General features: G+C 39.3%; 4 protein-coding genes, 1 non-coding gene and 1 pseudogene across 7 annotated transcripts; 4 read left to right on the forward strand and 2 right to left on the reverse strand.

The window, feature by feature from the left end:
• Positions 1 to 1,608: 1,608 nt before the first annotated feature.
• On the forward strand, positions 1,609 to 111,911 carry MAP4K5 (mitogen-activated protein kinase kinase kinase kinase 5). Of its 2 annotated transcripts, none has more exons than XM_049767044.1 (31): positions 1,609 to 1,722; positions 42,351 to 42,408; positions 51,249 to 51,339; positions 51,765 to 51,829; positions 52,368 to 52,423; positions 55,093 to 55,140; positions 55,226 to 55,268; positions 57,276 to 57,348; positions 64,906 to 65,037; positions 67,260 to 67,322; positions 70,027 to 70,108; positions 71,887 to 72,003; positions 77,094 to 77,172; positions 82,278 to 82,336; positions 83,328 to 83,395; positions 85,138 to 85,180; positions 85,766 to 85,976; positions 87,154 to 87,251; positions 87,413 to 87,454; positions 88,461 to 88,545; positions 90,952 to 91,031; positions 92,778 to 92,838; positions 94,863 to 94,977; positions 95,687 to 95,745; positions 98,669 to 98,772; positions 99,960 to 100,137; positions 104,002 to 104,070; positions 105,423 to 105,515; positions 108,554 to 108,624; positions 109,539 to 109,594; positions 110,345 to 111,911. In XM_049767044.1, the coding sequence occupies exons 1-31, from the start codon at positions 1,612 to 1,614 to the stop codon at positions 110,430 to 110,432; spliced, it is 2,598 nt and encodes an 865-aa protein (XP_049623001.1). In that variant the 5' UTR covers positions 1,609 to 1,611; the 3' UTR covers positions 110,433 to 111,911. The 2 variants fall into 2 exon arrangements, with proteins under 2 accessions (XP_049623001.1, XP_049623010.1); XM_049767053.1 differs by having other exon boundaries at positions 85,766 to 85,919.
• Positions 111,912 to 130,939: 19,028 nt separating this feature from the next.
• Positions 130,940 to 194,303, forward strand: CDKL1 (cyclin dependent kinase like 1). Its single transcript, XM_049767427.1, has 11 exons — positions 130,940 to 130,994; positions 131,585 to 131,853; positions 162,757 to 162,878; positions 179,984 to 180,056; positions 183,113 to 183,203; positions 183,786 to 183,986; positions 184,594 to 184,676; positions 187,851 to 187,907; positions 191,244 to 191,399; positions 193,907 to 194,041; positions 194,072 to 194,303. Exons 2-10 carry the CDS (start codon positions 131,686 to 131,688, stop codon positions 194,012 to 194,014), a joined length of 1,059 nt encoding a protein of 352 aa, XP_049623384.1. The 5' UTR covers positions 130,940 to 130,994; positions 131,585 to 131,685; the 3' UTR covers positions 194,015 to 194,041; positions 194,072 to 194,303.
• LOC126003110 (U6 spliceosomal RNA) lies at positions 133,654 to 133,760 on the reverse strand. The gene has a single exon (XR_007493652.1). It is a non-coding gene; the product is annotated as a U6 spliceosomal RNA (small nuclear RNA).
• Positions 153,684 to 154,820, forward strand: LOC125999410 (aldo-keto reductase family 1 member B1-like; annotated as a pseudogene).
• Positions 194,304 to 198,343: 4,040 nt separating the features above from the next.
• On the reverse strand, positions 198,344 to 204,174 carry DMAC2L (distal membrane arm assembly component 2 like). 2 transcript variants are annotated; one of them, XM_049767562.1, is made up of 4 exons: positions 204,063 to 204,174; positions 201,444 to 201,652; positions 200,535 to 200,706; positions 198,344 to 198,725 (listed from the first exon to the last, which is right to left on the reverse strand). In XM_049767562.1, the coding sequence occupies exons 1-4, from the start codon at positions 204,167 to 204,169 to the stop codon at positions 198,611 to 198,613; spliced, it is 603 nt and encodes a 200-aa protein (XP_049623519.1). In that variant the 5' UTR covers positions 204,170 to 204,174; the 3' UTR covers positions 198,344 to 198,610. The 2 variants fall into 2 exon arrangements, with proteins under 2 accessions (XP_049623519.1, XP_049623525.1); XM_049767568.1 differs by lacking the exon at positions 198,344 to 198,725 and having other exon boundaries at positions 200,554 to 200,706; positions 201,410 to 201,652.
• Positions 204,175 to 210,145: 5,971 nt separating this feature from the next.
• On the forward strand, positions 210,146 to 242,847 carry L2HGDH (L-2-hydroxyglutarate dehydrogenase). The gene is made up of 10 exons (XM_049767287.1): positions 210,146 to 210,288; positions 215,233 to 215,348; positions 215,797 to 215,948; positions 219,900 to 220,031; positions 229,376 to 229,538; positions 231,364 to 231,398; positions 233,612 to 233,779; positions 235,031 to 235,188; positions 235,430 to 235,561; positions 242,574 to 242,847. Exons 1-10 carry the CDS (start codon positions 210,149 to 210,151, stop codon positions 242,767 to 242,769), a joined length of 1,392 nt encoding a protein of 463 aa, XP_049623244.1. The 5' UTR covers positions 210,146 to 210,148; the 3' UTR covers positions 242,770 to 242,847.
• The last annotated feature ends 4,922 nt before the right edge of the window (positions 242,848 to 247,769 follow it).

Genomic DNA, 247,769 nt, shown 5'->3' on the forward strand with positions numbered 1-247,769 from the left:
AGAACAGGGAAGCACAGGTTTTGAAAGGATGGACACCCATCAATCAATTCAGTGCAGTGCTATTTACAATAGCCAGACTCTGGAAACAACCAAGGTGTCCAACAGATGAATGGCTACAGAAACTGTGGTTCATATACACAATGGAATACTATACAGTCGTCAGGAGAGATGACGTCATGAAATTTTCCTATACATGGGTGTACATGGAATCTATTATGCTGAGTGAAATAAGCCAGAGGGAGCTAGATGGAGAATAGTCTCACTCATCTATGAGCTTTAAGAAAAAAAAAAAAAGACATTTTTGCAATAATTCTCAGAGACAAAAGAGGAGGGCTGGAAGGTCCAGCTCACGACATGAAGCTCACCACAGAGTAATGAGTACAGTTAGAGAAATACCTACATTGAGATCTATCATGATGAATGAGGGAAGTAGGAAGCCTGTCTAGAGTACAGGCAGGGGTGGGGTGGGGAAGAGGATTTGGGATATTGTTGATGGGAATGTTGCACTGGCGAAGGGGCGTGTTCTTTACATGACTGAAACCCAACTACAATCAAATTTGTAAGCAAAGTGTTTAAATAAAGATATTTAAAAATAAATAAATTCAGTGAAGCACTGAGCCTCTGATTCCCACTTGTGATGTCACTGCAAAGCAGCAGCAGCAGCAGTAAAAGAAGCTCCTGGGTGCTCCCTGCTTGCTTTAGTGCAAAGTCAGATGTCTTGGGAGTCAGCCCCGACTTTCGTTTCGGGAAAATTCCATGGGCGACGGGTGGTGCAAACGGGCAGCGAGCTGTCCAAGTCCAACTGGTCCCCACGGAGAGCGCTTTGCAGAACGGGCCGGTACAGTGGGGTGCGCTAGGCCTGAGTGCTCCGGGGAGACGCTCCCCCACTTCCGAGGGGGGGGATCCAGCCTCCAGCGTACCCAAGCTTGGAGCCTCAAGCGTACCCCTTTCTTTTGGGATCCCATAGTGGGGTGCAGCCCATCCCACCCATCCCGTCCACCTTCCTCCAGCTCCCCATCGTCGCCCTCCGAGTCTACCTGTCGGATCCTCCCGACGCCCGAGTCGAGGTCCGCCAAGCCCGACTCCACGGTGCCCCGAACGGCGGGGGGCGGGTCGGGCCCCGTCCTAGCCGAGCCCGCCGAGGCCGCGCCGGGAGGGCAGGAGAGCGGGAGGGTGTCGTGGCCCAGTCCGGCCTCGGGGCGGCGCTGTGGGCTCGCGCTCGGCAGGACCGGGCCGGGCCGCCCCTCTGGGCGCCGGCCGACCCACGCTGGCCTCCGGGAAGGGAACGTGTGTCCCGGTGACGCAGCCGCGGGTGGGGACGGCGGGCGGCGGGCGGCGGGATCCGCGCCTGCACCGCGGGCGGGCGGGCGGAGCTGGGACGCAGGCGCGGTGAGCGCGAGTCGGGCCCGGGCGCGGCGTCGCTCTGCAGGACTCGGCCAGTCCACAGCGGGAGCGGGGCGGCAGGGCGAGAGCAGGGCCGGGCTGTGCGGTGCAGGCGGGCGGCCCGGGCAGCTCCATGGTGCGCGGCGGCGCGGCGCGTCCTCGCTAGCGAGCGCTCGCGGGCTTCGGGGCGCTGCGCCCGGGCCCCGCTCGGTGTCGGCCGGCGCGAAGATGGAGGCCCCGCTGCGGCCTGCGGCGGCGGACATCCTCCGAAGGAACCCGCAGCACGACTACGAGCTGGTGCAGAGGGTCGGCAGCGGCACCTACGGGGACGTCTACAAGGTGAGGCTCGGCCTGGCCTGGCCTGTCTGTGCGGGGTGCCTGGATCGTTGCATCTCGGAGCCCCCTCGCTCCCCGCGCGCGGCCCGGCTTTCGGGGAGCAGAGCTTTGCTTTTTCGTTTGGCATCGCCACGGCTGATCCCCCTTGTTGCAAGATCGCCGCTGAACTGTTGGGGGGGAGCATAGAACGTCTGTCTTTTTAGGCCGGGGTCAGGGGAGTTCAGAACCACTCCTCTCCCTTTCTGGATGGCTTGCACCCCAGACTGGGCTCGGTCCAGTTGCCGTCTGGAAAAAAAGAAATGCTTTGTGGAAGACCGGTGAGGCCGGAGGGAAGATGGACATTTGCATTCCAACTTGTGTTTTGTGGTTGGTTGTGTTTTTTTTGAGTCGCAGACAGTCTCTTGTGGGTGTGCACAAATGCTATCAGATGTGGAGAGGGGCCTTTTTTTGTGGCGTCATTCCTATTTGGTTCATTCTTCGACACATACAAACACACACACTTTGCGACACGCACACACACACACACACACACACACGCACATTCCCACTTTAGTGCATTGGGTTTTAATAAGATTCAGGACCCAATGGCTGAGGCTCATTCTAAACACACACACACACACCCATTCCACACTTTAGTGCATTGGGACTTAATAAAATTAAGGACCCAGTGGCCGAGGTGGGACTTAATAAGATTCAACACACACACACACACACACACACACACACACACACACACACACACACACACACCCCACCCCCATTCCCCCCCACACACCCCCCACACCCCCATTCCCTACTTTAGTGAATTGGGCTTTTCTAAGATTCAGGACCCAGTGGCTGAGGCTGTGTGTTGTCTTTGAAATTTGGCCCTTTGTATGATTTGAGCCTCGTGAGTGAGCTACTGTTCTTCATTCGAGGATCTTTAAAATTAGCAGAGGAAGCCAGCTATGAATCCTTGAAATGCAGGAGAGAGATTGGTTCATGCTTCTTGTCTCCTCTGTTCCAAGAAGAGAGCCTGAATGCAATGGAAATGGGTGTGCAAGGGGAAATTTAATTTTTTGCTGCCGCTTTGTCTGTGTTTAATTAATATATATTTAATTTGTACACAGAGACACACACACATTCTTCCAAACACCCTGAAATGGCCTTGTGTCATATGGGTAGGTAATTAGCAGATTCCTCTGGGGAATGCTGTTGTTTTGTGCAGGTGGTAATAGGGAAGGAAGGAAAGGATCTCTTTTTTCCTACTTTTCTGCTTTTGTTTAATATCCTGCCTATTAATAGTAACAGTTCAAGGTAGTGTTTATGATAGCTCTTACACTGAGTGAGTCTACCGAGGTGAACTGTAAGGAACAGGCTTTTATTTAATTTTTAATTAGTTTAACAGGCATTTAAATCATCTCTCCTTGGCTCTATTCCAGGTAAAGGATGTTGCATTGTGAAGAAGGTCCCAAGCTCTTGCCTTGTGAATATCTTTGACTTCAAAGTGTCTATTATGATAGAATCCTCTGAATCTTTGTGTAGAATTAGAGATAGTTCATCCATCTTATGGCATACTTAAATTGAAAACTTCTCTTCAATGGCCTAAGTTGTCTTTTCACTTTTAGTCATCTTGATTTTATGATTCATGGATTAGACCAGCCCAGTGCAATTTATGCTAAAAGTACACTGGTCTGAATTCCTGTTTTCTTCCTTAGTTGAAGAAATTTCCAAAGAGTTTTTCCCACAAAAATCTTGACCTTTGGAGAGACACTCAGTAGGCTGGACCATTGAGTCCCCTCAACACCCCTGGGGACAGCCCAGAGCATTAAGCCAGGAGTTATCCCCTCACCACCCTCACCCCCCACTGCTGAGTGTGGCCCTTCACCCAGAATCCTTGCCTTCACTCTTTTTTTTTTTTTTTGGTTGATTATAGAACTAAAGCATCTGTCTGTTTTAGTGTTTTAGTAATAGGGAAAACAAAGGTTCTATGAAAGGAACAGCAAATGCCTCTGGTTCCCCCTTGGTGCTTCCCTGCCCTGTCTCTCTTTCACAGCTACTGAACTGAGAATTCAGGATGCAGCATTCATCACTAGGCACCACTCCACCAGCTTCCTGTACATTCAGGCTCCCATATACCTAGATGTATACTCTAGGTTAGACTTTGATTCATATATGCTTAAAGACATTTGTGATTCCTTGTCTTTTGTTTTCCTTCTAATTACCGGGAATCATCTTTCACCTTCATTTCCCCCAGTTTTTAATCTACATGTTCATGAAAATCTTACTTAAACAAAAGTCCTCCAGGAAGTTAAGTAAGGCTTTCATGAACATGTAGGTTTAACCAGTTCTTCCCCCTGATCTTGCCAGCCTGACAGCTCTTTTTCCTCCCGGGTTCTTTTCTAACCATGCTGTGTGCTTGCCTTTCCTTAAGCAAAATAAACATCTTCCCATGTTTGGGCCTTTGTTCTTGTAGTCTCTGTGGTCAGTTGAGCTTTCCCCAGACAGCCACTTGGCGTTCTCCCTTCCCTTCTTGATTTTAAATCTCCATTTTTTCCTGTCCTAATTTATTTTCTTCTTTGTGCTTATCATCATCTAGCATAAAAACACTTTACCTAAGTTTGGCTTGTTTTGTTGTTATTGTTATTTTCTGTCTCAGTGCACGGATATACTCCAATAGGACAGAGGATTTTTTGTTATTGTTGTTTTATTTTCAGTTTTCATCTGTCACAATATCTGAAATTTTGTCAGGTATAAACTGAGTGCTGTCTAAAAATTTGATGAATGAATTAAGCCAGGAGAAGAATGATAAACAGAGGATGATTTCACTTACCTGTGGAATATAGAATAACTGGATGAGGAAATGTAATGTAATAAAGGGGAATACCTAGGTCACCAGAGTTTACAGAGAAGGAAAGAAATCTAGGTGGGAAGGAAGGTGAGGAAGGGAGTAATGGGGAAATAAGAGTCAGAGCTTTGGTTATATTGGTGATATTGCAGAGTGGCATAGCTATAAATCCAAACCACAGACTCAACAACACCAAAAAATGACATCTAAACTGCAACCATCAAACTTTGTACTGTGCCTGTCAAAGTGGCAGGAATAAGGGTGGGTCAGGTTGGGGTGATGGAGAATAGAAACTTTGGTGATGGGAGTTGATACTGGTAGTGAGATTGTTGTTGAGATATGCCTAAAACTCAACTGTCAATCGCTTTATAACTTTATATAAAAATTTTGGGCAAATGAAAAAACATTTTGATGACTAGTAATTTTAGCACCTAGTTCTTTGAACCTATGCTTTTTCTATATACCACTATGAATTTCTATATTATCTGTTATATCCTGTATCTATAGCTTATTATAAGTTATTTTACTCTAAGAAAAATAATTCTGAAAACTTTCATTAGCATATTTAATTTCATCGAATTCTTAATAAGTTTTGCTAGTATATATTAATGCCCTACTATGCCTTAAGAATGTAGTAGCCCATAGTGCTACTAAAGGTTTGTTTTTTTTTTTTTGTTTTATTTTGTTTTTGGGCCACACCCGGCGATGCTCAGGGGTTATTCCTGGCTGTCTGCTCAGAAATAGCTTCTGGCAAGCATGGAGGACCATATGGGACATCAGGATTCGAACCAACCACTTTTGGTCCTGGGTTGGCTGCTTGCAAGGCAAACGCCACCGCTGTGCTATCTCTCCGGGCCCGTGCTACTAAAGTTTTTAAACTCAAGCAGTCAGCATAATTTTACTATTTATTACTGTGTTTCTGATGAATTGAAAATCCTAGGATGTTTTATAAGTATTTTTGATCAGTGATATAAACTGGCAAAATTAAGCACAATGAAGAGCCATATTAGTCATTTAATTAGATATTATCCCTCCTTTTTTTTATTAATACCTGAGCTACATTTTCCTTCTCATGATGTTTTAGATTAAACACAGGGTCTCACATATTTGTACAAATAAGGCAAGTGGTTTATTCCTGAACTATTTTCTTACCCTTTGAAGTAGAAACTTTAAAAGGAATAGAGCTGTCAGAGACAATACGTTCAGGGATAGTTCCTGTAGATCACAAAATGGACTACAACTTTGGGATTCTCTGAATTATTTTCATATTCTTCAAAACCACAGATCCCCTCTGAAGCTTCTGTCTCTTTCCGGAGAATCCCTAAGAGGGAAAAATTCTCTCTTAAACTGGTTATTCCCTGGTTGAAAGAAGAGGAACACAAATATTCTTTAAAATAGACTTTTAGAACATAAAATCTTTTGGAGTTAAGTAGGGCAAATCATTATTGAGAAGGAAGGAAATGATGGAGGATAAGAGACAAACTAGAAAAGCATGGAATATTAGTATGAAAGAAGATTTCAGCTGAGCAGATTTTAGTTTTAATTGATGTTAATTTTCAAATCTGCAAACAAGAAGAGTGTGGCTGGGAATTTAGTGCTCTGTCTTCAGTGATTGAGACTGTTATCACATCTCAGTACAATTCGCAAGGAACAGTACAAGCCATTTAGGTAGTGTTTATCTAAATATTTGTATTAAAATTGTTCCCTGTGGAGATTCAGAGAACTTCTAAGGATCTTTTTATTTTTTTGTGAGATGATTAATTTTGAGTAGATAAATCCAGTGTATTTTTTTCCTGGCTTAGAGTGCTTTTTTTGATTAATTGTGAAAATATGGCATATTTAGCTATAGGAAAACTGAGAGATACTTTTTGCTTGTCGCTGTATGCTCAGTAAGTATTTGTTGAATTGTACTAGTTGTAGGAATTTACCAGAGATAAACATTGTTAGTAACTAAATATGGTTTATAAGTCAGACCTTTTTATTTGTTAGTTTTAAACTAATATGTTTCTTAAAATGGCTTTTAAAAATTAAATTAAGATCAGAATTTTCTTTTTCTATTTGACTTTAATAATCAGCATTTTCTCTACCAATAAGTGTTCTTCAGAATTCTCCCCCCCCCCACACCTTTTTATTTTATATTTTAAAGATTTACTTTTATTTTCTTCTTATTTCCTTTCTCTGTGCTTCTACTGCTGTTGTGATGACCAGTGGTTTCACATGCTTGGTTGTGGCACTTACATAATTAACCACAGTGGTTGTCATTATTCGGTTGTGGTGCAAATTCTAATTATGATTGCTGAAGATCATTGCCCTGCACACACTCATATTCTGTGGAGTTCACTCTTGGCTGCAGTGCTTGCCTTTGTCGTTTTGGGGATGGGGAATAGACTTTGGGCCACTCCTGGCTCTGCTCAGGACTTACTCCTGACTCTGCTCTGGGATCACTCCTGACAGAACTCTGGACAGTATGTGGTGCCAGCAATCAAATGGGCTCACCTGCATGCAAGACTAGCATTAACATCTTACACTACTGTATTATTTCTCTAGCTTCAGTGCTTGTCCATTTTTTTCAGGGGCGCTAACTGGAGGTTGCACACAATATAGTTGTACACACCTGGTTGTGAAGTAGAGATCACACTCTCTTGTGACACTGGAGGTTAAAGAGAGCAGGTCTTTGCCTGTTCGAACTCAGAGTTTTACACTTACAAGTCAAGCACTTTTGCCACTGAGCTTCCCTTGTCCCCTAAATGCCTTTTTCTTTTTTTAAAGGATCCATTGAGCAAAACATTATCTGGTACTCATTCTAAGTTACCTGGTTGTTTCCAGTTAAATATTTTTTGGTAATGAAAATTCATGTCAAAATCTTTGTCTTATGGTCTTATTTCTTCCACCGGTTTCTTTGAATGCTAGGTGAACTGGTTCTTAGCTTTCTCCTTAGCTTTCTCTCACCTAAGTCAGCAGTCACAGTTCTGGAATCATTTTACGTGCTTTAACATATATCTCATGATCCTGTTTTGTAGAAATGAAGCTTGGTGACATCATAAGACTTCTTTTTTTTCTAATTTTTTTGTTTGCTTTTGGGGTTTTTTGGGCCACACCTGGTGACGTTCAGGGATTACTCCTGGCTATGCACTCAGAAATCACTCCTGGCATGGGGGACCATATGGGACGCCAGGGGATTGAACCAAGGTTTGTCCTAGGCTAGCGCGGGCAAAGCAGATGCCTAACCGCTTGCGCCACTGCTCTGGACCCAACATCATAAGACTTCTGCAAGTATTCTTCTACTCAAGAATATATTGAGTACTAGCTCTACATTAGGTTATGAAAATGCATATACAAGAAGAAAGTGCTCTATCAATAAACATATAGCTTAGTCTGACAAGCAGACATGAGAATAGCTATCATTTAATGAGCCACCGTAGAAGTGAAGTGGAAGAAAAAATACCCAAAATGGTCCTTTTGTTCTATTTGGTTTGGGGCCACACTCAGCTGTGCTAAGGGCTATTCCCAGCTTGATGCTCAAGTTATTCCTGCTCAGAAAACCATGAATGGTCAGAGATTCAACCTAGGATTCCAGGATGCAGAATATGTGCCCAGTCCTTTGAGATAAATATCCCCTCCACTCCTCACCTTCCAAAAAGGTCTGTCTTTATTGGTGATAGGGAAAGGGTAGAGAGGTGAAAGAACTATAGTGTGAACCTGGGAAGATTAATAGAGGAGGGAGGTGTTACTGGATTTTTTAAACTAATTTATTTTGGATGGGAGTATTGGGCCACATCTGTGTTCAGGGCTCACTCTCTCAGCAGTGCTTACAGGACTGTTTGTTGTTCTGATGGTCATCGCATGCAAGGCAAGTCCCTTATCACCTGTACTATCTCTGGTTCTCAACTATACTTTAAATGCAGGATGGGAAAGGTATTTCATGCTGTGAGAATAGAATATGCAAGTGCTTGGTGGTTTGAGAACCGTGGTGAGTTTTGAGAGTTCCAATTCTGCATTATGACCAAAAATGCCACAGTGGACAACACAGGCTATTTTCTGGCAGCAAAGGGCCAGACAGTGGAGCTTTTATGTTATAGAATTTGAACTTATTCCCATAAAATGAGGAAATAGTTTAGGAGAGAATCACTACAGTTACAGAATAATCTAGTTTTGGGTTTATGTGAGCCTGTGAAAATGACAAAAACAGGTAGTAGATGTCATGTTCAATTTCTGGCTTTGGTGGCAACGTTGGTGCCATCAATAGAATTAGCAAATACCACATTTGGGGAGTTCGAATTTTGTGTTTGGTTTGGACATATGGCATTGCATAGGTGGATATCTAATAGGCGATAGGAAATGCAACACTGAGCCATCATTGAGCCATCTGGACTGGGGATACAGGTTTGGGAGTCACTACTTGATAGATAGGGTGGTACCTTTTGAGTGGAGTGAAGTCACCAGGGAAATCCGGAGGAGAGTTAAGGAAGGAATGCCATCTTAGAGTGGTGGCAGAAGAAAATTTTATGTTGAAACTCATAGCAAGGGTTTCAAGACTTCATCTTCCCCATCTCCACATCTTTAGTTTTTGTGTTGTTTTTTATTTGTTTGTTCGTTTGTTTTTTGCCACATCCAGCAGTACTCAGGACTTAATCCTGGTCTCTGCTCCGGGATTACTCCAGGCAACCATATGTGGTGCCAGAGATTGAAGCCTTGTTGACCACGTGCAAGGCCAGCAGCCTACCCACTGTATTGTAGCTTTGGTCCCTAAAGCTATGGTCCTTTCAGGTTTTTTTGAGGCACCTGTTCATGATAGGACTTTATTCATATGGTGTTCGAACACCATGCTCTCGGCCATAGTGTCCATTTCCCTCCACCATTGTCTCAGCATCTTCCCCAACATCCTCCACATCCCCTGCCTTTGGTAAGTTCAGCTCTGTATACCAGTTCCCAAGTTCTGTTGCTTTGACTCATTTGCTATTTTCTTCTTTATATTCCACATATGAGAGATTATTCTGTATCTTTCCCTCTCCTTCTGGCTGACTTTACCCTGCATAATAAGGTTTAGTTCCATCCATGTAGCAGCAAACTGCCTGATTGAGTCTTTTTTTTTTTTTTATATGGAACACCAAGTGGTGTTCCAATTGTGTGTGTATGTGTGAGTGTGTGTAGCACAATTTCTTTATCTAGGCATCTATTCTTGGATGTTTGGGCTGTTTCTAGAACTTGGCTTTTGTGAATAGTGCTGTGGTGAGTATCAGATAGCAAATGTCTTTTGGCCGTAATATATATTTTTTTTTTTGGTTTTTGGGTCCCACCCGGCTGTGCTCAGGGGTTACTCCTGGCTCCATGCTCAGAAATTGCTCCTGGCAAGCACGGGGGACCATATGGGACGCCGGGATTCGAACTGATGACCTTCTGCATGAAAGGCAAATAAATGCCTTACCTCCATGCTATCTCTCCGGCCCTTGGCCGTAATATTTTTGGGCTCGTGGGGCAGATGCCAAGAAGTGGAATTGCTGGGTCATATGGAACTCAGTTTTTTTTTTATTTTGCTTTTGGTTTTGGGGCCTTACTCAGTGATGCTCAGGGGTTACTCCTGGCTATGCATTCAGAAATTGCTCTTGGCTTGGAGGGCCATATGGGATGCCAGGAGATCAAACTGCAGTCCGTCCTAGGTTAGTTTGTACAAGGCAAACACCCTACTGTTTGCGCCAAGGCTTTGGTCGGAACTCAGTTCTCATATTTTTGAAAAGTCCAAGACTGAGTCAGTTTACATGTTCACTAGCAGTAGGTTAATGTTTCCTTTATACACTGGTTGGTTGTTTTTGTTCTTTTTACTGGCTGCTGGTCTCGCTAGTATGAAGTGAAACTTTATTATTTTGTTTTTTATTTTCTAAGAGATGAATAAAAGCATTTTTCTTATATCCCTAGACATTTGTATGTCCTTTTAAAGGAAGTGACTATATTTTTTCTTTCTTAAATTGCATTTTATTGTTACATTTTTTTTTCAAATACTTTATTTTGGGTATTAACTTTTTGCCAGATGTGTGATGGGGAAATATTTTTCCCTGTCTGTGTCATGTCTTTTTAGTATAGTCATTGTTTCTTTTGTGATCAGAACTTGTTAATTCGATACCCTTTTACTTTAACTGGAATAAAGAAAATTCATTAATCTTCAAAACAAATTAATCTGAGATTTTGTGTAAGTTCTCCTTTATTCTCCTTATTTGTAGAATAAAGCCTTAGAATAATACACTTTTGAAGCCCTACCGATTCTGGTAATTTAGTGAACTTGACTTCATCATAATTACATTTCTCTGTCAGGTTTTTGTGGATACTATTTTCTTTTTCTAGAATACTCTTTTCTCTTTTATTTATCTTCTCCCCCCTACCCTTCCCTCTCTTCTCTTTTCAATGATGCATTTTAAAGGTGTTTTCTCTCCCTTAGATAAGGTTATCTCTATCTACAACATGATTTCTTGCCATTATTCTCATCATTCATCTTGACTCTCTGCTTCCTGCTCTATCAAACTGAATGAAAACAGGTTACTGAATGAATTGTCCTAGCACATGACACATTCTCAGTAAAACGTTTTGAAGGAGCATTACCTGATCAGTAGGTACAGTGTGATTAAGGAGTCAAAAGGAATCCTAAAAATAAGAATTGAGGTAAGGAAGGAAGTGGGACTGCTCTCCACACAACATAACTTGGAGGTGGAGTGGGAGTGAGGAAGAAGGGCATTAAAAGTTTCTTCTACTGTTTCTGGTCACACACACAACCTCCCCCCCCCCCCCCATTGAAATTGATTGATTGATTTCAACCATCAGACAGATGGCAGGCTGGAGACCTAAGAAAAGCCAGCACAGGACAATGAGGAACTTTCAGTTATTTTTTGTTGTTGTTGTTTTATTTTTTTCTTCATTTTTGTTTTTGTATTTGAGGGGGCACCTAACAATGCTCAGGGGTTACTTCAGGCTTTCCATTAACCAAAATAAATACTCCTGTCAGTGCTCAGAGAACCATATGGGATTCCCAGGATGGAACTTGGATTGGCTGTGTGTAAAGCAAGCACCCTACCCGCTGTATTATCACTCCAGTCCCCATCAATTACTAGCTTTTAACTTTGTATTATCCACGTGACCAGGATATTTCTTATTTTTCAGATAGAATTTTATAGAGAAGTAAATTAAGATAAAGAATTCAGGATAGATTGAGAATTTTGGGTAATAGGTTAAAAGAACAAACAGATGGGATCACTGGGTACTTTGGTTGGATATAAATCCTTCATTCCTTTGTCCCAGAAGTCGTTTCCATTGATTTCCAGTTCCAGATGCTCCAGTATGAGCATGATTAAGGTTGAGGCACACTGATGAAATGGGGCAGTGAGATGACAAAAGAGGAGGAGTATTTAATATTGAGGCAGTATTTAGAGAGACCTTTATTTTTTATTAATTCTTTATTTAAAACCTTGATTACAAATATGATTGTACTTGGGTTTCAGTCAAGTAAAGAACACCTCCCTTCACCAGTGCAACATTCCCATCCCCAATGTCCCAAATCTTCCTCCTCCCCACCCCACCCCCACCTGTAATCTAGACAGGCTTTCCACTTCCCTCATTCATTCACATTGTTATGATAGTTCTCAGTGTAGTTATTTCTCCAACTGCATTCACCACTCTTTGTGGTGAGCTTCATGTTGTGAGCTGGACCTTCCAACCCTCCTAGAGAGACCTTCTTACTGTTCAGGGTCTTTGTGATATATCAGGAAATAAAGTAGGAAAAAAACTTCTTCATGGAACTTAAATTCTAGTGGGAGAAAGTAAACAATGAGTAATAAAAATAAAATTGTATATAATATGTTAGAAAATGATTTAAAGATAGAGAAAGAAGAAAATCTTGAACAGATTAAAGGTGGAAGGGGCTTAAGGGGGGGAGAGTCAGGATTTCCCAGGGTATCATGAAAAAAAACGGGAGTAGAAGAGGGCCAGTATAGGCTTCATTGAGAAAATTAGGTTTAAATACTATGTAAGTTGGAGTTAGCCAAGTGGATAATTCAAAGTGGTTATCAGAAGAGCTCTTAAAATGATCTATTGTTCTGGATTGCCTGAACTTATCTTTCCAGCTACATTCTATGTTTGAGGGTTAGAAACTTATAGCTAAGTTTAAAAAATTAGAACTAAAACAATGTTTGCCATTATGCAACTTTTAGCTGTCTCTGGGATATGGGTCATTGTGATTCGGGGTAGGTTACCCATTCCTGTGTTATTTTTTAATATCTAACTGCTTATTGTGAAAGTAGATTTTCCAGATCTGTAGGTTCTTGAGAATTGTATGAAAGATTGGTATACAAAACTCTGAAGGTTAAGGAGGCAGAGTTTATTGGACTGTACAAATGGTTCTGTGTCTCTCTTCAAATATCCAGGCCTCTCCTTTTATCCTTGTACAGTGTCCTGTTCTGCATAGTCCTGTGTATGACTTTGGGTCCTATCCGTTGTTGTCTGCTCATCTCCAGTGTACAATGGTTTGGTCTTGTCCCTATGCCACTGTACACTTCCCTAGTCAGAAATCTTGTCCCTCAACCTTTCTTGGACTGTACTCCGACAGTTCTCTCTTGTCCTGAGCTAGCTTTCTTAAGTCTCCAGCCTACCATCTGTCTGAGTAGAAGACCCCTGCCTGATCCTGCCATCTGTCTGATCCTCTGAGTTTTACGTCATCCTGCCATCTGTTGAGGCACACGACCTCCCCGCTGCTGATTCTGCAGTCTGCCTGGACTTAAGAGAGTGAAAGTAGAGCCGAAAGATAGATGGGACAAGAGAAGGCTGGCCCTGACTGGGGGCTTTTTTTTTTTTACCTGCTGCCATCTCCCACCCCCAGCCATCCCATTATCTATTTTAATTGGCTGCCTTTTTGTTAGGTGATATTTAAAATGACCAACCAAATTCACCTGGAGCTCCACCCTTCCTCTTCCACTGTAACAGAATGATTTTGTTAATACTATAGTTCTTTCTTCAAATGCTAAGTCTTGACTTGCCTAATGGCCTCAAATACTAAGATGCCAGAGAATATGGAAGTATATTGCTGTTTCTTTCCCTGATACTTGGTATCAAAACATCATCCAACTTTGGGTCATGATAATATATTTTAACCATAAATGCTCTTTTTATTGTCTAACAGTCTGACATGAGAAACTATTGTGTTTTCATTTTGGGATGAGAGAGTAGATAATTGGGGTAATAGAGTAGCAGCAGAAAATGAGACTGTAGTTCAAAAATAACTTTTGAGGGCCAGTGTGATAGCATGGTGGTAAAGCATATGCCTTGCACACAGCCAACCCAGGAAGAACCCAGGTTCGATTCCTGACATTCCATATGGTTCCTTGAGCCTGCCAGGAGCGATTTCTGAGCACAGAGCCAGGAGTAACCCCCTGAATGCTGCCGGATGTGACCCAAAAACCAAAAGGAAAAGAATATTATTTGAAATTTTAATTTCGTTTAACCAATAAATATTCAATTAGATGCTGTGGGAAATGATATATAAGGTTGCTGTGAAAATAAAATTAAATAAAAAAAATAATTTGGAGAGTTTTTTGGCCACACCCAGGACTGATTCCTTGAATTTAGAGCCAGGAAAAGCCCTGAGTACAGCTGGGTGTGGCCCAGAAACCAAAAGGAAAAAAATACTTTGGCCTAGGTGAAAGGAGGTATAGGAAGCAATTGAACAGTTATATCAATTCTAGTTCCCACGTAGACTTGTAGATGAAACAGCCATAAGAGTACTATCCAAATCTAGTTCTTTTTACATAGTTCATTGTTTTGACTTATGTCATTTAATCATTAGTGTTAAAAAAAAAAAAAAACCTTTCCTCTTCCTTTTCTTTTTTGTCATGGTTGGAGATCATATTCTCTGCAGTGATTACAGCCTCATACTGAGAGGACTCATAGAGTCGGGACTCTACCCCTGATGAGTTCTATCAATTCCTCTGCTTTTTCTGTCATAGTGCTTGGGAGTGGGGGTGGGGTCACAGTGCCAGGAATGGAAGCCAAGGCCTTAACATACATGTGTGCCTCAGGGCTATTACCTTCCAGTTTTTGTTAAATACAAATTGGTTTAGATTTTTATTTCTAGTTTTGCTTTCAAAGTTAATAAAAGTTTCACTTCTAAATTGGGGTTTCAAACTACATACACCAGAAGAGAGACATGAAATTTATTAATGTGTTTTTAGAGCTTAATTTTCAATCTCAAAACTTCATCTAAGATCAGATAAATTGGAGTAATCTCTTTCCTGGCTATATTGTAACCAATGAGTATTTATACATGTTTAGTGTAGGTAAGACTAGGCTATTTCCTCTACTTTTTTTTAGTGGGGGGTGGGGAAATTGGGTTTTACTCTTGGTTCTGTGCTCAGTAATTATTCCTGGTGGGGCTGGGGGCACATGGGGTGCCAGGGATTGAACCCAGGTTGGCTGTGTGCATGGCAAGCACCTGCCTGCTGTACTGTCCGAGGCTATTACCAGTTATGTGACATACTATTTAAATTAAAGTCGTGAATTATTTGAGAATGGCAAGAGAAATTTAGATTTAATATATACTATGTTAAATGTCATAATGTCCCATAAGTTTTTAAGCAGAAGACGAGAATGCAGGCTGATAGCCTAGTCTATCCTCTGAGGTGTTTGTGCCTATGAGTCATATTGGCCCCCACCTTCCAACTTTTTTATAAAAATGAAATCGGATTAAAATGACTAAGAGTGACTAATGTTTGTGCAGCATTTTCATAATCAGTGTTATAGTGCTTCTCACAGTAACCATATGAGGTAGGTGGGACGGCTGTATTTTCAGATCTTAAAGATATTTAATATTTGCCCTCCAACTTACTCTTAGTCGGTAACATTTTAAGGACTTGAATCCAGATCTGTTGACTCTGTAATCTCTAGTTTTTACTGTAACAAGCTGCCTCAGGAGTACATATTTATTTATTTATTTGTTTATTTATTTATTTCTTGGTTTTGGGGCCACACCGAGTGACACTCAGGGGTTACTCCTGACTATGCTGTCAGAAATCATTCCTGGCTTGGGTGCATATGGAACACTGGGGATCAAACCCAGGTCCGTCCTGGGCAGTCATCCTGGGCAGTCGCTTGCAAGGCAAACGCTCTACATCACTCCAGCTGTGTGGAGTACATCTTTAAATTCATTGTCATGCACACAATCCTTCATACATATTGCCTTTTTCATAATAATTTCATACAAATTAGGGTCAAATGGTCCAATATAACAATTGACAACCTCACTCTGCTAAAAGAGGAGCAGTTTTGAAAATGCTTATCGGCTTTATGTCTCAACTTTAGTTTCAGAGACATTTTTTTTACTTGGCTACCCTGCTGGTCATTATTTAACTTTATTCATCTTTTTAAAATTGGACCCAGCTGTGATTTGCATCTACTATGGAAATAGCTTAGCTCAGTTATCCTCCAATGAAAATCTTTACTCGAGAAACTTCTTTTCCTTGGCTCTTGAATATTCTTCCTACCCTGCTTTTTCTTATCTTCCTTTTGATGGTACTCTAGATAAATTGTAATTTAGACTTAGTCCCCTATTTTAGATGCTAAACTGCTATTATAACTTAAAATAAACAAAATGGCAATTCTTTCAAACATAGCAGCATTATCTTGTTTCTTGTTTGCTGCTTTTTTGAGGGTAGGGCTTCCTGAGCAATGCCAGAGGGCCCATGGCCATGCCCAGTGATGCTTAGAAAAGTGGGCTGATGGTTCAGTACTTGCACATGGTGATATGATAATGCTTGGGGTCACCAGGCATCCAATGCTAGGGCTTCTCCTTCCTGGTGCTTGAGGAATGCCTTTGAGTCTCAGGACCCAACTTGAGGCCCTTAGTGGTCATATGCTTGATCCCTGCGATCTATCTCCCCCTACTTTCTTCTGTTTGTTTCTAGTTTAAGGTAAATAGAACCAAAGAGCTTTGTTTTATAAATCATTGTGTCACTTCTCACACATATGCCTTCTGTAATTGGTCTCTTTTTGCCCTTTGTTTTGAACACTTAAATACATTGGGAAAGAATCAAATGGGAGCATGACTTACTGTATTTTAGTAAATCTAATATTCAATAAATTATTAAAATCTCTGCATTTCATGTGGTCTTGCTTCTGTTGTAACAAATGGTACATATGCTTGGGTTTCTTACTAGATTTTTTTCCTAAAACTAACCTCCTATTGCTAGTTCTGCAATTGCATTGGTTTATTGAGTAGGTCTTGCCATTATATTTCCACCTTTTTTTTTTTTTGCCTCTGTGGAGGTAGGTCTTATTTTTTAAAAAAATAAGATGTTTGTTTTAGAAAATTAAGCCGCAGGAATAAATGAAAAAATTACCTATGTCTCCTTTACTCAGTTACTGGTGTTGCATATATCTTTGTAGCTCTTAAGGGCTTATTAAGCAATATGATAAATTTGATTATATACCAACAGTTATACCATATACTATATACTTAACATACACTATACAAATATCTGATAATGTATTTTATTTAATAATAAATCACAGCTTTTCATGTTAGTAAATATATGCATTTATATTTGCATATTAATCCTTCGTGTAATATTTTATCCATTTTTGTTGGTTAAGCAAATTATCTCCAGTTCTCTATTCAATGTTGTGATCAGTATCCTTAAATTTCTTAACATATATTTGTAGGATTAAATATTTAAGGGTTATTTTGGTTTGTTTTTTGTTTTGTTTTTGGTCATACCAGGTGGTACTTGGGGTTACTCCTGGCTGTGCGCTCAGGGATCAAACCTGCATTCGTGCTGAGTCATTCGTGTGCAAGGCAAACACCCTAGCGCTGTGCTATCTCTCCGGCCCCTAAATTTTCAAGTTATTTTAAGGCTTTAATGAATTTTAACCAGTTGCTCTCCATGAAAAGTTACTGTCAGTGATTGAGAATTCACATCTTCTCTACGTCTTTAGTCTTTGGGGTTTTTTTGTTTTGTTTTGTTTTCTGGAGTTTTGTTTTGTTTTGTTTTGTTTTGGAGCCACATCCATTGACGCTCAGGGGTTACTCCTGGCTATGCACTCAGAAATCGCTATTGGCTTGGCGGGACCATATGGGACGCTGGTCCATCCTAGGCTAGTGCTTGCAAGGCAGGATGCCTTACCTCTAGTGCCACCGTTCTGGTCCCATCTTTAGTCTTAATACAAGTTATTTCCTCTGTTTCTTTCACCACTAAGGAAAAGAATCTTCATTTAAAAAAAAATCCATATGTAATAGAAAAGGATTGGAAACTTCTTTAGTGACAAGTACCCTAACATTTGTGTGTTTTGTGTATGTCTGACTCTATTTGTGATCATGTAAACAGTTCTCAAGCTCTGAAGATGTCTTCTTGGTTTTGAGGGAAACTACCTCCCTTTGTGTGACAGGAAGCTACCATCCAGACCCATGTAATGGTGTTGAATGCATTTTTACACTTACTCCACAGAAATGAAGGATTCTTGGTCTTCTAGGGAATCTCCTCACCCAGTGCACATATTCCGCACCTATCTTGACAAATGGTCTCTACTAACATATTTAATAATAGATATTATAAATTTGGAGCAGTAGTGTCTTTTGGGGGTCAGTTAAAAATGTAGGTCTAAAATCTGTCCCACTAAAAGTCAGATAGGGCAGTTAAATACTTTATAATTATTGGCTGTCACCTTGCCACTACTCTTTCAAGTTACTGCTGTTTAAGACTTGGTCAGAGAATAAAATAATGAATGACTAATAGTTACTTAAATTTTTAATATAGAGGGCAAGTGGTGGCTCCTCCTATTTTTGTTCAGATAAATTTGATAATATCTTTGGAAATGATTTCCTTGAAATATAGATAATGATTTATATAACAAATAATAGTGTTTTTGTCTCTTTCTCTCAAAAGGATATTTAATAGAAATAATTATTTTGCTCTTGTCAGAGCATTTTCCTTAGAATATAACTCCTGAGAACTTATTTTTAAAATTTAAAAATATAGTGATTTTATAGGATTAAAAAAAAAGAAAAAATCAGCTTTAAAGTCATATTCCTTGTAAAAGCTACTTTTGTTGGATGTTAGCTTTTGACCAGAGCCTCAAAGTAATTAGTACCTGAAATGGAGGAAGTAGTCTGGGATCTCTAATATGATGAGGAAATTAGCTTGTTACATCATCTGTAGAAGAGAGCATTTAGATTTTTACTTTTAAAAGGTTAAATTAGAACTTAAGTTGTAGATAGTTAATAAATTCTGAATGACGAAAGGATGTATTGCACATCATTATTTATTGCTGCAATGAGTATCATAGCTAAGATTTGGGATCAGCCTAGGTGTCCAGTGACAGATGAATGGATAATGAAGATGTGGGCATGCACACAAGGGGGATACTTTGCAGCTGCTAGAAACAATGGAATTATGCAATTTGCTGAACCTGGTTGCAACTGGAAGATACCATGTTGAGTGAAGTAAGCAAGAAGAAAGAGAAACACAGGATAATCTCACTTATTTGTGGCATATAAAATAATTGTGTTAGGATATGTAATGTAGTAAAGGGGGAATACCTAGATCACCCTTGATTCACAGCCAAGGGAGGAAAAGGATATTAGAGAAGAAGATGAGAAAGAAGTAATAGGGGAACAGGAGTCTGGGCTTCGGCTATGGGAATGTGGGAGAGTGGTACAACTATGTATCCATAGAGCAGACTGAAAACATGAGATCTAAGTTGAAATCACAGAACTTTAATGTGCTTGCCCATTATGCCACAGAAAGAGGAAGTTGGTTTCAGGTTGGGGATGATGGATTGATTATGTGAGCACTGATGATGGGAGTTGACACTGGAAATGGGATTGGTGCTGAAATGTTGAATACCTAAAACTCAATTATCAGTAACTTTCTAAATCACATGTTTTTAAAATTAAATACATTTTTTAAAAATCTGAATGAGTCAATGAATTTAGATATTGAAATTTGTCACATGGTAGGATGGGAATAAATTAAATTATCTTAACAGACTCAAGCTGGGACTTGCTACAAGGAAGAAATTATAGAAAAGAAGTAGATTTTATGTATCTTTAAAAAGCTTTATATAGCATTAACATCATAACTTAAAATGAATATCAGATTAACCAAATGAAAATGAAAAGGGTTACACTTTAGAAAGATTTAATTAGATGAATCAGGGGCTGGAGAGATAGCGTGGAGGTAAGGCGTTTGCCTTTCATGCAGAAGGTCGGTGGTTTGAATCCCGGTATCCCATATGGTCTCCTGAGCCTGCCAGGAGAGATTTCTGAGCATAGAGCCAGGAGTAAACCCTGAGCACTGCTGGGTGTGACCCAAAAACAAAAAATAAAAAAACAAACAAACAAAAAGATTTAATTAGATGAATCAAAAAGTTACTCCAAAATGGGATTCTAATAGAATAGTACATAGAATAGCTTTAGTTGTATTTATTTTCGATATCCCTTAAGTATGGGTGTCTTTTAAGATTATGTTCTAATTCTGCATACTCATTTTATTCACTTCCCTAAAAAGTATTTATGCAGATCTCTCCATTTTAATGGAATTGTATGTGTGTGTAGTTTTGGGAGTAGTTTTTAATTTGATATAATCCTATTTGTTATTTTTTGCTTTTATTTTCCTTGTCACTGGAATTGAATCATTAAATATACTAGTGAAGCCAACATCATATAATTTTTTTACCTTTTTGTCTTCAATGTGTTTGTAATTTTGGGTCCAACATTGAGGGGTTAATGTTTTTAAGTTTTGTTATTGAGGAAATGTTGCAGTAGTTATATTTAGTTTTTTGCTTTTTGGGCCACACCCAGTGATGCTCAGGTGTTACTCCTGGCTATGCACTCAGAAATAGCTCCTGGCTTGGGGGACTATATGGGACGTGGCGGGGATCAAACCACAGTCTGTCCTAGGTTAGCCGCCTGCAAGGCAAATGCCCAACCACTTGCGCCACCGCTCTGGCCCCAGCAATAGTTAATATTTATGCTTTTTAAAAAATAATGTATTTTTTAGGTTCTCCTAAAATTTATTAGCATACATTTGTTTATAATGATTTCTTATGATTCCCCCAGCATTTCTGTAGTATGTTTTACTTCTCCAAGAAACAAACATTAAGTTGGAAATCTATGCATGCTTATGTTTATTGTCTGGAAGTATCCAGTGAAAAACGAATGAGTAAAAAAGTTGTGATTCAGTTTCAAAAATTGGAGAGAGAGAGAGAGAGATGGAGGGAGGGAGGGAGGGAGGGAGGGAGGGAAGGAAGGAAGGAAGGAAGGAAGGAAGGAAGGAAGGAAGGAAGGAAGGAAGGAAGGAAGGAAGGAGGAAGGAAGGAAGGAGGAAGAAAGGGAGGAAGGAAGGAAGGAAGGAAGGAAAGGAAAGGAAAGGAAGGAAGGAAGGAAGAAAGGAAGGAAGGAAAGGAAGGAAGGAAGAAAAGAAATGTCTCCCTAGAGGCAGACTGGGGGTCTGGGGGAGGGATATTGAGGACATTGGTGATGTTGAAGGGAGGTGTTTGACTGAAATGCAACCCTCAGACATGTTTGACTGAAATGCCATGAACAATTTTGTAACCACGTTGCTTAAATAAAGTAATTGTTTAAAAAAGTTGTGGTTCTTATCTACAATGAAATATTATTCAGCTATGAGAAAAAATTTAGTCATGCCTTTTGCCATGGATGAGGGTGTCATGATAAGTGAAGAAAGAAAGAGAGAAAACTACTCACTTATATGCTAAATGATGCATACCCTATATTTTGGTATGTAAAAAAAAAATCAAAGGCATATACAAGAACAAATCTTTAGTCTGTTAACAGAACTGAGGTCTCCAAAGGAAGTGTGAAGGGAAAAAAATCGATTTTATGAACATTGGTGATAGAAGGATATTGGGATGTTGGTATTGTATTGGTAGGTGTGATATGGTAACATATAACATATTTTAAAGGAAGTGAGGAAAAAAGACTTGATTTTGTATTTAATCAACTAAAAGGACATAGTAAATATTTTTAAATTGAATGGATCTGTGAAACAAGGATGATGAAGTGTTTTTTATTAGACATGATTATACCTGTTAAGCTTCCATATTAATAGTCTAAATGGATTTGAATAAAGTGAGATTGTTAAAGCTCTATAAAATATAAAGGTGCAATTTTGTCAGTCAGGATAAGAAAAGAGGAGTAGCAAAGAGTTTAAATTATTATTGAACATTTAAAGAGTGAGGAGAAAAATAATACTTATGAGAAGTGGAGAATCAGACCTAGTTAAGAAATAGCATGAGGTTTATTTTGTGATTTACCACCATTTAATTGAAAATATTGCAAATGTGGTTTCAAAATAAGATTAGAAAATAAATTATTCTGGAAATTTTTATTCAGTAACAACTATTCAGTACCAGTAGGGAAGTAGGTACTTGGGATTTAGGATGTTGGGGTGGAATACATCTAGTGATGCTCAGGGTTTTTTACTCCTAGCCCTTTGCTTAAAGACCTCTCCAGCACTGCTTGGTATAAAATAAAACCCCAAGGTTTGTGAGGTCACCCCATATGCTGTGTTTCTAACCCCTTAGGCAGTTGGATCTGAAGAAGTAGGGGTAGATGAAGAAATAATAAACCAAGCCAGTCAGGAGAGAATAATGGCATCAGTATCTTCTCCTGGCTTCTGCCTCATGGTGTCTTCAGAGCCAATGGCCAGACTCCTCTTTCTTTATTAAGCCACTACTCATCCACCAGGAGGAGGGAAGTCAAGAGTAATCCAGGTAGGCTTTTATATATCAAAGGAGAGATTTACTGGAAAGAGGAAAATGGGGAGCACTTTTGTTTTGGATTAATGGCTGGGTGTCATCTTACAACTTGGGAAACCTTATGGGTGTTGGGCATTGAATCTAGTTTATGTGCAAAGCAAGTACCTTCCTTCTTACTTTCTGGCCTCAATAATTAGGCTTAGTCAGAGTAATCATAAATTCAGATTAGGATTTTATTAGACTAGTATGATTGAGGGAAAGAGGGAAGAGAAATTTTTGCAAAAGAGTGCTTTATAGAGTGATTGATAATAGAAACCTACCAGTAATGGATAGTTGTAAAAGAATGCATTGGACTGCTAGAGTGAAAGAAGCAGTGGTCTAGAGAACTGGAGTAAGTGATCTGAAAGGGAAAGTAGGAATTACCAGAAAAGACAATGCTGAAATCACAATTCAAATTAGAAATCAAGGAAGGAAAAGTTAGAGTATTTCTAGAGGTTGAAGTTTGTGAGATGGTAGCTCAATAGCCAGAGCCACTGAGCCTACAATGAACAAGGACAATGGCCAAGAGGTTAGTAGATAAGAGTTACAAGAAAGAAGTGGGTGATAAACTCCTGAACCTCGAAGAAATTATACCCCAACATTCTCTTTACACTTCTATGTTTCATATGAAATAATTTTTCTTCTTTGAAATGCCCATGTTTTTCTCCAGTTAGTACACTTTGCCTGGAATGCTACCTAATCCTTTATGCACAGACATTCCTCCCTCCCAAGAAAGTCATAATTCACTCAACTTTCCCTTTCCTGTCTTCCTCCCTCTCATCTTCCTCTTCTTCCCATGTTTTCTCCACTTACTCTGTCCCTCCCTTCTTCCACTAGCTCTTCGTCTTTTATGGATCTTATGGTGAAATTTATTCCATTTTTATTAATTGACTTTCCACCTGAAATTTTCAATTCTTAATGAGTTAAATAGGATCTACGCAACATAAAAATAATTCAGTGGTCTTTTTAACATTTGATGTATTTAGGTCTGAATATTAATGGATCCATAACTCCCTGAAATGAGTTGGGCCTGTGTGTATATATTGGGGGGGGTGGGCATCATGCAATACTTGGGAGGCTATATAGTGCTGGGGATCTAAGCTTACACATGCCAAAGATACCGTCTAATTTGTGGTACTATCTCCCCAGTCCCAGAAATATATTTAGATTCTTTTTTATGAGGCATTGTGGTTCTTAAGTCAGTTCCTTTAGTAAACATAAAGCAGGCTCCTCCAAATATTATGTTACAAAGTTAAAAACAAGAATACTTGAAACTATCACATTAGTTTGCCAGATATAGCAAGTTATGAAAACATGTATAACTTTGGATTGTAGTGTGGAATCAAATAGTTAAATTTCTGAAAGATCTCTTTAGTATTGAATCTGTAAAGTCTCTGTTTAGATTTTTTTTTTCCCCTGAAAGCCTCTTTGCCTTTCATTATAAAAGAGCCTGGTACTGCTTTCTGTTTTAAAAATCCAGCTGGAAAATTACAGAGTATGAACATTTGCCCATCGGTTTTTATTTGGAGAGGATAGAAATGTCTTAAAACTGAAGACTGACATTTAAGTATTTATCCTGTCATTCAGAGTTAAAAGTTTTCTGTCAGTGCTTATTTGGTATGTTTTGGTAGGTTTTTTTTTTTTTAGGTTTCAGAAGACTCATATTTTTTTATATAAATTAATGGTAATTATTTTTCCAGAACCAGAGTATAATTGAAAAGCTTACCAAATAGGAATTGTTATACTTTTATATATTAAGGGAAAACTGTATAGCTTCGATCATTTTTTATTTATCTAATTTATAAATTAGATATTTATAAATAATTTGTTTTATAAATAAATTTATAAATAATTTATTTGTAATTATAAATAATTTGTTTTCTTCTTAGTGTAACTGGGTTTTATAATATCCTTTTTATTTTCTTTTTTTTTTTTTTTTGGTTTTTGGGCCACACCCGTTTGACGCTCAGGGGTTACTCCTGGCTATGCGCTCAGAAATCGCCCCTGGCCTGGGGGGACCATATGGGACACCGGGGGATTGAACCGAGGTCCGTCCTATGCTAGCGCTTGCAAGGCAGACACCTTACCTCTAGCGCCACCTTCCCGGCCCCTTTATTTTCTTTTTTTTATAAAAACAGTATCCTTGGTTCTGAGGCTTCATTTTTTGTGTGTTCACAGGAATCCAATATTTATTCTAATTATAAAAATGGATGAATACATGTTTTTTTGTTTCTTAGTATTTTACATATTTTTAGTTGTGGTGAAGGTTGGGCCATACTTGGTGCTTAGGGACTCAGTGCTCTGAGTCATTCTGGAGGTACTTCAGGGTTCATATGTAGTTGTGGGAATGAAATCAGGATTGGCTGCCTATAAGCAAGCATCTTTTTTTTTAATAATATTTTTTATTTAAACAAGCAAGCATCTTAATACCCTACTATCTCTCAAACCCTGAATATAAACCGGTATCTTAAATATCTGTATATTTTAAAAAATAACTTGCATATTTTAAAATAATAACCTACAAACTAATTGAGCAAATGCTACATAAGTACTTCCATTCATACATGTACTTTTCCATTTTGCATCCCATATTTTGCATCAAATTAATACATTTATTATGACAGTTGAACCAGTATTATATGTTATTTTAGTCTTGGTCATGTAAGATTCTCTCTTCATGATGCACTTTTGTATGGGTTTCACCAGAACTAGTGACTTGTATCCACTATGTCTGAAACATTTCTTCATTTTAAAACTCATTTGTTCTTCGCTCTTCTCCCAGGCCCTGATGGTCATTACTCTTTTTCTTTTTTGGGGGTGGGGTGGGGGGTTTAACCTGGCAGCGTCAGGAGTTACTCCTGGCTCTATGCTCAGAAATCACCCCGGCAGGCTCAGGGGACCATATGGGATGCTGGGATTTGAACCACTGTCCTTCATACTATCTCTCCAACCCCACTCAAATTTCTTTATGTATAGTTTTGTTTATTTTTGAGAATGTCTTGATAGTTGGAATCATGTGTTATGTACCCTTTCCAATCTTTCTTCTCTTGCAAAGAGATTTATAATTTCACAATATTTTTGTGGCTCTTTTAAAAAATGATGAATAACAGTAATAATATTTCCACTGTATGAATGTAGCATGGTTCATTTCTTTTTGTTTTGTTTTGTTTGTTTTGGTTTTTGGTTTTAGGGTCATACCCAGATGTGCTCAGAGGATATTTCTGTCTATACTATGGTGTTCCAGGGATCAAACCCATGTTGGTCGCATGCAAAGCAGACACTCTGCCCAGTATGCTTTTATTCTGGCCCACCACAGTTCATTTCTATTTCCTGATGATGGACATCTTGGTTTTCTTCCAGTCTTGGCAAATTATGGCTAAAGTTGACTATTAGCATTTATATGCAGATTTTTGTTAAGACATGTTTTTAACTTAGTTGGAAAATGCCAGAGTGTGGATTGTTAGGCTATATGATTAGTTTATCTTTACATGGGACTACATGAATATGTGTTGTTTGGTTTTGGATTTTGGGTTGTCACACCCAACAGTGCTTGGGGCTTATATCTGGTTCTGTGCTAACAGACCACTTCTAGCAGTTTTCAGGAGATCATATATGGTATCTCAAATTGAACCAGGGTCATGGTCATAGCAGCTGCATGGAAGACAGTTTCTTAATATTTGTATACTCAATATCTCTCAGGCCTTAGATATGTGGTTGAGCACATGGCTCATATGTGTGAGGCCCTGGTTAGAGACCTGGCACTGAAAATAAGTTTTAAAAGTTTTTAATATAAAGGTGAGTAGGTGGTATGAATAAAATCTGGAAGCACATACTGTAAAAGCATCATTTCTTTTTTTTAATTATCTTTTTTATGTTATTATTTAATTCATAATATGTGTTAATTCCAAAATACTTATTGATTTTCTATTATATTAATTATTTCTAATTTTCTTTTTTTTTTGGTAGTTGCTGGTTTTGATTTTTTGATTTTTTTATAAGTTATCTTTATTTAAACACCGTGATTACAAATATAATTGTAGTTGTATGACTACAGTCATGTAAAGAACACCCCCTTCACCAGTGCAGGATTCCCACCACCAATTTCCCGGATCTACCTACTCCCCACCCCACCCACACCTGTACTCGAGACAGGCTTTCTTTTTCCCTCATTCATTCACATTGTTATGATAGGTTTCAGTGTAGTTATTTCTCTAACTGCACTTATCACTCTATGTGATGAGCTTCATGTCATGAGCTGCTCCTACATGGGAAGATGGGGGGAAATAAGGGTTGGGACTGAGGCAGTAAAATATTAGGAATGAGATTTGTAGGGCAGCATCAAGGTCACAATACAAGATGGATATTATGGATATATAAAATATATGCATACAATACTATCAATAGGAAAACAAGGAGAAAAATTTCCAGTGACTGTCCCAACATAAACCAGTGCTAGAATGGCCCGCCCTCTTCCCAAAGCGCATTCCCATTAGTGTAGGGAGAGGTAGGGGGAAAGCCTGTTGACCCCTATAGAGTCCACCTAGACCGGTGCCCAGGGAAGGCCTGGAGTCAGAGGAAAAAGACAAGGACAGCTGGGGGCCTGCCAAGCCTCCCAGCACTCCCCAGGCTGGGGAGAAGGGCTCTGGTATGGGGCCTCCCCAAATCCTATAGCTAGCAAGAACTGGTCTCCAGAATCAAAGAGGAAATCGGAAGCCAGCATCTTGAGAGAGAGAGAGAGAGAGAGAGAGAGAGAGAGAGAGAGAGAGAGAGAGAGAGAGAGAGAGAGAGAGAGAGAGAGAGAGAGAGAGAGAGAGAGAGAGAGAGAGAGAGAGAGAGAGAGAGAGAGAGAGAGAGAGAGAGAGAGAGAGAGAGAGAGAGAGAGTAGGAGAGGATGGGAGAGACAGAGAGAGAGAGAAACACAGACAATGAGAAGAAGAAAGGATGAAGAAGGAAGAGGACAAAGAGAGAGAGGAGGAGGAGGAGGAGAAGGGGAGGGGAGGGGAGGGGAGAGACACAGAGAGAGAGAAACAAAGACACATAGAAACACAGACAATGAGAAGAAGAAAGGATGAAGAAGGAAGAGGACAAAGAAGAAAGAATGAAGGAAGAGGAGAAGGAAAAGGAGAAGAGGAAGAAGGACAAAGAGAGAGAGAGGAGGAGGAGGAGGAGGAAGAGAAGAGGAGGGAAGGGGAGGGGAGGGGGGAGACACAGAGAGAGAGACAAAGACATAGAAACACAGACAATGAGAAGAAAGGATGAAGAAGGAAGAGGACAAAGAAGAAAGAATGAAGGAAGAGGAGAAGGAAAAGGAGAAGAGGAAGAAGGACAAAGAGAGAGAGAGGAGGAGGAGGAGAAGAGGAAGAAGGACAAAGAAGAGTAGAATCACTGCTTTAAACTATTGATAGTATTTACCTCAAAGGAATGAGATTGGGAGAGGGAAGTCTGATCTTTTATTTGGAACTTTTATGGATAGTGTAGTAATATAAATATATTTTCTTCAAAATGTTTTTATTTGTAGTTGTAAAGATCAGCACAAAAAAAGAAAACCATTACCATTCTAAATTGTGTTAATTTTTTATAGCTTTTCCTAAACATGGAGGAGTAACATTTTAAGTTTTTCGGTAAAGAGAGTAAGAACCTTCCTATAATCATAGCTATCTACTAATATAAATTTATAGAGTATGTACCCTGGGACAGAAAACATACTTCAAAGAATCATGTTTAGAACTAAGAAGAAAACGCTCCAATTTTGGAATATCAGGAGGGGATATCTTCTAGAGGGCATTTCTACATAGGATTCTCATCTGAATTAGCAGTGCTAAGGGGGAGAGAAGTGGAGGGCAGGGTTTGGTGAATATACCTGAATGAGCATGGTGTTTTCAAACTGTAGACTAGATCATTTGTTTCTGACTAAACTGATTAAAACCAGAATTAATTGTTCCAAACTCCTAGAAGAGATATTTAATCTTTTCGTGTTGTTGGCATTTGCTTGATAATCTGTAATTAGGAAGTATACACTTGCATTTTTCTTTGGCTTGCAGTGACTTTGTAAGTGCATTGCCCAGTGCATTCTCTCTAGTAAAACTGGAGTAATGAATAGCCTGAAGATATTTTTTTTTTTGGAACTGTGTCATCGTCTATCACTGTCATAAGAGCTAAACATTGCATTTCTTACCTGAATTTTAGAACTTGGAATGGTTCACTGTATATATGAGTATAGGTATGCTATTCTTTTGTAGTATACTTTTATACTTAAATGCTAATTTTTCTGTGTAAATATTTCTAATATTTATTGATCTGATGTCCATAGATATTTTTGTTTCTTGTAAGATTCCAAAATGTGTTTGGGGTTTTCTTGTTTTGGTTTTTGTGTCAAACCCAGCGATGCTTGGGGGAGATCATTCCTGGTGGTGCTAGGGAAACCATATGGGGTACCTGGAATCAGACATGGGTCATCTGTGTGAAAGACAAGTACCATAACCTCCTGTATTGCCTCTCTGAAACCTCCAGCAAGATGCTTCAATGTGCAGTTGGGAGAAAGGGAAAGAGGGATTGTACTGACATTTTTTTGGGTCTCTTATTTGATGATACTATTTGGGCATCCAGATATGGGTGCAGGCACTCTTCAGCTCTGGGAACTTCTCAGCAATGATGTTTTGACTGTTGCTTCTTCATAGGGGTTTTCTTTTTGGGCTTTCTGGGACCCCAATGATTATTATGTTGTTTCTGTTGAATTTATTCTGTGAATTTTTTTACTGTTGTCTGTTCGTTTATTTTGCAGATTTTTTTCATCTTCTATTTCTTTTGACTTTTTTCCCATCTTCTGCTATTGTCTGGAGATTTTCTGAAGCTTCCTGGTTCTGTCCTCAGCAGCTGTTAACTCTGTTGGTGAAGACTTCCTTCCAATGAATTTTTCATTTCACTTACCAGTTCTGACTTTTTTTTTGTTTGTTTGTTTTTGGGCCACACCCGGCTTTGCTCAGGGGTTACTCCTGGCTGTCTGCTCAGAAATAGCTCCTGGCAAGCACGGGGGACCATATGGGACACCGGGATTCGAACCAACCACCTTTGGTCCTGGATCGGCTGCTTGCGGATTCGAACCAACCACCTTTGGTCCTGGATCGGCTGCTTGCAAGGCAAACACCGCTGTGCTATCTCTCCGGGCCCGAATTCTGACATTTCTGTTTGTATTTTTCTCATTTCTACTCTCATATTCTCCTGTGTTTTACTGGCAGTAAGTTCCATTGTTTCTTTTAGACCCTTGAATATTCTATGCATTTCCTGTCTGAATTCCATTTCAAAGAGGTCTTCTAGGCATTAGTACTGATTGGGTCTGCAGGGTTTTAGTCTTCACCCACAAGTCATGGTAGGGTTTTTGTGTCGCTTTACCATGGTTTCTTTTGTAGTCTCTAGTGCTTCTTTCCAGTGTCTTCCCCACTGCCAGTAAGGTGTTGAGAGTTTGTTTGGGTAAGAAATTTCTTTCGGCCTTATAAGCAGCCATCTCCCCTGGTAGGCAGGCTGAAGTTTATTCTTTGACACATATCCGGCTGATGTAGGCCAATCTCATGGCTGCTCTTGCTCTTGGGGACCCATGTCCCTTTGTAGTGACATACAGACATGCATGTCTAGATTTTTGTCTGGGTGTTTTCTAGATTTGGATGTAAAACCTGTAAGAGAATGAGTTGAGTCTTATATAATTTTATATAAACTGTCTCCCAGAAGATGAATTTTATTTTATTATTGTTGTATTTATTTGAGGTAAATTGGTTACAGTAGCACTACTATTTATGTGTTTGTTATCCAAAATTGTTGCATTTCCATTACCACTGAAGTGTTAATGATTTTCCACCATTGTTCTTAGGTCCCTTCTAAATCTTTTTCTCCACCCTGTACCCCATACACAAAACAGCTTGGTAGCCTCAGTTCTGTAGTCAATATTTAAGAGTTTATTATCTCTGAATACTATCTGTTCCCCTTGCTTTGTTTCTCTATATATCACACAGAGATCATCTGGTAATTGCTATTCTTCCTCTGATTTATTTCACTGAACTTAACTCTAATTCTGTCGATATCACAGTGACAGCAAAAGGTAGGATTTAATATATCAGAGTGTATTCCTGTATATTTGTGTGTGTGTGTGTGTGTGTGTGTGTGTGTGTGTGTGTATTCATCTGTCATTGGTTTCTTGGGTTGTTTCCAGATTTTGGCTGTTAATAATGCTGTACTGAAGTTAGGTGTATATATAATTTTTTCATGTGTTAATGATTTATCGTTCTTGGGAGAGATGCCAAGGAGGAGAATCAATAGGTTACTTTTAAATTTTTTTGAGAATTCTCCATATTATTTTCCAAAAGCTAAACCAGACAGCATTCCCACTACTGGTGAGTGCAGTTCCTTTTCACCATATCCCCAACAATAATAAGGATCTTTTTTATTCCATTGTGTTTTGCTCTTTTGTTTTTTAAAATACAGGCCTTTTTCACTGGTATGAGATAGTAACTCATTGTTCTCATTTGCATTTCCCTGATAATAAGTGATGATGAACAAATATTTATATCCCTTTCGTATGGATTTGCTAGGATTCTATTGAGTTTTTTTTTTTAATTGAAGTTTATCAGGGTATTGATCTATCATTTTCTTTTTAAGTAGTGTATTTCTGCTTTTGGGATTAGGATAATACTGGCATTATAAAAGCTGTTTTTTAGAAAGTATTCTTATTTTATTTCCTGTAAGAGCTTGAAGAATGGGGCTGGAGAGATAGCATGGAGGTAAGGCGTTTGCCTTTCATGCAGGAGGTCATCGGTTCGAATCCCGGCACCCCATATGGTCCCCCGTGCCTGCCAGGAGCAATTTCTGAGCCTGGAGCCAGGAATAACCCCTGTGCACTACCGGGTGTGACCCAAAAACCAAAAAAAAAAAAGAGCTTGAAGAATATAGATGATATGTTTTGATAGAACTCACTAGTAAACTCACCTGGATCTGCACTCTTATTTGAGAGGAGATTTTTTTTTCTTTACTTTTTGCTTTTTTTCCTTGTTCCTCCTCCTCCTCCTCCTCCTCCTCCTCCTCCTCCTCCTCCTCCTCCTCCTCCTCCTCCTCCTCCTCCTCCTCCTCCTCCTCCTTCTTCTTCTTTTTTATTTTTGGCCACACCCAATGGTTCTCAGGGCTTATTCCTGGGTCTCTCCCAGGGATCAGATCTGGTGGGGTCAGGATGTTGGGAGGTATAAGGGATTAAACCTAAATAAGATAAGTGCCCTACCTGCTGTACTATTACTTTGGCCACTTGGGGGAGATTTATTATTGTTGTTTTAATTTTTAATTGTGTGTGTGTGTGTGTGTGTGTGTGTGTGTGTGTGTGTGTGTGTGTGTGTGCGCGCGCGCGCGTGCTCAGGAGTTACTCCTGGCTCTGTGCTCAGAAATAGTTCCTGGCAGGCTCGGGGGACCATCTGGAATGCCAGGATCCAAACCAACGCCAGTCCTAGGTCGCCGCTTGCAAGGCAAATGCCCTACTACTGTGTTCTCTCTCTGGCCCTGTTGTTTTAATTTCTTTACTCTGATTGTACTGTTCATGTTTTCTGTTTGCTCATTTTGGGGAGGTTGTATGATTCTAAACATTCATCCATTTTTTTTCTAGTCTCTCCAGTTTAGTAGTAATACAGTTATTCCTAATAACCTCTTAGAATTTTTAGTATTTCTGAAATATCTTGTAATGTCTTTTCTTAATCTCTGATCCAGTTTTTTGAAGTTTTCTCTTTTGTTCTCCATAAATATAGCCAAGAGTTTGTCGATTTTGTTAATTAAAATCAAACAAGCAAACAAACCAGCTTCTGGTTCATAGATTCTTTGTATTGTCTTTTTGATCTCTATATCACTGATTTCTGCTTTTATTATTTTCTTCTACTTTTGGTTTTATTTGTTCTTCTAATTTGTCAAGATGTGAGTTGAGGTTATAAAATTTGACCTTTTTAGCTTGTTTACTAATGTAAGCCTGCATTACTTTCAGTTTCCTTTTAGTACTGTTTTTACTGGGTTCTATAGGTTCTATAATCTTCAATATAGTTCTTTGTCTTCAATCTTGTTCATTTCGAGTAATCTTTTTATTTCTTCTCTGGTGTCTCCTTTGACCCAATAGTTATTCAACAGTATATTGTTTAGTTTCCAGATGTTTATACATTTTCCAGCTTTCTTTTTATGGTTCATTTCCTATTTTTATGTCATTGTAGTTTGAAAAGGGACTTGATTTCTATTATCATGACTTAATTGGATAATTAGTTTTATTATGTTCCAGCATATATTTTATCATTGAGACTATTTCATGTGCACTGCAGGCAAATGTCTATTGGACTTTTTAGGGTGTAGGACCTGTATATTTTTATAATCCCAGTTTCTTCAATTCTTCATAAGGTTCTTGTTTACTTAGTGATTTTTCTGTCTGGTTGATTGTTCCAACCATTCAGATGAGAGTGTGGTGTTAAAGTCTCCACTACTTTCTTTTTTTTTTTTTTTTTTTTGGTTTTTGGGCCACACCTGGTGACGCTCAGGGGACTCCTGGCTATGCGCTCAGAAGTCGCTCCTGGCTTGGGGGACCATATGGGACGCCGGGGATCGAACCGCGGTCCGTCCTAGGCTAGCGCAGGTAAGGCAGGCACCTTACCTTTAGCGCCACCGCCCGGCCCCTCCACTACTTTCTTGTTCCTGTCAGTTTAACTCCTCGGGTTCGTTTGCAATTGCATTGTGAACTTTGCTGACCCTTCATTTGTTGTGTATATATTTAAAAAGGTGAAAACTTTCATAAACTATTGATCTCTTGGTCAGAATGTAATACCTATTTCTATCTCTTACTACCTTCTTTAGTTTGAATGCTATTTAGTCTGGTACAAGAATAGCCATCTCTGAAGTTTACTGTTTGCCTTACGGATTGTGTTTTTTTTGTTTTTGTTTTTTGTTTTTTTTTTGACTTGTCCTGTGTTTATCATGAGATTCCAAGTCCTGTGTCTCTTGTAAGCAGTAGAAGGTTGGATTTTCACCCAGCTACTGTTGATAAGGTATTTCAATCCACTGACATTTAGAGTAATTACTGGCGAAAGGAAATTTGTTGTTCTATTTCTATGAAGATAAGGAGTGTTGAAATTTGTTTGAAATTCGATGTTCCTTTTGCCTTGTTTTCTCCACCTGGATGGATTTTGATAGTGGTCTCCCCTCCTCCTTTCCTTTAATAAAAGGAGCAGAGAAAGAGAAGAGAGAATGAAAATGAAAACATCACAGCTTCTGAGACTGTGCTCATATGGTCTTTACATACAAGCTGCTTCTTTGTGTGCATCTTCTTGCTACCTCTGTTGTTCTTTAGAAGTTACCTTCAGTTCACATCTGAAATTCTATGCTCATGCCTTACTTCAGATTTAAAGCAATTACATCTAACACTCAAACTGATTAAATATGCCCCTTCCCTTATTTTTCAACTGTGTATCTTTGTGCTTCTGATTAGGGTTTCCTTGCTTTTTATAGAATACCATTAAGTATTTCTTGTAGATTTGGCTTCCGTGCAGCAGCTGTCCTCAGCTGTTACTTGTCTGCGAATGTTTCTATCTAGTCTTCAAAAGCTTGAATGATAATGTGGTAGGTAGAGTATTCATGGTTAGTGGTTCTTTTCATTCAGTACTTTGAATATTTACCATTATTTCCTTGCTTGTAGAACTTCTGTTTGACAAATCTGATTAGGGCTTCTTTTATATGTGAGTGAGTCTCTGCTTCTCTCCTGCTGTTTCGAGGAACTTTGTCTTTGATTCTTGGTGTGGGGGTGGTTTTTTGTTTGGTTTAATTTGTTTGTAACTCTTGTGCCTCCTGGATCAGTGTGCATGACTTTCTCAGCTATTATTACTTCCACTAGCAATGTTCATTTTCCCTTTCTCTCTTTTATGTTATTATTCCTATAATGTAGAGGTTGTTCCTTTTCATGCTGTCAAATATGTCTAACTTTTCTTCACACTTTTAAGCTATCTTTCCTATGACTTCTTTTCTATTAATAATGTCATATATCTGGGCCTTGGGGTTACTCATTTAAGTTTCTATTTCTATTTCTTTCAAATTTTGCTACAATATTCTTTTTTTGTTGTTGTTTTGGTTTTGGTTTCTGGGCCACATCCAGTGACACTCAGGGGTTACTCCTGGCTATGCGCTCAGAAATCACTCCTGGGTTGGGGGACCATATGGGTTGCCAGGAGATTGAACCACTGTCTGTTCGAGGTTAGTGCATGCGCCTCTTGCGCCACCACTCTAGCCCCTTGCTACAATGTTCTGTAGCTTCATTTCTGCTTGAACAAGTTTCTTTAATTTTTACATTTCTTTCACCTTTTTTGTATTAAACTTTCTTTAGTTGCTGATTGTGTTAATTGTATTAATTTACTCTTTCAGGTTTTTTTTTTTTCATTATTCCTTCTTGGGAAGGTAAGGCCAGAGATACTAAATGACTCAAGCAATATTCCATTGTCTCCATTTACAACCTTGGACTGATGTCTATGATCCACTGATTCTAGCTACTATGAATGCCATTTCCACAGTTTTGAAGTGCATGAACAAATGTAGCCAGATGACTTGGACTTGTACGAGGCTAGGGATGGCTGTGAGCCAAGTTTATTAACCCTGGGATATGAGGCTTCCATCAGGAATGATCGGAGAACTCAAGTGTTTCTATTGGGAAGGACTCACTGGCGGGTAGGGTCAGTGACTTGTGCTTTGCAAACTGCTCAGTGCCTGAGTTTCTGCCCCAGCTTGTTTCTGTGTCTGAATTCCTTCACAGGTCTGACTGACCTGTGAGCCTGTTTCCCCTTAGGGCACTAACATTCACACATGTGTCTTGCCGCTTTCCCAGTTCAGGTTGACCTAGTGAATCAAGTTGGATCTATTCCCAAGACACCTGTATTCTGTGTGTCCCTGTGGCCTTCTGCAGCCATCTGGGAAGTATTTGCTGTGTCTTGTCTCTCTCCAAATGTTGAAACATGCCTTACCCTTTTGTCAGAAACAAATGGGAGGGACTGCAACTGCTGATGAACTAACTTCTCAGCCCTAAGGACATGGTGGTGTTGCTACTTGCCCCCAGGTGAAGGCTCCATTCCCTGCTCACACCTGCTCCTTGTAGGTGCTATGCATCCATGCAGGCTTTGGACTCCTTGCTGTTGCTGTTGCTATTGGTCCCACCTCATGCCTATTGTCCCTGGAGAGCTCAGCCCCAGTTCTCTCTAGACTCCTCTTCCCTCCTTGAGGGGGAGGGTGCAGCTTCTTCCTCAGCTGCACCTCCAAATGCTGTTACACCACATTCCCCAGGCTGCTGTAGACAGTCACTGGTTTCTCTGGTTTCCCCTGTGGGTGAGACCCTGCAGGAGCTTCTGTCTGAAAGAATTCTGGAAAGCTGCCTTGACATTAGAATATAGTTCTTTAAACCCTCACTGAGTCCTGTGAGTAGAATGGCCTTGGACAAGTCGCTTACTTTTCTGAGTTTTTATTAAAATAGATAAAGAAATAAATTAACTTCGATAAATAAAGAAGTGAAAGTGATAGTCACCAAACCTTAAGTGATGCAAATGTACTTGCTGTCATTATTATGCAATCTACCCTCAAAAGCAGTTTTTAGCCCACTGAACAAGATTCCCAGGAGGTCATTTATGACTTACTCTGTAATCTCTTGCCATGTTTGCAATGCTTGTGAAACATCGAATGATATAAAACCTAAATCCACATACACGTAACTTTCTGTAATTCAAGAGAGATTAAAATGCTTGATAACTTTAGAACTGCAAGACAATGCAAGGCAAACACAATTATTTTATATGTGTGTGGAAGTGCTGAGGATTGACTTCAGGACCTAATACATGCAACTTCAGTGCTGTGCCTTGATTCTATATCCTTGAACCAAGGTCCTTTATCCTCAAATCAAACACAACCTTTGTCCAAGGGTAGTAAAATACAGATGATATTTTTTATTTCGAATTAAAATGTATGGCATTGTTGGAGCTATACCTGGCCGAGTTTAGGCTTTTTCCTGGTTCTGTGTTCAGGGATACTAATGGAGCGGCTCATGAGACCATATAAGGTGCCAGGGATCAAATTCAAGTTGACTGCATGAGTGGCAAATACCTTAACCTGGTGTACTATTTCTCTGGCCCCATTCTTTAATAAACTATGACTATAATTGAAATATATAAAAATTGTGAGTGGTTTTCTTGTTTGTTTTTTGTTTTTATTTTTGGGTCACACCCGGCAGCGCTCAGGGGTTCCTCCTGGCTCTAAGCTCAGAAATCACTCCTGGCAGGCTTGGAGGACCATATGGGATGCCAGGATTTCAACCACCAACCTTCTGCATGCAAGGCAAATGCCTTACCTTCATGCTGTCTCTCAGGCCCCAAACTCTATGCTTTCTTTTATTTATTTTTATTTTTTTTTATTTTGGGTTACACCCAGCAGCGCTCAGGGGTTCCTCCTGGCTCTATGCCCAGAAATCACTCCTGGCAGGCTCAGGGACCAAATGGGATGCCGGGATTCAAACCACTGACATAGTGCATGTAAGACAAATGCCTTTCCTCCATGCTATCTCTCTGGCCCGTGAGTGGTTTTTTTTTTTTTTTTGAGATAACTATGATTTACAACAATGTAGTTTATGTTTTCACAGTGTGGGTTCTATCTTCAAATGTATATTATCACCTGTGATATATAAGATTTAAATTGCAGCTTTACTCTTCTCTTCATGTACTCTTTGAATTAAGAAATGCCTTATCTTATGGGAAAGTTCAAAACATAAGCTGGTAGCTAGAGGCAGGAATTCGGAATGACCCATTCTAGGAAGTGGCCAGAGATTGATTAATAGGTCATAAGTCATAAAGCTGATCAGAACAGAAGGGCCAAACTACTTGATTACCTAGGCAGGGGAAAGATAAAGTAGGGGCAGTTGTGATAGACAACTATTTAAAACTTAAGCAGTATATTAAAAACAAAGATTTCTAGCAATAGGTACTCATGATAGTCCTGTGATGTGCCCTCTGCCTTGATTATAACCACAATGTAATCAGTCTAGAAATTCCTCTTCTGTCTCTTTTTCTCACAAGTTTGTTAGGTTTCCAGAAAAGCACCCCTTTAAAGTGTTCTGTACCCCTCTTTGGGTCTATGACTTCGGACCAGTTTGCCTAGTTGTGTTCCCTCTAGACATTAATAAATAAATATCTCCTTGCTTTTATTTTTTTAATTTAGTCACTGTAAAATTACAGAGTTATTTATGATTGGGCTTCAGACCAAAAAACGTTTCCACACCAATCCCATCACTAGTGTCCACTTTGCTCCACCAGTGCCCCAAACCCCATCTGCCCATATGCAGAAATAATGATACATAATGGTAGAATAATGAATATGAAAGACAGTGGAAGCAGGGAACATGAGAACTGGCATTCAGTAGGAAACATGCCACAGAGGGGTCTGGGTAATAGAAAAGGGAAGAGGCAATGTCAATGGTAGAGTGAAGTGTTCAGCTGGTAGAAGGAGATGATGCTGAAAGGTGGTAAAGAGTTCTGCCTCCTTGCTTTTTACCTTAAGATGAACTCATTGTGATTCATTGGTTAAATGAACTCCTTTCCAACACACCAAACCAATCTTACTAGCAAAATACCAAGTTTGTTCACTATGTCTTTTGGACTCCTCCCTCTTCTTCCTCTGGTAACCTCAGCCCTGCAATATGAAACCAAGGATTTGTTTTGATTTACTTTGAATCTGAGAGGTAGTATAGGAGGTAAGGCACTTGCCTGCCACTACACAAGGTTCCCTGAGCATTCCAGGTGTGTCTCCCCACTCTGAAAAGGAAAGTATACATATATTTTTGCCTGCTCCTTGCTTTATTTCTGTATATCTCATACAAATAGTATCAGCTGATATTTGTCTCTTTTTCTGAATTAACCTTATTTAACGTAATTTCTCCAGGTTTATCCTGGACTTTGTAGATGGCAAAATTTCATCTTTTTAAAAAATTAAAGTAGCATTGACTTCTTGAACTGCACGTTTTACTTCAGTTTCACACCTCTTGAAGCATCTGTTACCATATTGCACACATCATCAAAGTGCCAGTATTTCTCCATTACAGTTCATTGAACCCCAGTTATCTTCGTCCTCTGATAACTTCGCTCTGCTGTCAGAATATATTCATTTTTGTCTGTTCCTTTGCTTTAATTCTGCATGTCATAAAAATGAGTGAAATCATCCAATTTTTTTTCTTCCGACTTAACTACATTTAGAATGAACCCTTCTAGTTTCTTCTTTGTTGATGCAACTGGATATATTTCATCTTTTTTATGTATGCCTTGTTATGTATGCACTATGTTCTCTATTAAGTTGTTGAGAACTTGGGTTGCTTCCTTATATTGGGTATAATAATAATAAATAGAGCTTCAATAATATAGAAGTGAAAAAATATTTTTAAATTAGTCTTTATTTTATCTGGGTAGATATGTAGGAGTGAAATTGTTGGGTCAATGGTAGATTCGTTTTTAGTATTTTGAGAAAATTCCCATACCCAGTTTTCCATAGAGGCCAGGCCAGTTTACATTCCTACCTACAGTCTGAGTTCTTTAAGTACCTTTTCCAGCAAGTGTTTCTGTAAAATAAATAATAAATATATATATTTATATGATTGATTGATAAATATATTTATTATGTTGATTTTATTCATTCTCTTTAATGTAGGAGTTAAAGAGATCATTATGGAGGAGGGAGTTAAAAAAAAAAAGAGCTCATTATGGTTTTTAATTTGTGTTTCCCCAGTAGTAAGTTATATTGAGTACTTTTGTGTGTCTCTTGAACATCTGTTTTTATGTCACCTTTGAATAAGTGTCTGTTTAAGTCCTTCCATTTATTTTTTAATGATTTATTGTTGAGTTCCATAGTATAGATAGTATATATATATCCCTTCATAGATATCGGATATGTATATATTTTCTCCCTTCCATCGGATGTGTTTACATTTTATTTTAATAAGTCTCTTTTGTAATGTAGAGGTTTTTAATGTTATATAATCCCACTTATTTCTGCTTTTGTGTTCCCCTTGCCTCTAGAATTTTCAGACATTATGAAGCCAATAATATGGTAATGCATTACTTGTATTTTCTGTTTATTGTCTGGCTTTTAGGTTTTATATCTAATTCTTTTTGTGTTGGATGTGTTGTATCCGGATTTCCTTAGACTATTTGTTGAAGATAATGTCCCTTCCTCTATTTTAAGGCCCTTGTCTCATTTGTCTTAAATTAACTTTCTACATATGTCTGGACTTGTTTTGGGGATCTTAATTTGATTCCTTTGATTGGTGTTTCTGTTTATTTTGATACTAAGCTATTTTGATTACTACAGTTTTGTAGTTTGTATTTTATCTTTGTATTTTAAAATATAGTTTGTATTTTAAAGTTGAAGGGGGCATGCTCAAGAGGCATTCTTTTTCTTGAGATTCCTTTGACTTAACTGGGGTTTATTGTAATTCCATATAAGTCTCAGTAATATTGTTTTCTTAAAGCAGGGGTCCTCAAGCTTTTTTTTTTTTTTTTTTTTTTTGGTTTTTGGGCCACACCCTGTGACGCTCAGGGGTTACTCCTGGCTATGTACTCAGAAGTCATTCCTGGCTTGGGGGACCATATGGGACGCCGGGGGATCAAACCTTGGTCCATCCTAGGCTAGCGCTGGCAAGGCAGACACCTTACCTCTAGCGCCACTGCCCTGGCCGTCCTCAAGCTTTTTAAACAGAGGGCCAGTTCACTGTCCCTCAGGCCGTTGGAGGACTGGACTATAGTAAAAACAAAAATTATGAACAAATTTCTATGCATTTTCAAGTGAAGAAGCAAAATGGGAACAAATACTGTATGTGCCCCACGGGCTGTAGTTTGAGGACCACTGCAAAGAATAGCATAAGGATTGCACTAAAATATTGTTTCGGATGGATTAGCTTTAACAACATTAATTTTTTTTCAGTCCATGAGTATGACATATGTTTCCATTTCTTTGCTGTCGTTTAGATCTTTCAACAAACTCATTGTTTTTGTTGTACGTATCCTTTACCTTCTTTATTAGATTACTACACAAAACTAAATCTTCAGGAAGTGGAGTTGTTTGTTTTGCTTTAGTTATTGTTGTTTATTTTGGGGACCATACCTGGTTATACTGAGGGCTTACTCCTGACTCTGTTCAGATAATATTCCTGGCAGTACTTAGGAGATCATTTGTGGTACCAGGGAGTGAACCAAATGGCCTTGTACAAGGCACTCTATCTAATGCATGCACTCTCCAGTCTCTTGATTTCTTTGTCTTCTAGTTCATTGTTTACATATAGACATACAGCAGATAGCACAGCTGGTAGGGCATTTGCCTTGCACGGACTGATCTGGTTTGGTCCTCAGCAAGCCATATGGTTCCCTTGAGCCCACCAGGAGTAATTTCTTTTGTTGTTGTTGTTGTTGTTGTTGTTTGGGCCACACCCATTTGATGCTCAGTGGTTACTCCTGGTTAAGTGCTCAGGAATTGCCCCTGGCTTGGGGGAACCATATGGGACGCTGGGGGATCGAACCTCGGTCCTTCTTTGGCTAGTGCTTGCAAGGCAGACACCTTACCTTTAGTGCGACCTCACCGGCCCCAGGAGTAATTTCTGAGTGCAGAACCAAGAGCAACCCCTGAGCACGGTCGAGTGTGACCCAGAATCCCAAAAGAAAACTAAAGAAAGAAATGCAATAAAATTTTTGTATACTGATCATGTAGCCTGTTTCTCATGTTTAATAGAGTCTTGACATATTTCTGTATATATTATCTTGTCATCAACAAATTGTGGAGGTTTACTATTTCTTTCCCATTAAAATCCCTTTGTTCCTCTTTCTTTTTTTTCTTTTCTTTTCTTTTTTTTTTTTTTTTTTTTTGGTTTTTGGTTTTTGGGCCACACCCGGTGGTACTCAGGGGTTACTCCTGGCTGTCTGCTCAGAAATAGCTCCTGGCAGGCACGGGGGACCATATGGGACACCGGGATTCGAACCAACCACCTTTGGTCCTGGTTCAGCTCCTTGCAAGGCAAACGCCACTGTGCTATCTCTCCGGGCCCCATGTTCCTCTTTCTTGTCTAATTGTTCTTGTTAGCAATTCCAACATATCTAATAGTGGTGAGAGTGAACATTCTTGTCCTATACCTGTTTGTGGAAGATTTCCATTTTCTAGAGTTGAATATATTAGATGTAGATTTGTGATATGTGACCTTTATTCTGTTAATTTATGTTGCTGTTCTAAAATTAAATATTAACCAAGTACAAAATAAGACTTCTAGAAAGTATCCCAACATTTTCATTAGTAACTATTTTCTGATAGTTTCAGTGCTGAGGGATTGCACCCTTGGTTGCAGTGCTCATGCTTGTGGTTGTGATGCTCGTATACTTTAGTTGTGTTGCCACAGAAGTAATATACTTTGATGTGGCTATGGAAATCATAGATGACTGTGCCACTGCGATCATTACTCAGCATAGAGGGTGATGTTAAGAATTAATCTTTCAGGGGCCGGAGAGATAGCATGGAGGTAAGGCGTTTGCCTTGCATGCAGGATGGTGGTTCAAATCCCGGCATCTCATGTGGTCTCCTGAGCCTGCCAGGAGTGATTTCTGAGCGTAGAGCCAGGAGTAAGCCCTGAGCACTGCCGGGTGTGACCCAAAAACCAAAAAAAAAAAAAAAAAAACTTTCACCCTCAGTCCTGCAAGGCAGGTTTTCTGACACTTAAACACAGCTATATACATATGCATATCTACATATCTACATATACATATAAACACAACCTATAGAAGCTATTTTTGAGTGGTGGGACTGAAGATGTTTGTGTGCGTTTTCAGGTTTTTTTTGTTAAAGGGAAATGAGTAAAGATTTTATTAATGTTTATGCTTTCTTGAAAATATAATTGTTAATCAGCTAATGAACATAATACCAGGGATGTTTTATATAGTTAACAAACCTTAATTTTTTTTAATTTTTATTTTAGGCACGGAATATACACACAGGAGAGTTGGCTGCAGTAAAAATTATCAAATTGGAGCCTGGTATGTATTGATGCCATCAATTTCCAAACACTTGTTGGTTTAATAGCATTTTGCTTCCCTTCTTTCCCAATGTAGTCTCCCTCTGTTGTTGGGTCAGTAAGCGATATATCTCCAGTGTGATTATATGGAATTCCATTGGGTGTTGATAGTGAGTTTGATGTGATAGCTTTATTGTTAAATTCACATTCTAAAACTGGAAGACACTGTACATGTAAACTTTCTGTCAAGCTTATAGTAAATTATTTGAATTTCAGTTTTAACTTTTATGAGAATTTGATTAGAAAAGTATTCATTGCATCCTAGGGGTAGTCAGTAATTTTTAATTGCCGTCTAAGCAACAAATAACATTAGTTTCAGGTTTGTAGTATAGAGATTAGCTATTGGTACATACTGTGAAATAATTACCACTGACAGCTCTAGTTACCAGATAGTTACTTCGATCGTTTCATCTCGCAATGCCAAACTTCTGTTAGTTTACCTGTTTTGTTTTGTTTTTTGTCTTAAAACTTTTGCTTTACTTATTTGTTTTTTCACCTCCTTTCCTAGGATTCTTTGATTCTGTATTATTTATGGATGTGATACTTCTAATAAAACAATTATTCAGATGTAGGCTTAGCTAAATAAAGTTAGTGCCCATCTCATTTGTTATTATTTCAAGTTAGTTTATATTTTCCATTGATCAATCAGTTTAAAAGAGATTTTTCTATATATTGGCAAGTATTCTCTTTTTGTGTCTAAATATAATTCTAAACCAGCTATCTGTTAAATCAGTGCAAAGAAACACTGAAATATATTGACTTTAATATATCTTTTAAGGCTTAATAAAGTTATCTTCAGATTTTGATGCATAATCAATGGTAAATAAACAAATTATAATTAGTGCATAACAATTAGTGCATAAATAATAAGTGCATAACAATCACAAAATTACAATTAGAAAGTAAAACAAGTTTTTCTTATATTTTAAATATAAATTTTAGCTTCATTTTTATCATTTGTGCTTTAGTTAAGGACTTTGTTACTGATATACATTTATGTAGTTTTCATTTTATTTGAATGTTCGAGTCTTTTTTGTTCTTCACATTTAAAAAGTTTGATTAGATTTTCATGCCAAATTTTATGCAGTATTGTCAGTTTTCAGTAGAACATTAAATAGATGTTTTGCTTCTTTTCGGAACAAACTTAAAAAATATGTGAATGATGTAATATGTCATAAATCTTTCAACATTAAAATAATATACTTCAAATAATTATATATAGCTATTTAAAAATAATTCTTAAATTTACTATTAAAAATCCACTAAAGCCAGTATAATATTACAATACTTCTTTGTGTTGAATAAAAGAATAAATTAGGGGCCAGAGCGGTGGCACAAGTGGTAAGACGTCTGCTTTACGTGCACTAGCCTAGGATGGACAGACTGTAGTTCCATCCACCAGCATCCCATATGGTCCCCCAAGCCAGGAGCGATTTCTGAGTGCATAGCCAGGAGTAACCCCTAAAGGTCATCAGTTGTGGCCCAAAAACCAAACAAAAACAAAAACAGTAAAGTAAATCCCAAACTAATAATTTTATCTTAATTAAAATAGATTAATATTAGATAATAATTCTATCTTCCTAAATTTTATTATATTTTTTGCCCATGGCAATTTAATTGTATTTAATATTTTATTAAAATGATTGGTTTTGAAGTTCATCCTAAGGCTAATAACAACTTTAAAATAATGTGCCCAAGATACGTAGTTCAAGCTGATAAGGTGTTTGCTTTGCACATGGCTGACTTGAGTCATACTCCAATAAGTGTGATCCCTGAGTAAAGAGCCAGGAGTCAGTCCTGAGTGCCAGTGGTGTGCCTTCTTTGAGGAATTATCTTCTTCACACCCTGCCCTTTATTTTTTTGGGTTTTTGGGCCACACCTGGTGACACTCAGGAGTCACTCCTGGCTATGCACTCAGAAATCGTTCCAAGCTTGGGGGATAATATGGGATGCTGGGCATTTGGACCTCCTAGGCTAGTGCGGACAAGGCAGATGCCTTACTGCTTGCACCACCACTCCAGCCCCAACCCCCCATTTTTTACTTTGTTCTTTGTTATTGTTGTTGGGTCACATCTAGCGATGCTTACAGGTTACCCCTGGATCTACATGCAATAATTAACTCTTGGTGGTGCTTGAGAGACGTTATGGAATACAAGGCATCAAACCTGAACTAGCTATGTTCAAGGCAAGCGCTCTATCCACTTACTCTACTATCACTATGGATCCTGGTATTTTTTTTAAATAAATTTTTGTTTTGTTTTTGAGTCATATCTGATGGTGTTCAGGAGTTACTTCTGGCTCTGCATTCAGGAATCACTCCTGGCAGTGCTCAGTGGAACCTGGGCATTGAACCTGGCTTGGCCTCATAAAATGCAAGTGCCTTAACCACTGTACTATCATGCCAACCTCTCTGTTCTATATTTTTATGGTTCTGTGGATTTAACCCAAAGCCTCACACATGAAGGGCAAGTGCTCTACTCTAAGTTACATCCCCAGGTCTTTTACTTATTTGTGATTTTGGGGCCATACCCAGTGGTGCTCTGAGGTTACTCCCGCAGGCTTGGGGAGCCAATTGGCATTCTGAGCATCGTATTTAAATATGTCTTCCAATCCCTGACCATCAGATAACATAAATGACTTCTAAGGTTAAGTTCATTCCAAAGTACTTTATTATTTTTGATGTTTTTGTTTTTGGGTTACACCCGGCAGCGCTCAGGGGTTACTCCTGGCTCTGTGCTCAGAAATCACTCCCGGCAGGCTCGGAGAACCATATGGGATGCCGGGATTTGAACCACCGTCCTTCTGCGTGCAAGGCAAATGCTCTACCTCCATGCTATGTCTCCGGCACTATTTTTGATATTATTATAAGTAGAATTACTTTCTTAATTTCCTTTCTGTTTTTACATTGTGAGTGTATAAATATGTAACAGATTGGAGGTGACGGGAACCATGTGACTTCTGGGGATAAAACCAAGGTTCCTTAATGCAAAACACTTGCACCAGTGTTTTGAGGCATATTCCTGACCTCCATAACTGAAACTTTTGTTTTGGTTTTGTGTTCTGCAGTTTTGTGTCAAATTTTTAGAATTCTTTTTTTTTTTTTTTTTTGTGAACTCTAGGATTTTCTACAAAGAAGAAGATCATGAGATCTACAGAGATAATTTTACATGTTTTGCACTTTGTATGCTCTTGTGTCATGGGTAGTATTTACAAAATACTCAGTGAAAATAGGTTCTGTGGTGGTTGCCCAACATATATGTATGGTGAAAATACTTCTGAATTAATGTAACTAAGGACTGGAAGAAAACATTCAGATGCTAATTTGGGTGTACTTAGATAGAGGATGTTGAGTACTTTTTGCTTATTCTTTTATTTTTTTTATACCATCTGACTTCTAAGATCAGAATATCTGGCCTTTCACATGGCCAACCTGCATTCGATCCTCGGCATCCCACAGGGACCCCCTCCCCCCTACGCCTGCCAAGAGTGATCCATGAGCACAGAGCCAAGAGTAAACTCTGAGCACTGCCAGATGTAGCCCAAAAACCAAAACATAAAAAGCCCTTCCTGACCTCTCATTCATTGAAAATTAATACTCAGTTCCATAAACACTTCTTTTTCTAAGCTTTCATTAATTTTTTTTGTTGGCACATAGCTCCTCCACCTCCTCCTCTTTTATCTCTTCCTCTTTTACTTCCTTCTCTTCCTCCCCCCCAAAAAATCCAGAAGTTATATTAAGCTTTAAAAAGTGATCTACATGATTGATGCACATAAGGAATTAGACAGGTTTTTGTTACTTTCCCATGAAACTTAATAATTAGAAGATTAAAATAGGGGCCCGGAGAGATAGCACAGCGGTGTTTGCCTTGCAAGCAGCCGATCCAGGACCAAAGGTGGTTGGTTTGAATCCCGGTGTCCCATATGGTCCCCCGTGCCTGCCAGGAGCTATTTCTGAGCAGACAGCCAGGAGTAACCCCTGAGCAACGCCGGGTGTGTCCCCCAAAAAAAAAAAAAGAAAAAAGAAAAAAAAAGAAGATTAAAATAGGAATTAAAGTTCAGTAAACATTGTGTTGAATAGTGTTTTTAATAAGTGTAAGGTGGTTTAGTTTTTTCACTATATTCTTCTTTTCATTTTTTAATTTAGACATCTTGATTTACAAAGTTGTTGACAATAGAATTTAGGCTTATAGTGTTCTTTTGCCATTCTATCACCAATGTCTACATCCCTCCACCATTGACTATGGATTCCCTTCCACTCCCCAACCTATTTCCTTGGCAGACACATTTGCAAGGTTAAGAGTTGAATATAGGGGCCGGAGAGATAGCATGGAGGTAGGATGTTTGCCTTGCATGCAGAAGGATGGTGATTCAAATCCTGGCATCCCAGATGGTCTCCTGAGCCTGCCAGGAGTGATTTCTGAGCACAGAGCCAGGAGTAACCCTTGAGCGCTGCTGGGTGTGGACCCCCCCCAAAAGAAAGAATTGAGTATAATTCTTAACAGAGATTCTTAATATTATATCAGAGATTCCAAAACTTGTGATACTGGCTTTAAGCACATAGTTTTCTTTGTAATTATAGCACTTATCCTTGTTTTTCTCATAAAAAAAATCTAACAAGATTAAGAGAGAACAGTATTAAGCACATTCTTAACACTATATATAATTGATATTCATCACAGTATTTATATTATATTACATGTGCCCTAGTTCTATCAAAACTCTAACATACTAACAATTGAAATATATAAACAAGTGGAAATAATTTAGTAAGTTGATATTTGGTGAAATTATTGGAGGATTGCCTTGTAATATATAAATATTAAATATTATATTTTATATTAAATATTACATATTAGCTATACTCAAGAACTTTTTTTGCCACGGTGCTCACGGTTCATTCTTTGTGGTATATGGAGTGGAGAGGAGGCCATGTCTAGTGCTGGGGATGAAATCTGGGCCTTTTGTAATAAAAGCATACTCTCTAGCCCCTTATATCTTTCTCTGACCCCATAATATATTTTTGTGGGAATTCATTAAGATATGCTGACTTGGGACCAGAGCGATAGCGGTAGGGCATTTGTCTTGCACATGGCTGACCCAGGATGGACCTCGATTCTATCCCTGGTGTCCCATATGGTCCCCGAAGCCAGGAGTGATTTCTGAGCACGTAGCCAGGAGTAACCCCTGATCATCACTGAGTGTGGCCCAAAAACCAAAAAATAAATAAATAAATAAAAGATATGCTGGCTTTCTGAGAGTTTAGTAGAGTATTTTTCTGATAGACTTTTTTTTAAAAAACAGTCACATTAATGGAACAAAATTTTCTGAGTTTAACAATTGAAATAAGTTTTGAGCCCTGGAAATAGGATGCTTAGGTTCTTAACAGGATCCACTACTTAATAATTTGAATGCTTTAAGTAGGCTACTAAGAAATAAAATAGTTCTGTCAGGGAAAGGAGATTGGATGAAAATCACCTGTACAACATTTTGTGTGTGTGGTAGGGCCTCTCAAGTGATATGTTGTTGTTGTCGTGGTTATTGTTCAGGCATGCAGGGGTGAATACCTAGTGAGACCTGACTGTTGAGCTGACATTTTATTAGTAGGGCCCAAGGATGTTATGCTACTCTGCTTCTTAGGTGCCAGGGCCCAGTAGGGCCACCCTGATAGTGCTCAGGTCCCTCCCAAGTCAAACCCAGTGATAATCAGGAGTCCATATGGTATTGGTGACTGAACCTTGGTATGACACATTCTGATCGTGCACTGTAACTTCAGTACTATCTCCTGAACCCACTCATACAACTTTTAAAAATAAGCATTCTCTATCTCCACTAAGTTCAACCTCAAAACTTCTTCCTTTTTCAGTATCCTTTTAGTTACAACCTTGATCTAGATCATTTCTTTTAGTTTTTTTTTTTATTCTTATGTTTGCTTCTTGATCTAGATCATTTCAACTCTTAGCATGAATTAACTTAGTGCTCTCCCTGCCTTTGCCATGTTATCTCTTCCTAGCCTAGCCTCCTTCTCCTTGTGCTTTATGCTGAGTATATTCAATAGCAGTAACTCTATAGCAGTCTTTCTGAAACTAAGATAAAATCTTCAACTCAGTTTTTTAAAAAACTTTCTGGTACTTCTTGTTCTGCTCTGCAAAAAATTTCAGGTCATTGGCTGAAAATTAATGATCTCTAATCTCATCTTTACCAGCCTTTTGGTTCAATTAGAAACTGTCCTTCTGTTTTCTCATAGGCTAACCAAACTCTTGCTTTTTTTTTGGGGGGGGGGGGACACCCAGTGGTGCTCAGGGGTTACTCCTGGCTCTGTATTCAGAAATCTCTCTTGCAGATTCCACATGGGATGCTGGGATTGAACCTGGATCCATCCCGGGTAGGCAGCATGCAAAGTAAACGCACTACTGCTGTGCTATCACTCTGGCTCCTATACTCTTGATTTTAAGGTTTCATATTTGCTGTTCTTCAAGCTTAGAATTCTGTTCTACTGGATACTTGTTTGACCTCACTAAATTTGTCTGTTTTCTCAAATATTTTTTTATCCAAAAGCCCTTCTTGTGGCCAGAGGTAGCACAGCAGGTAGAGTGCTTGCCTTTCACATGGCCAACCAACCTGGATTCGATCCTTGGCATCCCATAGGGCCACCCCCCACCCCTGTGCACCTGCCAGGAGTGATCCATGAGCACAGAGCCAAGAGTAAACTCTGAGCACTGCTGGTCGTAGCCCAAAAACCAAAACATAAAAAGCCCTTCCTGACCTCTCAATCTTTGAAGATTAATACTCAGTTCCATAAACACTTTCTCTTCTAAGCTTTGATTAATTTTTCTTCTTGACACATAGCTCCGCCTCTTCCTCCTCTTTTTCCTCTTCCTCTTCCACTTCCTTCTCTTCTTCCTCCTCTTCTTTCCTCCCCTTTCCCTCTTCTTGCCTCCTCCCCATCTCATTCTTCTTTCTTCTTCAGGGGGGATTCCTGAGTGCAGAGCCAGGAGTAGTCCCTAAGCACTGCTGGGTGTGGCCTAAAAAAATAAAAACAAACCAAAAAAACCCCACATAGCTAATTATGTTTTTTTAGCTATTTAGATGACTACTCATATTTTTCTTAGATATAGTTCTAACAGCACCAAAACCCTTAACAGGTTTCAGGGTCTCTTTCTGTGCATGAGATGACTTTTAGAAGAACTTCAAGGTGAGACTAATTGCTTAAGTTAAGAGGGCATGAACTTCCATGCACTCCTACTCCATCCCTCTTCCCTCATCTTCCTGTGGGTGAAGAGTTCAGTCAATAATGCCCAGTGAGTTAATCAGTCATTCCCACATAAAGTAGCTACCTGCATAAAAAAAGACTCGAGGAGGCACAGAGGTTGAACCCAGGGAGATTTTTGTAAGCTCTGTGCCTTTCCCCATACATCACATCTCTACCATTTGGTTATTCCTTTGTAATAAATCAATGGTCTGAGGAGTAATATGTTTTCTGAATTTTGTGAACCATTCTAACAAGTTACTCTTACTTGAGATAGAGTCCTGAAGCCTGATTTGTAGCTAGTCAGCAGAGCAAGATTAAAATCAGAAATAGGAGGAGAACTTGTCTCTGGCTTGTATAGTCATCAAAGGCTAATTTTTGAGGTTTCCCTTTGCCATATATATTTTCCTACTATGACTTTAAGTTAGACCCTATCTTGTATTCCACTGACTGGTTTATTGTAGTATTTCCCCTTCGATTGCCGTTGTTGGTCACACACATGCTTGACTGAGCTTCGCACATCTGGCTCTTGTGTTCACAGATTCATCTCAGGTGCTTGCCAGGGATGCAAAATGCAGTATGGTTCTTGCACATATTCTGGTTTCAGTTTCACTGTCTGGGGAGCGAGGGTGTTCCTGCAGTTTTCACATGCTCGCTAAGGATCATGCTCTTGATCAGATTTCTGGTGTCCCTTTTTGGTAGGTGAGTGGGGTTTGGGCCACACCCAGTGGTGCTTAGAGATTTTTTTTCTGACTCTTTGCTTAGGGGTCTTTCCTGGTTGTGCTTAAGATCAAACTGGGATTGGCTTTGTGTAAGGCAAACACCTTAACAACTGTACTCTCTGGCAAGTTGTACATTTTTTAAGAGATCATCGAAGCAGTACTTAAAGGGAGTTCCAGGGTTTGATCCCCAGCACTAGATGGCTTCCTTGAGCATTGTGGTTCTTGAGCATTGCCAAACTTAATTAGCACCAGATCAGTAATCTCAAGTTCTGAATTGCTAGAACCACACCGCCACCATGTATCATTGGAAATGGTTCCCACTTCCCCCTCCTTACCCCAACCATAAGCAGATTGAGAGGCAGCAACATAGAGGCCAAGGTAGGGATAATTCTTTTTTTTTTTTTTTTTTGGTGTTTTGGGCCACACCCATTTGATGCTCAGGGGTTACTCCTGGCTAAGTGCTCAGAAATTGCCCCTGGCTTGGGGGGACCATATGGGACTGCGGGGAATCGAACCGTGGTCCTTCCTTGGCCAGCACTTGCAAGGCAGACACCTTACCTCTAGTGCCACCTCGCTGGCCCCAGGGGTAATTCTTGATGAGGTAGAATGTTGGCCCAGCATGTTGGAGATTTCTGGTTTCTATCTTCAGCATAGCATAGCTGCTGTGCAATTGAGAACTGCAGGGAGCGGCCTGCTACCCAGCTACCTCTGACTGTTGCCAGATGTGGCCCCTGACGTAGTTACCTCTAGAAAAGTGTTTCTTTCTGATTAACTCCAGAAATCGAGATCCGGAGTACAATGTGGTGATCGAGTTGCTTTTATTATGTTTTTCAGGAGATGATTTTTCTTTGATTCAACAAGAAATCTTTATGGTGAAAGAATGTAAACACTGCAATATTGTTGCCTACTTTGGGAGCTATCTCAGGTAAAAAAAAAAAAAAGGCTTTTGCCATCTTGATATTTGATGTTCTCACTTCTTTTTATAAGAACTGTTAAGTGTATCCATTTTTAATTGCCTAAAGTTTCAGATTTTCTTATTGTCTTGCCAGGATATTAATAACAATACCTTTATTTACAGGGTTATATAATACCTGGTAATCTTTATGGAATATTACAATGACAAGAGTTTTAGTTCATAAAGTTGATCATATGCTAAATCGTTTACTCTGATAGGAGGAAAACTGAACATATACACTTTTTTATATGTTGATTGGAGACAAGCAGGGCAATTTTCTATTATATAATATAGTCCGTCCTAAACTTAGGTATATAGAAAAATGAAAACTTTCAGAGTATATCAGTTATTGAGGAAATTTTAGCTAATATAATCCTCTTTCTCTTTTATTTTAGCCGGGAAAAACTGTGGATTTGTATGGAATATTGTGGTGGTGGATCGCTTCAAGATATTTACCATGGTATTGTTAATTTAACTTTACATTTCAAAGGTCTTTGACTTTTAAATATTTATTATTTGATTGTCCTAGTAACAGGGAATATTAATATTTGATTTACAGCTTCAAAGTCTTTTACTCCACACTACTGGTACATTGTATAAAAGAAGTTCAGATTTCATTTTTTTATTGGTTATTCAGTTAAATATCCTGCAGCCTGTACTGAGAAATCCCAAGAGTACTTGGTGCAATCCCAATTTTACCCTATTTTGGGTGAGGAGGGAGCTTCATAGACAGTGCCCTGGCAATCGAGGGTCCCCACCCACCATGCATACAGTTTTAAATCTCTACCCTTTTTTTTTTTTTGCCCATTTATGAACTAGTACATACTTATAAGAAGTCATTCAATGATATAGTTAGAAGGTTTTTTAAATAGAGCATCTATTTTTTAGGCTGACTTTTTAATGGAAACATTTTAATCTTGTATGTCAGATATTTAATGATAGGCATTATAATCTTGTATGTCAAATATTTAATGATAGTTTTTCTTTCTTTTTTCTAGTTACTGGGCCATTATCTGAATTGCAAATAGCTTATGTGTGCAGAGAAACTTTGCAGGTACTTCCATTATCTATATAGTTGAAAAGGCAATTTCAGGAGCTGGAGAGATAGTGGTCATCACATTGCATGTAGTCAGCACAGGTTTAATCCTTGACACCCCTATTATGGTCCTTGAGCCCTCCCAGGAGTGATTCCTGAGTGCAGAGTCAGGAGTAGTGCTGAGTGTGGCCCCAAAACAACTTTTAAAAGAAAGGAAAAAGGGGCAGAGATTACTAGAAGGGGGTTGTACCTGAATAGGTGCTACCTGATAAAGTACATACTTTCCTAAAGGTACAAATAAACTGAAAGTTTTTAAAAGGCCAGGGACGTAACTCAGTAGAAGAGTACTTGCCTTGCAAGTCTGACTCTAGGATTGGATCCTTAGCACTTCCCAAAAATGCAAATTTAAAAAAGTTTTTAAAAGTCATACTTGGGAGGCAGAGTGATAGCACGATGGTAGGGCATTTACCTTGCACATGGTTAACCCACATTTGATCCCTGGCCTCCCATATGGTCCCCAAAGCCTGTCAGGAGAAATTTCTGAGCACAGCCAGGAGTAACCCTAAGCACTGTTGGGTTTGGCACAAAAGCAAAAAACTAAATAATGTTATATTAACTATTCAAAAGGAAGCTATAATGGCAATATGAACATTGGACAAAGTAGACACTGGAGCAAGTATTACATTAAATAAGTAAATGTTTGTTTGTTTGTTTGTTTTTGGGTCACACCTGGCAACCCTCAGGGGTTACTCCTGGCTCTATGCTCAGAAATTGATCCCGGCAGGCTCAGGGGACCATATAGGATGCTGGGATTTGAACCACCGTCCTTCTACATGCAAGGCAAACTCCCTAACTTCATGCTATCTCTCCGGTCCTAAATAACTAATTTTATCAAAAGGCATAAGGGCCCAAGTATCATTGCTCCTAAGAAGACAATTTCAAATTGACTTTAAAAGCAATAGAACTGAAAGGAAAACAGACAAATGTACTACAATTATAGTCAGGTATTTCAGTATCCCTCACACAGTAATTTTGCAGAACAAATAGGCAGAAAACCAGTAAGGATATAAAGAGCCACCCACACAAACCACTTTTCCTGTCATTCTAGTCCAACAACAGCAGGATACACATTTTCTTGTGCCCAAAAAACTTGCCAAAATGTTCTATGTTCTGGGTCATAAAACTTGTTTCAACACATTATAAAAAGTCTAAATCAGGGGCCAAAGTGATAGCATAGCGGTAGGGCATTTGCCTTACATATGGACAACCCGAGACAGACCCAGGTTCAATCCCCGGCATTCCATCTGGTCCCCTGAGCCTGCCAGGAGCAGTTTCTGAACACAGAACTAGGAGTAACCCCTGAACACTGCTAGGTGTAACTCCAAAAACAGGAAAAAAAAAAGTCTGAATCAGGAGCCGAGAGATAGTGGAATGCGTTAGGCACTTGCCTTGCACATATCCCACTAGGAGTGATCCCTTATCACAGAGCCATGAGTAAACCCTGAGCACAGCCAGGTGTAGTCCATAAAAGAAAAAAATTGGTTTAAATCATATATATTCTCTGACAATTGATTTTGTTCATTTAAGAGAAATATTTATGGAATGTCCAAATTCGTGGGTATTTCATTCATGGCAGGGCTTGGAGGACCATTTGGGATGCCAGGGATCAAATCCAGGTTAGCCACATCATACAAGGCAAATGTCATGCCTGCTACACCATTATGCACATGCATATGGATTGTTAATGTTTGGCAAAGGTAAAAAAAAAGAACTCAATGGGGAAAGAAAGGATAGACTTTTAACATATGATAACTTGAATAATTGGACATCTAATGTTAACAATATAAATGCACTTCATCCCACATAGGAAATTTACAAATTTTGTCATAGATTTAAATATAAAACCTAAAACTAAAACTAGAAGAAAGCCTAGGAACAAATGTTGCCACCTTGAGTTAAGCAAAGCCATTTCAGTCAAAATACAGAAAGCATGATCCACAAATAAAAACTTGGTAAGTTGTTACTCAAAATTAAAAACATCTGTCCTTCAAGAGACACCATAAGATAGTTAAAAGAAAAAAAAAAGAAAGCCAGGAGTCTGATAAAGTTGCATTAATAAGGAATCTAAACTGTTGTGAATAAAAGCTAGGTAGAAAACAATACACTAAATGAGTCTTTATATAAAACTAGATAGGGACAAAGTGATAGTAGGGTATTTGCTTTGCACACAGCCAACTGAGTTTATCTCTTGCACCTCATATGGTCTTCCCACTCCTCCCACTCCCCCTCCAGTAGTGGTCCTTGAGAGCAGCGCCAGAGCTGAGCACCTCTGGGTCTGACCCAAAAATGAAACAAAAACTAGTAAACTCAAAGCTGATTTATATGTTGTAAGTAGATCATTATTTTGTGTAGTAGAAGAATTTGCAAAGTATCAGTATGTTCATTTTCTTTTTATTGGTGATATGGTGATGCTATAGTAAATACCTCTTTTTTCTAAAAAATGAAGACACTTAAAAGTAAACATTGCTTAATAAAATAGAACAAATTTGGGTTATTTTTTACAATCTAATCTTTTAATACAATAGTATTCAAAAAGATACTGGTTTTTTCTTATACAGTAAGAGTTTAAGTAGAAAACAGTTAAATTTGCAATTTTGCTAAAATGTCTTACTTTTTTGTAACTTTAGGGTCTTGCCTATTTGCATACTAAAGGAAAAATGCATAGGGATATTAAAGTAAGTATACTTAAATTGTTTAAATTGATCATTTTATGTGAACATTATGATGTTAATTTAATAGTATTTGCTCTTTTGTTTTTAGGGTGCAAATATTTTATTGACAGATCATGGTGATGTAAAATTAGGTACGTTACTTCCAATTCCTAAAAGTTGTTTTCTTAAAAATTGTAGATCAGTTTTAAATGAATATTATAAAAATTTATAAGTTTTATATTCACACTTACCACAAAGAGTGGTGAGTATAGTTAGAGAAATAACTATATGATGAGTATAGTTAGAGAAATAACTACACTAAGGGGCCAGAGAGATAGCATGGAGGTAGAGTGTCTGGCATGCAGAAGGACAGTGGTTCGAACCCCGCATCCTATATGGTCCCCGGAGCCTGCCAGGAGCGATTTCTGAGTGTAGAGCAAGGAGTAACCCCTGAGGGCTGCCTATTGTGACCCAAAAAATAACAAACAAAAAATAACTACACTAACATTTATCATGACAGTGGTAATGAATGAGAGAAATAGAATGCCTGTCTCGAATATAGGAGGGGCTGAGGGAGGAGGAAGATGGGGCATTGGTGGTGGGAATATTGCACTGGTGAGGGGCGTGTTCTTTTTTATGACTGAAACCCAATCACAAACATGTTTGTAATCATGGTGCTTAAATAAAGATACTATAAAAAAAGTTTTATATTTACATCAACTGTACAGTAATGTTACTCTTTTGACCCCAGTAATTTTATTCCTGGGACTCAGTTTAAGAATATTAATCCGAGTCACGGCACCAAAAAAAAAAAAAAAAAAGAATATTAATCCTAAACATGGAAGAATATTTGGAATATTTGGGATCTCAACTGAGTATATAAATTACACAGGAGCAGTGGTACAGCCGTAGGGTGTTTGCCTTGCATGCGGCTCACCTAGGACAAACCATGGTTCAATCCCCCAGTGTCCCATATGATCCCTCAAGCCAGGAGCAATTTCTGAGCACATAGCCAGGAATAACCCCTGAGCATCACCGGATGTGCTTCCCCCCACCCCAAATAAATTACACATAGGAAAAGAACTTTTTGTTTTGGTTTGGGGTCCACCTGCCAGTTCTCAGGGGTTATTCCTGTCCTTATGCTCAGGAATCACTCTTGGCAGGCTCAGAGTACTGTATAGGATGCTGGGCATCAAACTTGATTGGCAATGTGCAAAGCAACTGCCCTACCTGCTGTGCTCCAGGCCCAGAAAAAAAAACTTTTTAAGAAATAAGTTCATCGCTGAAGAGATAGCTAAAAAAGTGTGTGCTTTGCATTTAGAGAATCTAGGTACAATCCTCAGTACCATGTGATTCCCTAAACACTGCAGGAAGTGACTCCTGAGCACTGAGGCAGGAATAGTCCCAAACAAGCAGCAGGTGTTGTCCCCCAAACCCCAAACCTGGTGATGCTCATAGATTACTCCTGGCTCAATAGTCAATGATTTTGCCTTGCTTTGGGATTACTACTGGCTCAATACTCAGTGATTTTGTCTTGCTTTGGGGGACCATATGGATGCCGGGTACAACATGAATCAACTATGTGAAGATAAGTTCCTTATATCAGATAGCCCATATGTTCTCCTGAGCCCTGCCAGGGTTGAAACCTGAGTGCAAAACCAGGAGTAAGCCTTGAGCACCAGCAGGTGTTGCCCCAAAACAAAACAAAGAATCCAAGTGGGTTTTTTAAACTTTTTCCCCAAATTCACTTTACTATGCTTAAAATACGAACATTTATATTTTTATTACCTTCTTATTAATAAAGTTTGTTTTCATAATAGTATTTATTTTCTTCCACTGACTTTGTTAGGTAGTAAGAGATTTAGTTATTCCAGCTATATATGGGCCACACCCAGTGATGCTCAGGGGTTACTCCTGAGCTATGTACTCAGAAATTGCTCCTGGCTTGGGGGGCCATAGGGGATGCGGGGTGGGGGGGTCAAACCTCGGTCCATCCTAGGCTAGTGCTGGCAAGGCAGACACCTTACCCCTAGTTCTCTAGAATTTCTATCAGAAGTATTAATAATGTCATGTCTAAGGGTTTAATTTAGAGAGGTATTGGTGGCTTAATTAAAAAAAGCTAAAAGTCTTCAGTTGTTTTTTTTTTCCCCCCTCACCAGCTGACTTTGGTGTGGCTGCAAAAATAACAGCTACAATTGCAAAGAGAAAATCTTTCATTGGCACTCCTTATTGGTAAGATACTATGATTAAATGTCATGCATCTTGTTTCTCTAACATTCATATTAGTATGAAGCAATGATAATAAAATATTATCTATTGCTAGGTTACCTATACTATTGCTATATTATCTATATGATATCTGTATGTCTATTGCTATATTATCTATACTAGATTGATAATTTTCCCCACAAGTCTGAAATTTTGCTTATGCCTGATACACTCAAGTTTGCTTATGTTAGATAACATTAATACTCATACTTATTGTCCAGCTTTTCCTTTGTTAAAGTACTAGTAATTCTGATCGTCCATGGACTGTTGTATTGAGAGGTGTGAGATGTTCCGATGAGTGTGTGTTGCTGCATTTTCTTATTGTTCACTTACTCTTCTAGTATTAAAGGTTTAATCTTGAACTTTACTTTCCGGTTCTTAATAAAAACTAATGTATCCTGCTATTATTACTTCAACAGCCTCCAGTCATGGACAAATAATCTTTCAAAAACAATGATCTTGTTAATAAGGCAGATGATTGAATTGGAATCAGAAGCATAGTAATAGATCTTATATATATATATATAAAATATATAATTTAGTATTATAAAATGTGGCATTAAAGTTTATAACTGAAAGGTTCAAATCCTTAATATATGGTGTTGGATTATCTCTTTTTTGGGAAAAAATATTGCTTTCACACCATAACCTAATGCTAAATAAATTACGGACATAAGTAAGTATAAAATGGAAATGAATTGGAGTAACTTTTTTCTTTTTTGGTTTTTTTGGGCCACACCCATTTGATGCTCAGGGGTTACTCCTGGATATGCGCTCAGAAATCGCCCCTGGCTTGGGGGGACCATATGGGACTGGGGGGGGGAATCGAACCGTGGTCCATTCCTTGGCTAGCGCTTGCAAGGCAGACACCTTACCTCTAGCGCCACCTCACCGGCCCCAAGAGTAACTCTTAAGAGTTGAGAGAAGCCCTGGAGCAGAAGAGATACTACAGCAAGTTAAGTGCTTGCATTGCACATAGCCAACCAGGGTTTAATCCCCAGCACCCTGTATGGTTTTCTGAGCTCCATACTCTAAGAGTGATCCCTGACACTTCTGGATGTGACTCAGAAACCAAAAAGAGTTGAGTAACTCAGTCTTGGCATAAAAGCAAAATTATTAAAGGAGAAAGTTGAGATTTTTAGCTTCTTGAAGTTTAAACTTACAGGAACTGGAGAAATAACACTGTGGTCAACTCCAGTTTGATCCCTGGGACCACATATGGCTCACCCCAAAGTACTACCAGGAGTGATCCATAAGCACATCTTGTGTAGCCCAAACCAACCCAACCTCAAAAAGAAAAAAAAGAAAGAAAAATTCTAGAGGCTAGAGAAGTAGCACAGTGGGTAGGGTGTTTGCCTTACATGCTGCCCACCAGGTTCAAGTCCTGGCATCCCATAGAGTTCTCAGAGCACCGTTATGAATGATTCCTAAGTATGGAGCCAGTATATACTCCTGAACATCACTGGGTGTGACACCAAATACAAAATAAAAGGATAACTTGAGTTAATATGTCTGATAAGTTAAACAAAATTAAAGGGCAATTAAACACTTGTAATTATCAGCAAAATATGGCAAGCCTTTAAATGTCTTAGTTCTTAAGTATTTTATTAGAAACAGATTATAAAATAATGAATCATGAAATATAGAAGAATTTCTTCTAGTGATAGTAGAAATGCAAATGAAATAAACAGGGACCTTTTTTTCCTATCAAGTTGGAAAAAATTTGGATTGTAGGCCCTCTACTAAGATTTTTCAGTTATTGTAATAAATTACTTGACAGTACAAGTAATTGATAGTTTTAAGGATAATTGGCAATAATGTTCAGTTTTCAACAACCTTAATTTAGACATTTAAATGTTGGTCTCAGTATATCAGAGGCATGTAGATTTATATATGAAGAGCATTGTCACAATGGTTAATGCCCTGCCCTGTGCTCAATATACTATATACCCACTTCTGCAACATTGGATAAGAAAGGCTTCTAAAAAATAGAAAGAAAAGAAAGAAGGCGAGCTTCCCTTAGAGGCCAGAGTATTAGTTCAGAAGGTAGAGCCCCATTGCATACTACTGACTCAGTTAATTCCTAACACCACATATGGTCCTCCAACCTCTGCCAAAAATAATTCCTGAGAGCAGAGCCAAGAGTAAATTCTGAGCACTGCTGGGTATGACCCCCAGTCCAAAAAATAAATGAAAAGTTTAACTTTTAATTATGAAAAATTGTGAGGAAATTACATATGCAGTACATATACAATTAATTAAAGATATATTTTCATTTATTCAAATTAATGAAATAAATGCCAATATTAAAAATCAGGAACCATGAGACATAATAATACAGTAGGTAAGGTACTTGCCTTGCACACAGCCAACGAGGGTTCAATCTCCAACATTCCATATGGTCCCCTAAGCCCCTCAGGAGTGATTCCTGAGTAGTCAGGAGTAACCCCTGAGTGCTGCCAAGTGTGTTCCTGCCGCGGACATGTTGCATCCACAGGTAAGATCTAAGTGTGGTCCGTAGATCCTCACTGGGAATAAGCGGGAACACGAAGCGGACGAATATGAAATATGAAATAATGATACCAGACGCAGTATGTGTGGGGTCAACACATCTCTGGCAGGAGTGTAACAAATTTAATCTTCAGGAAAGGGAGTATATAAAGGGAAAAAGAGTCGTAATATGAAAGGAATGTAATATACATTGTTTAGATGTTAGAACAAATACACATAACTTTAGGTGGTTTGTAACCTTAGAGTAGAATAGGTTTCAGTTAGGAGTTAGAAGATAAAAGGAAGACTAAATTCTTACATATCAAAGAAGTACCTGGCCCTAGGTGTCATTACTGATGTAAATTAAGGGATAGCAGGAATCCTGGTTTACTCCTGATAACAAATGTTCTTAACCTGAGGGAAATAGTATTCTAGCTAGGGGCTAAGAACCACTTCCTATGATCTAGTAATAGAAAGAGCATAACACTAAAGAAAGGGATACAATAATTATACCTAGTGAAATAATCTAATTCTACACTGACCAAACCTGTTTGCAAGCAGGTATTCAAAGTGACAGGGAGAGTCCCCAAGGCTGAAATAATTTTGTTTTGAAGCTCAAAAGCAGGGAGAGAAAACCATTGTCTTGAAGATGTTATGTTTTGACTTGGCCTTCAGAAGTGAGAAGGCTGACAGAAAGAGAGAGCTGGCTGGACTTTAAGTTGCAAATATGCTAAGCCAGCAGGGAACTTCTAGCAGCTTGCTTTGGTACTGAAATTCCTTTGTGAGTGTAGAAAAGCTAAAGCCGAATTTCTGTAGTAGAAAACAGACAAAATTCAAATAAAGAGAAAATGTAATGTCACAGCTGTGTCAGAATTATAGCCAATAATCCACACAAAGGGTCAATGATTGACTTCTCTGAAATGGCCTTTTGACAGATAATTCTTGGGAGGAAAATTAGGCACTGCACCAGGAAGGCAAAAGCCACATCTGGTGCGTGCTTCCTTATGCGGGTGGTAACATGTTCCCACAACCAAAAAAATAAATAAGTCAGGGACCAGAGAGATTGTACAGTGGGTAGAGTACTTGCCTTGCTCCTCACCACATATGATCACCTAGTCCTCACCCCCAGGAGTGATTCCTGAGCATAGAGCTAGGAGTAAGCCCTAAGCATCTGTTAGACATGACTCAAAATTTAAAAAAAAAGGTTTACACTATTAAATATTGTAAAAATAGGATCTCAGTAGATGAGTTCTATGATATACTGTTAATCACAAAGAAAGATTAAAAGTAGCATTTCTTTTAATAAAGTACCTTTTTTAAATAAAGATGCATATTTAAATTTTATGGGGGAATATGTGAAACAGTGACTGAGTTTGAATTGTTTTCTCATAATTTTTTGTATATTCAAAAATTCTCTTTAGTCAATACATGGCTTTTATCAGCAAAAGCTCCCCAAAAATTGAATAAAAAGTTGAAACATAGGTGAGTTAGATTACATGTAGCATTTCTTTCATTGCATGCCATTTGTCTCTCCTGTGAAAACTTCTGTGGTCAAATTGTCTGTTTCTTGTACACTGTCAGCTATTCTTGCCCCCATAGTATGCCTTTTCCTGTGTTTATCTTAATTCTTGCCCTTTCTTAAGCATGGCATACATTATGCCTTTCTCTTCACAATTCTGTTTTCCATTGAGCCAGAGAGTTTAACTTGGTCTTCATGGCACTTTGTTAGTCTCCACAGATTTCAATGGACAGAGGAGATGAAACCCATATACTTCCTCTGGGATTCATCTCAGCTTCTTTAGTCATTTTTGTTTGTTTGTTTGTTTGTTTGTTTTGTTTTTGGGCCACACCCATTGACGCTCAAGTACTCCTGGCTATGCGCTCAGAAATCGGTCCTGGCTTGGGGGGACCATGTTGGACGTCTGTCCTAGGCTAGTACTTGCAAGGCAGACAGATGCCTACCTCTAGCACCACTGCTCCAGCTCTTCCTTTAGTCATTTTTAGATGTGATGATCATTTTCTTCTCGTCTTACCTGTGATATTACTTGCATATAATGTACTGCTCCAGATCTTGGCAGTTTAATTAGTATATTTCCTATCCTTAACTACACTTAAGTTGAGAGGCGTTGTATTACTTTTTTTTTTTAAATCATGGTCATATGAAAGCAATTTTACTTTACCTGTGTTGGATCATTGATATGTTGATTAAAATCGTTAACATTAAACAATAAGCATTTCCCGCTGAGCAATATCATCTGTGCTTTGTGACTTTTTATTTTTAGGGGGACCTTTCTTTCCAAGTGGTGCACAGGAAGCCTGGAGGTCCTTCTTGGCGATTCTTTTCAGCTAGATTAGCAATTTAGTGTCAGGGCCCAAGGGTATGGTACCTGTGGTGACTTGGTGCTGGTACTGCTTGGGCTGCTTTGACCTCCAGGACTGCACCTGATAGTGCTGGGATTCAGTGTTGATTGCATACAAGGCGCACCTTGACCCTATACTCTCCAACCCTGAGCTTTATAACTCAAATGCAGTTTTCATCCTTGCACACACCTGTAATAATCATCATATACTAATTGCTCAGTCTTTAATTTCACATTTTTGTTCTTTGATAGTAGCTTCACTTCAGTATCAAGCTTTGAGAGGTCAGTTCATTAGCTGTCACATTTCATTCTGTCTTCTCTGCTGCTTCAAGAGACATTTGTGTCTTTTCCCATGCAGTTTTGAAACAGTGAAGTCTTTCAATGGGTTCCTATTTATCATCCATAATCCCTGCCTCTGAGGTTCATTTTTCAAATATTTTGTGGATCCTCTAAACTGGCGAATAGCCATTTTTTTCTATTTTTTTATTCATCAACTGATAATTCTACCAGATAGTTTAAATGAGTTAGTTTAAGAAAAATCATATATCTGAATGAAAGTAAATGCTTATTGCTTCTATGCTTTTCATAGACTATTAGCAAACATTTTAATGACATGGCCATAACTAGATAAATAATCTGTAGATTATACATTTGAGTGGCATTTTCCTATCAATTCCAAGGGTTGCTTATTCTCTCCTTGCCCCCTGCACTTCTTGCACTTACACCCTGGTTTATACTCTACTTAATCTTATCTACTTATTCTTTTTTAGACTTACTTATTTTATCCTACCTTCCCTTCCCTCTTGATTTTATAATGATCCGGGGTAAAACACATGCTGGGTTGTGTTCCTTGCACATTATGATATTGCTCACCATGGATCACACCCTTTAGGGCTGATTCTTGTACACATATGGCAGGACCAGTAGCAGGACCTGTAATGACTTGCAATACAACATTATCAATCCTGAGAATCTTCATACTTGGTACATGGGGGCAGCCTTTTATTCTGACTTTTAGTCTGACACTTACAAACCCCTGAACCACTTTAACACTCACCTAATCTCTCTCTCTCTCTCTCTCTCTCTCTCTCTCTCTCTCTCTCTCTCTCTCTCTCTCTCACACACACACACACACACACACACACACACCCTTTTTTTTTTTTTCTTTTTCTTTTTTTTTTTTAATTTTGGCACTGGATTTGCTGAGGGCTTGCTTGTAACTCAGTACCAGATTATTCCTGGTAGGGCTTGGGGAATCACATGCATTGCCATGGATCAAATCTGGGTCAGCTACCTACAAAACAGGCATCTTATCTGCTGTACTTTTTCTTCAGCCTTCCCCCTCATTTTGTTTGTTTTATTTGGGGGCCACACTGGGCGGCACTCAGGGGTTATTCCTGGCTCTGTGCTCAGAAATTACTCCTGGCAAAACAGCAGCAACTTGCTTGCAGGGCAGGTTTCTCTGCCTCGACACCTAACAGTGAGATGAAACCAGAAGTCGTTCTGTGACACCCTGGCTTTCACATAAGATCTGTGCAAAAGCCAAGATCTCTAATTACAGAAGCCTGTGACAACTGTGATTGTGGAGAACTTTTCCTGGGACTGTGAAGAAAGACCTTGGGAATAGACAATTAGTATGCCCAGAGCGTGTAGTTAGTCTTATGAGAGGATTCTACAAGGGTAGGTACACCCTGTTTTTTAGGCCAATTGTTTTTCCCTTTCCCCCAACATTTGCTGTGCCTATTCAAAAACAAACAATCAATCAAAAGTCTGCCATCTCCTTTTTCTAAATTTTATTTTTATCTTCTAGATAGAGGCTCCTGTCTTTCTGTCTTTTTTATAGCAACTTAGGGCATGAATTTCTTTGTTTTACCTCATATTTCTGCATTTTTTTTTATAAAATTGAGAAGAAAAAAAAGAGGATGGGGGCCAGGGCCAAGTGGTCTCAGGTGCATCCGTGGAGATAGAAAAGGGCAGAACCAGGGCCAGAATGGTGGTGCAAGTGGTAGGGCATTTGCCTTGTACACACTAACCTAGGACAGACCATGGTTTGATCCCTGATCCCCCGGTTTCCCATATGCTCCCCCAAGTGAGAGTAATTTCTGAGCACATAGCCAGGAGTAACCCCTGAGCATTACCGAGTGTGCCAACACACACACACACACACACACACACACACACACACACACACACACAAAATAAAAAGGAAAAGAAAAGAAATAACTCTGGCAGGCTCAGAGATCCATATAGGATGCCAAGGAATTAAACTTGGGTTGGCCACATGCAAGGCAAATACCCTACCTGTTTCTGTTATCTATGTGGCCCTCCTAATTTTTTTAAGTCTAATATTTCTTTGAGGACTTTATTCTCACCTTTATGAAGCTTTAGGTATTCTTTTTCTTTTCCCCATATTACATACCATATTCATAAAATAGAATCTAAAGACAAAGGAACTTTTGCTCAAAGCATCGGTATTCTGAAAAGATACAAGTTTTTTAGATAATTTTAAGAGTATTGTGTCTTATGCTCTTTATTTTAAGTTATTTTTCTTTCCTAGTAAATGCTTCTCAGCGTCTTTATCTTTAAGTATAGTGACTGTAACAAAATGGACTTCATATTATTTTTAAATCATCAAATTTTTATTACATCTATATTTACTGATTTCTTCTAGGATGGCCCCAGAAGTTGCAGCAGTAGAGAAGAATGGTGGCTATAACCAACTTTGTGATATATGGGCAGTAGGGATTACAGCAATTGAGCTTGGAGAACTTCAGCCACCCATGTTTGATCTTCATCCAATGAGGTGTTTTAATATAATGCAAAGTTTAATATAAAGTTTTATAACTTAAGTATTACAACTCAGTTTCATGTCTGTTAAAATAATAAAGGTGTGTGGGGCTAGAGCAGTAATGCAAGCAGTAGACTATTTGCCTTGCATGTGCTAACCTAGGATGAATCGCGGTTCGATCCTCAGCATCCCATATGGTCTTTCAACCCAAGAGAGCTTTCTGAGCGCATAATCAGGAGTAACCCCTGAGCATCACTGGGTGTGACCCAAAAAGCAAAATAATAACAATAATAATGTTGATGATGATAAAGGTGTGTGACCAGAGTGATAGCACAGTAGTAAGGCATTTGCCTTGCACGCTGCAGACACGGGACAGACCTGGGTTCAATCCTCAGTATCCTATATGGTCCCCTGAGCCTGCCAGGAACAATTTCTGAGCACAGAGCCAGGAATAACCCTTGAGCACTGCTGGGTGTGGCCCCCCTCCAAAATAATAAAGGTGTTACAAGGAATTTAGGGTATAATTTCATCTAAAATCTTACTAATTTTCAAATATTGCTATCATAAGACATGTAATACATTCTATATATTGTTTGCTTTTCCATAAAATACATTTTCTTTAATATTTATATTAGGATATAGAAATTTTATTTTATTAGGATATAGAAATTTTTATTATTTTAGGATATAGCAATTTTAAAGGTGAAGTTAAATGTATTTTAGGCTAAAATAGAAACATTAAGTGAATAGTGTAAATTTTAAAATAAAATCAACAGAGGAAAATACACTTACATATATTATACACAAGACAACAATAAAGAACTTTTTCAGAAATTTTGTAGTCAAAAGTTAGATTATTCTTATCAGATACTAAAGAAACTTTAGGAAATCAAAAGTTCCAATTAATTTAGATCTTTAGAAAATTAATCATGTTATTTTGGAAAATACCCCAGATGTTTTAGTGATTTCTTACTTGGAAGATTATACTTAAAATAATCCAAGAGAGGGGAAGGCTATGGATTATCCATTTCAGAATAATGGGAATAAGGGCGGGGGGGGAGGGGAGTGAACTATCCAATAGTTGGCAAATTATGTACTAATTAAGGGCAGCTGCTAAGTATAGATTTATAAATTAGAGGAATGTGGAAATTAAATTTAGCGAGTAAATTTATCGAGTAAAACAAAATACATTACCTAGTACAGTTATTGCCCAATGTAGTGAATTAATTATCAGTATAGAAATCATGAATGAGAAACATTTGAATAATGTCATGGTGGTGAAAAAAAATCTAGATTTCATTTTTTTTTTGTTTGCTGTTTTTCAAATGTCATTTGAATTTTTTTTTAAATAAAACACTTTTTTTTTTTCTTACAAACTGAGGAGTTTGCTTAGAAATCTGCAGAAAGCAGCAGTAGAGATAGCTGAGTACACGCTTTGCAGCAGGAGACCCTGCTAATTGTGATCCTGCATTTCACTCATGGCTCCCCACAGGATCCAAAAACAAACAAACCGAAAAAGAAACCTGGAAGGAGTTTTTGAGACATGGTGAAACAGAATGTTTTTTAACTTTTTTCTTAAATTCTTCATCCTTTTATTCCCAAAATCCATAAGAAAATTAGTCGAAGTTGAATTCAGAGAAATACAAATTCTCTTACATATTGGCATACATATCATCACACGATAATGTGGAAATTTAATGTACTTATTGATAAACCCACTTAGGAATGAATATAATTTACTTGATACACCCATAATAATTGTAGAGGCCAATACTTTTTGTTAAATTTACAGTCTAGTGTTGAAATAATATATCTGTTATAAGATTTATGCTTAAGATATAATGCTAGTCATATATGTAACAATAACAGTATAGTAAATCTAATTTGGTAGCTTTCTTTTGTAAATAAGTTTGATTTGTTTTTTTGGGCCACACCCACTCAGGGGTTACTCTTGGCTCTACACTCAGGAATTACTGTTGGTGTTGCTCAGGAGACCACATGGGATGCTGAGGATTGAATCCAAATCATCCTGCAAGGCAAATGTCCTATCTACTGTATTATCTCTTTGGCTCATAAGAGTTTATTTTAAATTTAGAAATCCTTTTATGGTCAGAAGAAATTCTCTATAAGCTATTCAGTATATAGTTAACTTAATTTCTCTATTTCTTCAGTATTTGCATAGGTAGTAATAACAAATATATGTTGATTTTGCTCTTAACTGAAAAAAATTTTTTCAGGGCTCTCTTCTTAATGTCAAAAAGTAATTTTCAACCTCCGAAGCTAAAGGACAAAACAAAATGGTGAGTAAAATATATGTAGGCTTATAGAATCTTACAATTAGGGCCCGGAGAGATAGCACACAGCAGTGTTTGCCTTGCAAGCAGTCGATCCAGGACCAAAGGTGGTTGGTTCGAATCCCGGTGTCCCATACGTGCCTGCCAGGAGCTATTTCTGAGCAGACAGCCAGGAATAACCTCTGAGCACGGCCGGGTGTGACCCAAAAACCAAAAAAAAAAGAATCTTACAATTAAAAGTTGCATAGTTTTTTTTTTTTTACTTCATTTGTAAGTAAGGGAACAAAAGCACAGAAGCATTAAATAGTTCTAAAGATACTCTATGGCAGGAATCTAGACCAGTTTTCTGGTTCAGCGTTCCTTTATTGTCTGTTGATCTCATCAAACTGATAATTTTTTTAGTGTTTTGACAACTAAGATAAGTTTGTTGTGGAAAGGACTTTAAATAAATAGTAAGGTTTTGTATTTAGTGCATGCGTGCATGTGTGTGTATGTGTGTTTGTTTGTTTGTTTGTTTGTTTGTTTTGAGGTCACACCCAGCACCCCTGGCTCTGGACCCAAGAATTAGTTCTGACTGGCTTGGGGATAATACGGAGTGCCTGAGATTGAACCTCAGGATGACTCTGTGGAAGGCAAATGCCCTACCCACTGCACTAACACTTTAACCTTTTATATTTATTTTTTATCTTCTATTCCATGACTTTCATTACTTACATACTTCCATGGAATGTTATGTGAAAATGTTTTGTATGACACTTAAAATTAGTCCCTTTTGGGGCCCGGAGAGATAGCATAGCGGCGTTTGCCTTACAAGCAGCCGATCCAGGACCTAAGGTGGTTGGTTCAAATCCCGGTGTCCCATATGGTCCCCCATGCCTGCCAGGAGTTATTTCTGAGCAGACAGCCAGGAGTAACCTCTGAGCACCGCCGGGTGTGGCCCAAAAACCAAAAAAAAAAAAAAAAAAAAATTGTCCCTTTTGGCATCTCTTTTCTTTTATAAAAAGGGTTATTACTTCTTTTCATACTAATCTATTCTTTGTCTTACAAGGGAAAAGATTGACTTTTTAAAGTCAGGCAAGGCATCTTCAATTGTATGGTAGAAATTAAAATTAGGGGCCAGAGAGATAGCACAGCAGTAGGGCTTTCCTTGTAAGCAGCTGATTCAGGATGGACAGTGGTTCGAATCCTGGCATCCTTTATGGTCCCTGTGCCTGCCAGGAGTGATTTCTGAGTGCAAAGCCAGGAGTAGTCCCTGAGCAGTTCTGGGTGTGACCCCCCCCCCCAATTTTTTTTTTAATTTTAAAATAGAAAAAAAAATCCATTATTTTTCTTGTAGTATCATTTCACATATATGTAAATGTAAGTTTCCAAATCTTTGTATTCAGGAATTTTTCATGGATCTCTTGAAGGAGAATTCAGGACCCCAGATTCTGTATATATATATATTCACTTTTCCAGAAAAACTTTTCATAGCTTATAAGTGATTGCTTTATGTTTTATTAGTTTGCCTATACTTAACACAATTTAGGAGCCAAGCCATTATGCAGATGATGCTCAAAAGGAAAGACAAATATTATGGAAATCAAGGAATTCATACCCTGATATTAATTGTATTCTTTTGTATAGCTACAGTTTCTTCTTACGCTGATATTCTCTATTCATAAGTAACTGAAATTGAAGGGCACTTATGGTAGGGCTAAGTGCGTACTCATTCTGGATTAAGTATTAGTTACAACGACTAAACTCACTATCAGATCCTAGAACAGTTCTTACAATTGAATTGTCTTTGTCAGTTTAAGATATTACTTGACTCCAGGCCATTTCTGCCGCAAGTCACCAAACAGTAATTTTTTTTTTTTGCAGCTATGTAATTATTGTCATTTATAGCAATTGAGATTAGCCCATCTCTTTAGTTCTTTTCTAAATACTCCTCCAGTGGAATCCTAGTTATGATGCAAATACCTCTTTCCATTAGTTATAAAAAGACAGTTATATAATTTGTATCTTCTGCTTTTCCCCATTTTTATCTAGATGGTAGAAAAACTCTAAAATTGGCCAAAATCTCTTCCCTCCTTTTTCTTAACCCTCATTCCTTGGAAATTCTGTCACCTTTTAAGGGTAGTCTTCTAAAATATCCTCCCTGTCTCCACACCATATAGCTCTTTTCTGATAGCCAAACATGGCATCCTATGTATGATGGTAAGAGAAAGTTATTTTGATTTCTCTATAGTACTTGGAATACATGATTATGAATCCTAGAAAATTACAGAGCTCCTGTTTATAATTTCTAGTGTGTATATGTAATCAGATACGTTATATATTTTACACACATGTATAAATGCATATATCATTTAAGAGATGTTTTGTGGCCTTACACCTTGCATTGCTCAGACCTGGAGGTCTTTGGCATTTGGTGCAGGAGATCGAACCCAGGGCCTTGAATATGCAAGGCATATATTCTTACCACTTGAGTCAAGTTCCTGGCTCCTCGAAGTTGTATATTACTAATTGTGGTTTATGTATGAGCTGAAAATGATATATTTCCAAGAAATAAACACTGCTTTGCAATTAGTTTGGGGACCTATGTATGTATAAATGGACACAAGGGGGAAAGCATGTAGTTCATACTTTTTGACTGTTTGTAAGTTGACTTTCATCATAAACTAATGGTAGTGAAATGTTTTTATACTTGTCTCTTCTTTATTTCAAGGTCATCAACATTCCATAATTTTGTCAAAATAGCACTAACAAAAAATCCAAAGAAAAGGCCAACTGCTGAAAGACTTCTAACTGTAAGTCATTAGAAATATAGAACTGTCTGTAGTTGCACAGTAATCATACATAGCACTGAACAAAAGTATTTACACTTTTAAATGTAAAAATAATCTTTTACAGCAAGGATCAGCAAATTTTATATATATAAATCATGTAATAAGTGTTTTAGACTCATTTGTGGTCTTAAGACTCTGTTGCCACTATTTATCTTTGCCTTATACACAAAGGAAGTAACAGACAAAATACAAAAATGGATCTTGACATCTATTACCAAGAAAATTATTTACATGAGACAGTATACTGAATTTTGCATGTGGACTGCAGTTTGCCAACCCTGGCCTTAGAGAAGACTCTTAAAATGCTGCTATACTCTAAAATTAATTGCTTTTATTAATTTTATGTGTGAATGTATTGAATGTTGTGTAGAACGCTTTTATTAGTAATAGTCCATGATTGAAAGCTGGAGCTTATGGGGGCTGGAGCAATAATACAGTGGGTAGGGTGTTTACCGTGCACATGGCCAACAAGCGTTCGATTCCTAGTATCTCATATAGTGCCCAGAGCCCACTAGAAGTAATTCCTGAGTGCAGAGCCAGAGTAATCTCTGAGCACTTCTGGGTGTAACCCAAACACACAAATTTTTTAAAGTTTGAGTTTGGAACGATAGTTCAGTGGGTAAGGCACATAATTTGCATGCAGCCAACCTGGATTGGCCAACCCCAGCTGGCCAACTTCAGCATCCCATAAGATCCCCTGGACACTGTCAGTTGTAATTCCTGAATACATAGCTAGGAGTAGCACCAGAGCATCACTGAGTGTCATCCAAAACATAAACAAAAAAATAATACCCAAACCCACAAAATTGTAAATGTTGGGCCAGAGAAGGTAGTAAAAGGCTTAAGGTGTTTGCCTTACATACAGCCTCCCTGAGCACAAATCCGGGAGTAATCACTAAGCACTGCCAGGTTGATCCTGGAATCGCACATGTGGTCCCCAGAATTCCAAGATTTGAGCTCTGAGCACTGCTGGGTATGGGTGACCCTGGATAACAAAATAAAACCCAAAAGATTTAAGTCTAACTTTATAAACTAATATAGATTGGTTAATCTTTTTTTTTTTTTTTTTTTTTTTTGATTTTTGGGCCACACCCGACATTGCTCAGGGGTTACTCCTGGCTGTCTGCTCAGAAATAGCTCCTGGCAGGCACGGGGGACCATATGGGACACCGGGATTCGAACCAACCACCTTAGGTCCTGGATGGGCTGCTTGCAAGGCAAACACCGCTGTGCTATCTCTCCGGGCCCAGATTGGTTAATCTTATGTGTAGAAATTTTGTTATAAATTTATCTCACAAAGGTTAGTTTTAGAATATGGTTCGCTGATTAATATTTTACTACTTGGTTCATTTATTTGCATTTTCTCTTCAGAAAAATTTTTTTGGGGGGGTCTTTATTTTTTCATTGTTTTGTGGGATACACCAGAAGTACTCAGGGTTTACTCCTGGCTTTGTACTCAGGGATCACTCACTCTGGGGGACTCACTTTGGGGGACCATCTAAGGTACCAGGAGTCAAAGCAGGTCAGCTATATGAGGACAAATGCCTTTGCATTTAATAATCGTCAATGTTACTGAATAGAAAAATATAAATGAGATTTCCTAAAAGTCAATGTATGTAAAATTATACTCGTGAAATTTTGTTTTATCATAGTTATCCAATAGAAAAATATAAACGAAATTTTCTAAAAGTCAATGAATGTAAAAGCAAACTGATAAAATTTTGTTTTGTTTTATTTAGCATACTTTTGTAGGACAACCAGGTCTCTCTAGGGCCTTAGCAGTTGAACTCTTAGACAGAGTGAACAATCCTGATAACCATACACATTATACTGAAGGTGACGACGATGACTTTGAGGTAATGAAGTTTTGATGTCTACTATATAAAAATAAGTCATTTTTATGATCTTAGAGGGGTTTTCTTGGTTTTTGTTTTTTTGGGGTTTTTTTTGGTAATTCATTCACTTTGGCCAAAAAGTAGGGAGGGGGAGGGGGGGAATGTGCTCCCCAGAGACAGAAAGGAAGGGCATCAGGAGAGTAAGCAGGAAACTGGTGATGTTGATGACGGGAAATGTGCACTGGTGAAGGTTGTGCCTCGTATGACTAACTCAATCATGAACAACTCAAAAATAAAGCAACTGTACTATGAACAACCTTGTAACCACAGTGTGTAAATAAAAATAAAATTTATCAACTTTAACAAATTAGTAATTTAGTTTAAACCATATTTATCCTGCTTACAATTGATGATTGTTTACTTTTTAAAAAATTATTGGGAAAGTATATGGGGAAATTATTGTATAAAATACATACCGTATTTTCTGGCGTATAAGACGACCCCCTAATTTTGCAGTTAAAACATAGGTTTAGGCCTATATTCGCTGTATCAGACAGAACGTTCCTGTGCTGCAACTGTATGTACCACAGTGAGCCAATCACAACAAGCAAAGGTTCAGAGGTTATAATGTAATAGAGTTCCTCTCTGACTCTGGCCAATCTGAGCAGGCTTTTTACAGTGTAGATTCGGGTCCAGAACATTGTCTAATTTGCATGCATCAAAAGCCTGCTTTGATTGGCTGAGTTAGAGAGTCATCCGAGCAGCCTTGCAGTGATTGGTCCCTTATCATAGCTCCTTTTCTGGCAATTCCCTGGTGGCGTCAGTTAATCTCCCCCACTACATGAACCAAACAACACCCCATCCTCGGACCCTAGCACTGACCCACCAACACGGTTAGCTGGGTTTTGCCAGAAGTGGCCCCCAGATCTCCCGAGTACTGTTTGGGAGCCCCCAAGAAAGAGATTTGGAAACTCTGCGGCCTGATTTTTTTTTGTTTCGTTTAGCGGCATATTGAAACATTTTTCGGGATATACTCGGTATAAGACGACCGCCCCGATTTTCAGTTGACTTTTTTTTTTGTTTCAAAAGTCGTCCTATACGCCGGAAAATACGGTAAGGTAATTCATTAACACTTTTTACAATCCTTGTTTTTCAACTAGAATTATTGTTCTTAAAATTATTACTCTAGGGACTGGAGAGATAGTACAGCAGATAGTGTTTGCCTTGCATAATAACCAACCTAAGATCTATCCTTCGCACCCCATATGGACCCCATCAATCATGATTCCTGAGCACAGTTGGGTGTGGCCTTAAAACAAAATTAAAGTCTAGCATTCTAAATTCTTCATTTGTTAACATAGTTTTTCAAAGAGATAGTCTAGTATAACATTTGTCCATTTCCTTTCTAGAACTGCAGAGATGAAATTGTTGCTGATTTTTTTTTCTATCCATATAACACTTTTCTTTCTTCCTGTATCTCAGCTTCTAAAGTGAGAGCTTGACCTTTCTGATTACATAAATGAAGGCCATCCATTTCCAAAGGTTTTAAGAACGTTGCCTGAGACTTTCCTTAGACAAGAACAAAAGTTTAGCCACAGAGCACTTTTAGTAGAATACAAATAATTTTTTTAATTAGAGGTTCTCTTGGAAAAGGTTATCATTTGTAATATTTAATTAAGACTAACCGCATAGTTACACGTAACTGTTTGCCTTCTATGAAATTATAATGAAATTATGTTGACTAGCATTAACAATACTTGTTAATTAACAACTTAGTTAACTACTTAGTCAAGAACAAGGGACTACCTGCCCTCTGATATGTGCCTATCCCTGACTATGTCACACCTAGCTGTATTTTTTTTGGGGGGGGGGCCACACCCGGTGACGCTCAGGGGTTACTCCTGGCTATGCGCTCAGAAGTCGCTCCTTGCTTGGTGGACCATATGGGAATCCGGGGGATCGAACTGCTGTCCATCCAAGGCTAACGCAGGCAAGGCAGGCACCTTACCTCTAGCGCCACCGCCCGGCCCTGTATTTTTTAACCATTTCTTTTCCTCCCCTTCTAGGATTCCTTTTCATCTCTGTTTCTCTAAACATTTCATTATCTATCACTGTTTTAATTCTATTTAGACTGTAGAAATAAATTTATAGTTATTTATTGAAGGAAGTTTTATTTCTGTTATAATACCTAAGTATTTAAGTTATAATACCTAAGTATTACCTAAGTACAGTGGATGATAATATTCATTGGATAGTCATTCTCTACTAAGAATTGGGCCAGATAATTTTTATAGAATCTCAATATTCAAAATAGTTTTTTGTGATAGGGCAGGCAATATGGTAATATCACCATTTCATGAATGGGGGGAAGGAGGAGAAAGAATTGAGGTGATTTTCCTAAGACCATATGACTAGTAAATAATGGAATTAGAATTTGAATCTAAGCAAAATAATAATAAACTAACTGGAGAACTGAATCCTTCAGTTAATACACTATACTTTATTTGTATGAACTTTAGACTATAAATACTCTTGATAAGCCACTGAACATTATATTTAATATTCTCAATTATTAGGCAGTGAATTTTATTTGAAAATATTAAGTCACCCATTTAGAGCTTTTTTCTACTTAATTCTTTATTTGTAGATTAATAATTTATCTACAAATAAAACGGATTAGTGATTTATTTGTATCTTAGTTCTTTAAATTAGTGATTTTAGTTCCTTGAAAGTTTAAAGCTTGTGAAAAATTAGTCTTAAATGTGGAATTGAATATAAATTTACCACTACTAGTTTTTCATTAGTTATGTCCTAATAACCAGATTCCTCTTTGTGACTTCCATACTCTTTTGTTGGGCTTCTGAAATCTACTTCTCCTATTGAGTTCTCGTTTTCTATTCAGTGATAGTATCACCATGTTTAAAATGCAAACCTACTACAGGTAACTGAGGACACAAAAGTGCATGAGATCAACACTGTCTCTATTCTCATAGAAGACAGAAGACATTCTCAGTCATCAGTGAATGAGAGTTAAGCCAGAAATTTGACAGATAGAACCTGAGCTATCTGGCATAGTTTCAAAGGATCAGGAATACCTAAAACTAGGGAGTAGGTTCTCACTTAATTATAATATTCTTAGTTTCATACATTGCACATTTCTCCCTTTCACACTTTTACACACCCGGTTGCTCACACACTTCCCTGATCTTACATATTACCCAGATTACAAATTGACTGTTATTTCTGCTGCCTTTCTGTGAAATCTTGCCAAAATTCCTTCCTTAGAAAATAAAATTGAAACCCTTTTCTTAGATTCAAAGCCTTCAGTGACTTATCTTCTCTCTTACCAGCTTAGTCATTTCTTTACTAAGTCTATAATGTGTCCAAAAAAATAACCAACCCCAGTTTTCCACATGTACTTCACAGTTTCCTTTTCTTCTTATTTTGCTTTGCTCTTATTTTTTCTAAAGTAAATAGTGAATAGTGAATGCTCTATGGTATAGTTTAGGGAAGGACATTGCTGCTCATTCAGTGTCCACATGTCTTATCAAGGCTTCCGATCCTGTTGCAGCTCTGTCATGAAGAACTTCAATTGCAGTTCAGGTGGAAGTCATTTCACATTCTGCTGGGCTTTGAAAGTAATCTTAATGTCACTTAATCATGTTCTTATCTGGGAAGTATTTGTGGTTTATCTTCCTAGACTATAAACTCCTACAAGATAAGATATGGGTTGGCAACTGTCTTTGAATTTCTTTTTTTTTTTACAGTATAAACATAGAGTAAACAAATTCACTTGTTAAGTATTATCACAGGCTGGGCAGGAGCAGCTGGACACAGGAACAGTAGCGGGGTCTTCTAGGAGATTGGGCACCAGAGTCAGGAATTGCGACTAGACCACACACTAGAGAGGAGTTTGTAGTCCGTCTATTCACTCAAAGAGCGGGCTTTGGGGGGTGGGGTCACACTCAACTGTGCTCAGTGATTACTCTGGTTCGCTCAGAAGTCGCTACTGGCAGGCACAGGGGACCATATGGGATGCCGGGATTCGAACCATTATCCTTCTGCATGAAAGGCAAACGCCTTACCTCCATGCTATCTCTCCGGCCCCGGGAGTGGGCTTTTTGTACATTTACTTTAGCAAGTCATTCTGAGTTAACAAGGAAGAAGGGAGTGATCAATAGTTTACATAGCAGGAAAACATATGTGGCTTCTGTGAGGTATAGATAATCATCAAAACTTTCTATAGAATTCAATGACATCCTTTTTAATACAATGATTACAATACTTATTGATCTTTACCAGAGACGTCACTTTTATTTGGCCTAAGATTTAACAATACCCTAATTTCTCAAAGTCTCATAAGCCTGCTGATTCAGCTTTGTAGCTTGAATGCCCAGTTCCTCTTTTCCAGGAGATCTTTTGTGTGGCTATTTACTGCATGCCTAAATTGGGTTTTGTTTTGATGCAAAGATTATCTTTAAAACCAAGTGACCATGGCTCAGGGCCAGATGCTCTGTTTCTTTAGTAATTTTCACATTATCTCCTATAGTATTCTTTTTTTAAATTTATTTATTTTTGTTTGTGTTTTGGGTTACCCCCAACTGCACTATGGGGCTACACAGGCTCTTCCCTCAGAAATCACTCCTGGCAGGCTAGGGGGACCAAATGGGATGCCAGGAATTAAACCACCTTCAGACCTGGTCATCCAGGTCTCAGCATATTTGCTTGGTAACTAGAAAACAGTTTTGATTTACAGAAATCTTGGTGGTCTTTAGAGGAATTGAGAGAGATGTCCTTAGGATGCTAGAAAAACTGTCTCAAATGAGAGGGGTGAATTTATGCCGCGACCTCTGTCAATTTCCCCTTTACCCTGAGCATCTCATGGCAATTGTGGGTACAGGTGACCAAAGGCTTTGTGAGCCGAGTGCCCTCCCTTAGCTATGGGTTCTAGGCTAGGGTTCTTTATACAGAGGTCATGACAAAGTAGTTTGTATTTTTTGTATTTATCTTGTAATTTATTATTAGGATCCATGTTTGTCAATAATGATCATTTTAAAAAGGTAATTTGACCTATTAATACTAAAAATGTGTTTATTATGCTTATTTTACAGCCCCATGCAATCATTCGCCATACCATTAGATCTACAAACCGGAATGCCAGAGCTGAACGGACAGCTTCAGAGATAAATTGTATGTATGTGTTTGGCAAACATGTTCTCTCTCTCACTCTTTTGCTCTTTCTCTCTCACCATCTCTCTCGCGCGTTCTCTCTCTCCATCTCTCTCCTTTTATTAACTGAGGCTATATTAACATACTAGAATAGCTTTAAAATAGAGGTTGCTTTTATGGTTTATAATTAAATTACTTTGGTTTATAATTAGATTTTTTTCTAATTATAAAGGTAATGCATGCCCATTGCAACAAATTTTCAAGTGAAAAAAATTAAAAAATAACATTGCTCATAATCACTCATCATCAAGTAGATTAATTTTTGCTAAATTTTCTTCATATTTTTTCATGTTTATTTCACATAGCTGAATTTATGCTATGTATAAGTTTAATAAGACTCTCAAACTGCTGGCAATACTCAGATCAATAGCACCTGGTACTATGGCCAGTACCTACAGTACTATGGAAAATACCTCTTTTTATAGGCCAGTGATGTCACTCTAAGATCAAGTCATTTTCCATATACTGGTTTTTTAATTAATACACTTGATGATTGTACCCTTTTTTATGAGTTGATACTCAAATAGTTCCTTCCCTATTATTTGAAATTTAGATCAGTTTTTACTTTTTTGCTTGAGTTAACACTACTTTTTTTTAAATATTTATTTGAAAAGAACTTAATGTTTATTCAATAATCATTGGTCTAAAAACTGTTTTCCATATTTATCACATTAAGAGCCACTTTAGAATATTTATAAAGAAGTGTTAGTGACGAGTATGTTTACTTTAAAGCAGGGGTCTCAAACTCTCGGCCCACGGGCCGTTTGCTGCCCTCCAGTTTGTGGCCCGCGGCCTTCAAATATTGCAGTATTCGCGATTATTCGCTTATCGAATAACGCAATAAACGGAACTGCTCGGGGTATGCTAATGTTTAATGCGATTTTTTTCTTACTAATGCAATTTTTTATTGCGAATATTTGTTAAGTGAAATCCCTTATGCGGTCCTGCCTCACCCCGACTTTGCCTCCTGCGGCCCCCAGGTAAATTGAGTTTGAGACCCCTGCTTTAAAGAATACTTGTTTTAAAATATACTTAAAGTAATTTAGAATAAAGCACAAGTAAAAATTATAAATTATAATAGATATATTAAATACATAAAACTATTACAATGAGAATTAAGTCTGAGTTTCCTTGAACCCAAATATTTCCATCCTTCTAAATATAGCTTTGGAAGTTCTAGAGTTAGAATACCAGTTTTTAATCACTTTTCATAGGTAATCTAGTAATTCAATATTTAATATCTTTTAGGGTTGGAGAGATAGTATCATGGGTGAACACTTGTCTTGCATGCAGCAAGGCATGCATGCCTGCAACCCACCTGGGTTCAATCCCTAATACCGTGTATGGTTTCCTGAACACTGCTGGGCATAAGCCCTGAGTATAGCCAGGTGTGGCCCAAACAAACAAAACAAAGATTTAACCTCTTTTAGTACCCAGCTTATTGTTAGGTTCTTATATGACCTTATAATTCAAGTGACTCTAGACCAAGTAACAGGCAGAAAGGTAGCAGAGTTGACATTTCCTTAATAAGCTATCTCCTTTATTTTATGCAGCTTTTAAATTCAATTCATATATTTATCTATTTTGTGTAACTTTTAAATCTTGTATGGATTCTTTCATCTTCTGTAAAAGTTCTTTGAGTTGGTTGAATTATTTATCTAGTTATTCCTTGATTTCTTTGCTAGGGCATTCATTGCTGCTTTTAGGTCCTCATGTATGAGACTCTCGTGTTTTGGTAGACTTGGATACTTGATAGTATTTCTCTCCATTTCCCCAGCTGCTAGTGTCTTCCTTAGTTTACCCATATTTCTTTGCATCTGGGGGTTTTGAATGTTGAGTTTTCAAGTTGTTTAATAAAGCGGTCTGCTATACTGATTGTATTAGAGGTGTTTGAAGGTATATCTGATTTAGAGTTTATTCTTTCTAGCCAGGTAGTTTGTCTAAGTAATATAGGGATATTACAAGCTGCTTCAGTGTTTTTGCTCTTCTGTATTATGGGCTGTGGATAATCTGAGGAGAGGGAGTATTAAGTCTGAGCTGACTAGACCTCTATGGTATAAATTAGACTATCTTTGCACGTGTGTTCTCGATCCTCGGTCCTGCGGCACAGGGCGAGGAACCCCTACCCTGTCCCAAGGTGGAAGCGGCCCAGGGGAGGTGGGAGAGAAGTGCTCGTCCTGGAGCACAGGGCGGGGAGCCCCCACCCTGTCCCAAGTGGAGGCAGCCCCAACTTTTAAATTAAATTAAATTAATTAAAAATTAAATCTTGTTTTTATTTAGCACGGCTGTCACCATTCTAATATTATAAAAGAATTTCGTTTATTCTTCCATTTTATAATGATTGGTTTCTATATTTTGGGGATCAATTTATCTCAATGCTACTTAAAAGAACTCAATCTTGTCATAGATGGATTTGATGAGTCAACTTTATTACAAACTTCCCACAGATAATTTTAGTTCTTTCAGTAAATTTTTTTTCTTTAGTATATCTAGTCATGTTTTAGAAGCAAACTCTGGGTTACTAATACTTCATAGTACTTCTAAAATCTATTAAAGTTAACCTTCCTATTCCTCCTCTCTTCTGTATCAATGCTTTGATATATCTTGGTATTTCACTGTTGTTCTTCCCCACCTTATGTTATTTTTAAATGATTTTATTATTTTGGGGTGAGGAATGTGGGTCCTTAGTAAATAATAGTATGTCTTGCATGTGCAGAGGCTTTGATTTGATTTGACTGCCGGCATATGGCTGTCCTAGCATCACTGAGAATGATCGTGGTTATGCTTGAGCATCACTGATTGTAGCTCCAGAATAAGATTTCTTAGTGTTGACATATTTATTAATGTCTATGCTCTTAACCAGAATAGTCTTCTTCAACATTAAGTTTAAGGCTTTGTTCTTTCAATGAGTACTGAAAGCACTAATACCTTACTAGAGTGAAACCTGTATGATACAGATCCAGGAAAAAAAAAATGTAGGTTTTTCTTTCTATTTTTTCTTTTCTTTTTTTTTTTTTTTTTTTGTAATTTATCTTAATTTTTTTCAAGTTATTTTTTTAAAACAGATTTTATACACAACTAGTCATTTTCTTGGATGTGTTTCAGTTTTCATAGTTGAGCTGATAACTTAGTTATATGCTTAAGTATATTGCCTAATGAATTTTTGGATAAATTATAAAACTTTCACCAGACCAAGATAGTGAACATTATGAGAATATTTCTAGGATCTTTCATTCTCGTCACAATTAATATTATACACTAATCATTGCTAATCATTAAGTCTAATCACCATTCTGATTCCTATCTCCAAAGATCAGTTTTCACTTGATTTTTAACATCATATGAACAGACCATTTTTGCCAGATTTCTTCTGTTCAAAAAATATTTTTGGGGGGGGTCACACCCAGCAGCGCTCAGGGGTTACTCCTGGTTCTAACCTCAGAAATTGCTCCTGGCAGGCTCGGGGGACCATATGGGATGCTGGGATTTGAACCACCGTCCTTCTGCATGTGAGGCAAACGCCTTACCTCCACGCTATCTCTCCAGTCCCTTTTGTTCAAAATTAATGTCTGAGAGTACCAGCATATAAGACGACTTTTGAAACAAAAAAAAGTCAACCGAAAATCGGGGGTCGTCTTATACACTGAGTATATCCCGAAAAATGTTTCAATATGCCGCTAAACAAAAATTGTCTGAATATTGCCACAAAACGAATTTTCCAACTCGATCCTGCACCAATCATTGCAAGGCTGCTCAGACCGCCTCTCTAACTCAGCCATCCAAGCAGGCTATTTATGCATGCAAATTAGACAATGTTCTGGACCCGAATCTACACTGTAAACAGCCTGCTCAGATTGGCCAGAGTCAGAGAGGAAGTTTATTACAGAATAACCTTTGAACCTTTGTTGTGATTGGCTCAATGTGGTACATACAGTTGCAGCACAGGAACATTCTGTCTGATACAGCGAATATAGGCCTAAGCCTATGTTTTAACTGCAAAATTAGGGGGTCGTCTTATACGCCGGCAAATACAGTAATTCACGTGTTAGAGTAATTCATGTCAACAGTAGTTAATTGTTTTACCCACAGCCTATTTGGTCCCCTGCCTTCCATAGTGATTTCTGAGCACAGAGCCTGGAGTGAGCCTAGAGCACAGCCTGGTATAGTCAAAAAACCTTTTTCTTTTTTTTTCTTTTTTTTTTTTTTGGTTTTTGGGCCACACCCGTTTGACGCTCAGGGGTTACTCCTGGCTATGTGCTCAGAAATCGCCCCTGGCTTGGGGGGACCATATGGGACGCCGGGGGATCGAACCGCGGTCCGTTCCTTGGCTAGCGCTTGTAAGGCAGACACCTTACCTCTAGCGCCACCTTCCCGGCCCCAAAAAACCTTTTTCTAAGGTTAACAAAATTTAAAATGTAGATGACTAAGAAAAAACACTGAAGGGGCTTGTGTATGTTCTAAGTAACTGTTTGAGGAAATGGGTAATGGATACCACAGGGCTATAATCCTTCATATTTGGGATACCTGGTGGTAAGATCTGATTGCACCCTAGCTTTCTGCTTGAGTGTACTTTTCAAATTAGTATAGAAGAAAGTGGAACCACAGAGGAAAGTAACAGTCTCATTGGGTGTGGGAAATAAAGAATAGAGTTTGAAATTGCTTAGGCAATGAACTATAATGGGCAAAAAGGGGGAAATCTGCATAAAAAAGGTCCTGTAATATGTCAAGGGGTTTTTCTGGACCAGAATTACAGTGGGTAAGGTTCTTGAGTGTTATGCAGCCAAACAGGTTTGATTCTTGGAACCCCATATGGTTCCTATATGTTAACTTAAGCCTATTAACATCTTGTATCCAAAATGTGATATTTGATTTTTTGATTCCTGTCAATAAAATATGTTAGGGAAGTATTTGTTTTAATAAACATAAAAGGCTCTTGTTGGTGCTTTTGCAAGAAAAATAAGAAATTTTGTTCAGTTCCCATCTCCATCCCAACTCACATGCTTACTGTTACATTCCAAACTCAGCCCTTTCATGTAGAATTTATAAAAATTTACTATATCTTGCAGTTGACAAATTACAATTTGAACCTCCTCTGAGAAAAGAAACAGAAGCCCGGGATGAAATGGTAGGAATTATGACTGTTTGAGAAAACTTAAAATTATGTTTACTTGACTTTTGAACAAAGTAATATACTCATTTGATCATTACTTTGAAATTGTATTGATATGGTCAAATTTGCAGTATTTTAACAGACATTTAATATCACATTCCTTTCTGATTTTTTTGGAAATTTTTTTTGAAGTTTGTAAAAATATATCATTTGGTACTCAGCTTAAAGTTGTTCTGTTCTTTTTGTTCATTGCTTCTGTCAGGTTTAGTATACCACGTTTGCATTCCCTTACCATTTGTAAAAATATATATTCCCTTACTATTTTTAAATATATTTACTGAATATGTTATTTGCTATGTATCTGTTAATTTCCTTTTTAGCCATTGCTCTTATTTTGAGATTACTATTTAATGAACCCTTTCCTTCTCTTTAAAAGGAAAGAATAGATAAAGTTTAAATATAATTAGTCAACCTAACTTTTAACATCCGCTTTTATTTTCAGTTTTAGTATGCCCATAGTTTTAGGGTACTTGCTGTTAATCTTATCATTCTTAACATTTGCGAGCAGCTCTTCTTGCTATTTATAGCTATATACAGCAAGCATAAACATATGCAAGTATGTATTGTTATACAATAAAAATCTGTTTTTATGCTAGGAGGAAAAAGTAGTATCTCTAAGTAAATTAATGAGAATTTAATAATAGGTGGTTTAGTTCTCTATAATAATGCAGTAATGATGCAAATAAATAAAAGTTATTTCATTCTGCTGCTTTGTAAATACTAACATGTTGTGAAGAGGCTAGATATGCTCATGGAATTTCTTAAATTTAAGTCAACTGAGAATGAGTCATTGAGCAACATATGTCATGTGACAACAAATCTAGCCAAAGATTTTTATGTTTAAAAGCCAATATAATCATGATTCAATATTTTCTTGAGACACATAAAATAGTGAATATTGATTATAAAGCTAACATGTTAAACTCTTTTCTTTTTATTTTAACAGGGAATGTCCTCAGACCCAAACTATGTATTACAGTGGAATCCTTTTTTTGATGGTGCAAATACTGGCAAGTGAGTTGTTGTCTAGCTTAGTATCTTTATATTACTTGATTCATGTAAGCAATATGGAGGGGAGGGATTGATTTGTTATATAATAATCTTTATCTTTTTAAAAATTACATGATGTCTTTTCCCATTGTAAAACTGCCTACCTAGAGATCTGAGATTGGCTGACTACTCTTTTTCTTTTTTTGTACTACACACAAAATAAAATGATATTTGTAGGAGTTTTTGGTTTTAAAAATATTGAATGTAGAATATTGAATGTATTTTTTTGTACTATACACAAAAATGTTATTTCTGGGGCCAGAGAGATAGCATGAAGGTAAAGCGTTTGCCTTGCATGCAAAAAGTCGGTGGTTCAAATCCCGGCATCCCATATGGTCCCCTGAGCGCTGCCGGGTATGACCTAAAAACTAAAAAAAAAAAAAAAAAAAGATATTCCTAGTAATTTTTTGGTTTTAAAAATATTGAATGTGGATTCTAGCCGCCCTGGGGTGAGGGAAAAGGAAATGGGAGGTAGGACAGAAACGGAGGTGTAGGGAGGACAATTTGGTGATGGGAATCCCCCCTGATTTTATGTAAATATGTACCTAAAATATTATTGTCAACAATATGTAAGCCACTATGATCAAAATAAAAATTAAAAAAAAATATTGAATGTGGAAATTATGTCAGCTTTAAATTTCAGATTTGATAAAGGTTTGTTGGACTACAGCCATACTTGGTAGTTTATATATTATTTCATATTGCTTTCTTACTTCAGAGATTTGAGTAGCTTAGAACACTGAGTAGTTTGTAAAGCCTACTGTATTTATAGCCAGGTTCTTTATTTAGAAGTTTTCCAAACCTACCATAAAATTTATTTCTCAGGACTGGATTCTATAGAGAACGAAAGCTTTGAATTGATGGCTATGACTGAGGATAAGAGTATAATAAGTGGAATAGGTCAGTGATTCCCAATGATGTACCTGGACTACATCTGTAAATCTTGTTAGAATGTAGATTCTAAATTAGTAACTATAGAAAGTCACTTATTACCATTTTTAGTGCCTATATTGCTGATCTGTAGAACATATTAGTGTAGTAGCAAAAGACTTGATTATATAAGTTCATTTTTATCACATATTAAATGTGACAAATGTGAAAAAGAATTTTGTGGGCTATCAAAGAGACAATACAGCAGGTAGTGTGCTTGCCTTATACATGGCTGATCTGAGTTCTATCCCCCACACCCTATATGGTCACCCGAGCCCTGGCAGAAATTCCCTGATCTCAGAGCCAGGAATGAACCCTCAGCACTATCGGGTGTGAACACCCCCCCCCCAACAAAACAAACCCTTTTGTACTTATTTTATAAAATATTTTATTATGGGGGCCAGGCAGTGACGCTAAAGATAAGGTGCCTGCCTTTCCTGTCCTAGCCTTGGACGGACCGCGGTTCGATCCCCTGGTGTCCCATATTGTCCCCCAAGCCAGGAGCAACTTCTGAGCGCATAGGCAGGAGTAACCCCTGAGCATTACCGGGTGTGACCCAAAAAAACAAAAAAACAAACAAAAAAATATTTTGTTATGATCATACTAATTATATTTGATTGAATGATGTCTTAGGTTTGGAGGTTCTATGTTTTGTATCTTGTCTTTATATCCCCTGAATATGAATATAAGCAAATATTAATGCACATATATTGGTGTCTTTGTTTTATGTTATGGTCGTTTATCACCATAAATTGCTTTTTTTCTTACTGTACTAGATCAACCTCAAAACGTGCAATACCACCTCCCCTACCTCCAAAGGTGAGCTGTTTAAAAATTTTGAGCATGAATCCTTGTTTAATTAATAAAATATTTACATTGAATAAATTTTAAAAGATTCATCTTAGCTGAGGAATATGGCTCAGTGGCAGATCATCTTGCATAAATCCCTGGGTTCAGTTCCGAACACCACCAAGAAAAATTCATATTCCTTGCTTGCTTCTAGTTATTAAATATATTAGGGAATTGTTTGCATTATTTTATTGCTTATAAAAATTTTTAGTTTGGTGTTACAGCTGATTGAAAAAATCACATGACTACTGGAGAGATAAGATAGGGGTTAAGACACTTCCCTTGCATGCTGACCCCAGCACCACATAGGGTCCCCAGGCACAACCAGAAATGATCCCTGAGGATCACCAGCTGTGGCTCCAAAACCAAATTCACACTGTAAGCTCAAAAAGTAACTTAACTCTTGTTCTCTTTGCTCATTTTTCTCAGTGAGTCCAACTTTATGGAAGAAAGGAAAACAGGCATATTTCCCTCCCCAAATCTTTGATGCCTAGTGATAAGTTACTATTTCTTGCACAAACTTAATAAAGTGTGTTTGTCTCTTATTACCACTAGCCAAGGATCAACAGCTACCCTGAAGATAACCTCCCAGATGAAGAAAAATCGTCGACTATAAAACGGTGCCCTGATTCAGAGAACAGAGCACCCCATATTCTCCGAAGACAGAGTAGTCCAAGCTGTGGTCCTGTTGCTGAGGCTTCCTCTATTGGTATGGCTAGCAGTATCAACAGCCTTGGAGCACATACAGCCAGATACTGTGATTTGGGTAAATAAGTGAAAGTGAAAACGAAAAACCATCGAGTTCCTATTTTAAAGAGTGCCTACCCTTATCCCCCTTTCCCTTAAAGTAAACCTTTAACATAAGTAAACCTTACTCCTGTGAAGATTTTTAACTTTTTACATGGAATGGGCTAAAATAGATTCAGCCCAGTAGTTCAGTCCTAATTTAATCCTTTACTAATGCATTTTTCTCCCCTCCAGAAATTCAGGGTCTACATTAAGAGTTATACCTATGTATATGCGCTATTAAGACATTTTTATGCTATACATTTTGTTACCAAAAAATGAGCTATTAGGAGCCAGAGCAATAGCACAGCGGTAGGGTGTTTGCCTTGCACGTGGCTGACCCAGGATGGACCTGGGATTTATCCCCAGCGTTCCCTATGGTCTCCTGAGCCAGGAGCAATTTCTGAGTGCATAGTCAGGAGTAACCCCTGAGCATAACCCCTTGAGACCCCAAAACAAAAACAAACAAACAAACAAAACAAGCTATATTGGAGGGAGTGAGGAGAAGCTATGAAACTCTAGGGGAGGTGATCTCAAGTTATTTTGTGAAATGTTGGCATGCACTCTAGAAAGGAAAGACTGAACAGCTGCAACGTGTTGTAAGTAGTCTAGTGTGATAAAAAGCACAAAAGAAGCACCTATGGTGTAAACTCAAAGAATAGAACTCTAAAGGTAAATGAGATCCAGGTTTTTTTGGTTTTGGTTTTTGGGCCACACCCGGTGACGCTTAGGGGTTTCTCTTGTCTATGCGCTCAGAAGTCACTCCTGGCTTGGGGAACCATATGGGACGCCAGGGGATCAAACTGCGGTCCGTCCTAGGCTAGCGCTGGCAAGGCAGACACCTTACCTCTAGCACCACCGTGCCTACCCCAAGAGATCCAGTTTTTGAGAGGCACTTGGTTATTTAATTTTGATTTAATAATATAGAAAGGCATTGTTGTTTTCATAGTTTTAAGCCACTGCTAAATATGCAGTGCTGTCTTATCGTAGTCTAAAGAGACACCAATAGCATGTGACTTATCTATTAGTAGTGAATATTTCCCAATAAAATGTCACCCAAGTAGGAAAAATGTTAGGGAATAAGGGGTGTTGTTAGTTATGTCTTCAGGGAACCTACTTACTTAGTCACTGAAACTTTTAACTATGATTCTCTCTAGGCAATGGTGATGGTATTTCAAAACTGATGAGTGAAAATACAGAAGGGTCAGCACAAGCTCCACAGTTGCCACGAAAAAAGGACAAGCGAGACTTCCCTGTAGGTATAACAGGCACTTAGCAATACATTACAAACTAATGCAGTATTTATCATGCATGGGGATAGTCTATTTAATTCAGGAATTTGAAGAGCTGAATTTTTAAATAGAGAAAAGGATCTTTAAGACTAGATTTTGACAATATTAATTATTTTTCTTACAGAAACCTGCCATCAATGGCCTTCCCCCCACCCCAAAAGTGCTGGTAAGAAATGTTTGTATGAGGACTACTTAGCGCTGTTTATCTCTTTCAAAACAGCAGTAGAAATTGAATTGTTGATAGGAAGAATTTTTATTTTTTATTTTATTTATTTATTTATTTATTTATTTATTTTTTGGTTTTTGGGCCACACCCGGTAATGCTCAGGGGTTACTCCTGGCTATGCGCTCAGAAGTTGCTTCTGGGACGCCGGGGGATCGCACCGGGGTCTGTCCAAGGTTAGGGCAGGCAAGGCAGGCACCTTACCTCTAGCGCCACCACCCGGCCCCAGGAAGAATATTTTAAAGTAGAAAAGTTTACATACATTTGGGCATGCTGTGTTTTAAGCGATGTACTCTACATTGCATTAAAATTTGAAATGATTTTGAATTTGTTTGCTTTTAAACTGACAATTACATTTCAGATTTATTTACAAAGACCAAGTGAATTTTAATATGATAGTAGTAGTATCTTCATTATGGGTTAAATATTTTTCTATTTGCAAACTCATTTTCACACTGGACTATACACAAGTAGTACTTGTGTATTAACAATATTTTTTAAAAAATGCTAATATTTGTTATCTTTACAGTAGTAAGCCAGTTCTATAAATGGGTTACTTTATATATTATACTCTTGTCAGATAAATGTAAGACCTTGTCTATTTTTACTATTATGGTACTATAATCACAATAATACGACAGCTATGATTATTCATATTAATATTGGTCATTAAATGGTGACTTAATGTCCCAAAATGTATCATTGACATACATAGCTGTTTCAACAAATTGGACATTTTTGCTCTAAAATGAGACTTTTGAATGAGACTTTTGGTATATAGTGATTAGCTATAGAAAATATATATTTTTGATCACAGGTAATTTTATTACTTGCACAGTTATGCAACTTACGAGTAAGTTTAACATTTCACAGTAATTTTAACTGTTTTCCTAGAAAATATAAAAAATTACCTTATCAAATACATCTACATTTCTTTCTCAATAAATAGATGGGAGCATGTTTTTCCAAAGTTTTTGATGGCTGCCCTTTGAAAATTAATTGTGCAACGTCCTGGATACATCCTGATACAAAAGGTAAAATTTCTAAGCTTTTTATTATAAATTTTTAGAAGCATATGTTGTGAGTAACTGAACTGTGGTTTATTGTATATAGTCATTTGTGTGGAAAGGCCTTGGCCACACCCAGCACTGTCCAAGGCTGCTCAGGGCTTACTCTGGGCTGTGCATTCAGGGATCACTCATGGTGGGCTTCAAGGACCCATATGAGATACCAAGGATGGGACCTGGTTCAACCTTATGTAAAGCAAGTGCCCTACCAGCTGTACTGTTGACTACAGCCCTTTGAGGTTGTGGGCTTTGTTCCAACTGCCACACCTCCAAAAGAAGGAGAATGGGGAGTGGGGGTAGAGGAGTGCTCCAATAAAGCCCTGGTGATATCAGCCCAAATACCAGCATACCTGATAGATTGGTGTCTCCAAAGAAAATCGTAGAGGAATGGTCCCACTATTTATTTTGGCAGTAAGTAGTCCCAGAATTTTTGATCAATAAGAGTTCCTGTGTTCTTTTGTTTAACATATGCCTTTCTTCCGTTCTTATATTTTTACTTTGTATGTATAGTATGATTTCTAGTCTCACCCTACATTTTTCTTATAGAAATAGAATCATTCTTTTCTCCAATATGCCATGGAGATTTTTATTAGAAAATATTATTTAGAAACTAAAGTATAATATTAATTGTGCTTTTATTGTTTCAGGATATCATGATTTATAAATTTTATTTAATTTTCTTTATTTGATATGCTATGTTAAATTATACAGCTCTATTGGGCCTGAAAATATAGCACAGCAGTAGGGCATTTGCCTTGCATAAGGACGACTGGGGACAGACCCAGGTTCGATTCCCGGCATCCCATATGGTTCCCCAAGCCTGCCAGGAGCAATTTCTGAATGCAGAACCAGGAGTAAACCCTGAACGACACCAAGTGTGGCCCCAAAGCACTATATATATAGATACACACACACACACACACACACACACACACACACACACACATACAAACACACACACACACATACTAACACACACACACACAGTATTTTCTTCTGTCCTACCACAGACCTTTTAAATGCCTCAAAGCTGGAAAAAGGTTGTATGGCACACCTACTCCTCAGTTTTGACAGACATTAGTTCTCAGATGCTATAAAATTGACACATGACCCTCCTTTTTGAGGTTAAGAAGACTTTTCAGAGAGTGAGACACTGAAGGACAGAAAGAGTACCCTGCTCATTTCACTGTGCTATATCTCAGGATGAAATTTCTTAGATAGGAATTTATTTCTTGGGGCCAGAGTGATAGCATAGCAGTAGTGTATTTGCTTTGAATGTGCCAATTACCAACACTAGATGGACTCTGGTTCGATTCCCTGCATTCCATATATGTGTGTGTGTGTGTGTGTGTGTGTGTGTGTATACATATATATACAGCTATAATAAACAAATTTAGATAGGAAAATTAAGTTGAAAGATTTGTATAGTGAGTAGTAAAATAAAGCCAGAGTGAATTAGACAGAATATTTTTTTAAACTCAAAGTTGGGCTGTAGCTCAAGAAATCAAAAGCTGAGGCCATCCATGTTCTCTGACACAGCATTATGTCAGCTGGTGCTTTTTGTGATGTTAAATGACTTGCATAAATGATATAAATATGGCATAATTTTTAAACTAAATTTTGAGCAGAGTGATTTAAGAACCTTCTCTACAAATTTTTTTTTGTAAACTTGGGGAGAAGAGGTAAAGGTATCATAGGTTTGTTCTAAAATCCCATATTCTTCCTTGAACTTACTTCACTTGCTAGTTTCCTTGCTTGTTTTTTCCACTCTAGAGAAGCTTTCACATACATTTCCCCCTTTCTCACATCTTTCTAAGCAAGTTTTGTTCATAAAAAAAAAAAAAACTAGCCTCACAAAGAAGGGTCATAAAAAAAATTAACCCATATGGGGTTATTTTATTTAATGGATACGGTGCATTCTGTACACATGACTGACCTGGCTTTGATCCTCAGCACCTCATATGGTCCCCCAAGCCTTCCAGGAATGATCTTGGAACACAGACAGGTGTAAGGAGAGAGGAAGGGAAGGAAGGAGTAGGGTTTGAGAGATAGAGAGAAGAGAGGGAAGAGGAGAGAAGCAAAAAGGGAGATGGGGAGGTGGTATGAATTTTCATAGAGGAATTACAATTTGCAAACATCTGTTTGCCTTGCATACAGTTGACCCAGGTTTGATCCCTGGCACCCTGTATGGTCCTTGATTCTTGAGTACAGAACCAGGAATAGGCCTTGAGCACAACTGGATATGGTCCAAAAACAAAAAAGAAAAGAAAAGAACTTTGAGTATATGAGTCTTTTTTTCTCTCTCTAGAGTTTTTTGGTAAATAATTCAGAAAATGGTAGTAAATTCTGGTGATGTATCTTAACTGTTTTTAGATCAGTACATTATTTTTGGAACTGAAGATGGTATTTACACATTGAATCTCAATGAGCTACATGAGGCAACTATGGAACAGGTAATTGCACTTTTTTTCTTAAATTCAAGAAATTACTTTGAAAAAAATTGAGTAAAAAATATTAATTTAAAATTGTTTTAATATGGGGCTGGTGTGGTGGTGCTAGAGGTAAGGTGCCTGCCTTGCCTGCGCTAGCCTAGGACGGACCGCGGTTCGATCTCCCAGTGTCCCATATGGTCCCCCAAGCCAGGAGCAACTTCTGAGCGCATAGCCAGGAGTAACCCCTGAGCATCACCAGGTGTGGCCCAAAAACCAAAAAATAAAATTGTTTTAATATTTAACAATTTAAAATTGTTTTATAATTTTTTAATATTTTATTTAAATATTTAAATAAAATTGTGTTTATTACATTTTCATGTTAAAAGACATTTTCCTCCTAAAAGTAAAATTTTTACCAAATGATAAAAAGTGGTTGTTATGAAACTAATGGCATATTTAAGGAGGAAACAGCACTCTCCAAACAAGTGGAAGCAGAGATAAACAGATGGGACTATATTAAGCTGAGAAGCTTCTGCACCTCAAAGGAAATAGTGCCCAGGATACAAGAGCCACCCACTGAGTGAGAGAAACTATTCACCCAATACCCATCAGATAAGGGGCTAATATCCAAAATATACAAGGCACTAACAGAACTTTACGAGAAAAAAACATCTAATCCCATCAAAAAATGGGGAGAAGAAATGAACGACACTTTGGCCAAGAAGATATACAAATAGCCAAAAGGCACATGAAAAAATGCTCCACATCACTAATCATCAGGGAGATGCAAATAAAACAACTATGAGGTACCATCTAACACCACACAGATTGGCACACATCACAAAGAATGAGAACAAGCAGTGCTGGCGGGGATGTGGAGAAAAAGGAATTCTTTTTCACTGCTGGTGGGAATGCCGTTTAGTCCAACTTTTATAGAAAGCCATATGGAGATTCCTCCAAAACCTAGAAATTGAGCTTCCATACGACCCAACTATACCACTCCTAGGGATATACCCTAGGAACACAAAAATACAATACAAAAATCCCTTCCTCACACTACATTACAGCGTTATTTACAACAGCCAGATTCTGGAAACAACCAAGATGCCCTTCAACAGATGAATGGCTAAAGAAATGGTGGTACATACACACAATGGAATATTATGCAGCCATCAGGAGAGATGAAGTCATGAAATTTTCCCATACATACATCGATGTACATGGAATCTACTATGCTGAGTGAAATAAGTTAGAGGGAGAGAGATAAACGCAGAATCGTCTCATCTATGGGTTTTAAGAAAAATAAAATATATTTTTACAATAATTCCCAGAGACAAAAGAGAGGAGGGCTGGAAGGTCCAGCTCACAACATGAAGCTCACCACAAAAAGTGATGAGTGCAGTTAGAGAAATAACTACATTGAAGACTATCCTAACAATGTGAATGAATAAGGGAAGTAGAAAGCCTGTCTAGAGAACAGGTGGGGGGTGTGGGGAAGAGGGAGATTTGGGATATTGGTGATGGGAATGTTGCACTGGTGAAGGGGGTGTTTTTTACATGACTGAAACCCAACTACAATTATATTTGTAATCAAGGTGTTTAAATAAAGATATTAATTAAAAATAAAAGAATCCCCCAAAGTGGTTGTTTTAATACTTTTTCAGATTGTGGAATTTAAGAAGCTTAAAAGGAGTGACAATTAGTGCCTTTTAATTAGGTGAAGGAAAATAAAATAGAAGAGTTTTAACTGTCTTCTTTTTTCTTTAGTTATTTCCACGGAAATGTACTTGGCTCTATGTTATCAATAACACTTTGATGTCATTATCAGGTATGTCTATGTTGAAAATGTTATAAAAATAATTCATAGATCAGCAGAGAAATTAATTTTAGTGTACACTATTTTAAAGTCATTCAGGATAACTATAATTTAATATAAATTTTTTAAGAGTAGGGACCAGAGCAATAGGTAGCAGGTAGGGCATTTACCTTGGGTATGGCCAATCCAGGTTCAAGTCCTGGCATCCCATATAATTCCTAGAGTCTATCAGGAGTGGTCCCTGAACATGGAGCCAGGAATAACTCCTGAGCACCACCAGGTGTGGCCCAAAAACAAAAAAAAAATTTTTTAGTAATATTTTTCAGACAAGTAGATTTTTCCCTAGTAACAAAGAATGGAAAGAATCTTTGAGAGAAAGCCTGTCTTCAGTTAAGTTTGTGTGTATGGCAGGGGACAAGTGGCTTCCTGGGGCTCTTGGGGCCAGTAGTAATGATACCCAGTCTCAAAACACCTAAGGACTGTCACTGTGATTGTCAGTCTGAAGCCATCCTTTCTACTGAGTCCTCTTCACCATTCTTTTTACTGTTGCGTCCCTCCATTGAGAATTAACAGTAAAAGGGGAAGATTCAGTAGAATTATTCTAGTTCCTTCGCTGTAGTCTTGAGCAAGTTATTCTCTTCATTTTCTCAATTGTAAAATGAGGGTGATACAGGAATAACAAGCCTATTAAGGTTATTGTGAGGACTAAATGAAAGAATGTTCCAGATACATTGGGAAGACCAATGTATATAGCGTTTGCTGGTAGAATTCTGGACCATAGGTTAACCGTTTTGGACATATAAGACTTTGAAGTTTTATATAGACATGGATTGCAGAGCAACCTATTTGAACTTTACATTTTTGTGTGTGTTTTTCTTTTTTGATTGTTGTTAAGGGTAATATATAGGCTTATTTTCCATTTTTATGACCCACCAAACCTATTTTTCATATCGTTTAACTTTCTGCCTTGAAGTTTGTTACTAACTTTGATTCTGATTGTAAAATAAAAGAATATATGTCCTTCACCAAAAATAATACCCCTTTTAAAATCTGGATAATCGTTAAGAATTCTTTTTCTTTTTCAATTATTTTGTTTGATGTATTTTCATACTCTGTATTCCATTAGATATATGAGGACTATATCCTAGCCTTGCAGGAGGAAAGATAGGAAGATGTTTTAGAGTTGTTTTTGTTTGAGGGCCATACCCAGTGGCATTCAGGAAGCACTGGTCATAGAACTTAGAGGATCATATGGTGTACTAGGAATCGAACCCAGGTCAGCTGAATGTAAAGCAAGTACCTTACTCCCTCTATTATCTCTCCACCCCAACCAAGCTTTTATTTACTCACTCAGGCTTTCCAGGATAAAGTGTGCATTTGACCTACTTACACTTTAAACTTCTAGTGTTGATTAGCCATGTCATTTATAGATAGATGATCATGAAATATGTCTAGTTTAAGATATATGACTTTCATAATTTATAATATATATGTATGATAACTTGATGACTTCCTACTAATGCTAGCCTGAGTTTCTTCTTGAATTTATGTATTTGAGCTGGTCACAGTATTTACAAAGAGGATATTGTTTGATTTCAAGTGGTGGTTGATAAAAGAATAATCTCAGTGTTAATTATGCTTCCCTATAATTGTAGAATTTTCCATGGCATACTAACATAATTCTGTGCATCAATCTAAATATATCTATTATAAAAGGATGTTTAATGATTTCCAAGCTGTCTTCATTGAGATTTATCTATTGCTCATATCATTTAATAGTTAGAATATGCCTGACTTGTGTTTAAGGGAACATAATAATTTACTTTGTTTTAAATAATTTTATCTGTTATCTCACAATAATATTAACTGGGTTTTTTTGGTTTTGTTTTTTTGGTTTGTTTCTTTTGCTTGCCTCTTTAAACATACCTGGATTCCTCATTTTAGAAGGTAATTATGTGTTATTGTTTTTTTTGCTTGAAAATTGCATTCTCCACAATTAAGAATTCTAATAAAAGTAACATGTTTCTCTTTTACAGGAAAAACTTTTCAGCTCTACTCTCATAATCTTATAGCTTTGTTTGAACAAGCCAAAAAACCAGGATTAGCTGCCCACATTCAGACCCATAGGTTTCCAGACCGCATACTACCAAGGTACAAAATATTTTTATTCTGCTGCAAGTGAAAGTAATTAGTATGTTTTCAAAGCAGTCATTATCCTAGGTCACTAAAAGAATTTTTTTCTTAATATAAAATGTTATTTCTGCTAAAGTATATATACTTAATATATAATGCAAGAGATCATTGTTTTTACACTTTTTTAATACATATTCCCAGGCCTCCTTCAGTCTCATTTTGGGGTAAAAGCTAAGGTTTTGTTCTTTTTTTTTTTTTTTGGTTTTTGGTTTTTAGACCACAGCAGTGCCCAGAGTTACTCCTGGCTCTGTGCTCAGAATCATTCCTGGCAAATTTAGGGGACCACATGAGATGCTGGGAAGTCAAACCTTGGCCAGTCATGGGCAAGGCAAACACCCTCCCTTCTGTACTATTGTTTCAGTACCAGATTTTATAAAATTCTTTTTGTTGTTGTTTTGTTTTGATTTTTGAGCCACACCAGGCATCACTCATGAGTGACTCCTGGCTCTACACTCAGAAATCACTCCCCGCAGGCTCGGGGTATCATAGGGAATGCCAGAGATTAACCCCAGGTTGGCTTCATTGCAAGGCAAATGCCTTACCTGCTGTGCTATCACTCCGGCCCAGTTTTTAAAAAATTCTTAATGGGTTCTAGTTCAACAGATTAATAGATCACTGTTTGGAAGACACTGTAGTTGATACATTTATTATTGTCCTATGTTTTCAGAAAGTTTGCTTTAACGACAAAGATTCCTGATACAAAGGGTTGTCACAAATGTTGCATAGGTGAGTAAATGCTGTTTATCATATTGAGTAGTTAGAACTTTAGCATCTTTAAAATTACATGAAAGAAACCAACAAGATAGCTTGAAGGACTCGAGTTCAGTTCTGTAAGGCCTCCCCACAAAATATGATCTAAAGAACATTGTTAGATAAGGTAGAAAGAATCCATGTGGGTTTATAAAAAGCCATTGAAGTAGTATAGAGGGCCATGACAGAGCAATGTTTGGAGAGAAGAGCCCTAATTGTTTTTATTTTTCATAATATCACTCCTGGCTGTGCTCAGAATACCATGTAGTGTCAGGAATCAGGCCTAGGTCTTCTGCATGCTCCATCTCTCTGACCCTGATAACCTTCATTTTCTCAGATATAGTGTTTTCAAAAAAAAATTTGGAGGGGGAGGGGGTTTGGGCCACACCCGGTGGTGCTCAGGGGTTGATTACTTCTGGCTATCTGCTCAGAAATAGCTCCTGGCAGGCACAGGGAACCATATGGGATGCCGGGATTCGAACCAACCACCTTAGGTTCTGGGTCGGCTGCTTGCAAGGCAAACGTGGCTGTGCTATCTCTCTGGCCACCCAAAAAAATTTTTAATTGTAGTCTCTGAGGCTGTATCTCTGCTAATGCTCTTTCACTTTTTTTTTTTTTTTTTTGTGGTTTTTTTTGGGGTCACACCCGGCAGTGCTCAGGGGTTACTCCTGGCTCCATGCTCAGAAATTGCTCCTAGCAGGCACGGGGGACCATATGGGACGCTGGGATTCGAACCGATGACCTCTTGCATGAAAGGCAAACGCCTTACCTCCATGCTATCTCTCCAGCCCCTAACTTTCACTTATGAAATGTTTTAATTATGGGTCAGTTATCCACTGCTTAGTACTTTATGAATATTATTATTGTAGTACTAACCAGTTATGAAGCTAAAGGGAATAGTCAGCACAAAAGTGAGTATCTTTAGTTATGATAGCAATTACAAGTTTGAGGAGTCCCCAAATTCCTCAAATTTAAGATTTTGCTTGAAGTCACAGAACCACTAAAAAGCAGTTACGTTTGAGGGCCAAGGAGAAGCTCAAAGAACTAGAACATGAGCTTTTCATGTGAGTGCCCTGGATTTGATCCCTGGCACCTTATGATCCTCCCAAAAATGCAGTGAATGGCCTCCCAAAAGTCAAGAAAAATGTGATTTTATTCATGGTATTGTTTATTAAAGAGAAACAATGTGTGAAAATCAGCCAGGAGGAAAGTACATAGGTCAGAGTCCAGAAAAAGTACCACATGTTGAGCATCTGTGGTCTTACCCATGGTGTAGTGGACAGAATGGCTTTTCTAATAATAACATGTCATATGCAGTATTGCTTACCAGGGAAGTTTACACCAACTTCATTGTCTAGAATCCATCACACAGGCATGATTAATTGGCTTGATTACTTGTAAACAATCTTTCTGGAGGGACACTGATGCAACCCCACCCTCAGTCACACTCTTGGTCTTTCTAGCATGACTATCCCCACTCTAAAATTATCCAATTGATGTTGCCAGCACCAACTCAAAATTATATGTTAGATAAGGCCCTAAGCAAACAAAGATACTCCTATATTTCTGAACTCAGGTTTCCTCCAGAGGAGAGAACTAAGACCAGTCCTCTTTGGGGGCACGGTTGAAATCAGGACTACACCATTATGCCACCTCACTTCACCGTCATACAGCTGCATGAGATACTTGTTATGGACTAGTAATAATATGGATTCAAACTTGGTCCATAGCTTCGGAAAATGGAGTCCTAGTTTCCTGTTTTCTTTAATCAGTTAGCCTAACATTGGTCTTTATGCTGCATGGTTTCACAGTATACTTTTATTAAAAGCAAATTATGTGAACTTTTTTTTAGAAAGATTTAGATCTGTGTCTGTTAACAAATTTCCAAGATACAGGCCTAGGAGCTTAAGATAAAAATCAAGATCTAAGATAGAAGCTCATAAACTGAAGCTTACAACAAATAGAATGATCATTATATTCTTAGGCTGATGGGAGTTAAATTGGAAAGAAGGACTAGCCAATATGGGTTTTTGTAGAGATTTATTAAGGAAGGTACATCTTTATTAAGTTATAAAATAGTTATTTGTGTCTTATCTTAAACAGATAGCAATTAATCACCCTACCAAAAATGAAACAAACTAAATTTGCTTCTTATACTTTACTGTCAGAATTCACTCTTTTCAAAGCACTCATACGACGTTAGTATTAAAATATTGTTTGGGTTTTTTGTTTTGTTTTATTCGGGCAACACTTGGCAGTGGTACTCCTGGCTCTGAACTCAGGGATCATTCCTGGAGATTTGGGACCATATGGAGTGCCAAGGATTAAGTCCAGATCAACCCTCTACTCTATTGCTCAAGTTCTAAAATACTTTTCTTCTAAAAGTGTCCTGTGCTTAAGAATCTTCATATTCAGAAATAAATGTGTGTAATTAAAATTTAGATAGTAAGACTAAAAGGAAAGAATAGTGAAGCCAAAAGAAAAGTTAACCTGCTTTACGTTCTTCTCTTGTCATCCTAGTGAGCAGAAACAATTAGTTGTTCCTTTTATCAGCTAAATAATAATTTCAGGCAGCTTCTATCCTGTTTTTTATATTATTGCTTTTTCACATGTATCAACTATCTTTAGAAACATAGCATATATTTGCTTCTAGATGAGATTAACTTAGTTGTTGCTTTTTGTTTTTGGATCACACTCTGGTCTTCTGTATTCAGGAAACAGTCCTGGAGATAGTTTGGGGACCAAATGTGGTGCCTGGGGTCCAACCCATTTTGGCCACATGTAAGGCAAGCACCTGACCCGCTGCAATATCCTCCTGCCCCTTGATTGTTACTTTTAACTAGTACTTTTATATCAACATTGCTATTCAGTGTTTTGGATCTATTTTGTTTCCTTGCAGTCAGAAACCCTTACACGGGCCATAAATACCTCTGTGGAGCTTTACAGTCTGGAATTGTTTTACTTCAGTGGTATGAGCCAATGCAGAAATTCATGTTGATAAAGGTATATATACTTTTATATATTACTTTAGTTTTATGGTTTCTTCTTTAGAAAACAGTATGTCAATGAAGCTAAAGTATAAGATCCATTGCTGCCAACTTGAGTTAGCATACCTGTGATTCTATATAGGCATTAATTTTGTTTGGGGTTTTTGTGTTAAGATTTCCTCTGTAGAACCTTCATCCACTTATTGGTGAAAATGTTATTTGTCTAGCCTCTATAGGATCTTTCTTAAAAATAGGAATAGAACTCTCATACAACTCAGTGAAATCACTTATTGGCATCTAGCCTCAAAATATAAAAATATTAATTCAGAGATATACATATATTCATAAAGTAGTAAAGAATAAAGCACTTTATGCAATAGCCAACTCTCATACAACTCAGTGAAATCACTTATTGGCATCTAGCCTCAAAATATAAAAATATTAATTCAGAGATATACATATATTCATAAAGTAGTAAAGAATAAAGCACTTTATGCAATAGCCAACAACCCAAATTTCCAATAAATGGATCAAGAAGTCATGGGTGTGTCTGTGTGTGTGTGTGTGTGTGTGTGTGTATGTATACACACAAGGAATATAATGAAGCTCTAAGAACAATCATGTAGTTTGCTATAACATGGATAGAACTAGAGGATATCATGCTGAGTGAAGTCACAAGAAAGGGACAGATACAGAATGATATCTCATATGGGGAACTTAAAAATACACAGTAAAATAGCAACAAAGGGCCAAAGGCAATACAATAAGAGAACTGATTCACAAAACTGAGGTTTATTTTGGGCAGAGAGCTAAAGGGAGGGGTCATTGGGGAAGTTGAGTTAGGGAGGTAAGTATGCTAGTGATAGGTGTGGTGTCAGAATTATGTATCATTAACATTATTGTAAATCACAGTACCTCTGTTTCAAATGTTTTTTTTTATGAAAGACTTGAACTTGTATAAATAAATTTTCAGATGAATCACAGCCATAAAAGTTATATGTCTGGTTTACTAAAATATTTTTATAGGCTATTCAACTTTCATGATCATTTCCAAAATCTGAAAATCTAAAATTTTCTAAAAATCATGAATTTTTAGAACTAAATCAATCAAGAAAATGAAAAAATTATTTTCATTGCCTTTGTTCATCAGCAATGTGAATAGGGGAATTGATTCTAAATTACAATTATATTTGTGTTTTACAGCACTTTGATTTTCCTTTGCCAAGTCCTCTGAATGTTTTTGAAATGCTGGTAATACCAGAACAGGAATATCCTATGGTCTGTGTAGCTATTAGCAAGGGTTCTGAAGTAAATCAGGTAGTTCAGTTTGAGACAATCAATTTGAACTCTGCATCTTCATGGTTTACAGAAATTGGTGCAGGTAAGTGATGTTTATCTTACGGTTTAATATTGATATTTTTGCATACAAGAAAAGCATAATAGATTCAATGTGTAGGGCCTCTCTTAGATGTAGATGCAGAACATGGTTTCTTAAACAAGTTGGGGGATCCTATACATACAGATTATCTTTTTGCCTGAGGCATGTTGCTTCAAGTTATTTTAACAAAGGAAAGAGGGATGACTACAGTGATTCCTGACATTTTATGGTCTTTTAAGATTGAGTAACAGCCTTTTTTGAGCTTTCTAAATGAATTTTTCAAGATTATTTTCAGTTTTTATTAGCTTCTTTAAGTAAAGAGATTTTTAACTTTTTTTTGTGCTGGTAGTTTGGTTTGGGGTCATACCTGGCCATGCTCAGAACTTCTGCTCTGTGCTTAGGGATCTCTCCTGACAGAACTGGGGATCATACAGAGTAGGTATCAGGGATCAAATCCAGGTTGGTTTTGTGCAAAGCAACTGCCCTCCCCATTGTAGTATCACTCTGGCACAAGATCTTACTTTTTTTCTGGTTAGTTTTTGCCTCCACCCCTTAGAATCAATAAGTTTAAGCGCTTTTCAGAAGCAGAAATGACACTAGTATTTTCATTTCTTAGCCAGTGATTTTATTAAGCATACCTCAGCAAAAATTCAGAAGGTTGGGAAGTTTATTCTGAAACTTGAAAATCGGGGGAGAGAAATTCATGTGAAAATCAACTTAAATGAAATGAAATGGTCTTCATTTAGCCAGTTTACTACTAGTTGTGATTGAATATTAGGTGATCATTTGTAACCCCAGGTTTACCAAACCCCTTTATACATAAACTATGAAAGTAAAGCAAGCTTCAATATGACTGTTTATTTCATTATTGCCTACCCTTTATTTTTTGCCACCTTGTGAAGAAGTGTGTTACCTATATCATAAGTTTAATTATCTTTGGGTTTTTATCACTTATACCAGAGGCTTGACTTAACTTACTTGTTCAGCTGCCCCCTTTTCAGGAAAATAGTGTTCCCCTGGATAGCTACTTTTTTTAAGTAAATAAACAGCAGCCCAAATTGCATCCAAGACTACTACTACCCCCACCTGGAAGTCATTCCAGTGCTCCCCAGTATCTCCTGCTTAAAGACTGATTTATAGGCTAAATGATAAGAAGTGTTTACCTGAGCAAACTACTGAAGTTAATGTTGAACCAATGATGTCCTGGTAAATGTTTAACAAGTACCTGGGGTATGGGGAAGTCTTATTTGTAGCAGTCCCCCGTTTCATCTGACTCATAAAATTCCTAAAGCTTCAACAACCAGTTACAAACCAGCTCCAGAATGCACTGAACAACAAGTAGGAATGAATTCTGTATCCTCCTACTCCCTTCTGCACCTCTGCCTTCTCTTAATATATAAATAGTCCAGATAGAAACCTGTCCTATTATATAGTTACTACAAAAAGGAATAATTACTTACCAATAAAGATTAACAAATCTTGGTAAGATTTACTTAGCAGTTAGCTCCAACTCTTTTTAGTCATTATTACACAGTATAGAATAATTCATTTTACACCGTTTTTATATATGTATTTGCAACTATCTTTGGCACAGAATATTAGGAAGTAATAGAGTTTGAACCAAATTTAAGGTAGAATTATTCAGAGTTGTTATTTTAGGACTTCTTTTTTCTTTCTCTTCCCTTTTTTTTCTTTTTAATTTTGGTCCATACATGGTGATGCTTACAGCTTATTCCTCCTGACTATGCTCAGGGATCACTTCCAGAGGTAGTGATCTAGTAATGATCCAGTGATCCAGGGTGATCCAGTGGTCCATATATGGTGCTGATGCTTGCTTACAAGATAAGAACATGCCTGCTGTACCAGCTCTCTGGGCTTGAGCCTTTTCATTTTTATATGTGACTGTTGGTTCTCAGACATTATTTTTGGTTTGGGGTGGGGGTAGGTTGGACCATACTCAGAAGTGCTCAGGGGCTATTCCTGGCTCTGCTCAGAAGTGACCTCAGGGATTGGACTGGGGTCAGCTGTATGCAAGGCAAGCGCCATAGCTCCTATACTGTTTCTCCTACCCTCTCATGTTCATTGTTAAATCATGAGTCTATGCCTTGAAATGGCAACAATTATAATTAAAATGAACTCCTATTTCAAGACTCTTTTATTCTTAATCTGTTTTTTGAAGTATCTTTTTATCTCTGAGAGTGATACTTAGTATATCAAAACTCAGTAAATCTATATTAAATAAATACATTTACAGAGAAAATCTTTTTCTAGTGTTGTCAGAGAAACCAATAGATTATCATATTTGTAGATCTGGAGTTTTCATTGTACATGGGTATTGGGAGATCTATTATCACCCCAAAATAAAATGTTTACCCTTTAGCAATGTAGGGTTTTAGGTATACAGGTCTCCAAAAGAATAAGAACACCATGTATCAGTTTTGATTTCCCCAAAACTTAACTACTAATAACCTTTCATTGATTGAAAGCCTTTCTGATAACAAAATTGATGCTAAGACTGACTTCTTCTGTCATATATATTATATACTAAAAACTTAAAGTAAGCTAAGAGAAAAAAAATGTGAAAGCTGTAAAAAGCATTTACAGTCCTCTACCTTTTATTGATATTGTAAGCTCATGTCACATGGGTTTTTTTGTTGTTGTTGTTGTTGTTGTTGCAGAAGGGTGGTCTCCCAAGAGATTCTCAGGAGACTTAAGGGCCTCCATGGCTGTACCCGGCAAGACTTTAATGAACATGAGGTGCAAAGATCAAATTGGGATCAGATGCATGCAAGGCATATGACTTAAGTCTCTCCAGACCCTCATCTGTTTACAAGAAAAATCCATATATAGAATTGGACCCATGTTGTGGTTAAGGGTTAGCTATACATAAAACTTTGTATTTATTTAGTACACAATTCTAGGGAAAGGACCTTTGGACTTAACAGAGGGATAGTTTAGAATGATTGCTGTGGATAATATAAAATCTTCTCAGACTATTCAAGCACACTGACTGCCTAAAATGAATTATTCAACAAAAAGATCATCTCACATAAGTTTCATGACATCTGTTAACATTTGTTACTTGAAGCACCCCTGTTAATATCAGTAGAGTGACAAATCTTGCCTCCTGTTCTTGCTTACTGTGTTTGAATTCATAGCCCTACACAAGGAAATGCCTCAGGAAGGAAATGACACAGTTGTGTTCATCTTTTGCTTTTTCTGAATTATTGGCCTGTTTTTATCTCAGGGGTTCTGTGTTTCACCTTGTTTTATTTCTGTTTTCCCTGGCTAATGTATGTAATACTATGCATTATAAATAAGTTATATTTACTTTCATTTTATTTTTATTTTTATATTTTTTTGGTTTTTGGATCACAGCTGGCAATGCTCAGGGGCTATTCCTGGCTCTAAGCTCAGAAATCACCCCTAGCAGGCTCAGGGGACTATATGGGATGCCGGAATTCGAACCACCGTCCTTCTGCTTGCAAGGAAAACGCCTTACCTCCATGCTATCTCTCCGGCCCCATAAGTTATATTTACTTTTAAATATACAGAAAAATCTAGACCTTTTATAGTATTCATCCTACTCCTTCCTCCCTATTCACCCGTTGCTTCATTATATTTTGTAATTCACCTTTCTAGAGCCAACTGAGATATTAATTAGATGTAATCATTGAACTTTCTTAGCTCCGTTAGCTATACAAAGAACTTATTTATATTTGTGCTTTAATGTTGACGTGTTGACATTTTTAGTAACATCATTTCAAAATAAAGCTTTTGTGCTAAATTTTGAAGGCTATCAGGATTTGTGTTTCCTTTCTCATTTAAAGTGTGTTATTTAACTGGAACCTTCTTTTCTCCCCCAAGGCAACCAACAGTTAGATTCCATTCATGTAACACAGTTGGAGAGAGATACTGTTCTTGTGTGCTTAGATAGTAAGTACTATTTTAAAATTTATTCTGTGGGGGTCGGTGAGGTGGTGCTAGAGGTAAGGTGTCTGCCTTGCAAGCGCTAGCCAAGGAAGGACCGCGGTTCGATCCCCTGGTGTCCCATATGGTCCCCCCAAGCCAGGGGCAATTTCTGAGCGCTTAGCCAGAAGTAACCCCTGAGCATTAAACGGGTGTGGTTGAAAAACAAAAAATAATTAATTAATTAAAAATAATAAAAATTTATTCTGTGTATACTACCTGATAAAACAGATTTCTGGTAGAATTTATTTTAATAACTTAATATATTACTTTCACATCTTGATTCTTATTTAAAGATACATATTTTAATTAATCCTGTTTGTCAGTACTTTATTCTGAGAAAAGTTTATGCTTTACTTTGATTTTCTTGGAGACATTACAGTGTTACAATTTGCCATAAGCTTGGAGTAAGTTTTTGTATAAAGCTATGCAGTACAAAATTTTGACTAAAGTATTATGAGAATTCTTTTAAACCTTATTCTAATTAATGGAAAACAGAAGGTTATACTAATATGATAACATGGTCATATAACATGAACTTGCAGAAAAATGACAGATTCTAAATTACTTGCAGACTGAATCCATTTTTCTGCTGTTACTCTTTTCATGCAGGGAGAGATAGTATGATATTATAAAAGTATGTCATGCCTTAAGCGTTAGAAAGGTAAACATAGGTCCAGAGAGACAGCACCATAAGGTGTTTGCTTTGCATAGTATGCACATTATTAGTTCTAAGCACTGTCTATGATCTCATCTTCCCTTCCACCTCCATCCCTCACATACATATCACCAGGAGTGATCCCTGAGAACAGTCAAGAGTCAGCCCTGATCAGCATAGGATGTGGTCCCAAAAATATGCAGAGAAAACTTTAGTAACTATTATTTGAGTTTTAAAACAGAGCCTATCAATAGGTAGACAGGGTTATGTGAAATATTGTTCTGTTATCTGCTATTCAGTTATAGCAGCATTACTTAGTGATATAATCATAATGAATCAACGAATCAACATTCAGATTGTTCTCTGAATAAATAAACTGCTTATCTCTAACTCCTTAAAAAATTAAGTGAATTGAAAATTGTTCTGCTATTTCAGTCACCTGTATTTTAATCCAATTTCTGTTCTCTAAAGTGTTTCATAGTGGAAATACTTTAGAGAATCATAAAGTTAGTCTAGTAGAGATAAGTAAACTAAAATTTAGTCTCTTTTTTTTTTTTTGCCCATTATACCCTCTTTCACTACTTGTGATTCCTTGAATATTGATATACATCTATTTTCTGATTTTCATTTCCAGTTCTGACTTATTTTTTCCTTTTTTAAGAGTTTGTAAAAATTGTAAATCTACAAGGAAAACTAAAATCAAGTAAGAAACTGGCCTCTGAGCTTAGTTTTGATTTCCGTATTGAATCTGTAGGTAAGTTTTCCCTTTATCTAATGAATGTATCTAGAAACATTGTTTGTTGTTCTGTATTTAGGATTATCTAGAACCAAAACTTTGGTTGACATTTTTATAACTAAAAAATATTGTCTATGCTCTTAATACAGTAGCCATGAGCCATACATTATAGGTACTTATAGGTACTTGAAACACGGCTAGAGTTACATTTTAAATTTTATTAATTTTAATTAAATTTAATGTAGATAGCTACTTGTGGCTAGTTATTACCATACTGAACAATTATAGGTCTTAGATATAAATCTCTGTTTTTCCTAAATGTAGAAAACTTTAAATGAATTTTAAATTGCTGCTCATTGTTCTCTTTGCTGCATCAGTGATTTAGACTTCTTCCAATTCTTTCCAAATCATAAGGTATTTGATATATCAACAGTGTTGGATATACTGTAGATTTCTGCCATATAAAATTCTGATTCATCTGTGTTGGTGATTACGATGATGACTTACATGTCTTTTTATATATAATAACTAGTTTCCCACAAGACTCGGAAACTTAGATTGCTATTTTATTTGCTTTCTTGCCAATGCATGTTATACATTGTTATACTTTGTCATTTCAAAGAAGCTGTATTGTTTGTGTCCTCTTGGATTATATGATAGTATTTTCTCAGAGTTAATAGACTTTTAAGATATATTGTGGCTAGACACACTTCAGTTTCATGATACAAGTCTCTCATAAATCAAAACTAGCCAAAACAAAGTTACTGTGCTTATCTAGGATAAAGCATATATTTATAAATGCACATTATTAAAAAGCGTATTACTTAGAAAGTTTGTTTTTGTTGTACATTTTAATAATTTTCAATGAGTTTTGCCTTATCACAAAGTTTATTTATCTCTCTGAGGAACCTTTTAATAGCTGTTTTTATGATTCAGTAATTTAACTTCATGAAGTAGAAAGCTGAATTGTCTATAGACACTATTACAGAAGAAATTTAGAAGCTGCTCCTTTTATGTGCTGGGTGTGTCAGGAGCCAGTTTTTAAGAAATCGTAATTTCAGCAGAGATTCAGATACAGATCTATAGTGTTCTTCAGTATAACTGAAACTCACTGTTACCTTAACTTTTGCACATATGAGAGTGTTATTTTTAGGGAGTTTTGTTACACTGAAGTTTTTTCTCCATCTTGCCAATCAATCTTGGAATATAATACAAGGAACCTTCTGGGTAAAAAGTGCGAGTAAAGGGCCGGAGAGATAGCATGGAGGTAAGGCGTTTGCCTTGCATGCAGAAGGACAGTGGTTCGAATCTCAGCATCCCATATGGTCCCCTGAGCCTGAGAGGAGTGATTTCTGAGCGTAGAGCCAGGAGTACCCCCTGAGCACTGCCATGTGTGACTTAAAAAACAAAAAAAAAAAAAAAATGCCTTTTAAATATGTTTTGAAGGACCCGGAGAGATAGCACAGCTTTGTTTGCCTTGCAAGCGGCCGATCCAGGACCAAAGGTGGTTGGTTCGAATCCCGGTGTCCCATATGGTCCCCCGTGCCTGCCAGGAGCTATTTCTGAGCAGACAGCCAGGAGTAACCCCTGAGCAAAGCCAGGTGTGGCCCAAAAACCAAAAAAAAAAAAAAAATTTTTGTTTTGATCATAATGGCTTACATATCTTTCACAGTAGTATTTTAGGTACATATAAACATTGAATCAGAGGAATACCCATCACCAAATTTGTCCTCCCCCCCATCCCAGTTCGCTTTCTGCAAAAATGGGTTTTTAATTTGTGAAAAATTTTTTGTTATTATAAATTTACTTGCATTTAGCTAAATTATGTTTCCAGAGCATTCTTACATTAACTTCTTTACAGAGTTAATATTCCAGTAATAAATATAAGTAATCATAACTGTATGTGACTCAGTGGTAACTTCACTTCACAAGTGTAAGGCATGTCTGGGTTCAATCCCAGTACCACACACAAAAATTGCAAGAATAATAATAATAACTGTTATTATTAAATTAATAAATTAATCATAATAATTTGGTCATTTTCTCCCACTTCTGTGACTTTTGTAGAGATGTGGCTAATCCTCCAACAATTAGATATATTTTTTTAGTTGCTCTTTCTTATTCCTTCATTCCTGCACTTATTGTGACTCTAAATCCCCTTCTCGGAAGACCCCAAGATGCCTATTACCTATGACACTGGGGGGGGGGTCAACCCTTTCTTTTTCTAAATCGCCAAATAACTGTACTTTGTACCTCAGTGGGCATCACCTGTGCTTGTCACCAATTAGAGATTAACGGTGTTTCCTTCCCCCAAGACCTTTATTTCACACCATGTGTCTGGGAGTTGAGGGAAGACAAGAGGACCACAGCGTTGTGTGTGGTAGCCACACTTCAGAGAATTGAATCCAGAATCACCGGGAAAGCAGGCAGACAAAGTGCAGATATGAGACCCACAAGACCAGGACAAAAATTCAGGGCTCAGGCCTGTGGGCCACAGCAGTGAATTCTAGATCTGATAACCTTAGAATTGTCTCACTGATTATTAGATATGTGTGTGTAAATTTTCTATTGTGGGTCAGGCTTATTTTATTAATAATTTTGTAATAGGAAAAAAAAGAATATAGTAAAAGATATCTTCTTAATGTCTACATAAATATGTGATATTTTTGAAATGGTTTTTACCAGAAAATTAATTATGGTTTTATATACCTACCACAATAGATACTGTATAATGAAAAAAAAGTCAGTATTGAGCTTATCAGAAGTTAGGCCATTTTTAAGTGAATGCCTTAAAACTTACATGACTCTTCCTCACTAAATATTTGAAGTTAAGTTTGTTTCCTGGCAAAAATGTCAGGAACTGATTATCATCTGTCATCTGCCGATCTGGGATTGGTGCCAGTCTGTAGGTGTAAAAAGGTTGAAAAACACCAGTCTAGACAGTGGAATTGTGCACCATGCTGTTGTGTTGTCATTCATTAAAATAACATTAAGGAAAATGCATAGTGAATTACAGTGTACTTTGTTTTAGTTTCTTTCTCCCATATCTTTTTCAGTATGTCTTCAGGACAGTGTGTTGGCTTTCTGGAAGCATGGAATGCAGGGTAAAAGCTTCAAGTCAGATGAGGTATATGTTCTCAAATTACTTCCCGCTAAAGTTTTAAAATTCTGAAATGTACATTTTTTTTTACATTTTTTAATTCACAAAACTACATTTAGTGCCTTTGATACTGTGACCTGGTGGAAATAAGTTGCTAGTATTTTTCCTTCAAACCATGCTGTGTTTTATATTTACTTTATGTTTATTACTTTATGTATAAATGCATATTTATATATGTATTATATTACTTTATGTATAAATACATAAAATTTGTGCTAGCTTTTATGCTACACCGAACAGTGTATCAGTGTATTAGTATATACTGATAGAGGACGCTGAGACATAGATTGCCCACCATGACTCTGCTGAATATGGAGGGCCGTGGAGCACTACCTCAGATGTCTGGACTGTTTGTCATGTAAAGGAAAGGAGACTGCTGCCAGCAAACTTGTATTCCAGTTTGATTCTTATGTGACCATGAGTTAACTTCTCTACCCAGCCTTAGTTTTGTCCTCGGTAATAGGTCAATTATTCTACAGACTCCAGATTGTAGTAAGGAAAGAGCCTGACCTTCCCTAAACATTGCTCTCTTTCTACCAATAGGCTGTCAAAAAAGGGCTTACTGAAATTTATTGTATTTGAAGAATCAAACCTACCCAAAAAATTCCATCTAGCGTTCGGAGAGATAGTACAGAGGATAAAGGCCACATACCTTGCATGTGGCCAAATTGGGTTCAATCCTCAGCATCCCATATGGTCCTCTGAGCACCACTAGGAATAATTCTTGAGTGCAGAGCCAGGAGTAGTAACTCCTGACTATCGCTGGGTGTGGCCTGAGAGCAAACAAACAAAATAGTATTTCATATACTAAATAATGGCTTTTTTCTAAATGATTTTATTGAAATATGTAAACTGACATCTTAATGGTATCTTCTTTACAGGTTACCCAGGAAATTTCAGATGAAACAAGAGTTTTTCGCTTATTAGGATCAGACAGGTATTTATTTAATGGTTCTACTCGTAATTATGCTATCTCCCTCTTACTGTTCTATACTATCTCTCTGGCTCCTTCCTATTGGTTTTTTTTTTTCCTATTGGTTTTTTAACTGAAGTCTTTCCCTGTCCTTGTTTGAGGAACAAAAAGGATGGGCCCAATTTCATATTTTTCAAGGATCCTTTCTTTATTAATAATTTGGCTGGGTATTTCTTAGAGCTCTGCTTTTTGTTCGTAGCCTTTTTTTCATACCCTTCTTGTAATGAAAATTGTAAATGTAAATTCTAATTTAATTATACCTTTTGTTTATAAAGAAACAAACGTTGGGGCCAGAGAGATAGCACAGTGGTAAGGCGTTTGCCTTGCATGGAGAAGGAAGGTGGTTCGAATCCCGGCATCCTATATGGTCCCCTGAGACTTTCGGGGGCGATTTCTGAGTGTGGAGCCAGGAGTAACCCCTGAGTGCTGCCGGGTGTGACCCAAAAACTAAAAAGAAAAAAGAAAAGGAAAAAAAACAAACGTAGTTTTACTTGAAGTAAAGTGAGGCATTCATGAAATCTCTTCAGTGTTATATATTAATAATTAGCAATTCTGATTAATTTGTGTTTTTTGAGCTAAAACTGAATTTGTCTTATATGACGATGACTGTGATCTTATGCAAACAGTGATGTTCCTCCTTATTTGATATCAATTTTGGAAGTATACGATCAATTTTCTCCTTAAATAGAACCTTTTGTTTTGATTTAATTGCAGGGTGGTTGTATTGGAAAGCAGGCCAACGGAAAACCCTACTGCACACAGCAATCTTTACATCTTGGCTGGACATGAAAATAGTTACTGAGCAGCTGAAACTGATCTTAAATGTCAGGAAAATGAGTATACTCCATTGAAATCAAAAATAATTTTAAGGGAATTTCAGTATAAACTTCACTATGATTTGCAATACTTGTTAGGAATGAATGATCTGTACTTTAAGGTGGAATTCAATATTTTCTGTAGCTGGAAGCAGCTACTCTATCTCTTGCCACTGTGTGGTGGTTATATCAAGTTTGCTTAATAAAAGCTATGAGACAAATAGTCCTTTAGTTCCAGGAAACAGTCTTTTTAAAAAGATAATGTTTATAACAAGGGTGCCATGATATTTTTAGATTACAGTTTATGTGATTACCTTCAAAGAGATAAACTTAGTGACAGTTTTTTTTTTATTTTATACCATGTTTAAGCCTTTTCTTAACATAATTTGATAAAGAAATCGAATAAGCCTTTCACTTTTACATTGGCCGGTCTGTATGTTTTTTTTGTAAAATAGACTATTTAATCCTTATTTATTAATCTCTTGCTGAAGTGGTGTAATGTATCTTAACTTTTGGCAGAGGAGGGTTTGCAGCTTAAGTTTTTTATAATGTATAAAAACTGTGTTTACCTTTTAAGAATAGTAAAAGAAGAGGGATTAAAAGGTAGTTGTGAGGTTCGATGCATACATACAATTTTGTTTAACACGAGGTGTTCGTTTTTGTAATATAATATCATTCAGAATTGCCATAAAAGAGGGTTTTGTGTTTTGAACGACAGATAGTTTTAGGGAGTTATACGGAAGAAACTAAGGATGCTTGAAATATTGTTAGAAAGGGTGTGTATGATATGACCACCATATGTATGTATTCTTGACAAGCAGCGTAATAATGCCTGTGATTTTTTTACATTAGGGAGAATGCATAAGAAATTAGTCTTCATACATATTATCATCCCTAATGTGTTTGTGGGGGAGTATTTAACTGCCCATGATATGTATTTTACTTATACTATGCCAGTGGGGGAAACTGTAAAACAGCCACACTTTTAATCTTGGTTTTTTTTTCACATATGTAGGTATGCGTTTTGAGTAGGTTTAAGGGGGGGAAAAATCTTTACCTGAAATTGAATTCCTGGTGAGCTACTATAATTAAGTATTATAAAAGTCAGAGTTGGCTTCTCCACTGCTATTGATGATATTTAAAGTGACATATTTGGTAACTGTTATCTTAATGCATTTATTGAAAACAGCATTGAGATGAAGACAAAGAGTTAACTAACAAATTATGGATTTGTTCTGACCAATTATTTTTGGGGAGAATCACAGTATAATGATCTTATCAGTTTCTTTAGCAAGTCTGTAAAAGAGGCTTCATCATCTCCATTTTTCAATTGAGGAAATAGCAAGGGCAAGAGACGTAACTAATTCACAAGCAAGTTAGTGGTTGAGCCAGACCATGAGTCTTGTGACTCTATTCTTTACACTATGCAAACAATAAACAATAAACTTATACAAATGAAATATAAAGTATTTGTCCTTTTTTATTCTTACAGTCATTGAGGTAACTTGGTTTATATTGATGAAAAATCAATATTTATATTGGTTTGTATTGATAAGCGTCTGACTTGTTCATTGAGGTATATATTAAGTGAGCCTGTAGACTGAGAGACAGTGAATACAGGAGATGGCAGATTCCTATTGAATAGATTGAATATATTCCTATTCAGAGCAGGAAATATCTCCATAATGGACACAACCAGTATCCTCTTCTCCGCTTACTGAATCCTGGCAGCCAGATCTTCTTCCTGTCTTAACAATATCGAAGGAGAGTAATCTGTGAAAGTAAAAAGATCATGACATCAGAGGTGTGCTGGCTAAACTGCTCTGCTACATAACTGCAGCGAAAGTCGAAATGACATACCCACTAGTACTTCATTCAGAGCTTGCAGTCTTTCAGTCTGCTTATTAAAAATAAACAGCTGAGGGGCCAGGAAGGTGGCGCTAGAGGTAAGGTGTCTACCTTGCAAGCGCTAGCGTGGGACGGACCATGGTTCGATCCCCCAGCATCCTATATGGCCCCCTAAGCCAGGGGCGATTTCTGAGCGCATAGCCAGGAGTAACCCCTGAGCGTCAAACAGGTGTGGCCCAAAAAACAAAAAATAAATAAACAACTGAAAAGAGAGTGGTAGGTAGGTGTGCTTTGCATGTGGCCAAACTAGGTTTAATCTCTGGTACCCCATATGGTTTCAGGAGTGATCCTTAAACATTCAGCCAGAAGTAAGCACTGAGAACAGGCTTTTGGGGGGTGTGGCCCAATACAAAACAAAAGCCAACAATCCAGAGGTCTTTGGGGGGAAAGAGTTACACCCAGCAATGCTCAGGGGTTACTCGTGGCTCTGTGCTCAGAAATGGCTCCTCGGGGGGTCATATGGGATGCCGGGAACCGGGACCATCCTGTATTGGCCCGCCCTACCACTGTGCTATCGCTCTGGCCCCAATCCAGAAGTCTTTAGTATCAGAAATCTAATATCAATGAGAGAAAGCCCATAGGGAGAAAGTATTTGATAGAACCAGACTGCAGGCTGAAGAAAATATCAAAGTGAAGGGAGCCTTCAAAAAGATGTTCTAAATACTTGGGGCTGGAGCAATTAGCACAGCAGTAGGGTATTTGCCTTGCATGTGGCAACCTGGAATGGACCTGGGTTTGATCCCCGGCATTCCAAATGATCCCATACAGTTGAAATTTCTTAAGAAACTAAAGAAAAATAAATAAAAATAGAGAAAAAACTTTTAATTTTTAAAGCAGTTTATTGATTGATTGGTTGCTTGGTTGGTTGATTGGTTTATGGGCCACAGCTAGCAATGCTCAGGAGTTACTTTTGGCTCTGTGCTCAGAAATTGCTCCTGGCAAGCTCGGGAGACCTTATGGGATGCCAGGAATCAAACCAGGTCTGTCCCAAGTCGGGCGCATGCATGGCAAATGCCTTACTGCTGTGCTATCTCTCCAGCCCCAGAGAAAATATTTTTAAATTAACAAGACCAATACCTGATCTCTTAAGAATTTCTTAAAGAGGGCCAAAGAGATAGCATGGAGGTAGGGCATTTGCCTTGCATGCAGAAGGACAGTGGTTCAAATCCCAGCATCCCATATTGTCCCCGGAGCCTGCCAGGAGCGATTTCTGAGCGTAGCAGGAGTAACCCCTGAGCACTGCCAGGTGTGACCCAAAAACCAAAAAATAAAAATAAAAAGAATTTCTTAAAGAGAGACAAATGAAATAGTTTTCAAGAAAGTTTCCACTACTGAAAACTGTTAAGATTCTAGAAAAAACACAGTAGAATGGAAATCATTTTACCACTATGCATCACTATGAGCTTTCATGGACACAGATCTACCATGTTACAGAAGATCATGATGTTCGAAGAAAATTATTTCTAAGGCTCCAGAGATCAATAAGCAGTGATACCATTAAGCAAAAATTGAGACTGACATCAAACAAACTAGAAGTTATTAAATCCAGAAAAGCAGTATGCTTTAAAAAAAGAAAAAGAAAAACAGTAGTTGAATACATCTCTAAAGAAAATTTTTTTAAATTTTTAAAGATTAAAAAATATTCTTTAAAAAAGAAAACTTTAACCCACTGGTTTGGTGTATTATTTCTCTGCCACTACACTGCTTTATTAGACCCATCCGCCTGAGGGATTAGAAACACGATGCCTTGGGGCGGTCTCACCCAACTCATAGACTATATTTTTATTTTACAACTGGCACCTTGAACACAGAATCTCGAGAAGACCCTAATGCACAATGATGGTAAGTGGTCAATCATGGTCTTGAACTGGACTGAGAGTGAAGAGCCCATAACCAGAACATTGGTGCTCATGGCTCCTGTTCTGAACATGGCAGAGGCCCCTTCAGACAGGACTAAAGGGGAGAGGGAAAAAAGGGGGGGGGGGCATGGAATAGATAGTATAGCAGATACTTGTATGTGACTGACCTGGGTTTAATCACTAGCACCTCATCCCCCAAACATTGCCAGGAATGATAATTAAGTGCAGAGATAGGAGTAAACTCTGAGTAAACTGAAAATAAGAAACAAAGGTTTGGAGTGAATAGCAAAGAGATAGAACACATGCCTTATAAGTGGTCAGCCTAGGCCTGTTGCCCCTCTCCACAGTATGAACAAAGTGACCTTAATGATACATAGCATGGCAGGTCCGAAGTATTACCATATTCCTTGGGCCTGACATAAGCCCAGTGATCTGGTTGGTTGGGAATTACTGGGTCCTGCCAGTAATTGCTTGGAAGGCCCCACAAAAAAGATGGAAGTAAGTTTTCTTATATCTTTGCTTCCAAGATGACCAAGTAAAAAGGGAAAAATCAACTAAGCCACAGCCATTACAGCTCTAGCTACTCCCAAGGTGTGCTCAAGGACAAGGCTAAGAAGTTAATCATTTGAAACATCATAGAAGCCAAAGCTTCAGAGTTAGGTTTTTCTATACTAATTGTGCTTCCACAACTGTATATGAAGTCACACTATTGTGTGAGTTGTGCCCTTCACAGCAACTCCACAAGCAGTTGTTTTTATGAGGCCTGCAGGGATCCAAAACCTCAAACCAGACCTGTGAGTGCTGCCCCAAGACTTCTATCAAGACACAGTAAAATAGTGAAAAGACTCAAGAAAAAAATTCTCTAGGGGAAAATAAAATGGAAATTCTACTTTTAAAAATGACAAAAGATGGGAGTGAAGAAGACTCCAGGTCTCAGATTCTTTGGCCAATCTCTGAGGGGTTGTAGAACTGGGCTCAGAAAAGACTGACTGGGTGGTGCCCTTGAACCCTCTGGAGAATCCATTCCCCAAGCCTTTAGTGCAATGTCCTTTCAAAGGAGAGGGACGTGCCTGGGCAAGAGAATATATATACAGGCTTGCTCACCCCTTGACTATAGAGGGTGAAGTACCGTGAGCTAAGTCTCTGAAACAGGCACCTAGAACAAGAGGAGGAGGGGTGTTGGGTTTCTAACAGCATAGATGAATGTTAAACTGTTAAATGCAACCAATGACCTATATAGCTACAAACTACCAGGATAGCTAAAAAAAAAAGAAAAGAAAAGAGAAAATGAGCAAACCACTTACCATGTATGAGTAAAGGGTTCATTAAACCATGAACTCCAACCACATGTTCTTCCCCAGTCATTTTGGTAAGTCAGACTTAGTGTATTCTAAACACAGCCTGTAATTGTGGGTACATGACTTCATCTTAGTTATTTCAAATCTAAGGTTTCCTGAGTTAGTGACTTCATGTGACTATCTGATGATGACAGAAGGATACAGAGAATCTGTGATCTATTTGTGGTTCCCTGAGCACCTACATGCACATCCTGCCATTGACATGGAAATTATCCCCACAAAGCATTAAGTGTTCAATGATAGATATAATTGCTCCATGGTTGTTGTGTATGTAAACATTTCAATGGGATTATTATGTTACTAACCCTACCCTGATCGTGATTGTGCCCTACCCTACGGTGTGACCTGGCATTCTGTTCCCACCCTAGGGTGGTTCCTGATCCTACCATTGGGTGGTACCTGATTCTGGGGGATAAAAGCAAGGGTCTGTGGAAGGCAAGGGGCTTTTTGGCTGGAACTGATGCTGAGGCTTTGGACTTCAGTCTTGTCCACCGAATAAAGCTAATATTTCCACAAGCCTGACTGTCTGCGAGCTGTTTACCTGCCGCTTTACCTCAGAACCATCAGCTGAACAGGGTGGCAGACGCGTGCTCCGAGCTGGAGGGGAAAGACCTCATCCTCCATCCCTCCATCAGTCAACCTCTTCAGGGGCTGATTTGCAACATATGGTGCCTGAGAACTCACAGTATATACCATTGTCCACTTAAATTCCTTAAAACTGAGTTCCAATAGGATTTCCTGGATTTTGTTTGCTGATACTAGGAATAGAACCCAGGGTTTCACACATACAGATATCCTTTTAGATACTCTTTTATCTTTTAACCACATCCCAGCCCCTAAAAGTTAAGTTCCAAAGTTTCCACTACAGGTTTCCATAGCTTCTGCATATTTTATTAACACTTCCATTATTTACATAATAGGTAGTTATTGTTTTAAGGATAAGGACTAATGACAGATTTGCATTCCCAGCATCTAAGAGCACAGAGGCATCATAGGTAGTTAATATTTGTTGTATCAAACTACAATGGGATGTTTCATGTGTGGGAGCCCAAATAAATTCCTGTATGTTCTCTGTGCTGCCCTGACAAGCACCATTACAATATTAATGCCACTCCGTGCTCCAGCACTGAGCTGGGGTGTGACCCAAAGCCAAAAGACAAGGAAAGCTTTTGTTTACGCAAAGTCTAATTCCTATAAAATGAAAATGTTAAAATACCTGTCAGGTGCCTGAAAATGAAGAAAACATTAAATAAAATATTTTAAAACACTGAATGTTGGTCCATTAAAGTCTAAGTTAAAAAAAAAAAAAAACCAGGGGCTGGAGCGGTAGGGCACACAGCTGCCAGAACAGACTGGGGTTTGATCCCCAGACACCCATATGGTCTCCAGAGCCAAGAGCGATTTCTGAGTGCATAGCCAGGAGTAACCCCTGAATGTCACCAGGTGTGGCCCAAAAACCAAAAAAAAAAAAAAAAAAAAAAAAAAAAAGAAGAAGAAACCACACAATTTAGTAGATTACTACGAGTGTACGCTGTTGGAGAACCAAAAAGGTGAAATCTCCTCATTAATGTAACATGGAAGAGCTGTAAAAAGCAGTTAACACACCCAGAGAGTCAAGGCTAAAATTCAGAACCTGGGGTATAAAGAATATTCTCCTGATGATGGATATGTTTAAACATGAAAGCACTTAACGTGGAAATGCCCACTAAAAAACACTTAGGTAGTAAATTTTAGAAGTAGAAAAAGATTAACTATACCAAGTATTCATACTCAATGGAACAACTAGAGCAGTCATAACTGATAGGAATGTACGGTAAATGGGGAAATTGTGAAGAACTGCTGCCCCATTTGTTGGGTCCCATTTTCACCTTTGTTGATTGTTTGAGTATCCGCAAAGAGCTCCCAGAATGAGAAATTGATTCCCATCCCCTTGTTCCCTTTTGGGGGAAGATCTTGGTAATGTTTATCCACAGCAAATAATTCACACAGACAGGAGGGTTAAGGGTTAAAAGGTTGGGTGAGGAGAGTCTTGTCAGTCTGCTGCTAGCTCCAAAAACCTAGAGCCAGCCAATCAACTCTGGAAACAGCCCCTGAACGCCTGTCACCCAAGCTATTTATTTGGCTCTCAGCATGCCTCCACCTGGAAGGTCAAGGTGGGACAACAGGCAAAGGATAATCTTATGGAAATATTTCATATACAACAAAGAACCATATGACATCATCTTAGGAAGCTAAACACATAGATATGAGTAGTCATTCCAAGTCTAGGCATTTATCCTAGTGATATGGATGCAGGTAGGCACATTAAAATGGGAAAATATTACATATGCAATCAAGCTCTTATCTAATAGAGATAAGAACACAAATTTTGTAAGGCAGTGGGGCCTTATACCCTGAACATGGTCATAATGACTTGGCTCAGGTCTTATAAGAATGGGCATTGCCCATACACCCCTGAACCATGGATACTATCTACAGAAACAACCACAATTGTCTATAACTTCACCAGGAAGCAAACCTCTACCAGGGAAGACCCTACCATTGCCCTGGCATCGACTTACTCCAAAGAGGGTTCTCTTAACACCCAAAAGACTTAGCAACAGGAACAACCTGCTTGTAGGGCAGGGCTCTCTGTATTGCCCTCTAATGGTGAGGTGAAACTAGAGGACGCTCCACATCATCCTGACTTTGATAAAGGAGATGCACAGAAACCAGAATCTAACTACAGAAAGCTGACACCAACAACAGTGAATATGAGAAAAAAATTTTACCGGGACCATAGAGAATGACTAGGGGGTCAGATAACCTATTATGCCTGAAGCCCAGAGTCGGTCTTATGCCAGAAAATTTCAGGAGTAAGGTCTCCTTGTATTTAGGCCAAGGCTTTTCCTTTCCATTCCCCCCATATTTTGTTGGACCTATGCAAACAACAATTGCCACTCTCACACCAGTTTTTTTTTAACTATTTAACTGTATTTTTTTTAACTCATCCTTAAAAAAAAGAAGAGCTTACTAAACTTTCTGCTAGTGCTTTAATGAGTTCATTGGCGATTCGATAATTTTCAAAAACATACTTGCTACTGAATTTTTTCTTCCCTTTCTCTTCCATCTCTTCACTTTTTCTTTCAATTTTCTATTTTTTTAATCATGTTGCTTTTGGTCTCCCTGAAACAAATGTATTAGGATCAGTTATGTCAACTATGTGATGCATTTTCTCTAAATAAATAAAAAATATTAATAAAAAAATAAAAAATGGATGCAGGCCCAAAAAAAAACTTTATTCATGACCAGGGTCAAGGATGAAGCAGAGGGCAGCATGAGGCACACCTGTGGCAACTACTGTTTGGAGCTTGGCTCTGAAGTAAATATTCTGTTGTAGTTTTATCATGATTTTGTAAAACTTTCCATTGGGGTATTTTAGTAAAGTATTATGGGAGATTTCTATGTTATTTCCTACAATGGCAAGAGAATCTACAATTTTTTTTGTTTTGTGGGTATGTCCAACGGGAGACCTGGTGCTGCTGTGGGGACCATGCAGTAGTGGCAGAGATCAAACCTCCTGCAATCAGGTCTGAATCTTGCATGGGGTGGAGGAGACAGACAAGCTTAAGTGGTTCTATCCCCAGCACCATGTATGACCCCCAAGTCCCACCAGGAGTGATCCCTGAGCCACCTCCAGTTGTAGCCCCAAAACAAACCACAACAAAAGTCTATATTTTTAAAAGACAAAGAAAAAAATCAAGAACCAGTATACAAAGTGTTTTTCCTGACTTCACACAGCTGCAAGGACAGAACTAACTTGAGAACCTCAGTGGGGCACACCCTCTGTCAGCGTGTCTCCTGTCCTGGAGAAGCTCCATGAGCAGTCAGGGTAGAGGGAGTACTGCCCCAGCAGCTGTGTACTAGCTTCCAGGAAAGAACCCTAAGAGTATAGTTAGCACTTTGCATGACTCTTAGGCCTCAAGTGAATCTATTAACCTATATGTCTTGAGTGTAAGATAAAGTATAGGATTATAGTTCAAGACACTTCCTGGTGTGACCCACCCTCCCAAACACAAATTTATAGGTTCTCAATTGACTATGTAAATATAATTTTGTAGCAAATGAAGTTCTCACTGGAATATATTGGACGGATGGATACATGGATAGATACGGGGCCAGAGAGAGAGCATGGAGGTAAGGCGTTTGCCTTTCATGCAGAAGGTCAGTGGTTCGAATCCCGGCATCCCTGATGGTCTCCTGAGCCTGCCAGGAGTGATTTCTGAGCATAGAGCACTGTCGGGTATGACCCCAAAACAACAACAAAAAAAAAAACCCATATATGGATAGATAGATGATAGATAGATAGATAGATAGATAGATGATAGATAGATAGATAGATAGATAGATAGATAGATAGATAGATAGATAGATAGATAGATAGATAGGAGGTATTACTTTTGTGATGAGAGTAACATAAAAGCTAAATGGACCCAGAATTCACTGAATTTTAATAGCCTCATTGAGAAGCTCATGGCAAGGAGTCACCTGCCAGAGTTCTCACAAATATGCAGCACAGCAGGTTTTGCTCACAATCTTATGCTTGACAATTTCCTTCACCCCTATACTATCTCTCCAGCCCCTACATGAATATAAGTGGACCTGTAGATTAATGGATCTGTGGATTCATTTTAGATGGTCACAAGAGCTTATTACTAATATTACATTGTGCTTGTGAAAGCTATTTACAGTAATAAGATTTCTGCAGCTGTGATCTTCATCCATTCCTTAGCTTGCCTGCAATTTAAAGGTGATCTCATGAAACTATTTAGATCTTTTGGATCAATAGACACCCCAAAATTCAATAGTTGACACAGAAAATGGAACCAGGGTACCAGAGATTTCTATTTGTAGAGTAATTTAGACTCGTGAAGAAATATTACAACATTTCTCTAAAGGAAAAGAAAGTTGAGAGGATGCATAGCATTGATTCCACTTAAGAGATGAATGATTTCTTTTTTTTTTTTTTTTTTTTTGGTTTTTGGTTTTTGGTTTTTGGGGCCACACCCGGCGGTGTTCAGGGGTTACTCCTGGCTGTCTGCTCAGAAATAGCTCCTGGCAGGCACGGGGACCATATGGGACACCGGGATTCAAACCAACCACCTTTGGTCCTGGATCGGCTGCTTGCAAGGCAAACGCTGCTGTGCCATCTCTCCGGGCCCATGAATGAATTTCTAAAGCAATCTACATAATAAGAGACCTTACCTTAAGTGAAATAAACTTAATGCGAGTAATTCTTACTTCCTGTGCTTTCAGCACTTTCTTTCCTACCCAGTTATATGCACAAATATTGCCAGTTTTTCTTTTGGGATTTTTTTTGGGGGGAGCCATTTGGCAGTAGTGATCAAGTGCAATTTCCATCTTAGAGCTCAGGGGATTCATTTTCTGCAGTGCTTAGGGGACCCTTGGTGCTGGAAAACTAATTCAGAATACTCATAAGCAGAGCATGTGCTTGAGCCCTGGTCCACAGATATTTTCTTTCTTATTTTCTTTTACTTTACCTTATTTCTTTTTTTGGGGGGCACACCCTGTGACACTCAGTGGTTACTTCTAGCTATGCGCTCAAAAATTGCTCCTGGCTTAGGGGACCATATGGGATACCAGGAGATCCAAACGCAGTCTGTCCTAGGTTAGCATGTGCAAGGCAAAGGACCTACTTCTTGCGCAACTGCTTCAGACCCTTTATCTTCTTTTTTGTTTTTGTTTTTGGGTCACACCTGGCAGTGTTCAGGGGTTACTCCTGGCTCTACACTCAGAAATTGCTCCTGGCAGGCTCAGGGGATCATATGAAATGCTGGGATTCAAATCACCGTCCTTCTGCATGCAAGGCTACCTCCATGCTATCTTTCTGGCCCCTTTATCTTCTGTCTAAAAAGAATTTTATTGACTAAGAGTCTGTGATTTCAAAGAGTGATGAGTGTAATTAGAGAAATAACTACATTGAGAACTATCCTAACAATGTGAATGAATGAAGTAGAGCCTGTCTAGAGTACAGGTGGGGGGGGAGGAGGGAGACTTGGGATATTGGTGATGGGAATGTTGCACTAGTGAAGGGGGTTGTTCCTTACTTAACTGAAACCCAACCACAATCATGTTTGTAATCAAGGTGTTTAAATAAAGATATTAACTTAAAAAGAATTCTGCGATTTACAATACTGCTAGTAATTGTTTTTATGCAAATAATTCCAACACTATATCCATGACCAGTATACCCACTTTCCTCCCTCAAGAACTCCAGTGCCAGCGCCGGGGAGGTGGCGCTAGAGATAAGGTGTCTGCCTTGCAAACGCTTGTGTAGGACGGACCTCGGTTCGATCCCCTGGCATCCCATATGGTCCCCCAAGCTAGGGGCGATTTCTGTGTGCATAGCCAGGAGTAACCCCTGAGTGACAAATGGGTGTGGCCCAAAAACCAAAAAAAAAAAAATAGAACTCCAGTGCCCTCTATCATCAGCACCCTCCAACTCAGACAGATGGAGAGACATGGATCAGTACTCATGATGTACTTTGGTCCTTTTTTGCTACCCTACAACATACCTCGCCTATGAAAGATCATTCTGTATGTATCCCTTCCTGATGTCACATGATATTCCTTAGTTCTAGCAATTTCGTTGATTTGCCAGGCTTTTTACTCTCGACAACGGAAAAGCAGTTTAAGTGCCTGATTTTGTCACATATTTTGTTTATTTGTTTTGTTTGGGGGCCACACCCAGCAACGCTCAAGGGTTACTCCTGTCTCTGTGCTCTGAAATCGCTCCTGGCGGGCTCAGGGGACCATATGGGATGCTATAAATCAAACCCAGATCCATCCCGGGTCAGCCACGTGCAAGGCGAATGCCCTAAGCCCTGGCCCCTGTTTTGTCACGGTTAATACTGATCAGGAACTTTCCTGATCTCTGGCCTCCCTTTGGATTATTTGCTGTCATAACTCCAGTCACCATGGTGGAGGGTAGACTTTGGAACTGGATGAAGTTGAGTTTGAAACCCAATTTCTACCCTGCAGAGCAGAGTGGTCTAGTCTACACTGGCTAACCCCTCAGAAGCTTAGTCACTGCTTCTATATACTTGGTGATGCCAACCAGCTAATATCCAGCCTTGTAGGACCACTATATAAAACACAATGTGGCTACGGAGTCTGAAATCAAAGTGCCCCCTAATGGTACCTGGTAACAATTTCCATGTGAACCCTGTAAATAAGTGTTTTTCCAAGTCCACTCAAAGCCGTGAAAGTTCATTCAAATATTTCCTTGAATAGCCAGAGAATGTCATTTCAAACTCAAGATGACTCAACTCCTTTTTCCGTATAGGAAGCAATTGGAGGGAGAAGTAGCAACAAAAAGGCAAGATCTGGTCTTGTCGCTGGCTTGACACTCAGGTAAGGCCTCTGTACTCCAGAGAGTGTTAGAATTGTGCCATATGATAATGATGCTGTGAGGCTGTGAGCAACGAGGACAAAACTGTTGGTAGGAAAAGAGAAATCGGTGTTTTCCTTCTAGTGTGGGGGATTCTCCCACACACAAACACCAAGCAACTGTCTTGATATCAGTTGGGGTCCTATGCCTCAACTCAATTCTGACACCCTACCCAGAGGTAGAATCATAGTCCACCAAGTTTGCCCCACAACACACACACAACACACACACTACTCACCACACACACACACACACACACACACACACACACACACACACACACTCTTTCAGGTTGTCTCCTGTGTGCTTCTGACCCTGTGCTTACAGGTAACAATCTGGCCTCTGCCAAGAGGCTACAAATCAAAGATTCCTATGACTTCCTCTCTTCTGGATTCAATTCATTTGCTCCAGCAGCTCACAGGATGTAGAGGATAAAATGCTTGCACTTAACTGCCTGTTGTAAAAGGATCTGTCTGATAAAGGGCACAAGTGATTGTACAAAGAGAAGAGACGTATGACTTTCTAGATGTGTGACTTTCTAGGCCCCTCCTGAAAACCCACTTATTTTTGGCTTTGGGCCACACCCAGTGGTGCTCAGAGTTACTCCTGAGTCTGCTCTCAGAAATCACCCCTGGCAGGCTAGAGGTGGGGTGGGGTAATAGAGGTGAGAGGAACCATATGGGATGCAGGTGATGGAACCCAGGTCAACTGCATGCAATCAAATGCCCTACATGCTGTGTTATCACTCCATCCTGAAACCCCACTCTTGCATCTCCTGTCACCAACCTGAAAGCTCTCAGGACTGTCTTATGGAAAGTTTTAAGGGGCAGGGTGAGGGAGGGGGTTCACCTAGATGTACTCACTCGTGACCTCCATTGTCAACTCCTCTGTCCCCTCTATGGAGTGGCAGTAGGGGAGGATGAGAAGGCCAAACTTCTAATCATGACTTGATATCTCTTTAGGCAACCCTCATCTGTCTCCACCCAGAAGTCACTCCATAGAGCAAAAACTACTCCTGAGACTCTTCTCACTTAGGAATTTATGAGAGTTTGAGAAGGCCTGTGGGAGGGACAGAGAGACAGTAATGCAAGGGAAGTTCCTGGATCTCAGCTATCACAGCTCCTGGAGCAGAGACCTATATAAAAATTGTCTATGATCTGACATTTACAAACAAAAAGAGAAAGGCAGTGCCATATAGATACTTTGGATCAATTTTCAGTGTTCTATAGATCAACTTGAAATTCCTAGCAACTATTTCCATGGATCTGGTAGTCTGAGCAACATGGTTAAGAGCAAATGTTTTGAGTCAGAATAACTGCTTCCTAGGTTCCAATCCCAGCTTCACAACTCACTCTCACTGGCTTTGCATCCTTGGGAAAATTACTATTCCATCATAAAACTGTTTCCTCATCTGAAGCCTCAGGATAACACAGCTCCTAATGCCAGTTCCTGTAAGGCTCACAAGACTGCATAATTCCTGCACATAGCAAAGCACACATTGACTCGCCATTTTGTTGTAACAGACTATGCTAATTATCTTGCAAAAGATCACACACAAGTAAAAAGTAGAATTTCTGGTCTTCTAAGTGCAAATTCCTGCTATACCTTTTTTTTTGTTTGCTTGTTTATTTGTTTTGGGGTCACGCCCAGCAGTGCTCAACACTTATTTCTGGTTTTGCATTCAGAGATCATACCTTAGGAGACATTATGGATGCTGGGAATTGAGCCTGGGCACAAGACAAGTGCAAGACAAATACCTTACCCACAGTACTAGCTATTAGCTCTCTGGCTTCTCCTACTCTACTTTTTTTATCTTATATGTTTCTCTATTGAATTCTTTTTTTTAATATCTTTATTTAAACACCTTGATTACAAATGTGGTTGTACTTAGGTTTCAGTCATGTAAAGAACACCCCCCTTCACCAGTGCAACATTCCCATCACCAATGTCCTGTACCTCCCTCCTCCCCACCCCACCCCACCTGTACTCTAGACAGGCTTTCTACTTCCCTATTCATTCACTTTGTGAATTCTTTTTTTTCTTAAGTGATTAAAAAAAACCATAGGATATTTAGTGTTTTTCTCAAAAAAAATATTTTTGAAATAAAGTAAAAATTTCTAATTATAAAAATTTTAGCATATTAATTATTATTTAATTACATATTCTCTAGTAAGTTCTTTCATTGTTCTTTCTATTGACTTGCCGAAAAGACTCTCACTTCTTAACTTCCCTATAATAAAGTTTCTAAAAGTTAAAATTCTATAGTAACTACACAAAGTTCAGTCTTGCCAACCAAAAATTATTTGCCTTTTATTTGACAATATAGAGCCCATAGTAGCATCTTCTCCCTTTTGCACGAAATGATGACTTCAACTGTTTGTGTATTCAAAGCTGTTCTTGAATATTTTCCTCCAGCTTCCTTCAAACAAAACAACTGACATAGCTGCAAGTCACGCTAGCTTTCTGGTTCACTGCCTACTTAGGCATAAATAACTGGTGTACTTGCTCCATACTTTACTACCAACAGGCTTGGCACAGGTTCAATCTCCTTGGGCTCTGAACCTTGTGGAGTCCATAAAGTTAATCTTCCAGACCAACTTTTGCCTGATGTGAACTTGAGACAAGGTAGTCATGGAGAAATGCACATGGACTCTCACCTTATTTTAAAAAGTTATTTTTAATGGTCTAAAGGAAGCTTTCACTAGTATGAACCATATTTAAGGCCATAAAATAAAGGTTAATGTATTTCAAAATTTTAAATCATACAAAATCATTTCTCTGACAACAATGCCATTATATTAGAATTCTATAATGAAAAGGTATCTGGAAAATATTTCCCAAGAGAATGGAAATTAAATGACACACTCTAAAAGAATCTCTGGTCAAAATGGAAGTAATAAAAAAATTAAAAAACTAAAAAATGACTATACAACAAATCAATTTCTGGGAGGTATTTATTTTATCTATTTATTTTTGTCTTTAGGGACACAGCCAGTGTTAAAATTTACCTCTGGTTCTATGCTCAGGGATCATTCCTGGCAGAGTTTGGGGAGAACATATGGGATGCCAGAGATCAAACCTCAGTTGGCTGTGTGCAAGGCAAGTATCCTATCTGATGTACTCTGGTCCTCTGGGAAGTATTTAAATTGTTGTTTAGAAAACAAAGCTTACTTTAGAAAAGAGGATATATCAAAACCAGTAATATTGGTCAGCTTTATTTGATCTGGCTGGGGGAAAAAAGTGAAAGAATCAAATTACCAACATCAAAACATGGCATAGCAGGGGCTGGCAATATGGGCCTGGGCTTTGAATTCCAGCTCTGTAAGACTTCTGAACATCATAAGATGTAACCATATAACAACAATTATAATTACAAGAGGAAATTACAATGGCACAAGGAACACTACTGTATATATCCCACAAACTTCAAAAGGTTAAAAATATAAGTATGGACAGTTTTAGTCTAAAATTTAAATTTATGGTTGCAGTAGGCAAATTTCTTGAAAGCAAATTTCAATTCCTTGAATTTTCAACACTCACTGAAGAAGAAATAAATGCCCTTAATAGTACTTTATTGCTACAGAAATATATTATGCAACTTTAAAACATTTCAACAAAGAAAACACTGGAACCAGGTGGTTTTACTGGAAAATTTTCACAAACATTTAAGAATAAATTATACTAATTTAATGTAAACTTCTCCATAAAACAGAAGGAGACATTTCCTAACTCATCTTGTGAAATTAACATTACCCAGATTCCAAAACTTGACTAAGTTTCAAAAGTCTTAAAATAAACATCAATATCTCTTGTAAAATATTACACAAAAATCTTTGTTGAACTATAACTAACCAAGTACACCAATATTTCAAAGTAACAGAACATCATAACTAAGTTGGATCTATCTGAGGATGCAAAATTAGTTTGACATTTTCAAATTAGTCTATATAATTTACTTTGCCAACAAACTAAGATGAATTATCGATCACCTCAACAGATGCAGAAAACATGATGAAGTTCAACATGCATTTATTTATTTTATGATAGCCTCTCATTGAGGCCAGGGTGATAATACATTGGGTAGAGTGCTTATCTTGCACGAAGCCAATCTGGGTTCAATTGCTAGCACCATCTATGGTCTCCCAAGCTCAACAAGGGGTAGGCCCTGAGTTCTACCTACCAGGTATAGCAAAAACAAACAAACTCAACTAAAAGTGAACAACAAAACACAAAGCATCAACAACAAACAAAAATATTTCTCAGAAAATAAGAACTTTCTCTTGGGCCCAGAGAGATAGCACAGCGGTGTTTGCCTTGCAAGCAGCCGATCCAGGACCAAAGGTGGTTGGTTCAAATCCCGGTGTCCCATATGATCCCCCATGCCTGCCAGGAGCTATTTCTGAGCAGACATCCAGGAGTAACCCCTGAGCACCGCTGGGTGTGGCCCCCCCCAAAAAAAAGAACTTTCTCAATCTAATAAAAATGTGTGTTAATAATGGTTGTATAATAAATTATCTCAAATATAAATATATATAAATATAAATATCAATAATCTATTATATCACGACTTTCAGAGGTCAAGAATGAAAAAATAAATTCCCTTTGGATCAAGATCTCATGAAACTGAGGTTATGTTGTCAGCTGCATTTATGGTCTCATGTGAAAGCTCACAAAGTGATCTGGGGGCATTCTACTTCCAAGTTCCATACATAGAGTTATTGGCAAGCTACAACTCTTCACAAAATATTAAACTCAGTAACTAATTATTTGGGGGGGGGTTGTATGTGTGTGTTTTTATTTTGGAAACAAAGCTAGTGGTGCTCAAGGCTTACCCCCTGGAAAGGCACCAGATAGGGTGCCAGGGATCAACCCCAGTCTGCCAGGAACAGGCAAACCCCCTACCTGCAGTTCTCTCTCTCTCTCTCTCTCTCTCTCTCTCTCTCTCTCTCTCTCTCTCTCTCTCTCTCTCTCTCTCTCTCTCTCTCTCTCTCCAACCCCTATTTCATTACTCTTGCCATAATCTATTCCACAAGAAGTAAATCAAGCCTTCACTGAAAGTCAATGAGAATATCAAGGCTATATGCACATAAATAACAGAGCGCAGAGATCATTGTTACCTTATATGTTGCCTACCATAAATATTCCAAAGAAATCTACCACCAGCATCCTACCCAGGTGATACAAGATTGATTTTTTTCCTCTTAAATACAATAACAAGACAAATCTATCTTCTCTTAAAATAGACTCAATCTACTAAAGGTTCAATAAGTAAAATAAAGAAAAGTCATGTCACTTAGAACTGATCGAAGATGGCATGACAATCCACACTGAAAATACTAAGGAATTTACAGAAGCCCCTGGAGTGAGAAAATCCAGATAACAAATGATAACATGAAGATCAGCTCAATGTTAGTTAGCATTTAAGAAAATGCAAATTAAGACTGCAAAAAATTGGGACTGCAGAAATAGTAGAGTGGGTAAGGTGCTTGTCTAGCATTTGACCAATTCTTTTTTTTTTTTTAGGTTTTCTGGGCCACACCTGACGGTGCTCAGGGGTTACTCCTGGCTGTCTGCTCAGAAATAGCTCCTGGCAGGCACAGGGGACCATATGGGACACCGGGATTCAAACCAACCACCTTTGGTCCTGGATCGGCTGCTTGCAAGGCAAACGCCGCTGTGCTATCTCTCTGAGCCCATTTGACCAATTCTTGTTCAATCCCCAGCATCACTAGTAGTGATCTCTGAGCACAAAGCCAGGAGTAAGCCCTAAGTAACTCTGTGTATGCTATCCCCTCAAAAAAAATAATGCAAAAATATTATTCACCCTTCTAATGGCTATTAGTAAAAGAACTGATATATGAAGCAAACAAAATGTTGCTAGCAGAAAAGTAAACAGTAGTTACTTTGGAAACATTTGGCCATGACTTACAAAAACATTTACTCATCATGTGATAGACTTAATTTTCATAATTATTTTCCCAAGGGAAATTAAAACAAAGATCCACACAAAAATTTCAAGTCAAAAGGTTTCACACAAAGTTTGAAGCAATATTATTTATTTATTTTTGCTTTTGGGGCCACACCCTGTAATGCTCAGGGGTTGCTCCTGGCTATGTGCTCAGATATCGTTCCTGACTCGGGGGACCATACGGGTCGCCAGGGATTGAACCAAGGTCCGTCCTGGATCGGCCAAGTGCAAGGCAAATTCCCTACCACTGTGTTATCGCTCCAGCCCTGAAGCAATTTGATTTATAACTAATCAAAAAATTTAAAAACCATTCAAATGATCTTCAGTAGGGGCCAGATAAATAAGGTATGGTATATTCATACCATGGAATAATAATACTCAATAGTTTAAAAAAATGAACCAGTGATAAAGGCAGCAGTCTGGATAAATCACAAATGCATTTATTAAGAGAAAAAAGCTTACCCTCAAAATCCTACATACCATTACATTTATGTGATGATATTTAAAAAGAGAAAAGTAGACAAACCTTGATCATTTGCAAAGAATTTCTGGGAGATCCATCTCTAATCCCTTCCTGGACATCATCTTTATGGTTCCTTTTGTCATTGTTGTTTGGCCATACCCAACTGTATTCAGAGTTTTCTCCTGGTTCTACCCTCAGGGATTAGGGGTCCATTTGATGTGTGGTGCTGGAAATCAAACTTGAGATGGCTGTGTTCAGAGCAGCACACTCAACAAAAGTGCTAATCTGCTGTATTCTCTCTATACCCACCGCAGTGCAAGGCATACAGAGTGGGCTAGATGACCAAGTAGTGAGGTGGTCTGCTCAGTAACTACCTTGTTTCATTATTTCCCAGGTGTACAACTTCCCACTACTGTGCTCAGACCTGAGTGACTAGGAATCAAATGAAAGAATAGGAATACAGAACCTAAAAGCCTGCAATTCTCAGAAGGTGAGGGCTCCTGCCCTCTTCCTGCACAGTAATCACTAAAGAAAGCGAGGGTTTTAGCCAATATCAACTGCCCTGCTTCTCATTTCCTTTCTCATTTGTTATTTTGCACATCTTTCCTTTCATCCACCCTTTTGTCCATTCAGCCCCACCTCTGTCCATCCATCTGTCTGTCCATCATTTAGCAGTCCATTCATCCACCCACCATCTCTGTCCACTCATCTAGCCATTTCTCTGTCCAACCATTTACCCATTTGTCCAGCCATCCACTCATCTCTCCATCCATCCACCTACTGAGTCTGTCCATCCATCCGTCCATCTATCTGTCCATCCATACATTTATCTATCCATCTGTCCTTCTGTCCATCCACCCATTTCTCCATCCATCCACCTCTCTGTCAGAGCCTGTCCATCCATCCGTCCATCTCTGCATCCATTTATCCGTCCATCCATCCATCCATCTGCCTGTCCTTCCATCCATCCACCCATCTACCTGTCAGAACCTGTCCATCCATTCGTCCATACATCTGTCCGTTCATACATCCGTCCATCTATCCATCCATTTACCTGTCCGTCCCTTCATTCAGCCATCTATCATCCGTCCATCTATCCATCCATACATCTACCCATCTGTCTGTCTGCTCGTCCATTCATGCATACCCTACAGCACCGATTGGGTCACAGATGCAGTCCTGCAGAGGTGTCCACAGTATAGAGAGCAGAACATAATTATTACCTAGTTGGTCCAAGTTGCAGGATGGACCAACTCTGATTCCCTGCAAGGGCACAACGTCAGTGAAGTGAGTGGGGTTTGGGGCGTTCCTCGCGCCGGCGTGGTGGAGCTTGCGTGTTCCTCCACCCGCGCGAGTTTGCAAACCAACAGCCCCCCTTGTCTTCTCGGGAGAAGCGCGGGGCCTGGGCCCACGGTCCCGCAGCTCCTCCAAGGTCACAGAGCCGCGCGAGAGGCGGCCCGGCGGCCCCGCCCAGGTTCCCATAGGGATTGATTGCTCGATCGGGCAGCGCGCGAGAGTCGGCGAGGCCGGGGCGGGCGGCGCCGTGAGTCCCGGGTGGGGAGGCCGCGCGGGCCGGGAATCGAGGCGCAGCCTAGGTTGCACGTGGCGCAGGGGACAAGCCCCGGGGTGGGCGAGCCGGTGGCGTCGGGGTGCGACCACGCAGCTGCCTCCAGGCCGGGGCGTGGTGGAGAACTGGGCTTCGCGCTTCTGCGGGTGCCCGTCGGGACCCCAGTGGACCCCCCTGCAGGGTCGGGGCCCGGAGCTTGCAGATCCAGGGCCCTGAGCTTCCCTCCGGCCTGTTCCGTGCCGCCCCCCTTGGGCAGCCGGCCGGTGTCTTCTTGCCCGAGGAAATGAGACCCGAAATTAGAACCGGGGAAGCCCTAAACCTCCCCCCGTCCTCCGACTAGCTCAGGTGTCTGAGGTCGGATGAACTGAACACTAAAAAGATGGATTGTTTTACCACCCTGCCTGTGCTTGCTTTAGGACGCCGGGTTACACTTTAACCCGCGGACCATTGGAATGGGGTGCTGCCGGGAGGCTGCTAACTCTGGGCTATCACCTGGTGCAGGGCGACCAGCTAGGCTTTGCTTTTGGGTCCATTCCTGGTTCTCTAGCAAGTGCTTTCTGTTCTAGGATCTTGGTGTTGGGAGTGATCTCTCATACCGTCCATTCACAGCCGTGTTTTAAAGCCGCTGTGTCTCAGATCCCTTCGGAGACCAATTTCTCTCTCCGGGATGGAGAAGTATGAAAAAATTGGGAAAATTGGCGAAGGCTCCTACGGAGTTGTTTTCAAATGCAGAAACAGGGACACGGGCCAGATTGTGGCCATCAAGCGGTTTCTGGAATCCGAAGAGGACCCTGTCATAAAGAAAATTGCCCTGCGAGAAATTCGCATGCTCAAGGTAATTGCTTCTTTCAAGTGAATTTCCCAGGGACTGAAGCGTTTGAGTCCTCTTATGGTAACCGAATGCCCTGAGAGTGGTTGTAGGGTTTCCTTCACTGATTTGGGGCCTAAGAGATATAACACAAACTGGGATGTTGCGCACGGGTTACTTGTTAATGAGGTAAAGAGCAGAGTAAGGCACGGAAAGGAGTTGTTGTAGCATTTTTCCCCTTCTCAGTAGCTTTCTTTTTTGGGAAGGGGCACACCCGGTGACCCTCAGGGGTTACTCCTGGCTATGTGCTCAGAAATCGTTCCGGCATGGGGGACCATATGGGACGCAGGGGGATCGAGCCGTGGTCTGTCCTAGGTTAGCGTGTGCAAGGCAAATGCCCTACCGCCGTGCCACCACTCTGTCCCCCCCCCCCTCAATAGCTTTCTTTGGCTTACCACAGGATAATTGAGGAAGGTAATACAACTCCAGTTTGAAAAGATCCTTTGGGATCTTTATGCTGCTAATCTGTCTTCGGTTGGTGTTCTCAGTTCCTTAGAAGAATCATTTACCTGATTTCAAAGTCAGCTTGGAAGCTTACTACTGGATTTCATTCCACCCGAGCTTCATATCTGCTATTGATCATCACAATGCCCTTTCTCTAGAAGGATTCTTTCTAAAGATGCTAAGTGATCACTTAAGAACTGTTCATGAGTTAACTCAAAGAGACCTTTCTGGGCCTGAGAGTTGATACAGCAGGTAGAGTGTGTGTCTTGCACATACCACCTGCCTACCATATAGTCCCCTGAGCACTGCCTGGAGTGATTCCTGGTGCAGAACCAGAAGTAAGCCCTGAGCATCACCAGTGTGCCCCACCACCCCCCGGAAAAAAAATCTAAAGTATCAAAATAGAGCATAATATGGAGAGGGTATGTTATTGTTGTTCTTTTCTCTTCCAGTAAAAGGGGTCTCTCCCAGCTCCATATTTTTAGGGATGTCACTCCCAAAATTGCTTAGGAAACCCAGGACTTCTGCATGAAATGCCTATACTCAACCCATTGAGTTAGCTCTCCTGCCCCAGAAAGAGGTTACTTTGCTGAATTTCTGTGAAGATGAAAACCCAACATTGGAGGTCACATGTAAATACATGAGGGTAGGATGTGTTTCAAACAGGAAGGGTGATTATATGACATTCTCATAACACCTGTATGACAGGGATAGAGCAACCTTGTGAGAGATTAATCATCCAGGGGGTTACTCTGATCCTTGAGTCCTCTTTTATTCCCCCCCCTTTATTTAAGCACCAGGGTTACAAAAATGTAATTTGTAATTGGATTTCAGTATACCACCTTCACCTGTGTAATTTTTCCACCACCAATGTTCCCCATTTCACTCCTCCCCACCCCATAACTGTCTTCGGGACAGGCATTCTATTTCTCTTTCTCTCCCTATTATTGTCACTAATATTGTAATTGTTAGTGCAGTTATTTCACCTATTGCACTCACCACTCTTTGTGATAAGCTCATATCATACGCTGATCCTTCTGGCCCTCATTTCTATTGTCTCTGGGTATTATTACTATCCTGTCTTTTAAAAATACAGAACGCATAGGGGCCAGTGTGGTGGCACAAGGGGTAAGGCGTCTGACTTGCCCACGCTAACCTAGGACAGACCGATGTTCGATCTCCCGGCGTCCCATATGGTCCCCCAAGCCAAGAGCGATTTCTGAGTGCATAGCCAGGAGTAACCCCTGAGTGTCGCCAGGTGTGGCCCAAAAAACAAACAAAGAAAAAATATAGAACACGGGAGATGCTGTAAAGAAAAAGAAAAAAAATACAAAACGCTTCACGAATTTGCATGTCATCCTTGCGCAGGGGCCATGTTAATCTTCTCTGTATCGTTCCAATTTTAGTATATGTGCTGCCGAAGTGAGCACTTGATTTCCCTTTTCTCAAGGCCTCTCTAAAAGCTCTCTTTTCCCCTAAGAATGGAAGATGAGAGACTTTCTCAGGGTAAGGGCATAGTGGGAAAGTGGCAGATTTCAGCTAGAGTAAAATGGGTGGACAATAGATCAACTTATCACTTGATTCAGTATATTCTTTACCTGAAGAAGTATTCTCTATTCTAAGAAGACAACTTCCAAAACCCCAAACCCTCCCCCTCCCCTGAAATGTTTCTGTAGGAACTTGGCCTGCTCACTGTAGACTAATCTGCTCTTTCCTACTCAGGGACAGGCTCCCACCATTTTCCTTGGGCTGGTGGATGCTTTTTACTTTTTCAAGTTTCCCTTAACAAGATGATCCCTCAAATTAGAGACAAAGCACCAGGCACTTGCCTTGCACTTTGCTGATCTTGGCGTAATCTCCCAGCACCTCTATGAATAAGCTCTGAGCACCATGATGTTTGACCTAAAATCTATCTAGAAAAGAAGATGATCCTTGTATTTCAGAGAGGAGAGAGAAAGAGAATGGAGAGGAAAAAAAGTGAGAGAGTTGTTTCTAGTGGAAAAATTGTGTTCCTAAATATGAAGATTACCTGTAAGCACCTGTCTGGCTCACAAGGTGTAGCTCCCTGAATTAGAAGGGAAAAACCAATTGTTTCTGGAGGAAACAAAACCAGCTCTTTAAAAGGATTGCTGTTGCCCATAAATTTATAAATTAAATTCTTAGATTTTTGTTTGTTTGTTTGTTTGTTTTGTTTTGTTTGGGTGTCACACCCAGCAGCGCTCAGGGGTTATTCCTGGCACTGCGCTCAGAAATCACTTCTGGCAGGCTTGGGGGATCATATGGGATGCTAGGTACCAAACCTGGGTCCTTTCCAGGTCAGCTGCATGCAAGGCAAATGTCCTACTGCTGTGCTATCACGCTAGCCCCAGAACTTAGATGTAATATATTGGATAAAAATACTGCTGTGCTCAAAGAATCAAATTGCATGCATAAGCACCTGATTCAGAGCAACAGCCCTCGATAAAATCCTGTGCATGGCTGTAGAGGGGTCTGTTCTCTCTAAGGTGATGGAGCTAGATCATAGTTTCTATAAAACTTAACTTTACAGAATTTTGTAATATTCTACCATATAATGGGTATTTCATAAAGATTTATTAAATAAATGAATTGAGGATATGTTAAATGAAGTCCAATTTCCTTCATTTATTCAGCAAATACTAATAGAATCTCTATTTTGCCAAATTCAGTGTTGAGAATTGTACAGCCTGCCTCAGGTGCTTACCTTTTGGAAGGGAAGTCAGGTAAATTTCTCCTCTATGCTCACGCCTGATTTACTGAGTGCCCATTGGTCAGTGCTTTTGTCATTCACCTTGAGTTCTTGTTCTTGGCAAGACCCTCTAAACGCTTGTTGAATTATGAAAGCAATGCATTGGAGGCTCATTTGTACTAGACTTTGAACTCTTTAGGAAGGTGTGGAATGAGCAAGGACACTCAGGGAGACAGTCTGTCATTTACAGGGACATAAGTGGAAATATACTGAGGGACATGGAAATCTCTAGTCTTTTTTTTAATATAAAATTTTTATTTAAGCACCGTGATTACAAGCATGATTGTAGTTGATTTTCAGTCATAAACAGAACACTCCCCTTCACCGGTACAATGTTCCCATCACCAACCAACGTGCTTGCTGAGAGCTAACAAACAGGTCAATGAAAAGGAAAGGCAGCTGAGCTCTACTCAGAAGGGTGCTGGGAACCACTTGCACTGAGTGATGTTGGGTGCCTAGTTGCCCTTAACTCCAGGTAGCTCTGAGGTTTTGGAGACTAACCTAAGGTCATATGACATATTCTCTGAGAAAAGCACCACAGCGAGGTCCAGGCAAGGGCACTCGCTGCTTGCCTGTGAAATGCAATTCAAGGCTATGCTCTGGTGCCCTTAAGGGTTGGAGACTAAACTATTAAGGCAAATTTTTGTAGGATAGGGGACAAGTGCAGCTCTGGGGCTTGGTTGGTTTCAGTTCTCGGGTGTTCCTTGCACGCTCCCCACAGAGCCATAGATTGTCTGTATCTTTGCTAAGATCAGAAATGAGGAGCTGGAAAACTGAGGTTGGAAGTGCATGGGCTAGAGCAAACTGAAGACTGCTTTTATGGGAATAAGTGAAGCAAGAAAGGCAGGGAAGGCCTAGATGGCAAGGCCAGAGAAGCTCCAAGGCAAGGCTCTATTGCCTGCATGTGTGAAACCCCAGCACAGGAGCACCTGAGGCCCTCAGCCACCTCACAGCTTAAAATAACTACTAATAGTTGCTTTTGTACTCTTTAAAAATTATATTTTCCTCAGAAGCACATTCTGTTAGAGAAGTGAACTGTCCAGCAGTTGATATTATTTGCATGGAAGCACATTGTTAGTGCTTTCTTTCTTAATGTGAAAGTCAAAATGCATGATGTTTGGACATAAAACTATCCATTGGTATCCATTGATGTTTGGACATGAAACTATCCATTGGTAAGTGCTTTTGAGAATAATGATTAACATCAAGAAGCCTATCTAAAAGGGGCAGAGATATGAGTCAGGCTTGTTGATCACAGGCCTTACAAGTATGAGGGGCCTTGCTCCAGCCTGGCAGGGTCCCACAACACCTTCTTATGTGGTCCTAACCCAAGTACTGCCATGTATTCCCCCTGCACCAGTACTGCAATGACAATAAAAATGTACCCTATTTTGCTAATATTTTTAGAAAAAGAGTTTGTTTTTGTTTTTTAGGCCACTTTGGATTTACTCCTGGTTCTATGGGGACCATATGAGATGCCAGAGATCGAACCCAGGTCCATCTGGGGAAGGCCACAAACAAGGCAAACACTTTACTGCTGAGCTATCACTCTGACCCCTAGCATGACACTTCCTTGATACACATTTAGCATCTGTACTAATAAACTGCTTCCAAACTAAATATAATTCACCAAACACCTACTGAATCAACCTCTTAATATTTTGATCCCAAGTTATGTATTTTACAGGTTATGCAATTAGGTTAAAAAATAAACCAGAAACAAACCATGTTCGAATTAAAATCCATCAGTTTATATTCTGCCTAGGGACAAAATTACGTACTACTCTAAGACGATAATAAAATTATCCTGTATTGCCTGAGTTCAAAGCAGTTATTTCTCAATTCACATTCCATTGTGGAAAAAAAAAAAAAGAAAGAAAAGTGAGGGATGAATCATGTAGCTCTTCAGGGGAAAACATGCCAGACAGAGGAAATCATAAATACAAAGCCCTTAAAGTACGCATGTTCTGAAGTGTTCTAAAGGAATAAAGAGATCATTGTGTGTGAAGAAGAGGGAGTTAAATGAAGTGGCAGAAGTAAGAGGATAAGATACAAGGGCCTCCTGGGGCATGATAGTCATGATGAAATTGGCTTTGAATGGAATAGGAGCCCTTGGAATGCTGAGCAGGATTTTGATGTCCTGCCATAACTTATATTCTCAAGGCTACCAATTGCTTAAGTTCTATGAGCAGAAGTTAGAATATTAACAGTGATACAGGTGTAAACTGGTCAGATTTGAACAGTGGTGGTAATTCAGGTGGTCAAATTCTAGATCAATTCTGGGATAAAAAAACAAAAAGATGGTAGAGAGAGAAATTCAGAGTAACTCAAAAGTGCTTGACCTGAGTACCTGGAAGTATGGAGATATCATTGACTATAAGAGGAAACCAGGTCTAAATTCTGAGCAAAGGAAATCAAAATCTAGTTTATATAGGTTATTTTTGAGAATGAATCTAAGGAGACTGAAAGATTAAAAATGTTTAAATGATTGGCAGAGAAAACAAAAACATTCAGTCAGCAGTATTAGAAACAGCAGCTGTCTCTTGAAGAGCAGAAGGTGAAGGACAGGACAGTATCAGCATGAAGCACTTGGGCAGACATTCTGCAATATGGCAGATGGTTCAGCAGAGCTCAGAACAGATGAGACTGACATAGGACTTTCATCCTGCTAAGACATTATCTGTGACAACTCTCTCCAGAAGACACAAAAATGAAATAAGCAAGAATAAATAATCACATATTGTCATTTGGTGACATAGTAGGCAAGGGTAAAGTGCTAATACCAAGAACACACAGATTATTGTGGCAGCAGGCTGAGCAGGTTGGAATTGTAATCCCATTTCACAGATTAATAATTCCCCATGGCCTCCTAGTTAGTAGGCTGGCATGTGGACCATATACTCTCTCACCCAAATCTACATCCTGCCACTTTCCCTTTGGAACTCTCTGTTGTTATGCCAGTCACTACAGTGAGATCTCCTGGGGCCTTGTCCTTCTGGATTTATTCTCACTGCTGCTGCTGGTCATAGGTATGAGAATCATGACTTACAACTTACATGGGAAATTGGATGCAAATTTTTTTGGGAGTGGCAGTTTTTTTTCAACTCATTTAGTAATCTGTAGGTTATTTTAGAAAGTAAAAAATTATGGGATGCCACTAATGTTTCTGAAATAAGTATGGAGAAATAATCACTTAAAACTTTACTAGAAGGGCCAAAGTGATAGCACAGCTGGTAGGATGTTTGTCTTGCATGAAGCCAACTGACCAGTGTTTGATCCTGGCATCCCATATGGTCCTCAAAGCAACACCAGGAGTAATTCCAGAGTGCAGAGTCAGGAGAAACCCTTAAGCACTGCTGGGTGTGGCTCCCTGCCCTCCAAAACCATTATTTTTAGAAAAATTATAATAAGTATATGAATTTCTAATGAGAGTAATAACATCCTCCACAAAGTAAAAATTGAGGATAAGAGTACTTGCCTTAAGTGGATAAGGTGCTTGCCTTGCATATGGTTAACCTGGGCTCCATCTGGCATTCCTTATGGTTCCCAAGCATAAAATTTCTGAAGATAAAGCAAGGGAGTAGAACATTGCCAGATGTGCTCCCCAAACAAACAATATTAAATTTAAAAAATGTTTTACAGAGGGTGAAGTTGGTTCTTGGGAAGAGTATAAAACATTATAACCTTTAAACTTTCTTTCTTTCTTTCTTTTTGGTGGCTGGGTTGGGACATACCCAATGATGCTCAGGAGATACTCCTTGTTCTGTGCTCAGGAATCACCCATGGAAGTGCTTAGGGGCCAGGGATTGAATAGGGATTAGTTACATACAAGATAAGCACCTTGATTTCCATATTATTTCTCCCTTCCTTAAGTTTAACATTGTATGAGTTATAGATAGAAATATAGTACATATAGGGCCAGAGCAATAGCACAGCAGTAGCAGCCAATCCAAGATGAAACTTGGTTTGATCCTTGGTGCCCAATGGTCCCCAGAGCCAGGAGCAATTTCTGAGTGCATAGCCAGAGCTATGAGCATCACTGGGTGTGGCCAAAAAGAAAAAAAGGAAGGAAGGAAGGAAGGAAGGAAGGAAGGAAGGAAGGAAGGAAGGAAGGAAGGAAGGAAGGAAGGAAGGAAGGAAGGAAGGAAGGAAGGAAGGAAGGAAGGAAGGAAGGAAGGAAAGAAAGAAAAAGAAAGAAATATAATACATACGCAAGCATATAATACACGTCATTAAAATTTCCCTGGAAGGTATTTAGGAAAAATATTAAGAAGATTTATTTGGAGGAAAATGTGGAAAAAGAGAAAAAATTCCCAGGTATAGAAAGATGAATGTGTAGTATGTGCCAGAAATATGGTCTCATTTGACTTGAATGAAATAACCTGCAGAATGCTCCAAGTGTCCTTGTTTTTCCTGGGTTTTTTTGTTTTGTTTTGTTTTTACATACTTCACATAACCCTCCATAAAGGCTCCTTGGAAACCAGAAGCCATAGTTAGGAATTCCTTTCCTACTACAGTGCATGGCCACCAGGTGACTGTGGGAAGTGCTATGCCTCCTGGAAACACCCACCTTATCTCCATAGTTGTGGTCCCAGTTTGTCTTCATGGACTTTCTGCAGATGGACTCAATCTGGTCTTGGGTCAGTGGATCAGGCAGCCTCATGGAAGGTCATAGAGGTAGGTGATCTAAAAGAACAATAGTACCAGGGAGAGAAATGCAGAAGAGGGGTGACTGACTAGAGGCATTTTCCCCTAGAAGCCTCAGGATGATGGAAACAAAGGTTGTGCACAGCCTTCCACAGAGACCTGCAGCTTTGCAGTGGAGAATGGCAAATAGAAATCCATAAATGTTATTGACACATTTCCAACTAGAGACAGTCAAGGGCTGAGAGAGGTGTGACTGTGGGGCTTCTCAGGGCTTATTCCTGGCTCTATGCTGTGATCACTCCTGGTGGTGCTCCAGAAACAATGTGGAGTATCAGGAATTGAACACAAGTTGGCTGCATGCAAGGCAAGCTTCCTGCCTGCTTTATTGTTTCCCTGGCCTGTGGGGGTCTTTCTTATCCAGAGCATAAACTGCTTAGTTCCTGTGCTTTGTGGCAGATTCCCACTACTCTAACTGCAACCATCATGCCAAGGAAATATTCCTGAGTCTGCAAATCTAGAGCATCCAAAATTTTAAATTTCATTTTCTTCTTGGAGGGAGCATAGCTGGGGCCACAGCTAACTGTGCTAAGGAGCTACTCCTGGTTCTCTGCTCCTGACTGATTTCTGTGTGTACACAGGGGGCCTTATACGTTGATCTGGATTGGAACTGGGGTTGGCTGCAAGCAAGAAAATCACCATAATTCCTGCATAATCTCTGGCTTTCATACTAGACTGGCTTTCATACTTTGTAAAGAATTCTGCTTCCCCAATCTTAGTTCAAGAGATATTTTCTCAGTATTAGTTGGATATTATTTCCTAATTAATAAGATTCTCAATGAGAGGGGCCGGAGAGATAGCACGGAGGTAAGGCATTTTTCCTTGCATGACGAAGATCAGTGGTTCGAATCCCGGCATCCTATATGGTCCCCTGAGCCTGCCAGGAGCAATTTCTGAGTGTAGAGCCAGGAGTAACCCCTGAGCGCTGCCGGGTGTGACCCAAAAACAAAAACAAAAAACAAAACAAAACAAAACAAAAGATTCTCAATGAGAAATCTTATGACATCATTTAAAAGTTGTACTATTGCTGGGGCTGGCGCGGTGGTGCTAGAGGTGGCGCAAGCGTCTGCCTTGCAAGCCCTAGCCTAGGACTGACCACGGTTCAATCCCCTGGCGTCCCATATGGTCCCAAGTCAGGAGCGATTTCTGAACGCATAGCCAGGAGTAACCCCTGAGTGTTACCGGGTGTGCCCCCCCCCCCCAAAGAAAAGTTGTACTAATGTTATTTGATACCATTTCTAAATTCCTTTTCCTTAACAAATGTTCATTGGCTTATTGAAATGGAATAGGAACCTCTTTTTATGAATTTTTTTACTATATTTTGCTTTCTCTGTTGCGGTTTCATCAAGTTACAAACTCAAAGTCTATGATGACACAAACTGATACCATGACAAAGGGATCATGAATGAGTGAAAGAACCTCAAAGTAGACAGGACGGAGTGAAGGCAACCAGGGTAAATCTCACCTCTCACATAGTGTGGGCTGCTGCTTGGCTTCAAGACTCCAAGTAGGGGGTGGTTGGATTTTCAGTCTCTTTTAAAAGTCACAAATCAGGATTTTAGGGGCTGGAGAGATAGTATGGTGTAAGTAAGGCATTCACTTTGTATGTGGCTGGCCTGGGTTCAATCCCTGACCCCACATATGATCCCTTGAGCTCTGCCAGGAGTGATCTCTGAGTGCAAAGTCAGGAGTAAGCCCTGAGCAACACTACCACTGGTGGGCCCAAAAACCACAACCAAAATTAAAAATATTGCTTAATACTTGATAGATTCCTGAATCCATTTTAAGAATGCTCTATTGTTTCTTTTCTGTTTCTCTCTCTCTCTCTCTCTCTCTTTCTCTCTCTCTCTCTCTCTCTCACACACACACACACACACACACACACACACAGTTTTTACTGAATTGTTTTTGCTAAGTATGCAACATGAATCTCCTACCACAAGGACCTTCTTATAAATAACTGCAATGTGATTTCCCCAGTCAAGAATCTAAAGAGTCTAGACCAACTGTATGCAGAACCCATCTGCTGAATAGATTCTCCATAGGTCCATGTCACTAGACTTGATATAGGGAAAATGATTTCAGCAATACTACATGGATGTTACTGAGTCCATCAACTTTTCCCATATTTGTTTTTCTTTTATTTTAATCTCTGTTAAAATGGATCTGAGCCTGTTCCCCCTTATAATTTATATAATATATGAGATGACACTTTAAAACTGTTCCTGCCTTTTTATCCAACAACTTATATTCATTGATTCTTGTCCACACCAATTATAACACTAGCATAAATCATTTTCAACAATTTATTCTGTATTTGTTATAAATACATTTTTCAGTATCACTATGAATTTAGAAATGTTATTGGTTCTGGAGCACATCCAGCAGTGCTCAGAGCTTATGCCTCGCTCTGTGCTCAGGAATTACTCCTGCAGGACTCAGGGAACCATATGCAAGAGATACTGGAGATAGAACCTGGTCAGCCACATGCATAGCAAGTACTCAGATCTGTGGATATATTTTTATTCATCATCATCACAGTCATTTTAAAAAAAAAAAAGGGGTGTCCTGTCTACATGTGCTTTGAGTCCTTGAGGTCCCTTGGGGGTGATTCTTGGTTGGAAATATGGTACCTAATGTTTGGGTACTCAAGTGTAGTAATACTGTTCAGGCCCCTCCATGCTAGGAGTCAAGGTTATTCTCTTTGGCTCTTTGCTTGTATGTGTTTGGCCACTGGAATCCAGCTGGAGACAGAAAAAAGTCTTTCATTTCTTAAGGGCTTTATTGTATGACACATCAATTTATTGTGTGTCTAATGCTATCTCAGTGTTGTGAAAAATTCTTTCACCAAGGAGTCCTGTCTCCTTTCAGTGACAGAAAACTAGACTTTGAAATGTTGACAAATAATGTTTTAAATTTTAAATTACCATTCTAGCTCAACTGAACATGTCTGCAGACAACATCTGGCTACACATTCTGTTCTAAGCATTTGGATCATCCAGATTTTGTTATAAGAATGCAGTCTCTAGATTTTGCCAGGTCAGGCTCTTGGTTATTCATTACTGGTACATAGATGTTGGGAGTTTGTGGAAACTGGTTGTCAATGTCAGGGAAGACAAAGCTGAGCAGTCCCTGCCCACAAGGACAGAAACCAAACAAATCCTCCTTATCATCATCTTTTCGTTTATTCAACAAGTGGAGACCTGTTTAATTTTATTTTTACAAGATAACATACTAACTGCAAATAGTAACAGATTGTTTTGTTTATCATATGTTTTTGGCATCGCTCAGGATGTATTTATCTAGAAAGATTATATTCCTGCTGTATAGTGGGCTCCTAAGTAATAAAGCTGCCAGGCAAATACTCCAAGAACAAAAGATGCAGAAATCAGCTTGCTGCCTGCTGTCTTCTTAAAGCCCCCAGTCTATAAGGTACTGATGCCAATACCCCAAATGCACAAAGATCCTAGAATATAAAATTACCTCAGAGCAGGAAGAGACAGATAATTTATTTTATAATGCACATTGATTTTTAAAAAATGTAATTATTGCCCTTTTGACACTGAAATTACTTTGCTTCTAACAATTAAAATACATAGGTGTACAGCCTACCTGGTTATTATGAAACAGTCAAATCACATAAAAGGTAGTATTTTGGAAATGGAATGGAAAATTTTGTGGTTATTGTTTTTGTTTTTTGGCCACACCTAACTGTACTCAATGATTACTCTTGGCTCTGTGCTCAGGGATCATTCTGGAAGGCCTCAGGGGATTATATGTGGTGCTATATATCAAATTTGGGTCGCCCATGTATAAGGAAAGTACCCTACCCACTAGCTCTTTAACCTCTATATTGGAAAAACTTTTAAATGGGCTTGGTCATAGCTTTCACTTTAATTTTTTAATGTTTTAATTCATGTATGTGTATTTGGCAAGATTGATACAAATTTTAGGATACAAATTTGCGTTCACAGGACATATTTTCTGGTTTCTTATTAACCTTCCTTTTTACTTATTAACTTTGAAAAGCACCCTAGTAAAAAAACAGTTGGATAAAATTGCCCAGTTAGAAAATCTTTGAACCCCATCTGTATTTTTGTTAGACTATGAAAGGTAAGAGTTTTTCAACTAACAGAGGCCATCAACCATATAGAAAAGCCAAACAGTTGACTCCATTAGCGTGATGCTACACTCATTTTCAGCTGTGTCCATTTAACTTTGCCTTTGATCACATTTTTTTCACCCTTTCTTCTTTCCTAGTGCTTTCCAAATCCTTAATTAGTCAATAAAAGATACCAGACATACATGGAGCAAATTCCTAGCCAGTACTTGCCAGTAGTCTGGCAAGAGAGCCAGCCAGCTCATTCTATTCCCCTTTTGTTAACTGTAGCAGCTCTGAACTCCATAGCTCCTGCCCATCTTTAGTTAGTTGCCCAGGAGTGCTGGTCTAATCAGTATCTCCCCACACTGCACACAACTCCTTTTCCTTCTCTAGTCCTTTCTCAAACAAATCATTAGCCAGCGTGACTACCATGGTGTTTTTAGTGTTGTGAGAAAATGTGGAAGCAAAGCAGCTTTCTGTTCCCCAAAGAGTATTCAAGCATGATTCCTCAGCACCATGATGAGAATATTTTCCTCTAAGTTATATATGGTCATAATAATCTTAATAGCTGGAGAAATAGTATAAACGTTTTCTTCTTACTTGGGGATCAGGCTAGCAATGGTGGTGGGGGGGGTTGTCTCAGATATCAGTGCTAGTCCAGATGCTATAGCCACCACTCTAGAAAGGCCTAAATATTTTCTTTTTCCAAAGACACTTTGGCCACAAATCTCTTTGGGAAAGGATATGTGAATACTTGTAGTAGGCAGGCATGAAGGATTCTTCATCAAGGTGACCCAATCAGTAGTACTTTGATCTACAAATGAACTTAAGTCAGGAAACCAGTCAAGGAACTGCACTTTTCTATTCTGACAGCTGATGTTGACCTCTGCTTGCCAAGCTGTTATCATTTCTGGAGTCCTGCTTTTACCTGTAAGGATTTTACAGGGAGTTTCTGTCTGGACATCAGCACTGTTTTCTAGGTAATCAGGACTCTGATCTTGCTTCTCATAGTGGCACTATTATGCATTTTGTGTTAGTACCTGCTCCGTCCCACTTTAGAATCCCATGATTCTATCCATGATCCATGATCACTCCCATGGTAACCAGATTGATATGGTGGCATTTCCATCCCTCAGGAACAAGCCAGTCCCTGCAGAGGACAGTCACTCCAGAACTCTTCAGAAATGCCACAGCTCCTTCCCTGTGCCAGTATTATCACTCTTGCAGAGGCAAAGTCCCCAGGGGTTGCCATGGTGGGTCTGGAATACACAGAATACATTTATCCTATAATATTTGTGTCTCCCTTGACTTCCCAGACCTTTGCTGGGGCAGTCCTGGCATCTCCCTCCTATCTACAGAAAATCTAGTCTCCCAAGAAAACTAACAGTGGCAGAGAAAAGCTTGTGTTTAACAGAACCCACATATCTAGGTGTTTCCCCGCCCCCACCCCACCCCCCTGCCATGGCCCAGTGCTCTCCAGATTCATGCTGGCACCTGTAAACCAGGTCTTGTGATTGCTTGGAGTATATTTCCTCCTAGGACAAGCACCTCATACTTCCACCCAGGCACTACTTCAAACCTCATCTTTGTGGTACTACCCTGGACCTGGGAGCATCTGGGCAGAATCTTTAGCATGGACAGTACCTGTCTTCTCAAAGTGTTTTCAGGGTCCTTATGTGGGCATCAGAACAGAGACTCTCACTTATCCCAAAAGTCAGGGAAGTTGAAGGATTTCAACATGTCAGACTCATGACCCCTAAAAATTCCTACCTCTGAGTCGCTAGTCCTTTACATTTCTGGCTTCCCCATGCCCTGAGTTCATGCAATTGAGACTCTAAGAGTACAAAGTGTGGGGCTGAAAAGAAGGCACAGCAGGTTGGACTTGCATATGGCTAACAGAGCCACACCAAAGTGATCTGTGAGCACAGCTGGGTGTAGCTTGAAAATAGATAAATAAAAATTTAAAAAACACTTTAAAAAAAAAAAGTACAAAGAGGCATTTGTAGCTTCACAAACCTTTTTTGTTGGTTTCTTTGTTGACCTTGGGGCCATATCCAATGATGCTCAAGGGATTCTGACACTGTGCTCAGGAGTGACCTCTGGCAATGCTGGGAGACCACACAGCACTGTGTATGGAACTTAGGCGGCTGTCTGTAAAGCAGTGCTTTACCTTTCTACACTCTCTCCCCACTGTGGCTTAACGTCAAGTTCTGGGCCAACCCTAGCCCAGAGACCCCTATTTCTCCAGGAGATAGGTAGGTGCCATTTTGAACCCTGTCAGAGAGGATTCTTACTCTCCCAGGATCTGATGGCTCCCCCCAACTGTCATTGTCTCCTGCATTTTTCCAATGACCCGCAGATGCTAACAACAGCCTGTCATGACCAACGCTTGTACTAGACCTGCACCTCTGTGTGGCTTCAGCTGCTCTCCCTGCAGTCCTTTGGAACCACCCAAAGAGCTTAGTAAACTCTGTGTGACTGTTTCTCCTGGGCTTCTTCCCACCCAGCCCTACAGCAAATACTGTTGCCTTCTCCTAGGTGTTGCATTCAGTCCCAGGATCTTACTATGATCTGCAAATGAGGCCCACAGAAGGAGTTGGGAACCCACTAGTATAGCCCAAAAGGGAAATCTGTAATCATGGATTGTGTGTGTGTGTGTGTGTGTGTGTGTGTGTATACTATTCTGCGTACATACACAGATCTATTATTGTTCTCAGTATGGACTATCTGTATTTGTGCTAAGTTAAATGTGAATTTATACTGACATATTCAACTCTAATCCATAGATAGCATGGTTCATGATTTACATTGGCTTTTCTGTGTTTATTTATGAACACCCAGGTTTAGAGGGACAAATCTCACTCACATTATCTGTTTAGTCACTTAATTCCAGTATAGCATGATCAAAATTGTCATCTCCCACTCCTACTCAAAACAACTTTATATAGTTCCTTTGCTTTTGGTTTTATAGACATCCCTTACTTTCAAAGTTGATTGGGTTAGCAGTCTTTACCATATACACTCTATAGTGAGACTATTTTATACATTTGTGATGCAGCTAGGGTCTTTTGTTATATTCTACATCTTATCTTAGAATTACTTTCCTCCATATGCATTTCTGTGCCATAAGATTCTATGAGCTTTGATAAATGCATAATGTCATTTTTCCCCCTGGAATAACCATTCAGACTAGTTTCATTTCCCTAAAAAGCATTGAATTTCACCTATTCAACTCTCTCACTCCTTTTTTTTAAATTTCTTTATTTGAACACTGGGGATACAAAATTGATCATGAATGAGTCGTACAATGTATACTATCCTTCACCAATGCACAGTTCTCACACCAATGACACAAGTCTCCCTCCCATCCCCCCACCTTCCTCTGGGGCAATATTTTCTCTCTCTCCTCCCCCCTTCAATTTTTCCATTTTAGACACGGGTTTACACTATTATTAATGAAGGCATATTAAGGGACCATGATATCTTCCTTCAGCATCCAGTTCTTGACCAGAGTGATCAGTTCTAACTATCATTATCATAATAAACCCTTTCTACCCTAACTATAATGACCTGCTATTAGTGATAAGTATCCTATTATGGACAAATCCTTCTGGCATTTATATCTATTGTCTGGATATTATTACCATGCTATCTTTATTTTTCTTATATCCCACAAATGAGTGAGATTATTCTATGTTGTTGCCTCTCCTTTGACTCATTTCACTCAGCGTAATACTCTATCTATGTATAAGCAAATTTCATGACTTCATTTTCCTAACAGCTGTGTAGTATTCCATTGGGTCGATGTACCACGGCTTCTTTATACACTCAAGGCACCAGTGCTCCATATCACTGATCATCAGAAAGATGCAAATCAAAACAACAATGAGATATCATTTAACACCACAGAGACTGGTACACAGCACAAAGAATAGGAACAATCAGTGCCGGCATGGATACAAGGAGAAAGGGACTCTCATTCACTGCTGGTGGGAATGTAAACTGGTCCAGTTCTTTTGGAAAACAATATGGCCAGTCCTCAAAAAATAAAATAGAAATTGAGCTTACATATGATCCAGCAATACCATTCAGAGGGATATACCTTAGGAACCCCAAAACACAATTCAGAAAAAGCCCTCTGCACTCCTTTGTTCATTGCAGCACTATTTATAATAGTGCTGAATCCTTGTAACCCTGATTTTTTTACTCTCTTTCTGTATTCCTTCCCAGAATATCTTACAGTTGAAATCATACTGTACATAGTCATTTTTCAGGCATTGAAGTTTTGTATATGGTTTTTGAGAGCTTGTTTTTTGGGAGAGGTGCTCAGGAATTCTTCCTAGTGTGCGAAGAAGAGCATAGATGCTAAGAATAGAACCTGAGCAATTCCTGGCCCCAAGAGCTCTTTTATCCCAACTTACTAAATTTTCTTTGTACTACTAGTATTTCATCCATGGATAAAGCAAAATTTGTTTATCCATTTACCTATAGGAAGACAACTTATTTGCTTCCATTTGGGGGGGGGCATTTATAAATAACTGTTACATTCATGTACAGGCTCTTCATGTGAACATGCTTTTAGATCATATGGGTAAACACCTGTGGGCTAATATGGTATAACTATGTTTATCTTTGTAAGAAACTGCCAGACTTTCATCCAATATGTCTGTTCCTGAGACCATAAATGGTCAGGCTTAGCATTATCAGTGTTGTCTTGTCAGCCTTTCTTGGGGATGCAGTGGGGGAAAGGAGGAGTGAGTGGAGTTTAGCCAATTGAATGGGTTTGCAATGGCTTTATTTTACTGCAGTAATTTGTAATTCCTAAATGATAAAATATGTTGATCACCTTTTTGTATGTTTCTTTTTCATTTGCACATTTTCTTTAATGAGTTTCTTGCTCAAAACTTCTGCCCATATTTTTTGAGTGTAGTATAAATATTGCCAGTAACTTGCCACAACAAAATGAAAGCAGTTGTATTCTTTTTTTAATATAATTTTTATTTTGATCGTAGTGGTTTACATATTGTTGATAATAATATTATGGGTACATATTTACATAAGATCAGGGGGGTTCCCATCACTGATTTGTCCTCCCTACCCCTCCGTGTTCGTCCTACCTCCCATATCCTCCTCCCTCACTCCCGGGGCTGTGAGAATATGTGGTCCCCTCTGTACCTAGCTTACTACTTAGAAGTCTTGGTCTTGGTGCCTCCCTTATTTCCCCCTCTAACTGGGAGGAAGGACTACATAGTTCAAGTTATGCTGTTTTATTTGAAGAAGAGAAAAGTAGTAAACTGGGGTAAAAGTCTAATATGCTGAAAATGGGCGGAATCCTTCTAGAGGCTCTCATCGTCTGTTTGAGAGATGAAGGAGAAAAATAAGGTGAAACACCCCCACAGTACAAAAAGAATTGTCAAATATCCAGTGAACACTCCAGTGATAACGATAGGCACCACAAAAAAAGCCATGGTCTTGAGTTAAAAAAACATGGCGGAGCTCCTAAAGAAAGAAAAGAAAAGAAGAAAAAAAAAAACAATAGAAATATAAATGGGGACAACAACTTCAATAACCACACCAAAACAAAGAAATCGACAAAAAGTAGATAGGTAAATAAAAATAAAAATAATAATAATAAATGAAGACTAAAAATATTATATAAAAGATAAAAAATGTTTTGTGCTTTCTGCCTTTTTTTTTCCCTCCTGCACTGGCACAGTAAATATTGGGGTCATTCGAAAAGGAATTCACTTGGCCTAAGCGTTATGGGGTTTCTGCACCCTTGGGGTATATTGTCACGGGATTAACTATAGACTCCGTTCAGGTTCATTTACTCTACTGGTGGTGCTTTCGTGGTGTTTGGAAAACTTCTGCTCCGTCCTGGGTAGATGAGATAAGAGAAAGCAGTTGTATTCTAACAGGACATTTCTCTGCATCCTAGGCAGCACTGAATGTTACAAATTTTTGAAATGTTTGCTTATCTGTTGGAGAAAACACCACACCACATTGTTGCTCAAGCTTGTCTTTATCTTCTACTAGTGAGACAAAGTATCTTCTCATGTATCTTTCGATCATTTTTACTTCCTCTTCAGTACTTTACCTAATCATATGCCTTTCCATATTTCCATTAAGTTATCCTTTTTAACATTGTTTTAACATTGTTTAACATTTGTTTTAACATATTAACACATGTCTTAGTATAGTACTATTAGGATGACAATTCTTTATAAAACTTTTATTTTTTAACTTTAACAGATAGTTTTCTCCCAATTGTATATCTCTTCATTATGCAGCTTTTTTTAATCAAATAAACATTTTATTATTTATATTATTATTATAGTGAGATATATACACACATTAAAAACTGTATTAACCATTGGCTATGTAGAGCAAGCAGATCTCAGGTTGGCCTGTGGTCCTTCCTGTGATTCTTGGCCATCTACCCATGGTTGAATGCGAGGGTCCAAACTGCAGTGCTGCTTATGTCCTGTGGTGCAGAAATGAATTACTTGGGTCACCCAGGCGGTGCTAAGGGAAATCTCCAGGGTCAAATACTTGGAGGCCTTCAGGGCTATACCTGGATATGCTTGTGGGACCATATGGTGCCAGGGATCGAACAACAGGGTCAGCAGTATGCCAAGTATCGACCTTAGCACCTGTCTGTCTCTATAACCTTATATTAACCTTTTTTTTTTATTTTATTGGTTTTGGTGGGGGGCACATTCAGCAATGCTCAGTGCTTCTTTGTGTCTAAACTCAGGAATTACTCCTGACAATGCTGAGGGGACCAAATGGGATGACAGGGAACTTTGCTCAGCAGCATGCTAGGCAAATGCCATACCCTCTGTACTATCCCTCTGGCCCCAATCAGGAGTAAGCCCTGATGTTACCAGGTGTGTCCCCATCCCCCCAAAATAGACAATGTCTGCTTAGGGACAGAGAAGTAATACATCGTGTAGAGCATTTGCCTTGCATACAGCCAACCAGGTTTGATTCCCCAGAAGCCCATATTACAATCATGCTTGTAAATAAAAAAAAATAATAATGTGGAAATTAACAATCAAATTGCATTAAATTGCATTAAAATTTTTCTTTCTTTTTTTTTTTTTTTTTTTGGTTTTTGGGCCACACCCGGTGATGCTCAGGGGTTACTCCTGGCTATGCGCTCAGAAGTCGCTCCTGGCTTGGGGGACCATATGGGATGCCGGGGGATCGAACCGTGGTCCGTCCGAGGCTAGCGCAGGCAAGGCAGGCACCTTACCTCTAGCGCCACCGCCCGGCCCCGCATTAAAATTTTTCAAAGTGAGGATAAAGAGCAAATTCATATGAATGATCTGGGGAGACAACAGCACTGGGGAAATTCACCCAGAAGGACATGTTGAAATCTCAGTTCTGCTTGAGGAACCAAGTGGCCTCATCTTAAGCTCAATGCAAATGTTTTTGTTTTGTCATATGAAATATTAGTGTTAAAAACACCTGGAGAAAAAAGAGGCCCAAATAAGATAGCAGCAGCGATTGTATAAACTTGATACCCGAGAAACTGAATCTGAGTGCAAGCTGGCTCAGATTTCTAGATAGAGTGTAACTGAGGAGGGTGATAGGGGCTGGGAAGTTTTACTGAGATCTTCTAGACTAGGCCAGCACAAATCAGAATGCTGAGGAATAAGACTAGGCCCATTTTGTATTGAAGTAGAAACATCTCAACCCTCATGAACCATGAGCATAAGCATGTGCAATGTTAGAGCTATGCTGGAAGCCTCCAGGGTGTCAAATGCTAGTTTGAGCAGCGGGGGATTCTCTGTAAGTTGTTGTGCTAGGGCCATACGTCTCTGTGCTGGTGGGCCAGCACAGAAAAGCACAGGTGGTTGGTACTACAGAATCTACAGATATACTGCACTCCTGAGTCCTGAGGTCCTAATGCTGCTGCAAATGTTCCCATCTTCAGCGCCCCATACCCCTCATCTTCTCACCCATGCCTCACCAGGCTCATCTCTCCTGCTTAATCTTTCAGCAGCTTCTGCTGCCAACCACTTCCTCCTTTATCTTCAGAGCCTTTCTCTTTCTCCTCCGTTTCCTCCCTGTCCACCACAGATTGGGCTTTCTAAAGCCTCTCTTTTCTTCACTTGCTCTTTCTGAACAATTGCCCTTAGTTAGCTTTGACTTCTTCCTACACCTGCCATTGGAACCCTGCTTGACTTCCCTTGCAGATCAGAGCATGGCTTTGATCTTCAGATCAAATGCCAGCCCACCTGACAACTTCACTTTGGTATTTCAGAGTCTCTGCCAATCACTCAACAAGCCCCAAACAATACTATTTATTTCTCTCCCTCCCCACCCATTTCTTTACCTCTTCTCCCCCTCTCTGAGATGTAAATTTTGTCCTGTGGCCCACCAGCTACTGCAGTACCTGCCTTCTCACTGCTCCTCTTCTTGCATTTTAACCTCAAGCCACACCACCTTCCAGTTTCCTAAGGTTTCCCACCCAACTCATGGCCATGTGTTCCCATCTCATCTCCTACCTACCTGTAGCCTTCTCACATGCTTCTTGTGCTCTGGGACTCTTCTCAAGGTCACTTCTTTTGGGGAAAGTGTCTCTGAATAAGCCCAATCTTTCTTTTTATTTTTTAATAAATTATCTTTATTTAAACACCATGATTACAAATATAATTGTAGTTGTATGATTACAGTCATGTAAAGAACACCCCCCTTCACCAGTGCAGGATTCCCACCACCAATTTCCCAGATCTCCCTCCTCCCCACTCCACCCACACCTGTACTCGAGACAGGCTTTCTTTTTCCCTCATTCATTCACATTGTTATGATAGTTTTCAGTGTAGTTATTTCTATAACTGCACTCATCACTCTATGTGTTGAGCTTCATGTCATGAGCTGCACCTACATGGGAAGATAGGGGGAAATAAGGGTTGGGACTGAGGCAGTAAAATATTAGAAATGAGATTTGTAGGGCAGTATCAAGGCCATAATACAAGATGGATGTTATGGATATATAAAATATATGCATTCAATACTATCAATAGAAACAAAGAGAAAAAAATTCCAGTGACTGTCCCAACATAAACTAGTACTAGAACGGCCCGCCCTCCTCCCAAAGCACATTCCCATTAGTGTAGGTGAAGTCCAAGGGAGTAAAAGGGGGGATGACTGGGGGCCTGCCAAGCCTCCCAGCACTCCCCAGACTAGGGAGAAGGGCTCCAGTATGGGGCCTCCCCAAACCCCATACCTGGCAAGAGCTGGTCTCCAGAATCAAAGAGGAAACCGTAGGCCAGATGTCTGCCTGCCCTCCTCCCTATGCACCTCCCCCATGGAGTACAGAGGGAGGGGGGAAGCCTGAGGACCACTAAGAGTTCATCTGAACCCACTTCTGGACATCTGAGCTGGCACCCAGGGAAGGCCTGGAGTCAGGGGAAAAAGACAAGGATGGCTGGGGGCCTGCCAAGCCTCCCAGCACTCCCCAGGCCAGGGAGAAGGGTTTAGGTATGGGGCCTAGAAGCCCAATCTTTCATACATGAAAGACTTTTCATGAATGCTTATATTCCCTGTTCTCTCCTCCAATATATCTTCAATATCCTGAACAGCACACAAAACTGAGCACTGAATTCTAGATCACTTGATCACTAGAACTGTTGAGAGAGTTGCCCATGAATTAAATAATAATCTGGAAAGAGTAAATTTAAGTATCCTGGAAAATTCAGTGACTGTAGATGAGAGATAAAACCAGTAAGCTTAAAATTGAAATGGGAGAGGCATGGTCCTGGAGCAGAAGCTGTGAAACTTAGCAGTCATGGCTACACACATCACTCTCTACACTGGCGCCAAGATGCCCATCCTGGGGCTGGGCACCTGAAAGTCCCCACCAAGCAAAGTGGCTGAAACAGTCAAGGCCGCCATTGATGTGGGCTACCGCCACATCGACTGTGCGCATGTGTACCAGAATGAGAATGAGGTGGGCTCGGCCATCCAGGAGAAGATCCAGCAGAAGGGATGAAGCGAGAGGACCTCTTCATTGTCAGCAAGCTGTGGTGCACATACCATGAGAAGAGCTTGGTGAAAGGCGCCTGCCAGAAGACTCTGAGCGACCTCAAGCTGGATTACTTGGACCTCTAACTGATCCTTTGGCCAACTGGCTTCAAGCCCTGTAAGGAGTTTTTTCCACTCGATGAGGATGGCAAAGTGATTCCCTCTGAGACGGACTTTGTGGACACATGAACGGCCATGGAGGAGCTGGTGGATGAAGGATTGGTGAAAGCCATTGGGATCTCCAACTTCAACCACCTGCAGATTGAGAAGATCCTAAACAAGCCTAGCCTCAAATACAAGCCAGCGGTGAACCAGATTGAGTGCCACCCCTACCTCACGCAGGAGAAGCTGATCCAGTACTGCCAGTCCAAAGGCATCGCCGTGAGGGCCTATAGCCCACTTGGCTCACCCGACAGGCCCTGGCCAAGCCGATGACCCTTCCCTGCTGGAGGATCCCAGGATCAAAGAGATTGCAGCCAAGCACAAGAAAACCACAGCGCAGGTGCTCATCCGCTTCCCAATGCAAAGAAACTTGATCGTCATTCCCAAGTCTGTGACGCCTGACCACATTGCCGAGAACTTCAAGGTATTCGACGCAACTGGAGAGTCTGTGTGCTGATGAGCTGCACCTCACACAAGAACTACCCCTTCACTGTTGAGTTTTGAAACCTGAGTATCTACACGGAGCAGCCTGCTGTCTTTCCTTTTGCCTTCTTCCCTGTCTCCATCCTCTCCCTCATCACGGCCATCTAGCTGGGGTTCCTCTATGCTATTCAGCATCCTGCACCCTCACCCCCATCCCAGCTGCTAGAGATGGCGCCCAAGAACAGGGTTAGTGGTTTTGAAGCCTCCTCTTATCTGGCCAGGGAAACCACCAAAAAAACTTTTTTGTTTGTTTGTTTTTGTTTTTGGGCCACACCCGGTAACGCTCAGGGATTACTCCTGGCTATGTGCTCAGAAGTTGCTCCTGGCTTGGGGGACCATATGGGACACCGGGGATCGAACCTCGGTCCGTCCAAGGCTAGCGCAGGCAAGGCAGGCACCTTACCTTTAGCGCCACCGCCCGGCCAAAAAACCTTTTCTAACTTCCATTGAATCTACAGTGAAAAATGCCATGCCATTGGCGGCTGGCCGGTTTCAGAATTGTGTGTCTCTCAGGCAGACTCTCCCCTCAAATAAAAAAAAAATCTTTTGTGTAAAAAAAAATTGAAATGGGAAAAATTTTGGGAACACCCTCATAGAAAACCTTAGTATTATTATTATTATTATTATTATTATTATTATTATTATTTTCTTAAAATTGTATTAAGAATTATTGGTAGACCTCCGCATGTGCCAGCGGCCTTTTGGCCTGGCCTAGGGTGGGGGGCCCGGACCTGGGTCACCCGACCCCCCTTTCCCCCTTTCCTCCGGATCTCCAGGTGGGTTTCTGGGAGGAGCTGATGGGGCACCCTGGGTTTTCCCCACTCCCAGGCCGGCTCCAGAGGTTGGCTTAGGGGGTGGCGTTTGATCTGGGGGGTGGCAGATAATTGCTCAGCTATACTCAGGCTGTCACTGGCAATTTCATACCAGTCTACTTTTTGAAACCGCGCGGGGGCTAACGCCCCCGCGCAATCATATGCTCCTCCCAACCATCAGTACCCCAGATTTACCCTTCTTAACTTCAGTAACACACAGCTTTAATCTCTGACCAAAGACATACAGTAGATCTTCCAAATCCCAGAACTATTTAGAAGGACACAAATCGAACACATATTGAACACATATATCTTTTGAATATTTTATGATTATTTTCTTTAACTGCTGTAACTCTCTATATATTCTTCTACCATGATGTTTCTATCCACTTTTCATCTTGTCTTTTCTCTGTAAGCTATTCAGTAAGGATTGTTGGTGGAACTGTCCCTCAGTTTGATGCCTATGATTGAACTATGTCATGGAAATTTCTGGTCTTGTTCCTATTGCTTCCAGATGCACCAATAACGCTTCATGGCATTGATCCTTGTTTGCATAGACACATTAAAATGGGAAAACACTATACAGACAGATTAGTTATTATCTAATAAATCTCATTACAATGTACCTTACACCCTGAATATTGATATAATGACCTGGCACAGGCCTCAGATGAATGGGCATTCTCCATTCACGCTGGAACCAGGCAAGCTATCTACGAAAGATCCAAGGTCTTTTATAGCAACAGTTGGAAGCAGTCCTCTACCAGGAAAGACACCACCAAGGGTGTGACATCGACCTCCTTAAAAGACACTTCCGTTTATACTGAGAAGATGTGACAACAACAATGACCTGTGAGAAGACATGACAACAACAATGACCTGCTCTACAGGACATGGTTCTCTCTATTGCCCCTGAGGTGTGAGGTGAAATGAGAGGATGCTCTGCACCATCCTGACTGCAATATGGGATATGCAGACTCCAGGATCTTTCATACAGAAGCATGATACCAACAACAGAAACTATGTGAGGAATGGAGGTGTATTGCCACTACAGACGATGACTTGAATTGGACAAACTAGTTTGCCTGGAGCCTAGATTCAGTCCTGTGCCAGAACACTTCAGGGGTAGGGTCTCCATGTATTTAGACCATAATTTGTCTTTCCATGTCCCTTATGTTTTGGTGGGCCTATGCAAACAAATGCCACTTTAATATCGTTTTTTACTATGTTCCCTTGACTCCAATCCTTAAGAAAAACAACCCATTAAAACTTTTGAGGTTAACTTAAACTAGTAAGTATGTGCATGGAACTAGATAAATGTACTTTGCCCTCAATGTTTAAAGAGTTACATAAGTCTAATATCTTTAGATTATATGGTGTGCTGCTAAGAAACAATATGTACTACAACTGGGGATTTGAGGGACAAAGTAATTGTATTGTACATGGGTTCAGTTTTGTTTTTCTTAATGCTCTTTGGCTGAAAGTTCAAGGCTGGGATATCATCGAAGGGACTACTGAGAATCCTGTTTATGGGTGATTGGGCTTCCACTGTAACTTTACACTGTCCTCTTTCTTTGCATCTTTGTTGTCATAATTAAAATAATAAAAACAAATAATTAAAAAAATAAATAAATAAAAAAAAGAATTATTGGTACTATATATTCTTTTTTTCTTTATTTTTTCTTTATTTAAACATCTTGATTACATAAATGATTGTGATTAGGTTTCAGTCATGTAAAGAACAGCCCTTTCACCAGTGCAACATTCCCACCACCAATGTCCCAAATCTCCCTCCATCCCACCCCATCTCCACCTGTACTCCAGGCAGGCTTTCCAGTTCCCTCATTCATTCACATGATTATGGTAGTTCTCTGTGTAGTTATTTCTATAGCGTATTCACCATTCTTTGTAGTGAGCTTCATGATGTGAGCTGGTGTTCCAGCCCTCCTCTCATTGTCTCTGAGGATTGTTACAAAAATGACTTTTATTTTTTTAAAAAACCATAAATGAGTGAGACTATTCTACATCTCTCTCTCTCTCCCTCTGACTTATTTCACTCAGCATGATAGATTCCATGTACATCTATGTATAGGAAAATTTTATGACTTCATCTCTCCTGACGGCTGCATAATATTCCATTGTGTATATGTACCATAGTTTCTTTAGCCATTTGTCTGTTGAAGGGCATCTTGGTTGTTTCCAGAGCCTGGCTATTGTGAATAGTGCTGCAATAAATATAGGTGTGAGGAAGGGGTTTTTGTATTTTATTCTTGTGTTCTTAGGGTATATCCCTAGGAGTGGAATAGCTGGGTTGAATGGGAGCTCAATTTCCAGATTTTGGAGGAATCTCCATATCGCTTTCCATAGAGGTTGGACTAGACGGCATTCCCACCAGCAGTGGATAAGAGTTCCTTTCTCTCCACATCCCCGCCAGCACTGAGTGTTCTCATTCTTTGTGATGTGCGCCAATCTCTGAGGTGTGAGGTGGTATCTCATCATTGTTTTGATTTGCATCTCCCTGATGATTAGTGATGTGGAGCATTTTTTCATGTGTCTTTTGGCCATTTGTATTTCTTTTTTTATCAAAGTGTCTGTTCATTTCTTCTCCCCATTTTTTGATGGGATTAGATGTTTTTTTCTTGTAAAGTTCTGTAAGTGCCCTGTATATTTTGGATATTAGCCCCTTATCTGAAGGGTGTTGGGTGAATAGTTTCTCCCACTCGGTGGGTGACTCTTGTAACCTGGGCACTATTTCTTTTGAGGTGCAGAAGCTTCTCAGTTTAATGTATTCCCATCTGTTGATCTCTGCTTCTACTTGTTTGGAAAGTACCCTCATAGAAAACCTTAAGAGTATTATTATTATTTTTTTGGTTTTGGGGTCACACCCGTCGGTGCTCAGGGATTACTCCTGGCTTTCTGCTCAGAAATAGCTCCTGGCAGGCATGGGGGACCATATGGGACACCGGGATTCGAACCAACCACCTTTGGTCCTAGATAGGCTGCTTGCAAGGCAAACGTCACTGTATTATCTCTCTGGGCCCAGGAGTATTATTATTAATGGTTATATTTAAAAAGTGGCACCAGACTACTTATACCAGAGTCCCAGACTCTGTGTGTGTGTTTGGCCATGATTGGTGGCAATACTCCAGGTTTACTTCTGGCTCTGCACTCAGGAATTAAACCTGGGATGGCTCAGTGGACCATATAGGGTTATGGGAATTAGGCCCAGGTCAACCATGTACATAGGAAGTGCCCTCCTTGATATACTATCTCTCCAGCCCCACATCCTAGACATTTTAGAGATATACAGTTTAAGTTATGTGGAAGTATTGGAAATATGCAGGCAGTATGAAAAGACAACTATTCTTAAAATAATAGTATTAAAATGTTGAATTCAGGAACCAAAGAAATCTTAAAATAAAAATAGAATTTCAATTAATTTTATTAATGTATTTATTATGATCATAAATAAAAATATAATGAGGATCAAAGAGGAATGTTGAAACCCTGGGATCATTTCCTAGCACCACTGAAGTAGCACTTCAGTATTACATGTGCCTTCTCCTGCCAAAAATGAAAATAGATCTAACCTCAAATCACAATGTTATCACTTAACTTTCATGAAGAGATGAGTAGGTGCTTTATGTGTAAAGATGTTACAACAGTGGGCCCGGAGAGATAGCACAGCAGCGTTTGCCTTGCAAGCAGCCGATCCAGGACCAAAGGTGGTTGGTTCGAATCCCGGTGTCCCATATGGTCCCCCCGTGCCTGCCAGGAGCTATTTCTGAGCAGACAGCCAGGAGTAACCCCTGAGCAATGCCGGGTGTGGCCCAAAAACAAAACAAAACAAAACAAAAAGATGTTACAACAGTAGTCCTGAGCTTCATCACCTCACAGAGGGAAGTCGGAGGCCTAGAAAAATTAGTGATTTAAAAATAAGGCTGAGAGAAAACACAGTAGTGTGGTGTTTACTTTGCATGCAGCTGACCCAGGACAGACCAGCAATTCCCAGCTTCCCTTATGGTTGGTTCCCTGAGCCTGTCAAGAGCAATTTCTGAGTGCAGAACCTGTAGTAACCCCTGAGATCTGTAGAGTGTGACCCAAAAACCAAAACCAAAAAAAAAAAAACAAAAAAAAAAAACTGTTATTCAGATACAATATCCTACTGTTCATGAATTCTAGGCTTTCAAATAATGAAGAGTAAGGGAATTAAGGGTGTAATATAATATTTAAGTCCCATTTGGCTCATTGGATACCTGTGACAATGCTCTTTACCTGCTCCTGCCAAATGAGTGGCACTATAGAGGATAGAGGATAGTGGAGGCATACCAGAGAGTGTGACTTCCCAAGAGAGAACTTCAAAAAGACCTAAGGTGAAGCAAAAGTGATCAGAGAGAAAGACACTGGCTTTGCACCTGGCCAACCCTGACACCACATATTGTCCTCTGAGCATTCCCAGGAGTGATCCCTGAACATAGACTCAGGAGTTAGCCCTGAATGCAAAATAAATGAAACAAAACCTAACAACCACTAGAAGAGACTAGGTGAGAGGCCTTGTAATGAAAGGAAATGGGGAATTTGGCCTGTCTGGGTGAACATGAGTGAGAGAAGAGGCTGGGATGAAATTTGAGAGGACCTTTGGGAATGACCTATGACAGCACAGCCCCATGGTGATCACTGTGGAAGCACCTAGCTGGAAGACTTGGCATGGCATGATGGCACTCGGTTTGGTAGAACTATCTCATTTGTACTTTTGCTGAAAGAATTGGCTTGAGATGTGGGACCAATATAGGAAATATGAAAAATTAAAAGCATCTCAAAGACTGGTCTTATAGGCAGAGGTCATTCTAAGGCCTGGAAGAAAACCTCTGCCTTTTGCTGATTCAGTCATGAAGTCATTCTTTTATCTTTTTGAACTCAGCTGTTGACTTTTTGCTTGAGACACATCTGCATCAGTCCTGTTCTTAAGAAAGTGCTATCCTACTTTGGAAAATGTCAGTTCAAGCTGAAAAGACTCAGTAACCATAACTGGGAAGGTTTCTGTCTTTGAGTGTCATCTGCTCTTTGGCCCCTGTGTAACTCAGGGGCTATGTAGGATTCTAGCAATTTGATGCTTGTTTCCTTAAGTGTGGTGTCTGAATTTCACATCTTGAATATACAGAGGGATTTTTAAAGCAAGAGAAAAAGATAGGGGCTATATTTATCAGTATTTTACTCAGAAATACAGGATACTACAGGATGCAGTTCAGAGCTTCCAGATCTATTTTTCCTTGTACCTCTTTATATCTGTTTACCTATGATTAATATTGTACCATCTAGAAAATCATGAGACCAAAACAGATGTCTGGAGCCAGGGGGTTGGTTCAGTGGCCAGTTCAGTTCATGTTGCATGTGTGAGATCCTGAGTTTGATTACAGCATCACCCACAGACCAACTCAAGCAGATACCTGGCACCAGCCTGAGACCCAGTCAGGCTCTCTAGGGATGGCACCTGGGCGTCTGTAGTTCTCACATTTCCCCCTGCTGATTATATGACAAAATTATCCATTGCATCTGTTGCTTGCATTAGTTAGTGAATTGGCCTATTCATTTGAGTAGTTTAAAAACAATAAAAGGTTTGTTTTAAGAACCAGAGCAGTAGCACAGTGGGTAGGGTGCTTGCCTTGCTCTGGTTCAATCCTTGACATCCCATATGGTCCCCAAGCACCAGTAGAAGTAATTCCTGAGTGCAGAGCCAGGAGTACATACCTGAGTACTGCTGGGTATTACCCAAAAACAAAAATAAAAACAAAATAAAACAAACAAAAAGATTTGTTATTTCTCATGGTTCTGTGGCTTGAGTAATCTAGGTGGAAGTGACTAGGGAGCTTGTGGGGGAATAAATTCAGTGAGGATGGCTGGGCCTCCCCTTTCTGCAAGGCTGAATTTGGGTGTGTCTTGTGATTTTCTTTGACTGCTAGAATGAGCAGAAGTCATGCCTGACTTTTGAGACGATACCATAAAAAGCCTTTTATGGTTTCCTGTTTTACTCTCTGTACTGTTTCCTGAAGAAAGTTAAACATTCTATTTTTTTTTTCAAAATGATCAGTTTAACTATGTGATATTTTTCAAGGGTTATGAAGGGCCAGAAAGCTAAGCGCACAGCCAACATTCATTCCAGCCCCCCTTTTCAGATACATGCTTCCAGGCATATCTGTCACTCAGCACTCATTGTTCTCTTTTTTTGAATGGTAAGCCTTGGAAACCGGATTAACAATTTATTCACAACCAATTATTGAATGCCTACCATGTGTGTGATTTTGTGCTGGGGGTCCATAAATTTAATTTGGGGGGCCACACCCAGCAGCATTCAGGGGTTATTCCTGACTCTGGATTCATAAATCACCTCTCCTGGCAAGGGTACAATATAGGGTGCTGGGGCTCAAACCCAGGTCAGCTGCATGCAATGCAAATGCCCTTCCTGCTATGCTATTGCTCCAGCCCCCATACATTTAATTTTAAATAAATAAGAGAACTCAGACCCTGATGCCATGTTTCTGATTCTGTAGATCTTTTGCATCTATCTGTTGACAGTAAAAGACTTTAAATAATTAATTGACCAATGATTACAAAGTAATCTTTCCATTGGGCTATCAACCACACAGGAGCACCAAATCAGAGAGTGGCAGGAGAGAATGTATTAGGAAGAAATATTTGATCATTATTAAAGGATGAGTTAATATTAATTAAAAATCTTGATCAGAGTGATACAGCAGATAAAGCACTTGTCTTGTATGCAGCCAACCCAGGTTTGGTCCTTGATCCCCCAAAGAGTCCCTCAACTCATCCAGAAGTTCTCTCTAAACAAAGATTCAGGAATAAGTTCTGAGTACTACAGAGTGTGCTCAGAACACCAAAAAAATTTTTTTCTTTCTCTTCCAGTATTCTCATATCTCTCTTCATCAACTACCTGGATTTCAATTAAAACTTACTAAAAGGGGCCAGAGTGATAGCACAGCCATAGGGTGTTTGCCTTGCAAGTGGCTGACCTAGGACAGACCCTGGGTTTGAGTCTCACATCCCACATGGTCCCCCGAGCCTGCCAGGAGCAATTTCTGAGCACAGGGCCAGGAGTAACCCTTGAGCGCTGCTGGGTGTAGCCCCAAAACCTAAATAAACAAATAATTAATTTAAAAATAATTTTTAAAAAAATCGTTGCTAACAAATAGTTTATAAAGCAAAATAAGAAATATTACATGTGGTCTCCTTTATTCCAAGACAGAAAGTCTCTAAAGAACAAGCATCTTTTTGTCACTGGGTCAAAATATAAGAAAGTGACTTTTATAGCTCACATTTGATTCCTTTGCCTTTCATATTTGCAGCAACTCAAGCATCCCAATCTTGTCAACCTTATTGAAGTTTTTAGAAGGAAGCGGAAGCTTCATCTGGTGTTTGAATACTGTGACCACACAGTTCTCCATGAGCTGGACAGATACCAAAGAGGGTGAGTAATCCACTCCTTACCAAATAACAAAAACCAGACATAAACAACAAAAACACACCAAAGTTGGTGAGGAGAAATAAGCAATGGATATGTCAGCTAAAGCAATAGCAGTTGGGGCTGGAACAATAGCACAGCAGTAGGGCATTTACCTTGCACACAGTCAACCCTGGATGGACCCGGGTTCAATCACCCAGCATCCCATCTGGCTCCCGGAGTCTGCCAGGAGTGATTTCTGAGTGGGAGGCAGGAGTAACCACTGAGCACCACCGGGTGTGACTAACACCCCCCAAGGAAATAAAATAATATTAAAAATATCTTAAAAAAAACAACAACAGAGGCCCGGAGAGATAGCACAGCGGAATTTGCCTTGCAAGCAGCCGATTCAGGACCAAAGGTGGTTGGTTCGAATCCCGGTGTCCCATATGGTCCCCGTGCCTGCCAGGAGCTATTTCTGAGCAGACAGCCAGGAGTAACTCCTGAGCACCGCCGGGTGTGGCCCAAAACCCCCCAAAAAAACAAAAAACAAACAAAAAAAAAACAAAAAAACAACAACAACAGGAACAATATTTAGAGAGCAAACTATGCTACTGGGCTCAGCAGCAGAACAATGATCAAGTGTTGGGAAAAATATGATTAATCATTTTAATGAAGAAAACAGCAATCACATGTGCTGGATTCTCTGGTCTAAAGGTGCATGAAAGCGATCTAAGTCTCTAAGAAAGAAAAAGAAAAAAATATTAGTTATTCTGTGACTGACAAGAAGGAGTTGAAAAACAATGGCTCATGGGAAGTTTAAGTTTGAGCTCATTTAAGTTTAAAATAAAACAGGTTTTAAAACAGTCTAAATCAACCCAGGTTTGCTGCTAGAACTTCTTTGGCTGCAAGTAACAAAAAAGCAAACTGAAGCCAGCAGAGATGAAAAGGAATGTAGTAGCGACTGTAACTGGAAGATTGGGGAAAACTCTGAAGCACCCCTGATGCTATCACTCATCTAATATATGTAGTGCCTTATGGAGTATCAGGAAGAGTTCAGCTAACAGAGCTTTTGTTTCGGAAAAAAAAATGAGGTCCCTTCTTCAGGCTAAAGATAGCCCTTGCTAGAGTAAACAGAATCTAGACTGGAGTTTGGCTTCCACATACTCCTCAGAGGGGCTGTTTCCTGCCATCCTCTTTTTCTGGGTGTTGGTTTCATCTTGCCTTGAGATGAAGAGCCATTTCTTACATGGAGGATTTTGGGAGATATGTGTGTGGTATGAGATGTTAGAAGGAGGAAAACATGAATTAGAAAATACATCTTTGTAACCATTCTAAGAGAAAAGCAATCCCAATAGAAGGTGGCATCTACCTTAAAAGCCAGTGGAAGAATGATTGGCTCAGTGCAGGTGATGTGGCTATCTCTGAGGCCAAATCACTTTGCCAGAGGGAGAGAGTGGAATGACTAATGGAATCAGGAGATATCATTTAAAGAGGGTCAAAGAAGGCCTTTTGAAGACACAGCTTTTGGGTTGCAGGGTGAGATATTAGAGAAGATGAACAGGAAGGATACTCCACTCTCTCCAGATTTTGCTCTGTTCCCGAGAATCTACCTTTGGCTAACACATATGCAAAGTACATGGTAGTAGTAGCATGGCATTTCCCTTTGATCCAGTTCTTGTTTACACCTTAGGAGTTCCTAATAACATTGTCAAGTCTTAAAAATAAGGGTTGCTCTGCCATGAGGCTGTGGCTGTATATGATCTCCCATGACCTCCAAGTAAATGGGATTAAAATGGCTCATGGTTTATTTGTGACCATAGAACAGATTTTACTTGTTCATTTACACAGTCAGAGAAAGCCAAGGGAATAGAAACCTCTCTTAAGTAAACCCTTGATACAGATAAAGTATGTATTCAAAGCAGAAAAGCTTTAGTATGCTGTTATTTGCTCTTTTGACAGCTTGCAAGCCACACTTCTATTAACTATACTGATATGAGTTACTTGTGGTTATATGGATGTTGCAGAGTTTAGTTAATCATGTTAGAATGAGTTGCTTGGGAACACTAATTAATGGGGAATTATAGTTTGACAAGAAGAAAAAGGAACAAAATAAAGTGGAGTTAGAATTTTGAAAGTCCACTGGCTAAAATATGTTATATTTGTTCCAAAAAATAAAAAATGCTTTGCTATGCAGGTATATTAGAAACTGGGAAGACTGATATATGTGTAGTTAAGTAGAAAAAAACTTCACTTCCAAATGGATTAACTTAAGGAAAACTAATAAATAAAAAGACACATTTAAAATATAAGACTTATTTTAAGCTAGATTGTACCAATTATCTTGACATTTAAAGATTTTTTGTTTGTTTTAAAATAAGGGTTACTTTTTACTATACTAAATATTTGACAATTCTCTCTCTCTCTTTTTTTTTTTTTGCCACAATTAATGGTACTCAGGGGCAACTTCTGGGGTAGAATCATGGGCCTGTGTAATGCCAAGAATTTAATCCAGGCCTACCCCATGAAAAACACAAACACTAGTCTATTAAATATCAAAATTTTTTTATCAATATGAATATTTTTCCAACTTAGAGGTCTCATACTGTAAAACAGAATTTTGTACAGATGCTGATGAATGTGGGTAAGCATCATTGCTGTCACCTTTGTCAAGTTGTTTACAGGTGTCCTTACATGTAAAAAATGGCCAATTGGAACCAGGTAAATTTTGAGGGGACTTTCAACTCTGCATGTCTATAAATTAATGACCAAGAACCCAGAGGTTAGAAGACTTCATTATCTCTTAAGTTCTGTTTGATCTGTTAAACCATATCCACCAAACATAATGTGCTAAGGCGATATTTTCTCACTAGTTGCAGATGGTGGATCCTTCTTGTGTTTGCTCATGAACCTCCAAGAATATCCTATAATCATTTATTTTATTTCTGAGAACAAAAATCTACATTGTAAAGTCCATCAAGACACTCCCAACTCCTTTTCTAATTCTGCACAGCTCTTTTGACAGCTCCCACTCCCCACAGCACCACCAGAGATCACTCCTGGGAAGAGTCCCTGAGCACTGGCAGATATGGCACAACTCCTTTTTCCATCCCTGTTAAGAGTTACTTTGATTTAATGATTCATAAACCAAATATTGTTAGAGGTATGTTGGCACATCCCCGGGGCAATCTGGATGGAAGTTTGGTGGTGTGTATTAAAATCTCAGGAGCATAATCTCAGCTGTTCTCTTCAAATATTTCACCATAATAAAACAGAGCATTATATAGGATTTAGTTATAAAGCATTTATTGTTTGGGGGCCACACCCACTAGTGCTAAAGGAATACTCTTGGCTCTGCACTTAGGATAACTCCTGGTGGAGTTTTAGAGGACCATATAGGGTGCTGAAGATTGAACCTACCCAATTTGCTATATCTTTCAGACCCAAAAGCATTTATTGTTAAATTACTGCTTATTATTAAAAAATTAGAAGCAACTAAAATTTTCAAGTGATAGAGGGTTGTTTGAGATGATACTATATCTTTACAATAGGGTATAGTTAAACCAATGAGAACCTTGCTTACTAATAAAGCAAACTTTGATATTAAAATCTTCATGGGCAGTTAAAAAATAAAAAAAGTGCTATAATAAATATATTTCTTTTATTTTCATTGAATTTATATAGCAATAAAAAGAAAAATTAATATGTATATTTTAGTAGTATTTACCTTGATTTATGATTGTTATAGAAATTTTGATTTCTTTGCGTTTTAAACTATTTCCTTTATGCTCCATTTATTACTGTGGTATTCTTTTAATTATTAAAATAATTGTTACTAAATAAGACTTAAATTTTTTATCTTTGATTCTTAAATAGACACTAATTCACATATTTATTGACATACTGGTAACTTCTAATATTCTCTTAGGTTTTTGGCAAAGATTCAAATTCAGGTTTCTACTAACAAACTTATGCCAAAAGATATTGTATTCTATTATAAGGACATACATACATATGCATAATCACCAGTTCTGTGTTTGTATTGCTGTATCTGCCCCCCAACACATTATCATTTCTTGTCTTCTATAGGCCTTAATATATTTTATGTTCATTTCATAATCTTATTCATCTTATGTCAGAATTTCACAAGCAACTAGGTATTTCTTGCCTCATTTTCTGCCCTTTTGAAAGAGCAGCCAGCCACAATACTTCGCTGATTCTTTTCTTCATAGATTCACTTACAACCATCTTCTCCCAGGAGAGTTTGTTTAAAAACATTGAGTGAGTCAAGGAGAGTGGGTCAAAGTTTCATCTTGATCTGACAATGGAATGTCAAAACTTTTATAATACTCTAAAATCTTTCTTTTTCAAATTAACTGTGATATATTGTTTGTTCTAAATCTGTTTCAGGCAGAACAAGAAGATAGTTCAATGGACTAGAGTGTGTTCTTTGTTTGCAGGAGCCCTGAGTTTGATCATCAGTACTGCATGGTCTCTCATGCATCTTCAGGAACAACCCCTGAGGAGTAAACCAGGAGTAGCACCTGAGCAACACTGAGGGTGGGCAAAGAAATGTTTCAGATGACTCAGGAACACATAGAAATAAAAGAAACAGTTTGAGGGTTGTTTTGAGTTGTTGTTTTTTTCTACATATAAAGTTAATACATTACACTCTGCATCTGTTCTATATTTTTCAGTGTTTGAGAATTGTCCTTTCATCCAACTGTGCTCAGGGCTTACTCCTGGCTCTGAATTCAGGGGTCACTCCTGGCAGTGTTCAGGGGACCAAATGGGGTGCCAAGGATTAAACCTAGGCAGGCTTCCAACAAGGCAAGATCCATACCTGCTGTACTATCTCTCCAACCCTATCTTCTATAGCATTGAAATGATTATATAGAGTTCCATTGTGTAACCATAGCATGATTTATTTTTTCAATTCTCCACTGGTAAATATTTAGATTGTTACTGGTTTTAAATCTATGATTAACAATGATAGTGAACAACCCCTTGCATAAATATTTCCTTAGGATGAGTTCCTAAGGACATATTCTTTTTTTAGGATCTTGCCTGCCCTTCCTTCCCCATCTTTGTTGTAGCCTTGGTATAGAAATAAAGCTTTGATGAATGTTGACTGTTTGGCTTCTTGTTATTAGAAAAGCATAGTGGGGGCCCGGAGAGATAGCACAGCGGCGTTTGCCTTGCAAGCAGCCGATCCAGGACCAAAGGTGGTTGGTGTGAATCCCGGTGTCCCATATAGTCCCCTGTGCCTGCCAAGAGCTATTTCTGAGCAGACAGCCAGGAGTAACCCCTAAGCACCGCTGGGTGTGGCCCAAAAACCAAAAAAGGAAAGAAAAGCATAGTGGAAAGGACTGCTCTATATTGGAAGTCTGGGAAAGATACATGTTCTTTCTTTATCATTTTCCCCTCACTTAGATATATGAAGAAACATTTAAAGCCATGCATTTATTTTCGTATCATTGTTTTTTATGTTCATCTCATTTAATTTTATTAGGACATTGTGATATAGTACAACCTTTCCTCAAAAACATGGAAAGAAAAAATAGAAGATTGCTTTTTTTTTGCAGAATATTTTGAGAAACCAATATATCAGGAAAGAAATATGCAAGCAACCTACAAAAGATGTCACTTGACTTCATATGTTTGTTTGTATATTTAGTTATGATTGGGGCCATATCCAGTGGTGCTCAAGGTTTACTCCTTGCTCTATGCTCAGGGATCACTCCTGGCAGGCTCAGGGGATGAAATGAGGTTTTGGGATTGAACTTGGGTTGGTCCTGTACAAGGGAGCTGTCTTACCAGCTGTGCTACCACTTCAGTCCCTAGACTGCATATATTTTATTGTTTTTTTAGGGTGGGGAATACCTGAAAATTCTCAGGGGTTACTCCTGGATCTGTACTCAAGAATTAGTCTTGGCAGTGGCTGGGGGGGGAGAGGGGCATACGGGATGCCAGATATTAAACCTGCGTTAAGAACCTGTGTCAGCCATGTGCAAGGCAAGCACCCTACCCACTATACTCTCTCTTCAGCCCCTAGGAAAGAAAACAGTACAAGTTTAGGTCCAAAACTCCTGAGCAAAATTATGAGCAGATCAGTCCAGGAACTTAGCTCAAAAGTTTGGAGTTCATACTTTGCATATAGGAACCTCCAATTCAATCTCTGGGACCACATGGTCCCTTGAACATTTCCAATAGTGACCTCTTCAAGCTTCTGACCCAGGAGTAGCCACAGAGCACTATGAAACAAATCAAATATAGCAATAGGAATGGGAGCGGCAGTACAACAGGTAGGGTGCTTGCCTTGCATGCAGCTGATCTGTATTCAATTCCTGGCATCCCATATAATTTCCTTAGTGTATATATATACATATATATATATATAATGACATATATACTATATATTATATATATACATATATCAAGAGGGTTCCTGAGTTCAGAGCCAGGAGTAATCCCTAAATGCTGCTGAGTATTGCTCAAAAGGCAAAAAATTAAAATAAATTAATTAGCATGATAAAGAGTGGTCTTCTACTTTTTAAATTTTAGGTATTATCTATGGACTTTCTTTTGTGGTGATGAAGATTTAGCTCTCATACCAGTACTTCTTTTCTTTCCTTTTTGCACTCCCTTAAATGGTTTAATTAAAATTTTATTATTTTTAGGAGCTGGTAAGATAGTACTAATGTTGAGGCTTCTCCTTGTATGCTTCTGATCCTGGCTCAATTCCGGCACCACATATGGTCCCTCAAGTATTGCCAGGAGAGACCCCTAACTAGACAAGAATCCCCCGTGAGCAAGACAGGATGTGGCTCACCCACCCTCAATATTATTAATTCAATATTCACTGTGCCCATTGTTGTTCTTCAATGCGTCTTACAGCAGATCAGTTTACTATACTTGGGTTGTTTTTTGGGAGTCATCCTCTTTCTACAAATTAACTTTTGCTTGATTTTAATATGGAATGTTCTTTAATCTTTTTAAAGCTTTCCTCACTCATATGTAAAATCATTGTACTTTCATGGGATCATCCCATCAGGTTAATTTCACACAGGTTTCTTTTTTTTTCCTTCCCAGTGCTGTACATTTAGCTCCTTAGTTTCCTGGGACTTTTCTTGGTTTTATCTATGGAATTCCCTCTCCTTTCAATCTAGTTGGATTCACTACTTCTGAAATCACCTGCCTTCCTCTTTCTGGATTTCATTACTAATGTTGATTGAGCCCAACCACCTATAATTGCTTAATAACATAATATGGTATGGTGACATAATACAGTTCTACAGAAACCTAGCCCACAGACTTTTCTAATATTACCTTCCTCACTTTTCCTTGGAGCCAAATCATTGGGAGCACTTCGATTCTGGGAATGAAGTGAAGCTCCCTAAGCAGACAGGAAGAATTCTGGAAAGTCACCTTGGTGTAAGATGCAGAAGCCTGTTGCTCCTCCACTTCTAAGTAGCAGAAGACACAGATATAGCTCAAGAGCATGTGACTAGCTTGTGCAAGCCCAGAGTTCAATCCACAGTAGCCCATGGGCCCCCAAGCACTGCTAGGGCTAGGCCTGGTAACTCCTACATAAGGGTGTAGCCCTTATGAATAAATAAAGCAGAAAATGCGTTTTGTTCTGCCCTATTTTAAAGGAGTGTACAACTGAGCTGAGATTTTCTGTGGGCTATAGGAAAACAATTGTAACTCTCAGGAAGATAGCTAAAGATCCAAGGAAAACTCCCTGATTCTCCAGAGAATGGAGGCCTGCCTTCTGAGCCCCCCCCCCAACCCCCCATCTTCATCTTTGTTCTGTTTTCCTATTCTTGGCCTAGATCCCCATCTCTAGGTCTGCAGAGCTGGTATTTCCAGGAATAGATACATTCCTCCAGACCAGCCAAGCTGGCTCAGCTGGAACCTGCCCTGTGTCTTCCGGGCAGCATTTGCTAAGATGAGAAATTTAGGTTTGTGTGATGTTCAGTCATCTAATCTCAGGATGGAGGAGGGGAACCAGGATAGGGCTGACCTACTGAGTGATTTCTCAGAAGCACTTTGGATACAAAGGGGGCTCTTCCTGGCAGTGATGAATGAGAGATGGGGGGTTCCTTTCTTTCCTCCCTGTTCAGCCCTTCCCCACTCTGAGTTCAGTCACAACCATCATTTATTTAGGACAGATACAGCACTGTCAAATAAAGCGGCCACCTTAGCCAGTCTCCCTGATCTTGTGAAGACTTTTTTTTTTTTTTATCTTATGCCTTATATCATCTTATTTAAAATGGTATAAAGCAGGGGGCCAGCTGATGACAGCCTTCAACATTCCTGCCTCTTGAATCACACATTCCAGACTGGATGGGCTGCTTTCAGTGCCTAGAATGTGGTTATCATACTATCATCTCTTTTCACAATTCTCAAAGACTTTCTCACTGCTTCCCTCTTCTCTCAGTTTCTCAGTAACCTTTTGCCTGAGATCTTCTTTCACAGTTTTCACTCTTTTTTGGTGAGGAGCTTCTTGGGGAAAGAAAATGAAACATAAAACAATTATGAGAGATAGAATGAGAGAGAGAGAGTGTTTGCATGACTTAAGGAGTCTGTATTCTAGGCAGGCTGGAGCAGTAGAACATAAGGTTGGGTGTTTGCCTTGCTACAACTATCTGGGGTTCAGTCCCCAGTATCCCATATGGTTCCCTGAGAATGGTCTCTGAGTACAGAGCCTGAAGTTATCCCTGAGCAACCTCCAGGTGTGGCACCCCAAGCTCCCCCCCTAAGAATCTGTATTTTATCCTCATACCTGATTAATAATATCATTGGATATAGGTGTGTGGGAGTACTTAAATTGAGATGTAATATATAGAAATATGCTGATTTTAGATGTATTATTTGCTGACTTGATATATATCTATATTATAAAATGTTCACACTATTCTAAATTATGAAAATCATAAGCCTTGATATTGTGTGCATGTGTGTGTTTGTGTGTTGGGGAAGAGGATGATGCCTCTGCCTCACAGGAAATAGACATTTGGGTTTTTGTTGTTTTTGTTTTTGTTTTTAGGAAATAGAAGTTTAGTGTAACAAATAGCTGGAACTGTACCACACCACTTTTGTTTTCTTTTGGTTTTTGAGACACACTTAGCAATGCTCAGGACTCACTCCTGGCTCTTCGTTTAGGGATTAGTTCTTGTGAGGCTTGGAGGACCAAATAGGGTGCTAGGGAATAAATCTGGGTCAACTGTATGCAGGGCAAGTAACTTATCTGCTATACTAGCTCTCTAGCTCTGGATGTAATTTTTTTTATTTCAAAAATGTTCTTTTAATGACTTTTTTTTTTTTTTTTTTTTTTTTTGGTTTTTGGCCCACACCCGGCAGTGCTCAGGGGTTACTCCTGGCTGTCTGCTCAGAAATAGCTCTTGGCAGGCACGGGGGACCATATGGGACACCGGGTTTTGAACCAACCACCTTTGGTCCTGGATCGGCTACTTGCAAGGCAAACGCTGCTGTGCTATCTCCCCGGGCCCAAAGTTTTTTTTTTTTCTTTTTGGTTTTTGGGCCACACCCTTTGACACTCAGGGGTTACTCCTGGCTAAGCGCTCAGAAATCGCCCCTGGCTTGAGGGGACCATATGGGACGCCGGGGGATCGAACCACAGTCCGTCCTACCTTTTAATGACTTTTTAAAGATGATTCTATTACCATTGAGTTGTAGCAAGCAATGATAAGTAAATTATTTGTACCTGGCAAAGAGCCAGAATTGGTGAGAACCTAGGAAAATGATGGAGAGAATGTTATACTGATGGTGGAATTGGTGCTAGAGATTTTGTTTTTTTAATTTTTTTTATTTAGACATCGTGGTTACAAGGTTGTTCATAATACAGTTTTTCCCACAGGTAAAGCTGTTCATGGTTGAGTTATAGTCATACAATGTACAACAACCTTCACCAGTGAACAATTCCAGTCACCAGTGTCAACAGTTTCCCTCTCAGCCTCTCTGATGCCCTCTTTCCTTCCACCTCACCTTCCACCCACCTGCCTCTACTTCTCTCTCTCTCTCTCTCTCCTCTTCGTTGACACTGTGGTTTGCACTACTGTCAATGAAGGGGTGCCATGTATTGGATGTAATTTTTTAACTTAAACTAAATTTTAAGCACCATTTTTTATAAAATTGTTATAAAGTATGGTTTCATATATGAAGCATTCCAATACCACACCCTCCTCCAGTGTCTCTTTCCCTCCATCATTGTCCAAATATGTTATCTCAACCCCTAGCCCCCACCTCTTAATTTTTATGTTATGTTGATTCTCGGTTTGCCCTTTCTCGAGGAAAATTTTTTTAATTGTTTGATAGTAACTTTATATCCTTTGTCTTCTCTATTTTCTTTTTTTGGAGCTTCTGTTAAGTCAGTGTTGGGCTCCTGTTTACCCTCTTGTTTTATTATAGTTTCATGCTCTTATTTCATAGGGACAACTTTTCTCTTTTTTGAACACATCTGATTGTGCTCCGTTTAAACCTGGTTCTGCAATCAGGGGTCTTTCTTGGTTGGGCTCAGGGGACTATATGGATTACCATGGTATGAACCTGGACCAGCCATGTGCAAGGCAAACACCCTAGTCACTATTCTATCACTCTGGCATCATGGGAGCAACTTTTATTTTTTCTCTGAGGATGTCAATGTGCTCTTTATCTTCTATAATTTCCATTCTTTGAGGTTTTTTGTCTCTCTCTTTCAGTATCATATGATTTTCAGTTGTATGTCTGTTTTAGGGAATATTGGAAGTTTTAGGCTTCACTAATCAGGTCATTTATGAAGAGAATCCATTGTCAGAATCTTTAGACCTTTCATCCTGAGCTTTCCCCACCCACCAAAAAATAAATTTCATTATTTTGACTTTCTTTTTTTGGACTAAAGAGTCAAGTGTAGCTGCCAGCTTTTCCAGATCTTAGTGAAAACACCAGAAGTCTCCACATTCAACAGTTAGTATGTATGCTGGCATATAGTCTCCTGTTTTTGTACTCATGTCTAAGAGGTCCACTCATTCAAATGCTTTCTGTTTCATTCTTCTCTAGAAAATGAAACTCCAGCCTTATGGTAGATACAAGGAAGTGTACTTCTTTTCAAGGTACAAGAAGGAAGCCAGTCTGAGGACTTACAGTTTCTTTTTTTTTTTTTTGAAACTTTTTTCTTTATTTAAACATCTTAATTACATATAAGATTGTGATTAGGTTTCAGTCATGTAAAGAACACTCCCCTTCACCAGTGCAACATTCCCACCACCAATGTCCCAAATCTCCCTCCATCCCACCCCACCCCACCTGTACTCCAGACAGGCTTTCCAGTTCCCTCATTCAGTCACATGATTATGGTAGTTCTCTGTGTAGTTATTTCTATAGCTGCACTCACCACTCTTTGTGGTGAGCTTCATGAAGTGAGCTGGAAGTTCCAGCCCTCCTCTCTTTGTTTCTGAGGATTGTTGCAAAAATGACTTTTATTTTTCTTAAAACCCATAGATGAGTGAGACTACTTTGCATCTCTCTCTCTCCCTCTGACTTATTTCACTCAGCATGATAGATTCCATGTACATCCATGTATAGGAAAATTTCATGACTTCATCTCTCCTGATGGCTGCATAATATTCCACTGTGTATAGTAATCAGGCAAGAAAAACATATCAAGGGAATTCAGATAGGAAAGGAAGAAGTCAAGCTCTCATTCTTTGCAGACGACATGATACTCTACTTAGAAAACCCTAAAGATTCTACCAAAAAGCTTCTAGAAACAATAGACTCATATAGCAAGGTGGCAGGCTACAAAATTAACACACAGAAATCAATGGCCTTTTTATACACCACTAATGAAAGGGAAGAGAAGGAAGTCAAGAAGGCAATCCCATTCACAATAGTGCCACACAAACTTAAATATCTTGGAGTCAACTTGACCAAAGACGTGAAGGACCTAAACCTATTTTCTTTTCTAAATCCTCTACAACTGATAATTCATAGTAATAATCCATATCATCTCTTCTTTCCTTCATGGTTATTTTGTCACTATACTTGGAAAATAGGAAGAAAAATCTTAAATGTCCTTTCTTTGTTTCTAACACCGACTTCAGTGCTTTACCTGAGTAATTTCTTAGCTTTGGACATCCACAAAGAAAATGCAATGTTAAATTAATAATGCAAGGATTAACTAGTAAGGCTGTAAAGTCTGTTATACCTGACAAGACTGTCTAGGATCATGAGAAATGTTTCCATCTACCATGTAGAGAAACAGTGGGAAAGTAGTAAACATGAATAACATGCTTTTTCTTGTTGTGTATATGTGTATGCACAGATGTACAAAATAACTTACAAAAGATCAGAAAATGCTTACTTTCTAAGAATGTTAGTTTCTCTTTTAACGTAATAACATAAAATCATAGAGATGTTTAAGTGTACAAACATCCTAAAACTTTTATCTTCATGGGCCAAAAAAAAAAATGAGACTTGAGAAAAACTAAGTGACCAGCAAGGCCAAGTTAACTATGAAATGGAAATGAGGACACAGATATTCTAGCCACCAGTTCAATTCTCTTCCTCTCTCCTGTGCCTATTTCTAAGGCCAGACCTTCCAATGTACCCAATAACATGCTCTTTACCCCTGCCCCTCTTGAATAATAAAAAGAGAAGCAGTAGTCTTGAGTATAATTGGGGGTTTTAGATATTCACTTGAAGGTAGATATTTGAAGGGAGAATAAAATTGTTTTTCTGAATAAGGGCAATAAGCCAACTAAGTTTTGCAATCTGTCCTAAACCAAATGGTGCGGTGCCCTAAGGGAAAAAAAAATTTTAAAAAGCAGTGAAAATAAGATTATAATCATTTGAACAAACTCTTTGATAGTATATCTCTATTAAAATGTCCTATTTGCTCTTTCCAATAAACACTTATAATTATGAATTTAAAGGTAAATTTCTGGGGCCGGAGAGATAGCATGGAGGTAAGGCATTTGCCTTTCATGCAGACGGTCATTGGTTCGAATCTTGGCATCCCATATGGTCCCCCGAGCCTGCCAGGAGCGATTTCTGAGTATGCAGCCAGGAGTAACCCCTGAGCACTGCTGGGTGTGACCCAAAAACCAAAAAAAAAAAAAAGGTAAATTTTCATACCGTCAGTGTGACCAAGGCCTAGTTGTCCAAAATTGTTTCTTCCCCATGAGTAAACATTTCCTGACATGGATAAGGCCATGCTGTGAGCTTCTCCTGCAGAAATCTGTACCAAGGGGACTCCTGAGAGGTGTTCCACCAGCTGTGGTATGGGGTTAGAGGCAAATATTTTTCCCACTCCAAGCTGGCCATACATATTCTGGCCCCATGCATAAAGCTCTCCACCTTTTGAGAGTGCAAGGGAATGATAATCTCCACATGTGATCTGAATTATTACTTTTTCTTGTAAAATACATTGAAACCTTGAATGTTCTATTTTATAGTTGTACTCAAATGGTTTTCCATCAGAGGATAGAATCAGCATGTATTCTACTCCTTGGTCCATAGAATGTATCTTCATTTTTTTCCCTAGTTTAATGCATTTGGGCTTCCGGGCGCCGCCGCTCGCCACCAGCTGGTGCACCTCGACGCCGGCCCCGCCGCGCGCCAGCACCACGAGGCGCTCCCGCGTGCAGCTCATCTGCCGCGTGGCCTCGCACTTCCGCGACAGCGCGTCGTGCAGCGCCTTGGCGCCGGGGAAGAGCCAGAGCTGCGGGCCCTGCGGCTCGGGGGGCCGGGCCCCGCGCGCGCGTCCCGCTTGGGGGGGCCCGCAGCGCGCGCCGCCACGCGCCCGCCGCCGCCCCATCGGGGCTTCGCGGGGTTCCAGGGCCGCCTCGGGGCGCTCAGCGGCTGCTAGGACGACGGAGCGGACGAGCGGCCAGCCGCGGCGTCGGCGTCGAGGTTTCTCAGTTTCTTACACAGGTTGTCCACATTCCTCCTTCCTTCCAACTTTGTAGAGATCTTTACCGCAAGTTCCTGAATCTTCTAATATTCTAATACTTGCTTGGTGCTTTACTTTCCCCCTCTCCTGATTCGGTTTTTTGTTTGTTTGTCTTATTTTGTTTTGTTTTTGGGCCACATCTCATGGTGCTGAAAAGTTATTCCTGGCAGTGCTTAGGGGACCACATAGATTTCTGGGGATTGAACCCACGGAGGCCATATGCAAGGCAAGTGCCCTACCCACCGTACTATTATGCTGGCCCCACCTGGCTCAGTTTTACTATTTTCTACAATGTTTTCTTTGACATTGTAGATTTTATTAAAAACAAACAAACAGGGGCCGGAGAGATAGCACAGCGGTGTTTGCCTTGCAAGCAGCCGATCCAGGGCCTAAGGTGATTGGTTCAAATCCCGGCATCCCATATGGTCCTGCCAGGAGCTATTTCTGAGCAGATAGCCAGGAGTAACCCCTGAGCCTGCCAGGTGTGAACCAAAAAACAAATAAACAAACAAATATACCATAAAAATAGTGTAATTCTAGTCAGGTTGTGAGAAGAAATGGAATTTGATGGTTCTAGTCATTCCTCATCTGAATCCTTTGAAATGCTTTCTTCCATTCCCTCTGACTCTGAGAGCTGTCTTAATTTATCACATGCTCAACTTTGACCTCTTCTATTTCTGTATTCACTGCTTAAGTCATTCCTTCCATGGTCACTATACACCATCAATATGCTTATGCTCCCCAACCTATCTAGAGTCTTCTCCTCTGTAGCCAATAGACACCTCATCTTATTCATCCTCCCCAGTGTTTCCTGTTCAGTAAAATGCACCACCATCAACCTAGCCCTCAAGATAAAACTTTGGTGTCATTCCTTACTTCCTTATCTCTGATTTCCAATCTTCTAAAAAGTCCTGAAGAATTTTTAAAACACGGTCCAAGTCTAGCCACATCTTACCATTTTAACCATTACTTTCTAATGTTGGTGAAGTCAGAGAACCTTTCTGGACCACTCTATGTAAGATAGCACCCCTTCTAACCCTAAACCAATTTGTACTTTGTGCCTATCTAATTATAACTCCAATCCAACACCACAGAATAGGTTCTATCTCTCACTTCCATTGTTCTTACTCCCCTTTACAACAGTAAATAGCCTGTCTCCTAGAATTAATTTAAAGGGGGGGGAGAGAGAGAGAGAGAGAGAGAGAGAGAGAGAGAGAGAGAGAGTCTGAAGCCAAGTCATTCCAGAGAAAAAAAACACAATAAAAAAGTTGAAGGGAGTTGCCAGACAAGACAGTATTAGAATAGGAAATGAATTGTATAAGAATGTGCTCAGCCTGAGAGATTAATAATATACAATTTTAATTTATTTAAATTAGGGCCAGAGATTATACAGTGGGGCTGGATATTTACCTTCTGTGTGGGTGACCCAAGTTTGTTCCCCTGAAGCCCATATGATTTCCTGAGCCCATCAGGTGTGATCCCTGAGCACAAAGCCAGGAGTAAGCTCTGAGTATAGTCAGGTGTGGTCCCAAAATAAAATAAAATGTTTCTTTGGAGGCTTGAGAGGTAGATAGTATAGGAATTAAGTTCTTGTCTTGTAAACAACCAACCAGGGTTTGATACCCAACATCCTTTATGTTACTATGTGTGATTCCTAAAAAACAGAGCCAGGACTAAATATTGAGCACAAATGGGCATGGTGCAACCCTCCCAATAAATAATGAATAAAATGTTTATTTTGCATAATTTATTTTGGCAAATGATCTTAGAGAATAAATTTACCTGACACAGACAGATAAACTTCTAATAATACTCAATTAATACTAAAATATATTGTTTCATCTGATATGTTTCCTTAGTTATGATTTTGGAAGCCTTTTTTCCTAGCCTGATGAGTTTTTCTAGCCTTTGTAGCTACATGCCAGTAGACTAAGGAAGAGACTTTTCAGAGAAGCTACTTCAAGCTCAGGGTCATAGATCTGGTCCAGAAATGTTCCAGCTCCTCTTCCGGGAAGCAGCCTCTTCATTTCCTGCCTGCTGTCCCACTGTTCGGGCCTCCTACCATCTGCTGGATAGGATTTCCTGAACATCTGGTCCGTGACAACAGTGCCCCAAGAGTGCAAGGACTGGAAGACTTTGTGTGGGGGGGTGATTAAACACAACTACTCAAGAGTATTCTCCTTGGCTTATTTATTCCTACTGATAACCTCCACAGTATGGAGCCTTTGATGATAAAAAAAAATAAAATAAAATAAATTCACTGATCCCTGGCACCCATAAAAATAATAGCAAATAGTTAAATCCAGCCAGTGGGTGAGCTCTCTGAAACTGAATGTACTCTTTCCATTTCACACATTGCCTAAATTTGTTTCATGCCAAAGAGAAGGAATCTTTTTCTAATTTGCACAAAGGACACGCTGGGGTGTCTGATTGCCCTGACTACATACGCTCAGAACCAAGAAAGAAGTGTAATATCCAGTATCATCTTCAGGTTTAGAGACTCACAGTGAACAGGGCAAAAATGTATCGGGGCAAAAAAGATATGGCTGGACTCAGCTAGCTATCAAGAAAAGCTATGTGGAAAAGAACCAAGATACAGTTTGTGGAGTTTTAGTGATTATTATATTTTCATACATGGTGGGCAGAGTTGTAACTTAAGTTTGCTTGTAAAATCTTCATCACCTTAAAAAGTAAAGATGCTTAAGAGTCTTGAAAAACTATGTGTCCGCATATGGAAGTTCTGCTTCCAGACCATCAGTTTGGGGCATACTAAAAGAAGTAAACAGCATCTTTTGTGAATTCTATATGCTAAATTTCTACCAATCAAAGGCTCCTTAGAAAAATGGAAACCCAGGAAGTGACCCAGAGGTATCGCAGGAGTTGGAAGTAGGTGGTCATGAACACTGGTGGGAATTCCTGTGGGTTTTCATAGTTGTTTCCTGTAGATATTCATGGTTACGTGTCAGCACTGCTCTTAGCTTGCAGTCCCTGGAGTCCAGGATGTGGGGATCACGTTGTCTCTTTACTCCCGAATCTCTGGAATGAGGAACAAGATGACCTTGTGTTACCCAGGACTTTGAACTGCTTAAGTCTGTCTTGGTTTACTTTTTCCTCTTTTTTGAAACGTAATCTTTTGGCTACACTGGAGGTTATGTTTGTGTTGCTTTATTTTCTTCAGGGTGCCAGAACATCTCGTGAAGAGCATAACTTGGCAGACCCTGCAAGCTGTAAATTTTTGCCATAAACACAATGTAAGTCTCATGATTTCCTTTGAAAAAAATCAGAAGATTCCCATAAGTTGAGGTTCGACCTTTGTTCAAAGTTTATATTCTACTTTTGTGGGTGTAATTTTCCACCCATATCATCTTAAGTCTAGTTTGTGGGGTAAAGGTGGGGGGTGAGATAGGAAGGTGAATAGGGGCTAAAAATACCAACCTAAAAAAGTAAAAATAATTTGAAAATTATTTTTTAAAAATGTTGGAATATATCTGACAATGCTCAGGGGTTCTCGTGGCTCTACACTCAGGAATCACTTTTGGCAGTTCTCAGGGAAACATGGGGATATAATACAGGGCAAGTACCTTACCCTGGCCCCTCAGAAGTTAATAAAAAAACAAAACAAAACAAAACTATAATGCCAGTCTAGTCTTTCTTAGATTTCACAAAAAGATGCATTTTTATGATTTTAAGGAAAGAATTATATATCTATAGTGAATGGTAACAGTTTCATGAGCCAGAGAACACAGAGGATAGGACGATTTACCTTGCACACAGTGAACCTGAATTTTATGTGGTCCCAGCATTCTATATGCTTTCTAAGAACCACCAAGAGTAATTCCTGAGTATAGAGCCAGGAGTCACCTCTGAGCATTTCCGGGTACTCCCACCTCAACAACAACAACAACAACAACAAAAAGAAAGTAAGAGAACCCCAGATGCCATAGGTAGACTACTAAGAGTGCCAAGTCTATTACTGAAAGGCTTCTGACACTCCCACCTACAAATTGGGGAGAGGTGCAGCAGCTGGGGGAGCTTCCCTAAGGGTGTGAATACAGAAATGCTGGGAAGCCTATCGCTCCTACCACTACACTACATGCTTCCAACCATTGCCCCAGCACACATATAGGTCAGGTGCCAGTGTTCCAGCTTCACTCTGGCCCCACAGGAAAGCTGAGGGCAGTGCCTCATCTTACCAACTGCAGGGGCCCTTCAATATGTACCAGTGAGTTCCCTGACTGTTCACAGGAAGAAAACATGAATATACCAGACATTGAACTGAAGGCTCCAAGCTCTGCTCAACTGTAGCAGAGGAGGGCAGAGTGGAGTGTGGAAATCTTTTCCTGTAAGAGAGCAAGTGCTTAGCACTTTCCCTAGAGGAGGTTATAGGATGGGAAAGCAGACCGACAGAATAAAGGCCCTGCTGGCAAGATGAAGACTCCCCCCAAAAGAGCGTTCATAAACACCACATTTCCCTGGAGAGCCTCAAGCACCCTGTTTGGCTACATGAAGTTCGCCAGGGAGGGAGGGTGGGAGGAGGTGCAGGAGCTAATGAAAAATTTCTAGAACAGAAAAAAAGCACATTCTTGCTTCAAGCACTTCTGCCAGCAGGGTATTCACAGGGAGCCCATTTATAGTAGTTTTCAAAGCCTATTGTCTCAAGAGGTAATGCAAGTCGTGGGGCATATGCCTAGGATGGGTTAGGAGGCCCTAAGTTTGATCCCCAGAACCATACGCCACCCTCCCCTCAGGGTTGCCAGGATGAGCAAGCACTGAACCATCAGTTCTGCATTTCTGGGATACTGGGTGTGACCCCTGTTTAAAAAAAATATTATATATATATGAGTCCAGATTCAAAACAAATAAAGGAGCCCAGCACTATCTTTCTGGGAACCAAATTGATTGTAATTTTAAATATTTCAGAAATTGTTTTTCCAGAATAACAAATACCCACAGGGAACAGTGACACTGTGCTTTCACTTGAAAGAGTCTGCCTGCTGGGAGAATAACTAGGCCATCCCCGCCCAAAAAAACCTCACTCCAAATTATAGAAACAAAGAAACTCCTAGGGTTCCTACTGCTGCCAAAAGAGGGTCTTTTAGACTGTAGAGACCCAACATTCTTTTCTAGAGGAAGAGCTTGGAAGGGGAAAGCAATATTTCAACCTAACTGGTTTTAATAAAAGCATTAATTTAATGAATTATAATCCAATCAATAATTGTTATTAATATAATTAATTTAAATTATTGATTTAATGAGACAATCATATGAGATAGAGGAAGATGTATTTGGGCCACACTTACCACCAGTGCTCAGACTTACTCTTGGCTGTGTGTTCAAAGATCACTTCTGCAGACTTGGGACCATAGATTGAACCCAGGATTTGAACCCAGATTGGCAGTTTGCAAGGAAAGCACCTTACCGCTCTGACCCCCATGTGAAGAATTTTTAAATGTCCTTCTCATGATATCACCCTGTTAACTATACTCAGCCATGGTTTTGAAACCAGAGGTGATTTGAGTCTCAAGTACAGGACGGGGTGGATCCAGCTCAGAATCCTTGACGTGTGTGGGACGGGACTGACACCTAGTGACTCTTCCCAGAGGCTGAGCACTGCTGACTGGTGTTTATCTTGTCAGGACATATGTCAGAGCTGGAAGGGAGGCGCCTGTTGGCAAGATGGAGGTCCCGCCCTTCTCTTCCCAGCTTATCTCAGCAGGCCCAAGGCCTGTCCTGTTTACCAGCCCATTGTGTTCTGTTCTTCAACAACTTCTGTTGTGCACCAACTTGTAGTCTCTACAAACAAGATGCCAGCCTCACCCAGAACCTTTTATGCATTTCCTTTCACCCAGAGGTGTCAGATTAATGAATTCTGAAGTGCTAGTTAAATACAAATTTCAGATAAGTAATCCTAATTTAGTTAGACAGCATAGTTGCACTGGAAAAAAAAAGGTGTTTATCTAAAACCAAAATTTAATGGGCTGGCCTATGTTATATGCTTCATTTGTTGTCCAACTTTCCAAGTTTCATTTTCTTTTTAAAAACCTAATGTTTTGGGGGGCACCTTTGGGAGTCTGGACAATTCAGGTTATGGTATGTATGAAATATATTTTAGGCTACTCCATTGCATCCTATTTTCTAAAAGATCTGTAAGAAGGCTCAAACCATTTCTCTAAGACTTGTTAACTATTCATGTCTTTCATTTACCTCATATATTAATCTTCCTTAATAATCTGTTTTGATTTTTTCAAATATACCCCATATATTAATCTCCTTAATAATCTGTGTTTGTTTTGAATTTTGCAACTAGTGCATACACAGAGACGTAAAGCCAGAAAATATTCTCATCACAAAGCATTCTGTGATCAAACTTTGTGACTTTGGATTTGCTCGGCTTTTGAGTAAGTATATTCACATGATCTTTACTGAAATGAAAAAGGCAGAGTCTTTATAAGATAAGGCTCTAAATGCTACAGAAAGCTAGTTTCTGTGCAGATAGAGTGCATGTTTGTTATGAATTTCAGTTCTCTATTTACTAGAAGATATAGACATCTACTAAAATATCTGTAACTAAAAATGATGCTGCTATAAAGTGGTCATTTAAAAATGTTACCCTCCTGGTTTCTTCCCCTTTTGACTAAAATAGTTCTTTGCAGAAGTACGTTTTAGAAGAATGGTTTTCAGATTTGGACACAGCTTAGAATCATCTGGGAAACAATCAACTCCAATGCAAAAACTCTTCTGATAGTTCCCAGATTTTCCCTCAGGGTTTTTGTTTTTTTGGACTGAATTAGGACCAAAGCATCAGGAATTTTTTAATTCCTTATTCCAAATGACTGTAATGTACAACCAAGAGTGAGAATTGCTGCTTAAGAAAGGTCACTGATGGACCCCATGCTTGAGTTCTTAAATTTCCACCCTCTTGAGTCTTGATGGCAGGCTTTCACTACACTCTCTGTCTTCCATGTCCCATCATTGGCCAGCTGGACCCAGCGACTACTACACAGACTATGTGGCTACCAGGTGGTACCGATCCCCAGAGCTGTTGGTGGGGGACACACAGTATGGTCCTCCAGTAGATGTTTGGGCAATTGGCTGTGTATTTGCTGAGCTGCTGTCAGGGCTGCCTCTGTGGCCAGGAAAATCAGATGTGGATCAGCTCTACCTGATTCGGAAAACCTTGGGTAAGTGGCATTTTTGTCCTGTCTTTGAGAAACTGGATCGTTTTCTATATGTCAATGCAAGGCAGACCCAAATTCCCAGTGTTAGTCAATACCCTTTACGGTGATGGAAAAGAGAAACTCTCAAACCCTGAGTCAAAAAGCTCCAGTAAATGTGTCCACCTTTTCATAAAAAGAATAAACAGTTTTGAGTGTATCTTAATTGTTAAAGAAAACTGACATGATTCTTTCATCAAACATAATTTGGATCAAGTTAAACTCTGCATAATGATGATTGCAACAGTATGCTCTTGACTTGGCCCAGTGCAGGGAGTTTGGATTCTACTGATGAAAAGCTTGTTAGGTAGAAGGCACTAGTCAAGTAATAGGCTAATATACTCTTAACCAGATCCTTGGGATTCGAGGCAGTCTTTAGTTTCTGTGCTTCATACAGTGCTTTGTCCACGATCGGTCTCAGTGTAGGTTGTTGATGACGGTTGCCTTCTGATTGGAAGAAAAAATTGCTAACTTTGTAGGTGTGGGTACATACAGCATCAATTCGAGGGAAAGCCACACACACCAGTGCTTGCTAACTGGTCTCTCTTTACTACCTTCTTTTTCTTGTTTAAAGGAGATCTCATTCCTAGGCACCAGCAAGTGTTTAGTATGAATCAGTACTTCAATGGGGTGAAAATTCCAGACCCTGAAGATATGGTAAGTGATCTATTTTGGAATCTGAATGTTAAGTTACTGGGCATTTATGTGAGTTGCAAGCAGATGAGGTTTTAGTAACTTTAGCTCTCTGGCGCCTCCCTGCACAGGACGTCAGTCTAAGAGTAGAAGAGAAAATTGGAGTCAATAGATGGCAAGACCTTGGCCTTCAGGGATAATTCAGAGACTGCTGATGGCAGAGTTTAGCCAGCATATTTAATAGGAATGCGGAGCTGCCGGTCCTGGCCTTGCCTGCCCCTCATCATTTTCGACTGAGAAAAGCAGTCAGCTTTTAGACAATGACTCATCCAGGAAAATCCAACATCGTCCAAATCCCCTTTCTGTGCTCTCACTCCCCAGGCCCTAGGAGAAAACAATAATTTGTTTGCTTGGCCAACCTCACTCTGATGCTTGTCATCTGTGGTAAAGGGAGAAATATTCATTCTTTAAAAATGATTTTTTTTGTTTGTTTTTTTTTTGTTTTTGGGTCACACCCGGCAGTGCTCAGGGGTTACTCCTGGCTCTATGCTCAAAAATCACTCCTGGCAGGCTCAGGGGACCATATGGGACGCCGGGATTCAAACCACTGACCTTCTGCATGAGAGGCAAACGCCTTACCTCCGTGCTATATCTCTGCCCCCCCAAATGAAAATTTTTGACTGTACGTACCCTTCCAGGATTTCTCCCCAACAAAGCCATTCACTAGTAAAGACCGTAAAATAAAGCATTCTTTCATAGATAACACTTCCTAAATGTTTAAGTAAGGAGCTGATTATATAATCTCTTGGGATTAAGGGCCACATCAGCAGTACTCAGGGCTTATTCCTGGCTCTGTTCTCAAGGATCACTCCTAGTGGGGGTCAGGAGATCATATGGTGTGCTGGAGATGGAACCCTGTTTGACTACATGCAAAGCAAGAGTCATTCTTGCTGTACTATCTCTCTGTTCCCTAACTAAATAATTATGACACCACCCCCACATTAGAAATACGAGCTATCCAGTAAAAAATAATTAGATTCATATGTATTCACCTAATAAAAAGTTCACACATTATTACTAACTGAAAAAGATGGGTTATAAAACAATGCATAATGTGACATAATTTCATAACTATTCAATACATAATAAAAATATATATATTTGTATATCAATACAAAATAATGTGGCACTCTTGAAAAGTATGCAAAGCTTTTTTGTGAGAAAAAAAGTATGCAAGGATATATTCCCAAATATTCACAGTGACTATCTGTGGGGGGTAATATTTTGCTTTGCTTATGGTCTTAAAAATTATTTTGAGTGCCAGTATTATCCTTAGAGACAATCCAAGCACAACCACATTTATGCAAATTGAGTAGTTGCTATCCAAGAGAAGTACTTTAAAATGGAAAGGAATCCTCTGGCCGCTTAACACCCAGATCAAAGATCCAGCAATTTCCAATGGAAAAAGAGGCATTTGGTTTGTACTGCAGCGAAGGCACACACTTCCCCAGCTGCCAATATTAGCAGTAGGAAAAGTGGGTCATGCTGGGAGCGTGCTGGGACACAGAGGCAGGAATGATACCTGACATATGGGAGGTGACCTAGAAGGCCCCCTGTGACCTGGACATTCCCAGCTCCACACTAAATATCCCGTCATGATTTCCTGTTCGCTGGTATGCCCTGATGCCTCAGAAACAACCCAGAGTTCATAAGTGAAGAAAGCTTCCCATGGCTTCCCAGAGGCTGTCCTGCGGGGGATTTCCTGTTGACAGAAACACAGGAAGAAGCAGTGTGGGGGCTGAGCTGGTGAACATCTGTGTCCTTGTCCCTCTGTTGGTCAGTCACCCTGTCAAGGGGAGGCTTACTGGCTCTTGGAACTGGGAAACTGGTTAGGCCGGCAAGATGGGTCTTACATGTCACAGCCTAGCCATGGCTTCTTTCCAGGCTCCTTGCCAAGACAGCAGATCTCTGCATCAGCAAAGCATGTCAGTGACCCAATGCATAGAACTAGCAAGAGAAATATTGAAGCTACTGAAAGATGGGTGAGGTTAAGGAGGCTACTCTCACAGGCTTTGGGATCCTTATTCCTCTGTTGAGCCCAGAACATTCACAAATATGATTCAGTATTTAGTTAAGTGCATACTTGGGAATTAATTAATTAATTTATTTTTTGGCAAGATGGTTCCCTCCTCAAAGTAGCATAGGGCTCTAAACTTGCCCAAAGACTTGGATCTGTGCTTCATGAAGTAAGCAGACCAGTCACTTCTGCCCACACTCATCCACTGCCGTCTTTCCGCACACAACACACTCAGCTGCTTCACTCAGCGAGACTGGCATGGTCCAGCTGCCTCCCTCACTTAGCCCTCAGGTCAAAATCTCTTTAATGGGCCTGGGTGTCTGCCAAACATTGGGCATTACTCCCTCTTCATAGAGGCTATTATTCCTGATTGTCTCCAGCAAGTGACTAAGGCAAAATGACCTTATTTGGCCACAGGGAGATTGATGAATGTCTTCTGGGGAGAATCTTTAAACAGTCCCTTTATCAGGGAAACAGCAAACTCTTGTGGAACTAGATAACAATGTTTATTCCAGAAAATCAAGAAGTATCTGTCCACGTGGGTAGGGGGAGAAACTTTTTCTTAAAGCTTCCTTTTATGTAATCGTCAGTAAATGCTGACATGATTGAGCTTTTTTATGATTGGGATCCCTTTTATATAAATGTCAAAGGGATTATTGGGATAAATAAATAATAAATAAATGCCAAGAAGTCATTCTGAGGAAAGACAAGTTATACATAATGAGGTAGAAATAAAGGGGAAAAATTGTTTGATGAGTTTGTTTTATTTCTCTATAACCCCCCATCCACCCAAATAACATGTTACTAGGTTTAATTCTGCAGAAATACTCCCCCCCTTTTTATTTTTATTTTTTTGTCTCCCTACCCCCCACCCCTTCAAGTCTGGAGAAAATTTAGAAAAATTTTTTGAGTTTGAGGCTGGGGAGAGGGGTGCCTGTGAAACAATCCTTTGAGGGGTTGTTTCAGTTCATTTGGAAATGCAGTGCGCAGAAAGAACAGAAGGCAAGAACGATGCCAGAAAGATGCGTTTTTAATACAAAGGAAATGTATCCTTATACTTGAATACATGCTGCTAATAACACTCCTTCCCTCCCCCCCCACCCTTTTTTTTTTCTAAACAGGAACCACTTGAGTTAAAATTTCCAAGTATCTCTTATCCTGCCATGGGACTTTTAAAGGTAAAAATTGTGATTTCTTATAGCTCAAGAAGCTCACAACAGAATAAAAATGAGTTGTATAAGCCCATAAACTGAAAAGAATTCTTCTTAACATTCTTCTCCTTTGAAAAGTTTACATATTTTTAGTTTTTAAAAATGGGTCATAATCTAGAATAGTAAAAACACATGTAGAGAGAAATCCAACTTTGCACTTGGAATCTAAATTTCCACAAAATAGAAATTTCAGGATGAATGTTTGTTTAATAAAAGGATTCTTTTTGGGCCGGAGAGATAGCATGGAGGTAAGGCATATGCCTTTCATGCAGAAGGTCATTGGTTCAAATCCTAGCACCCCATAAGGTCCCCTGAGCCTGCCAGGAACGATTTCTGAGCTTAGAGCCAGGAGTAACCCCTGAGCGCTGCCGGGTGTGACCCAAAAACCAATAAATAAATAAATAAAAATAAAAGGATTCTTTTTATTTTAAGTTTAGTAAGAAGACCTTCTTCTCCCTTTGTACTGCCTTATTGTTAGTTCGCAACATTAGAGAATGGTTAGAGGCAAATGTAATACTTCTATATGTGTATAGTATTCACCATACACTTTAAGGTTACAGTGCCATGGTTTTCATTGAGTGTTAAGAGTTGGTTTTGTTGTTTTCTGTAAGTTCGTTTGCTTTAGTTATTTATATTCTACAGATGAGTGAAAGCATCCGGTTATTGTCTTTCACTTCCTTACTTATTTCACTTACCATAATTACTCCAGGTTCCCTTCATTTCATCCAAAATGGTACAATTTCATTTTTCTCAGGAGAATGGTCAATGGTCACACCCAGTGGTCAGGGGACAATGAAGTGCGGGGGATTGAATCTGGGGTTCCTGCATGCATAGTACATACTTTGACCATTGCACTATCTCCTTGGCCCAATTCCAACTTTTTAATGGCAGAATCTCATTCCATTGTGAATATAAATCACAACTTCTTTATCTTCTTATCCATGAATGGACATTTAGGATAACTTCATGTTTGGGCTATTGTGAATATCACTGCTAGGATTATCTTCTCAAATAAAGAAAATTGTTTTAATATGTGAATAAATCCTTTGTGGTAAAATTACTGCTATAAATCCTTTAAAATAATGACATAGAAGCTTTTGAAATAGCTTTCTAAAACATTTAAAGTAGGTTTCAATTTTAAAATGATTTATATACAATCTTATAAATATAGTTTTATATCAAAAGAGGTACTAATTAAAATATCTCAAGAGGGATTGGAGAGATAGGACAGGGGTTAAAGCACTTACTTGCCTTGCATGTGACTGACCCTAGTTTTGTCACTGGCACCACATATGGTTCCCTGAGTACTGCTAAGAGTAGTTCTTGAGCACTGCCAGTAGTGCAGACTCAAGAGCTCTATATGTGCATAGGATTCACCGTACACTTCAAGGTTACAGTGCCATAGTTTTGGGGCCATATAGTGTCATAGTTTTAGTATTAGGGCCATATATGTGCATACAGCCCCAATACTACTAACATATTTTTTCAAGTTATAGTCAATGGTCAACTTATAGTAATTTCAAAAATTATATACAATTACTTGTTATACTTACAGTAAAAATAATTTAGATAGTTTCTTGGGGCATGTGTTTATATGATATATTTCAGTAAAAATCCTATGTTCTACTTAATGACAAAGCAAATAGTTAAGAATAATGTAAAGGGCCAGAGCAACAGCACAGCAGGTATATTTGCCTTGCATGTGACTAACCCAGGTATCCCATATGGTTCTATGAGAACCACCAGAAATGACTCCTGAGTGCAGATCCAGGAGTAACCCCTGAGCACTTCTGGGTGTGTTGAGAAAGGGAGGAAGGAAGGAAGGAGGGAGGGAGGGAGGGAGGGAGGAAGGAAGGAGGGAGGGAGGGAAGGAGGGAAGGAAGGAGGGAGGGAGAGAGGGAGGGAAGGAGGGAGGGAGGGAGGAAGGAGGGAGGGAAGGAGGGAGGAAGGAGGGAGGGAGAGAGGGAGGGAGGGAGAGAGGGAGGGAGGGAGAGAGGGAGGGAGAGAGAGAGGGAGGGAGGGAGAGAGGGAGGGAGAGAGAGAGGGAGGGAAGGAGGGAGGGAGGGAGAGAGGGAGGGAAGGAGGGAGGAGGGAGGGAGGGAGGGAAGGAGGGAGGGAGGGAGGGAAGGAGGGAGGGAAGGAGGGAGGGAGGGAAGAAGGAAGGAAGGAAGGAAGGAGGGAGGAGGGAGGGAGGGAGGGAGAGAGGGAGGGAGGGAGAGAGGGAGGGAGAGAGAGAGGGAGGGAGGGAGAGAGGGAGGGAGAGAGAGAGGGAGGGAAGGAGGGAGGGAAGGAGGGAGGGAGGGAAGAAGGAAGGAAGGAAGGAGGAAGGAAGGAAGGAGGGAGGAAGGAGGGAGGGAAGGAGGGAGAGAGGGAGGGAAGAAGGAAGGAAGGAAGGAAGGAGGAAGGAAGGAAGGAGGGAGGAGGGAGGGAGGAAAGGAGGGAGGAAGGAAGGAAGGAGGGAAGGAAGGAGGAAGAAGGGAGGGAGGGAGGAAGGAAGGAAGGAGAAAGAAAAAGGAAGGAAGGTATAAAGGCACCAATATTACATCTTCTCTTCCATTGTGCATATGCATATGCTTACAATTTATAAAACATTTCTAAAATATTACATATATATTTTAAAAGACCAACAGATATTAGAAGGGAGAATGAAAATTAGGAGAGATTATCATTTTATGAACATTATCATGAGTAGGTTGTATTTTTAAGAAAAAAATCTATTTAAATGTATATATATTACTTTTGAGGAAGATATCCCAAGTGGTTCTTAGAGGGCTCTTGAAAATTCTCAAACAGGCTAGAGTGCTGATGTAAGGGCTGTGCGGTTCCTGGGATTACTTGACCACCTCATTGGTATTCAGGGACATCTAGGGTCATACCCAGCAGTGCTCAGGGAGCCTCCAGAGCCGTACCTGATGATGTTTCAGGGGGGCCAGGTCATACCAGAAACTGAACTGATGATTTCTTGTAAGGTATTTGTTTTAATCCTGTACTATCTCTTTTCCCCCAAAATCAAATTTGCAGGCCCAAACTAGTTAAGTAAAACTAGTGAAGTAAAAAATCAAGTCCTACCCCTAGGGCAGAGTACCAACTGCCCAACAGACACAAGATGGAGGAAATATTCTGTTACTATTTCTGAAAACAATTCCTTATGTGATTTTTCCATTTAGGAATGATTTTGGAATAAATGGAAATCATTATTGCTGCATTTTTCCTACTTCCCTCACTTCTTATTCCCAATTAGAATTGAGTCAAAGAGAGTAAAATTAGTATGATTTTAAAGACGAGGACATTTTGTTTTCATAGGGATGTCTGCATATGAATCCTGCAGAGAGGCTGACATGTGAACAGCTGTTGCAGCACCCATATTTTGACAGCATCCGAGCAATAAGAGATTCAGTAAAAGGACCTGACAAGCCAGTGAGGAAGACACTGAGACCGAGTCGAAAGCATCTACCTGGGGTAAAATTGCTTTACTGCTGCATTTAAAGTTGCAACTTCAAATATCCTCCTACCCTAAAACAGTATCTATACTCGGTTGGCAATTGTTTTTATAGGTTCACATCCTCGTTCCAACCCTAGAGATAGGCCACGTAATTTATGGACAATGTCCCCTGGAACATTCAGAGTATCTTCTTCCTGAATACCAAAGGTGTCCTTGCTTTATCACTTCCTGCTACTACAGAGGGACTAGTGATTGAGCCTGCTTGAGCACGGGTCTCAACTGGGCACTCTAGGGTGGGTACAGCTGCAAGTACTTTGGCTTTGGAAAAATAAATTTGATTTATCCCAGATCACTCTGTTCATCACTATCACCTTCAGTGGTTGAAGGTTTATCTTGAAAAAGGATTGTCAGGGACAATGTGTGTAAACATAATGATGAGTGTGTTTGATGAGAGCTACGGAACAGACCACTGAACAGGAAATAATACCCAAAATGCAAAATAGAAGCCTGTGTAGAATCATGGCTGATATAAAATCCCCAAATGGTCTTACATGTTCAATCATAATCCAAAAGCTGTAATAACTTATAATGGGCTCAAGCTCAATTCACAAATGAATTCTAGTCATGGGAGTATTTGAGATTTAGAGTAGTGAATATCCTAGATAACAGTTTATCAAAAATAAGTTCCACATGAACTTCAGGGCCATATTTAGAGTTGTGAAATTAAGAACGACTTTATTCTGGCCAGGGAGATAGTTCAAAGGGCTGGAGCACACACAGGCTTTGCATATGGGAGGCCCAGGTTTGAGCCTCAGTACCACATGGTCCCCTGAATTCTACAGGGAAATGACCTCTAGAATAGTGCTGAGAGTTGCCTTTGGGGATTGCCAAGTATAGCCCCGAAACAGGAGAAAAGGAGGAGGGTGGAGGAAGAATCATAGCTTTATTTTATTCTGTCAGATGTCCTATGTAAAAAAAAAAAAAAAAAAAAAAACCCACACTAAAAATAAACTTTTCCCTTAATTTGTTTTAACTTAAAAAAAAAGAATTAAAGGCTTTTTGTTGTTGTTGTTGTTGTTGTTGTTGTTTTGGGCCACACCCATTTGATGCTCAGGGGTTACTCCTGGCTAAGCACTCAGAAATCGCCCCTGGCTTGTGGGGACCATAGGGGATGCCAGGGGATCGAACCGTGGTCCTTCCTTGGCTAACGCTTGCAAGGCAGACACCTTACCTCTTGTGCCACCTCACCGGCCCTGAATTTGAGGCTTTTGAGGGAAATATTTTCTGATCAAAAAGAACAGAACCAAATAAGTACATATTTAGTGTGCAAATTGCATAAGTACACTGGATATCAGGTTGGTTGGTTCTTTTTTTTGTCTTTGGGCCACACTCAGCTGTGTTCAGGGCTTACTCTTGGCTCTGTGATCAGGCTTTATTCATAAATCTGTGCTCAGAGGACCACATGTAATACTAAGAGGAATAGCATAGCAGGTAGGGTGTTTGCCTTGCAAGCAACCAACCCAGGTTTGATTCCTTCCATCCCATATTGTCCCCTGAGCCTGCCAGGAATAATTTCTGAGCACAGAACCAGGAGTAACCCTTGAATACCACTGGGTGTGGCCCAAAAACAAATAAATAAAATACCAAGTATCATACCTGTGTCAGCTGTGTGCAAAGTCCTTGCCTTCCTTCCTTCCCCTTACTATCTCTTTGGTCCAAAGCACCTGTACTCTTTGTTCTAAGGCAAGACTTTTTTGGTTTGGGCCACACCTGTGACCTCAGAAGTTATTCCTGGCTCTGCCCTCAGAAATCACCGCTGGCAGGCTTGGGGGACCATATGGAATGCCAGGAATTGAACGTCTGTCCTGGTCTGGCCACATGCAAAGTAAACGTCCTACCACTGAGCTATCTCTCTTGCCCCCATAGTGGGTTCTTAACTCCTGTGAAGATATGTCCCCCCCCCAAATATTAACATTTAGATTAAAATATTTTATTTAATAATTGTAATAGCTTAGGTTACATAAGTGTTAATGTTTACAGCATTAATGTCCTAAGTTACTACACCTCACCTCCAAAGTGTTCCTGAGCCCCACAAAGTCCTTTGTCACCTCTATGTCACCATCATCATCTCCCCATGTTCTTCTTATTTTCTTTAATGTGTGCATTTGTCTTTTAATGTTAGAACTTTAGGAAGAGACAGACCAGATTTAAATATTTTGCTCTCTTTCAGGTTTTGGACACAATTCAGAAAAGTGTTTCTATGCTAAAAATCTTACTTCTTTTATAATGTTTTCAGTAAAAAAAATGTGGCAATGAATAATTCTGTGATTTTGTTCTTTATTGGGGAGTACACTTAGTATACTCAGGTGCTATTCCAGGCTCTGTGGTCTGGGATCACTCCTGGGGTGATCAGGGGCTCATATGTAGGGCTCAGGGGTAAAATGGGACTAGCTGAGTGCAAGGCAATCAATCACCTTAACCCCCATACTATCTTTTTGGCTCTAACTCTGTTTTGTATTTTCAGTTGCAGCACCTACCTCAGCTGACTAACAGCAGCATCCTTCCAGCTTTAGATACTAAGAAGTACTACTATAATACCAAGAAACTTAACTATCGCTTCCCGAACATTTAATGAGCCTGGAGATTGATGGTTTTTTTTGTGTGTTTTGTTTTGTTTTTTAAAAAAAAGGATTTGATAAATAATTTGAAGAAAAGTAAACATATGTTTGGCTAAAAACAATCACAATATTGAAAAATCATTGAGAGAACTTGAATAACTAACCAGGAGGCAACTTGGCAAGATATAGAGGGGAAATTCCAGATGCAATCTCCATACTTGATGTAGGCATCCAGAATAGAAAGGAGAAATTTAGGTTTTTACTTGTATTCCTTATTGTACTTAATTGAGCTTATGTACAGAAGACAAAGAGATTTAACCTTTATTTTGGAAAAAATTAGATATGTGAAAAAATTTATGCTTCAGTTGTACTATATGTAAGATGTGAAAAAAGGTAACAAAATGCTCACAAGTATTTTCTTGGATTTCTGTTTTCTTAATCCTATCTTCTTTCATAGTGTCTCAGTATCATAAGCAAAGTTTTTGTCCTTGTATTCCAAATGTTTGAAATTCTACTTCTTTGATTTTGTTATATTTTAAAACATTCCAAGAATATTTGAGTTCAAAGTATTTAAGATAGCACAGATCATCATAAAATAGTATAATTTATATGTTTCTGTATTTAATGTCATATTTATAGGCACTTAACATATGTCTTTAATTTTAGTAATGAAAGCACCAGAAGACATTTTAGCAGGCAAGGATTATTGTACACTTGTTCATCTCATTCTTCTTTATAAATATTGGCATGAATTGGTAACTGACCGTAGGATCAAGGGACAGAACAAGGCCTGCAGGATTCACAGGAAGTCAGCCTGTGTGCTTGAAAAGGTTGATGAATAAAGACTTTGTTCTCTTCAGTTCAGCCTCAGCTATACCCTACAGGAGGACTATGCACAATGATCTGGATTTTTGGAAGAAACAGCTTGTGAGGTTTTATTTGAGTCATAAAAGTGGCTGGGCCATAACCCCCCCCCCCTGAAATCTTGTTATACTACTGGATATCTTTGTGTGTCTATATTATACACACACACACACACACACACACACACACACTACAGTATAGGCTATGGCAACACTAGGTCACAAGAAGAAACTGCTACAAAAATGATATTGAAGATTGCCAACTTTGTACAGTGATACAGTGATACAAATGCAGCTTCTTACTGGACTTCAGCTCCTATTCAAAAAGATTTTTTATCCTGTCTCCTGAACACAGAAGAACTAGGAAGTTCCTTACAGACTAACACCATATTTTTCTTTTCTTTTTCTTCTGCTAATGTGCTACTACTGCTGTTTCCTAGCATTTCTCAGATATGATCTTTGAGATAGCATTTTACTATATCTTCAAAACATTTCGTATGCACTGCTTATTGCTATATTATTTTATTTTTTGTAAATGTCTGACCTTTACTACTAAGTATTTCAGCAAATTCTGTCCCTGTTTTGGGGCTAGAGAGAGTACAGCGGGTACAGATTTTGTCTTACATGTGGCTAACCTGGATTCAAATCCTTGGGATGAATCCTATATGGTTCCCCAGTAGTTCCTGAGTGCAGAGTATAGAGTTACTCCTGAGCATCTCTAGATGTGGCCCCTCCAAACACACAAACAAAAAACAAACCCAAAGCCAAATTCCTGCCTTTGCTCACTAACTTTGACTATCCCAGCCACCTAAAGATATCTTAATCCTTCCTAATGTAGATAACGTTATACATTAAGCTGACAGTGGGCTACATTACAGTAGTCCCATTATTATTCAAACGACAAGGAAGGACATCCAACTCATGTTTCTTTTTTTTTTTTTAACTCCAAACAATGCACTTGACTGAGGTAGATAATTATAACTGCCAAACTCATCCAGTAGTTTTATAAAAGCCATTTGAATAGAAAAGTAGCTTCAGACTAACTTTGGTAAATCCATTTTCTCACTACACAGTAGCCAACAAATTTGAAAATACTCATATTTTTCCTAATAATAGTAAGTACTTATACTTAAATTAATCCTCTTTGAATCCTTTCTTCAGCATAAAATCATTACTGTTTCACAAAATTGTGCTAACTTGAAATTTTCTATTTTTTTTTAAATGATGGTGGGAATTTTTTGGTTAAGAATATGTATTATTTAAGTTGGTTTCTAAGTTATTAACATTCATTCCCCTACCTGAAAGCTAAATCACACTATTTAAACTTATTTCCAGACAGGGTTATATTCAACTGCTTAATGTACAGAAACTGACCAAATCGACATATTATCTGACAATAACAGGAATAGGGTTATTTCAAGCAAGTGAAAAATTTGTTTTCTGTTACTACTACTTTTTAGAGATAAATTTCATTTTGTGTTTACACTTTTGAAATATTTCTTGACTCAAAGAAGTAGTATCCAAGATATATGTGATAATAAAAATAAATTTCTAAGTGGCTTGTGAAATTATTTTTGGGTTTGTTTGGGGGCTGCATTCAATGGTGTTCAGAGGTTACTCCTGATTTTTGCTCTCAGAAATCACTTCTGGCAGGCTCAGGGGACCAAATGGGATGCTAGGGAACAAATCTGAGTTGGCCATATACAAGAGAAGTGTCCTACCTACTGTTCTATTTCTCCTGCAAAAGCAAGAATAGTTGTGTTGATCCTTATGACTGTTCCCTCTACTCTACTGTAATTAGTAAGACTATTTAAGTTCAGCCAAGATACTAAATTAAGATTACAAAATAAATTAGCCAGTACTATTGAGTAAGGAAGTATGCTATAGAATATATGAATGTAGGATATGAGAAATGCATGCAAATTCTGGGGTGTCTCAACAACTTTGAATAGTTTCTACAAGTGAATTTGAAATTGCGTTTTCAATTTTTCATAAATTTCTCATTTACAGTAACATGCTTGAGTAAGTAAAGTGTAACAACTAATTCTTAAATTCCAATAAATAGCTGAAAAGATAGTATATGGGCAAAGGTACTGGCATGCAGGTGATCCTGGTTTATTCCCAGATCCATTCAGTCCCCCAAACATTATAAGATCCAGTCCTGGAGCCTCCAAGCACCAGTGAGGTAGCCTGTTAATTCTCAGCACCAACAACACTTCAAGGCTCAAAGAGCATCCCTGCATCCTCACACTGAACCACCATCATAATTAGCAGAGTCTGAGAGTCTGTGGAGGCCTCTCCTTCCTGAGCACTGCATGGTAGGCCCATAGATATCTACATAAAATGAGGAATATATTAGAATTAAAATCTACTTGGCCAAGGCCAGGCAGGGGTTAAAGAGTTGTTGTGGGCCGATCCCATCAAAAAATGGGGAGAAGAACTGAACAGACACTTTGTCAAAAAGAAATACAAATGGCTAAAAGGCACATGAAAAAATGCTCCACATCACTAATCATCAGGGAGGTGCAAATCAAAACAACTATGAGGTACCATCTCATGCCACAGAGATTGGCGCACATCACAAAGAATGGCAATAAGCAGTGCTGGCAGGGATGTGGAGAGAAAAGAACTCTTATTCACTGCTGGTAGGAATGCTGTCTAGTCCAACCTTTATGGAAAGCGATATGGAGATTCCTCCAAAAGCTGGAAGTTGAGCTCCCTTACAATCCAGCTATACCACTCCTAGGGATCTACCCTAGGAAAACAAAAATACAATACAAAAATCCCTTCCTCAAACCTATATTCACTGCAGTGCTGTTTCCAATAGCCAGACTCTGGAAACTGCCTAGATGCCCCTCAATAGATGAATGGCTAAAGAAACTGTGGTACATATATACAATGGAATATTATGCAGCCGTCAGAAGAGATAAAATCATGAAATTTTCCTATACATGGATGTATATGGAATCTATTATGCTGAGTGAAATAAGTCAGAGGGAGAGATTTAAACACAGAATGGTCTCACTCATCTATGGATTTTGAGAAAAATAAAAGATGTTTATGTAATGAATTTCAGAGACAAAATAGAGGACTGGTGAACATGAAGTTCACCACAGAGAGTGATGGGTGCAGTCACAGAAATAATTACACTGAGAACCATCGTAACAAAATGTGACTAAATGAGGGAAGTAAAAAGCCTATCTAGAGTATAGGCCAGTGTGGGATGGGGAGGAAGGACACTTGGGACATTGGTGATGGGAATGTTGCACTGTGAAGGATCTTTTTTTTTTTTTTTTTTTGGTCACACCCGGCGGTGCTCAGGGGTTACTCCTGGCTGTCTGCTCAGAAATAGCTCCTGGCAGGCACGGGGGACCATATGGGACACCGGGATTCGAACCAACCACCTTAGGTTCTGGATCGGCTGCTTGCAAGGCAAGCACCTCTGTGCTATCTCTCCGGGCCCGTCTTTTTTTTAATATATAAAATGCTAAACAATAAAGAGAAAAAAAATCTACTTGGTTTGCATATTTTTCAAATAATTAAATGTACATAAATTATCACTTCCAACTTAGTATCTTTAATGAATCACATTGAATATTTGTTTTCTACATATGATAATCTGCTTCTAAAAGGTCACATAGAATATCCTTATAGTTTAAGTGATAATGATGGATTTGCTACTGTTTAGGATCAAAGTTTCCAATGATACTTTCTATTGAAAGAAGACACTCATTGAGTCTTATATTTTTACTTCAAGTCTAATTGAAGTTCCAGAGAAGGCAATGATGTCTTAAAGGCTTGGACAAGATTTTCTTTTTCTCTTATTCCAGGAAGATCACTTAACAACAAATACTTGAGATTTCTACAAAAAAGAGAAAGTGAGAAAGTTACTTCAAATTTATGGTTATCTTACAAAGAAAATTTAAAACGTGATTTATTGATTTGAGAAGAAATTGCACATAGAATGCGTATTATCACCCTAACCTTTAAAAATGACTTCTGTGGGCCAGAGCAATAGCACAGCAGTAGGGGATTTGCCTTGCACGAGGCCGACTCAGGAAGGACCTGAGTTCTATCCCTGGTGTCCCAAATGGTCCCCCAAGCTAGGAGCAATTTCTGAGTGCATAGCCAGAAGTAGCCCGAGAATCAGCGGGTATGGCCCCCCAAAACACCACCACCAACAACAACAAAAATGACTTCTGTAAGTCTTGTTTTGGTTTGTTTGTTTTTAGGGGAGGGGGCCATATCCAATGGTGTTCAGGACTTACGCCTGGTCCTGTACTCAGGGATCACTCCGTATGCAGTGCCAGGGATCAAATCCAGGTCAGCTGAATGTAAGACAAATACTCTACCTACCACAACTCTGACTTTCATTAAGTCGTGATCTTACAGTCTTGGTTTGTGTGTGTGGGGGGGGGGGGGGAGAGGGGGACTGTTGGTTTTGTTTTTGTTTTGCTACATGCAAGGATTAAAATCCTTGTACTTTCTTCAGCTCTCATACTTAGTCTTATACTTTAAGTGAAATTCACACCAGAGACTAGCCAGAATTTCAAGTTTTCAGTCCTTCTGAATTGTACCAATAATTCTATAAGAATCTTTCCAAATACTTTGTATCATGATACATTTGTATAGACAAATGAATATTAACTGAGAAAGGAAAGAAATTGGGAAAGTTCTTAAAGAAACTCAAGTGTGTGAGAAAGAGAGATTGTACAGTGGGTAAGGTGCTTGCCTTGCTCATAGCAGCCCTGGTTTGATACCTGATACCACAAAAGGTCTCCAAGTACTGTCAGAAGTGATCTCTGAACACAGAGTCAAGAGTAAGTACTGAGCACCACCAGGTGTGGCCCCAAACCAAAACAATACCTGACTCACTTAAGCTTCTTAAATTATTAAAAACTCAGTCTCAACTAATATGAGATAATCAAGTACTTTTGACTCTAATATTTAAGACTTCTTTTCAAATGTCCTGTGATACTGATAAAATCAAAAGCACATGAAGAACAGTGCTTTGGAGAGGATCCTGAATGGTCAATGCCCCTGGAAAACTGATTAGCTGGCACATGAGTGTTTCCTATAGATTTCAGTTTTATAGGATGCCCCCTAAAAAGGCCATCAAAATATATTGTTGATGATAAATCATCAACAATATATTTTGATGGCCTTTTTAGGGGCAGTATGTTAAAAAAAAGGGGGGGGGGCTAGAGAGATAGCATGGAGGTAAGGCATTTGCCTTTCATGGAGAAGGTCATCGGTTTGAATCCCAGCATCCCATATGGTCCCCCGTGCCTGCCAGGAGCAATTTCTGAGCTTGGAGCCAGGAGTAACCCCTGAGCACTGCCGGGTGTGACAAAAAAACAAAACAAAAAACAAAACAAAAAAACAAACAAAAATATAACAGTATGTTGTCATTTTCTTAAATTACATTCTTCTACAATCAGAAAAGATACCATCTGTCAAATAATTTCAATTCAGATGATATTCATTTTAATACCATTATCAAGTGTGGGGGCCTAGAGGATGGTTCAGGGATAAGTGAGAAGCTCTGAGCTTAATCCCTAATGCTATGCAAAGCATCTCCATAATCCTGATTGCCCGAGGCCTGGGGACTGTGAGGAGGAAAAGTAAAATATATCATGACCAGGTTTCCTCTGTGATAACATCTACCTACCTTAGATGATGCAGAGCAATGATGCCTTTGTCTGTGACATTCCCACACGAAATTATTTCCATTTCCAAAATACTTTTTTGTAGATTTTTGAATTGGCTAAGTCTCTCCAAACAGTTATCTTCAACATAATGACATTTGCATAACCTTATTTTTTCAATATGCTGGACGCCCTCTGGGAGGGAAAGAAGGGCCACTTTCAGATTCTGCTTTTCCAGTAAGATGGCCAAATATCCTGGTTTGTCATTGACTGTACTAGGTTTAGGGCATAAATTTCAGTGTCCTGAAAAAGCCCAGGCAAACTAGATCAATGAAACACCCTCTTCATCACCCAAGGTATTCATTCATTCGACTGGGTGTGTTGATGGCAGGGGCCATTCTACAGTCAGATGCCCATGCTCTGGATGAAAGCATGAGAAAGCAGAGACTGTGCAGAGAGAATCCAGTCCTACATTACTGAGAGTTTCTCAGCAACACCAGTTTGGCCAACAAGGTCTTGGATTTTAAGTCTAAACCTCAGAAGGACAGCAGAAAGAAAAAGGAGAGGAAGATATTTGTAACTTCTATTTAAAAGTAAATACCAGGCCCAGATAGATAGTACAAGCAAGGCCTTTGCCTTGCATGTGCCCAACCTGGGTTTAATCTCCAGCATCCCATATGATTCCCCAAACTTTCCAGGAGTGATTCTTGTGTGTTGGGCCAGGAGTAGCCCCAGAGTACCACTGGATGTGGCCAAGAAACCAAAACGATCCCCACCCCACCAAAGAAAGTAAATATACTTGCATAAGAAGAAGCAAACTGGATTGAACTGAAACAAGCAAGAAAGGACACATCTATGACTACAACAGTGAGTCAACCAAACTATCACTGCTGATCACCTGCATTCCCATAAGCAAATGACAGGGTGGTTACCCAGGTGTTCGAAGCCAATGCCCATTATACAAGAGTCAGTGGCATCAATAGCCTGAATCTTGTACTTGTCCAGTGGGCCTGTTGGGAGGCTGTTGTAGTTCTTCTGCCACCTCTCTTGGCCATGGTAGCGCACCATGGCCCCACAGCGCAGCAGCCACTCAGATGCTGCCCTATCGGGACCAACCTCCTTGATGCGCTCATGATCCACTCTGTTAGGGAAAAAAAGTATTTAAGACTCAGGGGTCTCAAACTCGCGGCCCGTACAACATTTTGTGGCCCTGCCCTAGAGGAATCTTTTTTTTGTTTTGTTTTGTTTTAGTTGTTTGAGTCACACCCCCCAATGTTCAAGGCTTACTACTGACTTTGCACTCAAGGATCACCCCGACTTTGCCTCCTGCGGCCCCCAGGTAAATTGAGTTTGAGACCCCTGATTAAGTGTTATTGTAATCACTTAGCTTCTTAACTGCATTCACCAACACAAATACATACCAGCAAGAACCCTTCATCTCAAATGATTGAAGAGGAAGATAAGTATACTAGTAAAATCCATCTTTGAAAAAAAACAAAACTAACATACAGGTGCTAAAGAGATAGTACAGAAGGTAGGGCATTTGCCTTGAATGCAGCCAACCCAGACTCAATCTCCAGAACCCCATATGATCCTCTGAGTGCTGCTAGGAGTGACTCCTGAGTGCAGAGCCTGGAGTAAGTCCTGTCAGGTGTGGCCCCAAAAGAAAAATCATATACATATGTATATATATATATGCATATATATGTGTATATGTATATATACACACACACAAAGTCTCTATCTGCTACTTTACCCAAGTGAACTACTTCAAGGCATATTATTTCTTGGGATTCCCTGCTGAGTGCTGCCCAGGAAGCTGTGGGACACTCTCAGCAATACTTAGCCTGGCCAGTGTGGGCTTAATAATTCTGAACTCTGCCAGGGCATACCTAAGCTTTTAGGGAGGCTCAGCCCACCAGATGTATTCTCAGATTTTCCTGGTGGGTAGAACTAATTTAACCCCCATGGGGTTCCTCAAAAGGCCTGCTGTGGATGCCTTTTTCCCCTGCATGAATGGTTGAGGAATTTCCAAAGAGATGCCTGGCATTACATTTTCAGCCAGTCTGACTATCTCTCCTTTGAATATATCAGGCAAAATAATGGCCTCTATCAAATAATTTGGCTCAGAAATACCAGCACCAAAGATTATTTGAGAACCCCTTTTCTGGATAATAGCCAGCCCTAAAAGCAAAGACAATACTTTTTTTCTTTTTAAATATGTCCTTGCAGCTGCATTTTCTGGTAATCAAGGGCATAACCAGAATGCAGATCCTTGCTATTGACTATTGACCCTCCTTTAGAAATAGGGAAACTCATTTTTGGGGATTTGGCTCCTCCTTTTACTTAACCTCTAAAACAATAAAGTCCAGTCCAGTAAAGATCAAGTTCTTAGAAATTTTCTACTCCCTTCTAATCCTAATTTTTCATTTAAAGTAAGCTTGCAAAGAGTTACCTTGAGTTGTGACCTTCTCTTTTGTAACCTAGAATTTTTACAGTCACACCCACACTGAATAACTCTGCTGAGTGAGTGATATCATTTTTATTAGTAAGAAAATATAGAAGAATAATTTTAAACTTACATTTAAATTAATGTCATTGGGGGACTGGAGAAAGTACAGCAGGTAAGACAAGTACTTGCCTTGTAAGTGGCCAATCTAAGTTCAGAAGGTCCCCTGAGCACTGGCAAGAGTAATTTGAGTACTACTAGATGAGGTTCCTCCCAAATTTCAACAAAAACAATCTCATTAGGTGAAATATATTAATTTCTATACAGGCATATTTCTCTAGTATTGTTAATATTAATTATCAGTGAAATTATTTTGATCACTTTTTTTTTTTTTGGTTTTTGATTTTTGGGTCACACCCAGCAGCACTCAGGGGTTACTCCTGACTCTATGCTCAGAAATCGCTCCTGGCAGGCTCGGGGGACCATATGGGATGCCAGGATTCAAACCACCATCCTTCTGCATGAAAGGCAAATGCCTTACCTCCATGTTATCTCTCCGGTCCCCAGTTTGATCACTTTCAAAGGATATTTCTAAGCATGCCACCTAACTTTTTAAAAATGATTTCTCTTGGGGCCAGAGAGATAGCACAGCAGTAGGGTGTTTGCCTTGCATGCAGCCAACCCTGGAAAGACTCCAGTTCGATTCCCGGCATCCCATATGGTTCTCAGAGCCTGCTAGGAGCAATTTCTAAGGGCACAGCCAGGAGTAACCTGAGTGCCATTGGGTGTGAACCAAAAACAAAATGAATTCTCTTGAGGGGGGGCCAGAGAGAGAGAGAGAGAGAGAATATACCACATGTTGGGTTTTGAACCAGAGCAGCCCTTGAGTGCCACGATGTATGATCTAAAGACTTCTATCTGTGTGTGTATACTTTTATGATTTTTAATTTTTAATGCTGTTTTGTTTTTAAACAAAATTTGGATCCTATTACATGTGCTATACAAAAACATTCAAAATACAAGAAATCATAAAATTATAGCTATTGTGAATTCATCTAGCTGAGGCATCCCATGTTTCTTCACAGTTACTAGAATAACTTACTTATTAAACACCGTATTCAACCAGGTCCAGAAGTATCTGGAGTCACATGATGATGGAGATTTCTTGAAGCTACACAGCTGCCTGGAAATGTTTCCAAACAGCTTCATTTGATCTAAGACACACAAAGCAGGATTTATATTAGTTCATCAGCCAGTAACCCAGGTTCCATACATACGTCAACTTCACAATCTCAAAGTTAATGCTCTGGTGCTGATAAGCTGATGACTCATTTGCTATTCAGCAAACACTGAGCACATGCACCCTCTTTAATGCACATATTAGTTTGGTGCAAGAAACAAAGCAAAAGAGGGCTGGAGCAATAGTACTGGGGTAAGACACAAGCTTTGCATGAGGTAGACTCAATATTCCATATAGTCCCTGGAGCGTGCCAGGAGTGATTCCTGAGTGCAGAGTCAGGAGTAAACCTTGAGCACTGTGGCCTCCAAGCCAATATAAATAAAAGAAACCTTAAAATTAAAAAAAGAAAAAAGAAAAAAAGAAAAAACCTTGTGAAATGTGGGACTGGCTGGTATGAGGTTTTTTCCCAACCTAGACCTTAAATTTCATCCTTCAAGCCTCAATGAAAGTCGCCTGCAATACTGCCACCTAGTGTCCATTTGGGGCAGGGCACCTTCACAGATGTTGGATTGTACTCCCAACATTTCCAGTGTCTGACAGTATAATCAATCACCCAGGAAGTAAATCTGTGGTGGCTCAAAAACTTCTGGGAGGGAGAAGAGACATGAATACAGCTTCCTATGATTGGGGCAAAGGTGGATGACAGAACTCCCAAAAGGAAAATGGCCGGTGACAAATCAAGTCTAAGAAAGTGGACAAGCAAACTTCACTTCCCTTACCTCTGGCCTTCTCATTTTTAAGAAATGACTTACTGAGATGGTGTCAAACTGTAACAATCTATAAAAATGGGGGCCGGAGAGATAGCACAGCGTTGTTTGCCTTGCAAGCAGCCGATCTAGGACCTAAGGTGGTTGGTTCGAATCCCGGCGTCCCATATGGTCCCCTGTGACTGTCAGGAGCTATTTCTGAGCAGACAGCCAGGAGTAACCCCTGAGCACCGCCGGGTATGGCCCAAAAACAAAAACAAACAAACAAACAAGACAATCTATAAAAATGAATTTAAACTACATCCCAGTTTAATTTATCTCAATTTGTTTCCCCAGTAGTGTGTATGTGTACGTGTGTGTGTGTGTGTGTGTGTGTGTGTGTGTGTGTGTGTGTGTGTGTGTGTTGAAGGTAGTGAGGAGTGACGTTAGATGAAACATGTTTCCTTCTTCTGAGGAGCTGACCATTCCACAATGAAATGAACTAAACATGTAACTGAACAGTTCAAATGAATAATTAGACCTGGTTAATATCTTAGAGAGAGAAAATATGAACTAACCAAGAGTTATTCAATAGATCAAGGTCCCAGGAAAAGACATGTTACCTGAGGCAAGAGTGCTTCAGGCATGTTGTAATTCAGTTAGCTCAGTCTATGGCTTTCAAGCAAAGGGAAGAGATGGTTCACACAGTCATTTCAAGAAGGTCTGGCATTCTTCTGTAGAGCTATGTATGTCAGAACGATTTCTCAGATAGCATAAACAAGATTGAAGGTGAATGCAAAGGGCCAAAGATAGCTGACAGGAGTTTCAACTACATGTGGCCCTGGGAAAGGATAGAGGAGAAGATGAATGAGAATGATATTAGCTAGAGCAAGGGTGAGAGGAATTGACCAAGTTCAGGTCTTGGGTCAGTGGTAGTAGTGTGGGAATGCCACTAACATATCAGTCTCAGAGGGCAGCAGCATTGCTGGTCCTCCCCCACCCCAATCAGTTCTTCATGCTCTAAATATGAAATTTGATGCCTGTTTTCCTTAGCTTCTGGCACAATGCCAGCCCCCTAGAGTAAGATTTTAATATTTGCCAATTGAAAATCTCCAATGACTGACTCATTTCTATAGAAACAGTAAAACCAGAAAATGTATTATGCTCTTTGTTGATTTGGGTCTCCCAAGTGGTGCTCAGTGGGCTTGCAGGATAACTCTTTCCCTACTCCTGGAGCTGGGTTAGTGTTTCAATCCCAGCTACCCTTCAGTGATGGGAGGTGGGAGTGGGAGCACAAAGACTGTTCTCAAGGGACCATGTGGTATTAGTGAATGAACTGGAGATGGTAATATGCAAGGTAAGGCCTGTACAAAGCCTTGTACTCTTTTTAGACCTGAACTTGTTATTAACCAAATTACAATGCTCTGTGAATACTCTGTGAAAACTGATTTATTTTGGCCTATTTTATTATTCTGTTTAGGAATAATTCCGATAGGCCAAATATACTTTACCTATCATCTTTAAGAAATAGTAAGATTTTATATTTTAAATAATTTAAACAGATATAATTTTTATGTTTAAATAAAGGTGGAATATAAGTTGATTAATTTTTACATTCTCAACTGTGACATCATTAGTAAGTTTTAGAAATTGTAGATAAATTTCAGCAGCTACCACTGGGAATGTTTTCTGAGAACAGGGGAGACCTCTAGTGGTAAGTTGGTGAACTTAGTTCTAATAAAAAGTTAAAGCAAGTTACAAGGTAACAAATGCTAGATTACTAATGTTATAATGAATTCATTATGAATTCAGGTTGAAACAAAATGAAAATAAATTTCTTATTTTCAAAACATAGCTCAGTGGCATAACTTTGTATCGTGTTTCTAAAAGTTGTGATTTCAAGGCCAGACTTCTACAACTCAAAATATATACAAAGTGTTTCTAAGTAACTTTTTATGGAGAACTCTTCTGTTTGGATTAAAAATGCATATATGCAAATTATTTCAATAATTTTGTTTTTGGTCAGATCAGTAGTGCTCAACCCTATCTCCTGTACCCTCATTCAGTTATTTTACATATTAAATGTAACTAAAGAGTTTTCAAAGCTAACATTTAAAAATACTGAAGAAGTCAATTCCTTCTTGCAGATGGTACAACTGTGGAGCAAGTGTAGGTATCAAAGTTAGTTTTATGTTCCCCAAATTATAATCCCATCTGGATTTCCCATCTGGAAAAATAATTATTTGTGCCAGTTTTTATTCCTAAGTAGTATAAGGCATAGTGAAACAGAATTATACAATGCATTAGAAACTGGAAGATCACAAAAGCTGTATTGAGGCAAACCTATATATACAACAGTCACAAAACCAACTTCTTACAGGTGCTGACCTTGATAGAAGGTGAGCATGACTTCTTAACTAAGGACATTAGGGCAAGAATATAAGTATTTGTATAAAAAGACACTGTAAGTGCCCGAATGACTTTAAGGTGATTGCTTGCTTTGAAATTATTGAAGCAAATTAATATATAACTAAGTCTCTGGGAGAGAGCAAGTAGAGAAAATTTTCTAACAAGAGCATGTGTAAGGCCAGATAGATCATAGAGTTTAAGGAAACCCGCCCCCCTTGCATACAGCCAAGTCCTGTTCAATCCCTGGCCCTGTAAATGGTGCCCTGAGCAAGATGCAGGAACAGCTCCCAAGAATTGCTGAATGTGGCATAATATACCCCCTATTGTCTGAGTATGCACAGGGTTATTCATATGGCTCAAGTGGTATAACTCATGTGTAGCATACACAAGTCTTGAGTTTGGTCCCTTATACTGCATGGTATGTCCTGGTAGTCCCAAGCACAGCTATGTGTAGTCTAGATTCTAAAAATGATCATAGGCTAGAGATATAACATAGGGATTAGATATTACCTTGCAGGTTGATTAACTGGATTCAATCCTAAGCACTGCCTGAGTGACCCCTGAGCATTTTCAGTATGGCCACCAAACCACATAGTAATAATTAAAAAAAAATGACATGTACTGTGAATTCTATAACCTTCTAAACATAAACACATACTTAAAGTGTTGTAAAAAGCTACTATTAACCTGGCTCCCATTTAGATTCTGTGCCCCCACCCAGCTAGCACATTAAGTTTGTATTCAAGTTGGTAACAAATCAACTATATTCTTTTTTTTTTTTATCAACTATATTCTGTGCAAACTAAAAATAACTAGCACACTCTATGCTTATCACAATGGTAAATAGAGGAGGGCTGGAGGGTCCAGCTCTTGACATGAAGCTCACCACAGGGATTCAAACTGTTTGTGGAAATATAAAATGGTAGAGCCTCTTTGGAAAAATGGGCAGTTTCCTACAAAATTAAATATGTGCTTATCATATGTTCAAGCAACAGGCCTCTTGAACATTTAATTAACAAAGGAGGAATAAATAGGCTTACATAAAAGGATGTACAACAGTAATATTCATAGCAACTTTATTTGAAATAGCTAAATACATGCTTATCAATGGTGAACGACCAAACACAGATGTATAGCACACCACTCAGCAATAAAAACGAATCAATATGGATATAGGCAACAATTTAAATTATCTCAAAGAACTAACTGGGTGAAAAAAATTCCAAAAAGCTGCACAAAACTTTGTGCATATAACAAAGTGCATAATTGCATATTCATATAAAATTACAAAATTTCAGAAAAGAACAGGGCCCAGAAATAGTGTAGGGCTTAAGGCCTTGCATGCTTCTCACTCTCGTTTGAATCCTGGTTTCTCAAATGGGTCCCTGAGCCTGCCAGGAGTGATCCCTGAGCAAAGAGCCAGGAGTAAGCCTCTCCTCAAAAAGGAAGAAGAGATTAGAGAAAAGAGCTGTCCTCTAGGAAGTTGTTACAAAAGGGCAATAGGAAGGTTCCTACAGGGATATATGTATCTGTCCCCTAGGGAGTGTGGTTGTGAACATGCAGATTAAAAACTAATCATATATACAAATGTAAGATCTGAGAAATCTGAGTAAAATAATAAGTTATGACAGTTTCCTGTTTGGACTATCAAGCTACAGTTTTGCAAGGCATTCTGTCATTGGAGGAGACAGCATAGAAGGTACACAGGAGCTCTTCAATTTCTTATACATGTACAGATCTATGATAATCATTTCGAAAAAAAAAAAAAAAAGCAACATCTCTGAACTGGAGAGGCAGCAGGCTGGAACATATATTCAGCCCCAAAAGAAACCTCTGCCATTTACTACTCCTAGTGCAGAGGAGGACCCTAAGCAGATAGCAACAATTTTCCCAAACCACCTGCCCAAAACCTAGCACCAAATCCCAAAGGTCAAAGGAAGCTCTATCATTTTTTTCTTTTCCTGTTCCTAAACCACTCCTGTCCACCCCCCACTAGCCCAGGCAAATACAGAGAATGGGGGTGATATAACTCAGCACAGGGTTAAGTAGGGGTCCCGTACTTTTACAATGAGGTTTATGAGTGAACACAAAGCAGCTTCTTTCATGTTAGAGAAAGGAGGAAAGTGATGTTCACAGTAGCTTCAGTCTGTTGACAAGGCGGCACCTTAGCTTCGAATTTTATTTTATTATTTACTATTATAACTTTAACATGATAAAAATTATTAGTTATATTTTATCTTATTTATTATTTGAGGGCCATGGCCAGCGGGCTGTGCTCAGGGATCACTCCTAAAGGCACTGGGTGGTGTTGGTGGTGTTGGGGTGCTTACCAGACGCCGAGGATCGCTAGAACCTGGGTAGGCCGCATGCAAGGACTTCCTACCCTCTGTACCCCGAATTTATATAGCAAGAACTCAATGTTGCAGAATTACAGAAACCAAGACGCCCGATTCCCGGGGGGCCCAACGGACAAGCTGCAGGTGCAAGGCGCCCAGAGAGCGAGCACAGGGCGGGAGGGAGTCCAGCGATCCTCCTCTGGGCACGCGGCACCGCTGGAGTGAATCCAGGTAAAAAACAAACTAAGGGCGCCAGCTTGGGCCCCGGCGCCGCTACTCACAGCGTCTGCGAGCGGAGACCAAGCGCGCGGAGCGTCCACTGCGTCTGCGCACACGAGCTCGCCCTTTGAACTCCACCGAGCGACCCATTCATTGGCTACCGGCTCCGCACCACGTGATTCGAAGCGCGCGCCTCATTGGCTGCCTTCTCGGGGGCGTGGCTTAGAGACCTCCTGGACCCTGAGCGGGAGAGGCCGGAGAAGTGTTGAGAAAGAAAGGGGACGAGGGCGCTTAGGCTATGGTGCAGGTGCTACGTTGCTTGGGCGGTGCCGGCAGCCGGGCCCGCGGGCTTTTAGCCGGGGGCTTCTTTCCTGGCTGCGGTCCTGCACCCGGGAGACCCTGGCTGCAGCGCCCAGGTGCCCGCAGAAACAGCACCGGGTGAGTAGCCTCTGGCCCGCCCCCGCCGTCTGTGCTACTTTGTCTCAGAGGAACCTCTGGCCAGGGCGGCAGTGAACTTCGGATCCCTGGAGCTCCCTGCAAGCAAGATTCGTTGGTTTGAATCTGTGAGCTTGGAGGGAGCGAGAAAGGCAGCGTGTGGGGAGAGGTGAAGCACTGGTCTGACTTTGAGTCCAGTCCCTGCACTCCCTCTTCCCCTTGGCTGTTAGTTGCAGCATCCTAGTAGCATCCTCATCCTCACGACACTGGGTACCATCAGACATGCCTTTGACAGCTAGGATTACCGTGCAAAGATCCGAAACCCCTCTTAAGTCCGAGTACTGTAACAGACTGTGGGATTCACTTTCCTAAGACAGTTTAGAGAGGGGGGATCATTGAAACCAGTCTTCGTTCTCTGTCGAGGGAAGGAGGGACTGTATCACAACAGCATTTTAACTTAATTTAACGATGCGTTGGATTTATTCTCAGACTATTGGGAGGCTTTTGAAGGGATAATCATGTTAAAAGTTGCGGATAATCATGTTAAAAGTTGGCATTAAGAGCTAGAGAGGTAGTACTGCAGATAGGGCGCTTGTCTTGCACGCGGCAGACTCGGGATCGATTCTTGGTACCCTCTACCCCTTGCATGACCAGGAATGATCACTGAGTGCTGTTAGGAGTAAGTCCTGAGCACTGCCACCAGGAGTGGCTCCCAAACAAAAAAGTTGAGTCCAGCTGCTGTGTAGAGGGGCATGAATGATTTGTAATGCACGGGATCAATTCTTTAGCAGCTTTTACAGGGCTCCTGGCTCTATGCTCAGAAATTGCCCCTAGAATGAGGGAATATAGGATGTCGGGATTCGAACCACAGTCCGTTTTGGATGGTCTGTGTGCAAGGCAAACGCCCTGTCGCTGTGCTATCTCTCCTGCACTATATTTTTATTTTAAAGTAATTATAGATCCATAGGATCTTATAAAAATAGTACTGAGGGTGTCAAAGAAATAGTAAGTTAAGGCACTTGTTGACCACAACGTAGCTGTGTTACCTGTGATCTTGGTTCAAATCTGCAGCATCATATGCAGCTCCCTGAGTGCTTCCAGGTGTGGCCCCAAAACAACAGAGGTACCTCATAAACACTCCGATCAGTTTTCTTCAACGACGACTTCTTATATAACATTGGCACATTATCAAATTGGAAATTGACATGCTATAATCTACAGACGTCATCCAGATTTCATCCGTTTTAAGTGACACGCCTGTGTTTCCTATGCTGTTCATCATGAAAATTGTATAGCAACCGCACAATTGAGATGTGAAAATGTCCCATCAACACAGAGATAGCCCTGAGTTCTCACCTCTCATCTCTAGAATAATAACCTATTTTCTAGCTCTATAAGTCTGTCATTTGGAAAATCTTGTGTAAGTGGAATCACAGTATGTATCTGGGTTCTTTACTTGCACCATAATCTCCTTATAATCCATTACTTATAATTATTGAATAGCATTTCATAGTAGGTGTATAAAAATTGGTTGGGGGCGGGCTGGAGAGATAGCATGGAGGTAGGGCATTTGCCTCGCATGCAGAAGGACAGTGGTTCGAATCCCGGCATCCCATATGGTCCCCTGAGCCTGCCTCGGGTGACTTCTGAGTGCAGAGCCAGGAGTAACCCCTGAGCGCTGCCAGGTTAAAAATTGATTGGGCTAGAGATACTAGTACATCTGGTAGAGCATTTGCTTTTAATGTAGCCCACCTGGGTTCAGTCTCCCACATCCTATATGTTCCCTGAGCCCACCAGGAGTGATTCCCAAGTACATATCTAGGAGTAACCCCTGAGAATATTCAGATGTGGTTCCCCTCCCCACAGAAAAGACAAAAAAAATCATTGTTTCCAGTTTGGAACTATTATGAATAAAGTTGCAAAGAATTTTTTGTATGAGAATTAATACAAGTCATACAAGAACATTAATACAATTAATACAAGAACATTTTTGTACAATGTGAGCATTTCTTTGTCATCAATTCCTGGGAGTACAATTGCTGAGCCATGTAGAAAGCATTTTTAATTTTTTGGGTTTTTTTTTATTTTTATTTTTTTTGGATTTTGGGTCACACCCGGCAGCGCTCAGGGGTTACTCCTGACTCTATGCTCAGAAAATGCCCCATGGCAGGCACGGGGAACCATATTGGATGCCGGGATTTGAACCACCGTCCTTCTGCATGAAAGGCAAACGCCTTACCTCCATGCTATCTCTCTGGCCCCATGGTTGGTTTTTTAAAGGCAGCACTACTTTTTCCATAGGTTTTGGGGGGTATATAGTAGGCTTATTATTATATTCTCACCAACAGCCTGTGAGTGATTCATTTTCTCATTTTATCAGCATTTGATACAACCACATTTTAAGTTTAGCCATTCTGATTGGGATATAGTGATATTATAGTTTTAATTTTCTTTTCTGTTTTTCTTTTTTGGATCACATTCAGCAATGCTTAGGGATTATTCCTGGCTCTGATTTAAGTAATTACTCCAGGCAATGCTTGGGGGACTATATAGGATGCTGGGGATCATACCATACAAGACAAATAAATGTCTTACCTGCTATTACTCTCTCTTGTGCACATAGTTTTAATTTTCATCTCCCAATGACTAAATGTATAGGAACACCTTTTCACATGCTTATTTGCCAGGTTTAATGGTTTGCATTTTGGATTTTGAGTCACAGCCAGTGATACTTCAGGGGCTACTTCCAGCAGTGCTTGGTGGACCTTGATTGAATGTGGGCCTTCTGCATGCAGTCAATCCAATGAGCAGACTGTCTCTCAGGCTCCTATCTCTTTTCTTTGATGAAATGTTTATTCATGTATTATGCTCCAAGTTTTCAGATTAAATTATTTGTTTTGAAAGCAATCTTTTTCAGCTGGGGTCCATAGGGTCCTCTATGGATATTTCAAGGGAATCACTGGTAAAATCATGTAAATGGGGCCATGACATGAGAGTAGGAGGCCAACCGATAGGATGGGGAAGCACAGGAAGAAAACAAGGCTGGAAAGGGGCCACACCAAAACACTATACTAGATAGAGTCAGATCTGTGGTTTGCAAAGAATTTCTCCCATTTGTTAATTATATTTTAATACATTTTTGTTTGAAATTTTTTTGGCCCTATCAACGGTGCACTGAGCTAGGGATTCCTTCTTAATGGAGATGGGGAACTATGTGTGGTGTCGGGGATCACCAGGATTATACCCAGTGATGCTCTGAGAACCATGTGGTCCAGGGGATCAAATTTGAGACATTGTGAGTCATGTCCTAGGGATTAGGTTTGAGCCTCACATGCAAAGCATGTGCTCTACCCTTTTAAGCTGTCTCACCAGCCTCCAATTTAACAGTCTTTTTCTTTTGTGGGTCAAGCTTTTGTTGTCAACTCTTTACCTACCCTTAGATCTGTTTTCTTCTGAAAGTTTTATAGGGAATATTTGATACAAAATATTGTTCATTTTTTTTTGGTTTTATGGCCACACCCTGTAACGCTCAGGGGTTACTCCTGGCTATGTGCTTCAGAAGTCGCTCCTGGCTTGGGGGACCATATGGGATGCCAGGGGATCGAACTGTGGTCCGTCCAAGGCTAGCGCAGGCAAGGCAGGCACCTTACCTCAAGTGCCACCTCCCGGCCCCAATATTGTTCATTTTTAAAGTTAGAATTACTACTTTCAGCAGTATCACTGAAATAATTTCAGGTGTTGTTTAGATGTTACATCAAAATATAATACAAGGGACTGCAGAGATCGCATGGAGGTAAGGCGTTTGCCTTGCACGCAGAACATCGTTATGAATCCCGACATCCCGTCCCCCGAGCCTGCCAGGAGTGATTTCTGAGCATGGAGCCAGGAGTAACCCCTGAGCGCAGCCGGGCATGACCCAAAAACCAAATATATATATGTATATATATATATGTATATATGTATATGTATGTATGTATAAGAGGGAACAAACTAGAAGAAGCAAGTGTGGTCATATTCTTATAAAACCTTGATTTGTTGATGGTCATTGATAAAGATAATATTTTAACCCTCTCATTGTAGAACTAGAAAGGCTCTACATGTCCTTTGTAATTATTTTTAATGACTATATAATTGGAATCTGTTGGTCTTGGAGACAGTGAAAGTAAGTAGATAAGACTTGTAGGCAACTAAACCAGGTTTTATCCCCAGCACCCCATATAGTTCCCTGAGCCCTTCCAGGTGTGTTCTCTGAGCAGAGCCAGGAGTAAGCCCTAAGTATAGCCAAGTGTAGCCCCGAACCCAAAATAAGAAAGATTGTATTTTTAAGTGTATTTCTGGACCATTTATTTTTCTAAGGTTTGATCTTCCCACTAGTTATTTTCCTTTTAACAGGATTTATATATATATATTCTTATACAGAGTTAGTTGTCAGCTTGTCCACAAGGAATCTGTATTTGGCTTTTTTGGGGGACCACACCCAGCAGTGCTCAGAGGTTACTCCTGGCTCTGCCCTCAGAAATTGCTCCTGGCAGGCTCTTGGGACCAGGTGGGATGGCGGTGTTAGAACCTGGATCTGTTCCAGTCGGTAACATGCAAAGCTAACGCCCTACTGCTGCACTGTCACTCCAGGCCCTATATTTGACTTTTTAAAAGGATTGGTGGGAGGTAAGAGTGTACTGACTCATCACCTATGTGGCTAGCTGGTGCAGAGTACTGTGGAGACTTGGAGCAGCTCAGGTAACTGGCCACATAGTCTACTGGTTGTAGCCAGTTATACGACAGACTAGCCTTTATAGATTTTTTCTTAACTATGAGGCCAGCTAGTACAAAACTGTACGTATTTAATGATTATAAGTCATAGCTTAATTGTCAATGAAAATTATGCCTGGGAGTTTGATGAGGATTGTTTAAAACGTGCATTATTTTAAAGGTGACTTTCTCTTCAAGCTCATTTGATATAGTCATTATCGGTGGTGGAATTGTGGGACTTGCCTCTGCCAGAACACTCATACTGAGACATCCAACACTTTCCATCTGTGTTCTAGAAAAAGAGAAAGATTTGGGTATGTATCTTATTAGTGTTAACTCTTTGGGCTTCACCTGAACACCTGCTCATCTTGCCAGTTTTACATCCTTCATGTTAAATGTCTGTGTTAGTGTTCTGATGTAGGTTTTTCACAAAGCTTTGAACTAGTACTTGGGTGGAGATTATTTATTTGAGAGGCTGTCTGGGCAGGAGTAAGAAAGAAAAAAGAGTGAATTAGGGAAGAGCACCTGAAGGGAATTGTTGGTTGTAAGAAGTGAGTTTTACCTGGCAAAGTTGTACCTGAAATCTGAGGTGGGTTGGAGGATGTGTCACAGGCTCTAAGGAAAGTGGGAGAAATCAGTGCTCTGACTATAAGAACAAAGAATAAAAGGCAGAGTTTTTAATTATATGGACTCCAATGGCTTCACATGTTCATTTTTGTCTGAGCCATGTGTGTTTCCTCAAGAATTTGTCTTTTCCTGTAGCTATTCACCAGACTGGACATAACAGTGGTGTTATCCATAGTGGGATTTATTATAAACCTGGATCTCTGAAAGCTAAATTATGTGTAGAAGGTGCTGGTCTCATCTATGAGTACTGTAACCAAAAGGGAATTGCCTACAAGCAGTGTGGCAAGGTATGTTATTTTTACTATACTAGGGCCCCCCAAATTGTTTGTAAATAGCCATTTCTTAGTGATGTTAATGCTGAATAAAAGAATGCTTTTTCCCTTTGTATCTATGTAATTTGATAATTTGCAAGGACTAATATTATGGACTAACTTTTGGCCCTTCATTTTCCTTCAGTACTTCATCCTTTTTATTTTTGAAAGGATGGGGTTGGGCCATGCTCTGGGCTATTCATGCTCAGGAGTGATCCTTGGTGTTGCTTGTAGTACTGAGGGATTTAAAGTGGGGTCAGCAGAATGAGAGGTAAGTTCCTTAAACTCTATAACAATCACTCTGACCCAGTTTTCTTGTTTGTTTTATAATGTCTATTTTGGGGGAAATGGGGGAGAAAGAAAGTAAAATAATCCTGGTAAAGCTGTGTTTTGCTCTTAGACTTCAATCTGCCTTTGTTAAATGTTTTAATTATGAGCAGTATTAGACTTTCTTTTTTTTGTTTGTTTTTTTGTTTTTTTGTTTTTGGGCCACACCCGGTGATGCTCAGGGGTTACTCCTGGCTATGCGCTCAGAAGTCGCTCCTGGCTTGGGGGACCATATGGGACGCCGGGGGATCAAACCGCGGTCCGTCCTAGGCTAGCGCAGGCAAGGCAGGCACCTTACCTCTAGCGCCACCGCCTGGCCCCGAGTATTAGACTTTCATAGATAACTTTTCTACTTCCATTCACACAATTACATAGCATTTTTTTTAGTCTCTTAAATATACTTACTATATTACATTAATAGACTTTTGAATGTTGTACTGATCTTGCATTTCTACAATAAATTCTGTTTGGTCATAGTATATCATTATTTTTGTGTTGTCACAGTTGGCTTACTAGTATTTCATTCAGGAATTCTGCATCAATATTTATAAGGCATATTGATCTATAGTGTCATTCTTATTGATGCCTGTGTCTTATTTTGTTATCAGGTTAATACTGATTTCAGAATTAGTTAGGAAGTATTTTCTTCTGTTTTTATTTTTGAAAGAGCTTATAAAGAATTGATATGGGTCGCATTCATTTGTAAAACTCATGCTTTGAATCTTTGAATGTGAGAAGATTTTAAGTAACTAATTCTGTCTCTTTGCTTTGTTTTAAAATTGGAATTGGGGGCCAGAGTGATAGTACAGCGGTAAGGCATTTACCAAACACAGGACAGACCCTCCACCACCACCACTGGGTTCAAATCCCAGCATCCCATATGGTCCCCTAATACTGCCAGGAGCAAATTCTGAATGCAGAGCCAGGAGTAACCCCTGAGCACCATTGGGTATGAACCTACCCCCCAAAAAAACAAACTTGGAATTGAACCCAGGGTGTCACATGTAAGCATGCATTTTACCACTGAACATATCTCACCAGCCCTTTCTTTTTATTTTATTTTATTGAAACAATCGTGATATACAGAGTTCTTGATAGTTGAATTTTAGATATACAATTAATCCGGACCCTTCCCACCACCAGTTTCAACTTCCCTCCACCAATGGACCCAGAGTACATCCTATACCACCACCCTTTGTTCCCGGGCCTGCCAGTATAACAGGCCCCTTTAAGTTTAGATTGAAGTTTAGGTCCTTTGATTCTATTATTATTGACTTTGGCTTGGATATTTAGTTCTGTCTTTATTTATTTTCCCACCAATTCATCTAAGACCTCTTGGCCCCTGGCCCCCAACCTCTCTTTATTCTTTTCTTCTTAGTTTTATAGAAAAATGTGGACATTTGTGGTAAAATGAAGTGTACTAAGGTTCCATATACTAAGGTTCTATGAAAAAGGTGGGAGCCCCAACTTAAACGATAAGAGATAAAAAAAAAATACAATAAATAGGTGTGTGTGGCAGGTTTTGTTTCTTTTGCACAGGCACAGCAAAATATGGGGAAAATAGAAAGGAAAAACATTTGTTTTAAAAACAGAGAGACCTTACCCATGAAGCATCCTGCCATAGGCTCCTGGCATACTAAATTGTCTAATCCCAAAGTTCTTCTCTGTGGTTCCAGTAAAAGTTCTTCACAATCACTGTTGTCTTGGTCAGGTTTCTGTAGAGATGCTGATTTTTGTACAGTTCTTGTGTCGAAATCAGGGTAACACGGAGCATCTTCTGGTTTCATCTCACCATTAGGTGGCAATGCAGAGAGCCTGGCCCAAAAGCAGATTGTTGCTGTTAACCAAGTCGTCAGGGTGCCGTATGAACCTACTTTGGAGCAAGCCAATGACAATGTAGCATTAGGGCCTTCCCTGGTAGAAGTCTAATTCCTGGTGCTGGTGTAAAAAAAACGTGCTGGTTCCATCTCCCCAGCCCTTTCTTTGTTTGTGTGTTTGTTTTTATTTAGGTTTTTGGGCTATACCGAGCTGTGCTTAGGAATTACTCCTGGCTCTGTGCTCAGAAATCACTCCTGGCAGGCTCAGGGGATGCCAGAGATTGAATCAGGGTTAGCTGTGTGCGAGGCAAATGCCCTACTCTCTGTGCTATAGTTCCGTCCCCTGCCATTTCTTTATTGGATAGAGCTCATTCAGATTTGCTTTTTCTTAATAAGTTTAAGAAATTTGTATTTCTTAATAATTTGTCCATTTAATATAGATTACTATCTTTACATGTGATTGTTTTAATATTCCTTTCCTTGCCAATAAAATGCCTTTTTAAATGTATTGATTTATTTGGTTTTTAGGCCACACACTCTTAGGGATTACGTCTGGCTCTACACTCAGGGGTGACTCTTGGAAGTGCTTAGGGGACTATATGAGATGCTGAGGATCAAACCAGATTGACCACATGCAAGGCAAATGCCCTACCTACTGTACTATCTTTCTGGCCCCAAATTGCCTTTTTTAAAATAACTCCAGAAATTGTCCTAACAGTTGTTTGGATTTTGGGGGGGTAAGGGTTTATGAAGAATTATATAAATTCATAGATGAAAAAATTAAGAAATCAAACTGTTTATAGTTTTTATTATAGAAGATTACTTTTTCTTTATTCTGGACACAAGAATCTTACAAACTACATGATTTGCAAATATTTTCTCACATTCTGTAGACTTTTAAACTTTCTTTTAGAGTTCTTTAATTTCACTTCTATTTTTAAGGTTAATTGTTGATATGATTCTAACACCTTGATTAAGAAGTGTTGTATTTCATGTGATTCTGTTAGCTCCTTGCTATGAAATGGTGATGCTAAATGCTGACCTACTTGTGGATATGCAACTGTGTTTTCTCTCCTGGTAGTTGTTTAATGCTAAGGCAGGAACAACCTTAAGCGGTTAATTTGCCTAGAAGTAAGAGGACAACAGTCTGTGTAAAGTTAACTATTTACTTTTCATTATCCTGCAATAAAATACATCAGTTGATACTTTGAAATGTACTTTCCTCCAGGAAATAAATGGATAACTTAGCTGTTCATGAATAGCCCTTAGTGAACATGAATGTTTTACTGATATACTTGCTATTTCACATGTTCTATGTAGGCCATTCTGGGTTGAGTTGTTTGGGGTTCTACCCCAGTTCTGGGGATTGAACCAGGGTCTCACATGTGCAAAAGCAAGTGCTCTACCACTAAGCTACATCTCAAGCACACCCAGTCCTATGTGAAACCTAAGTAACCTAAATAACTTGTATTTCCTTCACTATAGGTACTGAAGGCCTGAATAGTTTATTATTAGTTGCTTTTTGCCAAGATGTATTAGGAACTGTGATAACAGAAATGAACATTGAGGCTACTCTTTACTTGGAAGAAAAAAACTTATCTTTGTTTTTTTTTCCATTTGTGGAAGAAAATCTTTAGATAATTAAAAAAAGAGAGATGGTGATACACTTAAAATTTTTGGTTTTTACTTAATCTATTATGAACTATATATTTTTATGTTGGGTCTATCTTTTATTGCTGATAAGCTGAGCTTTCTCTATATTTTTTAATCTCTTTTTTTCAAGCTTATAGTTGCTGTTGAACAAGAAGAAATTCCCAGACTTCAGGCCCTATATGAAAGAGGCCTACAGAATGGTGTCCAGGGTCTGAGGCTGATCCAGCAAGAAGATATAAGAAAGAAGGAGCCATATTGTAGGGTAAGTGACTAAGTGACTCCCTAACTCCAGGGATATATTCAAAGAAGAATTTTCATCTAGGATTCAGTCTATAATAAGCATACTCAAGGTGAGTTTGTAAAAGGTCAAACTTATATAGAATTAGATAGTACAATCAGGGAAACAGTGAGGGGATTGGCATGAGAGGATGTTACTACATATTCTAGACCTTGTTTCTTCTTCCTTTATGAGAAAATGCCAGGTCTAGTCAACATTAGCAAAGGTAAGAGGAGATCTGAGATCATGCAGCATGCATGGAAAGCATTCTCTATGCTCTGTACACATGAGATTAGAGTAGAGGTTTGTCAGTAGAGATAATGAAACAGGAAAGGCAGAATTCAAATATATAAAGGGCCTAACAGTTATGTAAATAACTTTGAGGTTTATTCAATAAGGATGCAGTAGGCCACTAAAAATTATTACTGAGGGTTAGAAGGGATGGGGCCTTGCATGCAGCTGACAAGAGTTTGGTCCTGACATTGTGTATGGTCCCCATCACTGCCAACTCCTGCGCATCACTGGATGTGCCCAAAAATAAACCAAAAAAAGAAGTTTTTTTTTCTTTTTAGCCACTTCCAGCAGTGTTTGGGAGCTATTCCTGGTCCTCTGTTTGAGACTCTTTCTGGTGGTCCCCAGAGGATCATGCAGTGACAAAGACCAACTTGGATCCCCCACATATAGTCATTTATTCCAGTACATTAGCTGTCTTTCAGGTCCCTGAATAATTTTGAGGAGAGCAGTTACAATAACTAATTTATATTTTATTCATCCTCAATAAAACTGGCATGAAATAAATGGGTGTTTAGCTAAAAACTAAACAAAACAACCTGACATGAATATGGGTTGTAGGATATTTTGCTTATTTAAAACATACTTGGGAAAAAGTCTTTTTTTTTGTTTTGTTTTGTTTTGGGGCTGTACCCTCCATTGCTGAGGTTTTACTTCTGCCTCTGCCCTTAAGGATCACTCCTGGTGGACTTGGGGCACCAAATAGGGTGCTGGGGATTGAGCCTTGGTCAGCCACAAGCAAGGCAAACTCTCTACCCACTGTACTATGACTTTGGCCCCCAAAAGTCTTCTTTCTGTTATTCATGAGACGTAAGTAATAATAGTCACTTGAGGAGTAGAAAGATAGTAAAGCGTGTAAGGTGCTTGCTTGCATTCATCCAACTGGCTCAATCCCTGGTACTGCATATGGCTCTACAATTACCACCAGGTGTAATCTCTGAGCACAAAGACAGGAGCAAGCCCTGAGCACTTGCAGATTTGGCCTCAACCTCTCATCCTCCCCCAAAAAGTGTCAGTCTGCATAGTAACTTTCCTTAATAGCATTACAGAATCAGTAAGTTCAACCCCAATTCGACTAAGTGTTCCAGTAAATGCTTTCTTTGATTTTGAGGCCATACCTAGTGATATAGAGGGCTTCCTTCTGACTGTGCTCAGTAATCATTACTGGTTGTGCTCAGGGGACCATATAGCAGGCTGAGTGTTGAACATGGGTCAGATGCATGCAAGCAAGCACCTTTCCTATCCATCATTGCTTCTTCCACCCTTTTCCACTGTTTAATTGACAGTATACAGAAGGTGTATGTGAGGGACCTATATGGACTGTGACCTTGGAATCAATGTAAACAATACTTATCAAAAACTTGATTTATGGAAAAACTGTCTATGGTGCCTGAGAGTATAGTGGATGGGGTGCTTGCCTTGCAAGTAGCTAGCTGGGTTCAAATCTTGATGTCCCATACAGTACCCAGAGCACTTCCAGGAATGATTCCTGAGTACAGACTCAAGAGTGATTTCTAAGCATTACCAGGTATGGCCCCCAAAACAAACCAAAACAAAACAAAAAGAAAGAAATACCTTTTATGGAAGAGTGCCTGTAGGCTATACAGATCATTGTTTTTGCTACAGCTTCCCAGTGTTTTGTCCTATATATCTTACTCTTGAACCACACACTCCTTTCTTCATAATATGCTTCCAGTTAATGGTATCAGTGTGCAGAGATTGCACAACTTACTGTGGCCGCTGCTGTAAAGCTATGGTTGAGACAGAGGGTTTTTTTGTGTTACATAATACCTCACTCTGAGATCTCGCGGCAGTTTTAGAGGTTGATTCTGTTCTGAGAAGTTGAACGAAGTTCTGAGAGTAATTTTGTTCTTCCTGAGAAAGATGAAATATAAATGGACCTGGTAAATTTCCAAACTGGTCCTGTTGCCTGATGTTTCACACATGTGGATATAGGAAATATGTGTGAAATCTCTGCTTTCTGTCAGTTTTTCTGGGAATTTAAAACTGATTTTATTTATTTTATTTATTTATTTTAAAAGCAAGCTTACCAAATAATAAACTTCCTATCCCTTATCTATTCAGTATTTTAAAAAAAAAGTTGAGTGCTTTCTGAAAGTATGCCAAATTTGTTGCTGTTTTGTAGCTTTATGTAATTTTGATAATACTTGGTTGTGAAACTAAGATGTCAGTATTCACTGATTGGGTGCTGCAAACCATCAGCTATTTGAGAATGAAATATGTAGAACCTCCTTCCATATGGCTTGCTAATTTTTTTAGTTTAAATTTTTATTTAGGAACTATGATTTACAGTGAGGTTTATAATAGGAACCCAGGTATGGCATGCTAATTTTTAATGTTTTTATTTGTATCTGTTAATGAAAACTTAGATTTGTTTCAAACTTTGGTGCAAAGAATTGAGACAGTATTATAGATCTCTAGTCACACTATCTCCCCGGTCTCAGAATGTGCCAGATCAGGTTTGTATACACAGACCAAATTATATATCTACAATGTATCTTTGTGTCTTGAAGAAACTGGTTATCCAAGAGAGTCCCCTGCCCTCTCATCAGCTGAAAATTTTTTTGTTCATCATGATCACATTTCTTTTTTCCAGTAGATCAGATGTTAGGACTACACCTACTAAGATAAATAAAACATAGTCATCAAATTGAGCAAGGTTGTAGTGCAGCAGAAAATACCATAAACATTCTGATAGAATTGATGCTTTGTCCCTACCAAAGGATGGGAAAATATTTGCTTGGATCTGAGAGCTCAGGAAAACCTCCTCAGAGGTGAAGCACTCCCCCTCCTCATGATAAATGGATAGTATGATAAAAGAAACATATCCTGTTTTTCTCTGAGTTCTCAACACAAGTGATCTACCTCTGTGAAGCTACATTGTCAATACCTGCCTGTATTTAGGGGTGGTAATTAGGAAATATGATGTGGGTATTTCATTAAGTTGTCTTGAGTAAGTTCCTTTCTTTGACATCACCACTACTGCCAGGAATGATGAGCAAAATTTCCCTGGTACAGACTCACTTCTCTTTTTACATGACCCCAAAGGAAGAAAAAAATGTGTTTTTATTTAATTTTTTTCACCACAACCAGAAGGGCTTACTTCTGGCTCTGTGCTCAGGTATCACTCCTACAGGTGCTCCATAGACCATATGTGGTATTGAGTATTGAACCCAGAGTCAGCTGCATGCAAGGCAAGCTTCTTAGTCTCAGTACTGTCTCTTTGGATCTAGAAAGAAATAAAGCTTATTGGGTACTTCTAAAGGACTTTTTGGATCAGGTTTCTTTTGGGGGGGGTGACAGGGACTCACATCCTGCATTACTCAGGACTCACTCCTGGTTCCACACTCAGGGATCACTCCTAGGAAGCTCAGGGGACTATACGGGATGCAAGGAATTGAACCCAGATCAGTTTCATACAAGGCAAGCACTACCCACTGTATTACTGCTCTGGCATGAAACCAGATCTCTTTAGCAAGATTATGCACAGGTCCTGGAGAGATAGTACAGTGGATAAGGTGTTACCCATGTTCTATTCCTGGTACCATATATTGTCCCTGAGATCTCAAGAAGTGATTCCAGAAGGTAAGGAGTAAGGAGTATGCCCTGAGCACCATAGAGTATGCCCACAGACAAACAAAAGAAGGTTACATATAGTCAGGGAAAGCATTTGGGAAAATTTTAAGCAACCTCTGAATTTTGACTTCGCTCTTGACAACCCTTCTATGGTTCAACCATCATTTTCTCTGATCTCAGCCGAGTCCATCTGTCTTCTCTAGCAACATTTTTTTTTAATTTAAGCACCATGATTACAAACATTATAGTTGGGTTACAGTCACAAACAGAACATCCCCCTTTACCAGTGTAACAGCCCCCCCCAATACCTCCCTCCCCCTTCCCATCTCCTGCCTGTATTCGAGACAGGCATTCTACTTACAGTTATTTGTTTTTTAAGTTCAGTGAACTGTTTTTTTTTCTTAAAGGATAAGTGATAAAAAAAAAATACAATAGTAAAGGTGTGACAGTGTTGTTTGCCCAGAAAAATATGGGGATAATGGGAAAAAAAATCCTTGGCCTGATTACAAGAAGGCCTCACCCCAGAAGTTTATTGGCATAAGACCGACTCTGGGCTCTATGTCATTTTCCATGGTCCAGGTGGAACTTTTTCACACTTTAGCTGTTGTTGGTATCAGGTTCCTATATTTAAAGATTCTAAATTCTATTCATTTCTTTTATCAAAGTCAAGCTGATGTGGAGTATCCTCTAGTTTCAGCACACTGTTAGATGCGGAACGATCTGTCCTGCAAGCAGGTTGTTCTAGCAACATTTTTATTGACAACCATATATGCAGCTTTTCATTTGTCCTTCTGTTCACTTTTCCTGATTTCCAACTTTCTATGACCTGCTGATCTGGTTCTTTTACATACAGCTGAGCAGTCAAGACCTTAACTTTGGGGTCAGAGAGATAGCATGAAGATAAGGCGTTTGCCTTTCATACAGAAGGTCATCAGTTCGAATCCCAGCATCCCATATGGTCTCCTAAGCCTGCCAGGAGCAATTTCTAAGTGTGAAGCCAGGAGTAACCCCTAAGCGCTGCCAGGTGTGACCCAAAAACAAAACAAAACAAAACAAAAAAAAGACCTTAACTTTGACACTCACCTGGGGGTGGCCCCAAAACCAAAAAGGAAAAGAAAAGTCTGTTTAGGAAATATATATGTGCCTGTGATGTTAGCCATTATTATGGTTAATAAACATTGAAGATGAATAAGAAGGGGATTTTGTATTTCAATAACTGTTGCTCTGAACTTTTTGTTTTGTTTTGTTTTTTTGGGTCACACCCATCAGTGCTCATGGGTTAGTCTTGGCTCTATGCTCAGAAATCACTCCTGGCAGGCTCGGGGGATCATCTGGGATGCCAGGATTCGAACCACCATCCTTCAGCATGCAAGGCAAATGCTCTACCTTCATGCTATCTCTTCGGCCCTGCTCTGAACTTTTATAGTATTTTATTTTTACTTTCTATTTCTCTTTTCACATAGTTTTATGCTAAGTAAGGACATTTTAGTGACTAAACTCTTGATATTGTCCTAAGTTAACTTTCATGGTTATTGTACCCAAATACTTTTAATAGGTTAAAGTTGAACTATAGCATGTGATTTATTTTTGTTTTTTTTTTTGGGGGGGGGCCATACCCAGCAGCACTCAGGGGTTACTCCTGGCTCTATGCTCAGAAATCACTCCTGGCAGGCTCAGGGGACTATCTGGGATGCCAGGATTTGAACCACCATGCTTCTGCATGCAAGACAAATGCCCTACCTCCGGCCCCTATAGCATGTGATTTTATGGATAGTCAGTCAATATAAAATCTAATATAAAGTATCAATTTCTCTACTATATCAAAACAGGACTGTTCATTGGCAATTGCTCTTCACTTCTGGAAGTAAACATGCTTAGAAAATGATGGAGTCTAACAAATATTGCTTCTAGTTACTTATTTTGTTTTTTTGAGGTACACACAGTAAGCAGTAAGCAGTACTCCTGGCTTACTCCTGACTCGCACTCAAGGATTATTCCTTGTTGGGGATTGGGGGATCCTATGTGGTGTCATCAGTTAAGACAGTTTGCCACATGCAAGGCAAGTGAACTAATCCGCTGTTCTATTGCTCTGGCCCCATTGCTTTCAGTTTCTGAAAAGAGTTGTTTATGAACTTTTACAATTACATGTGACTACTGGGAAAAATAGGTCAGTGACAACTGTAACTGAGCAGAACTTCAGAAACATAATGAAAGACTCTATTCTAGGCTTCATCCTAGGATCGGTATAAAAACCAAGACCACCAACTACAGAAAACTGATTAAAACAACAGTGATGAAACAGAACTTCTAGAACTGTAAAGAAAGACTCCATCCTAGGCTCCATCCTATGACCTGTGCAAATACCAAGATCTCTAGTTACAGAGCGGAAAGTTTCCAGACATCACTAAAGGACCTAGGGGAAAGAATAAGAGCATTCACGGAGCCTGTAGTTATTCCCATGACAGGGCAGAGAAACCTTGGATCTCTTAGGCCAAGGGAATTCCCTTTCTAATCTCCCCAATATTTACTGTGCCTATGCAAAAAAAAAAAAAAAAAAAGAAGAAGAAGCACACATTAATTATGTTTTGTTATTGTTGTTGCTTGTTTTTGTTTTGTGCTTTGTTTTGTTTTTATCTTGGGACTGTGGTTATTGTTTGATTGTTGTCTCTATTGGTGTGGTGCTTATTGCTGTGGTGCTTTTCGGGTTTTTCTTTGTTTGAATTATTTATTGTATTGTTATGTTTTTCTTCCTTTTTCCCTTTCTTCTCTTAAATTGATATTTATAGCCTTTTTTCCCTCCTTTTTTTGCTTGTTTAATTTTTACCCCTCCTTTTTTTTCTTTCCTTCTAACAGAACCACATAACTTGAACCATCTTGTTCTGCCTCACAAATTGAGGGAGAAATAATGGAGGGTACCAAGACCAAACAGTCGTATGAGCGTCGAGTAGAAATAAAAAATGATCAGACTTAAACACCAAATCCAAAGCCAACGACAACAGAATCGATACCCAATCTACAACAAGCTAGACACAGAGGGGACCACTCATTTTAGCAGCCCAGGGGGCAAAGGAGAGAGATATGGGATGCATGCTGGGAACAAGGGTGGAGGGAAGACAACATTGGTGGTGGGAATGCCCCTGATTCAATGTCACTATGTACCTAAAATATTACTGTGAAATATTTGTAATCCACTGTGATCAAATAAAAATTATTTTTAAAAAATGGGTTAGTGATGGGTGGCAAAGTGAAATCTCTTAAAAACAAAGCATGTAATATTTATATATATATATATTTTTTGGGGGGGTGTCACACCCAGCAGCACTCAGGGGTCACTCCTGGCTCTATGCTCAGAAATCATGCTTGGGAGACCATATGGGATGCTGGGATTCAAACCACAGTCCTTCTGCATGCAAGGCAAATGCCTTACCTTCATGCTATTTCTCTGGCCCCAAAGCATGTAATATATTGAGGATAGTGAAAGATCATTGAATACATTGAATAAGAGATTTTGAATAATATTACCAGATGTGATTTTAAAGTTGTAACCACAACAATGCTGTGCCAGTAGATTCAGCAGTGGGCCATTAATTACTTCCTAGGAAACAGCTATCTTATAGGAGCACTTGCCTAGAAAAATAGACATACACACACACACACACACACACACACACACACACACACACACACACACACACACACACACAGTAGGCAATAGAAATGTCATTTCCTGGGGCCGGAAAGATAGCATGGAGGTAGGGTGCTTGCCTTGCATACAGAAGGATGGTGGTTCGAATTCCGGCATCCCATATGGTCCCCAGACCCTGCCAGGCGTGATTTCTGAGCATAGAGCCAGGAATAATCTCTGGGCGCTGCCGGGTGTGACCCAAGCCCCCGCCCCCCAAAAAAAGAAATGTCATTTTCTGAGACTTACCATATTGTATTTAATGTCTGGTTATGAGATTCTACACTTGATTATTTTCATCAGAATTTAATTCAATGATGTTTGATATTTATTGCAAAATTTAATCTAATGAATCAGAGATAGTACAGTAGGTAAACTGCTCTTGAGCTCTATCAGGAGTGACCTCTGAGTGCAGAGCCAAGAGTAAGTAAGCCCTGAGCACCACTGGATGTCCTTCCCTTATAAAATAAAAAGAGGATAATGGATAATTCATAATTTGGGCATGTCTTGAGTAGCAAAGCAAAATAACAACAATAACTTGTTGTAAATTTCTTACATAAATTTGAATTAGGTATATAAAAACTTAGTTATTTGTATCTTTGAATATAGAGTCTTCAATGAATCCAGTCAGTACTCTGCAGATCCTGTGGCTAGATGCAACAGCATGAGTTTACACTGAATGAGCATACATATGTTCTGTTGGGACATTTTTAGTGGAGTTTGTTTACATCATATTTGATGAAGCAGTATTCAGTTCAGATGAATAAGATCTAGATTTGGGGAAGGATAAATAAAACTGGAAAACTTATTGTGGCAGCTGAAACAGCTCTTTTTTGTGGGGCACACCTGGTGGCACTCAAGGGTTCTCCTAGTTCTGCACTCAGAAATCACTCCTGTCAGGCTTGGGGGACCATCTGGGATGCCCAGGATCAAATCTGGATCAGACACTTATAAGACAAATGTGCTACCCCCTGTGCTATCACTGCGGCCCCCATGAAATAGCCTTAAGAAAAAAAATTCTTTGTTTGATTCTTTTGAAAAAATTGTTTTGTGATGTTAGGGATTTTTTTTTTTTTAGCTAAAATTATTCTCTTCCATCGTAAGAAACATTTTATATATGTGTGTATTTTCAGTGTGAATTTTGGGCATTTAATGGAGCAAGCTTTTACTTTTTAAGGCTCAGATGTTTACTAAGATGAGTAAGGATTATTATCTCTCAAAATAAACAGAGGGTAGGTGATATGGCTCAAAGCATTCTTTGCATGTGAGTCTTGGATCTTATCCCTGGCATTACATGATCTCCTGAGAAGTGAACCAGGAATAAGTTGAATGGCTTCTTAATATCAAGTGAGCTACCATAACCCCAGCCCCCATACAAATGGCAAAGAGCTGGAATATGGCTCAACACTAGCACATGCCTTGCATTTAGAAGACCATAGTCCAGTCTCTGGTATTCCCCTTCTCCCAGTAAAGCTGTCTTTTTGAGGCCAGAGCGATAGCACAGCATTAGGGCATTTGCCTTGCATGCGACTGACCGAGGATGGACTTCCATTTGATCCCCGGCATCCCATATGGTCCCCTGAACCAGGAGCAATTTCTGAGTGCAGAGCCAGGAGTAACCCCTGAGTTCACCAGGTATGGCCAAAAAAACAAAAACAAACAAACAAAAAAAGGTAAAACTATCTCTTCTTTAATCCTATCCTCAATTATTTTAAATGTCATTCGTATTCTTGATTTTCTTTCCATAATTTTGTCCTAGGGTTTAATGGCTATTGACTGTCCATATACTGGTATTGTGGATTATCGTCAAGTAGCTTTGTCATTTGCTCGGGATTTCCAAGAAGCAGGTGGCTCTGTCTTGACCAATTTTGAAGTAAAAGAAATTGAAATGACTAAAGAGAACTCTTCAAGCAGTGCAGATGGTAAGACATATTTGCCTTTCTTCTGAATACTTGTCTTGACTTCTAGAGAGAAAAAAAAAAACAATGCTGGGACTATTTGTGTCTGGCAAGTGGTAACTAGAGTGAGTGAGGCCAGTATCAGGGCAGAGATGGACACAGGTATGGAGTGGAGGGAAGAGATGAGAGAGAGAACAGACTTGCAAGAAGTAGGCTTTTTGGAGTATTTTGTAAGGATGACTTAAAGGCATAAATTGGGCACTTCTTCCTGGTAACAAAAAGGGGCCCAAGAGATAGCACTGTAGGGCATTTTCCTTGCAAACAGCCGACCCAGGACCAACGATGGTTAGAATTCCAGCATCCCATATGGTTCCCCGTGCCTGCCTGGAGCGATTTCTGAGCACATAGCCAGGAATAACCCCTGAGCGCAGCCAAAAACAACAACAAACAAACAACAACAACAACAAAACCAAACTATTGAGACTGTTTATGGAAAAATGAATCCTTAAAAAAAGCTTCTGGTGGTGGGACTGTTGCACTGGTGATGGGGGGGGGGTGTCCTCTTATACAACTGAAACCCAACCACAATCATGTTTGTAACCAAGGTGTTTAAATAAAAAACAAACAAAAACAAACAAACAAAAAACACTTCTTCGGAGTCTTTCAGATTCAAGTTAGAATTCCTTGGGGATGTGTTTAAAATGCAAGTTTATCTTCACCGAAATCTTAGAATCTGTCTGGGGTTGAGGGGAGAGCAAGACTAAGCAGTTCTGACCCCCCACTCCCATCCTCCCCATCATCTGACATGATCTCAACTGGGGATGATACTTTGGATTTGTTTTTTGGAGGAACTACTAACTTGGTCAACAAATGATTTATAAGCCTCTTTTCTGTTGGGATATTTGAAAGGAAAGAAAAAGAAATTAATTTATTCTTCCTTGACAAGTTTTTAATATCTGGACCATCTGAATTGTACTCCTAGTACTCATGTATATTGTGAGATAATGAGCAAAATTGCTAAACAAACGGTTATTATTAGTAACTAGCATAATAAGTAAATGTATAATGCATTAGAACATCATATTCTGTAACTGCTGAATGTCTGCTTGGCAAGATTTTAAGGTAGCATATATCTATTAGAAACTAATTTTGTGTACTGTTAAATATTATGTTCAGTATTGTGTCAAGTATTGTGTTAATGATTGCTTCATACAATCTAGAATCTCCAAGCACTCAGGTAACCACACTGGATGACAAGATTTTTCAAAGTCTAACATTATTCCTATAGGAAAATCAACATTTAGACTTATAATTGACTGACATCATGGATTCTAGGGCTGTAGTTCAGAGAAAAGCTGAAATTGAATATGTAGGGGCAGAGGTGGGGAATTTTTATAATTATATATTACATGAATTGTAATGTAATGGACAAAAAGTATGTTAAAGTTTTACATATAGTCAAATATGAGCTAGTTTAGGGCCCGGAGAGATAGCACAGTGGCGTTTGCCTTGCAAGCAGCCGATCCAGGACCAAAGGTGGTTGGTTCGAATCCCGGTGTCCCATATGGCCCCCTGTGCCTGCCAGGAGCTATTTCTGAGCAGACAGCCAGGATTAACTCCTGAGCATCGGCCGGGTGTGGCCCAAAAAAACAAAAAAACAAAAAACAAAAAAACAAAACAAAAAAAATATGAGCTAGTTTAGTTAAAAGTTTCATACTGAAAATTGGGGTTTAATCATAGTGATGACATAAACATATTTAATAGTTATTTACTAGTGTAAGCTTTTAAGTAATGTAGTAATGGAGGTCTTATTTTATCAAAGTTCAATCTTTCACTAATTCTTTTTCAGGAATAAAATATCCAGTTGTTATAAGGAATACAAAGGTAAAGATTCTTTTTTATTTGTTTGTTGTGTTTTGTTTGGTTCACACCTGGCAGTGTTTATTACAGTTACTCAGTTCATAACAGTTTAGTCAGGATAGGAATAGTGGCAAATGTTTTTGGACTTACTATAGGAACTAGTCCTTACAGTATAGTGAGAGGAGCTGGGAAACTAAAGGCTCAAAAGGGAAGTTTTTGGTTTTCCAGCCAAATACTGAAAGGGCAAGCATGCCCTTTTGTAACATGGGACAACAAACAAGAAGCTCATGAGAACATCTGAGGACTTGCTTGCCTTTGTCTACTCTCAGCAATGGACTGCCACAATTTTTGGTTAGTAAGATCAGGAGAGGGGAAACCGAGCTGGACATGGAGTGGTCATTTTCTTGGGAGTGTGTATTTGTCACCACACTGAACTAGAATGACATTCAGAATATAGTGGCTTTTGTTTTTATTTCTGTCAGCTTGTACACAGTTTCTTATTTGGTCAACTTTAAGTTAGATACATACAGGAAAGGGAATTCTGTCAAGCATTGTTCCCAGCTTAACCAATTTGGCATCCTTTCATTCCCCTCTTAACATAATTTTTTTTTCATTTTCCCCAGAATATTTGGTAGTAGCTGAAGATATTTTTGCTTGTTACACTGATAGAGGGAGACATTGCTCCTGTCACAAAATAAAGAGGCCAGGAATGCTATTATCATCAGTAAAGGGGAGAGGTCCCCATAATCAAGAGGTATCAGGCCCCCAAAATCTATCAACATTCTCAATTTACATGAGACACTGTTTATTATTAAGAAGATATGAGAGAGATGAGTACATTAAACTTGCCAGACTACCATAACACATCACTACAGAGTGATTTAAATAGTAGAAATGAACTCTTCTTAGTTCAGAGATAAAGTCTGAGATCAAGGAGTCATTAGGGTTGGTTTCTGGTGAGGCCTCTTTTTGGTTTGTAAACGGCTGCCTTTTCACATTGTCCTTACATGTTTTCATCTCTGCTTTGAGAGGTAGGAGAGAGAGGTAAGGAGAGAGAAAAGGGAGAGTAGTGAGGGGGAAAAGACCAATAAATTTACCTTAAGTAAGGATTGACTAATTGTTTACTCTGTAGAAGCAAGGTATGGGAGTTAGGGTGTGGTAGGAGTTAAATTATTTTAGAAATAGGGTGCTAAATTAGTGAACCCTGGCAGGGCAAGCTGAAGTTAAGCAGATATTAATCACAAAATAAAATTTGTGGTAAAATATAGTCACTTAAGATGAGCAGTCTTCTAGTCATTAATGCAAACCTGGGGCTGAAGAAACAATGCAAGGGTTAAGGTGCTCACATTGCATGTGAATGACTCCAGTTTGATCCCAGCACCAACATGCGTATTTCTGAGCACTACCAGTAATATCTTCTGAACACCACTGGGCATAGCCTAATAGCTCAGCCAATACTTCCTTCTTCCAAATAATAAAGCAAACTTTAACTACTATGTGTGTTTCCCAGAAAATAAATGTGGTTTCTAAAGTAATTTCAGTTTGCAAAGTAGGTATTGATCAGGAAAGTGAAATTGGTTGGTGGGTGGTTATAATTGAAATTGTACAAAATCACTCAATTGGGATTATGTGAAACAAAGTGAGTATGTGGTTGGTAATTACTCAAGATAAGACAGGAGAAGCTGTTCAAAATGCAGAGGCTACATGGTGGGAACCGACTAAATTAAATATGCGTCTTTATGCAACAAGTAGTCAAGAGGGTTCGCTAGATCTTAGTGGAATAGATGTGTTTGTGTGTGTGTTTTACTACATGTCCTTGTCAGCTCAACCTTTAAACTGTAAAATCTAAGGTGACACTTATTTCTCATGACATTTCTCTAAAAGTCCACCTGTCACTTGAAGCACATGATGTACTTTGCTGGTGATTTTCTTTTATTTTCTCTCTCTCTTTTTTTTTTTTTTGGTTGTTTTTGATTTTGGGGTTTTTTTTGCGGGGGGGGGGGGGTGTCACACCTGGCAGCGCTCAGGGGTTACTCCTGGCTCTATGCTCAGAAATTGCTCCTGGCAGGCTCAGCGGAACATATGGGATGCCGGGATTGAAACCACCGACCTTCTGCACGCAAGGCAAACACCTGACCTCCATGCTATCTCTCTGGCCCCCTAGTTTTTTTCTTTTAAATGTAATTATTAGAAAGTATTTCCCTCTGTCAAAGCACAGTTTTCTCTTGTTGCTGCAGGACAAGGATGTTCGATGTCAGTATGTTGTAACATGTGCGGGACTTTACTCAGACCGGATTTCTGAGTTGAGTGGCTGTAGTCCAGATCCTCAAATTGTACCATTCCGGGGAGATTACTTGCTTTTGAAGCCAGAAAAATGCTATCTTGTAAAAGGAAATATTTATCCGGTCAGTAACAATACTTCTGGATTTTTACACTTCTCAAGATGATTTTGGGCAAAATGAGCATGAAACAAAAATTTGTGCATAGGCCTGTAGTCAGATTTTTTTTTGGGGGGGGGCACACCCAGTGACACTCAGGGGTTACTCCTGGCTATGTGCTCAGAAATTGCTCCTGGCTTGGAGGACTGTATAGGACACCAGAGGAATGACCCTTGGTCTGTCCTACGTTAGCACATGCAAGGCAAACGCCCTACTGCTTGCGCCACTACTCTGGCCCTAGTAGTCAGATATTTTGAAAAGCTCTTTATATAAGCCTCTTACTTATATCTCTTTTAGTTAAAGCCCTAAATCTTTGTTCTGGTCTCGTAATCATTCAATTATAATTTAATGACAAAGGTATGTCTCCAGAAAGCATGAGTACCATAAGAACACCATGGGAAGGAAAATTCAAGAGTATTCAAGAAAGAACCCCATTCTTCCTCCTCTTTGGTAGAAGCACTCAGAGAGAACTATTCTCTATAGCAACTCCTTCGAGGTCATGATCTGTAGGTAAAGGGGATGTGGTCACTTTGTAGTTCCATAGTGTCAAGACAGAACTCTTTAAGTGCAGAGTTTACTATTCTCTGTAGAGCTGATAGGTTGAACCTGATACAGTGACCACTATTCAGCTATTTAATGTTTTTTGACTTTGCTAAAAACATCAGCTTCCACCTAATACATTCCACTGTACAAACACCTATGCTGTGATTGAGCTGTGCTTTTCTGTGACAGCTCGGCTTGTTCTTGCTAACCACAAATATTGGTGCTTTGAAGGGACAGGACATAGAATAACCTGGATAAGGGCATTATTTTTTTTGATCACACCTGGTGGCGCTCAGGGGTTACTTCTGGCTCTGCACTGAGAAATTGCTCCTGGCAGGATCGGGGGACCATATGGGGTGCCAGGATTTGAAACACCGTCCATCTTGGGTCAGGTGCATGGAAGGCAAATGCCATACAGCTGTGCTATCTCTGTGTCCGATAGGTTATTTAAAAAAATATTTTTTCTCCAGAAAGAGGAATGGATGGAATGGTGTGTATTAGTGTCAATAGCACAGTGGAATTTCTAGGCAAAAGTAAGGAAAAGCTACGCTGAGTACAGACTTAATGCACATTAAAAATAGCAAGTATTTTAAAGTATCAGTTGAATACTTTTATCTATGCTACAATTCATTATGAAATGGAGCTAATAAATACTTTGCTGTGTAAATTTCTTAGGTCCCAGATAGCCGATTTCCTTTCCTAGGAGTTCACTTCACCCCAAAGATGGATGGCAGCATTTGGCTAGGGCCAAATGCAATTCTTGCCTTTAAACGAGAGGGTTACAAACCCTTTGACTTCAGTGCCAGAGATGTTATGGATGCAGTTGTCAAGAGGTAATGACTTTATTTACTCTAAAAAAGAATTTCATGTGTTTATATTTTCAATGTAGGAAATTTAGACCTAATCTGCTTATTTGTTAAATCCTCATATTTGTCATTGGTCTACTGGTTTTGTTTATTGTTTTTACTGTTTTTTTTTCCTTAGACACCATGTATAAACATATTTTCTAATAGTTGTAAAGGTATTTTATAATAAAAATGTTATTTTCCTTTTAAAGTTATTTTATTCTTGTAGTGGCTTGATGAAATTGGTGTGCCAGCATTTCTCGTATGGTGCAAATGAAATGTATAAAGCCTGTTTCCTCAGTGAAACAGTGAAGCAACTTCAAAAGTTTATCCCTGACATTGCTATCAGTGATATTCGGAGGTAAGGAAAAGCCATACTTATGCATATACTTATGCATACCTATGGTATGCAGCCATGTCATAGTGAACTTAGGAGGGAGGTCTGACTTGGTGGTGGGTCTTAAGCACACTTGAAAAATCACCTGAGGGGCCAGAGAGATAGCATAGTGGTAGGGCGTTTGCCTTGCATTAGGCTGACCCAGGACAGCCCTGGGTTCGATTCCCGGCATTACATATGTTCCCCTGATCTGCCAGGAGCGATTTCTGAGAGCAAAGACAGAGTAACCACTGAGTGTTGCTGCATGTGGCCCAAAAACCAAACAACAACAAAATCACCTGAATTTTTGGATGCTTTCTTTCTTTCTTTCTTTCTTTCTTTCTTTCTTTCTTTCTTTCTTTCTTTCTTTCTTTCTTTCTTTCTTTCTTTCTTTCTTTCTTTCTTTCTTTCTTTCTTTCTTTCTTTCTTCCTTCCTTTCTTTCTTCTTTCTTTCTTTTCTTTCTTCTTTCTTTCTTTCTTTTACTTTCTTTCTTCATTTGTTTCTTTTCTTTCTTTTTTCTTTCTCTCTTCCTTTCTTCCTTTCTTCCTTTCTTCCTTCCTTCCTTCCTTCCTTCCTTCCTTTCTTTCTTCCTTCCTTTCTTCCTTTCTTTCTTCCTTCCTTCCTTCCTTCCTTCCTTCCTTCCTTCCTTCCTTCCTTCCTTTCTTTCTTTCTTTCTTTCTTTCTTTCTTTCTTTCTTTCTTTCTTTCTTTCTTTCTTTCTTTCTTTCTTTCTTTCTTTCTTCCTTCCTTCCTTTCTTCCTTCCTTTCTTCCTTTCTTCCTTTCTTCCTTTCTTCCTTTCTTCCTTTCTTCCTTCCTTCCTTCCTTCCTTCCTTCCTTTCTTCCTTTCTTCCTTTCTTTCTTTCTTCCTTCCTTCCTTCCTTCCTTCCTTCCTTCCTTCCTTCCTTCCTTTCCTTTCTTTCTTTCTTTCTTTCTTTCTTTCTTTCTTCCTTCCTTCCTTCCTTCCTTCCTTCCTTCCTTCCTTCCTTCCTTCCTTCCTTCTTTCTTTCTTTCTTTCTTTCTTTCTTTCTTTCTTTCTTTCTTTCTTTCTTTCTTTCTTTCTTTCTTTCTTTCTTTCTTCCTTCCTTTCTTCCTTCCTTTCTTCCTTTCTTCCTTTCTTCCTTTCTTCCTTTCTTTCTTTCTTTCTTTCTTTCTTTCTTTCTTTCTTTCTTTCTTTCTTTCTTTCTTTCTTTCTTTCTTTCTTCCTTCCTTCCTTCCTTCCTTCCTTCCTTCCTTCCTTCCTTCCTTCCTTCCTTCCTTCCTTCCTTCCTTCCTTCCTTCCTTTCTTCCTTCCTTCTTTCTTTTCTTTTTCTTTTCTTTGTTTTTTTCTTTCTTTGGCTTGCTTGCTTGCTTGCTTTTCTCAACAAACTATTGAGTGTCTTTCTTTTGCCATGAGTGTCTTTCTTGGACCTGGCTCCTTTATGACCCTTCATGTTTGAACAGATACCATTTTAGTTATCTAGACTGGTGTTTCTCAACCAGGGGCCATATGGCTCCCTGTAGGATATTCAAGGAAGGCACAAATAAAGATGGTGTAAATAGGGGATCATGGCATGAGACTAGGAGGCCAGTCATGAAGTGGAAAAGAAGGTGACAGGAAGGAAATCGGTCAGAAGGGAACTGAATGGAACAAAGATTGACAAACACTGAGCTAGACTATCTGAAGCCATTTTACAGAAGTCTTCATTGTAGCTGTTCATTATCAGGCCCCCTGTGTCTAGCCACCATTTCTATTGCCAGAGTCCCAAGATGTATCTCAGTGGTATAATGTATGGCTCACATGTATAATACCCTGGGTGTGATTCCTGGTAACTCCTCAAAAAATATTTCCTGAAATTAAAAAAAAAAATCTCCCTGGCCCTTAATTCTTATGAAAGGATACTTTTTGATGTTAATTTTAATAAGATCATCAACTACCAGCTTATACTAATTAGGAAGCAAACACAGCCAACATATTGTGCTTTGAATTATTTTTTCTGGTTTTTGAGCCAGACCCAGAGGTGCTCATGGTTATTCCTGGCTCTGCACTCTGAAATTGCTCCTGGCAGGCTCTGGGGACCATATGGCATGCTGGAGATTGAACATGGGTTGACCGCATGCATGGCAGATGCCTTACCTGATGTGTTATCACTCCAACCCCATGCTTTGAATTATTCTTAAAATCATTTGGAAACATTGTCTTATATCTGACATCTATATTTGTTTGTTTATTTTTGGTCACACCGGCATCTCTCAGGGGTTACTCCTGGCTCTGTGCTCAGAAATCGCTCCTGGCAGGCACAGGGGACATATGGGATGCCAGAATTTAAACCAGCGTCCTTTTGCATGTAAGGCAAATGCCTTACCTCCTTGCTATTTCTCCAGCCCTATATTTTGGGTGGCAAGGATCAGACCCAGGGCCTTACATAAGCAAGGCATATGCCTTACATTCCAGGCCCTACCTGACATTCTACCTTGCTTACTTTTTACTTCTTTTATTCTTTCTTGTCCCCCGCTCCACTCAGGATCATAGAAAAAGGGTAGAAGTGGGCTGTGGAATGATAAAAGTCAGTCCAAACCCTTGATAACATGGGAATAAAGCAAAGTTAAAACTTTAAAAATATGCTTTTCTTAAAGGATATTTGGACTTAGTCTGATTTTTTCTAAATGCATTCAAGTCTATTTTCTTTTCTCTCCATTAACATATTTTTAAGATGAACTTTTTGTTTTCTGAACAAGCCAATTATTTGTTAGGTCTATCCAAAGTATACTTTGATGTACTCTTTCTGCCTTAATCCATTTCTCTATTAATCTCTAGGAACTAAGTATCTGTCCCCTCAATAACAGCTGCTGAATTTGCCTGGTATAAAATGTCAGTAGATTTGACAGTGTATCTGGGAAGAGAACAATAACTAGATCAGCTGTCTCCCTCAGGGGACCATTCTGGTCTAAACCTGACTCTAATGTATCATTATCAGAGCAGCCTCTTGGAATCCTTAGAAGAACAATGAAAACCCAGCTAATGCTTTTATTGCTAACTCTCTCACCTCTCTGCTCAAATTCTGAAATGAAAGGCATAAAAATTCTAGCCTTGTTTTCTTTCACTTGCCTATAAATAAAAGCTTTTATGTTTTTAGTGGTGTGCTTTAGCAGGCTTATTATGTATTATGCCTGAGAACAGATTGGTCAAATCTGATTTCTGTTGTTGCTATTAATATTCCTTGGAAAGCACACTGAGTGGGCATAGTGAGTTCTCTGTGTAAAAGGTTTCTGTGAACTCATTCTCCATATACATTATCAACGTTTTATAAGAGGCTGACTCTTGGATTTCTGAGGTAGCACTGGACTGGAACTTATGGGTTTGGGTCTGGATGTAAGGATGTGAATTCAGTTATCAGTTTTATTTACAATGTAGTAGAAGTGGGCCCTACATTACTGTAGACAGGTGCATTTGGGAATAAATTCATCCCAACCATAGCTGATTTCTTTTGGAGACAGAGAAGCTGAATACACTCTGCAATTGGACTTTTTCTTTTCTGTGATTCCTGCAGCCTTTGGTATAGGAAATGATCATAACATAAAGGAAGAGGTAAAGAAGTGTTGATACCATTCATATGAATGTAAATAGTGCTATAGTTTGTGGATCACATAAGCAATGGAAAAGCAAGCATGCAAGTGATGAACTCCTAATTTCAGAAAGTAATTACCTCTGGGGAGAAAACTAATTGAATCTACCGAGTGAGACTGCTGGTGGGCATGTGTTTTTCAAAAACGGGAGAGGCAGAGTGGTAGTACAGTGAGTAGGTATTTACCTTGTACATGGCCAACCTGTGGTCCTTTCCTGGCACCCTGTATGGCCCTACAAGTCTCCCAGGAGTGATCCCTGAACAAAGAGCCAGGAGTCATTCTTGAGCACTTCCGGGTATTGCCCATAAAGGAGGGGGGAATGTTCATTATGTTATTCTCAATATGATGAGGTAGACCAGAAATATTAAATAAAAATAAGATCAGGTCGGGGTCGGTGAAGTGGTGCTAGAGGTAAGGTGTCTGCCTTGCAAATGCTAGCCAAGGAAGGACCACGGTTTGATCCCCCGGTGTCCCATATGGTCCCCCCAAGCCAGGGGCAATTTCTGAGTGCTTAGCCAGGAGTAACTCCTGAGCATCAAAGAGGTGTGGCCCGAAAAACCAAAAAAACAACAACAAAAATAAGATCAGGAGACTTTCCCATAGTTTGGCACACAAGCTCTGTCTTGCCTTATTCAATTTATAGCTTTGGAAAGCCACAAATGTTCTATTGATAATATTGAATCAGTGAATTAAGCAGTATTACATCATAAGAGAACCAAAGCATCTTTTGTGTGTGTTGGGGGGGGGCACACCTAGTTAGTGCATAGGGCTTACTCCTGATTCTGTACTCAGGGATCACTGCTTGCAGGTTCTGAGGCTCTTATTTGGTGCTGGGGATTGAATCTAGGTTAGCCTCAGACAAGCCAAGTGCTCTGTCTGTTATACTATTGCTCCAGCCCACACAGCAACTCTTTTAGTGGCATGTTCTTCCTAGAATAGGATCTTTAAACTGAAGAACCTTTGGAAGGCATTCAACTTGACTTTTCGTTGCCTAGCTTGAGCACATTGGGGAAGAAATCATTGATGAACATTAAATTAGACTAAAATAAAGTTATAGACTGACAACTTTGTTGCATCAATTAGATATGCAGTCTTTTCATTGTCAAATGATTGTCTCTAAGATTCTTAATTTAGGCTCTAATGTTGTTTTATTTTGACATGGTATTTAGCCTTGTGTCTGTTAACCATGTAAGGATGTAAAAGATTGTAATTGTCTGCCCTATATGCCTAGATTCATATTTTGGTGTGGGGGTCACACCCAGCAGTGCTCAGGGATTATTCTTGGCTCTGCACTCAGAAATTGCTCCTGGCAGGCTCAGGGGACCATATGGGTATCCGGGGATTAAACCCAGCATTGAACCCGAGTCTGTCCCAGGTTGTCCACATGCAAGGCAAATGCCCTACTGCAATGCTGTCGCTCTGCCCCCCCTCATAGTTTTCAAAATAATTTTGAAAAAGACCTTATTTGGGGGATTTTAGGCTAAATTATCAGGCAATTTTTTTTTTATAAATGATACTAGAAACTATTATCAGTATGAAATGCAGAGGAGAAAGCTAATCCTTGCAATAAAGATGATCTAGATTATAGAGTTCATTTTTGAGGCCAAATAATTATTTGCCATGGGAGATCGTCCAGCTCATTGCAGTGTTTGGCAGCTTTCCTGGTTTCTACCCACTCAGTGCCAGCAGCAATATTCCTCTGGTTATGGTTGTGACAACCAGTAATGGCTCGGACATTGCCAGATGTCCTCTAGGGGGCAAAATTTCTCTTTGTTGAGAAATACCCATTTGGGAATTTGGTAACTCTCAGACTACAAAATAATAGTCTAGAGAAAACATAAAAAAATATTTTGAAATACGTATAACTGAACATGTAAAATGAAAGTAAGAACATCCTTGGAGGAAAACAAAAGAATTTGAAATCCTGTACCAAGTGTGCTGATGTCCTGAAAGGCTGGGGAGGATTTTTGGGGAGAAGCATCTCAATGATCATGCGGAGTACTGGGGATCAAAAACATTGGCCACATGCAGGCAAATGACTTATCCTCTGTACTCTCTTCAATCCTGAATTTCCTTGTTTGATATTAATATAGCTGAGTTTTGTTTTTTAATTAATATGCAATATGCATACAGTAAACAGTATAAATTTTAAGAGCTCAGTTAATTTTGGCAATTACATAAACTCATATTAATCGTGCAGAGCAGATAAAAAACATTGGGAACTTATATATATATATTTTTTTTTTGGTTTTTGGGCCACACCCCTTTGATGCTCAGGGGTTACTCCTGGCTATGTGCTCAGAAATCGCCCCTGGCTTGGGGGGACCATATGGGACGCCGGGGGATCGAACCGCGGTCCTTCCTTGGCTAGCGCTTGCAAGGCAGACACCTTACCTCCAGCGCCACCTACCCGGCCCCGGGAACTTATATTTTAATTGTGATCCAAGTGTTGGAAAGGAGGCTTTGGAGCTCTAAAGGTAAAGGGTTGAGGTTGGGGCTGGAGTGATAGCATAGTGGTAGGGCATTTGCCTTGTAAGCAGCCGACCCAGGACAGACTCAGGTTCCATCCTTGGCATCCCATATGGTCCCCCTAACCTACCAGGAGTGATTTCTGAGTGCAGAGCCAGGAATAAACCCTGAGCATCTCTGTGTGGCCCAAAAACCAAAAATAAAATAAAATTAAAATACAGAGTATGAAAGTTGAGTAAGTACCAGCAGAAATCAAAACTGCAATGTGATGGGTAATTTTTACTTATGCATTTATCATTTATTAAATTTTAGCTACTCCTAACTGTGCTGAGTGCTCACTTCTGGCCAGGCTCGGGATCATGTATGATGCTGGTTGGGTTGGTCAGCTGTATGCAAGGCAAGCATCTTACAAACTATGCAAAAATCTCTCTGGTCCCAATTATGATGGGTAATTTTAAGACATGTCTACTGATAGAAGATAGAACAAACAGATAAAATATTAGGAGATTTTAAAACACACACAGTTAAAGTACTTGATTTAATTACTATGTTGAAATGGTAATTTAGAATCCCCCCCCCATCTCCATTAATATTAAGAATGTAAAAAAACCTTACAGAGCTCAAAATATTCTATACCCTAAACACGGTTCTCAGCAAAATTCAGAAATTGGGCAGTGAAAAAACCATGTTCTCTTGAAATTAGGTTAAAAATGAGTGGCAAAAACACACTTCTTATTTTGGAATTAAGATAGAATTTTATACCAATTACAACTGACAGTCTGTAGCTAAACACAAACCTATTGGACTTTCACATAGTTGTGTTATTTAAAAACACAAAGACATGATTGTTTTCGGAATACTTTGAAACTACTGACTCGTTCCATCTCTTTCAGTCAGTTGACTCCTACTCCTTTACTTTTCTAGAGGTCCAGCTGGAGTAAGAGCTCAAGCCTTAGATAAAAATGGAAATCTAGTAGAAGATTTTATATTCGATGGAGGAGTTGGGGAGATTGGAAATCGCATTCTTCATGTGAGAAATGCACCTTCTCCGGCTGCTACTTCTTCCCTGGCAATTTCTGGAATGATTGCAGATGAAGTACAACAAAGATTTAAATTGTAAATAATAAATAAGAGCTAGGTATGCAGTTTTATCTCTACATTCAGCAAGTAGAATATATTAGTTGCATTCTTAACTTTAAAATCCATCTTTTTTTTGGTGAAAATCCACCATCTTTATGAATGTTAACAATTGTACATTATGAGTAGTTCTTGCTAGTTCTTCAGTCTTCAGTGGTTGAGAAACTAAAAGAACTTAGAACTGATAGGTAAGAGTAGTCTTCAGGGGGCTGGAGCAGTGGCACAGCGATAAAGCCTTCACCTTGCATGTCACTGACCTAAGACAGACTGGGGTTCGATTCCCCTGGTGTTCCATATGGTCCCCAAGCCAGGAGTGATTTCTGAGCACATAGCCAGGAGTAACCCCTGAGCGTTACTGGTGTGGCCCACCCAAAAAAACAAAAACAAAAAAAATAGTGATCTTCAAATTTCCAATCTTGACAATTACATAACAGAGTTCTGTCATTAAAAAGAATCATCTTGTCGGGGCAGGGAAGGTGGCGCTAGAGGTAAGGTGTCTGCCTTGCAAGCGCTAGAGTAGGACGGACCGCGGTTCGATCCCCCGGTGTCCCATATGGTCCCCGCAAGCCAAGGGTGATTTCTGAGCGCATGGCCAGGAGTAACCCCTGAGCGTCAAACGGTTGTGGCCCAAAAACCAAAACTAAAAACAAACAAAAAAAGTAATAATCATCTCGTATTTTTGTTTTTTAACATTGGCTGAGATTACTATTTATTCATGTATGCATAATAGAATATATACAATTATACATGCATGTTTGTTTTTCAGGGGTTATAATATGCACAACTTTTGTACATTTTTAGAGATTTTGAATAATTCTTATATGCACAATGTCTGTCTTTTTTTTTTTTTTGAGATTCTATAATTTTTTCTTGGGGGAAGAAGTGTGTGGTATCTGTTGGTCTGATTCTTGTAATTCTGAAATAGAATTTGAAAATAGGAATATGAGTGGAAATGGCAGCCTATTGATTGGGAAAACTTTTTGTACAGAACTACCATCTAATTGAGAGATGTGTGTGTGTGTGTGTGTGTGTGTGTGTGTGTGTGTGTGTGTGTGTGTGTGTGTGTGTGTGTATGATCATACCCAGAAGCATGCAGGAGTTACTCCTGGCTCTGTGCTCAGAAATAGCTCTTGGTAGGCTCAGGGGACCATATGGGATGCTGGGAATCGGACCCTGAGTCTGTCTTGGATTGGCTATGTGCAAGGTAAATGCCCTTGCACTTTGCTATCTCTCAGGCTCCTAATTGAGAGATTTTCATTCATTCTATTACATGTACTCTTTCAGGACTAATTTTCTGTTTTCTATTTTCTTGGCTTTGTTTTTTTGAGGGATGAATTGAAATGTGCATTTTGGCTGATAGGACATTTTTTTATGTCTTTTTTTCCACTCTTAAGTCTCCATGATCACATTGATTGAGCTAAGCTATCAATTCATATTAATTCATAGTAATGAGCTACACTTCAACTCATGTTAAAGAAGAAACAAAAATAGGTAAATAGATTAGGTGATAATTTGATTTGAATGAATATATTGTGAGTATACAGAAATGTTCATTGAAGAACCAATGATTCTTCATAACAACTGTTTATTTCAGAAAATGTGACACACAAGATTTTTCTGTTCACTTACAAGACTGTCAAGAAAAGGAAAAATATTCAGTTCTCAAATTTTATTAATCATAAGACTGCATATGCAGTCTTAAGCTGTGAAAGACTGAAATTAAATAATTAATGATATTATTAAAGCAGTTTTTATTCTATTTGTGTTTTGTGTTTATTGTATAGCCGCCCAAAAATGTAAGTGTAAAAAAATTATTGAAAGTATTTTGAATGTGTAGGTTATTCTATTTCTAAACCATTTTATTTTAATTTATTTTATTGGATTTTGGGGGGGGGCCACACCTGGCGGTGCTCAAGAGTTACTCCTGGCTCTGTGCTCAGAAGTCATTCCTGACAGACTTGGGGAACCATATGGGAAGCCTGGTTCGATCCCAAGTCATCTGCATTCAAAGCAAATACCCTACTGCTGTGCTATTGCTCTGGCCCCTAAAACATTTTATATTTGCAAATAGTTTTTTCTTTGTAATGCTGTTATAATATTTACCACTTCTATGTATTTCTGAAAGAGAAGGAAATTTTATATTTGATCTGAGGCAAAAGGTTGAGAAGCAATGAGAATGAAATCTTTTAGTAAAATCATTTGAATGAAATTTCTTGATTTGTGAACATAATTTTTAGTTTCATTTAAAAAAAGAATCTCCTAACATGGAAGTTAGCCATTTGCCTTTCATGCAGAAGGTCATTGGTTCGAATCCCGGCATCCCATATGGTCCCCTGAGCCTGCCAGGAGCAATTGCTGAGCATAGACCCAGGAGTAACCCCTGAGCACTGCCGGGTGTGACCCCCAAAAAACAAACAAACAAAAAAATCTCCAAATGGAAGCTGGAATGATAACACAGTGGGTAGTCTATTTGCCTTGCATGCAGCTGATCCAGGTTCGATCTTTGACAACATATATGATCTTCTGAGCTTGCTAGGATTTAATTTATGAGCACCGAGCCAGGAGTAACTCCTGAGTGCTGCTGAGTGAATCACTAACTCTCTACCAAAAAATTTCAAATTATTTTATATGTACATTATCAACTTTTTTTGTTTGTTTGTTTCTTTTGGGCTACACCCAGTGATGCTCAGGGGTTACTCCTGGATATGCACTCAGAAATTGCTTCTCGATTGGGGGACCATATGGGATGCTCGGGATTGAACTGAGTCCAACCTTGGTCAGCTGCATGCAAGGCAAGTGCCCTACTGCTGCGCTACAGCTTCGGCCCTATGTACATATGAACTATTTTAACTTTACTGAGCAGCCAATTTTTAAATAAAAATAACAGCAACAAAACTGCACAGGTAGATAATGACAAGTGGTAGAACACATAGTACATGGCAAGTTTCTGAGATTGATTTCTGGTACCATATAGCTCTCTTAGCACTGCCAGACATAGCATTGTGGGACCCAAGTGATCCTGGGCTCCCAAGGATCTACTCTTTTTTTTTTTTTTTTTTTGGTTTTTGGGCCACACCTGGTGGTGCTCAGGGGTTACTCCTGGCTGTCTGCTCAGAAATAGCTCCTGGCAGGCACGGGGGACCATATGGGACACCGGGATTTGAACCAACTACCTTAGGTCCTGGATCGGATGCTTGCAAGGCAAACACCGCTGTGCTATCTCTCCGGGCCCCCAAGGATCTACTCTTAAGGATACTACCAGGTTTGTCCCCTATAAACACAGAATCAATCCAGATCTCAAGATCTGTTAATTAATGTTCTAAAAAAAAAAAAAAACCAGAATCAGTAGAACTTTTGTTTGTTCATAATATATAAATAAGATAGTTTATATTTTGATAGAAAGTATTGTACTCTCTAAAATAGTTTTACTTGGGACTATAGAGATAGTATAGGGGTTAAAGCACCTGTCTTGCACCCTGATTTGATCCCTAGCACAATGTATGGTCCTCTGAGTACTGTCAGCAGTGACCCTACAATAGTGATCCAGGAATAAGCCCTGAGTGTGGCCCAAACATCTACCCTTTATCCCCCAAATAGCTTTTCAGTTGGTACTAGTGGGCACTGTCTGCTAACCTCAATGTCATCTTCATACTCCAGTGTTCCAGGGAATGTGATTTCTGTTTTCTAGAAGCATCTATGTAAATACAAATGCCAGAGTTTTTGTAGGGAGGAGGCACTGCCAGAGTCCAGCCCTGGGTGAACGAGGCTGAAGCAGGGCACACTTAAGAAAAGAAGACAGACATAAAAGAGAAAAGCATCAGGGGTTCCCAGCCCTGTGGACTGTGTACACTGACTGTCCTCCACCTTTTATATTTATTGTTCAGTGTCTATCAATGGGGGAGGAAGGACAGAGGTTGTTAACAGACAAAAGTACCTACCTAATGCTAACCAAACCTAAATTGGTCTTTATATCTCAAAAGGGGTGTGTGGAGGGAAGAGGAAGCTAGGGTAGAGTCTCTGTGGATTGTCTTCTTCCCAGAGAAAGGGCAGACAAAAAAAGTGAATAAGGAACTCTCATTAGCAATGATAGCAAACTTGCCTGCTTTTAGGCAATTCAAATTAAGATTCCTTAAAACATCTCTTTCCACCACTCTCCTGGGGCTATTAACTCTCTAGCTAAACTTACATAAATTTCTTGGATGTCTTCATATGCAACAGGGCACAATATGATCTATGTAATCTATTTTTGGGAGTTTTATAAAACAGTTCCTCTTGAGAGAATATTTTAAAAGAGTGGGGAGTCAAACTTCTAGGCCTGAATCTCCCATAAATGCTATTAGAACAGATGATCCTTGGGGCCAGAGTGATAACGTAGAGCATGGGACATTTGCCTTGCATGTAGCCAACTCTGGACCGACCTGGGTTCAATCCCTGGCATCCCATATGGTCCCCGAGCCTGCAAGGAGCAATTTCCGAGTGCAAAACCAGGAGTAACTCCTGAGCACTGCTGGTGCCCCCCCCCCAAAAAAAAAAAACTCAAAAAAAATCCAAACAACCAACCACCAAACAAAAAAACAGATGATCTTCTCTGAGAGCCTGCTCAATACTCTTCCTGGCAGGTGAACTGTAAGAGGACCAAGGAGACTGCAGCAGTGAACCATGAAACTAAGTGACACTGTTTCCTGCTTTGCTACTGGCTGGCAGCATTGCAGCTTGAAAACATTGAGGAAGCAGGAGAGAGTAAATGGGATAAACATTGAGAAAGTCCTTCATGGTTGTAGTTACTATTTAAATAGCATTAAATTTAAATAACTCAAAATTTTATTGAATTCTTTATATAGATATACATATATAAAACATATACACCTTCATATTGTATCTGTGTGTTCATCAGAATGCATTACTTTTTAGCATTTGAAGAGGATATTTGTAATGAAGTTAGGATTTTTTTGTTGAAATGATTAGATTGATATGTTGAACAGA

Source organism: Suncus etruscus, chromosome 2, assembly GCF_024139225.1.
Source record: "Suncus etruscus isolate mSunEtr1 chromosome 2, mSunEtr1.pri.cur, whole genome shotgun sequence".
Taxonomy (NCBI): Eukaryota; Metazoa; Chordata; class Mammalia; order Eulipotyphla; family Soricidae; genus Suncus; species Suncus etruscus.

Coding starts and splice junctions, on each gene's coding strand:
- MAP4K5 (XM_049767044.1), top strand. CDS start 1,612: ATGGAGGCCCCGCTGCGGCCTGCGGCGGCGGACATCCTCCGAAGGAAC. Junction 55,269..57,275: donor TCATGGTGATGTAAAATTAG/GTACGTTACTTC, acceptor CCCCCTCACCAG/CTGACTTTGGTGTGGCTGCA. Junction 70,109..71,886: donor CTGCTGAAAGACTTCTAACT/GTAAGTCATTAG, acceptor TGTTTTATTTAG/CATACTTTTGTAGGACAACC.
- CDKL1 (XM_049767427.1), top strand. CDS start 131,686: ATGGAGAAGTATGAAAAAATTGGGAAAATTGGCGAAGGCTCCTACGGA. Junction 183,204..183,785: donor TGGATTTGCTCGGCTTTTGA/GTAAGTATATTC, acceptor ATCATTGGCCAG/CTGGACCCAGCGACTACTAC. Junction 191,400..193,906: donor GTCGAAAGCATCTACCTGGG/GTAAAATTGCTT, acceptor TTGTATTTTCAG/TTGCAGCACCTACCTCAGCT.
- DMAC2L (XM_049767562.1), bottom strand. CDS start 204,169: ATGAAGCTGTTTGGAAACATTTCCAGGCAGCTGTGTAGCTTCAAGAAA. Junction 201,653..204,062: donor TTGAATACGGTGTTTAATAA/GTAAGTTATTCT, acceptor TTTCCCTAACAG/AGTGGATCATGAGCGCATCA. Junction 200,707..201,443: donor CATTGGCTTCGAACACCTGG/GTAACCACCCTG, acceptor TTTCCCTCCCAG/AGGGCGTCCAGCATATTGAA.
- L2HGDH (XM_049767287.1), top strand. CDS start 210,149: ATGGTGCAGGTGCTACGTTGCTTGGGCGGTGCCGGCAGCCGGGCCCGC. Junction 210,289..215,232: donor GCCCGCAGAAACAGCACCGG/GTGAGTAGCCTC, acceptor TTTCTCTTCAAG/CTCATTTGATATAGTCATTA. Junction 229,539..231,363: donor CTCTTCAAGCAGTGCAGATG/GTAAGACATATT, acceptor ATTCTTTTTCAG/GAATAAAATATCCAGTTGTT.